At 47.9% G+C, this 288,358-nt stretch overlaps 2 protein-coding genes across 3 annotated transcripts; one reads left to right on the forward strand and one right to left on the reverse strand.

Moving 5' to 3' along the window:
• Nucleotides 1-3,130: 3,130 nt before the first annotated feature.
• On the reverse strand, nucleotides 3,131-143,266 carry MRPL47 (mitochondrial ribosomal protein L47). 2 transcript variants are annotated; one of them, XM_063916316.1, is made up of 7 exons: nucleotides 143,060-143,266; nucleotides 117,397-117,542; nucleotides 77,326-77,386; nucleotides 55,893-55,989; nucleotides 54,128-54,258; nucleotides 52,645-52,740; nucleotides 3,131-3,298 (listed from the first exon to the last, which is right to left on the reverse strand). In XM_063916316.1, exons 1-7 carry the CDS (start codon nucleotides 143,158-143,160, stop codon nucleotides 3,190-3,192), a joined length of 741 nt encoding a protein of 246 aa, XP_063772386.1. In that variant the 5' UTR covers nucleotides 143,161-143,266; the 3' UTR covers nucleotides 3,131-3,189. The 2 variants fall into 2 exon arrangements, with proteins under 2 accessions (XP_063772386.1, XP_063772387.1); XM_063916317.1 differs by lacking the exon at nucleotides 143,060-143,266 and adding an exon at nucleotides 142,932-142,963.
• Nucleotides 143,267-143,394: 128 nt separating this feature from the next.
• Nucleotides 143,395-230,464, forward strand: NDUFB5 (NADH:ubiquinone oxidoreductase subunit B5). Its single transcript, XM_063916318.1, has 6 exons — nucleotides 143,395-143,611; nucleotides 167,730-167,815; nucleotides 194,864-194,930; nucleotides 202,430-202,491; nucleotides 228,551-228,657; nucleotides 230,272-230,464. Exons 1-6 carry the CDS (start codon nucleotides 143,494-143,496, stop codon nucleotides 230,390-230,392), a joined length of 561 nt encoding a protein of 186 aa, XP_063772388.1. The 5' UTR covers nucleotides 143,395-143,493; the 3' UTR covers nucleotides 230,393-230,464.
• The last annotated feature ends 57,894 nt before the right edge of the window (nucleotides 230,465-288,358 follow it).

Here is a 288,358-nt window from a genome sequence, read left to right on the forward strand (position 1 = left end):
CTCTGGGCAGAAAGGACGCGCCTTTAACCCGCTTGCCTTTTTGGGGCCGAAAGGACTGTACCTGATAATACGGTGCTTTCTTTGGATGTGAGGGAACATGGGGTAGAAAAGCTGACTTCCCAGCTGTCGCTGTGGAAACGAGGTCCGAGAGACCATCCCCAAACAACTCCTCACCTTTATAAGGCAAAACTTCCATATGCCTTTTAGAATCTGCATCCCCTGTCCACTGCCGAGTCCATAACCCTCTCCTGGCAGAAATGGACATTGCACTTATTTTAGATGGCAGCCGGCAAATATCCCTCTGTGCATCTCTCATGTATAAGACTGCGTCTTTTATATGCTCTATGGTTAGCAATACAGTGTCCCTGTCAAGGGTATCAATATTTTCCGACAGGGAATCTGACCACGCAGCTGCAGCACTGCACATCCATGCTGAAGCAATAGCCGGTCTTAAAATAATACCTGAGTGTGTATATACAGACTAAAGGATAGCCTCCTGCTTCCTATCAGCAGGCTCCTTCAGGGCGGCCGTATCCGGAGACGGTAGTGCCACCTTCTTTGACAGGCGTGTGAGCGCTTTATCCACCCTAGGGGATGTTTCCCAACGTGACCTATCCTCTGGTGGGAAAGGGTACGCCATTAGTAACTTCTTAGAAATTACTAGTTTCTTATCGGGGGAAGCCCACGCTTCACACACCTCATTTAATTCATCAGATGGGGGAAAAACCACTGGTAGTTTTTTCTCCCCAAACATAATACCCTTTTTTGTGGTACCTGGGGTAACATCAGAAATGTGCAACACATTTTTCATTGCCTCAATCATGTAACGTGTGGCCCTATTGGAAGTTACATTAGTCTCATCGTCGTCGACACTGGATTCAGTATCCGTGTCGACATCTGTGTCTGCCATCTGAGGTAGCGGGCGTTTTAGAGCCCCTGATTGCTTTTGAGACAGTTGGGCAGGCACGTGCTGAGAAGCCGGCTGTCCCACATCTGCTATGTTGTCAAACCTTTTATGTAAGGAGTTGACACTTTCACGTAATTCCTTCCACAAGTCCATCCACTCAGGTGTCGGCCCCGCAGGGGGTGACATCACATTTATCGGCATCTGCTCCGCCTCCACATAAGCCTCCTCATCAAACATGTCGACACAGCCGTACCGACACACCGCACACACACAGGGAATGCTCTGACTGAGGACAGGACCCCACAAAGCCCTTTAGGGAGACAGAGAGAGAGAGAGAGAGAGAGTATGCCAGCACACACCAGAGCGCTATATAACACAGGGATTAACACTATAACTGAGTGATTTTCCCTTATAGCTGCTTATATGTATACTACTGCGCCTAAATTTAGTGCCCCCCCCCCCTCTTTTTACCCTTTGTAGTCTTGAAACTGCAGGGGAGAGCCTGGGAGCGATCCTTCCAGCGGAGCTGTGAGGGAAAAATGGCGCCAGTGTGCTGAGGGAGATAGCTCCGCCCCTTTTTCGGTGGACTTCTCTCGCTTTTTTATGGATATCTGGCAGGGGTATTTTTCACATATATAGCCTCCAAGACTATATTATGTGAGTTTTATGCCAGCAAGGTGTTTAATATTGCTGCTCAGGGCGCCCATCAGTGACCGGAGTGTGAGGTGTGCATGAGGAGCAATGGCGCACAGCTGCAGTGATGTGCGCTACCTTGTTGAAGACCGAAGTCTTCTGCCGACGATTTCCAGGACCATCTTCTTGCTTCTGGCTCTGTAAGGGGGACGGCGGCGCGGCTCCGGGACCGGACGACCGAGGCTGGGCCTGTGTTCGATCCCTCTGGAGCTAATGGTGTCTAGTAGCCTAAGAAGCCCAAGCTAGCTGCAAGCAGGTAGGTTCGCTTCTTCTCCCCTTAGTCCCTCGTAGCAGTGAGTCTGTTGCCAGCAGATCTCACTGAAAATAAAAAACCTAAAAGTATACTTTCTTTTCTAGGAGCTCAGGAGAGCCCCTAGTGTGCATCCAGCTCAGCCGGGCACAAGATTCTTACGGAGGTCTAGAGGAGGGTCATAGTGGGAGGAGCCAGTGCACACCAGGTAGTCCTAAAGCTTTCTTTAGTTGTGCCCAGTCTCCTGCGGTGCCGCTATTCCCCATGGTCCTTACGGAGTCCCAGCATCCACTTAGGACGTCAGAGAAATATAAATTACAAAAAAATATGTATTTTTTTGTTTGTGCTGTGCCCCAGTGTACTATACAAATTTTATTTTAATTTCATAAGTACTGTGACACTGCTGGTCGGACCGCAGTATATTATTATTTCGTGCGATACGGTTGGTGAACGTCAACCGCAGTGTTTGATCACTATTTCTGACGCACACACATATTGTGTGACGCTGTGGGCGTAGGTGGTACCACAGTAATATATTTGATTTCCTACTCATACACGTATTGTGCGGCACTGAAGGTGAAGGTCAACCGCACTGTTTGATCACTATTTCTAATTCATACACGTGTTGTGCAACACTGTTGGTGAAATTAAACCGCAGTGTTTAATTACTATTCCTAGTGGGTGGGAGGGCCCACGAACAATTCCATGTTGCACCTCTTTTCTTTGCAATATGTGCTGTTTGGAGCATTGCTGACTAGTTGTGTTGATGACAAACAGTTGTATAGTTTATTAAACTGAATTCCTGTCTGCTACTGCAGTGCCATTCTGTTCCCTAGATGTGCAATGTTGAAAGTTTAAGTGCCACATGTTTGCGCCGCCCACTGCTGTCACTTAGCTCAGTCATCCAGCTACCTCGGTGCAACCTTTGGCCTAAACTGGATGAAAACAATATAGTGAGCTGTGAGGTGGTCAAACTTGACTGGAAATAAGTGGAAATTAATGCTATTGAGGTTAATAATACTGTAGGAACAAAAACATCCCCAAATTTTGTTAATTTATCTGTTTTTATGATTTAAAAAAATAAAATAAAAATACAGACTCAAAACAAGGGCATTAAGGGCAAAACAAATACAGGTCCCAAACACGAAGGAGATACAGATCCAAAACCTGAGATTTGGGCTGGCGCACATCCCTAGTACTCATGCAGTATGTATGAAAGGCAAGTGTCATATTTTATAGGCTTATACAGCATACATAATGAATCAAAAGAAAAACGTTGCTTAGGGACAAATACGTAACTTTTTATTTTTTTATTTCACAATTACACAAACAATTTACTTCAGGATTTGTTAGCTATGTGTGGGAACTTTCTTTCTAGGTCAAGTCGCTGTTTCTTTGCAGCATTTCTTTCTCGTCTCTCGACTCTCAGTTCCTTCTCCTTCTTCAACCTGAAAAAAAACCACGCCCAGGTTGATCAGCAAAGTCATTGTTAAAGTTTTTCTCACATTGTAGTACTTTGTGTATAGCGAAGCATAACCCTGCAAGGTGAGGTGTGATGCAGGTTTACAGAAACAGAAATAGAAGTTGGATCCTTAGAAAATGGTATTACACAACAGAAACTAGGAGCAGATCTCTGCTAGAAGACAACACTATTTGCCCCATGAATAGACATTAATGATGATATATATATATATATATATATATATATGTGAAAGAACAGAAAAAAGGAAGGCGCAATTGTGAGTAAAAATAGAAATTCTTTACTGATAAAAAAGTACAAGCTCACGTACATCAAGGTAAAATAATACCGGCTCCCATCTCCAAGCCCCCGCAGAAATGCCTCCGGATTGCACTTAGCACTGCTAGGTGCAATCCGGAGGCATTTCTGCGGGGGCTTGGAGATGGGAGCCGGTATTATTTTACCTTGATGTACGTGAGCTTGTACTTTTTTTATCAGTAAAGAATTTCTATTTTTACTCACAATTGCGCCTTCCTTTTTTTCTGTTCTTTCACATGTATCCAGCCGGTGGATCGGCTTTTTAGGAATTGGCAGCAATCACATCAATTAAAAAGGACTGACTATGCTACATGTGGAATTGGACTGAGAGAAATATCCCATGCGCAGTTAAAAATTGTGGTGAGATTATATATATATATATATATATATATATATATATATATATATATATATATATATATATATATATTTATTTATTTTTAACAAAAAGAGTATGATGCACTTGTGAATCTCTAAGGATCCTGAATCCAGATTCATCATCATCATCAGATAAACAAGGAGATGCACGGGTTATCTGTTAAATCCATTCCATCGATTCCACAGGGAACACAGACTTTACGCTGGGTATATGCTCGTAAGTAGGAGTCTGGGCAACAAATGGTTAACTTTTCTCAGCATCCCAGGCTGCCTCTCCCATTTACGTCACCCCTAGCCACAGGTTAATTTAGCAAACCCAAGGTAGGAGCGAGAAGACAGAGAAGGATGAATGGCACACACTCAGGTCCAAACACACAGAAGATGTGGACAAGGGAACCGGAAGCAGAGCAAAGCCCCGCAAGCCAGGTGTGCGTCAGGGTGAGCGACCTGCGTCCCCTATGGAATAAAAAAAAAAACAGGATTTTAATACCTACCGGTAAATCCTTTTCTATAAGTCCGTAGAGGATGTTGGGGACACCAAAAGAACCATGGGATATAGACGGATCCGCAGGAGACATGGGCACTTTAAGACTTTCAAAGGGGCGTGACCTTGCTCCTCCCTCTATATCCCTCCCCAGACTCAGTTTGGAACTGTGCCCGGAGAGATGGACATTTTGAGGAAAGGACTTCACAAACAAGGTGAGCATCATACCAGCTCACGCCATAAACATGCCGAATAACATGGCATTCAACTGAACACATGCCAACGGACATGAACAAAATTCAGCAACAAGCTGAAGAAACCATAACACAATATGTGTGTAACCAGAACTAAATTGCAGATACAGGGGGTAATTCTGAGTTGATCACAGCAGGATTTTGGTTAGCAGTTGGGCAAAACCATGTGCACTGCAGGGGAGGCAGATATAACATGTGCAGAGAGAGTTAAGGGCCCTACACACTGGCCGACCCGCCGCAGAGGTGCCCGACGGCGGATACGGCCAACGAGCGACCCGGCGGCGGGGGGGGCAGTGACGGGGGGAGTGAAGTTTCTTCACTCCCTCCGTCACCCGGCTGCATTGAAGTGCAGGCAAATATGGACGAGATCGTCCATATTGGCCTGCATGTACAGCCGACGGGGGACCAGCGATGAACGAGCGCGGGGACGCGCATCGTTCATCGCTGGAGCCTCCACAATGAAAGATATGAACGAGTTCTCGTTCATTTATGAACGAGATCGTTCATATCTTTCTAAAAATCAGCCAGTGTGTAGGGCCTATTAGATTTGGGTGTGGTGTGTTCAATCTGCAATCTAAATTGCAGTGTAAAAATAAAGCAGCCAGTATTTACCCTGCACAGAAACAAAATAACCCACCCAAATCTAACTCTCTCTGCAAATGTTATATCTGCCCCCCCTGCAGTGCACATGGTTTTGCCCAACTGCTAAAAAATTTCCTGCTGCAATCAACTTGGAATTACCCCCACAGTACGCACTGGAACGGGCACCCAACATCCTCTACGGACTTATAGAAAAAGGATTTTCTATTACGTCCTTGAGGATGTTGGAGACACCAAAAGAACCATGGGATCATACCAAAGCTCTATAACGGGCGGGAGAGTGCGGATGACTCTGCAGCACCGATTGACCAAACTTTAGGTCTTCATCGGCCAAGGTATCAAACTTGTAAAACTTAGCAAACATGTTTGACCCCGACCAAGTAGCTGCTCGGCAAAGTTGTAATGCCGAGACACCCTGGGCAGCCGCCCAGGACGAGCCCACCTTTCTAGAGGAATGGGCTTTTACCGATTTAGGTAACGGCAAACTTGCCATGGAATGAGCCTGCTAAATCGTGTGACATATCCAGCGGGCAATGGTCTGCTTGGAAGCAGGATACCAAAGTTTATGGGGAGCATATAGCACAAACAGACACTCTGCTTTTCTAACTGAAGCCGTACTGGCAACGTAAATTTTCAAAGCTCTGACGATATCCAGAGACTTTTCCTCAGCCAAAGTGCCAGTAGCCACTGGCACCACAATAGGTTGGTTAATATGAAAAGAGGAAACTACCTTTGGCAGAAATTGTTGCCGAGTTCTCAATTCTGCCCTATCTTCATGGAAGATCAAATAAGGGCTCTTGTGAGACAAGGCCGCCAATTCAGACACCCGCCTTGCTAATGCCAATGCTAACAAAATGACAACCTTCCAAGTGAGGAATTTCAACTCCACTTTACTTAAAGGTTCAAACCAATGTGATTTTAGGAATGTCAAAACCACATTAAGGTCCCAAGGTGCCACAGGTGGCACAAAAGGAGGTTGGATGTGCAGGACCCCTTTTACAAAGGTCTGCACCTCAGGAAGTGAGGCCAATTGTTTCTGAAAGAAAATTGACAAAGCAGAAATCTGCACTTTTATGGAGCCTAATTTAAGGCACGCAGCCACTCCATTTTGTAGAAAATGGAGAAAACGTCCAAGGTCAAACTTCTCCACTGGAGCTTTCTTGGACTCGCACCAGGAAATATATTTCCTCCAAATACGGTGATAGTGTTTCCACGTCACACCCTTCCTAGCAAGGATAAGAGTGGGGATGACTTCATCGGGAATACCCTTACGGGATAAAATCTGGCGTTCAACCGCCATGCCGTCAAACGTAGCCGCTGTAAGTCTTGATAGACGAACGGCCCCTGCCGCAGCAGATCCTCGCGAAGAGGAAGAGGCGATGGATCTTCGACGAAGATCTGGGTACCAAATTCTCCTTGGCCAGTCTGGAACAACAAGGAGCGCTGGAATCTGTGATTTTCTTAGGATTCTCAGAACCTTTGGAATGAGAGGAAGCGGAGGGAAAACGTACACCGACGGATACACCCAAGGTGACATCAGTGCATCCACTGCCGCCGCCTGAGGGTCCCTGGACCGGGAACAATACTTTAGTTGTTTTTTGTTGTGGCGGGACGCCATCATGTCTATGTGGGGAACCCCCCATAGATTCGTTAGTAGGGAGAAGACCTCCTGATGGAGGCTCCACTCTCCTGGATGTAGATCGTGTCTGCTGAGGAAGTCTGCTTCCCAGTTGTCCACTCCCGGAAGGAAAATTGCCGACAGAGCGCTTACCCGAGTCTCTGCCCAGCGAAGAATCTTTGTGGCTTCTGCCATTGCTGTTCTGCTCTTTGTGCCGCCTTGGCGGTTTATGTACGCTGCTGCTGTCACATTGTCCGATTGGATCAGGACAGGCCTGTTTCGAAGAAGATGCTCCGCTTGTAGAAGGCCGTTGTAAATGGCCCTCAACTCCAGCACGTTTATCTGAAGAAGATTTTCCTGACTTGACCATCTTCCTTGGAAGGTCACCCCTTGTGCGACTGCTCCCCAACTCCGGAGACTTGCATCCGTGGTCACTAGGATCCAGTCTTGGATCCCGAATCTGCGTCCGTCTAAGAGGTGAGAGCTGTGTTGAACTTGCCACCACAGGAGTGAGATTCTGGTGTTGGGGGATAGAACTATCCTCCGGTGCATATGAAGGTGGGATCCGGACCATATGTCCAACAGGTCCCACTGAAACACTCGGCATGGAACCTCCCGAATTGGAGGGCCTCATATGCCGCCACCATCTTCCCCAGCAATCGAATGCATTGATGAATGGAGACAGTTGGTGGTTTCAGAACGAGTTTTACCAAACTCTGAATTTCCAGTTCTTTCTCCGGAGGGAGGAACACTCTCAGCTGGACCGTGTCCAGAATCATACCCAAAAATGCCAACCGGGTTGTTGGAATTAAGTGTGATTTCGGCAGGTTCAAGAGCCAGCCGTGTTGTTGTAGAAGCGGCAGAGACAGTGCAATGTCCTGTACCAGTTTTTCCTTGGACCTCGCCTTTATCAGGAGATCGTCCAAGTACGGGATAATTGTAACTCCTCTTTTTCTGAGGAGAACCATCATTTCTACCATGACTTTTGTGAAAATCCTCGGAGCCATGGCCAGGCCAAACGCCAACGTCTGAAATTGGTAATGAGTATCCTGGATTGCAAACCGGAGATAACTCTGATGAGGGGGATAAATGGGAACATGAAGGTAGGCATCCTTTATGTCCAAAGACACCATGAATTCCCCCTCCTCCAGGCTGGAGATCACCGCTCGGAGAGACTCCATCTTGAATTTGAATTTTTTCAGGAATTGAGGATTGGTCGTACTGAGCCATCCGGCTTCGGCACTACAAATAGGCTTGAATAAAACCCTTCCCCTTGTTGCGCCCGGGGGACCGGGATCACAACCTGATTTTGACATAATTTTTGTATTGCTCCACAGACTAGAACTCTGTCTGGAAGCGAAACTGGTAAGGGTGATTTGAAAAAACGGCGAGGTGGAACGTCTTGGAATTCCAGTTTGTACCCTTGGGTCACAATTTGTAACACCCAAGGGTGCAGGCCCGAGCGAACCAAACCTGACTGAAAAGCCTTAGACGTGCCCCCACCGGTGCGGTCTCCTGTAAGGGAGACCCGGCGTCATGCAGTGGATTTGGCGGAAGACCGGGGAGGACTTCTGCTCGTGAACTCGAGGAGGCGGGAGTTCTCTTGCCCCTTCCTCTACCTCTGGTAGCGAGGAAGAAGTTACCTCGGCCTTTTCTATATTTATTGGGCCGAAAGGACTGCATTTGCTAGTGCGGTTTCTTCTGTTGCGCAGAAGCATTAGGTAAATAAGTAGATTTACCCGCTGTGGCCGCTGATACTAAATCAGTAAGGCATCACCAAACAGTTCCCCACCCTTAAAGGGAAGGGACTCCATATTTTTCTTGGAATCAAAGTCAGCATTCCATTGATGAGTCCATAGCGCACGCCTAGCCGCAATTGACATAGACATAGCCTTAGCCCCCCAGGAGGCCAGCATCTCTTGCAGCCTCTTTCAAGTACGCAGCCGCGTCCCTGATATAACAAGCGTCACTGGGATGCTATCCCTATCCAGAGAATCTAAATCCGCAGATAAACTTTCAGCCAACTTTTCAATGGCGCTACTAACCCATGCTGACGCAATAAGCGGTTTAAGCTGCGTCTCCGTGGTAGTAAAAATAGCTTTTAAAGTAGCCTCCTGCTTACGATCAGCCGGCTCCTTAAGAGTCGTCGACTGAGCCACAAGGAGCGCTACCTGTTTAGACAAGCGTGCTAGGGCTTTGTCTACTGTGGCTGGTATTTCCCACTTATCCCTATCTGCTGCGGGAAAGGGGTATGCCACCTTGATCCTATTAGGAATGAGAAATTTCTTATCAGGTGTATTCCAAATGCCATCAAAAAGGTCATTTAGTTCAAAACAAGGAGGAAAAGAAACCGAGCGTCTCTTTTCTTTGTAAATAAGGACCCTCGTTTCTGGTGTAAAGGGGTCCTCGTCAATACGTAATATGTCTGACAGCCACAATCATATATTGTATACTCTTAGCCAATTTAGGATCTAACCTAGAATCAGCATAATCGGCACTGGTATCAGAGTCCGTGTCAGTATCTGTGTCATCTAATTGGTCAACATTTAAAGCAGTTAACCAATCAGTCGTCGGCGGTGCCGACAGGACCCCCAAAACATTTGGTGTCCCCAATAAATTATCCCCCTGAGAGGAAAATTCTGCCTCAGACATGTTGTCTCCCTAACAGCACCCAAAGAAAAGCCTGTGAGGGAACAAAAGAAAAGGAGCCAGCTCACACCCCAGCGCCAAAGTGCAGGTATGAAAACACCCTCAAGTGTCCCAGAGCTGCAGCGCTATATATCTGTATAGAAATAATCTGCCCCCCCCTCGTTTTTATAGCCCCTGGTACTCTCGTTTTTAAAGCCCCTGGTACTAGTATGCTGTGAGGAAGGACCAGCGCTGCTGCTTGGAGGTGGAAATGGCGCCGAGTGAGCCTGGAGAAAGAAGCCCCGCCCCCAACATGGCGCGCTTCTTCACGCTTATTTTTACATGTTTTTCCTGGCGGGGGTTTGCGGGCAGTGCCAGGGCACTGTAAAGATATGCCAGCCTTATTTATGATGCACAAAAAGATGCTCAACATTAGTGAACGCGCTTGGGACAAGCCGTGACTACAAGAGCTGTTTAACGTGACTGCAGCAACAATGAGGGAGGACACATCTGTAATAGGAATAAAAAAACAGTAAAAAATTGGATTTATTGAAAGATGTAAAATAAATCATATCAAATAATAATAACTTTGAATTGTTAATGTTAGAAAAGCATTAAAACATGGTTGATCAATGTTTCTAAAACTTTGCAATGTTTCACAGTATTCATATAATAAGTAGGATTCCATTTTTCCCCCCATTAAAATATTAATGCAAAAAAAAAAAAAAAAAAAAAAGGGGGTGGGGGGAGGGGATTTCGGTACTTACCGATAAATCCCTTTTTCGGAAGCCATAGGGGACACTGGCACAACTTCAAGACTGTGGGGTTATGATGGTGGCTTACAAGGAGCTGGCACTTTAAATAATCTAAGAAGTGAAACAGGATCCTCCCCTTCTATCCCCTATTATCCCTCAGTTATGAATTAGCCGAGAGGAGATGGGAACAAGTGAACAGAACTATACGAGGGAAGAGAGTACATAACAAACATAACAACAATGAAGGCAATTGAACAGCAGCGGGCAGGCGGGCAGCCAGTGTCCCCAATGGCTTCCGAAAAAGGGATTTATCAGTAAGTACCAAAATCCTCCTTTTTCTGTCAGCCACTAGGGGACACTGACACAACTTCAAGACTGTGGGGAAGTCCCAAAGTATCCCTCCTGGGTGGGAGATCGCTGAGGAACTTGCAAAACAAGATGGCCAAACTGTGAAGATGAAGCCACAAAAGTATAAACCTTGTAGAACTTGGCAAACATATGAATACTGGTCCAAGTGGCTGCTCTACAGAGTTGAGACGTGGTAGCCCCCCTACTAGCGGCCCAGGAAGACCCAACTGAGCGTATAGAGTGGGCCGCAATGGATAATGGAGATCGCCTAGATTGGAGTAGATAGGCTTGACGAATAGTCAAACAAATCTAGCGGGCCAAGGTCTGCTTAGTAGCAGGCCACCCTGCCGCGGAAGATCATAAAGCACGAATAAAGCATCAGTCTTTCATAACAGTGCTGTCCATTCCACATAGATCTTCAATGTCCTCACTACATCCTCCTGTAAGGACGGTACAACAATCGTCCGACACAACCCTGGGAAGAAGGGAAGCATGTGTTCTCAACTCAGCCCTATCAGGATGAAAAATCAAGTAGGGAGGCATACAAGACAAGGCACTTAATTCAGATACCCTCCGGGCTGAAGCTATGGTTAATAGAAAATCAGTCTTCCAAGTAAGATAGTTAATATCTGCGTCTTCCAAGGGTTCAAAACGGTGACTGCAGATAATCCAGCACCAGCTGTAGGGGGAACAAACGGGGGTTGTACCCGAAGGACCCCTTGTGCACACCCAGTAGGAGCGCCAGGCGTCTCTGAAAGAAAACCGACAAGGCAGATACTTGAACTTTCAGGGATCCTAGACGATGTCCGGAACCTAAACCTGCCTGAAGAAAGAGCAAGAACCGTGTGAGACAAAAAGAATCTGATTGAAACCCTTTTCAGTCACACCAAGAGATATAAGAACACCAGATGCGATGGTAATGGGCTGCCGTAACAGGTTTTCGTGCGAGCAACATCGTGGGAATCACACATTCCGGAATCACTTTGCGTTTTAGGATGTCTGCCTCAAGAGCCATCCCGTTAAACGTAGTCGCTGTAAATCTGGATACACGAAGGGCCCTTGTTGGAGTAGATCCATTCGCAGAGGTAGAGGCCAAGATCGTCAGCTAGCAAAAAACCAAGGTCTCCGAGGCCAATCTGGTGCCACCAAGATCACCGTGATTGACTCTCGTTTGATTCTCTTGAGAATTAGAGGCAATAGAGGAAACACGTATACTAGGTTGTACGGCAAAGGCACGGCCTAAGCGTCTACAGCTTTCGCCTGAGGATCCCGTGTTCTGGAGATGTATTGAGGAAGCTGATGATTGAGACGAGACCCCATGAGATCCATCGCCGGACACTCCCAGCGCTGTCAGAGCGTCGACTACCTCTGGGTGAAGTGCCCATTCTCCCGGATGAAGATCCCGACGGCTGAGGTAGTCTGCTTCCCAATTGTCTACTCCTGGAATAAATACTGCTGAGTGAACTACAGCGTTGTGTTCGGCCCACTGGAGAATGCGTATCCCCTCTCGCATCCCTGGTTGTTTACGTACGCTACAGCAGTTGCGTTGTCTGAACCTTTACCACCTTGGATCGAAGAACTTGGGCAGCTTTTACCAGCGCATTGTAGATCGCTCTCAGTTCCAATACATTTACTGGCAACAGGGATTCCTGTGGAGACCAATGGCTCTGAAGATGGAAGTCCAACATAACCGCGCCCCATCCCCTGAGGCTGGCATCCGTTGTTAGGAGCGTCCAGTCCTATACACCGAACCGCCTTCCCGCAGTGAGACTGTGTAGTTGGAGCCACCAAAGAAGCGAAAGGAGTTAGTCAAACTAACTGTTGAAGGTGTAGATGTGACCCCGACCATTGATATAACAGATCCAGCTGGAAAGGATGTGAATGAAAATGGCTGAACTCCAGAGTTTCGAAAGCTGCTACCATTTTTCCAAGCAAACGAATACATAAATGGACTGATACCAGCCTTGGCTTGAGGACAGCTTGGACCAGATTCTGTATATTCTGTATACACAGAGCTTTGTCTTGAGGCAGAAAAGCTTTCTGGACATTGGTGTCCAGGATCACACCGAGAAACTGGATACACTGTGACAGGTGAAGGTTAGATTTCTGAAAATTGATTATCCATCCGTGTTCCACTAACACATTGTATGTTAATAGAGCATGCTCCTGGAGAATGAGATCTGATTGAGCTTTGAGGAGGTGGTCGTCTAGGTATGGTGTTATTGTGACTCCCAATGATCTGAGGTGAGCAATCATCACCGACATGACCTTGGTAAACACCATGGGGGCTGTGGACAGACCGATTGGTAAGGCTCTGAACTGAAAATGATTCTGTTGAATCGAGAACCTGAGAAACGCTTGGTGTGGTTCCCATATCGGAATGTGGAAATATACATCCTTGATGTTAAGAAATATCGTAAATCCCTTGGATTCCAGGATCAAGATCACTGAGTTGAGTGACTCCATCATGAACCGGTAATAAGACAGAAACTGATTTAACGATTTCAGATTCAGAATTGGTCATACAGTACAGTCTGGTTTTGGTACAAAGATTGTAATAGTAACCCTTCTTTCATTGAAGCATTGGTACCGGCATAAACACAGCCAATTCTACCAAGGACTGTATTGCACCTTGAAGGGCCAAACGTTTGCCCAGAAGAAGTGGAATACTCGCTGCAAAATATTTCTTTGGCGGCAAAACTTCAAAATCTAACTTGTACCCTTGGGAGATGATACTGCGAATCCACGCATTGTCTGATATCTTGAACCAGGCATCCTGAAAGTTTTGAAGCCGCACTCCCACCGTACTTGGGCCCCGGTGGGATGGGAGACCGTGATGGCACGTTCTTTTGGTTGCTTGCCGCGACCTCTACCTCGCAAGGGCGTCCTCTAAAAGGCTGAGTGGAACAAAAATAAGAATTTACTCACCAGTAATTCTATTTCTCGTAGTCCGTAGTGGATGCTGGGAACTCCGTAAGGACCATGGGGAATAGACGGGCTCCGCAGGAGACTGGGCACTCTAAAAGAAAGATTAGGTACTATCTGGTGTGCACTGGCTCCTCCCTCTATGCCCCTCCTCCAGACCTCAGTTAGGGAAACTGTGCCCGGAAGAGCTGACACTACAAGGAAAGGATTTGGAATACAGGGTAAGACTCATACCAGCCACACCAATCACACCGTACAACTTGTGATAACCATACCCAATTAACAGTATGAACAACAACTGAGCCTCATTCAACGGATGGCTCATAACAATAACCCTTTAGTAAGCAATAACTATATACACGTATTGCAGAAGAAGTCCGCACTTGGGACGGGCGCCCAGCATCCACTACGGACTACGAGAAATAGAATTACCGGTGAGTAAATTCTTATTTTCTCTGACGTCCTAGTGGATGCTGGGGACTCCGTAAGGACCATGGGGATTATACCAAAGCTCCCAAACGGGCGGGAGAGTGCGGATGACTCTGCAGCACCGAATGAGCAAACTCAAGGTCCTCCTCAGGCAGGGTATCAAACTTGTAGAACTTAGCAAATGTGTTTGAACCCGACCAAGTAGCTGCTCGGCAAAGCTGTAAAGCAGAGACCCCTCGGGCAGCCACCCAAGACGAGCCCACCTTCCTTGTGGAATGGGCTTTCACTAATTTTGGATGCGGCAATCCTGCCGCAGAATGAGCCTGCTGAATCGTGTTACAGATCCAGCGAGCAATAGTTTGCTTTGAAGCAGGGGCACCCAGCTTGTTGGGTGCATACAGGATAAACAGCGAGTCAGTCTTCCTGACTCTAGCCGTTCTGGTTACATAAATCTTCAAAGCCCGGACTACGTCCAGCAACTTGGATTCCTCCAAGTCACGAGTAGCCGCAGGCACCACAATAGGTTGGTTCAAATGAAACGATACCACCTTAGGGAGAAATTGGGGACGAGTCCGCAATTCTGCCCTGTCCATATGGAAGATCAGATAGGGGCTTTTACATGACAAAGCCGCCAATTCTGACACCCGTCTAGCCGATGCTAAGGCCAACAGCATGACCACTTTCCACGTGAGGTATTTTAGCTCCATGGTCTTAAGTGGCTCGAATCAGTGGGATTTCAGGAAATCCAACACAACGTTAAGATCCCAAGGTGCCACTGGTGGCACAAAAGGAGGCTGAATATGCAGTACTCCCTTTACAAATGTCTGAACCTCAGGCAGTGAAGCCAGTTCTATTTGAAAGAAAATGGATAGGGCCGAGATCTGGACCTTTATGGACCCTAATTTGAGGCCCATAGTCACACCTGACTGTAGGAAGTGCAGAAATCGACCCAGCTGGAATTCCTCTGTAGGGGCCTTCCTGGCCTCACACCAAGCAACATATTTTCGCCATATGCGGTGATAATGCTTTGCTGTCACATCCTTCCTAGCTCTTATCAGCGTAGGAATTACTTCCTCCGGGATAACCTTTTCCGCTAGGATCCGGCGTTCAATCGCCATGCCGTCAAACACAGTCGCGGTAAGTCTTGGAACAGACAGGGCCCCTGTTGCAACAGGTCCTGTCTGAGAGGCAGAGGCCATGGCTCCTCTGTGATCATCTCTTGTAGCTCTGGGTATCAAGTTCGTCTTGGCCAATCCGGAACGATGAGAATTGTTCTCACTCCTCTTTTTCTTACTATTCTCAGCACCTTGGGTATGAGAGGAAGAGGAGGAAACACATAGACCGACTGGAACACCCACGGTGTTACCAGTGCGTCCACAGCTATCGCCTGAGGGTCCCTTGACCTGGCGCAATATCTTTTTAGCTTTTTGTTTAAGCGGGACGCCATCATGTCCACCTGTGGCCGTTCCCACCGATTTGCAATCTGCTCGAAGACTTCTTGATGAAGTCCCCACTCACCCGGGTGGAGGTCGTGCCTGCTGAGGAAGTCTGCTTCCCAGTTGTCCACTCCCGGAATGAACACTGCTGACAGTGTTTGCACGTGATTCTCCGCCCAACGAAGAATCCTTGTGGCTTCCGCCATTGCCACCCTGCTTCTTGTGCCGCCCTGGCGGTTTACATGGGCGTCTGCCGTGATGTTGTCTGACTGAATCAGCACCGGTTGGTCTCGAAGCAGGGGCTTCGCTTGACTCAGGGCGTTGTATATGGCCCTTAATTCCAGTATGTTTATGTGCAGACAAGTCTCCTGACTTGACCACAGGCCTTGGAAGTTTCTTCACTGAGTGACTGCCCCCCATCCGCGGAGGCTTGCATCCGTGGTCACCAGGACCCAGTCCTGTATGCCGAACCTGCGGCCCTGGAGAAGATGAGCACTCTGCAGCCACCACAGAAGAGACACCCTGGTCCGTGGGGACAGGGTGATCAGCTGATGCAACTGAAGATGCGATCCGGACCACTTGTCCAACAGATCCCACTGAAAGATCCTGGCATGGAACCTGCCGAAAGGAATGGCTTCGTAAGACGCTACCATCTTTCCCAGGATTCGCGTGCAGTGATGCACCAACACCTGTTTTGGTTTCAGGAGGTCCCTGACCAGAATCACCAACTCCTGAGCCTTCTCCTCCGGGAGAAACACCTTCTTCTGTTCTGTGTCCAGAATCATACCCAGGAAGGGTAGACGCGTCGTAGGAATCAGCTGCGACTTTGGAATATTCAGAATCCAGCCGTGCCGTAGCAACACTTCCTGAGAGTGTGCTACGCTGATCAACAACTGCTCCCTGGACCTCGCCTTTATGAGGAGTTCGTCCAAGTACGGGATAACTGTAACTCCTTGCTTCCGAAGGAGTACCATCATTTCGGCCATTACCTTGGTAAATACTCTCGGTGCCGTGGACAGACCAAACGGCAACGTCTGGAATTGATAATGACAGTCCTGTACCACAAACCTGAGGTACTCCTGGTGAGGTGGATAAATGGGGACATGCAAGTACGCATCCTTGATGTCCAGAGATACCATAAAATCCCCCTCTTCCAGGCTTGCAATGACCGCTCTGAGCGATTCCATTTTGAACTTGAACTTTTTCATGTAGATGTTCAAGGATTTTAAATTTAGAATGGGTCTTACCGAACCGTCCGGTTTCGGTACCACAAACAGTGTGGAATAGTAACCCTTTCCCTGCTGAAGGGGGGGGGGGGGTACCATTATTATCACTTGCTGGAGGTACAGCTAGTGAATTGCCGCCAGGACTACCTCCCTCTCCGTGGGAGAAGCTGGCAAGGCAGATTTTAGGTAACAGTGAGGGGGGGTCACTTCGAACTCCAGCTTGTATCCCTGCGATACAATCTGTATAGCCCAAGGATCCACCTGTGAGCGAACCCACTGATTGCTGAAGTTTCGGAGACGCACCCCCACCGCTCCTGGCTCCGCCTGTGGAGCCCCAGCGTCATGCGGTGGACTTAGTGGAAGCCGGGGAGGACTTTTGTTCCTGGGAACTAGCTGCATGGTGCAGCTTCTTTCCTCTACCCCTGCCTCTGGCAAGAAAGGATGCACCTATGACTTTCTTGCTTTTTTGAGAACGAAAGGACAGCATTTGGTAATACGGTGCTTTCTTAGGCTGTGAGGAAACCTGTGGCAAGAAAGTCGACTTTCCAGCTGTCGCTGTGGACACGAGGTCCGGTAGACCGTCCCCAAACAACTCCTCACCCTTATAAGGCAAAACCTCCATGTGGTTTTTAGAGTCGGCATCCCCTGTCCATTGCAGAGTCCATAAGACCCTCCTGGCAGAAATGGACATTGCATTTATTCTAGAGCCCAGCAGGCAAATGTCCTTCTGGGCATCCTGCATATACAAGACGACGTCTTTAATATGGCCAAGGGTCAGCAATACGGTATCCCTGTCCAGGGTATCTAACTCCTCTGACAGAGTATCTGTCCATGCTGCTACAGCACTGCACATCCAGGCTGAAGCAATAGCCAGTCTCAGTAGAGTACCAGAGTGTGTATACACTGACTTCAAGATACCTTCCTGCTTTCTATCCGCAGGCTCCTTTAGAGCGGCCGTATCCTGAGACGGCAGGGCCACCCTCTTAGATATGCGCGTCAGCGCCTTGTCAACCCTAGGGGAGGATTCCCAGCGTAACCTATCCGTTGGCGGGAAAGGGTACGCCATTAGTATTCTCTTGGGAATCACCACTTTCTTATCAGGGGATGACCACGCTTCTTCACATAACTCATTTAATTCATGTGATGGGGGAAAAGTCACTGGCTGCTTTTTCTCCCCAAACATATTTACCCTCTTGTCAGGGACAGGGTCAACCTCTGAAATGTGTAATACATTTTTCATTGCAATAATCATGTATCGGATGGCCTTGGTCATTTTAGGCTGTAATTGTGCCTCATCATCGTCGACACTGGAGTCGGACTCCGTGTCGGCATCCGTGTCAACCAACTGAGATAGTGGGCGTTTTTGAGACCCTGACGGCCTCTGAGGCGCCTGGGCAGGCCCGGGTTGAGGGCCCGGCTGTCCCCCGGCTGCAACATCATCAAACCTTTTGTGTAATGAGTTTACATTGTCAGTTAAGACCTTCCACATATCCATCCAATCCGGTGTCGGCACCGACGGCGGCGACACCCCATTTATATGCACTTGCTCCGCCTCCACGTAACCCTAATCAAACATGTCGACACAGCCGTACCGACACACCGCACACACACAGGGAATGCTCTGACTGAGGACAGGACCCCACAAGGTCTTTGGGGAGACAGAAAAAGAGTATGCCAGCACACACCACAGCGCTATATAACTCAGGGATACACACTACACAAGTGATTTCCCAATAGCTGCTTAATATACACCTTTTGTGCCTAAATTTATGTGCCCCCCCTCTCTTTTTACCCTTCTAGTGCCAGGAGACTGCAGGGGAGAGCCTGGGGAGCGTCCTTCCAGCGGAGCTGTGAAGAAAAATGGCGCTGGTGTGCTGAGGAAGAAGGCCCCGCCCCCTCAGCGGCGGGCTTCTGTCCCGCTGTCTGTGACTGAAAAATGGCGGGGGAGTTTACACATATACAGTACCTGACTGTATTATGTGTATATTATGCCAAAGGTACTCTAATTGCTGCCCAGGGCGCCCCCCCCCCCAGCGCCCTGCACCCTACAGTGACCGGAGTGTGTGGTGTGCAGTGGGAGCAATGGTGCACAGCTGCGGTGCTGTGCGCTACCTTCAATGAAGACAGGAGTCTTCAGCCGCCGATTTCACCTTCTTCCAGCTTCTGATCTTCTGGCTCTGCGAGGGGGACGGCGGCGCGGCTCCGGGAACGGACGATCGAGGACAGCTGCCTGTGTTCGAACCCTCTGGAGCTAATGGTGTCCAGTAGCCTAAGAAGCGCAATCTAGCTGTGAACAGGTACGTTTGCTTCTCTCCCCTCGGTCCCACGTAGCAGTACGTCTGTTGCCAGCAGAAGCTCACTGAAAATAAAAAACCTAACAAATACTTTCTTTAACTAGCAGGCTCAGGAGAGCCCACTAGGAGCACCCAGCTCTGGCCGGGCACAGATTCTGAGGTCTGGAGGAGGGGCATAGAGGGAGGAGCCAGTGCACACCAGATAGTACCTAATCTTTCTTTTAGAGTGCCCAGTCTCCTGCGGAGCCCGTCTATTCCCAAAGGTCCTTACGGAGTCCCCAGCATCCACTAGGACATCAGAGAAAGGACATTCCAACATTCCAGTATAAGAGCGCTTAGGTGGTGGCAGATGGGTTGGTAAAAATGTAGATTTATCACCCATAGCCTGAGAAATTAACGAGTCTAGTTCTTTTCCAAAAAGAATGTCAAGCGCTTCTGTCTCTCTGTTCAACTTGCCATGGCTGAAGCCAAAGAACTCTTCTGGCTGCAATAGTTGCTGCTGTGATTCTCGAGTTAACTTGTCCGATATCTCTACCTGCTTCTCCTAGGTATATAGCCAATTCCGTAATATGTTCCACTAAGATAAATAGTTCTTCGGAACTCCCTCTTGTAAGTCCTTTATCAGTTTAGTGGCCCAATGCTCCAGTGCCTTGTTCACCCAGGAACTTACCAAGGTTGATTTAAGTGAGACACCTGCGGCCGAATAGATGGACTTCAACATGGTGTCCAGCTTCCGGTCAGAAGGATCTTTCAACGAAGTTGCTCCCAGAACAGGTAATGCAGACTTTTTGGACAACCTGGACAGAGAGGAGTCCACTCGAGGCAACACCTCCCATTTATCCGTCATAGCTTATGGAAATGAATAAATACTTAGAAAACTTTTAGGCATCTGAAACCGCTTGTCCGGGTGTTTCTAAGCCTCCGTCAACTCATCATCCAGTTTCTTGGAAAAAGGATAAGTGACCGATGAGCACTGCTATCTACCAAATAAAGCAGTATATGGCGAATCCGGTGTCGTAGTCTCGTAAGTGTTCAAAAATGGGATTTTGGTACTTAGCGATAAATCCTTTTCTCTGAATCCATTGGGGACACTGGAGGCTGATTACGCTGGGGATAGAAGGGCTGGCTATCAGGAGCTGCCACTTTAACTAATTGAAGAGAATGCAGACTCCTCCCCCCTCTATCCCCCACAAGCTCCAGTTTTAACAACTGAGCCATAAGGAGACGAACAGAGGAGAACAACAATAACAACTAACAATTACAACCTTGAACCGGAACCACAACGCAGGCAGGAAACAGTGCTGAGCGGGCGTCCAGTGTCCCCTATAGATTCCGAGAAAAGGATTTATCGGTAAGTACCAAAATCCCATTTCCTCTAGCATCCACTAGGGAACACTGGAGGCTGATTTCGCTGGGGACGTCACAAAGCTGTCCACGTGGGCGGGAGTGCACGGAGGAATCTGCAAAACAAGCCGTCCAACCCGCGAAGCGGAGGCGGCAAACGTATCAAACTTATAAAACCGAACAAAAAAGTATGAGCCGTGGACCAGGTAGCCGTATGGCAAAGTAGTGACAGAGAGGCACCCTGGCTCGCCGCCCAAGATGGGCCCACGGACCGCATAGAGTATGACAAAATAACCGCCAGAGGTTGGCGGGCGGAATGCAAATAGATTAAAGTTGGCCATTCGACAAGCCTATCTGGCCAAAGTCTGCTTTGAGGCAGGCCAACCACGCTTGACCGCATCATACAGCACAAACAAGGCATCCGTTTTCCGCAAGGGTGCCATCCTAGTGACATATATAGTAAGCACCCGGACCACATCTAGAGAAGATGGAGCCCCGGAGTCATCCTTCAAAGTAGGAACCACGATTGGCTGGTTTATGTGGAAAGCCAAAACCACTTTTGGCAGAAAACCAGAGTGTGTGCAGAGTTCCGCTCTATCTTTGTGAAAGATCAGGTAAGGCGGTTTACATGATAAGGCACTTAAATCAGAAACCCTGCGAGCTGATGCTAAGGCCAAAAGGAGAACAATTTTTCAAGTAAGAAATTTGAAATCCGCCCCCTCCAATGGTTCAAACACAGAGGATTGTAAGAAGTGAAGGACCAAACTGAGGTCCCACGGAGCAGTAGGTGGAACAAAGGGCAGTTGCACCTGCAACACTCCCAGCAGAAAGGTCTGCACTTCCGGCATTATTGCTAATTTGCGCTGGAAAAAGACACTGTGTGTGTTCAATCTTTTTTATTAAATATTTCTGTCACACATTCACTTTTTTTTTTTACACATTTTTTCTATGGATACTTCGTAAGCTAATAAATATTGGTATTTTATACAAATAATAATAAAGGTTATGTTTTATGGGTAGGTATTCTGCACCTCGATTGAGGACTATTAGTCTAATCAGTTACAAATGAGTGCCCCGTTGTGGAATACTTTTTCTTCTTTGGTTTTTGCATGACTAATATATTCCAGGGAGCACCCCCAACGAACAACAATAATACAATTATTAACAAGTTAATGATTTTCCTATACGAGTTATGGGAGGTAACTGAATGACATAACAGCATTACTCATGCGATCTGTGCAGACTCTTTCTTTTAGAATTCAGGAATACCCTCTGTAGCAGGGTATCCAAAATCAGTCCCATAAACAGTATGCGCTGGGCTGGCAAGAGATTGGATTTTCTGAAATTGAGGATCCACCCATGTCGCAAGAGGACTTCGTGAGTGATCAGGGCATGCTCTCGAAGTTTCTCCGCTGTTGATGATTTGAGCAAAAGATTGTCTAGGTACGGCACAATCGTTACCCCCAGAGAGCGAAGGTGTGCTACCATGACTGCCATGATCTTGGTGAACACTCTGGGAGCCGAAGACAGGCCGAAAAGGAAGTGCTCCGAACTGGCAATGATCCTGTAGAATAGCGAATCTCAAGAATTCCTGATGTGGCTCCCAAAATGGAACATGTAGGTATGAATCCTTTATGTCCAGTGATAACATCTACTCTTCTGGCTCCAGACCCGCTATCACGGAGCCAAACGACTCCATCTTGAATCTGTGATATGTGAGATATTGATTCAAAGACTTAAAATTCAGGGTTTTACCGAGCCATCCGGCTTTGGGACCACAAACAGGTTTGAGTAGTAACTCTTCAACCGTTGAGGGCCTGGGACCGGCATTAAGGTCAATAGAGACTGAATCGCTCCCTGAAGAGCAATCTGTTTGTCTTCTGAAGCTAGAAAAACGGTGGTAAAGAACCGTGGTGGAGGTGAAACTTCGAAATCGATCATGTAACTCCTGGACACCAGGGCACGCACCCACGCATCTGTGGAAGTGTGCATCCACGCCTCCTGAAACTTTCTAAGACGTGCACTCACAATGGGAGAGCCCAGGTGGTAAGGGAATCAGTCATGCTACTGTTTTGTTAGTGGACTTAGGCTCCTGATGACGAGAGGTAGATTGTTGGCGACTGCGGGCTCTTCCACCCTTGGGTTAACCTGCAAAGTTCCAGATCTGGATCGAAAGGAAGCAGATGTCCTAAAGGAACGAAAAGACGGACCAGAATAGGTCCGTTTAGGTGGAGGAGTTACGGACGGCAATAATGTGGATTTTCCACCCGTAGCTTGAGAAATGAGCTTGTCTAGATCGTCACCAAAAAACATCTTCCCTGTAAACGGTAAGGCCGTTCGTTTAGATTCTACATCAGCCTTCCAAGAGCGCAGCCACAGTGCCCGATGAGCAGCTACGGCTGAGACTGAAATTCGTGCCCCTATTTGGCCGATATCCTTTGAAGCTTCTCCCAGGTACGCTGCTGATTCTTTAATATGTTCTGCCAGAACAATTAATTTGTCAAGTGGAACTCCTGCTTCCAAGTCAGAAATCAATTAGGTCGCCCAATGTTCAATAGCCTTATTCACCCAAGACCCTACCAATGTGGGTCTAAGTAAGGTACCGGCGGCTGTGTAGATGGATTTCAGTGTAGTTACCCTCTTACGTTCTGAAGGGTCCTTCAAGGCTGTTGCCCCTTGAACAGGTAAAGCAGTCTTTTTTGACAATCGTGAAATTGATGAATCCACTGGGGGAGGTTGTTCCCATTTTTCCGTCATAGTAGCTGGAAAGGGATACGAAGCCAGGAACCGTTTCGGTACCTGGAATCTCTTATCCGGGTGTTTCCAGGCTTCGGACAAAAGTTCCTCCAAACGTTATGGAAGATTTGCGTTTAGTAACAAATAGAGAAGAATCCGGGGATTCTGGAGGAGCTGTGTCAGTGATATTCAACACCTGGCAAACTGCTGTTATAAGGGCTTCTACTCCTTGGTCTCGTGACGTGTTATCCTCCGCATCGGATACATCGTCGATTTCACCCTCTTCCTCCTCCGTCCCTTCTGCCCTTTGACTGAAGGATTGCTGGAAGAGTCCTTTTCTTTTTGGGGCGTCCCGGTATAGGTTGATTGGCGGAGGAATGCATCCGTTTAACCATGCCTTCTACGGATCTGACTAGACCGTTACCCATGCTGGTTCTGCAAGGAGAGATGGGGGTACAGAGGGATCAATAGCTCTAGTTGAGTTTCGATCTCTGCGAGAAGCTGTCAGTTCGGATTGGAGATCCGACATAGTCTGTGCTAAATTACAGGCCCAAGGCGGTTCTGAACCTTACAAAGAGGTCTGGAGCAATTTCTTATTGCACCTAGTACATGTAAAGAACTTCTGTGAAGTCTTTGGCACTGTATTCCTAACAACATTGTGGCTCCGGCACAAGGACACTAGACCACTGTGAAACACACAATAAGAGATAGGGAGCTAGATAGAGGAGGAGAAAGCACTCTCTAAGCTTAAAAGCTATATCACTTGCTGAACGCTGTTTGTTCCCTAAAGGGTAACACTTCTCTAATCCGTCCCCAGCACCTTCAGCCTCCAGGAGATGAAGGAATGCTGTTTTCAGGAGTCAGCAGGCTGGAGTCACTGTAAGATAAGAGGAATGTCACAGCATTTAGTATATGTGAGCTTAGCAAGAAGCTCCGCCCCCTCTCTTCCCTTCCCACCGCTGTGTGCCTGCTCAGCGCCATTGCAAACGTGGCTGGGTACATGGTTATAGGAGTAATGTAGCTACAGAGCCGTCAGCGCTATGCGCTGTAACCTTCCCCCTCCCCTGCCAGTCTAAGGGGAAGCACTCCGGGGATCCGCTGTCTCACCGCGGCTTTCTCATAGTCACGGTGCTTGTATGCCGCTTCCCGCGGCTCAGCGCAGTGGCCCCCGGCCGTTCTGCGCCCAGCGCTGGAGGGGGGCAGCGTGGAAGCCGCGCTCTTACCTGTGAGCTGGAGACTCCAGGTGTGCGGCATGGTGATCGGAGGCTGGCAAGCACTTTTCAGTAAGTGCTGACAGTCTTGTCCTGACAGGCTACCCGAGGACCCGGACCCCACCTTTGCAGATGTGGCGAAGGGCCTCCCCAGAGTCTCTCTTAGTTTGGTATCGTAGTGCAGGAGCACTAAAAAAGATGACTGGCTCCTTCGGCACACTAAAAAAAACTGGGGCTTATGTGGAATAGAGGGGGGAGGAGTCTGCATTCTCTTCAATTAGTTAAACTGCCAGCTCCTGATAGTCAGACCGTCTATCCCCAGCATAATCAGCCTCCATTGTCCCCTAGTGGATGCTAGAGAAACTTATCTTATAGCTAAAATAAGAGGTTCAACCCCCTGAGAAAGTTCATGTGGAACTTTTTCGTCTGGGTCAGTAATATCACCCAACTCACGATAGTCCTCTTCATCTTCGTCCTGAGAGAGTAAACCTGGGTGGTTCTGTAGCAATAGAAAATACATTATTGTGAGGAATCTCCTTAACAGTCTTTCGTAAAGCAGACACCTCATTACGTAATTGTGAGATGGTGTTCCTGTTAGCGCTACTGCCCAGGGGGGAAAATTAGCGTCTTGGGACGGATTAACGAACGTAACCTCTGAAGCACATGCCTCACACAGGGAGGAATAGTCTGTGTGAGCTTTTTTATTTTTTATTTGTTACACTTACAGCACAGATAATAGGATTTTATTTACCTACCGGTAAATCCTTTTCTCGTAGTCCGTAGAGGATGCTAGGGTCCATTTTAGTACCATGGGGTATAGACGGTTCCGCAGGAGCCTTCGGCAATTTAAGACTTTTCAACAATGTGAACTGGCTCCACCCTCTATGCCCCTCCTCCAGACCTCAGTATAGGAACTGTGCCCGAGGAGACGGACAACTTCGGGAGAAGAACTTACATTAAACTAGTGGCGAGATTCACACCAGCTCACACCATACAAAACATGCCGCCTAACATGGCTTTCAATCTAACCCATGGTAACGTGCATGCATAACGCAACAGCAACAGCTGTGAACATCTTAACACACGAGAACCTGTGTAAAGAGATAAAACGTAATTCTGCAGGAAAACACAACCTTAGGTAGGAACTGTGGACGGGTCCTCAGTTCCGCCCTGTCTTCATGGAAGATCAGATAGGGGCTTTTACAAGATAAAGCCCACAATTCCGGCACGCGTCGTGCAGAAGCCAAGGCCAACAAGGTGACTTGTGCATGTGTAGGCGAGAGCCCGACCACTGGTCCAAGAGGTCCAGATGAAAAGGTCGAGCATGAAACCTGCCGTACTGCAGAGCCTCGTAGGCGGCAACAATCTTCCCCAGAAGAAGGTGTATGCATTGATGAACCGATACCCGGGTAGGCCGTAGGACATCCCGGACCATTGTTTGAATCACCAACGCTTTCTCTGCACTTCCGTGTCGAGGATCATTCCCAGGAAAGACAGCCGCCTTGTCGGCTCCAGATGAGACTTCGGAAGGTTCAGGATCCACCCGTGCTTCCTGAGCAGCTGTGTCGTGAGCGCGATGGACCGCAACCACCTCTCCCTGGACGACGCCTTGATCAGGAGATCGTCCAGATATGGAATTATGTTCACCCCGTTTGCGGAGGAGAACCATCATCTCCGCCATCACCTTGGTGAAGATCCTTGGTGCTGTTGAGAGGCCAAACGGCAGCGCCTGGAACCGATAGTGATCATCCATCAGCGCAAACCTGAGATAAGCTTGATGCGGCGCCCAAATGGGAATGTGGATGTAAGCATCCTTGATGACTAGGGACACCAGGAACTCCCCATCCGACAGCCCTGAAATGACAGCTCTCAGAGATCCATCTTGAATTTTAACTCCTTGAGATAAGGGTTCAAAGACTTTAAATTTGGAATAGGCCGTACCGAACCATCCAAGGTTTGAATAATAACTAGTTCCGTTGCTGAAGAGGGACCTGAACAATGACCTCTGACACCACCAATTTCCTGATGGCTTCCAGAAGAATTGTCCTGTCCGCCAGCAGCGCTGGTAAGCCTGACTTGAAGAAACGGTGAGGCGGGGGCTCTTGATACTCCAGTCTGTACCCCCTGGACACTATATCCAGAACCCAGGGGTGCAGACCCGACGACACCCAGACGTGGCTGAACTGCCGGAGTCTCGCCCCCACCTGACCTTCCCCCAGGCCTAGCTGTCCACTGTCATGCGGAAGACTTAGGGGTATCAGAAGCGGGCTTCTGGGTCTGGGAACCTGCGGGAGCGGGTTTCTTTCATTTGGCACGACCACCTCTGAAGGTGTTCGAAGGCTTATTTTTTCTAGGCCTTGCGGGCCGAAAAAGGACTGTGACGTGGTAGAGGAAAAAAGCTTCTTCGTAGCCGGTGCAGCTGAGGGGAGAAAAGGAGACTTACCCGCGGTAGCCGTGGCAATCCACGCATCCAGTGCCTCCCCAAATAGAGCCTGACCTTTGTACGGAAGGCCCTCCACACGCTTCCTGGATTCCGCGTCCGCAGACAAGTTGCGCAGCCAGAGACCTCTTCGAGCCGAGATGGACATGGAGGAGATCCCCGCAGCCATGGAACCCAGATCCTTCATCGAATTCACTAGAAACCCTGCAGAATCCTGAATATTACGCAAAAACAAATCAACGTCACCTTTGCGTAGACGATTCCTCCTGCAGAGTGATCGACCACCTGGCAATAGCTTTAGCAATCCAAGCACAGGCTATAGTAGGCCGCAATATAGCCCCCGAAGCCGTGTAAATGGATTTCAGCGTAGCATCCACCTTGCGATCTGCCGGGTCCTTTAACGTGGTAGATCCCGGGACCGGTAAAACTACCTGTTTGGACAGCCTAGATACAGAGGCGTCGACTATCGGCGGGGACTCCCACCTCTTCCTTTCTTCCTCTGGGAAGGGAAAAGCCACCAAGACTCTCTTCGGAATCTGGAATTTCTTTTCCGGCGTTTCCCATGCCTTTTCAAAGATAGCATTCAATTCCTTGGATGCCGGGAATGGGAGGGGGGGCTTCTTATTATCTGTGAAGAAGGCCTCCTCCACCTGTTCCAGGGCTGTGTCTGAAATGTGTAAAACATCCCTAACAGCCTCAATCATCAACTGCACCCCCCTGGCAAGCGATGACGTCCCCCGCAACACATCCCCATCACCGTCTGCAGTGTCAGAGTCGGTGTCCGTGTCATCCTGCTTAATTGCAAGCACACTCTTATTAGAAAGTACTGCAGGGGACCCCGAGGAGGCAGGATCCCACCATAGAAGACTGGAGGACCTGAGTGGCATGCTCAGTCCTAGCCACCCTATCAGAAATCTGAGAAATAGTCCCCCTCAGAGAGACTAACCATTCTGGCTCTCTAGCTGGGATCTGGGCTAAAACAGTGCAATCCTGATTACATGGAATGGAGTCTTCCTGGGAAGACAAATCCTCCGCAGCATATGAAACAGTGTCCCTAGACATGTTGCACACACACACACAAACACCCGACAAACACACAGGGTATTTTTAGGACAGAGTTTCCACCCCAAGAACGGCTGAGAGACACAGAGATTGGAGCCAACCCCCACACAGTGCTTATCAGGCAAAGGGAGGCCCTTCCCAGCGCTGACTGTGTCCCTTAATAGGTGACAGCCTTTAAGCAGCCTCCCCCCCCCCGCCCCTTCTACAGCCCCCTGGTACCGTACAGACTGCTGGAGAAAGCTCTGGAGGGACAGGGATCCAGTGAACCTTGGCTGCAGGAAAAATGGCGCTGAACGCTGCTGGGTCCGCTCTGAGGAGAAGCTCCGCCTCCTTCACTGGCGCCGTCTTCCCGCTCACAAGATGATTATACTGGCCGGAGGAATATGCTGACCTGGGTCCGCAGACCCCGACACACTGAAGAAAACCAGTGCAGGGTCCGGAGCTGGCTCAGGGCGCTCCCTCCCACCCTCCCAAGCGCCGCACCAAGGTACCGCTGAGCCTTCCCGGAGTGTGGGAACAACCACGCTCCTGACCCGTAGCCGCCCTCTTCACACTGTCCCCCTGCTTGCAAGGGGGGACAGTGACTGACTCGCCACACTTCAGCTTCTGAGGGGGTGGCGGCCTGCTGCCGGGGCGAGCGTTCCCCTGCGGCGGGGCGCGATCAGACCCCTCGGGAGCCACCGTCCAGTCAGCGGGAGCAGTGGCTCAAGACCCCGCGGGGCGGACACTGCTCACCCAGTCCAATGCTGCAGGGAGGCTGTCGCCAACAGCCTCCCTGTAAAATAAAAAAAAACCTGAAAGAGAAAATTACTCTTTACCAGAAGAACTCTGTAGAGCTGCCCTAGCTGTGACCGGCTCCTCCGGGCACATTTTCTAAACTGAGTCTGGTAGGAGGGGCATAGAGGGAGAAGCCAGCCCACACTATTAAACTCTTAAAGTGCCAATGGCTCCTGGTGGACCCGTCTATACCCCATGGTACTAATATGGACCCCAGCATCCTCTAGGACGTAAGAGAAAAGGATTTACCGGTAGGTAATTAAAATCCTATTTCTCTTACGTCCTATAGGATGCTGGGGTCCATTTTAGTACCATGGGGATGTACCAAAGCTCCCAGTACAGGCGGGAAAGTGCTAATGTTCCTGTAGAACTGACTGACCAAACTGAAGGTCGTCAGCAGCCAAGGTGTCAAACCTGTAAAACTTAGCAAACGTGTTTGCCCCTGACCAAGTAGCTGCTCTGCAAATTTGCAACGCCGAGACCCCCCGGACAGCCGCCCAGGAAGAACCCACTTTCCTTGTAGAGCGGGCCTTTACCGAACTCTGTATCGGCAATCCTGCCGTGGAATAAGCGTGCTGAATGGTACCTCTGATCCAGCACGCAATAGTCTGCTTAGAAGCAGGACCCCCAATCTTGTTGGTGTCATAGAGGACAAACAAAGATTCTGTTTTCCTTATCCGAGCCATTCTTGCAACATAAGTCCTCAACGCTCTGACGACATCCAAGGACTTTTGAAACGGCTGAGGTGTCAGAAGCTACTGGCACCACCACAGGTTGGTTGATATGGAAATAAGACACAACCTTTGGAAGAAAATGCTGACGCGTCCACAGTTCAGCTCTATCTTCATGAAAAATCAAATAAGGACTCTTGTGTGACAGAGCCCGTAATTCAGACACTCGTCTGCCTGAGCCCAAGGCCAACAGCATGACCACTTTCCAAGTGAGAAACTTCAACTTTACCTCTTGTAGAGGCTCAAACCAGTCCGATTTAAGGAACTGCAACACCACATTAAGATCCCATGGTGCCGCAGGAGGCACAAAGGGAGGTTGGTTGCGCAGAACCCCCTTCACGAACGTCTGGACCTCAGGAAGGGAAGCCAACTGTTTCTGAAAGAAAATGGACAAGGCCGAAATTTGGACCTTGATAGACCCTAATTTCAAGCCAGCATCCCTACCCGCCTGTAGAAATAGGAGAAGACGTCCTAATTGAAACTCCACCGCAGGAGACTTCTTGGATTCACACCAAGATACATATTTTCTCCAAATACGATGGTAATGTTTGGACGTTACCCCTTTCCTGGCCAGAATAAGTGTGGGAATGACTTCATTGGGAATACCCTTACGGGCTAGGATCTGGCGCTCAACAGCCATGCCGTCAAACGCTGCCGCGGTAAGTCTTGATAAACAAACGGCCCCTGCTGAAGCAGGTCCCCGCGAAGAGGAAGAGGCTGAGGATCTTCCAGTAATAACTCCTGAAGATGTGGATACCAAGCCCTCCTTGGCCAGTCTGGAGCAATGAGAATTGCTCGAACCCTTGTTCTTCTGATGATCTTGAGAACTTTTGGTATTAGTGGAAGTGGAGGGAACAGATACACCGACTGAAACACCCACTGGGTCACCAGTACATCCACTGCTATTGCTTGCGGGTCTCTCGACCTGGAACAATATTTCTGAAGCTTCTTGTTGAGTCGTGATGCCATCATATCTACTTGAGGAACGCCCCAAAAATCTGCTACCTCTGCAAAAGACTTCTGGGTAGAGGCCCCATTCTCCTGGATGGAGATCGTGTCTGCTGAGGAAGTCTGCTTCCCAGTTGTCCACTCCCGGAATTAAAATTGCAGACAGAGCTTATGCATGTCTTTTAGCCCAGAGGAGTATCTTTGTCACCTCTGCCATTGCCGCTCTGCTTTTTGTTCCGCCCTGGCGGTTTATGTAAGCTACTGCCGTTACATTCTGACTGGATCCGTATGGGACGATCTTGAAGAAGGTGTGCCGCTTGATGAAGGCTGTTGTACACAGCTCTCAATTCCAGAATGTTTATGTGAAGGAGTACTTCTGGACTTACCCATCGTCCTTGGAAGCTTTCCCCTTGCGTGACTGCTCCCCAACCTCGGAGGCTTGCATCTGTGGTCACCAGGATCCAAGTCTGAATCCCGAACCTGCGTCCCGTTCCATGAGGTGAGAACTTTGAAGCCACCACAAGAAATTCTGGCTTTTGTTGACAGGATTATCCTCCGGTGCATGTGTAGGTGCGATGCGGACCACTTGTCAAGTAGGTCCCATTGGAACACCCTAGCGTGGAATCGGCCAAATTGTAGAGCCTCGTAGGCCGCTACCATCTTCCCCAGCAGGCGGATGCACTGATGAATCGATACCTGTGCTGGTTTTAAAACTTGTTTGACCATCCTCTGGATCTCCAGAGCCTTTTCCCACCGGTAGGAATACTTTCTGTGCTTCCGTGTCCAATATCATTCCCAGAAATGATAACCTCATTGTGGGTTCCAATTGTGATTTTGGAAGGTTTATGATCCAACCGTGCTGTTGAAGCACCGTCAGGGAAACTGCAATGTTCTGCACTAGTTTCTCCCTGGATCTCGCTTTTATGAGGCGATCGACCAAGTATGGGATGACTGACTCCTTTCTTGCGAAGAAGAACCATCATCTCCGCCATCACCTTGGTGAATATTCTCGAAGCCATGGAGTGCCCGAAAGGCAATGTTTGGAACTGGTAGTGGCAGTCCTGCACTGCAAACCTCAGGTATGCCTGATGCGACGGGTAGATGGGAACATGTAAATAAGCATCTTTGATGTCCATCGATACCAGAAATTCCTTTTCCTCCAAGCTGGAGATCACCGCTCTCAGGGATTCCATCTTGAATTTTAACCTTTTCAAATAAAGGTTCAGAGTCTTTAGGTTTAAAATCGGTCTGAGCCATCCTTTCGGAACTACAAACAGGCTTGAATAAAACCCTTTTTCCTGTTGTGACACAGGAACTAAGGAAATTACGTTGTCTTGACATCATTTCTGTATTGCGTTCAGCACTTTTGCTCTGTTCTGAACAGAAGCTGGTAAGGCTGATTTGAAAAATCGGCATGGGGGAAGGTCCTGAAATTCCAATTTGTACCCTTGGGATACTATCTGCAATACCCAAGGATCCAGATCTGAGTGAACCCAGACCTGGCTGAAAGACAGTAGACGTGCCCCCACCCGATCGTACTCCTGCAGGGGAGCCCCAGCGTCATGCTGAGGTTTTAACAGAAGTAGCTGTTGACTTCTGCTCCCGCGAGCCTGATGGTGTTGAAGATTTTTTACCTCTTCCTCACCCTCTTCCTGCGAAGAAGGGGGTACCCTTTGCCTTTTTGGACTTGTTGGGACGAAAAGATTGCATTGTATGAGAATGAAATCCTTTCCTAGGTGGAGCAGCTGCGGAAGGCAGAAATGCTGACTTGCCTGATGTAGTTGTTGAAATCATGGCATCCAGCTTGTCTCCAAAGAGGGCTTCTCCATTGTAAGGAAGAGCCTCAATATTCTTTTTTGATTCCGCATCAGCATTCCATTGGCGGATCCACAGCGCCCTGCGGGCTGAAATCGCCATAGCTGAGGATCTTGAACTCAGCAACCCAATATCCTTCATAGCTTCAACTAAGTAACCTGCAGCATCTTTGATATGGCCGAGAGTTAGGACTATTTCATCCCTGTCAACTGTGTTAACAAGCAAGTTGTCAGACCATTTTTCCACAGCGTTACCTACCCACGCACAAGCAATGGTGGGCCTGAGCACCGTTCCGTTAGGCGTATATATGGATTTTAGGGCTGTTTCTAATTTACGGTCAGCTGGATCTTTTAAGGTGGCTGAACCAGGGGCAGGCAAAACTATTTTCTTAGACAGCCGAGAAACTGAGGTGTCTATCATTGGGGGTGTCTCCCATTTGTGCCTGTCTTTCTCAGGAAAGGGTACGCTACACGTATCCTTCTGGGAAGGGTAAATTTCTTCTCAGGGTTAGCCCAGGATTTTTCAAAGAACGCATTCAAATCCTTTGAAGGAGGAAAAGTCACAACCTGCTTTTTATTTAATTAAAAATAATCTTTCTCTGACGTCCTAGTGGATGCTGGGTACTCCGTAAGGACCATGGGGAATAGCGGGCTCCGCAGGAGACTGGGCACTTTAAAAGAAAGATTAGGTACTATCTGGTGTGCACTGGCTCCTCCCTCTATGCCCCTCCTCCAGACCTCAGTTAGAATCTGTGCCCGGCCCGAGCTGGTTGCACACTAGGGGCTCTCCTGAGCTTCTAGAAAAGAAAGTATTTGTTAGGTTTTTTATTTTCAGTGAGATCTGCTGGCAACAGACTCACTGCTACGAGGGACTAAGGGGAGAGAAGCGAACCTACCTGCTTGCAGCTAGCTTAGGCTTCTAAGGCTACTGGACACCATTAGCTCCAGAGGGATCGACCGCATGGAACTGGCCTTGGTGTTCGTTCCCGGAGCCGCGCCGCCGTCCCCCTTACAGAGCCAGAAGCAAGAAGAGGGCACAGCACTGCAGCTGTGCGCCATTGCTCCTCATGCACACTTCACACTCCGCTGGCAAATATATCACAATATATAGCCCCAGAGGGATCGAACACAGGCCCAGCCTCGGTCGTCCGGTCCCGGAGCCGCGCCGCCGTCCCCCTTGCAGAGCCAGAAGCAAGAAGAGAATCCTGTAAATCGGCGGCAGAAGACTTCGGTCTTCATTAAGGTAGCGCACAGCACTGCAGCTGTGCGCCATTGCTCCCTATGCACACCACACACTCCGGTCACTGATGGGTGCAGGGCGCTGGGGGGGGCGCCCTGGGCTGCAATTTGAGTACCTTACAATGGCGAACAGCACATAATATAGTCAAATAAACTATATATGTGCAAATTCCCCTGCCATAAACTACATATAAAAGCGGGAGAAGTCCGTCGAGAAGGGGGCGGGGCTATCTCCCTCAGCACACTGGCGCCATTTTCTCTTCACAGCTCAGCTGGAAGACAGCTCCCCAGGCTCTCCCCTGTAGTTTTCAGGCTCAAAGGGTTAAAAAGAGAGGGGGGGGGGCACTAAATTTAGGCGCAAAACTGTAATGTAAAGCAGCTATAGGGAAAATCACTTGTCTTAGTGTAAATCCCTGATTAAAGAGCGCTGTGGTGTGTGCTGGCATACTCTCTCTCTGTCTCCCCAAAGGACTTCTGTGGGGTCCTGTCCTCAGTCAGAGCATTCCCTGTGTGTGTGCGGTGTGTCGGTACGGCTGTGTCGACATGTTTGATGAGGAGGCTTATGTGGAGGCGGAGCAGGTGCCGATAAATGTGATGTCACCCCCTGCGGGGCCGACACCAGAGTGGATGGATATGTGGAAGGTATTAACCGACAGTGTCAACTCATTACATAAAAGGCTGGATGACGTAACAGCCGTGGGACAGCCGGCTTCTCAGCCCGCGCCTGCCCAGGCATCTCAAAGGCCATCAGGGGCTCAAAAACGCCCGCTACCTCAGATGGCAGACACAGATGTCGACACGGAGTCTGACTCCAGTGTCGACGAGGATGAGACATATACACAATCCACTAGGGGCATCCGTTGCATGATTACGGCAATGAAAAATGTGTTACACATTTCTGACATTAACCCAAGTACCACTAAAAATGGTATGTTTGGGGAGAAAAAGCAGCCAGTGTTTTTTCCCCCATCAGATGAGTTGAATGAAGTGTGTGAATAAGCGTGGGCTTCCCCCGATAAGAAACTGGTAATTTCTAAAAAGTTACTGATGGCGTACCCTTTCCCGCCAGAGGATAGGTCACGTTGGGAGATATCCCCTAGGGTGGATAAGGCGCTCACACGTTTGTCAAAAAAGGTGGCACTGCCGTCTCAGGATACGGCCGCCTTGAAGGAGCCTGCTGATAGAAAGCAGGAGGCAATCCTGAAGTCTGTATATACACACTCAGGTACTATACTGAGACCTGCAATTGCCTCAGCATGGATGTGTAGTGCTGCTGCAGCGTGGTCTGATACCCTGTCAGATAATATTGATACCCTCGACAGGGATACTATTTTGCTAACCATAGAGCATATTAAAGACGTCGTCTTATATATGAGGGATGCACAGAGGGATATTTGCCGGCTGGCATCCAGAATTAATGCAATGTCTATTTCTGCCAGGAGGGTATTATGGACCCGGCAGTGGACAGGTGATGCCGATTCTAAAAGGCACATGGAGGTTCTGCCTTATAAGGGTGAGGAATTGTTTGGGGATGGTCTCTCGGACCTCGTATCCACAGCAACAGCTGGGAAGTCGACATTTTTACCTCAGGTTCCCTCACAGCCTAAGAAAGCACCATATTATCAGGTACAGTCCTTTCGGCCTCAGAAAAGCAAGCGGGTCAAAGGCGCTTCCTTTCTGCCCAGAGGCAAGGGAAAAAGCTGCACCAGACAGCCAGTTCCCAGGATCAAAAATCTTCCCCCGCTTCCTCTAAGTCCACCGCATGACGCTGGGGCTCCACAGGCGGAGCAAGGTGCGGTGGGGGCGCGTCTCCGGAACTTCAGCGACCAGTGGGCTCGCTCACAGGTGGATCCCTGGGTTCTGCAAGTAGTATCACAGGGATACAAGCTGGAGTTCGAGGCGACTCCCCCTCGCCGTTACCTCAAATCAGCCTTGCCTGCTGCCCTCGAGAAGGGGAGGTAGTACTGGCGGCAATTCACGAGCTGTATCTTCAGCAGGTGATAATCAAGGTACCCCTCCTTCAACAGGGACGGGGTTACTATTCCACAATGTTTGTGGTACCGAAACCGGACGGTTCGGTGAGACCCATTCTAAATTTGAAATCCTTGAACATTTATATAAAAAAGTTCAAGTTCAAGATGGAATCGCTCAGGGCGGTTATTGCAAGCCTGGAAGAGGGGGATTTTATGGTGTCATTGGACATCAAGGATGCTTACCTGCATGTCCCCATTTATCCACCCCACCAGGAGTACCTCAGGTTTGTGGTACAGGACTGTCATTACCAATTCCAGACGTTGCCGTTTGGTCTGTCCACGGCACCGTGGGTATTTACCAAGGTAATGGCCGAAATGATGATGCTCCTCCGAAAGAAGGGAGTCATGATTATTCCGTACTTGGACGATCTCCTTATAAAAGGCGAGGTCCAAAGAGCAGTTGCTAGTCAGCGTAGCACTATCTCAGGAAGTGCTGCATCAGCACGGCTGGATTCTAAATATCCCAAAGTCGCAGCTGATTCCTGCGACGCGTCTGCTGTTCTTGGGCATGATTCTGGACACAGAACAGAAGAAAATCTTCTCCCGGAGGAGAAGGCCCAGGAATTATCATCTCTGGTCAGGGACCTCCTGAAACCAAGGCAGGTGTCGGTGCATCACTGCACGCGAGTCCTGGGAAAGATGGTAGCTTCTTACGAAGCAATTCCCTTCGGCAGGTTCCATGCAAGGATCTTCCAGTGGGATCTGTTGGACAAGTGATCCGGATCGCATCTCCAGATGCATCGGTTAATCACCCTGTCCCCGAGGGCCAGGGTGTCTCTGCTGTGGTGGCTGCAGAGTGCTCATCTGCTCGAAGGCCGCAGATTCGGCATACAGGACTGGGTCCTGGTGACCACGGATGCAAGCCTCCGAGGTTGGGGGGCAGTCACCCAGGGAAGAAACTTCCAAGGACAATGGTCGAGTCAGGAAACTTCCCTACACATAAATATTCTGGAACTAAGGGCCATTTACAACGCCCTGAGTCAAGCAGAACCCCTGCTTCAAAACCAACCGGTTCTGATTCAGTCAGACATCACAGCGGTCGCCCATGTAAACCGCCAGGGCGGCACAAGAAGCAGGGTGGCAATGGCAGAAGCCACAGGGATTCTTCGATGGGCGGAGAATCACGTGATAGCACTGTCAGCAGTGTTCATTCCGGGAGTGGACAACTGGGAAGCAGACTTCCTCAGCAGGCACGACCTCCACCCGGGAGAGTGGGAACTTCATCCAGAAGTCTTCACACTGATTGTAAGTCGTTGGGAACGGCCACAGGTGGACATGATGGCGTCCCGCCTCAACAAAAAGCTAAAAAGATATTGCGCCAGGTCAAGGGACCCTCAGGCGATAGCTGTGGACGCTCTAGTGACACCGTGGGTGTACCAGTCGGTTTATGTGTTCCCTCCTCTTCCTCTCATACCCAAGGTACTGAGGATAATAAGAAGGAGAGGAGTAAGAACTATACTCATTGTTCCGGATTGGCCAAGAAGAGCTTGGTACCCAGAACTTCAAGAAATGATCTCAACGGACCCATGGCCTCTGCCGCTCAGACAGGACCTGCTTCAGCAGGGGCCCTGTCTGTTCCAAGACTTACCGTGGCTGCGTTTGACGGCATGGCGGTTGAACACCGGATCCTAACGGAAAAGGGCATTCCTACGCTGATTAAAGCTAGGAAGGATGTGACCGCAAAACATTATCACCGCATATGGCGGAAATATGTTGCTTGGTGTGAGGCCAGGAAGGCCCCAACGAACATTAAGGTCCAGATTTCGGCTCTGTCGATTTTCTTCCAAAAAGAACTGGCTTCACTGCCTGAAGTTCAGACATTTGTTAAAGGAGTGCTGCATATTCAGCCCCCTTTTGTGCCTCCAGTGGCACCTTGGGATCTCAACGTGGTGTTGGATTTCCTAAAGTCGCATTGGTTTGAGCCACTTAAAACCGTGGAGCTAAAATATCTCACGTGGAAAGTGGACATGCTGTTGGCCTTGGCTTCGGCCAGGCGTGTGTCAGAATTGGCGGCTTTGTCATGTAAAAGCCCTTATCTGATTTTCCATATGGATAGGGCGGAATTGAGGACTCGTCCCCAATTTCTTCCTAAGGTGGTATCAGCGTTTCATTTGCATCCAACCTATTGTGGTGCCTGCGGCTACTCGGGACTTGGAGGATTCCAAGTTGCTGGACGTAGTCAGGGCCCTGAAAATCTATGTTTCCAGGACGGCTAGAGTCAGGAAAACTGACTCGCTATTTATCCTGTATGCACCCAACAAGCTGGGTGCTCCTGCTTCAAAGCAGACTATTGCTCGCTGGATCTGTAGCACGATTCAACATGCACATTCTGCGGCTGGACTGCCGCATCCTAAATCTGTAAAAGCCCATTCCACAAGGAAGGTGGGCTCTTCCTGGGCGGCTGCCCGAGGGGTCTCGGCTTTACAACTTTGCCGAGCTGCTACTTGGTCGGGTTCAAACACATTTGCAAAATTCTACAAGTTTGATATCCTGGCTGAGGAGGACCTTGAGTTTGCTCATTTGGTGCTGTAGAGTCATCCGCACTCTCCCGCCCGTTTGGGAGCTTTGGTATAATCCCCATGGTCCTTACGGAGTTCCCAGCATCCACTAGGACGTCAGAGAAAATAAGAATTTACTCACCGGTAATTCTATTTCTCGTAGTCCGTAGTGGATGCTGGGCGCCCATCCCAAGTGCGGACTCTCTGCAATACATGTATATAGTTATTGCTTAACTAAAGGGTTTTGTTATGAGCCATCTGTTAATGAGGCTCATTATTGTTTTCATACTGTTAACTGGGTATAGTTATCACAAGTTGTACGGTGTGATTGGTGTGGCTGGTATGAGTCTTACCCTGGATTCCTGCATGCACCCAGCTTGTTGGGTGCATGCAGGATAAATAGCGAGTCAGTTTTCCTGACTCCAGCCGTCCTGGCTACATAGATCTTCAAAGCCCTGACTACATCAAGTAACTTTGAGTCCTCCAAGTCCCGAGTAGCCGCAGGCACCACAATAGGTTGGTTCAAATGAAACGCTGATACCACCTTTGGGAGAAATTGGGGACGAGTCCTCAATTCTGCCCTGTCCATATGGAAGATCAGATATGGACTTTTACATGACAAAGCCGCCAATTCTGACACACGCCTTGCTGAAGCTAAGGCCAATAGCATGACCACCTTCCACGTGAGATACTTTAGCTCCACGGTCTTAAGTGGCTCAAACCAGTGGGATTTCAGGAAATCCAACACAACGTTAAGATCCCAAGGTGCCGCTGAACATGCAGCACTCCCTTAACAAACGTCTGAACCTCAGGCAGTGAAGCCAGTTCTTTTTGAAAGAAAATAGATAGGGCCGAAATCTGAACCTTTATGGACCCCAATTTTAGGCCCATAGTCACCCCCTGACTGTAGGAAGTGCAGAAATCGACCCAGCTGGAATTCCTCTGTTGGGGCCTTCCTGGCCTCACACCAACACAGAAGTTGGGTATCTGCACACTCATAATATGTTATTTATTATATTTTTTGTGAGTGTATGTGGTTCATCACCATACATTCACTTGGCAAACCCCTTATATTATATCACAAATATTGTTCAAATATTATTCAGGGGGTGCTGTCAACTACAGTGTATTGAAACAAGAATGTGAGAAGAAAAAACAGAAGGAAGTCTGTATTGTTGACGCACTGAGAGAATATGAATTTATTCTAAAATATAACCTTTATTCGATATACATTAAAATAAGGTTGGATATTGTCCTGAGCTACCGTGAAACATAAGAGTTAAAATCACAATACTAACAAATAAGTGAAAAGAATGAAAAAATGTGTGAATAAAGAGTTAAAAAAACGTGTCCACATGTGTTTCTCGTCTAATTCTTGGGAGTTATTGTAATGACTTGTATATTGACTGTCTTTATCCAATATCAAGAGGGCTTATCACAAATTTATAATACTAGAACACACTATGCTGTATTAATAATTCAAACAACCAATCTTTAGGTGTGTGTATCCTTCACTCCATAGAAGTTACCAGCTGGAGGGTACTCCCCAAATGCGGAGACTATAGATTCAAATACATATACATATATCATCCGATTAAAAATAGAAGGTTACTTTCAGTTATATATAATTGCTGTAATCTCAATTTCCCTATACCCAGAGTCACAGATCTCTACCGAAATAGAAATTTCTATATATCAGGAGTCCTTCACACTTACTATCTATACCCATGAAAAGTATATTATGTATGTGGGCTAGATTACTTTAAAGGTTATGGTAATCCCCACTTTGTGGGAGGCAACCAATGTATATTAGGGGTATAGCAGCCCCAATTTTCTAGGAAATTGCTTGTATTCAGGGGTATAGTAGCACCAATTATATTTAGGGGTATAGCAGCCCCACTTTTCTAGGAAATTGCTTATATTAGGGGTATAGCAGCCCCAATTTTCTAGAAAGCAATCTACCTATAGGCGCACCTCGTTTCCTGTGCGTCTATAATTATACTGAGAGTTATTGTATATATCTTCAATTGAATAGCAATCCAAGATCTTAATATAAAGTAACCCACATATACATTAATAATGGTAACTTTAAGGAATAATTCCTATTTTTTGGCTACCAATGAAATGATGATTGACAGGTATAGTATTTTTAATCCTCATATAGTGTGATGCGTATACATGGTTGTACTTAAATTGTCTCGGATATAGGGAAATTAATTTATCGTTTCTAGTAAATTTATTACATCTATCCAAAGAATCTTAATATATGAGACAACCGCTGTATAGGGAGACCTTTGCGAGTATCTCAAGGAATATTTATCATAATGTCATATATTCTAGCTGTCACTTGTACCACAGTCACATAATTATGACTGTATTAGTAATCATGTGTATTATAAGGTTTATAGTTTTAACATAACCTTTATTGCTAGTAGCTACTTCACTGATCTCTTGAAATATGTAGCTGTCCTCTGGCTCCTGTGTGTTACCAGTTAAATTGCTACAGTGTGTTGTATTCAGTGTATTCAGTTAGAGTAGGGGTGGGCAAAATACGGCCCGCGGGCCGGATGCGGCCCGCAAACCGATCCTGCCCGGCCCACTGCCTCCCACCAGCGAGCAATGACAAGCGGCCCGACTGCTTGTCATTGCTCTGCAGTACCTTCAAGCTGCCGATGCAGTCTCCCCTGCTGCTGCTGCACGGCGCCTCCAGAGTCCCCAGTGACCACGGCTGTGTTCAGCCGAAAAAGGGGCGGAGCTACGGGACGATGAAGGGGCGTGGCTACACGGGACCTCGGGGGGCGGGGCTACAGGGACGAGCAGACTACTACAGATCAATCCTTCCTGCACTGCCAGCCAGATCAGTGAGTTACTGGAAAAAGTGAAAGAAATGAAGTGTGTGTGTGTGTTAGTGTGTGTGTATTTGTGTGTGCGGGCAGTGGCGTCAGACTGTTTTTAGGTTGGGGGTAGAGATCTATAGCTCTCGCTGTACCAACCCCTCCCGTGTTCTGTCACCATGTCACCCACCTCCCCGTGTTCTGTCACCGTGACACCCCCCGTGTTCTGTCACCATGTCACCCCCCCCCCGTGTTCTGTCACCATGTCAGCCCCCCCCCGTGTTCTGTCACCGTGACACCCCCCCGTGTTCTGTCACCGTGACACCCCCCGTGTTCTGTCACCGTGACACCCCCCGTGTTCTGTCACCGTGACACCCCCCGTGTTCTGTCACTGTGTCACCCCCACCGTGTTCTGTCACCGTGTCACCCCAGTGTTCTGTCACCCCCCTGTGTTCTGTCACTGTGTCACACCCCCACCGTGTTCTGTCACTGTGTCACCCCCACCGTTCTGTCACCGTGTCACCCCAGTGTTCTGTCACCATGTCACCCACCCCCCCGTGTTCTGTCACCGTGACACCCCCCGTGTTCTGTCACCATGTCACCCCCCCCGTGTTCTGTCACCGTGACACCCCCCGTGTTCTGTCACTGTGTCACCCCCACCGTGTTCTGTCACCGTGTCACACCCCCGTGTTCTGTCACTGTGTCACCCCCACCGTGTTCTGTCACTGTCACCCGTGTTCTGTCACCGTGTCACCCCCCGTGTTCTGTCACTGTCACCCCCACCGTGTTCTGTCACCATGTCACCCCAGTGTTCTGTCACCCCCCTGTGTTCTGTTACTGTGTCACACCCCCGTGTTCTGTCACTGTGTCACCCCCACCGTGTTCTGTCACCATGTCACCCCAGTGTTCTGTCACCCCCCTGTGTTCTGTCTCTGTGTCACACCCCCGTGTTCTGTCACTGTGTCACCCCCACCGTGTTCTGTCACCGTGTCACCCCAGTGTTCTGTCACCGTGTCACCCCAGTGTTCTGTCACCGTGTCACCCCCCACGTCCTGTCACTGTGTCACCCACCGTGTTCTGTCACTGTCACCCCCCCCCCCCCCCCCGTGTTCTGTCAGTGTCACCCCCCCGTGTTCTGTCACTGTGTCACCCCCCGAGTTCTATCACTGTGTCACACCTTTCCCCAGGGGCCACAAGACACTGGATAATTTGCTTGCTGCGCAGTGATTATCCCAAATAAAATGTTAATGTGTAAAAGGGGGTTCTACCTGCTGTAATGTGTAAAAGGGGGCTGTACCTGCTGTAATGTGTTAAAGGGGGCTCTACCATCCATACTGTGTATAAGGGAGCTCTACCTGCCATAATGTGTGTAAAAGGGGCTCTACCTGGTGCAATGTGTGTAAGTGGCGCTACTGTGTGGCGCAATTTGAATAATGGAGCAGCCTAATATGAATCTGTATTATTTGTTGGCCATGCCCCTTCCACACAAAGCCACGTCCCTATATTTTTGGCATGTGGGGGTGGGGGGGGGGGGGGGGAGCTGCTATTTTATGTGTGGCCCACGGATAGTGACAAGAAAGTGTCAAGTGGCCCCTCAGCTGAAATAATTGCCCACCCCTGAGTTAGAGCATGCCACTGCTTCTGGCTTCTCAAAGTTGCCAATTTATTTCTATGTAACAATGTTATGTTGATCCTGTCTCTTACAATCATATACAATTGCAACTACTGCTGAGATTTGTAGCTACTAGCTCAGTGTCTGAGGTTTACAATACACCACCAGCTGTCATTGGGTATATCAATCTAAACGGCTAGTGTAGATTTAGCTGCAGCTTAATACAGTCTCCCTATTTCTGAAGACTATTACTTGTCACCATATTTTACATAAATATCTGTATATTAGGCAGTAGATATCCTATCATATGATCTATATATTCAGCCCTCTACAGTCTGGTGTCCCTATCAATGGGGACTGACAGCTAGCCTCCTGTGATTGTTCCTATATTAGCGTCATGACACTACACATGGTTAATCCTCATATTCAGCCCTCTACAATAACGTCCCTATTGCTATAAACTTCCAACTAATGTTCTATAATCATATATCTGTATTATATCATTTGCACATTGAACACGTGGACACGCTGTGCCCTACACGCGTGTTTCACTGCTTGTAGCAGCTTGATGATTACTAATACAGTCATAATTATGTGACTGTGGTACAAGTGACAGCTAGAATATATGACATTATGATACATATTCCTTGAGATACTCGCAAAGGTCTCCCTATACAGCGGTTGTCTCATATATTAAGATTCTTTGGATAGATGTAATAAATTTACTAGAAACGATAAATTAATTTCCCTATATCCGAGACAATTTAAGTACAACCATGTATACGCATCACACTATATGAGGATTAAAAATACTATACCTGTCAATCATCATTTCATTGGTAGCCAAAAAATAGGAATTATTCCTTAAAGTTACCATTATTAATGTATATGTGGGTTACTTTATATTAAGATCTTGGATTGCTATTCAATTGAAGATATATACAATAACTCTCAGTATAATTATAGACGCACAGGAAACGAGGTGCGCCTATAGGTAGATTGCTTTCTAGAAAATTGGGGCTGCTATACCCCTAATATAAGCAATTTCCTAGAAAAGTGGGGCTGCTATACCCCTAAATATAATTGGGGCTACTATACCCCTGAATATAAGCAATTTCCTAGAAAATTGGGGCTGTTATACCCCTAATATACATTGGTTGCCTCCCACAAAGTGGGGATTACCATAACCTTTAAAGTAATCTAGCCCACATACATAATATACTTTTCATGGGTATAGATAGTAAGTGTGAAGGACTCCTGATATATAGAGATTTCTATTTCGGTAGAGATCTGTGACTCTGGGTATAGGGAAATTGAGATTACAGCAATTATATATAACTGAAGATAACCTTCTATTTGTAATCGGATGATATATGTATATGTATTTGAATCTATAGTCTCCGCATTTGGGGAGTACCCTCCAGCTGGTAACTTCTATGGAGTGAGGATACACACACCTAAAGATTGGTTGTTTGAATTATTAATACAGCATAGTGGGTTCTAGTATTATAAATTTGTGATAAGCCCTCTTGATATTGGATAAAGACAGTCAATATACAAGTCATTACAATAACGCCCAAGAATTAGACGAGAAACACGTGGACACGTTTTTTAACTCTTTATTCACACATTTTTTAATTCTTTTCACTTATTTGTTAGTATTGTGATTTTAACTCTTATGTTTCACGGTAGCTCAGGACAATATCCAACCTTATTTTAATGTATATCGAATAAAGGTTATATTTTAGAATAAATTCATATTCTCTCAGTGCGTCAACAATACAGACTTCCTTCTGTTTTTTCCTCTCACATTCTGGCCTCACACCAAGCAACATATTTCCGCCATATGCGGTGATAATTCTTTGCTGTCACATCCTTCCTAGCCTTTATCAGCGTAGGAATCACTTCATCTGGAATGCCCTTTTCCGTTAGGATCCGGCGTTCAACCGCCATGCCGTCAAACGCAGCCGCGGTAAGTCTTGGAACAGACAGGGCCCCTGCTGCAACAGGTCCTGTCTGAGAGGCAGAGGCCACGGGCCCTCTGAGATAATTTCTTGCAGTTCTGGGTACCAAGTTCTTCTTGGCCAATCCGGAACGATGAGTATAGTTCTTACTCCTCTTTTTCTTACTATCCTCAGTACCTTGGGTATGAGAGGAAGAGGAGGAAACACATAAACCGACTGGTACACCCACGGTGTCACTAGTGCGTCCACAGCTATCGCCTGAGGGTCCCTTGACCTGGCGCAATATCTTTTTAGCTTTTTGCTGAGGCGGGACGCCATCATGTCCACCTGTGGCATTTCCCAACGATTTGTAATCTGTGTGAAGACTTCTTGATGAGTCCCCACTCTCCCGGGTGGAGGTCGTGTCTGCTGAGGAAGTCTGCTTCCCAGTTGTCCACTCCCGGAATGAACACTGCTGACAGTGCTAGCACGTGATTCTCCGCCCATCGAAGAATCCTTGTGGCTTCTGCCATTGCCATCCTGCTTCTTGTGCCGCCCTGGCGGTTTACATGGGCGACCGCCGTGATGTTGTCTGACTGAATCAGCACTGGTTGGTTTTGAAGCAGGGGCTCTGCTTGACTCAGGGCGTTGTAAATGGCCCTTAGTTCCAGTATATTTATGTGTAGTGAAGTCTCCAGACTTGACCACTGCCCTTGGAAGTTTCTTCCCTGAGTGACTGCCCCCATCCTCGGAGGCTTGCATCCGTGGTCACCAGGACCCTCGAGAAGATGAGCACTCTGCAGCCACCACAGCAGAGACACCCTGGCCCTCGGGGACAGGGTGATCAACCGATGCATCTGAAGATGCGATCCGGACCACTTGTCCAACAGATTCCACTGAAAGATCCTTGCATGGAACCTGCCGAAGGGAATTGCTTCGTATGAAGCCACCATCTTTCCCAGGACTCGCGTGCAGTGATGCACCGACACCTGTTTTGGTTTCAGGAGGTCCCTGAGCAGAGATGAAAATTCCTGGGCCTTCTCCACCGGGAGGAACACCTTCTTCTGTTCTGTGTCCAGAATCATGCTCAGGAAAAGCAGACGCGTCGTAGGAATCAGCTGCGACTTTGGGATATTCAGAATCCAGCCGTGCTGTTGCAACACTTCCTGAGAGAGTGCTACGCTGACCAACAACTGCTCCCTGGACATCGCCTTTATGAGGAGATCGTCCAAGTACGGGATAATTATAACTCCCTTCTTCCGAAGGAGTATCATCATTTCGGCCATTACCTTGGTAAATATTCTCGGTGCCGTGGAGAGACCAAACGGCAACGTCTGGAATTGGTAATGACAGTCCTGTACCACAAACCTGAGGTATTCCTGGTGAGGTGGGTAAATGGGGACATGCAAGTAAGCATCCTTGATGTCCAGCGACACCATAAAATCCCCCTCTTCCAGGCTTGCAATAACCGGTCTGAGCGATTCCATTTTGAATTTCTTTATATAAGTGTTCAAGGATTTTAAATTCAGAATGGGTCTCACCGAACCGTCCGGTTTCGGTACCACAAACATTGTGGAATAGTAACCCCTTCCCTGTTGAAGGAGGGGGACCTTGATTATCACCTGCTGGAGGTACAGCTTGTGAATTGCCGCCAGTACTACCTCCCTTTCCCTGGGGGAAGCTGGCAAGGCTGATTTGAGGTAACGGCGAGGGGGAGTCGCCTCGAACTCCAGCTTGTATCCCTGAGATACAATTTGTACAGCCCAGAGATCCACCTGTGAGCGAACCCACTGGTTGCTGAAGTTTCGGAGACGCGCCCCCACCGCAATTGGCTCCGCCTGTGGAGCCCCAACATCATGCGGTGGACTTAGTGGAAGCAGGGGAGGATTTTTGTTCCTGGGAACTGGCTGCCTGGTGCAGCTTCTTTCCTCTACCCCTGCCTCTGGGCAGAAAGGATGCGCCTCTGACTCGCTTGCCTTTCTGAGGCCGAAAGGACTGCATTTGATAATACGGTGCTTTCTTAGGCTGTGAGGAAACCTGAGGTAAAAAAGTCGATTTTCCAGCTGTTGCTGTGGATACTAGGTCCGAGAGACCGTCCCCAAACAATTCCTCACCCTTATAAGGCAAAACCTCCATGTGTTTTTTAGAATCAGCATCACCTGTCCACTGCTGAGTCCATAATACTCTCCTGGCAGAAATGGACATTGCATTAATTCTAGATGCCAGCAGGCAAATGTCCCTCTGGGCATCCCGCATATATAAGACGACGTCTTTTATATGTTCTAGGGTTAGCAAAATATTATCCCTATCGAGGGAATCAATGTTGTCTGACAGAGTATCAGTCCATGCTGCTGCAGCACTACACATCCATGCTGAAGCAATTGCAGGTCTCAGTATAGTACCTGAGTGTGTATACACAGACTTCAGGATAGCTTCCTGCTTTCTATCCGCAGGCTCCTTTAGGGCGGCCGTATCCTGAGACGGCAGAGCCACCCTTTTAGATAAGCGTGTGAGCGCCTTGTCCACCCTAGGGGATGTTTCCCAACGTAACCTGTCCGTTGGCGGGAAAGGGTACGCCATCAGTAACCTCTTAGAAATCACTAGTTTCTTATCAGGGGAACTCCACGCTTCTTCACACAATTCATTTAATTCATCAGATGGGGGAAAAGTCACTGGCTGCTTTTTCTCCCCAAACATATAAACCCTCTTGGTAGTAACCGGGTTAACATCAGAGATGTGTAGTACATCTTTTCATTGCAGTAATCATGCATCGGATGGCCTTTTTAGACTGTACGTTTGTATCATCATCGTCTACACTGGAGTCAGACTCCGTGTCGACATCTGTGTCCAACATCTGAGCCAGAGGGCGTTTATGAGCCCCTGATGGCCTCTGAGACGCCTGGGCAGGCGCGGGCTGAGATCCCGGCTGTCCCAAGGCTGCTGCGTCATCGAACCTTTTATGTAAGGAGTTGACACTGTCGGTTAAGACCTTCCACATATCCATCCAATCAGGTGTCGGCCCCGACGGGGGCGACACCACACTTATCTGCCCTTGCTCCACCTCCACGTAACCCTCCTCATCAAACATGTCGACACAGCCGTACCGACACACCGCGCACACACAGGGAATGCTCAGACTGAGGACAGGACCCCACATAGTCCTTTGGGGAATAAACTAGAGAGAAAGAAAGTATTCCGTATGAGGGCACACTCTAAACAAATATACTGGTATATCCTAAAAGCCCACGCCCCTTAGGGGAGAGGACCACAAATTTATTAAAATATAACTTTTATTAGTATATGTTAAAGCTTACGAAATATGTGCAAGTGAAAAAATAATGAAAAAATGAAAAAAAAAAATATAATGAAAATAATGAAAAATGAAAAAATAATAAAAATTATTAATTGTGCAGATTTAATGTGATATTAAAAAGCTAAACCACCGTATTGATGTGTGTGTTGTTAATTCTTCCAATAAGAAGGGTGTGTGTCACTTTATTCTGTGGTTACATTGAATGTTGCTACAGCTATTGCAATATTGTAGCTGCTTATGACAGAAATGGTTTTTGTATCAATTAAAATGTGAAGGTCTTATTTTTTATTTTTTGATTTTTTCATACCTTCCACATAAGTATTAATCTATCTGACAATATACCACATTACAATATTATGTTGATGAATACATGGAGACATCAACATAATATTGTAATGTGGTATATTGTCAGATAGATTAATACTTATGTGGAAGGTATGAAAAAATAAAAAAATAAAAAATAAGACCTTCACATTGAAATTGATACAAAAACCATTTCTGTCATAAGCAGCTACAATATTGCAATAGCTGTAGCAACATTCAATGTAACCACAGAATAAAGTGACACACACCCTTCTTATTGGAAGAATTAACAACACACACATCAATACAGTGGTTTAGCTTTTTAATATCACATTAAATCTGCACAATTAATAATTTTTATTATTTTTTCATTTTTCATTATTTTCATTATAATTTTTTTTCATTTTTTCACTTGCACATATTTCGTAAGCTTTAACATATACTAATAAAAGTTATATTTTAATAAATTTGTGGTCCTCTCCCCTAAGGGGCGTGGGCTTTTAGGATATACCAGTATATTTGTTTAGAGTGTGCCCTCATACGGAATACTTTCTTTCTCTCTAGTTTATTTATGTCAAACCTTATTTCAGGAGCACCTCCCCCGATCTATAACATTGCAATATTTAAAGCTGATTGATAAGCGGGGTACTATCAAATACACACAATTGATGTATAAATAAATCTATTTAGTCTGTGCGACCCTTTTCCTTTCGTTCTTAGTGATAGTCCTTTGGGGAGACAGAGAGAGAGTATGCCAGCACACACCACAGCGCTATATAACACAGGGATTTACACTTATAATAAGTGATTTACCCAATAGCTGCTTTTTATCTTATTTGCGCCTACATTTATGTGCCCCCCCTCTCTCTTTTTTACCCTTCTTGTACCTGGATACTGCAGGGGAGAGCCTGGGGAGCTGCTTCCAGCGGAGCTGTGAAGGGGAAATGGCGCTGGTGTGCTGAGGAAGAAGGCCCCGCCCCCTCAGCGGCGGGCTTCTGTCCCGCGTTTTGTGTAACTTAATGGCGGGGGTTTTTACACATATACAGTGCCAGACTGTATATGTGTATTTTTAGTGCCAAAAGGTATTATAATTGCTGCCCAGGGCGCCCCCCCCCACCCAGCGCCCTGCACCCTACAGTGACCGGAGTGTGTAAGTGTGCTGGGAGCAATGGCGCACAGCTGCGGTGCTGTGCGCTACCTTAATGAAGACCGGAGTCTTCTGCCGCCGATTTCGTCTTCATCTTCTGTCTCTGCAAGGGGGACGGCGGCGCGGCTCCGGGAACGGACGATTGAGGTCAGGCCCTGTGTTCGAACCCTCTGGAGCTAATGGTGTCCAGTAGCCTAAGAAGCACAAGCTAGCTGCAAGCAGGTAGGTTTGCTTCTCTCCCCTCAGTCCCACGTAGCAGGGAGTCTGTTGCCAGCAGATCTCACTGAAAATAAAAAACCTAACAAATACTTTTTCTAGCAAGCTCAGGAGAGCCCACTAGGAGCACCCAGCTCTGGCCGGGCACAGATTCTAACTGAGGTCTGGAGGAGGGGCATAGAGGGAGGAGCTAGTGCACACCAGATAGTACCTAATCTTTCTTTTAGAGTGCCCAGTCTCCTGCGGAGCCCGTCTATTCCCCATGGTCCTTACGGAGTTCCCAGCATCCACTAGGACGTCAGAGAAATTTATACTGGCTGGGGATGGCACATCAGCGGCTGTACATGTATGAACCCTTTTTGCCAGTGAGAGTAAGGTTTTAAAACATGCCCTCAGAGCGCCCCCCCCCCACCGCGCTCTGCCCCCTTGTGCAGAGAGACATGGCGCACCGCTGTGCGTGTACCTGTATGCCGGCAACGATGACCGGAGGATCCCCTCTCTGCAGGACTCCGGTAATATACTCACCAGCCTTCTGACTTCTGGCTCTGTTAGGGGGTGGCGGCAGTGCTGTGGGAGTGAACGCTGGCCAGGCTTGGGCTGTGTTCAGTACCCTTCAGGAGCTAAAGGTGTCCTGTCAGCGGAAGCAGAACCATTAACTAATTGAGAAGTTGGTTCCTATTCCCCCCCTAAGTCCCACGAAGCAGGGAAGCTGTTGCCAGCAGCTTCCCTGTAAAATAAAAAACCCAAGAAAGTCTTTTTCCAGCAAAGCTCTGTAGAGCTCCACTAGTGTGCATCCAGTCTCCTGGGCACATTTTCTAAACGGAGGTCTGGATGAGGGGCATAGAGGGAGGAGTCAGTTCACACTGTTAAAGTCTTAAAGTGCCGAAGGTAAGATACTGGGGTCCATGGTACTAAAATGGACCCCAGCATCCTCTAGGACATGAGAAAAATTGTTTTTATGATTCCTTATTAGCTGGTCCCTTGTCTGCCATTGTGACGTACAGAGTGGAGACACATACAATTCACACCAGCACTCTCAATAATACAGAGCGAGACAGAGAGAGAGGAATATCAGAAGGATAGAGGGAGGTATAATATTTATACTACTGCCCTATTCTAAAGCTGGGTACACACTGGCAGATATATCTGCTGTTCAATCGATCTGATCTGCAGATGGTGGTTGTTCATACACACAGAAAGATGCACCAATATATCGTAAAGATATATCTGCTGTTCAATCGATCTGTAGCTATATATGCAGATGGAGATTGTTCATACACACTGAAAGATGCACTAATATATATTGGTCATCTGCTGTGTCGCACAGCAGATGCAATACATCTGTGAAAGACGTCTTTCACAGACATATTGCTTGTACACACCTGCAGATCAGTAAAAGATATATTGGACAACCAACTGATTGGCCAATATATCTGCCAGTGTGTACCCAGCATTAACTCCCTCTGCCACCAGCCTGCATTTTATGTGCAGGCTTTCAGGTTTCTGGCAGTCTGAAGGAATGTGCACCTGTCTCTGCTAAAGGCCCGTACACACTGGTCGATGTATCGGCCGTTCTCTTGAACGGCCGATACATCGCGGGACCGTCGGCCAGTGTGTACGGGCGATACGTCTGTGAACTCCGTCGTTCACAGACGTATCGCGTCGGCCGTGCAGCACAGCCGACGGCCAATATATCTACCGATATATTGGCGCGTCGCTGTGTGTGTACGGGGCGGTCGTCCGACCGCCCGTACACATGCTGCGGCGGCCGGCGGTGATTGACAGGTGAACTGGGCGGGCGCCGCCCAGTTCATGACGTCAGTCCCCCGACGGATCGGGCAGTGTGTATGCTGAACACACTGCCCGATCCGTACATAGATATATCTGCAGATCAATTGATCTGCAGATATATCTAATAGTGTGTACCCACCTTAACAGTGCTGATTCCTGAGGAGAGAAGAAACATTGTTGCTATTCATGAGCTGCCTAGCTAGGAAGGCACCATTTTCTGTGACTGACAGTTTGAAAACCTGCCAACTCTGTCCCCTAAGCACAGGCACCCATCTCAACCAGGTCCCTAAGCTCCATTTTGAGTGGGTGCCTTACACAATTAAAATCAACCTTTGGCTGCACTCAACTCACAAAGGTGCTTCAGATGTTTGCTTTCTAGTTAAATGCCCTGCACCTTAGCCCCCAGATCCGCTGCTTACCGCTAAACCTCCGCAGTAAACTCCCTCTGTCCTGCACTGTGTACCGTCAGCGCTGCAGTGCAGTGGAGACAACACCGCGGCCACTCTCGCACAGTGCCCCACACAAGGAGGCTCACCCACCCACACTGCCGCTCTGTGTACTGTCAGAACGGCAGTGTAGTGGAGACCGCGGCGCTGCCAGTCATAGCCAGCAGGGAGAGGAGAGGAGGGGAGGGAATGTGAGGGACGCTGCTGTGCTGGACGTGGCCACCGCACAGTGCCTCACACAAGGAGGCTCACTCACCCAACCGGAGCCTCACGATGCGGTTGTCTCGGGAGGAACAGTACTTCTCAGGTTAAGTGCTGTTCTCCTTGCTGTCTCGGGCGGAACAGTGCCTCTCAGGTTAAGCGCTGTTCTCCTTGTGCAGTTTGACGCTGCTAGTGTGTAACCCGGACCCCACTTCTCTCATATAAGTGGCTAAGGGTTCCTGAGGCTGAGGGAACAAAGTCCCATGAATAAAAAAAGCTAAATAAATTAAATAAATTGAAGTAAATATAGACTGAGCTGGAGCTCAGTCAGCAGTGACTGGCTCCCTCGGCACAAACTCAAAACTGAGGGACGATAGGGAATAGAGGGGAGGAGCCTGTTTCACTTCTTAGATTATCTAAAGTGCCAGCTCCCTGTAAGCCACCATCGTCACCCCACGGTCTTGAAGTTGTGCCAGTGTCCCCTAGTGGCTGACAGAAAAAAAGTGGTTTAAACTTTTTATTATATTTTTATTTCTTTTTTTCCCCAACCCTGGTAGCCGGCCAGCCCCGTTTGTGAAAGTCAAACAGGACATAGAACCAGTCTTAAGGAAATCCCTTGTCCTTTCCACATAAATCCATAGGCCCATAAAACATCCAAGAAGGTCTCCTCTAGCAAAGAATCCAGTACTTAAAAAGAAAAGAAGAAGCTGATTAAAAGCAACCTAATCAGCAACCCAATAAAACAATTGCCTAATCCTGCAGGCACCAAATGAAGAGTGACTGCCTGTGGCTGGGGTGTAGGGAGCCTGGGCTGCTGGGACAGAAAAGTTAACCATTTGGTACCCAGACTCCTACTTATCAGCCTATACCCAGCGTAAAGCCTGTGTCACCTATGGAGCAAGAAGAAGTTTTAGGTTTCCGTTAAGACCCATGATCAGTGTACAGCTGCACATATCGTGTAATAACAACACTCTGAACACAGTTGGTGTTTTACTAATCTTACCTTAGGTAATGATCAACATATGGCAAAGCAAAATATGAATTCTTTAACTGACGTCTGTTCATATACCAAGGAATTGGCCACTCTTTGAATCTATGCCTGCAAAATGAAAAAAAGAAAAAGTCAAATTGTTATAGATCACTCACTACCCAAACTAAATGCAGGTTGTTTTACATGAACTGGTAGAAAACAGGTCATCGAATTCAATCTTTCTTATAGATGGAAAATCATTGGTATTTCCCTTCCAGGTATGAACAGTTCTGTTATCCAAGAAGCTAACATGCACACTGTCTACTGAAGACAGTTAGGTGAAAGTAAATAAATCAAATCAAGTGTGCAAAGTAGATAGGCTGTAAGGAAGGGTAAACTACAGGGTTACTATTTTATTGTACATTAAAATAAATTATTAATCAGAACTTTCCCACAGACACATGGCTATGCCCACTGGTGATTGGTCATTGAGCACATGTTGTGTAGCCATTCCTATCTCTGCCACCAGTGTATCAGAAGACACAGGAGAAAGAGTCAGTGAGCGAATGCTTCTGGTTTCCTTCTGTGCATCTTACTGAAGAATCAACACTGCTGTGGTGAATGGGCATCGCCACCTGCAGCTGACGACATCGACAGCTGCAGGTGTCGGAACGGACAGTGATGCTGACCGTTCATACATTGCCCGCGCTTATCGGCCTGCTATCTTTCAGATAGCGGCGCCGATAAGGATAGGGGCGCGTGTCACCTTGCAGACACCCCTGCCATCATACATGGGGGAGAAGCGGTATAGTGCACATAACGTGCGCCGATACCGCTTCTACCCCATATCGCCACATCATACATTTACCCCATGGTGCCTAGTGCCGATAGTTCTTATGAAAAAGCCACTGCAGCAGAAGGAATTAATCCCCAAGTGCCATGGTTGCCATCTTCAAAATGTGCTCTAGGTCTCTGTACACACCCTGCATTGTACTTTTGTCAGATTAGTGATGCAAATACAGACATTTTCAGAAAATGTCTCTCTGGCAGGTCGCTAAATCCACGGCATGCTGAACTTATGCCTCTATACTGGGGATGTTTAGCTGCTGCAGCAACTGCCTGAAATTGGACATTCTAGCTACTAGCACACACCAGTTCTTTCCACCTCAGATCTCCATAGTTGTTTCTCATTAAATATATATACTGTATAACACAATGAGCAGCCTTATATTTTTCTACATTGAACTTGTATGCCATTTCACTTCCCAGCTCATCATTTGGTGTAAGACCTTCTGTCTTTTGTTAATAACATTACAACAGTAGTGCTCTCTAGGGACACCTTACTTCCTTCTCCTTCCACAAATCATTTATAGAAACAAGGAAATGATTGGCACACTGCTGATCCCTGAGGAAGCACGCTATTAGCTTTACACTAACAAGACAACTGCTGTTTTAAGTTGACCACATAAACTGTTCTTATTAGTGGTCTTGAATGTAAAACAATAAAATCTTCTACCATGTTGTTTCCCCAAAGCAGTCTGTTCTCCAGTCTCCAGGTCTTGCTTTTTCCTGACCAGTCTGCAGGAGCCGTAAAGCAGTTTCTCTTTCAGTAACTACTGTGTGTAGATTCTCCATAGATTTGGTCACCTGAGACAGACATTAAAAGGAAAATAAAACATTCAGTAAAGCTGGCAGAAATTGGTGTGGATTATGGGGGTAATTCAGATCTGTTTGTAGCAGCAAATTTGTTAGCTAATGGGCAAGGGTGTAGCTACCATAGGTGCAGGCAATGCAGCTGCTATGGGGCCCAGAGCCGAGAGGGGCCCACCTTCCCTGTCAAAGTTACATGTGTTATATACATTTTTCACCATTGGGTGGTACGTAGGGGTCCTTTCAAACTTGTTCCTTGGGGCCTGCAATATATCTAGGTATGCCCCTGGACCTGCTCATTGTAGTGTGGTATAAAATGAACTGGAGGGAATTTTAATGTTATATAATATGAACCGGGGCACTGTAATGAGGCACAATATGAATGGGGAGCACTATATATCATAATTTGAATTGGGGGTACTGTGCGGCATAATGTGTACTGGCAGCTCTGAAATGTGACATAGGGTGAACTTAAGCACTACTGCGATTCATAATAGAAACTAGGGCACTACTATGCGGCATAACATTAAATAAGGCTCTACTAAGGTTCAGAAAATTAACTAAGGCACTATTATAGGGCATACAATTAACAACTGCTGCAGAGAAGGGTCTCCATAGAAGCATTGGGATGGGGGCCCCTTCAAAATGTTGCTATGGGGCCCACAAAGTTCTGGGCAAAACCATGTGCACTGCAGGGGGGCAGATATAACATTTGCAGAGAGTTAGATTTGGGCAGTACGGATGGTGTAATGGTTAGCATTACTGCCTCACAGCACTGAGGTCATGAGTTCGATTTCCACCATTGCACTAACTGTGTGGAGTTTGTATATTCTCCCCATACTTGCGTGGGTTTCCTCCGGGTACTCCGGATACCTCCCACAATGCAAAAATATACTGGTAGGTTAACTGGATCCCAACAAAATTAACCCTACAGTGAATGTGTGTGCGGGAATATAGATTGTAAGCTCCACTGGAGCAGGGACTGATGTGATTGGCCAAATATTCTCTGTAAAGCGCTGAGGCAAGTATGTGCGCTATATAAATAACTGGTAATAAATAAATAATAAATTTGGGTGGGTTATATTATTTCTGTGCAGGGTAAATCCTGTCTGCTTTATTTTTACACTGTAATTTAGATTTCAGTTTGAACACACCCCACCCAAATCTAACTCTCTCTGTACATGTTATATCTGCCCCCCCCCTGCAGTGCACATGGTTTTGCCCATTAGCTAACACATTTGCTCCTGCAATCAGATTTGAATTAGGCCCCATGTTCTATTACCGCATGTTTAGATTTAACGTGACCATGTACTGCATCCATAAACATAGTTCAGCACCAGCTAGTATTATGAAAAGTTGAATACTTGCATCAGTAAGCTACGCAACCTATTTCTCACCACCTGAAGGACAGGCTTAAGTGAAAAAGGCTGCCTGAGTACCATCAATTTCACATATCAAATTTGCATAAGAAGGAGGAAGGGTATTGGTAGTAGAAAACTGGAGTTTCACCAATGGCTTTATTTGCTCTATCACATTAATAAAAGTTAACTTTAAAATATGAAACAATTCCTATCAATGCTTAACAGGAGGATGGAGACAAGTGCAGCATGTGATTACCGCCATGTGAATACCTTATCTAGCCGCTCAGGGCTTGGCATAGCTACTCTTTGTCGCTTTGATTCCTGTTCTAAACTCAGCAGCATGTTTTTCTCTTTCAGTAACACATACCTGAAGACAACAGAACATGACTGTACTTAAAATAAATTCCACTTCATATTTACTATATTCTGGCAAGAAACAAGAAAGAAAAGAAAATCACTTCTATAATGTAAGTTACTGAGGGGGACATTTACTAAGCAGTGATGAGAGAAGTGAGCCAGTGGAGAAATTGTCCCATCAACCAATCAGCAGCTCTGTATCAGTTTATAGTATGCAAATGAAAGATGTTACTTCAGTGCGGATTGGTTGCCATGGGCAACTTCTCCACTGGCTCACTTCTCCGCTCTTATCACTGCTTAGTAAATGTCCCCCTGAGTATTAGAGGACAAATACTAATTAATTAGTTATAACCAATGTATAAACAAAATGTTCTAAAGAAAAGGCACCAGTAGTTTAGGCAGCCACATGTGCATTAGTTATAGAACTCTGAGTGCCACATCAAAGGAATACAACTTCAACAATATACATAGTCTAGTCACATTATTATGACCACCAGCTAATAGCCAGAGTAACCGCCGTGTGCAGCATGGACAGCAGCTAGATGGACTGAGCTGTCATTTTAGATCTCTGGTAGCCCCAGGGCTAATTTTGACGGTGAGCTGCTCCACTGTAGTGTGTCGGTCGGCCCTCACGCACCTTCATAGCACCCCTCACATCAATGACGTGGTGCTCAGAAGTTTCCACGTTGGCTATTGGCAATGGTGCCATTTGTCCAGTCACGATACACCTTCACAGTTCACAGCAGCACGTGAACAGTTCACAAACGGCGCTGTTTCAGAAATACTGCCGCCCTTGGCCCAAAAGCCGATAATCATCCCTTTCTGCAACTCAGATAAATCGCCCCTTTTACCCATGACAGCAACGAGTGATATGTGCGCAGACAGCCTATTGCACACCTTATATACCCACCAAGCCAGCGCACAACATGTGATGTACTTTATAGGCTATGTGCTGCCAACGTCAAATGTAGGAGGTGGTCATAATAATGTGACTCGACATGTGTGAAAGCAATGTGTAAGCAATTTTATTACAGAATAAAAACTAATAAATCTAATAAACTAATAAAAACTAATAACATCACAGATTAATCCACTTACATCAGGCATTTTCAACCAGTGTGCCGTGGTACACTAGTGTGCCGCGACCAGTTGCAAGGTGTGCTGCGGAGCCAGAGCAGCTTCCTGCAACTTCAGAGTGAACTGCTGGCCCGGGCTCTTAGAGGATCAGTCGTGCTCCGACCGTGACCTATGCCTTGATGACGCGCGGTGTGAAATCATAGGTCACAGACGCTGCCTGCACCTGCCTGCATACACAGCCTGCACCTGCCTGCATGCCCACCTGCCTGCATACACAGCTTTCCTTGCCCAACCACATCCATACCTGCCCGACCACCCGCTGTTCAGTATTCGCAGCACTCCACTATGAACAACTCCCACCACTGAGGGACAGGGAGGAGGACAGCTGACCGGTAGGAGCCAATATTTGTTATGTTGTTTCTCCTGTGGGGAACAATAGGATTTATGGGGGGAATAATGTGAATAATTCATGTGGGGAGCATCGTGATTCATGTGGGGAGCAACGTGATTCATGTGGGGAGCAACATGATTGTTTTTTCAGTGTAGGCCAAAGTATGTGTGTTGTTCTTTTAACTGTGAGGGCCAATGTGTGTGTTTTTTTTATTTTTATGGGGAACGGATGGTGCGCCTTGGCAATTTTAAAGTATTGTTCGGTGTGTCGCAAGTAAAAAAAAGGTTGAAAATCACAGACTTACATGAAGGAGAAAACGAAGAAATGGCATTGAAGTTACAGTGCATCCGGAACGTATTCACAGCGCTTCACTTTTTCCACATTTTGTTATGTTACAGCTTGAGAGGTGCAGCAAACAGGAATGGACGAAACTGCCCAAAAATAGGTGTGCCAAGGTTGTGGCATCATATTCAAAAAGACTTGAGGCAGTAATTGCTGCCAAAGGTGCATCAACAAAGTATTGAGCAAAGGCTGTGAATACTTATGTACATGTGGTTTCTTAGTTTTTTTATTTTTAATAAATTTGCAAAAACTACAAAAAAAATGGTTTGCCCGTTGTCATTGTGGGGTATTGTGTGTAGAATTTTGAGGGGAAAAATTAATTTATTCCATTTTGGAATAAGGCTGTAACATAACAAAATGTGGAAAAAGGGAAGCGCCGTGAATACTTTCCGAATGCACTTTCTATATGCAGCAATTAACAAAACAGCGGCACTTGGAGAACTATTCGAAGAGGTTATATTAAACCTTAAATACCAACGTTTCGGGGAACACACGCCTCTGTCAAGGTGCAAACAACCAATTTGATTTTAAGTTAATATGAAAAAAAATAATACTTTTCATTATTCCCTTACAGCCATCCATTTCCTTCTATGTAAAGCCCTGTCTCTATATGTTCCCTGATGAACACTAGATTATGTAGCCCTCCATCAGTACTCACCCTGTTCAGCTTCTGTTCACTCACTTTATGCTGCTGCTGGTACAGTTCACAGGTGACATGATTCATGAACAGACATGGGGGGTAATTCAGAGTTGATTGCAGCAGCAAATTTGTTAGCAGTTGGGTAAAACCTTGTGCACTGCAGGTGGGGCATATATAACATGTGCATAAAGAGTTAGATTTGGGTGGGTTATATATTGTTTCTGTGCAGAGTAAATACTGCATGCTTTATTTTTACACTGCAATTTAGATTACAGTTTGAACACACCCCACCCAAATGTAACTCTCTCTGCACATGTTATATCTGCCCCTGCAGTGCACATGGTTTTGGCCAACTGCTACTAAATTTGCTGCTGCGATCAACTCTGAATTAGGCCCTTTGTGCTAACAGGGTATAACGCTAAAGGTACTTCTACTGTTTTAAAACTCCAGCAACCAGAGGTTGCACATAGGGAAGAGCCTGGATCTAAGCGCCACAAAACAAACTGTGCCAGTAGCAGCAATAGGGGTGGAATAGGAGATTGGCAAGTTCAGCACAGATGTAGTAAATGCAAATAGATTCTGACCTGGTCAGAGTTTTGATACAGAAGAAGACCTTATGGCTATACAGTTTCATATTGTTCAGCTTACAGAGAACAACCGATACCCCTTTCACATCGCACTAAAAACCGGTATCGACACGGCATATTGCCGTGTCGAAACGGGTCAGTGTGCAATGTGAAAGGTCCTTTTCAGAATTAGCGGGTCGCCTGACCCGGTAATTCAACCCGGTAAAAAAGAAGGGTTATTACCGGGTTGATTACCGAGTCAGGCGCAGTGTGAATGGGAGCCGTTCCGATGCGACACGGCTCCCATTCACAGCATAGGCGGCGCAGGAGATGAGCTCATCTCCCGGCGCCGCTTCCACCCCCGCCCCTGCTGCGCCCTCCGCTGCTATGGCAACCGACCCGGTATATTGCCGGGTCGGAAAGCTAGCAACGGAGCGCAAATGCCGGATCCCACCCAGTAAGTACACGTTTCTCTTACCGGGTAGGATCCGGCATTTGCGATCTGAATGCAGCATAAGAGACTTTCAATTGTTAACCTTTGCAAAACAGCACAGACTGCCCTACACATCATGGAACACAACAGAACACCTTTGGAGTGGGTGTAGTATGGTATGCCAGCGGTAGGGCTCCCAGCGCCCAGCATACCAGCGCCGGAATCCCGACCGCCGGCATTCCGACAGCGTGGAGAGAGCAAATGAGCCCCTTGCGTGCTCGCTGCGCTTACCACGCTGCGGGCACGGTGGCATGCTATTTATTCTCCCTCCAGGGGGGTCGTGGACCCCCAAGAGGGAGATAATATCGGTATGCCGGCTGTCGGGGGTCCGGCGCCGGTATACTGTGCGCTGGGATCCAGACAGCTGGCAAACTGAAGACCACCCCTATGGAGTATTGCCATTTATCTGTGTTTTGACTAGTGATGAGCGGGTTCGGTTTCTCGGAAACCGAACCCCCCCGAACTTCACCCATTTTACACGGGTCCGAGGCAGGTTCGAACCTTCCCGCCTTGTTCGGCTAACCCGAGCGCGCCCGAACGTCATCATCCCGCTGTCGGATTCTCGCGAGATTCGGATTCTATATAAGCAGCTGCGCGTCGCCGCCATTTTCACTCGTGCATTGGAGATGATAGGGAGAGGACGTGGCTGGCGTCCTCTCCGTTTATTGTTGAACTTGATTGCTTTATTGCTTAATTGTGGGGAGGACTGGGGAGCAGCTGTTAGGAGGAGTACAGTGCAGAGTTTTGCTGATCAGTGACCACCAGTTTTATCCGTTCTCTGCCTGAAAAAAACGCTCCATATCTGTGCTCAGTGTGCTGTATAATATATCTGTGCTCACACTGCTTAATTGTGGGGACTGGGGAGCAGCTGTATTATATAGCAGGAGTACAGTGCAGAGTTTTGCTGACAGTGACCACCAGTATACGTTGTCTGCCTGAAAAACACTCCATATCTGTGCTCAGTGTGCTGCTTTATTGTGGGGACTGGGGACCACCAGTATAATTAATATTATATAGGAGGAGTACAGTGCAGAGTTTCGCTGACCAGTGACCACCAGTATACTATATATAGCAGTACGATACGGAAGGCCACTGCTGTGCCTACCTCTGTGTCGTCATTAAGTATACTATCCATCTACATTCTATACCTGTGGTGCATTTTAGTTTTGCAGTTTGCGGACACAGTGACCACCAGTATACTATATACAGCAGTACGATACGGAAGGCCACTGCTGTGCCTACCTCTGTGTCGTCATTAAGTATACTATCCATCTACATTCTATGCCTGTGGTGCATTTTAGTTTTGCAGTTTGCTGACACAGTGACCACCAGTATACTATATATAGCAGTACGGTACGGAAGGCCACTGCTGTGCCTACCTCTGTGTCGTCATTAAGTATACTATTTATCTACATTCTATACCTGTGGTGCATTTTAGTTGTGCGCAGTATATATAGTAGTAGGCCATTGCTATTGTTACTGGCATATAATTCCACACATTAAAAAATGGAGAACAAAAATGTGGAGGGTAAAATAGGGAAAGATCAAGATCCACTTCCACCTCGTGCTGAAGCTGCTGCCACTAGTCATGGCTGAGACGATGAAATGCCATCAACGTCGTCTGCCAAGGCCGATGCCCAATGTCATAGTAGAGAGCATGTAAAATCCAAAAAACAAAAGTTCAGTAAAAATAAGAATTTACTTACCGATAATTCTATTTCTCGTAGTCCGTAGTGGATGCTGGGGACTCCGTCAGGACCATGGGGAATAGCGGCTCCGCAGGAGACAGGGCACAAAAGTAAAAGCTTTAGGATCAGGTGGTGTGCACTGGCTCCTCCCCTATGACCCTCCTCCAAGCCTCAGTTAGGATACTGTGCCCGGACGAGCGTACACAATAAGGAAGGATTTTGAATCCCGGGTAAGACTCATACCAGCCACACCAATCACCCTGTACAACTTGTGATCTGAACCCAGTTAACAGCATGATAACAGAGAAGCCTCTGAAACGATGGCTTCCAACAATAATAACCCGATTTTTGTAACAATAACTATGTACAAGTATTGCAGACAATCCGCACTTGGGATGGGCACCCAGCATCCACTACGGACTACGAGAAATAGAATTATCGGTAAGTAAATTCTTATTTTCTCTGACGTCCTAAGTGGATGCTGGGGACTCCGTCAGGACCATGGGGATTATACCAAAGCTCCCAAACGGGCGGGAGAGTGCGGATGACTCTGCAGCACCGAATGAGAGAACTCCAGGTCCTCCTCAGCCAGGGTATCAAATTTGTAGAATTTTGCAAACGTGTTTGCCCCTGACCAAGTAGCGGCTCGGCAAAGTTGTAAAGCCGAGACCCCTCGGGCAGCCGCCCAAGATGAGCCCACCTTTCTTGTGGAATGGGCATTTACATATTTTGGCTGTGGCAGGCCTGCCACAGAATGTGCAAGCTGAATTGTACTACACATCCAACTAGCAATCGTCTGCTTAGAAGCAAGAGCACCCAGTTTGTTGGGTGCATACAGGATAACAGCAAGTCAGTTTTCCTGACTCCAGCCGTCCTGGAAACCTATATTTTCAGGGCCCTGACAACATCTAGCAACTTGGAGTCCTCCAAGTCCCTAGTAGCCGCAGGTACCACAATAAGCTGGTTCAGTTGAAACGCTGACACCACCTTAGGGAGAAACTGGGGACGAGTCCGCAGCTCTGCCCTGTCCGAATGGACAATCAGATATGGGCTTTTGTGAGACAAAGCCGCCAATTCTGACACTCGCCTGGCCGAGGCCAGGGCCAACAGCATGGTCACTTTCCATGTGAGATATTTCAAATCCACAGATTTGAGCGGTTTAAACCAATGTGATTTGAGGAATCCCAGAACTACGTTGAGATCCCACAGTGCCACTGGAGGCACAAAAGGGGGGTTGTATATGCAGTACTCCCTTGACAAACTTCTGGACTTCAGGAACTGAAGCCAATTCTTTCTGGAAGAAAATCGACAGGGCCGAAATTTGAACCTTAATGGACCCCAATTTGAGGCCCATAGACACTCCTGTTTGTAGGAAATGCAGGAATCGACCAAGTTGAAATTCCTCCGTGGGGGCCTTCTTGGCCTCACACCATGCAACATATTTTCGCCAAATGCGGTGATAATGTTGTGCGGTCACCTCCTTCCTGGCTCTGACCAGGGTAGGGATGACCTCTTCCGGAATGCCTTTTTCCCTTAGGATCCGGCGTTCAACCGCCATGCCGTCAAACGCAGCCGCGGTAAGTCTTGGAACAGACATGATCCTTGCTGAAGCAAGTCCCTTCTTAGTATCTCTTGAAGTTCCGGGTACCAAGTCCTTCTTGGCCAATCCGGAGCCACGAGTATAGTTCTTACTCCTCTCCGTCTTATAATTCTCAGTACCTTGGGTATGAGAGGCAGAGGAGGGAACACATACACCGACTGGTACACCCACGGTGTTACCAGAGCGTCCCAGCTATTGCCTGAGGGTCTCTTGACCTGGCGCAATACCTGTCCAGTTTTTTGTTCAGACGGGACGCCATCATGTCCACCTTTGGTCTTTCCCAACGGTTCACAATCATGTGGAAGACTTCCAGATGAAGTCCCCACTCTCCCGGGTGGAGGTCGTGCCTGCTGAGGAAGTCTGCTTCCCAGTTGTCCACTCCCGGAATGAACACCGCTGACAGTGTTATCACATGATTTTTCGCCCCGCGAAGAATCCTTGCTGCCATTTCCCTCCTGCTTCTTGTGCCGCCCTGTCTGTTTACGTGGGCGACTGCCGTGATGTTGTCCGACTGGATCAGCACCGGTTGACTTTGAAGCAGAGGTCTTCCTAGGCTCAGAGCATTGTAAATTGCCCTTAGCTCCAGTATATTTATGTGGAGAGAAGTCTCCAGACTTGACCACACTCCTTGGAAATTTCTTCCCTGTGTGACTGCTCCCCAGCCTCTCAGGCTGGCATCCGTGGTCACCAGGACCCAGTCCTGAATGCCGAATCTGCTGCCCTCTAGTAGATGAGCACTCTGCAGCCACCACAGAAGAGACACCCTTGTCCTTGGAGACAGGATTATCCGCTGATGCATCTGAAGATGCGATCCGGACCATTCGTCCAGCAGATCCCACTGAAAAATTCTTGCGTGAAATCTGCCGAATGGAATCGCTTCGTAAGAAGCCACCATTTTTCCCAGGACTCTTGTGCATTGATGCACTGACACTTGGCCTGGTTTTAGGAGGTTTCTGACTAGCTTGGATAACTCCCTGGCTTTCTCCTCCGGGAGAAACACCTTTTTCTGGACTGTGTCCAGAATCATCCCTAGGAACAGCAGACGTGTCGTCGGAATCAGCTGCGATTTTGGAATATTTAGAATCCACCCGTGCTGTCGTAGAACTACTTGAGATAGTGCTACTCCGACCTCCAACTGTTCTCTGGACCTTGCCCTTATCAGGAGATCGTCCAAGTAAGGGATAATTAAGACGCCTTTTCTTTGAAGAAGAATCATCATTTCGGCCATTACCTTGGTAAAGACCCGGGGTGCCGTGGACAATCCAAACGGCAGCGTCTGAAACTGATAGTGACAGTTCTGTACCACGAACCTGAGGTACCCTTGGTGAGAAGGGCAAATTTGGACATGGAGGTAAGCATCCTTGATGTCCAGGGACAACATATAGTCCCCTTCTTCCTGGTTCGCTATCACTGCTCTGAGTGACTCCATCTTGATTTGAACCTTTGTATGTAAGTGTTCAAAGATTTCAGATTTAGAATAGGTCTCACCGAGCCGTCTGGCTTCAGTACCACAAATAGTGTGGAATAATACCCCTTTCCTTGTTGTAGGAGGGGTACTTTGATTATCACCTGCTGGGAATACAGCTTGTGAATTGTTTCCAATACTGCCTCCCTGTCGGAGGGAGACGTTGGTAAAGCAGACTTCAGGAACCTGCGAGGGGATGACGTCTCGAATTTCCAATCTGTACCCCTGGGATACTACTTGTAGGATCCAGGGGTCCACTTGCGAGTGAGCCCACTGCGTGCTGAAACTCTTGAGACGACCCCCCACCGCACCTGAGTCCGCTTGTACGGCCCCATCGTCATGCTGAGGACTTGGCAGAAGCGGTGGAGGGCTTCTGTTCCTGGGAAGGGGCTGCCTGCTGCAGTCTTCTTCCCTTTCCTCTACCCCTGGGCAGATATGACTGGCCTTTTGCCCGCTTGCCCTTATGGGGACGAAAGGACTGAGGCTGAAAAGACGGTGTCTTTTTCTGCTGAGATGTGACTTGGGGTAAAAAAGGTGGATTTTCCAGCTGTTGCCGTGGCCACCAGGTCCGATGGACCGACCCCAAATAACTTCTCCCCTTTATACGGCAATACTTCCATGTGCCGTTTGGAATCTGCATCACCTGACCACTGTCGTGTCCATAAACATCTTCTGGCAGACATGGACATCGCACTTACTCTTGATGCCAGAGTGCAAATATCCCTCTGTGCATCTCGCATATATAGAAATGCATCCTTTAAATGCTCTATAGTCAATAAAATACTGTCCCTATCAAGGGTATCAATATTTTCAGTCAGGGAATCCGACCAAGCCACCCCAGCGCTGCACATCCAGGCTGAGGCGATCGCTGGTCGCAGTATAACACCAGTATGTGTGTATATACTTTTTTGGATATTTTCCAGCCTCCTATCAGCTGGCTCCTTGAGGGCGGCCGTATCTGGAGACGGTAACGCCACTTGTTTTGATAAGCGTGTGAGCGCCTTATCCACCCTAGGGGGTGTTTCCCAACGCGCCCTAACTTCTGGCGGGAAAGGGTATAACGCCAATAATTTTCTATCGGGGGAAACCCACGCATCATCACACACTTCATTTAATTTATCTGATTCAGGAAAAACTACAGGTAGTTTTTTCACACCCCACATAATACCCTTTTTTGTGGTACTTGTAGTATCAGAAATATGTAACACCTCCTTCATTGCCCTTAACATGTAACGTGTGGCCCTAATGGAAAATACGTTTGTTTCTTCACCGTCGACACTGGAGTCAGTGTCCGTGTGACGGTGTTTGAGACGCCTGGACAGGTACTAATTGGTTTGCCGGCCGTCTCATGTCGTCAACCGACCTTGCAGCGTGTTGACATTATCACGTAATTCCCTAAATAAGCCATCCATTCCGGTGTCGACTCCCTAGAGAGTGACATCACCATTACAGGCAATTGCTCCGCCTCCTCACCAACATCGTCCTCATACATGTCGACACACACGTACCGACACACAGCACACACACAGGGAATGCTCTGATAGAGGACAGGACCCCACTAGCCCTTTGGGGAGACAGAGGGAGAGTTTGCCAGCACACACCAAAACGCTATAATTTTACAGGGACAACCTTATATAAGTGTTTTCCCTTATAGCATCTTAATATATAATAATATCGCCACATAAAATGCCCCCCCTCTCTGTTTTAACCCTGTTTCTGTAGTGCAGTGCAGGGGAGAGCCTGGGAGCCTTCCTAGCAGCGGAGCTGTGTAGGAAAATGGCGCTGTGTGCTGAGGAGAATAGGCCCCGCCCCCTTTTCGGCGGGCTTCTTCTCCCGTTTTTCTGACAACCTGGCAGGGGTTAAATACATCCATATAGCCCCAGAGGCTATATGTGACGTATTTTTAGCCAGAATAGGTACTTTCATTGCTGCCCAGGGCGCCCCCCCCAGCGCCCTGCACCCTCAGTGACCGTTGGTGTGAAGTGTGCTGAGAGCAATGGCGCACAGCTGCAGTGCTGTGCGCTACCTCATGAAGACTGAGAAGTCTTCAGCCGCCGGTTTCTGGACCTCTTCTCTCTTCGGCATCTGCAAGGGGGTCGGCGGCGCGGCTCCGGTGACCCATCCAGGCTGTACCTGTGATCGTCCCTCTGGAGCTAGTGTCCAGTAGCCTAAGAAGCCAATCCATCCTGCACGCAGGTGAGTTCACTTCTTCTCCCCTAAGTCCCTCGTTGCAGTGAGCCTGTTGCCAGCAGGACTCACTGAAAATAAAAAACCTAACAAAACTTTTACTCTAAGCAGCTCTTTAGGAGAGCCACCTAGATTGCACCCTTCTCGGCCGGGCACAAAAACCTAACTGAGGCTTGGAGGAGGGTCATAGGGGGAGGAGCCAGTGCACACCACCTGATCCTAAAGCTTTTACTTTTGTGCCCTGTCTCCTGCGGAGCCGCTATTCCCCATGGTCCTGACGGAGTCCCCAGCATCCACTTAGGACGTCAGAGAAATGACCCAAAAATCTAAATTGAAAGCGTCGGATGAGAAGCGTAAACTTGCCAATATGCCATTTACGACACGGAGTGGCAAGGGACGGCTGAGGCCCTGGCCTATGTTCATGGCTAGTGGTTCAGATTCACGAGGATGGAAGCACTCATCCTCTCGCTAGAAAAATGAAAAGACTTAAGCTGGCAAAAGCACAGCAAAGAACTGTGCGTTCTTCTAAATCACAAATCCCCAAGGAGAGTCCAATTGTGTCGGTTGCGATGCCTGACCTTCCCAACACTGGACGGGAAGAGCTTGCGCCTTCCACCATTTGCACGCCCCCTGCAAGTGCTGGAAGGAGCACCCGCAGTCCAGTTCCTGATAGTCAAATTGAAGATGTCAGTGTTGAAGTACACCAGGATGAGGATATGGGTGTTGCTGGCGCTGGGGAGGAAATTGACAAGGAGGATTCTGATGGTGAGGTGGTTTGTTTAAGTCAGGCACCCGGGGAGACACCTGTTGTCCATGGGACGAATATGGCCATTGACATGCCTGGTCAAAATACAAAAAAAATCAGCTCTTCGGTGTGGAATTATTTCAACACAAATGCGGACAACAGGTGTCAAGCCGTGTGTTGCCTTTGTCAAGCTGTAATAAGTAGGGGTAAGGACGTTAACCACCTCGGAACATCCTCCCTTATACGTCACCTGCAGCGCATTCATCATAAGTCAGTGACAAGTTCAAAAACTTTGGATGACAGCGGAAGCAGTCCACTGACCACTAAATCCCTTCCTCTTGTAACCAAGCTCCTGCAAACCACACCACCAACTCCCTCAGTGTCAATTTCCTCCTTACCCAGGAAAGCCAATAGTCCTGCAGGCCATGTCACTGTCAAGTCTGACGAGTCCACTCCTGCCTGGGATTCCTCCGATGCATCCTTGAGTGTAACGCCTACTGCTGCTGGCGCTGCTGTTGTTGCTGCTGGGAGTCGATCGTCATCCCAGAGGGGAAGTCAGAAGACCACTTGTACTACTTTCAGTAAGCAATTGACTGTCCAACAGTCCTTTGCGAGAAAGATGAAATATCACAGCAGTCATCCTGCTGCAAAGCAGATAACTCAGGCCTTGGCAGCCTGGGCGGTGAGAAACGTGGTTCCGGTATCCATCGTTAATTCAGAGGCAACTATAGACTTGATTGAGGTACTGTGTCCCCGGTACCAAATACCATCTAGGTTCCATTTCTCTAGGCAGGCGATACCGAAAATGTACACAGACCTCAGAAAAAGAGTCACCAGTGTCCTAAAAAATGCAGTTGTACCCAATGTCCACTTAACCACGGACATGTGGACAAGTGGAGCAGGGCAGACTCAGGACTATATGACTGTGACAGCCCACTGGGTAGATGTATTGCCTCCCGCAGCAAGAACAGCAGCGGCGGCACCAGTAGCAGCATCTCGCAAACGCCAACTCGTTCCTAGGCAGGCTACGCTTTGTATCACCGCTTTCCATAAGAGGCACACAGCTGACAACCTCTTACGGGAACTGAGGAAGATCATCGCAGAATGGCTTACCCCAATTGGACTCTCCTGGGGATTTGTGACATCGAACAATGCCAGCAATATTGTGCGTGCATTACATCTGGGCAAATTCCAGCACGTCCCATGTTTTGCACATACATTGAATTTGGTGGTGCAGAATTATTTAAAAAACGACAGGGGCGTGCAAGAGATGCTGACGGTGGCCCAAAGAATTGCGGGCCACTTTCGGCATTCAGGCACCGAGTACAGAAGACTGGAGCACCACCAAACATTCCTGAACCTGCCCTGCCATCATCTGAAGCAAGAGGTGGTAACGAGGTGGAATTCAACCCTCTATATGCTTCAGAGGATGGAGGAGCAGCAAAATGCCATTCAAGCCTATACATCTGCCCATGATATAGGCAAAGGAGGTGGAATGCACCTGACTCAAGCGCAGTGGAGAATGATTTCAACGTTGTGCAAGGTTCTGCAACCCTTTGAACTTGCCACACGTGAAGTCAGTTCAGACACTGCCAGCCTGAGTCAGGTCATTCCCCTCATCAGGCTTTTGCAGAAGAAGCTGGAGACATTGAAGGAGGAGCTAAAACAGAGCGATTCCGCTAGGCATGTGGGACTTGTGGATGGAGCCCTTAATTCGCTTAACCAGGATTCACGTGTGGTCAATCTGTTGAAATCAGAGCACTACATTATGGCCACCGTGCTCGTTCCTAGATTTAAAACCTACGTTGTATCTCTCTTTCCGGCAGACACAAGTCTGCAGAGGTTCAAAGACCTGCTGGTGAGAAAATTGTCAAGTCAAGCGGAACGTGACCCGTCAACATCTCCTCCTTCACATTCTCCCGCAACTGGGGGTGCGAGGAAAAGGCGAAGAATTCCGAGCCCACCCGCTGGCGGTGATGCAGGGCAGTCTGGAGCGAGTGCTGACATCTGGTCCGGACTGAAGGACCTGCCAACGATTACTGACATGTCGTCTACTGTCACTGCATATGATTCTGTCACCATTGAAAGAATGGTGGAGGATTACATGAGTGACCGCATCCAAGCAGGCACGTCAGACAGTCCGTACGTATACTGGCAGGAAAAAGAGGCAATTTGGAGGCCCTTGCACAAACTGGCTTTATTCTACCTAAATTGCCCTCCCTCCAGTGTGTACTCCGATAGAGTGTTTTTTTTTTTTATCCAATATTTTTTTATTATTTTTCCATGATCTCAGACAAACAAAAAAACCACAGAGAGAAACAAAAAAAAAACCAAAAAAAAAAAAAAAAAACAGACAAACAGAAACAACAGAAAATAACACAACAAATAAACATTTCCAGATTAAGGGAATACGCAGATTCCCACATTATAACTAATATCAAAAATATCATTAGAACTATGCAGGCTTAAGGTTAAAAATCTGCATCTACAAATTCAAAGAAGTGTCACAGGTTGTCATAGATTATTCAAATATCGTGCATAAAATTACTTGTATCGAAGAAACACAGTTATGTAACACACAACATATCAGAACGTGCGGGCAAGGGAGCGGCTGGTCGCAGGTGCCAGGGAACTTCACGGGGAGAGAAGACTCTCCCGGTGCAGAGCTATGTCCGATATATTAACACAGGTCACTTGATAAGTGTCTTATTCGTCTACACATCCAGGTGTCGGATACACAGTGGCCGGTACTCAAACATTCCAATTCAGTGAGTGCGAGGACTCAAGCCATCTACCCCACAGATCTTAATATTTTTTCCCTGCTTTCCTGGCTAAATATACATATTTCTCGTGAGCAGCTGTATCAGTAACAAGTGAAACCCAGGACTGTAATGTGGGAGCATCTTTAGCCAGCCACCGTCTGGCAATACACACCTTAGCCAAGCCACAAAGGTTAATTACGTATCGTCTGGCAGGAGGATCCAGGGCATCCTCCTCCATAGCTGAGAACACACAAGTCACCGGGGAGCATACAAAAGATGGAATTCCGGTCGACACCAGGGCGTTAATAACACCAGACCAAAATATAGCCATCTTGGGACAAAGCCAGAGAGTGTGCCAGAAGTCTGCATCCAAATTACCACATTTAGGACAACTAGTGGAGTGAGTACCCCCCATGCGGCACAATCGCACTGGTGTCATATATACTCTATGTATGATAAACAATTGGATTTGTTGAAATCTAGTGGCGGTGGTGGATAGTCGTGGGGAGCCCAAAGCACCCTCCCATATCTCATCAGAAACAGGGCCCAGATCAGATTCCCACTTAGTCCTGAGAAGGAATAGTGGGTCAGAGTAATGAGGCCGAAGCACAGTAGTATAGATATTGGATACCAAACGTCTATTCCCCAGGCTTTGTAAAAGGGACTTGACTGGAGAATCAACAAGGACTGGAGGGGTATCAGGAAACTGGGCATTAATCGCGTGTCTCAATTGCAAGTAGCGGTAGAAATGAGAATAGGGTATGTTGTAGTCCTGCTGGAGCTGCAGGAAGGATTTCAGTACGTTGCCATTATATAAGTGTCCCAGGGACGTCACACCCCATCTCCCCCACACCGCCCAAGGTTGCAGCGAGGCCAATTCTGGGAAATCAAAGACATTGTCCAAAGGAGTATCTGGGTCTATACCTTGGCCTAATAAAAGAACATGTACCTGTTTCCATACAAGAATGGCCTGCTTGATTATAGGGATCTTGGACAATTTAGGGTTCTTACAGAGAAGCATCTGTAAGGGAGTGCCGTCCGGATATTCCTGTAAAAGCATTTGCGAGTGTATAGTAAGGGTATCAGTATCAGTCACCCATTCCCACACATGTGCCAACTGTGCAGCGTAGTAATAGAATTTAAAGTTAGGGAGAGCCAAACCGCCCAGCAATCTTGGTCTGGACAAGATGTCAAGCCTCAACCGTGCTCTCCTACTGGCCCAGATCAAGGAAGATAGCAGGCTGTCAATCTGTTTGAACACCTTCAGGCAAATATAGACAGGGGACTGCTGGAGGACGTACAGAAGCTTAGGCAAATACACCATTTTCACCAAGTTGACCCTACCAGTAACCGTCAGAGGCAAAGACCCCCAAACCTTAACCTTTGAACGAAGATACACAATCTGCGGCTTAATGTTGAGAGAAACGTAAGTACACGGATCATTTGACACCCATATGCCGAGGTATTTGAAAGAATCTACCCATTTAAGCGATGTATGGATTAGTGGGGCTATCGGGATTGGGCCACTAAGTGGGGTCATTGTAGATTTATCCCAGTTAATTTTAAGCCCAGAAAAGTATCCATAAGTAGTTATCAAATCAAGGAGTTTAGGCATAGATGAAACATAATTATCAACAAACAATAGGAGATCATCAGCATATAGTGCTATTCTGTCCTCTCTGGCGCCCACCCTAATGCCCACTATATCCTGAGAAGCCCTAATTAAACATGCTAAAGGCTCGATAGCAATGGCGAACAGAGCTGGGGACAAAGGGCATCCCCGTCTCGTTCCCCTGGACAGGGGGAAGGAGCGGGACACATACCCGTTCACGGAAACTCTGGCCATGGGTAGGGAATACAGCAATCTAACATAGTTGATAAAGTTGGGGCCCAGACCAAATCTATCCATAGCCTCCCACAGAAAGGCCCACTCCACCGAGTCAAAGGCCTTCGCGGCATCCAAAGAGGCCACTACGAGAAACCTGGAAATGAGTAAACAGACGACGCAGGTTAACAGCCGTGGACTTACCAGGAATAAAGCCAGTTTGGTCAGGGTGAATAATTTGAGTTATAACCTGATTAAGCCTGGAGGCCAAAACTTTGGCCAGGACTTTAATATCCGTGGGCAGTAGGGAGATAGGGCGGTAGGATTCAACCCTCCCGGGGTCCTTATCCGGTTTAGGAATCACTATAATTAGTGCCTCCGCCATAGATGGGGGAAGCACGTTTTGGGCAAAGATTGTATTAAATAAGTTAAGTAATTGAGGGGCAAAAAATTTAGAGTGTTTCTTATACAGTTCTGATGGAATGCCATCAAGGCCTGAGGCCTTACCATCAGGGGAAGCAGAGATCGCCGTTTCGATCTCCTCCAGTGATAAAGGGGCATCAAGAAGCGCTCTGGCTTCACTAGAAATACGGGGCAGTTGGATGTTATTTAAATAATCACACAGTTCCGTCGGGGAACAGGTCAACTTGGAGCTATATAGTGCCTGATAGTATGAAACAAATTCCTCAACAATCTGGGGAGTACGGTCCAGCACCGTCCCGGCCGAGTTCAATACTTCCACTACTGTACGAGAGGATCGATCCCCCCTTGCAAGATTAGCCAAATAGGAGCTCGGTCTGTCCCCAGTAGCATAATGGACATGCGAGGAGAAGAGAAGTCTGTGCTGGGTTTTCCCCCACAGATAATACTTCCATTCCCCCCGAGCATGGAGCCATTCCAGCCTAGAAGTATCCAAACCATCCCGTAAATATGCCAACTCTGAAGCATCGACCCGAGCCTCCAACTCAGCCTCATGTTTTCTAAAGGAGGATTTAAGACTTCCCACCCTCTTGATCAAAGTACCTCTCAGAAATGCCTTAAAGGTGTCCCAGAGCAGAGACACATTAGTAGTGTCGTCATGCAAAGCAAAAAATTCTAGCCAGCTAGCCTCCAATTCTGACCCCTCACCCATATGCGTCAGCCAGAAAGATTTAAACCGCCACACTGCTTGTCCCCGCTGACAAGCTAAGTCGATATGTAGCGATATAGGAGAGTGATCCGAAATACCCCTAGTCTCGTATTTAACATTATGAACCTTAGGCAAAAGCTCCCGGGAAAGGAGCGCCAAGTCTATCCTAGAGAAGGAAGAGTGAGAGTGTGAAAAACACGAATATTGCCTCAAATCGGGGTACCGCAATCTCCAAGGAACGACCAAACCCAGCTCAGAGACAGTGTCTGCAAACTGAGACCTCTTCGGCTGTGGGTTGGAGGATGCTGCAGAAAGCCTATCCATCTCGTGGTTCAACACATTGTTAAAGTCTCCCATACAGATAACAGCCACCCCAGGAGATGTAGCCATAAAAGCAGATGCCTTTTTAAGCACATCATGTGAGTATGGGGGGGGGGCACATATATAGCCAGCAACAACAGGGGAACAGAATTAATTTTACCTTTTAGAAACACATATCTTCCCCATTGATCTGTTTGCACACTATCAAGCGAGAAGGGAACAGATTTTTTAATTAGGATTGACACTCCCCTAGAAGCTGCAGTATGCGTGGAATGGAAAGCCCAGCCCACCCACGGCCTTTTAAGGGATAAAATTTTAGTGCCCACTAAGTGAGTTTCCATCAAGCAGGTTATATCTGCTGCATAATGCTTGATCTGTCGAAGTACCAGGGAACGCTTGATTTTATCATTGATCTCCCGCACGTTCCACGACAGAAATCTAACCAAAGCCATAGCAAAGCATCACTTTAATAAAGCAAACTACCCGCGACCAGCCGACTCCAACACACATAAGGGAAACGAAGCCCGTTAGTAGCTGTGACACATGCATATCAGAAACAAACACAATACATGTTAGGAAATGGAAATAAAACAATATCATTTTCCTAAAATAACCCCCACCCCGTACACCACTTAAAACTTGCAGCATACCTGGTTCCCTAACAAACAAAACTCTCTAAACACTAACAATAGCAACTTAGGCGGAAAACATCTATGCATATCCCACCGGTAAAAAACAAAACAAAACCCCAACACAAAAACAAAACCCCAGAATCCACTATCCCGAAAACCAAGAGAGGGCCAAGAATTTAATGACCTTAAGGCAAGAGAAGCCCCCAGCTAAATTCAACCCCCCCCCCCCCCCCAGGCCCCCACAACAACCCCAGCTATATAGAATATCTGAGACTATACAGCAAAACAAACACCCATAACATAGAACATAACAAAAGTACAGAGAGAGCAATAAGCACTCTCCCCGTCTACACATGGCCGTATGACCCCGGCGATGTCACGCGCCAAGCAGAGAGCCTGTATAGACCCAGCACAGCAACCCAGCTCAGAACATCAACAGGAAAATCCCCCCCCTCCCCCGAGACCATCTTCATGTATGGCACAACATGCAAGCAAGGGGCAATATACTTGCTAATTAAGGAACTGAGTGCAGGAGATCAGTCAGCGGCCAGCGCCCGCCGAGCCGGAGTGCGTCTGTCCAACCACACCGATGCTTCGCGGGGGGTCATGAAGAATTTAGTTTCTCCGTCTGAAACCACCCGCAGTTTAGACGGAAAGAGCATGGCATAGGGGATGTTCAGTTCACGCAGCCTGCGTTTCACAGGGACAAATTGAGCTCTATCTTTTTGAACATCAATGGCAAAATCAGGGAAGACTGAGACCGGAGATCCGTTCCACTTGAGAGGACCCTTAGTACGGGCCAATTTCAGAATCACATCCCTATCACGGTAATGAAGGAGCTTGGCTATTAGTGTACGAGGAGGCGCCCCCGGAGGCAATGGACGCATTGGGACTCTGTGAGCGCGCTCCACTGCAAAGTGTGATGTAAACTCCTCTGCTCCAAACGCATCCCGCAACCAGCGTTCAAGAAATTTTTCGGGGGAGGCGCCCTCCTCCTTCTCAGGCAAGCCGACGAAGCGGACATTGTTCCGCCGCAGTCTCCCCTCCATATCGGTCATCTTCTTGTGTACCTCCGACATTTGGGACTCCAGGGCAGCGGTACGTCTATCAAGTGGTGGTACCGTGTCTTCCAGCGTGGAGATGCGTGTTTCAACCTCACCGACCCTCTCCCGCACCCGTTGTAGGTCTTGGTGGATGATGGATAGGTCCGCCTGGACCTGGCCGATCTTGTCTGCCAGACGGGTTTCGCTGGCAGCAACCGCCTCCAGTACTTTCTGTAGGGCCGAATCCGTGGCCTCCACAGAGGAGGAGCTATTGGAAGGCGACGGTGGTGACGGAGACGAGGCCGACTGCGCTCCCTCCCCACGTTGAGGCCGCGCTGGAGGGTTTCTGGCGTATTTCTCCAGTTTTGCTGCAGCCGCAGCATTCTGGTGTTGCTTAACCATGGTAGCCTGCCGACGGTGGGAATCAGGGGAATGCAGTATATCAATATTGTCCAGTCTCCGCCTGCAATGCAATATAGTATATCAAAACTGTCCAGTCGCTGCTCGCGGATAAATGTAGTATATCAAAACTGACCAGTAGGCGCTCACGTGGACCTTTAGTATATCAGAAACATCCAGCCGCCGTCTGCCCTGAAGCGTGCAGGAGAATCCTCAGCACAGGGGACGCACACAGCATGCAACCCGGCCAAACGTGCCCCTCAGCAACTTGTCCAGCTGAGCCCCAGGGGATCCTAGAGTGCGGGGCACTGGGCAGAACCACAAGCAGGCCCTCCAGGGGTTAATATAGCGCAGAGCACAGCAGGGCAACACCTTTGACTGGAGAAAATGGAGAGGGGGCACAGAGAAGTACACAGCCCCTCCAAGCCCCGCTCCTCAGCCGCACTGTCCAGAGGCTCAACGAGGGAGATCAGAGGCTAGAGCCGCAGGAGAGAGAGAGGAGAGCGGCAGCGGGTCACGTGTCAGGGTCGCAGCGGGAGATCCCGCTGACACGCACCCGGACACAAGTAGGGGGAGAGGAGCGCTCACCGGAGCTCTCCCCGGCCGCAGTCACTCACAGGAGAGGCAGCAGCGGCGGGTGCAGGTAATGTACAGGGCGGCAGCCGGGCGCAATAACTCAGTGCGGGGAGACAGGATGGCGGCGTCCCAAGTGAGTGATCCGTCCCGGGAGCCCAGCACACAAATGTCGTCCGTCTGCAGCAGGAGTGTGCACAAGGGTTCCACTCACCCTCGCACAGGTTTTGGGGCAGTTTTCAGGCCCAGGGGGGGAGACAGGATGAGGCAACAGGATTATTTAGCTGGAGAGTCACACAGCCTGTGTGCTACTCCATGTCCGCCGAAGCCACGCCCTCACTCCGAAAGAGTGTTTAGTGCAGCCGCTCACCTTGTCAGCAATCGGCGTACGAGATTACTTCCAGAAAATGTGGAGATGATGTTCATCAAAATGAATTATAATCAATTCCTGCGTGAAGACATTCACCAGCAGCAATTGCCTCCAGAAAGTACACAGGGACCTGAGATGGTGGATTCCAGTGGGGACAAATTAATAATCTGTGAGGAGGGGGATGTACACAGTGAAAGGGGTGAGGAATCGGAGGATGATGATGAGGTGGACATCTTGCCTCTGTAGAGCCAGTTTGTGCAAGGAGAGATTGATTGCTTCTTTTTTGGTGGGGGCCCAAACCAACCAGTCATTTCAGTCACAGTCGTGTGGCAGACCCTGTCACTGAAATGATGGGTTCGTTAAAGTGTGCATGTCCTGTTTATACAACATAAGGGTGGGTGGGAGGGCCCAAGGACAATTCCATCTTGCACCTCTTTTTTCTTTCATTTTTCTTTGCATCATGTGCTGTTTGAGGACAATTTTTTTGCAGTGCCATCCTGCCTGACACTGCAGTACCACTCCTAGATGGGCCAGGTGTTTGTGTCGGCCACTTGTGTCGCTTAGCTTAGCCATCCAGCGACCTCGGTGCAAATTGTAGAACTAAAAATAATATTGTGAGGTGTTCAGAATAGACTGGAAATGAGTGGAAATTATGGTAATTGAGGTTAATAATACTATGGGATCAAAATGACCCCCAAATTCTATGATTTAAGCTGTTTTTTAGGGTTTTTTGAAAAAAACACCCGAATCCAAAACACACCCGAATCCGACAAAAAATTTTCGGTGAGGTTTTGCAAAAATGCGTCCGAATCCAAAACACGGCCGCGGAACCGAATCCAAAACCAAAACACAAAACCCGAAAAATGTCCGGTGCACATCACTAGTTTTGACTAAACTACCATTAGACTTGGTAAAAAAGTAGAATACAAAGTCAGTAATAATAATATAGTATTTTGTTTTTCAAACAATGTTCGCTTAAAATGGAATTTAATTGCTGAAGAGCCTTAACGGATGCCAATTGTTTCCCATTAGTGGCCAAACTCTCATTGGTTGAATATCCTGTATTTAACTGGAACTGGCACAGTAAGCACTACTAACCAAAGCTTATGTAAATCTTCACTACTTTTTCCTCTCAGCAGTCCAAGGCTCCATGAGTCACCTGTTAACACACAAAGAGCTAGTTAGTGATAATACATTACTTAAAAAAAAATAAAAAAAAATATTAATTAAGAGTTTACAGTAAATATGCTTTTCTATAGAGTTGATGCATAACTTGTGCATGAAATGACATAGTACACAAATATACGAGGATTGGCACCAAACGATCAAAAGCTTTCTGGCCTCCCAGGATGCAACGGGCCCATCCATATATCCCACCCACTGGCTCAGGCAAATCAGTTGTATTCCAAAGCACAAGGCAGGAGCTTCATGTAGAGCTCTAATCAGGCGAGAAGAACACACATTCACACCCTTCCATACAAGAAGCAAGCGGTTAGTGAGTAGAAAAATCCTCAAATCAGGTGCGTCAGGGTGGGATCCCTTTGGAAACCTGTGGACTTAGGAGAAATACCGTTATCAAGGGTAAGTTCTTACCATAATGTATATTTCTCCGGCAGGGTCCACAGGTTATCCACAGGATAACAATGGGATTTCCCAAAGCAGTTTAGTGGTGGGGACGCTCCTGACTGGACAGGAGAAATTATGCCTGAATTCAGTGTCATGAGGTGCAAAAGTATCCAAGGAATAATGGCTAATGAATGTGTTAATGGAAGACCATGTGGCTGCCTTACATATCTGTTCTGCTGAAGCACCATGTTGTGCTGCCCATAAAGGACCTACCTTACGAGTAGAGTGAGCAGAGACATTAGCCGGAAAAGGGAGATCAGCTTGAGAATATGCTTCTGAAATAGTCATTCGAAGTCATCTTGCCAGCGTCTGTTTAGTAGCAGGCCATCTCCTCTCTTGTGAAATCCGTAGAGAATGAAGAGAGAATCTGTCTTTCTGATGGCACTGGTACAATCCACGTAGATTCTTAATGCCCGGACTACGTCCAGCGACGCATCTCCCGCAGAAAGTCCGGATACCTGAAAAGCCGGGACTACAATTTCTTCATTAAGGTGGAATTTAGACACCACCTTCGGAAGATACTCAGACCTAGTTCTGAGAACTGCTTTATCTGGATAAAAAAAATCAGAAATGGGGAACGACATGACAGCGCTCCTAAATCTGACACTCTTCTAGCTGATGCCATAGTCAGTAGAAAGAGTATTTTTGCTATTAACCATTTAAGATCTACTTTGTTAAGTGGTTCAAATGGGGCAACTTGAAGGGCTTTCAGGACTAAACATAAGTCCCACGGTACTGTAGGCGGAACAAAAGGAAATTGAATGTGCAGCATTCCCTGGGAAAAAGTACGCACATCCTGTAAATTGGCAATTTTCTCTTGGAACCATACAGTAAATGCCGATACCTGCACTCTCAAGGAAGCCACCTTCAAACCTTTATCCATTCCTGCCTGAAGGAATGCTAGGACCCTTGAAACTCTAAAAGATTTTGGGTCCATACCTCCTTCACTGCACCAATGAATATAGGTCTGCCATATTCGGTGATCAATACGAGCTGAGGAGGGTTTCTTGCATTAATTGAATTACCTGTTTAGAGCATCCTCTTGACTTTAGGATAGAGGTTCTAAGAGCCATGCCGTCAAAGACAGTCGATCCAGATGTCTGTGATAACAGGGGCCCTGCATCAGTAGATCTGGACGATGAGGGAGCAGAAGTGGAGCATCCATCGACATTCTCTGCAGATCTGTGTAACAATGCCTTCTGGGCCAAGCCGGAGCTATTAGAATCACGGCACCCTTTGTTTGCTTTATTTTCCTTACCACCCTGGGTAACAGGGTGAGGAAACAGATAAGCCAGATGAAAGTCCCATCTCACCGACAAGGCTTCCACAAAGATCGCACCGGGATCCTTTGTTCTTGACCCGTATGCGGGCACTTTGTTGTTCAGACGGGATGCCATGAGATCTATCTCTGGCAACCCCTACTTATCTACTAGAGTCTGAAAGACTTCCGGGTGTAGAGCCCATTCGCTTGCTTGAATGGTGTGTCGACTGAGAAAGTCCGCTTCCCAGTTTAGGACTCCCGACACGAACACTGCGGACAAGGCTAGAAGGTGGAGTTCTGCCCACTTTAGTATGTGACTTACCGCCTTCATTGCTTTTTGGCTGCGAGTTCCTCCCTGATGGTTGAGGTACGCTACTGCCATCGCATTGTCCGTGCGGATCTGGACTGGTTTTCCCCGAAGAACGTCCTTTGCCTGAATCAGTGCCATGTAGATGGCCCAAAGTTCTAACAGATTTATTGGCAGGCAACTTTCTTCTGTGGTCCATTGTCCCTGGAACCATAATTTTCCGGACACTGCTCCCCAGCCCTGAAGACTGGCATCTGTTGTCAGGATCTCCCAATCTGATATACAAAAGGGTTTCCCTTTGTCTAGATGGGATGTCTGTAGCCAACAGGCTAGTGACTTTCTTACCTTTACTGGAAGTACCATAGTCTGTTTCTTTATTGTCTGATGTACTCCATTCCATATGGCCAGAATCAGACGCTGCAGAGGCCTCGAGTGGAATTGTGCATACTCCACCATGTCGAATGTTGACACCATCAACCCCATCACTCGCATTGCTGCGTGAATGGATACTGTTTGACTGTGTAACAAGTCCTGAATCTTTGACTGTACCTTGGATATCTTGTTCCGAGGTAAAAATACTACTTTCTGTAGACCTGAATCCAGTACAGCCCCCAAGTGAGTCTTCCATTGTGATGGCACCAGATATTATTTTGCCCAATTTATGAGCCACCCGTGCCTCTGCAGACATGTTATTGTCTGTTGGAGATGGCACAGGAGCAATTCCTGTGATTGTGCCAGGATTAAAAGGTCATCGAGGTATGGAAAAATTCTTATCCCCTGCTTGCGGAGATAAGCTGCCATAACCACCATAATTTTCTAAATACTCTGGGGGCTGTGGCTAACCAAAAGGGTAGGGCCTGGAACTGAAAATGCTGCTGGAGGATGGCGAACCTGAGATAACACTGATGGGACCGTGCTATAGGAACATGTAGGTAAGTATCCTGAATATCCAGGGATACCATATAATCCCCTGGCTCCATGACCAAAACTATGGAGCGTAACGTCTCCATGTGGAACCTCGGTACCAAAATATATTTGTTTAGCATTTAGAGATTGAGAATGGGCTGAAATTACCCATTTGGCTTCTGAACCAAAACAGGTTGGAGTAAAAACCCTGTCCCTGTTGTGTAGGGGGTACTGGAATGACTACTCCTGACTGAAGCAATTTCTGAACTGCTTCTTGAAAAGCCCTAGCCTTCGTCTCTACCAGAGACGGGCTGGTGCAGAAGAACCTTTGAGGAGGTTGCTTCTTGAAGGGAAAAACATAACCTACAGATACCGCTTCTTGCACCCAAGCATCTGTTATAGAATGCCGCCAGATCTGTGCAAACTGAAGAAGTCGGCCCCCTACCCTGGGGTCCCCCAGGAGGAGGCCCGCACCATCAGGCTGATGGCTTATCTTCTGGTTTGGAAGCTGGTCCTCTGGTAGCCCAATGCTTTTTTGACTTACCAAACTTATTGTATTGGGACTGCTTACGATAACTTTTTCCCTTTGCTTTTCCTTGAGACCGAAAGGGACGGAAAACCGGACCCCCTAGGTTTGGGGTTATATGTGGAAGTAAACTTGACCTTCTTGGAGTCTTCTTCTGACTCCAGAATATCTGTCAATTCTTTACCAAACAGAATATTTCCAGAAAAAGGCAAAGATTCCAAAACCTTCTTCGATTCTGAATTAGCTTTCCACGTACGTAACCAAACTGCTCTGTGAGCAGCTATTGTTGAGGCTGATGCCCTAGAAGCGATAGTACCCATATCTAATGCAGCTTCTTCTAAGAATAAATTTAATTTGAGCTATATAGGATTTTTGTTCTCTAGAAGCTGATGAAAAAAATCACTTTCCAAAGCATCAGCCCAGGCAGCCACTGCCTTTGCCATCCAAGCTGAAGCCATGGCTGGCCTTATGACTGCTCCAGACAGGGAAAATATGTTTTTTAGAAAACCATCCACTCTCCTATCGGTGACATCATTTAATGATGTTGACGGCAAAGGCAATATAGATTTTTGCACTAATCGAATCACATGCGTATATACTTTAGGAGCCACCTCCCTTTTTAAACAGTCCCCGGTTGGAAAAGGATAATTGGAATCCCATTTTTTGGGAATTCTATACTTTTTATTAGGTGTTGCCCAAGCCCTTCCATGATTTCCATCAGCTGGTCTGACCCTGGAAACTTAACTGTTTTTGGATGTTTAAACACAGGTGCCTTGGTTTTTAACACAGGCTCTGCCGAATCTTCTAAGGATAGAATGGCCTTCATTGCTCTAATTAATTCAGCTATATCCACTCAGCTGAGACCTTCCTCTTCGTATGTCGATGTAGAGTAAACTGAGCTTTCATCTTCCGATGAATCGTCATGTGTAGCCTGTGAAGGTGAAGATTTACTTACCATCGGTTTATCAGCTTATTTCATTTTAGAAGCTGCTGGGGGAAACGATATACCGTAGGTAGGGAGCTGCATGTATGGGTACCCCATTCCTGGTACAGAAGCTGTATGTCACATCTGAGGATTCTTGTGGAGCCGGATTTAGGGAAGATGATTCTGGTGCACTTGGATCTCTGAATAACAAACGACCGGGACGGATGAAGGTCTTGCGCATTTATTACTTGGCGTAGTTTAACAGGGTTCGCCAAAGACAGTTGAATAGAGATACGACTGTAGGTTAGAGGGTGGTTGAGGACACCGGAACCGTGACCCAGTACTTTAAAAGAGGAATTCCGAAGGCTGGTTACTGCGGCATCCGGAACAGGTAGCTAGGTAGGACACGGGAACAGAGTCGGCAGTCTGCGTAAGGCTACATCAGGAGGCTTGGGTACTTTGCGGTAACAAGAACCTGACACTGGAGACGCTGCAGGAGCACAGAGAACTAGCTTCATAGATACTGTGAAAGACGTTGCACTGGCAAATTCCCTCCTCCAGGCCTTCCTGTCCTATAGCAGATGCTCGGAGCTAATTGGCCACAGGAAAGTGATAAATTGGTGAAGAGTGGGCAAGACAGGCTTTTTGCCCCACATCCAAGATGGCTGCCGGGAACACAGTCCAGCCTGTTCACAGAAGCCCTGGCTCCACAGCAGCACCGCTAACTTCTGCCGGAGGGACATGCTGCCAGTCTGCAGAGCCGCCAACCAGTGCCCCTGCCTGTCCTCTCAGCGCACCCTGCCCGGCGCCAGCAGCCCGCACCACCACCAGCTGGACCTCTCCAAAGGGACCGGACAGGTAAGAGCCGGCTCCCCTGCACAGTCTCCCGCTGGACCGTGACACTGTAGGAATTATCTGTTCAGCTATACTGGACAAAGTCTGTGCAAACATAGCCCAAGGTGGATCCCTCTGTACCTGACGTTGTACAGGGATCTGCCTTGTATTCTGCTGAAAAGCAAAACAATTTGCACATAAACCATCCTGAACCAGATCCTGAGAGGACAATACAGTTTTGCAAGACAAACAAGATATGAATGTTGGTATTACTGTAAGTGTAGCTTTGTCACCTTTGCCGCTCGTAGACATGATAAATAATGAGCACTTTCACAGTGTACTACACAATTTGTGACTGTAATCACTTTAACCTTCTAAAGTGATACCAATCTGTCCCTACCCATGCACCAGCATTGAGGATCAGAAGAAACAACTGACAGACATATATTAAAGTCAGCAATCACACTAGCAGTCAGTTACATGTTATATACAGTATTAGTCATATGAGCATATCATCAACCACAAACACTTTTTTAAGTATGTAGGGGAACATTTACTGAATCATGTATAAAGTACATTAAATGTACACAGACTAATATGCCATAGGCACTTATCTTAACTATTCATACTGAAAAAATAGATAGAAATTTAGTGCTGTATAACCCGATAGAGAGAGACTCACCTCGCTTCCAAGATCGATCAATACGTTAGCGAACGCTGAGTGGATCCAGACGCTACTAGTGTACACTGCCGCTCCAGGAACCTATAGTGAACACAGATGCTCAGTGAACACAGAAGCACCGGTCACACAGCCTCCTATGCTGCGACCGGGTCTCCTCACGATAACGTTCGGTGAACACAGACGCATCGGTCACACAGCCGCCTATGCTGCGACCGGATCTTCTTGTGGTAGCACTCAGTGAACACCGACGCAGTGTCCTATGCTGCGACCGAGTCGGAAGCGAGGAATCAGTTCATGTCAAGAGACTTGGCGGAAACGGGTCATGAACCGGGGGAAGGGGCGACCAGGAGAGCGTCTGACTCTTCCTGCTGACATCAACCCTAGAGATTGCGGCCTACATGCTATTCCTGGTGCCTAAGATCCCTAAGGCCTAGCACTGGTGGATCCACGGTGGCAGCCGCGTCAGCTACTGTTTGGTAGTCTCCTCCCAATACAGTGCGGCTGTGTCCGTATTCCATCTACTAAGCGGAACCGATGCCTTACCTTCTCTTCGTGCTCCGGCCCCAGCCTGGTAACGTACACTGGACCTGCTAGTATATCCGACACAGACACCTGCCGAAACAGCACTGTACTCGTGGGTAAGCGTTGTCGCGACCCGGCGAAGAGTTGTTGGAGCGACTCTTTCTTAAGCGTATAAGACGCTCTGGGACCTGCTTATCTTCTCCCTGCTGCAGACGGACGACTTTGTGTGCGGGGCTCCCAGGCCGGACTACTCACGTGGGACACCGCCATCCTGCCTCCCTGCCGAGAGATTGCGCCCGGCCGCCGCCCTGCACGCTGCCTGCACCCGCTTCTACGGCCTCTCCTGGAGGATACATCAGCCGGGGGCTCCGGTGGCGCTCCTCTCGTCCCTGCTTGTGTCCGGGTGCGCGTCAGCGGGATCTCCCGGTCGGCCCTGGCACGTGACCCGCCGCCGTTCTCCTCTCTCCTCCTGCGGCTCTGGCCTCTGTTCACAAGCTCCCTCGTTAACTCCCTGGACGGTGCTGCTGGGGAGCAGGGCGCAGCATAGGAGGGCTGTATAATTCTCTGTGCCCCCTCTCCTGTCTATAACATAGATAAGACCCTGCTTTTCACTGCAGTATACTGGTACGGGACTGTGCTATAATAACCCCTGGACGACCTGCTTGTTGTTCTGTTCCTCTGTTCTGCCTCAGTACCCCCCACCCTAAGATCCCCTGGGGCTCAGCTGGTCAAGTTGCTGTAGGGCATGTTTGGCCAAGTTATATGCTGTGTGCGTCCCATGTCCTGAGGATCCTCCTGCTGGGGCTTACATTTCAGGGCAGACGGCGGCTGGATGTTTGTGATATACTGAATGTCCACGCAAGCGCTCGCTGGTCAGTTTTGATATACTACATTTCTCCAAAAGCAGCGACTGGACAGTTCTGATATACTATATTGCGTTGGGGGCGGAGGCCGGAGGAAAATTTTTTTATATACTGATCCCCGTCATCGGCAGGCTACAATGGTTAAACATCACCAGAATGCTGCGGCCGCTGCAAAATTAGAAAAATACGCCAGAAACTCTCCGGCGCGGCCTCAGCGTGGGGAGGAGGCTCAGTCGGCCTCGTCTCCATCACCACAGTCGCCTTCCAATAGCTCCTCCTCTGTGGAGGCCACGGATTTGGCCCTACAGAAAGTACTGGAGGCGGTTACTGCCAGCAAAACCCGCCTGGCAGAAAGAATCGGTCAGGTCCAGGCGGACCTATCCATCATACACCAAGACCTTCAACGGGTGCGGGAAAGGGTTGGTGAGGTTGAAACACGCATCTCCACGCTGGAGGACACGGTGTCGCCACTCGGTAGACGTAGCACTGCCCTGGAGTCCCAAATGTCGGAGGTACACAAGAAGATGACGGATATGGAGGGGAGACTGTGGTGGAACAATATCCGCCTTGTTGGCCTGCCTGAGAAAGAGGAGGGTGCCTCCCCCGAAAAATTTCTTGAGCGCTGGCTGCTGGATGCATTTGGTGCAGAGGAGTTTACATCACACTTTACAGTGGAGCGCTCATAGAGTCCCGATGCGTCCATTGCCTCCGGTGGCACCTCCTCGTACATTCATAGCCAAGCTCCTTCATTATCGTGATAGGGATGTGATTTTGAAACTGGCCCGCACTAAGGGTCCTCTCAAGTGGAACGGATCTCCGGTCTCAGTCTTCCCTGACTTTGCCATTGACGTTCAAAAAGATAGAGCTCAATTTGTCCCTGTGAAACGCAGGCTGCGTGAATTGAACATCCCTTATGCCATGCTCTTCCCTTCAAAACTGCGGGTGGTTTCAGACGGAGAGACTAAATTCTTCAAGACCCCCCGCGAAGCATCGGTGTGGCTGGACGGACGCTTTCCGGCTCGGCGGGCGTTAGCCACTGACTGAACTCCTGCACTCAGTTTCTCTACTAGCAAGTATATTGCCTCTTGCTCACATGTTGGGCCATATCTGAAGATGGTCTCATGAGGGGGGGGGGCTTTCCAATTGATGCTTTGTGCTGGGGTGTTATGCTGGGTCTCTACAGGATCCCTGTGGCCTGGCGCGTGACATTGCCGGGGTCATATGGCCATGTGCAGACGGGGAGAGTACTGATTGATTTCTCTGTACTGTTGTTATGTTCTATGTTACGGGTGCTTGTGTTGCTGCATACTCTCAGACATCCTGCAGAGTTGGGGATTGTTCTGGGGGCCTGGGGGGGATTTTGGATTTGGCTGGGGGCTACCTTTGCCTTAAGGTCATTCAATTCTTGGCCCCCTCTTGGATTTCTGGATAGTGGATTTTGTTTTTTTTGTATCTGTGTGTTTTTTATTTTACTGCTGGCATATGCATAGGTGTTTTCCGCTTTAGTTGATATTGTGAGTGTTAGGGAGTTTTTGTTTGTTAGGGAACCAGGTATGCTGCAAGTTTTAAGTGGTACACGGGAAGGAGGTTATTTTAGGAGAATGTTATCGTTTTATTTTCAGTTCCTAATATGTATTGTGTTGGTTTCTGATATGACTGTGTCACAACTACTAATGGGCTTGTTTTCTTTTCTGTGTGTCGGAGTCGGCTGGTCCTAATTAAAAAATCTGTTCCCTTCTCGCTTGATAATGTGCAAACAGATCAATGGGGTAGATATGCGTTTCTAAAAGGCAAAATTGATTCTGTTCCCCTATTGTTGCTGGCTATATATGTGTCCCCCCCATACTCACACGATGTGCTTAAAAAGGCGTCTGTCAGTCTCCTATGTTATTACCTAGCAGAGAAATGTGCTGCTGACTGCCTATGGGCGCGACCATGGGGGTCTTGTTCTTGTGAACTCTCAATTTCTGTCTCGTGATGGATCACTAGCTATTTATGCTATTACTCTGATATGCCCTATGACCTCTCTTAATTCCGGGACTGTCACACACCATGCCTAAGTCCAAAGCCAAGAAAAATACCTCTTCTGCGGAAATTTCCTCCTTTATTTCTAAGATGAAGCCTAATTCCACTAAAATACCGGCCGTCCCACCGCCCGCCCCGGTTTCAGAATCTGAGGAAGATTCATCTGCCCCAGACCCCTCCATGAAAGATTGCATTTCCTCTATCCTGGCGGAGATGAAGTCGCTGAAACAAGCTTTTCACTCTGAGATCCATAAAGCCATCTCGGGGCTCAAGGCGGAAATATCTGATCTTGGGGCCCGCACTAATGACGCTGAACAAAAAATCGACGAAGTCATTGCTTTCCAGCAGGAACTGGAACACTCAGTCTACGTTATGCAGGAGGATATTTACTTGCTCCAAGACCAACAAGAAGACGCAGATAATCGCGCACGACGTAATAACCTGCGCATTAAACACATTCCGGAGTCGGTGGAACCAACACAACTGGAAGATTTCCTCCTTAGATTTTTCCAACACCTCCTTCCGGACGTCCCGCGGGAACAGTTCCTCCTGGACAGGGCTCACCGGGCCTTGCGCCAAAAACCCTCGACTTCGTCCCCTCCAAGAGACGTAGTTCTACGATGTCATTACTTCAAAACCAAGGAAAAAATTCTAACAGCGGCCCGGAATAGAGACTTGTGTATATTTGACACCCACAAGCTAATGGTGTTTCAGGACTTATCCCCGACCACTCTAAAGAGGCGCTTCGACCTACGGGAGTACACCCAAATCCTCAGGGAAAACCAAATTCGCTACAGATGGGGTTACCCTTTTGCCCTTATTGTGCAACTCGATGGGAAGAGACTGTTGGCACGTTCGAGGGAGGAGGCTCACAGGCTTCTTTCGAGACTTAACCTTTCCCCCCCGGAATCTGATAATCCTGACTCCACACGGGAAGCTCCAGTTCTTCAACGTACTCCAGTCTCACCCCTCCCGCAACGGGCGCCTCGACGCCTTTGGTTGACAGTCCCGGCAAAAACCTCTGTGAGACATGACCCCTCGTGAACATTTCTCCACAGCTGCAGTGCCGGGTTACTATATGTTATTTTCTACTGTTTTGTATACTAGCTTAAAGGTTTACGGGTTAATTTTTGCTAGTGTTCATATTTCTGAACATATGTTCTCTTTGTTCATAAGAGTCAAAAATGGTTTATCACGGTTAATTGTTGTTATGTCCCCCCAGGTCGCCTTCCCCCATATATCTGGTCGGTGGGCCCCTTGATACTCCAGGCCATACCCCCACCGAGCTAGTATAGTCAGTTTTGAGCATAGGGGAGAACTACTCTCCCTTAATACCCCATACGGGAGCTCAAACATCCAGACCCATACGATACGTACAATGGGTCATTGGCTCGGTATGTTATACATGTTCATTTCTTTTCGTTTTGCTCTGTTCTTTATGTTTCTATCCCCCTTTTTCTTTCCTCTTCTCTCTCTACCCCCCACTCCTCTCCTCTTCTCTCCCCCGTCCCCCAGGGAGATCATTTATGGGCCCTTTGGGCCATTAGAGTTGTGTCTCCACCTGTGCAACCATGTCTGTTAACATAATATCCTATAATGTGAAGGGTCTCAATAGTCCCCAAAAGAGGACCAAACTATTTCTCTTTTTGAAACAGGTGGGGGGAGATCTGGTATTCCTCCAGGAGACACATTTTAAAGGTACTTCCCACCCTGAATTACGTTCTAAACGCCATCCTGTTGCTATACACGCCTGTGATCACTCCCAGAAGAAAAGAGGGGTCGCCATATTAATCCCCGCTCATCTACACTTAGAATCAGAAAAAATTGTTAGGGACAAGCGCGGAAGGTTCCTCATTATAGTAGGCAAGCTTAACAATGTCCCCATCACCTTGGTCAATATCTATGCCCCCAATGTCAATCAAGCCTCGTTTTTCGCCTCCTTAGATTCTAAAATTGCTCAGTGTAGGAAAGGCGACATTTTAATGGCAGGAGATTTCAACACCATACTCCATCATAGTCTTGATCGCTCCAGTTCCTTGCCAACATCCCAGACTCATACACATACCCGCAACTCCCGAGCCCTGCAGTCCCTACTTAAAAATCACTTACTCTTCGATTCCTGGAGGGTTGTCGACCCCTTAGTTAAAGATTACACATTCTTTTCCCCAGTGCATAATCTATACACTAGAATTGATATGATTATGGTAGGAAGAGACCTCACTTCCCGAATCCAGAAATGCTGTATTCACCCAATTACGTGGTCTGACCATGCCCCGATATCCTTATCTTTGTCTGGGCTGGCTCGCACTCTTTCCCCCCCCTCTTGGTCCCTTAACGATGCTCTCCTCCAACAGACCGATGTGCCGCAACAAGTTACTCAGGCATTGAATGATTATTTTAATGACAACCAAACCCCTGGTATATCGGACATGACCCTGTGGGAGGCGCATAAAGCGGTCCTTAGAGGCCATTTTATTCAGATCGCGGCCAGGCTCACCAAACAGCGCTCCCAAAAGATCTTAGAGCTCTCTGACCAACTCCACCTTCTGGAGGAGGTTCATAAGTCTTCCCTAAACCCTGCCGATTTAGACAAACTACTTAAAGTTAGGGGTGAACTTAATATGCTGTTGTCTCATAAGACTGAACAATGCCTTAGACGCCTCAACCAGATTTATTACGAAAAAGGGGATAAGGCAGACAAGATTTTGGCCAGGAAGTTGAGGGCTCAGATCTCCTCAAAAAATATCTTATCTATCCGCACCAAACAGGGAACACTAACACACGACCCCGACCGCATTCTGGGTGAATTCGAGGAATTTTATAAGCTATTGTATAATACGGAGGCAGTCCCTTCGTCGTCCTCATCGAGATACGAGGAGGGGATCAAATCCCTCTTAGATAAGTGTAACCTACCGTCACTGAGCAGGTCGACAGTCTCTCAATTAGGCTCAGAAATAACTGTGGAAGAGTTAGATAATGCACTTAAAACTCAGAAATCAGGTAAAGCTCCTGGCCCTGACGGGATGTCAATTATGTATTACAAGAAATTTAAAGGGATTCTACTGCCCCACCTCTGTAGGCTCTTCAATGGCTTCCTCAGAGGTAACCCTCTATCACCCCGGGCTCTAGAGGCACGCATAGTCTTAATTCACAAGCCTGGGAAGGATCCCAACTCTTGTGCTAGCTACCGCCCCATCTCTCTACTAAATAACGACATTAAAATCTTTGCCAAAATTCTTGCCCTGAGACTAAATTCAGTTCTCCCACGTCTGATCCACGCAGACCAGGTGGGCTTCATCCCAGGCCGACAAGCTAGGGACAATACCCGCAGAACCATTGACCTGGTCCATCTGGTCAATAAAGCTAAATTGCCCTCTGTCCTTCTCTCGCTTGATGCGGAGAAGGCTTTTGATAAAATACTGTGGCCTTTCATGTTCGCTACCTTGCGTAGGTTCGGCCTGGGAGGAAGCCTACTTCAGGGTATACAGGCACTCTACTCCAACCCTTCTGCCAGGGTCCGGGTTAATGGTAAAGATTCTCCCCTCTTCCAAATCAATAACGGTACGCGCCAGGGGTGCCCCCTGTCTCCGTTAATTTTTGCCATGACCATCGAACCCTTGGCGTGCATGGTTAGGGCCAATCCTGATATTAAGGGCATCACTGTAGGCGATGAGGAGTTCAAACTGTCACTATTTGCAGACGATGTTCTGTTAACCCTGTCTTCACCTAATATTTCTATCCCCAACCTATTTAAAACCCTATCATTATATTCACATTATTCGGGATATCGTATTAACTATTCTAAATCGGAGGCCCTCCCTTTGCATCTCAATGAGGATACCAGATCTCTCCTAGCTGCTAACTTTAATTTCGCTTGGCGCTCCAAAAAAATTAAATACCTTGGCGTGTTCATCACAAACTCCTACGATTCCCTATACTCAGAGAACTTCCCAGCCTTATTTAAGTGTATAGAGTCGGACCTTCGGGCATGGGACAAGCAGATTATAGCCTGGTTCGGACGGATAGTCTCAGTAAAGATGAACATCCTACCCAGGCTCTTATACCTGATTCAAACAATCCCCGTACGCATCCCCGCTGAGGCCTTGGGCCGAATGCAGAGACTCTTCCTAAAATTTATATGGTCAGGCAAGCCTCCTAGAATTAAGACCTCTACCTTGGTACGTGATCCACTAGCTGGAGGCAGAGGTTTGCCGGACATTCGTAAATATTATCATGCAACTCACCTGAGCCAGGCTGTCGCCTGGTTTTCCCCAGCGCCCCATCTACCCTGGATTCGAATTGAGCGGCTGGCTGCCGGGGTCTCCACTTTGGTATCCCTACTAACGCCGACCAAGTCAGTCCAGATATTGCAAACATGTCCCCCCCCCACTAAATTTACCTGCTCCCTGTGGTGTTTCTGCATTCGGCATTATGGTTTATCTACTTTCCCCTCGCCCATCACTTCCATTTGGGACAATCAAGAATTCCTCCCTGGCTCCACCTTACGGTCCCACCCATGGTTCCACCTGAACCCGCGCCCGGGACTGGTGTTGGACTTCATAGAGGGTTCCTCATGGCGTTCCCTGCAGTCCCTACGGGACAAATATGATATCCCCCCAACCTGCATTTTATGAGTATTTACAAATTCGTTCTTTCCTAAGCTCCCTCTCAAAATCCCAAGTCATACGTCAACTCACCCCCTTGGAACGTTTGTGTATTTATTCTCCTATGCGACAGGGTATTATCTCCATACTTTATGGCTTACTACGTTCTCTGAAAGCAGCGAACATACTTCCCCATGAGCGTAAATGGGAACAGGACCTTGGCCCACCCCCTGCAGAGGACTCATGGGAAATCATCAGGCAAAATGTAGCCCAGTCCTCAATTTCCTCCTTAGTGAAAGAAAATTCCTATAAAGTCTATACTAGATGGTACCGGGTCCCAGCAACACTGCATAAGATTTTTCCCGGGTCATCCCCATTATGTTGGCGCGGATGTGGCCAGACTGGAGACTTTAAGCACATCTGGTGGTCTTGCCCCAAAATATGCGCGTTTTGGGCACAGGTGGAAACCCTCATCGGTTCCATTTTCCACTCGCAAGTAGTATTGAGCCCTTGGTCGGCCCTCCTGGGTCTACCCCTGCCCAACTTTGATACCCAGGCGAGTAGCCTGGTACTCCAAATTCTACACGCCGTTAGATGTGTGATAGCTAAAAATTGGAAAAAAACCATTCCCCCCCCTAGGAGCATGTTGATAGCCAAAATATGGCATATTTCCATGATGGAGAAAATCACGGCCTCCTTAAGGGACAGGTCAGAGAAATATAGGAGGATATGGGATCCTTGGTTCACCTACACTACGCCCTCTAATGCCGGAGTGTGATACCCTCCATCATATGATTCTCAATAAGCAAACGAAGTAATATACTGTCCACAGTTGTAAAATTGGTAAAGAGTGCAGTTAGGAGGTGCTACCTCCCTTGACATGGTTCTACCTTGTATGTATGTTACTATGAAGATCCCCCACTTTCTCCCACCCCCCCCGTCCCCTTTCCCCCTCTCTCTCTTATTCTCTTCTTTTCTCCTTCTATCCTTCTCTTTATTTTTAAGTTTAAACACAAAAAAAAATTGTTGTCGATATATATATATATATTTGGTAGTGATGATGTACTTCCCTGTTGATACTACATTTGGTTATTCCCCACGGGATAGCGTGTATGTAATTTTGAATATCTCATTTGGAGTCATCATCTCCTGTTTGTCTTGTACCAGCATATTCGACTTCTCTTCAATAAAAATATATTTAAAAAAAAAAAAAAAAAAGGCGTCTGTTTTTATGGCTGCATCTCCTGGGGTGGCTGTTATCTGTATGGGTGACTTTAACAATGTGTTGAACCATGAGATGGATAGGCTTTCTGCAGCATCCTCCAACCCACAGCCGAAGAGGTCTCCGTTTGCAGACAGTCTCTGAGCTGGGTTTGGTTGATCCCTGGAGATTACGGTAGCCCGGTTTGAGGCAATATTCATGTTTTTCACACACTCACTCCTCCTTCTCTAGGATAGACTTAGCGATAGACTTAGCGCTCCTTTCCTGGGAGCTTTTGCCCAAGGTTCATAATGTTAAATATGAGACATGGGGTGTTTCGGATCACACCCCTATATCGCTACATATCGATTTAGACTGTCAGCGGGGACAAGCAAGTCTGGCGGTTTAACTCTTTCTGGCTGACGCATATGAGTGAGGGGTCAGAGTTGGAGGCTAGCTGGCTAGAATTCTTTGCTTTGCATGGCGACACTACTGATGTCTCTCTGCTCTGGGACACCTTTAAGGCATTTCTGAGATGTACTTTGATCAAGAGGGTGGGAAGTCTTAAATCCTCCTTTAGAAAACATGAGGCTGAATTGGAGGCTCGGGTTGATGCTTCAGAGCTGGCATATTTACAGGATGGATTGGATACTTCCAAGCTGGACTGGCTCCATGCTCGGGGGGGAATGGAAGGATTATCTGTGAGGGAAGACCCAGCACAGACTTCTCTTCTCCTCGCATGTCCACTATGCTACTGGGGACAGGCAGAGCTCTTATTTGGCTGATCTTGCAAGAGGGGATCGGTCCTCTCGTACAGTAGTGGAGGTTTTGAACTTGGCCGGGACGGTGCTGGACCGTACCCCCCAGATTGTTAAGGAATTTGTTTCATACTATCAGGCACTATATAGTTCCAAGTTGACCTGTTCCCCCGTCGGAACTGTGTGATTTGAATAAAATTAAACTGCCCCGTATTTCTACTGAGGCCAGAGCGCTTCTCGATGCCCCTTTATCACTGGAGGAGATCGAACTGGCGATCTCTGCTTCCCCTAATGGTAAGGCCTCAGGCCTTGACGGCATTCAATCAGAACTGTATAAGAAACACGTTAAATGTTTTGCCCCTCAATTACTTAACTTATTTAATACAATTTTTGCCCAAAACGTGCTTCCCCCGTCTATGGCGGAGGCATTGATTATAGTGATTCCTAAACCCGATAAGGACCCCAAGAGGGTTGAATCCCCAGCTGCCCACGGATATTAAGGTCCTGGCCAAGGTTTTGGCCTCCAGGCTTAATCAGGTTATAACTCAAATTATTCACCCTGACAAAAAACGGCCTTTATGCCTGGTAAGTCCACGGCTGTCAATCTGCGACGTTTGTTTACTCATTTCCAGGTTTCTTGGGGGGGGGGGAGCCTGCTCCTCCGTAGTGGCCTCTTTGGATGCCGCGAAGGCCTTTGACTCGGTGGAGTGGGCCTTCCTGTGGGAGGCTATGGATAGATTTGGTCTGGGCCCCAACTTTATCAGCTATGTTAGGCTGCTGTATTCCCTGCCCATGGCCAGAGTTTCTGTGAACGGGTATGTGTCCCACTCCTTCCCCCTGTCTAGGGGAACGAGACAGGGATGCCCTCTGTCCCCAACTCTGTTCGCCATTGCTATTGAGCCTTTAGCATGTTTAATTAGGGCTGCCCAGGATGTGGTGGGTATTGGGGTGGGCGCCAGAGAGGACAGAATAGCACTGTACGCTGATGATCTCCTATTATTTGTTGATTATGTTTCCTCTATGCCTAAACTCCTTGATTTGATAACTACCTATGGATACTTTTCTGGGCTTAAAATTAACTGGGATAAATCTACAATTACCCCACTTAGGGGCCCGATCCCGATAGCCCTATTGATCCATACCCCGCTTTAATGGGTAGATTCTTTCAAATACCTGGGCATATGGGTGTCGAATGATCCGTGTACCTAGGTTTCTCTCAATATTGAGCCGCAGATTGTGTATCTTCGTTCAAAGGTCAGGGTTTGGGGGTCTTTGCCCCTGACGGTCACTGGTAGGGGCAATTTCTCTGAATCCTCTAGGGACACTGGGGTCCTATACAGTAGGGGTGTGAAGCCTTGAACCGGAGGTGTGGCACAATCTAAAATTAGCATTGTCTGCACAGCCGGCTCCTCCCCCTTCACATGCCTCCTCCCTCAGATTGAAAAATTTGACTGAGAGAATAGGACATGACACTATAGCACATGGCGAGGAACCGAACTGTACAACATATCAAACAGCGGCCAAGAACTCTTAACCTAAGAAGTAACGCTGTTTGTACGAACTGTTTAAAACAAGAACTTTGAACACAGCAGGTTGACAGCATCAAGGTGGGCGTCCAGTGTCCCCTAGAGGATTCAGAGAAATGGATTTATCGGTAAGTACCAAAATCCTCTTTTCTCTTTCATCCACTAGGGCAGTGGTTCTCAAACTCGGTCCTCAGGACCCCACACAGTGCATGTTTTGCAGGTAACCCAGCAAATGCACAGGTGTATTAATTACTCACTGACACATTTTAAAAGGTCCACAGGTGGAGCTAATTATTTCACTTGTGATTTTGTGAGGAGACCTGCAAAACATGCACTGTGGACCGAGTTTGAGAACCTGTGCACTAGGGGACACTGGAGTCCTATACAGTAGGGGACGTCCCAAAGTTATTCCCCAGGGAGGGAGTGCTGTCGGTGGCCTGCAAAACTAAACGTCCGAACTTAGATTCTCCGGACGCAAAAGTATCAAACTTGTAAAATTTCGCGAACGTGTGGGCTGAAGACCACGTCGCCGCTCTGCAAAGTTGAGTAGTGGAATCACCCCTGGCAGCCGCCCACGAGGCACCCACTGATCGGGTAGTATGAGCACCTGTCTGAACCGGAACCTGTTTGCCACAGGAAATATAAGCTTGCCGAATGGCAAGTCTAATCCATCTAGACAAAGTCTGCTTAGATGCCGGCCAACCCTTCTTTGGCCCATCAGAAAGAACAAACAAATGGTCCGACTTTCTGAAAGACGACGTAACCTGTACGTATATACCCGTAAAGCTCGGACAACATCCAATGACACGTCCTCATCTGTGAGACCCTGGAAAGATGGAACCACTATTGGCTGGTTTACGTGAAACCCCGAAACCACCTTCGGAAGGAAGTCTGCTCTTGATGGAGTTCCGCCCTATCCTCATGAAAAACTAAGAAAGGACTCTTACAGGATAAGGCTCCCAACTCAGAAACCCGCCTAGCCGAAGCCAAGGCAAGTAATAACGTGACCTTCCAAGAAAGATATTTCAGGTCTGTTCTTGTCAACGGCTCAAAAGTCGGTGACTTCAAATATTCTAACACCAAATTTAAGTCCCATGGTGCCGTGGGAGGACGAAAAGGGGGTTGAATCCTCAGAACCCCCTGTAAAAAGGTTTGAATCTCTTGCAAGGATGCTAGCCGCTGTTGAAAAAGGATGGAGAGAGCCGAAATCTGAACCTTCAGAGGGCCCAGTCTGAGCCCTCCCTCTAGACCGGCCTGAAGGAAAAGTAAAAGTCGAGATAAATGGAAGTTCGTTGAATTCCATCCCCGTACCTGACACCAAGCCATGTACCGTCTCCAAATCCTGTAGTAGTGCCTGGCTGTGACCGGCTTCCTAGCGGCAATCATTGTAGGAAGGGCCGTTCGTGGAATCCCTCTGTTTCTTAAGATCCGGGTTTCAATAGCGACGCCGTCAAACGCAGTCTGTTCAGGTCGGGGTGTAGGAACGGTCCCTGAGATAGCAGGTCCTCTCTCTGAGGTAATCTCCAAGGATCTTCCGCAAGTAACCCCCGCAGGTCGGAGTACCAACTCCTGCGGGGCCAATCTGGTGCGACAAGAATGGCCCACACTCGTTCCCGCTTTACACTTTTCAGAACCCTGGGTATGAGTGGGAATGGTGGAAATATGTAAACCCTCCTGTAACACCAAGGAAGTGTTAATGCGTCCACTCCTTCTGCTGCTGGATCTCGAGTCCTTGACACATATCTGGGCAGCTGATGGTTTTGTCGAGACGCCATTAGGTCCACCTGAGGCAGACCCCATCTTCTCACAATCATGTTGAAAATCCGTGGATGAAGGCACCACTCTCCCGGATGCATGTCCTGGCGACTGAAATACAAGTTGAGTATCCCTTATCCAAAATGCTTGGGACCAGAGGTATTTTGGATACCGGATTTTTCCGTATTTTGGAATAAATACATACAATAATGAGATATCATGGTGATGTTACCTAAATCTAAGCACAGAAGGTATTCATGTTACATATACGCCTTGTACACACAGCCTGAAGGTAGTTTTAGACAATATTTTTTATAACTTTGTGCATTAAACAAAGTGTGTGTACATTCACACAATTCATTTATGTTTCACATACACCTTATATACACAGCCTGAAGGTCATTTAATACAATATTTTTAATAACTGTGTATTAAACAAAGTTTGTGTACATTGAGCCATCAAAAAACAAAGGTTTCACTATCTCACTCTCGCTCAAAAAAGTCCGTATTTCGGAATATTCCGTATTTCGGAATATTTGGATATGGGATACTCAACCTGTAATCTGCTTCCCAGTTCTCCACACCTGGAATGAACACTGCCGAGAGAATGAAGTCTCGTCTTTCTGCCCACAACAAGATCTTTGTGGCTTCCTTTAACGCCATCCTGCTCTTTGTTCCTCCTTGACGGTATATGCAAGCCGTCGTCGTGACATTGTCTGACTGAATCCTGATGTGTTGATTCATGACTAGGTCTTCTGCTAAGAGAAGTGCATTGTAAACTGCTCTTAGTTCGAGGATATTTATGGGTAGTTTGCTCTCCTGTAGCATCCACCGTCCTTGCAACGGATGGTCCTTTAGGACGGCTCCGCCAACCTCTGAGACTGGCGTCCAACGTCAGGATCCTCCAATCCCAAATGCCGCATTTCTTGCCGGCTGCAAGGTTCTTGTGTAACGACCACCATATCAAGGAGACCCGTACTTGTGGTTGAAGTCGGATTCTCCGATGGAGAAGCCAGTGCGAGCCTGCTTCCTGAGCAATGAGATTTATTTGGAATGGTCGGGAATGAAGTCTGCCGTACTGGAGAGCTTCAAACGATGCCACCATCTTCCCGAGAAGTTGCACACAGAGGTGCAGAGAAACGGTTTGCGTCCTCAGTACCTGAGCCACTAATCTCTGTAGGTCCTGGACCTTGTTCTCTGGTAGGAACACACGTAATAGGACCGTGTCCAAGATGAAACCGAGGAATTGAATCCGTTGAGTCGTTATGAGGTTGGACTTTTGGAAATTGACAATACATCCATGTTGAATTAGAAATTGATGGGATGTCTGAACATCCTTGAGCAGCTGATTCTGAGATGGAGCCTTGATCGGTAAATCGTCCAGATAAGGTATAATCGTGACCCCCAACAGTCTCAGTCCTGCAACCATGATCGCCATGATCTTTGTGAAAATTCTTGGGGCTGATGCTAGACCGAACGGCAAGGCCCGGAATTGGTAGTGATCCGCCACCAGTGCGAACCTTAAGTAAGCCTGGTGAGGAGTCCAGATTGGAATATGCAGATATGCATCCTTTATGTCCATGGATACCATGAACTCGCACTGTTCTAAGCCTGCAATGACTGATTGGAATGATTCCATCTTGAATTTGTAGACTCTTAAAAACTGGTTGAAAACTTTTAAATTGAGTATTGGTCTGACCGTCCCATCTGGCTTTGGCACGACAAAAAGATTGGAATAGAACCCCGTTCCTCTCTGAGAAGCGGGAACCGGAATAATGACCTCTGCTTGTAGCAATTTGAGAATTTCTGCCCGTAGTGCCCTTGCTTTTTGAGGGCACTGAGGCAATCCTGTTGTAAAAAACTGACTGTGAGGCCTCTGTTGAAATTCCAGTTTGTATCCCTGAGAGATTAAGTTGTTCACCCAAAGTTCTGGTGAGGTTTTGCCCCAGATGTCCTGAAAACCTTCCAGTCAGCCGCCCACCAAGGGGGACCCCAGGTGAGCTGGGAGGCAGTCATGCCACGGTCTTGTCAGCAGGTTTATCCTGCTTTCTGGTTGCTGCCTGCGAGCGGCCTCTACCTTTACCCCTGCGTGCTGGTGTACCGAAACCCCTACCTTGGGCTCGAAAGGACTGTGATCTAAATGAAGTAAACGCTGGTCCCGAATAACCTCTCCTAGTTTGTGGAGCGGTTCTCGTATAAGGAGTAGGCAGAAAAGTGGACTTCCCCGCTGTAGTCTGCGAAATCCACTTGTCCAACTCTGGTCCGAACAGCATTTCACCCCCAAAGGGGATGGATTCCACCGCCTTCTTGGTGTCAGAGTCTCCTTGCCATTCTCTGAGCCATAAAATCCTTCTACCCGATATGGCGGATGCAGATATGCGCGATGCTATTCTGCTAATATCCTTAGAAGCTTGACACAAGTATGAGGCAGATTCTCGAATGTGTTCCGCCAGTTGGGTAATCTCTTCTAAGCTATTTTCCTCCTCAATAGCTTGTACAATACGGTCGGACCATGCACCCATGCCCTTGTTGACCCAAGCACAGACGATCGCAGGTCTCTGCGCTGCACCTGCTGCTACAAAGATTGATTTTAACGCAGTGTCAACTTTACGGTCTGACGCATCCTTTAAAGTAGTTACGTTAGGAATTGGCAAGATTGTCTTCTTTGACAACCTTCCTAGGGAAGCATCCACTACCGGCGGAGACTCCCACTTATCCATTACACCTTTAGGTAGTGGGTAAGTTACCTGAAACTGTTTCGGAAATTGAAAGCGTTTGTCAGGTTGTTTCCAAGCCTCCTCCATCTGAGATTGGAGGGATTTAGGAATGGGGAACATTGCTGAATGCGGCTTTTGGGATTCGAACAAATCGAAATCTTCCGGCTCCCGGATTTCTTCTTCCTTAAAGCTCAGGATGTCCTTTACCGCGTCAATTAAGGAGTCCAGACCCGAGATTGCAGAGTCCTCTTCTGGAAAATCGGCGTCTAGGTTAGTTTCAATTAACTCACCTTCTTCCGTATCCAGAAGAAAACCCTCTTCCTCCTCAAATTCTGGTATAATAGGAAGAGTTCTTTTAACAGCTTTGCGCACACTCGTTTCTGCGTGTGCGGGGCGGCGTTAACCTGATGAGAAATTCCTCCATCGTCTTTGAGAATCCCGCAGCCCATTCCGATTGCTGCCTGCGCGATTCTGCCATCTCCTTGGAGATTCTATTAGCAAGGTTGTCTTCCTATGCCTTAGCCAGAGCACTGTTCCCTGGTGGAGCGTCCTGGTCTAAGCAGGTGTCGCACACCCCGGAGCTGCCAACCCGTGTGCTCTTCTTGTTACATTTTGTACAAACATAACAGGTCTTTGAGGTCTTGGTTGCCTTAGACATGTTGTTTTTTTGTTTAAACCCATTACCAGGGTAGCACGTAGCGCTTTCACCCTTTAAACTAGGAAGAGAAAGACTGGGAGATGACGGAAGCGAAAATATTGGATCCGGCTGGAATTACCTGTCTTTTTTTAATTTTTTATAAAAGAAACAGGCCCAAAATTTTTTTTTAAAAATAAAAATAAAACATCAGCCGACTCGCAACCCTCACACCCCAACTGTAAATCAGCAACGATGTTAGAGTTGGCTTGCTTCCAGGCATTTTCTCCGGGATCTTTGAAACAGAAGTCCCTTGAAAACATAATTTTTAAAGTTTGATTACTTTTCAGGAGATCCTCATATATTGTATATATACACATTACACCAGCAGAGGGAGCCGTTACTTAACGATCCCTCTCCTATATTAATGCATGCACTATCCAGGCAGTGCAGCAGGGGGAGCTAATTCTTTTATAAAAAAAAAACTTTCCCCTATGTACACTACTGGGGAGGGGGGGGGGGGGGGGGGACCCATCCCTTACCTCAGCCTGGCGCCAAAACGGAGAAACATGGACCACACTAAATGTAAGTTTTAGAAAAAAAGAGCCTGCAGCACTGTTATGAACGTTTTGGGCTTTGCGCATACCTTCCTTGTCTATGCGCTGCTTTAGTGCGTCCCGTCCTGTGCTTTTCTGACCCCCTCACGCTGGCCGCTGGTGCGCGCCGAGTCCTTTATTCGGCACGCTCCAGGCCCGGTGGCCGGCACGCGCCGAGACCGTCTCCCGTAGCGGCGCCTGTGCTCCGCTCCGCCTGTGGGTCTCCTCGTCCGCTGTGCAGCGCGCCGCTCTGCCGTCCCCCCCTGCTCACAGGGAAGACAGGCTGAGCCCCGCGCCGCACTAAGGCACCCACACACCGGCCACCGTCGCTCTGCCGTCCCTCCCTGATTAGTTCTATCAAAGGAAGTTTTAAACTGCATTCAGGTTAAGTTATAAGAGAGAGAGAAGAAGAAAAAAATAAGAATTTACTTACCGATAATTCTATTTCTCGTAGTCCGTAGTGGATGCTGGGGACTCAGTCAGGACCATGGGGATTAGCGGCTCCGCAGGAGACAGGGCACAAAAGTAAAAGCTTTAGGATCAGGTGGTGTGCACTGGCTCCTCCCCCTATGACCCTCCTCCAAGCCTCAGTTAGGATACTGTGCCCGGACGAGCGTACACAATAAGGAAGGATTTTGAATCCCGGGTAAGACTCATACCAGCCACACCAATCACACTGTACAACCTGTGATCTGAACCCAGTTAACAGCATGATAACAGCGGAGCCTCTGAAAAGATGGCTCACAACAACAATAACCCGATTTTTGAACAATAACTATGTACAAGTATTGCAGACAATCCGCACTTGGGATGGGCGCCCAGCATCCACTACGGACTACGAGAAATAGAATTATCGGTAAGTAAATTCTTATTTTCTCTGACGTCCTAAGTGGATGCTGGGGACTCCGTCAGGACCATGGGGATTATACCAAAGCTCCCAAACGGGCGGGAGAGTGCGGATGACTCTGCAGCACCGAGTGAGAGAACTCCAGGTCCTCCTCAGCCAGGGTGTGCCCCTGACCAAGTAGCAGCTCGGCAAAGTTGTAAAGCCGAGACCCCTCGGGCAGCCGCCCAAGATGAGCCCATCTTCCTTGTGGAATGGGCATTTACATATTTTGGCTGTGGCAGGCCTGCCACAGAATGTGCAAGCTGAATTGTACTACACATCCAACTAGCAATCGTCTGCTTAGAAGCAAGAGCACCCAGTTTGTTGGGTGCATACAGGATAACAGCAAATCAGTTCTCCTGACTCCAGCCGTCCTGGAAACCTATATTTTCAGGGCCCTGACAACATCTAGCAACTTGGAGTCCTCCAAGTCCCTAGTAGCCGCAGGTACCACAATAAGCTGGTTCAGGTGAAACGCTGACACCACCTTAGGGAGAAACTGGGGACGAGTCCGCAGCTCTGCCCTGTCCGAATGGACAATCAGATATGGGCTTTTGTGAGACAAAGCCGCCAATTCTGACACTCGCCTGGCCGAGGCCAGGGCCAACATCATGGTCACTTTCCATGTGAGATATTTCAAATCCACAGATTTGAGCGGTTTAAAGCAATGTGGTTTGAGGAATCCCAGAATTACGTTGAGATCCCACAGTGCCACTGGAGGCACAAAAGGGGGTTGTATATGCAGTACTCCCTTGACAAACTTCTGGACTTCAGGAACTGAAGCCAATTCTTTCTGGAAGAAAATCGACAGGGCCGAAATTTGAACCTTAATGGACCCCAATTTGAGGCCCATAGACACTCCTGTTTGCAGGAAATGCAGGAATCGACCGAGTTGAAATTTCTTCGTGGGGCCTTCCTGGCCTCCCACCACGCAACAAATTTTCGCCACATGTGGTGATAATGTTGTGCGGTCACCTCCTTCCTGGCTTTGACCAGGGTAGGAATGACCTCTTCCGGAATGCCTTTTTCCCTTAGGATCCGGCGTTCAACCGCCATGCCGTCAAACGCAGCCGCGGTAAGTCTTGGAACAGACATGGTACTTGCTGAAGCAAGTCCCTTCTTAGCGGCAGAGGCCATGAGTCCTCTGTGAACATCTCTTGAAGTTCCGGGTACCAAGTCCTTCTTGGCCAATCCGGAGCCACGAGTATAGTTCTTATTCCTCTACGTCTTATAATTCTCAGTACCTTAGGTATGAGAAGCAGAGGAGGGAACACATACACCGACTGGTACACCCACGGTGTTACCAGAACGTCCACAGCTATTGCCTGAGGGTCTCTTGACCTGGCGCAATACCTGTCCAGTTTTTTGTTCAGGCGGGACGCCATCATGTCCACCTTTGGTCTTTCCCAACGGTTCACAATCATGTGGAAGACTTCCCGATGAAGTCCCCACTCTCCCGGGTGGAGGTCGTGCTGAGGAAGTTTGCTTCCCAGTTTTCCACTCCCGGAATGAACACTGCTGACAGTGCTAACACATGATTTTCCCCCCAGCGAAGAATCCTTGCAGTTTCTGCCATTGCCCTCCTGCTTCTTGTGCCGCCCAGTCTGTTTACGTGGGCGACTGCCGTGATGTTGTCCCACTGGATCGATACCGGCTGACCTTGAAGCAGAGGTCTTGCTAAGCTTAGAGCATTGTAATTGCTCTTAGCTCCAGTATATTTATGTGGAGAGAAGTCTCCAGACTTGATCACACTCCCTGGAAATTTTTTCCTTGTGTGACTGCTCCCCAGCCTTTCAGGCTGGCATCCGTGGTCACCAGGACCCAGTCCTGAATGCCGAATCTGTGGCCCTTTAGTAGATGAGCACTCTGCAGCCACCACAGAAGAGACACCCTTGTCCTTGGAGACAGGGTTATCCGCTGATGCATCTGAAGATGCGATCCGGACCATTTTTCCAGCAGATCCCACTGAAAAGTTCTTGCGTGAAATCTGCCGAATGGAATCGCTTCGTAAGAAGCCACCATTTTTCCCAGGACCCTTGTGCAATGATGCACTGACACTTTTCCTGGTTTTAGGAGGTTCCTGACTAGCTCGGATAACTCCCTGGCTTTCTCCTCCGGGAGAAACACCCTTTTCTGGACTGTGTCCAGAATCATCCCTAGGAACAGCAGACGTGTCGTCGGAAACAGCTGCGATTTTGGAATATTTAGAATCCACCCGTGCTGTCGTAGAACTACTTGAGATAGTGCTACTCCGACCTCCAACTGTTCTCTGGACCTTGCCCTTATCAGGAGATCGTCCAAGTAAGGGATAATTAAGACGCCTTTTCTTTGAAGAAGAATCATCATTTCGGCCATTACCTTGGTAAAGACCCGGGGTGCCGTGGACAATCCAAACGGCAGCGTCTGAAACTGATAGTGACAGTTCTGTACCACGAACCTGAGGTACCCTTGGTGAGAAAGGCAAATTGGGACATGGAGGTAAGTATCCCTGATGTCCCGGGACACCCTATAGTCCCCTTCTTCCTGGTTCGCTATCACTGCTCTGAGTGACTCCATCTTGAGTTGAACCTTTGTAAGTGTTCAAATATTTCAGATTTAGAATAGGTCTCACCGAGCCTTCTGGCTTCAGTACCACAACATAGTGTGGAATAATACCCCTTTCCTTGTTGTAGGAGGGGTACTTTGATTATCACCTGCTGGGAATACAGCTTGTGAATTGTTTCCAATACTGCCTCCCTGTCGGAGGGAGACGTTGGTAAAGCAGACTTTAGGAACCTGCGAGGGGGAAACGTCTCGACTTTCCAATCTGTACCCCTGGGATCCTACTTGTAGGATCCAGGGGTCCTGTACGGCCCCAGCGTCATGCTGAGAAACTTGGTAGAAGCGGTGGAGGCTTCTGTTCCTGGGAATGGGCTGCCTGCTGCAGTCTTCTTCCCTTTCCTCTATCCCTGGGCAGATATGACTCTTATGGGGACGAAAGGACTGAGGCTGAAAAGACGGTGTCTTTTTCTGCAGAGATGTGACTTAGGGTAAAAACGGTGGATTTTCCAGCAGTTGCCGTGGCCACCAGGTCCGATGGACCGACCCCAAATAACTCCTCCTTTTATACGGCAATACATCTTTGTGCCGTTTGGAATCTGCATCACCTGACCACTGTCGTGTCCATAAACATCTTCTGGCAGATATGGACATCGCACTTACTCTTGATGCCAGAGTGCAAATATCCCTCTGTGCATCTCGTATATATAGAAATGCATCCTTTAAATGCTCTATAGTCAATAAAATACTGTCCCTGTCAAGGGTATCAATATTTTTAGTCAGGGAATCCGACCAAGCCACCCCAGCTCTGCACATCCAGGCTGAGGCGATCGCTTGTCGCAGTATAACACCAGTATGTGTGTATATACTTCTTAGGATATTTTCCAGCCTCCTATCAGTTGGCTCCTTGAGGACGGCCCTATCTGGAGACGGTACCGCCACTTGTTTTGATAAGCGTGTGAGCGCCTTATCCACCCTAAGGGGTGTTTCCCAACGCGCCCTAACTTCTGGCGGGAAAGGGTATACCGCCAATAATTTTCTATCGGGGGAAACCCACGCATCATCACACACTTCATTTAATTTATCTGATTCAGGAAAAACTACAGGTAGTTTTTTCACACCCCACATAATACCCTTTTTTGTGGTACTTGTAGTATCAGAAATATGTAACACCTCCTTCATTGCCCTTAACAAGTAACGTGTGGCCCTAAAGGAAAATACGTTTGTTTCTTCACCGTCGACACTGAAATCAGTGTCCGTGTCTGTGTCGACCGACTGAGGTAAATGGGCGTTTTAAAGCCCCTGACGGTGTTTGAGACGCCTGGACAGGTACTATTTTGTTTGCCGGCCGTCTCTGTTGACATTATCACGTAATTCCTTGAATAAGCCATCCATTCCGGTGTCGACTCCCTAGAGAGTGACATCACCATTACAGGCAATTGCTCCGCCTCCTCACCAACATCGTCCTCATACATGTCGACACACACGTACCGACACACAGCACACACACAGGGAATGCTCTGATAGAGGACAGGACCCCACTAGCCCTTTGGGGAGACAGAGGGAGAGTTTGCCAGCACACACCAAAAACGCTATAATTATACAGGGACAACCTTTATATAAGTGTTTTTCCCTTATAGCATTTTAATATATATAGTCATATCGCCAAATAAGTGCCCCCCCTCTCTGTTTTAACCCTGTTTCTGTAGTGCAGTGCAGGGGAGAGCCTGGGAGCCTTCCCACCAGCATTTCTGTGAGGGAAAATGGCGCTGTGTGCTGAGGAGAATAGGCCACGCCCCCTTTTCGGCGGGCTTCTTCTCCCGTTTTTCTGAGACCTGGCAGGGGTTAATACATCCATATAGCCCCCAGGGGCTATATGTGATGTATTTTTAGCCAGAATAAGGTACTATCATTGCTGCCCAGGGCGCCCCCCCCAGCGCCCTGCACCCTCAGTGACCGCTGCTATGAAGTGTGCTGACAACAATGGCGCACAGCTGCAGTGCTGTGCGCTACCTTATGAAGACTGAAAAGTCTTCTGCCGCCGGTTTCTGGACCTCTTCACTTTTTGGCATCTGCAAGGGGGTCGGCGGCGCGGCTCCGGGACGAACCCCAGGGTGAGACCTGTGTTCCGACTCCCTCTGGAGCTAATGGTGTCCAGTAGCCTAAGAAGCCAATCCATCCTGCACGCAGGTGAGTTCACTTCTCTCCCCTAAGTCCCTCGATGCAGTGAGCCTGTTGCCAGCAGGACTCACTGAAAATAAAAAACCTAACAAAACTTTTACTCTAAGCAGCTCTTTAGGAGAGCCACCTAGATTGCACCCTTCTCGGCCGGGCACAAAAATCTAACTGAGGCTTGGAGGAGGGTCATAGGGGGAGGAGCCAGTGCACACCACCTGATCCTAAAGCTTTTACTTTTGTGCCCTGTCTCCTGCGGAGCCGCTAATCCCCATGGTCCTGACGGAGTCCCCAGCATCCACTTAGGACGTCAGAGAAATATTATTTTTTTTATCTGGAAGACCCTAGCCTTTTGACCAGTACTCACTATTAGTTGTTTTTTTGGAGGATCTCCTATGGAGAGATGCAGTTCCCTTCAATAGGGATCTTTGTCTCTCCGATAGTAGGTAGCCTTGTACCCCTTTTGTTAGATGGACGCAGCCCTTTACAGATTTTCAGTCAGGAGCTCAGTGCTCCACGTGCTGTACCTCCAGCACAATTTTTCAAACAGAGGGAGGAGGGATGTGAAGGGGGAGGAGCCGGCTTTGCAGACAATGCTAATTTTAGATTGTGCCACACCTCCGGTTCAAGGCTTCACACCCCTACTGTATAGGACTCCAGTGTCCCCTAGTGGATGAAAGAGAAAATGGTGCATTTGCCTAAGCTTCTTTACGTCCTCCAGCAGTCCCCTGTATATATTTGTCTAAAAATATTCAAACAGATTGATAGCCTGCTATCTTCCTTGATCTGGGCTAGCAGGAGAGCACGGTTGAGGCTTGACATCTTGTCCAGACCAAGATTGCTGGGCGGTTTGGCTCTCCCTATCTTTAGATTCTATTACTACGCTGCACAGTTGGCACACATGTGGGAATGAGTGACTGATACGGATGTCCTCACTATACACGCGCAAATGCTTCTACAGGAGTATCCTGATGGCACTCCCTTACAGATGCTCCTCTGTAGGAATCCTAAATTGTCCAAGATCCCTATAATCAAACAGGCCATTCTTGTATGGAAACAGGTACATGTTCTTTTATTAGGCCAAGGTATAGTCCCAGATACTCCCTTGGACAATGTCCTTGAGCTCCCAGAATTGGCCTCGCTGCAACCTTGGGCGGCATGGGGGAGATGGGTTGTAACATCCCTGGGACACTTATATAATGGCAACATACTGAAATCCTTCCTGCAGCTCCAGCAGGACTACAACATACCATATTCTCATTTCTACCGCTACTTGCAATTGAGACATGCGATTAATGCCGAGTTTCCTGATACCCCTCCAGTCCTTTTCGACTCTCCAGTCAAGTCCCTTTTGCAAAGCCTGGGGAGACAACGTTTGGTATCCAATATCTATACTGCTGTGCTTCGGCCTCACTACTCTGACCCACTATCCCTTCTCAGGACTAAGTGGGAATCTGATTTGGGCCACGTTTCTGATGAGATATGGGAGGGTGCTCTGGGCTCCCCAAGATTATCCACCACCACCACTAGATATCAACAAATCCAATTGTTTATCATACATAGAGTATATATGACACCAGTGCGATTGTGCCATCTGGGGGGTACTCACTCCACCAGTTGTCCTAAATGTGGCAATATAGATGCAGATTTCTGGCACACTCTCTGGCTTTGCCCCAAGATGGCTATATTTTGGTCTGGTGTTATTAACTCCCTGGTGTCGACCGGAATTCCATCTTCTGTATGCTCCCCGGTTACATGCGTGTTGTCAGCTATGGAGGAGGATGTCTTAGATCCCCCTGCCAGACAATACGTAATTAACCTTTGTGGCCAGGCTAAGGTGTGTATAGCCAGGCTCTGGTTGGCTAAAGATGCTCCCACACTACAGTCCTGGGTTTCACTTGTTAATGATACAGCTGCTCACGAGAAATATGTATACTTAGCCAGGAAAGCAGGGATAAAATATCAAGATTTGTGGGGTAGATGGCTTGAGTCCCCGCACTCACTGGACCGGAATGTTTGACTACAGACCACTGTGTGTCCAACATCTGGATGTGTAGAGGAATAAGATACTTATCCAGTGACCTGTGTTAGAATTTCGAACATGGCTCTGCACCTTTGGCGCCTGCGACCAGTCGCTCCCATGCCCGCACATCTGATATGTTATGTGTTACGTGGTAATGTTTCTTCGATACAAGTAACTCTCGGCACAAATTTGAACAACCAATGACAACTTGTGACACTTTTCTCTCTAAATTTGTAGATGCAGATTTCTATCTTTAAGCCGGCATATTTCTAATGCTGTATTTGGTATTGGTTGTAACTGGGAATCTGCGCATTCCGTTACACTGGAAATGTTTATGTGTTTATGTGTTGTGTCTGTCTTCTGACTCTTATGTTTGCCTGAAATCTTGAAAATTAATTTAAAAAAAAGTATTGGATTTAAAAAAAAATAGTGGGCATCAATACTTAAAATATTGTATATTGTAATATCGGGTCTGCGACTCAGGGTCGACACCACTCAGGTCGACACACATTAGGTCGACATGGATAAGGTCGACACAAGGTTTTTATGGTTTTTTGGTGTCGTTTTCTCCGTAATGTGACCGGGAACCCCAATTAGTGCACAGTGTCCCCTCGCATGCTGGCAAGGTGCCTCGCTCCGCTACCACTGCGCTCGGCACAGGTTACCGTTCCCAATTTTAGTCCACGTGGACTGTAAAGTATGAAAAAGGTCAAAAAAAGGATTTTTTAAAAAAAAAAACCTCATGTAGACCTTTTTCCATGTCGACCTAAGTGGTGTCGACCTGGAGTCCGGATACCGTAATATCATTCAGAAAAACGCTATTCATGCAGTTCAGTGATAATGTTATATGCACAACCATGGTTTACCTATATACTAGTGACACCCCTATGCAATTTAATGAGGAGAGAAATGTGAGGAATTTTGCGGGGAAGACAGAATTGAGAAGTTCCTTCAGAAGTTACTCATGGACAAATTTATATGAAAGTCTGACAACATCCCTAGTTATAGGCTTGAATCTATAAACTATCCTGTATTGTAACCTTCAAGTCTTACTGCAACAGCAATCTGAAGAACTTACTCTCAGCACATATACGGTTAGGAATTATATACACTATGCGATACGCTCCATGAGCGATATTGCATAGTGTTTTTCGGACCCTTCAGCAACGTCCCGCTGTGGCCGGCCAGAGTATGCAGTTTTGGACGATCGTCCAAATTGAGCACAGCCTGACAACGGGGTACCATAATGATGTGCAGGGCCGCGCATCGTTCATTATCCATAGCATGCACACCAGGCGATATTACAAACAATATGGCTCAGAAGCAGAAAAATTTGCGATATTGTCTGTTTTATCGGCCAGTGTGTACGCATCTTCACACTGTTTTATTTTGATCATATTTTAAAAAAACAAAATCCAAACCATAAAAATGTTTTTTAGTACAATGTGTACTTTCTTATAGAAACAAATATTATAACACAGAAACTGATTAATGTTAGGAACTGTACATATTATTAATAAATAAGCAATGTGTGTATATATTTCTATAACTTAAATATATTTTTACTTTAAGGAGTCAATTCAATTACGAGCGCGTTGCGTACTGTGAGACTGTTTCACAGCAAATTTGCACAGTAAATTTAATTTGCAATTCAATTTCAAACTCACGCACCTCACTGAGCAGATAAAGAGATAAAAATGTTCATTATGTTCATGAAAAAATGTCGAGACATAGTGCCGAACCTCTGGTACACAACAAATCTAAAAAATGGGTTAAATGATGTGGGACAGGTACTTGGAGGTGTTGAATCGATGGGAGAGGGGTTTAGAACTTGCAGATAGGAGTTACAAGTGAAAAAAAAAATCACATTAAAACACATTTTTCTGTACACTAAATTCAGTGATCGCACTGAGCCGAAATAAAAGTGGGTCCTAGGGACCCCTCAATTTTAAAAGTTGGGGTCCTACCAATCTTTTTCTGGATCATAGGAATGAAGGTTCTTATTCATCTAACAGGGGGAAAATGGGGGAGGGGAGGAATTGGGGACCTTACAGCTGAAAGCAGCTATAACAAAACATTATACCTATGACAACTGTGTAGACTGACAGACAAGACAATGGCACCTCAACAGGGAGACCCCTATCCAGCTCTGTGAAGGTTGGGGGATGAGTGGCTGGAATGGAGGTAGCGGGAATGCAGGGTGCGATCGTGCAGGAGGGGTAGGCTGGTTGCACCCAGAGTGCAGGCTGCCCTCACAACCTGCTGCAGCTGATGACATGGAACCGCTGCTGGTGTGATGACCAGGACTGATGCTGGCAGCTCTGGGGTGGGTGGGGGTAGACGGAGTGCATACTGTCAGCCATACTGGGGGGGCGCGAGGGGTACTGCAGCATATCACGGCACTGAGCCTATCCACGCAGCACATACAGTCACCGGCACTCACTGCCCCCCTTCCCCGCAGCACATACACTGACGCCAGCTCTCACCCCTGATGGAACAGCAGATACAGTCATCGGCTCACCACAGCAGCACATACACACACCTGACAGCCATTGGATTCCCCTTAAATGCAGAGTCTTCTGCAGCCTCCCTGGAAGTCTTGCACACTGTTCTGCACCATCATGCCGGGACCCTGTGAGGCCGCTGCACGTGACCAGGAGAGGAGCGGTAAGGCTCCACCTCCTCTATTTAAAGCCAGGATACAAATCAAACACTCTAATTTGCTGCTGCGGAATGTGTCCCGGGGGATCCACCCATTTTAGAAAAGTGAGTCCCCGGACCTAAACAGTGGGTAAAATACGCGCTATAGCACGTTTTTGCGATCACTGTAAAATAATGTAAAGTCTTTACTGAAACGCACTTGCTGCCCATCTTTTTTCCATCAATAATAATAACCTTTTAAAAACCTTGAGTTTCTGATATTAGGGCCCAAACATTCCCATAATTATCAGCAGGATATAATACTATATTTACTAATTTTCTAAGAATTATTTATTTTTTAATATGTTATCATAGCCAGCTCACTGCCAGACAGCATTACTAGGTAACTGGGAAGAGTCTGAAAACTCAGGGGTGGTCAGAACCCTATCACATTGCACGCCCCACCTCACTTACTGTTTGCCAGGCTCTGGGTAGGAGGGGTGCTGTGGGTCTGCAGTGCTTGCCTCTAGTGCAGGGTGGGTAGGGTAGAAGTAGAGGGGTCTAGTGGAGGGTGAGCCCCGGTCAGGATCCTTCTTACTGCAGTGGCAGCTCCGTGCCGTGAGCATTTCTGTTGCTCACGGCGCCTTCTGCTGGCTGACGCCAACGTACTCTTCTGAAAGCTGGACAGATCAGCCACCAAATACACCCACTGTTTGAATGTGGTGTAAAATACTGAACAGATACAGCAATGAGTTGGGTTAATTAAAATATTTAAAGTTGCACAAATTGCTCAATACAATAGCTGAGCGTGAGCATGCAAAACCCAAGCAGAACAGCAGTGCAAAGGTTTTGCTTTCGATATTCCTATCCTTTTATTGCCAAACTTTCGCACACGATGAGCTCACTGTGTCTTGCTTTTGTGTTTTGGAAAATAAAGAAACGTACATTTATTTGTACAGGAAAGAACATCTCATGCTATAAAAATCGTATAAAATTTTCTCTATCGTCCTAAGTGGATGCTGGGGTTCCTGAAAGGACCATGGGGAATAGCGGCTCCGCAGGAGACAGGGCACAAAAAAGTAAAGCTTTTACCAGATCAGGTGGTGTGCACTGGCTCCTCCCCCTATGACCCTCCTCCAGACTCCAGTTAGATTTTGTGCCCGAACGAGAAGGGTGCAATCTAGGTGGCTCTCCTAAAGAGCTGCTTAGAGAAAGTTTAGCTTAGGTTTTTTACTTTACAGTGAGTCCTGCTGGCAACAGGATCACTGCAACGAGGGACTTAGGGGAGAAGTAGTGAACTCACCTGCGTGCAGAGTGGATTTGCTGCTTGGCTACTGGACACTAGCTCCAGAGGGACGATCACAGGTACAGCCTGGATGGTCACCGGAGCCGCGCCGCCGGCCCCCTTGCAGACGCTGAAGAGAGAAGAGGTCCAAAATCGGCGGCTGAAGACTCCTGAGTCTTCATAAAGGTAGCGCACAGCACTGCAGCTGTGCGCCATTTTCCTCTCAGCACACTTCACACAACAGTCACTGAGGGTGCAGAGCGCTGGGGGGGGCGCTCTGAGAGGCAAATAAAAACCTTATTAGAGGCAAAAAATACCTCACATATAGCCCACAGAGGCTATATGGAGATATTTAACCCCTGCCTAACTTCAAAAATAGCGGGAGACGAGCCCGCCGGAAAAGGGGCGGGGCCTATCTCCTCAGCACACAGCGCCATTTTCTCTCACAGAAAAGCTGGAGAGAAGGCTCCCAGGCTCTCCCCTGCACTGCACTACAGAAACAGGGTTAAAACAGAGAGGGGGGGCACGGATTTTGGCGATATTGTATATATATATAAAAGATGCTATAAGGGAGAAACACTTATATAAGGTTGTCCCTATATAATTATAGCGTTTTTGGTGTGTGCTGGCAGACTCTCCCTCTGTCTCCCCAAAGGGCTAGTGGGTCCTGTCCTCTGTCAGAGCATTCCCGGTGTGTGTGCTGTGTGTCGGTACGTGTGTGTCGACAGGTATGAGGACGATGTTGGTGAGGAGGCGGAGAAATTGCCTGTAATGGTGATGTCACTCTCTAGGGAGTCGACACCGGAATGGATGGCTTATTTAGAGAATTACGTGAGAATGTCAACACGCTGCAAGGTCGGTTGACGACATGAGACGGCCGACAATCTATTAGGACCGGTCCAGGCGTCTCAGAAACACCGTCAGGGGTTTTTAAAAAACGCCCATTTACCTCAGTCGGTCGACACAGACACAGACACGGACACTGAATACAGTGTCGACGGTGAATAAACAAACGTATTTCTCATTAGGGCCACACGTTAAGGGCAATGAAGGAGGTGTTACGTGTTTCTGATACTACAAGTACCACAAGAAAGGGTATTATGTGGGAGTGAAAAAACTACCTGTAGTTTTTCCTGAATCAGATAAAATAAAATGAAGTGTGTGATGATGCGTAGGGTTATCCCGATAGCAAATATTGGCGTTATACCCTTTCCCGCCAGAAATTAGGGTACGTTGGGAAACACCCCTTAGGGTGATAAGGCGCTCACACGCTTATCAAGTGGCGTTACCGTCTCCAGATACGGCCGCCCTCAAGGAGCCAGCTGATAGGAAGCTGGAAAAATATCCTACAAAGTATATACACACATACGGTGGTTATACTGCGACCAGCGATCGCCATCAGCCTGGAGATGCAGTGCTGGGTTGGCTTGGTCGGATTCCCTGACTGAAAATATTTTATTCATGTAGAGCATTTAATAGGATGCATTCTATATATATGTATGTGAGATGCACAGAGGGATATTTGCTCTCTGGCATCAAGATAAGTGCGTTGTCCATATCTCCCAGAAGATGTCAGGGACACGACAGTGGTCAGGTGATACAGATCCCATACGGCAGATGGAAGTATTGCTGTATAAAGGGAAGGAGTTATTTGGGGGTCGGTCCATCGGACCTGGGGACCACAGCAACAGCTGGGAAATCCAACCTTTTTTACCCCAAGTTACATCTCAGCTAAAAAAGACACCGTCTTTTCAGCCTCAATCTTTCCTTTCCCATGAGGGCATGCAGGCAAAAGGCCAGTCATATCTGCCCAGACATAGAGGTAAGGGAAGTAGACTGCAGCAGGCAGCCCTTTCCCAGGAAAAGAAGCCCTCCACCGCGTCTGCCAAGTCCTCAGCATGACGCTGGGGCCGTGCAAGCGGACTCAAGGTGGGGGGGTAGTCTCAAGAGTCTCAGGGCGCAGTGGGATCACTCGCAAGTTGACCCCTAGATCGTACGAGTATTATCCCAGGGGTAAAGATTGGAGAGTCGAGACATCTTCTCCTCGCAGGTTCCTGAAGTCTGCTTTACCAACGGCTCCCTCCGACAGGGAGGCAGCATTGGAAACAATTCACAAGCTGTATATCCAGCAGGTGATAATCAAAGTACCCCTCCTACGACAAGGAAAAGGGTATTATTTTTCCACACTATATTGTGGTACTGAAGCCAGACGGCTTGGTGACACATAGTCTAAATCTAAAATGTTTTGAACACTTACATAAAAGGTTCAAATCGAGATAAAGTCACTCAGAGCAGTGATAGCGAACCGGAAAAAAGGGGACTATATGGTGTCCCTGGACATCAAGGATTACCTCCATGTCCAAATTTTGTCCTTCTCATCAAGGGTACCTCTGGTTCGTGGTACAGAACTGTCAATATCAGTTTCAGACGATGCCGTTTGAATTATCCACGGCACCCCGGGCCTTTTTACCAAGGTAATGGCCGAAAAGATGTTTCTTCAAAGAAAAAAGGCATCTAAATTATCCCTTACTTGCACGACCTAAAAAGGGCAAGTTCCAGAGAACAGTTGGAGGTCGGAAGAGCACTATCTAAAGTAGTTCTTCGACGGCACGACTGGATTCTAAATATTCCAAGAATCGCAGCTGTTTTCCGACGATACGTCTGCTGTTCCTAGGGATGATTCTGGACACGGTTCAGAAAAAGGTTTTTCTTCCCGAGGAAAAAGCCAAGGAGTTATCCGACCTGTCAGGAACCTCCTAAAACCAGGAAAGGTGTCTGTACATCAATGCACAAGAGTCCTGGGAAAAATGGTGGCTTTTTACGAAGCAATTCCATTCGGCAGATTCCATGCAAGAATTTTCCAAAGGGATCTGTTGGACAAATGGTCAGGGTCGCATCCTCAGATGCACCTGCGAATAACCCTGTCGCCAAGGACAAGGGTATATCTTCTGTGGTGGTTGCAAAAGGCTCATCTATTGGAGGGCCGCAGATTCGGCATACAGGATTTGATCCTGGTGACCACGGACGCCAGCCTGAGAGGTTGGGGAGCAGTCACACAAGGAAGAAACTTCCAGGGGGTATGGACGAACCTGGAAAAGTCTCTTCACATAAACATTCTGGTACTAAGAGCAATCTAAAATGCTCTAAGCCAGGCGGAACCACTCCTGCAAGGAAAACCGGTGTTGATTCAGTCGGACAACATCACGGCGGTCGCCCATGTAAACAGACAGGGTGGCACAAGAAGCAGGAGTGCAATGGCAGAAGCTGCCAAGATTCTTCGCTGGGCGGAGAATCACGTAATAGCACTGTCAGCAGTGTTCTTCCCGGGCGTGGACAACTGGGAAGCAGACTTCCTCAGCAGACACGATATTCACCCGGGAGAGGGGGGTCTTCATCCAGAAGTCTTCCACATGCTAATAAACTGTTGGGAAAGACCAATGGTAGACATGATGGCGTCTCGCCTCAACAAGAAACTGGACAAGTATTGCGCCAGGTCAAGAGATCCACAGGCAATAGCTGTGGACGCACTGGTAACACCTTGGGTGTACAAATCAGTATATGTGTTTCCTCCTCTGCCTCTCATACCAAAGGTATTGAAGATTATACGGTGAGGAGGAGTAAGAACAATACTAGTGGCTCCGGATTGGCCAAGAAGGACTTGGTACCCGGAACTTCAAGAGTTGGTCACGGACGAACCGTGCCCTCTACTTCTGAGAAGGGACCTGCTACAACAGGGTCCCTGTCTCTTTCAAGACTTACCGCGGCTGCGTTTGACGGCATGGCGGTTGAACGCCAGATCCTAAAAGGGAAAGGCATTCCAGAAGAAGTCATTCCTACCTTGATTAAGGCAAGGAAGGAAGTCACCGCGAAACATTATCACCGCATTTGGCGAAAATATGTCGCGTGGTGCGAGGATCGGAGTGTTCCGACGGAGGAATTTCAACTGGGTCGTTTCCTACATTTCCTACAATCAGGATTGTCTATGGGTCTCAAATTGAGATCTATTAAGGTTCAAATTTCGGCCCTGTCAATATTCTTCCAAAAAGAATTGGCCTCAGTTCCTGAGGTACAGACTTTTGTTAAAGGAGTACTGCATATACAGCCTCCTGTGGTGCCTCCGGTGGCACCGTGGGATCTAAATGTAGTTTTAGATTTCCTCAAATCCCATTGGTTTGAACCATTGAAAAAGGTGGATTTTAAATATCTCACATGGAAAGTGACTATGTTACTGGCCCTGGCTTCCGCCAGGAGAGTATCTGAATTGGCGGCTTTATCTTATAAAAGCCCTTATCTAATCTTCCATTCGGATAGGGCAGAACTGAGGACTCGTCCGCATTTTCTCCCTAAGGTGGTATCAGCGTTTCACCTGAACCAACCTATTGTGGTGCCTGCGGCCACTGGCGACTTGGAGGACTCCAAGTTGTTGGACGTTGTCAGAGCCTTAAAAATATACATTTCAAGGACGGCTGAAGTCAGAAAATCTGACTCGCTGTTGATACTATATGCACCCAACAAGTTGGGTGCCCCTGCTTCTAAACAGACGATTGCTCGTTGGATTTGTACCACAATTCAACTTGCTCATTCTGTGGCAGGCCTGCCACAGCCTAAATCTGTTAAGGCCCATTCCACAAGGAAGGTGGGCTCATCTTGGGCGGCTGCCCGAGGGGTCTCGGCATTACAATTCTGCCGAGCAGCTACGTGGTCGGGGGAAAACACGTTTGTAAAATTCTACAAATTTGATACCCTGGCAAAAGAGGACTTGGAATTCTCTCATTCGGTGCTGCAGAGTCATCCGCACTCTCCCGCCCGTTTGGGAGCTTTGGTATAATCCCCATGGTCCTTTCAGGAACCCCAGCATCCACTTAGGACGATAGAGAAAATAAGAATTTACTTACCGATAATTCTATTTCTCGGAGTCCGTAGTGGATGCTGGGCGCCCATCCCAAGTGCGGATTATCTGCAATACTGTACATAGTTATTGTTAACAAATTCGGGTTATATTGTTAAGGAGCCATCTTTAAGAGGCTCTTTCTGTTATCATACTGTTAACTGGGTTTAGATCACAAGTTGTACGGTGTGATTGGTGTGGCTGGTATGAGTCTTACCCGGGATTCAAATTGCCTCCCTTATTGTGTACGCTCGTCCGGGCACAGTACCTAACTGGAGTCTGGAGGAGGGTCATAGGGGGAGGAGCCAGTGCACACCACCTGATCTGGTAAAAGCTTTACTTTTTTGTGCCCTGTCTCCTGCGGAGCCGCTATTCCCCATGGTCCTTTCAGGAACCCCAGCATCCACTACGGACTCCGAGAAATAGAATTATCGGTAAGTAAATTCTTATTATTACACTGACTGACCAGACTTCACCAAGTTTTCTCCCCAATTCTTAGGGTCATCAAAGAACTCCTCCAATCCTCTTCGAGGTGCCGATGAGTGGAAAGACGAGCGCTGCTGCTGAGAAGCACTCTCAGGTGTTCTTTTACCCAAACCACCGAGAATGACACTGAAAAAAACACACAGTATCAGGGATATTATTTAATCAAGGTGATCATTAAAACATAATCAACATTGTTATGCTATAAGCATTATAAAGCTGGCACACCCAACTGCTACTTACAAATACACATTCCTCTCCCCTATTAGTTCAATCCCATTTCTCTGACGTCCTAGTGGATGCTGGGAACTCCGTAAGGACCATGGGGAATAGACGGGCTCCGCAGGAGACTGGGCACACTAAAAGAAAGATTAGGTCCTATCTGGTGTGCACTGGCTCCTCCCTCTATGCCCCTCCTCCAGACCTCAGTTAGAATCTGTGCCCGGCCAGAGCTGGATGCACCTAGTGGGCTCTCCTGAGCTTGCTAGAAAAGAAAGTATTTGTTAGGTTTTTTATTTTCAGTGAGATCTGCTGGCAACATACTCACTGCTACGAGGGACTGAGGGGAGAGAAGCAAACCTACCTGCTTGCTAGCTTGTGCTTCTAAGGCTACTGGACACCATTAGCTCCAGAGGGATCGAACACAGGGCCCGACCTCGATTGTCCGTTCCCGGAGCCGCGCCGCCGTCCCCCTTGCAGAGCCAGAAGACAGAAGACACAACGAAAACGGCAGCTGTAGACTCCTGTCTTCATTAAGGTAGCGCACAGCACTGCAGCTGTGCGCCATTGCTCCCACAGCACACCACACCACACACTCCGGTCACTGGTGGGTGCAGGGCACTGGGGGGGGGGCGCCCTGGGCAGCAATTAGATTACCTTTTGGCAATAAAAACACACATAATACAGTCTAGCACTGTATATGTGTAAAAACCCCCGCCATTAAAGTACATAAAAGGACAGAAGCCCGCCGCTGAGGGGGCCGGGCCTTCTTCCTCAGCACACCGGCGCCATTTTCTCTTCACAGCTCAGCTGGAAGGAAGCTCCCCAGGCTCTCCCCTGCAGTATCCTGGTACACAAAGGGTGAAAAGAGAGGGGGGGGGGGGCACATAAATTTAGGCGCAAAAATTGTATATACAGCAGCTACTGGGTAAACACTAAGTTGTAGTGTAATCCCTGGGTTATATAGCGCTGGGGTGTGTGCTGGCATACTCTCTCTCTCTGTCTCTCCAAAGGGCCTTGTGGGGGAACTGTCTTCAAATAGAGCATCCCCTGTGTGTGTGGTGTGTCGGTACGCGTGTGTCGACATGTCTGAGGAGGTGATAGAGCGGATATGTGCGTGGGAGGGTGTCTCCGTCGACAACGCCGACACCTGTTTGGATATGTGTAAGTGCTGAGGTAAAATTATTGCACAAAAGGTTAGGGAACAGAAAGGAAATCTACCCTGGTCTGTCCCTATGTCACAGAGACCTTCAGAGTCTCTCTATGCTCATTATCCAAAATAACAAACACTGGTATCGACACGGAGTTTCACTCCACTGGCGACTACGATAATGCAAAGTTACAGCTAAGAGGGCTAAAAGGTATTCAATATATGATTATTGGAATAAAAGATGATTTGCATATCACTGATGACTCATCTGTCCCTGACACGAGAGTACACATGTTAAGGGGAAGAATGCTGAGGTAAAATTCCCTCCTCTCATGAGGAAAAAGAGCGGGAATCTCCAGACAAGAGACGACAGCTTCCCACAAGAGAATTCTCAGGCTGTATCCTTTCCCCACTAGGGCCAGGATGTGTTGAGAATCTTCCCCTTGGGTGTCCTGTTTGCACTAGCTATTCTCAGGGATCCTGCAGATAGTGTGCACATTCTAGTATACTACCCAGACCGGCGATTGTGTCGGCATGGGTTTATAGCGCTGTGGCAGCGTGGACAGGTACCTTATCAGCAGAGATTGAAACCCTAGTATGCATATAAATATATTAAGATGCTGTCTTAAGTGATAGATATATAATTATAAAGCATGCCCAAAGGGACATGAGTATACTGGGTCCTAGAGTCAAAGCTATGTCGATTTCTGCTTGACGTGTCCTGTAGAACACAGGTTCTCAAACTCGGTCCTCAGGACCCCACACGGTGCATGTTTTGCAGGTCTCCTCACAGAATCACAAGTGAAATAATTAGCTCCACCTGTGGAACTTTTAAAATGTGTCAGTGAGTAATTAATACACCTGTGCACCTGCTGGGTTACCTGCAAAACATGCACTGTGTGGGGTCCCGAGGACCGAGTTTGAGAACCACTGCTGTAGAATATACATTGGACAGATGATGCCGTCTTAAGAGGCATATGGAAGGCTGAGGATTGTGTGGAGAAAGGTTCTCGGACCTGGTCTCCACAGCTATAGCTGGTAATTCTGCTAGTTTGCCCTATATTCCTGCACAGCTTTTCGAATAAAGAAACAAGAAAGTCTGAGGTGCGTCCTTTCTTGTCAGAGCCGGGGGCAGAGGAAAGAAGCTGTACAACACAGCTAGTCCCCAGGAACAGAAGTCCTCCCCGGCCTCTACAAAAATCCACCGCATGTCGCTGGGGCTCCACAGGTGGAGCTAGGCCCGGTGGGGACACGCCTTCGTAAGTTCAGCCACAAGTGGGTTCACTCCCTGTTAGATCCCTGGGCAATAGAAATTGTGTCGCAGGGATACAGGCTGGACTGTGAGAAGATGCCCCCTCACCGATGGCCCGGCGGGCTTCCCCCCAGGAGAGGGAGCCAGTGTTAACTGCAATTCGCAAATTGTATCTTCAACAGGTGGTGGTCAAGGGTCCCCTCCTTCAACAAGAGGGTGTTATTATTCGACCATGTTGTAATCCCGAAACCAGACGGTTCGGTTAGACCCATATTGAATTAAAATCCCTGAACATATACCTGAAAAGGTTCAAGTTCAAGATGGAATCGCTAAGAGCGGTCATTGCAAGCCTGAAAAGGGGGAGACTTTATCGTGAATCGGGACATAAGGGATGCATACCTTCATGTCCCCATTTATCCACCTCATCAGGCGTACCTCAGAATTGCGGTACAGGATTGTCATTACCAATTTCAGACGTTGCCGTTTGGTCTCTCCACGGCCCCGAGAATATTCACCAAGGTAATGGCGGATATGATGGTGCTCCTGCGGAAGCAAGGTGTCACTATTATCACATACTTGGATGATCTCCTCATAAAAGCGAGATCAAGAGAGCAGTTGCTGGACAGCGTATCACTTTCTCTGGAAGTGTAACGGCAACACGACTGGATTCTATATATTCCGAAGTCGCAGTTGGTTCCTACAGCTCATCTGCCTCGCCTAGGCATGATCCTAGACACAGACCAGAAAAGGGTTTATCTCCCGATAGAGAGAGCTCAGGAGCTCATGACACTGGTCAGGAATCTATTGAAAACCAAAACAGGTGTCAGTGCATCACTGCACTCGAGTCCTGGGAAGGATGGTGGCATCATACGAGGCCACCCCCTTCGGCTGGTTCCATGCAAGGACAATGGAACTTACTGGACAAGTGGTCTGGATCACATCTTCAGATGCATCGGTTAATCACCCTATCCCCCAGGGCCAGGGTCTCTCTCCTGTGGTGGCTGCGGAGTGCTCACCTTCTCGAGGGCCGCAGATTCGGCATTCAGGACTGGGTCCTGGTGACCACGGATGCAAGCCTCCGAGGGTGGGGGGCAGTTACACAGGGAAGAAATTTCCAAGGTTTGTGGTCAAGTCAACAGACTTGCCTTCACATCAATATCCTGGAACTAAGGGCCATATACAACCCCCTAAGTCAAGCGGAGTTCCTGCTTCGCGACCAACCGGTTCTGATCCAGTCAGACCGCAGGGGCTCATGTAAACCGCCAAGGCGGCACATGGAGCAGGGTGGCAAGGGTAGAAGCCACCAGAATTGTTCGCTGGGCGGAGAATCAAGTAAGCGCACTGTCATCAGTGTTCATTCCGGGAGTGGACAACTGGGAAGCAGATCTCAGGCGATAGCTGTGGTCGCACTAGTAACACCGTGGGTGTTCCAGTCGGTCTATGTATTCCCTCCTCTTCCTCTCAGACCCAAGGGCTGAGAATTGTAATAAAAGGAGGAGTGTGAACAATATTCTTTGCTCCGGATTGGCAAAGAAGGACTCGGTACCCGGAACTGCAAGAAATGCTCTCAGAAGACCCATGGCCTCTGCCTCTCAGTCAGGACATGTTGCAACAGGGGCCCTGTCTGTTCCAAGACTTACCGCGGCTGCGTTTGACGGCATGGCGGTTGAACGCCGGATCCTAGCGGAAAAGGGCATTCCGGATGCAGTTATTCCTACGCTGATAAAGGCTAGGAAAGACGTGACAGCAAGACTTTTTCACTGTATATGGCGAAAATAGGTTGCTTGGTGTGTGGCCGGGAAGGCCCTACAGAGGAATTCCAGCGGGGTCGATTCCTGCACTTCCTACAGTCAGGAGTGACTATGGGCCTAAAATTAGGATCCATAAAGGTCAAGATTTCGGCCCTATCCCTTTTTCTCTCAAAAAGAATTGGCTTCACGGCCTGAAGTTCAGACGTTGTTACAGGGGTGCTGCATATTCAGCCTCCTTTTGTGCCACCAGTGGCACCTTGAGATCTTAACGTTGTGTTGGATTCCTAAAATCCCACTGGTTTGAGCCACTTAAGACCGTGGAGCTAAAATATCTCACGTGGAAAGTGGTCATGCTTTTGGCCTTAGCTTGGGCTAGGCGTGTGTCAGAATTGGCGGCTTTGTCATGTAAAAGCCCCTATCTGATCTTCCATATGGAAAGGGCAGAATTGAGGACTCGTCTCCAATTTCTCCCTAAGGTGGTATCATCGTTTCATTTGAACCAACCTATTGTGGTGCCTGTGGCTACTAGGGACTTGGAGGATTCCAAGTTGCTGGACGTAGTCCGGACTTTGAAAATTTATGTTTCCAGAACGGCGGGAGTCAGAAAGTCTGACTCGCTGTTTATTCTGTATGCAGCCAACAAGGTTGGCGCTCCTGCTTCGTAGCAGACTATTGCTCGCTGGATCTGTAGCAAGATTCAGCAGGCTCATTCTGCGGCTGGATTGCCGCATCCGAAATCAGTAAAAGCCCATTCCACAAGGAAGGTGGGCTCTTCTTGGGCGGCTGCCCGAGGGGTCTCGGCATTACAGCTTTGCCGAGCTGCTACTTGGTCGGGTTCAAACACGTTTGCAAAATTGTGCAAGTTTGATACCCTGGCTGAGGAGGACCTTGAGTTTGCTCATTCGGTGCTGCAGAGTCATCCGCACTCTCCCGCCGGTTTGGGAGATTTGGTATAATCCCCATGGTCCTTACGGAGTTCCCAGCATCCACTAGGACGTCAGAGAAAATAAGATTTAACTCACCGGTAATTCTATTTCTCGTAGTCCGTAGTGGATGCTGGGCGCCCGTCCCAAGTGCGGACTATCTGCAATACATGTATATAGTTATTGCTTAACTAAAGGGTTATTGTTATGAGCCATCTGTTGGATGAGGCTCAGTTGTTGTTCATACTGTTAACTGGGTATGGTTATCACGAGTTGTACGGTGTGATTGGTGTGGCTGGTATGAGTCTTACCCGGGATTCCAAATCCTTTCCTTGTAATGTCTGCTCTTCCGGGCACAGTTTCCTTAACTGAGGTCTGGAGGAGGGGCATAGAGGGAGGAGCCAGTGCACACCAGATAGGACCTAATCTTTCTTTTAGTGAGCCCAGTCTCCTGCGGAGCCCGTCTATTCCCCATGGTCCTTACGGAGTTCCCAGCATCCACTACGGACTACGAGAAATAGAATTACCGGTGAGTAAATTCTTATTTTCCACTGACATTAGTACAGTTCAAATATGCATGGCCCTGAGCACAGAATCCATGTTGATTTTTATCATTTAAAAAAAAACAAAAAAAAAACTTTTGCCAGAGACAAAAAATAGAATTTAATACCTACCGGTAATTCCTTTTCTCCTAATCCGTAGTGGATACTAGGGTCTTGTACTTTAGTACCATGGGGTATAGATCGGGTCCACTGGAGCCTGGCACGTTAAAACTTTTAGTGTGTGTATGCGTGTGCTGGCTCATCCCCTCTATGCCCCTCCTACCAGACTCAGTCTAGGAAAACTGTGCCCAAAGAGACGAATATAACACGAGATAAGAACAAATACAACAGCGGTGAGGCAACAAGCCAACACACAACCATAATGAAAGGAGGGTGCAAACCAGAACAGAGGATAGCCACATCAACCTAACCCGGATAGCACAGCTATCCAAACAGAACGGGACCGTAACGTCGGTCCAACCAAATACTTACCCAGGTAAGCAGGAACAAAGCACCGAGGCAGGCGCCCAGTATCCACTACGGACTAGGAAAAAAGGAATTACCGGTAGGTATTAAATTCCTATTTTCTCTTACGTCCAAGTGGATACTGGGGTCTTGTACTTTAGTACCATGGGTAAGTCCCAAAGCTCCCAAACGGGTGGGAGAATGCTGAGACGCCTGCAAAACCGCCTGACCAAACTGAAGGTCATCCTTGGCCAAAGTATCGAACTTCTAGAATTTCACAAAAGTGTTCTAACCAGAACAAGTAGCAACTCGGCACAATTGTACGGCCGACACACCCCGGGCAGCCGCTCAGGCGGACCCCACCGACCTTGTTGAGTTGGCCTGAATAGATGTCAGCAAGGGCAGAGCCGCCGACGTATAGGTCTGTTGAATGGTCAACCTGAGCCAATGAGCAATAAATTGCTTAGAAGCAGGCCGACCAATCTTGGAGGCATCATAAAGGACAAACAGTGAGTCAGATTTCCGATGATGGGCCGTCCTTTTAACATAAATCTTCAGAGCCCTGACCACATTCAATGTCTCAGGGCCAACGGAAGCGCCAGACAACACCGGAACCACAATAGGCTGATTCACATGAAAAGGTGACACCACTTTAGGCAAAAATTGAGGACAGGTCCTCCGTTCCGCCCTGTCTTCATGACAAATCAAATAAGGGCTCTTACAGGATAAGGCCCCTAATTCCGAGACACGCCTGGCAGATGCCAAAGTCAATAACGTCACAGTCTTCCAGGTGAGAAATTTCAACTCCAACCTATGTAAGGATTCAAACCAGTCCGATTGGAGAAAGGACAGAACCATATTCCTGTCCCACGGAGCCAGGGAAGGTACAAAGGGCGGTTGTATATGAAGAACTCCTTTTAGGAAAATCTGTACTTCTGGCAACAGGGCAAGTTGTTTTTAGAAGAAAATGGAGAGCGCCGAAATAGGGACTTTGATCGAGCCTAAACGTAGCCCATATTCACCCCCGCTTGCAGGAAAAGTAGAAAACTACGAATTCTAAATTCCACGGGAGAAACCTTTCTACCTTCACACCAGAAAATATACTTTTTCCAGATACGATAATGCTTTGACGTCACCATCTTCCTGGCCTGGACCATGGTGGAAATAACCCTAGAGGGAAGACCCTTTCTTGCTAGAATCTCCCTCTCAACTTCCAAGCCGTCAAACGTAGCCGCTGTAAGTCTGGATAAACGAAAGGGCCTTGCTGAAGAAGATTGTCTTGGTGTGGCAGAGGCCAGGTATCCTCCAGAGACATGGTCAGGAGGTCCGAGTACCATGCCCGTCGAGGCCAATCCGGGGCTATTAGAATTGCCTGAACGCTTTCCCTTCGTAGCCTTTTTAGCACCCTTGGGATTAACGGCAGAGAAGGGAACAGGTACACAAACTGGTACATCCACGGTGTCGTCTGCTTGTCCACTGCTACAGCCTGCGGATCCCTCGTTCTGGAGCAGTAACGGCATAGCTTCTTGTTGAGCCGAGAAGCCATCAGATCTATCTGTGGACAGCCCCACCAGTGAATTATCTGTTGAAACAACTGGGGATGTAGGCCCCATTCCCCTGGATGGAAGTCGTGTCTGCTGAGGAAGTCCGCTTCCCAGTTGTCCCGCCTGGAATGAATATGGTAGAAATGGCCCTTGTGTTGGCCTCCGCCCAGAGGAGGATTCTTGACACCTCTTGCATTGCCGCTCTGCTTCTTGTTCCCCTTGTCTGTTTATGTACGCCACTGCCATGGCGTTGTCCAACTGAATCTGGATCGCCCGATCCTTGAGATGAGAAGCCTGCAGAAGTGCATTGTAAACTGCCCTGAGTTCCAGGATGTTTATCGGCAAAGAAGATTCCTGTCTTGACCATTTCCCCTGGAACTGGACCCCTCGGGTCACAGCACCCCACCCCCGGTGGCTGGAATCCGTTGTCAGTAGAATCCACAAGTGTATATGGAAGCTCCTGCCCTCTAACAGGTGAGGCACTTGTAGCCACCATAATAGAGAAATCTGGGCTTTCGGAGATAAGGTCACTTCCCGATGCATGTGAAGGTGAGAACCAGACCATTTGTCTAGTAGATCCAGTTGAAATGGCTGGGCATGGAATCTGCCGTATTGGATTGCCTCGTAAGCAGCCACCATTTTGCCTAGTAAGCAGATGCAAAGATGTATGGACATCTTGCGAAGACTGAGGACCGAGCAGACCATAGCCTGGATAGCCAAGGCCTTGTCCATCGGAAGAAACACCTTTTGAGACACTGTATCCAGTATCATTCCCAGGAACTGAAGACATTGGGTCGGTCCAGGTGAGATTTCTGAAAATTTAGGATCCACCCATGACCCGTAAGTAGGCGAGTTCTCAGTTCGATGCAGTGCAGCAGACGCTTCCTGGACACAGCCTTTATGAGATCATCCAAGTAGGGGACTATGTCGACTCCCATCATGCACAGTTGCAGCATCATCTCCGCCATGACCTTGGTGAAGACCCTCGGAGCTGTGGATAATCCAAAGGGTAAGGCCTGAAACTGGAAATGGCATTCCAATATGCCAAACCTGAGGTAAGCCTGATGAGTAGGCCACATGGGAATGTGTAGGTAAGCATCATTGATATCCAGAGACACCAGGAACTCCCCCTTCTCCAGATCGCACACCACATCCCGCAGAGATTCCATCTTGAACAACCTCAGATACTTGTTTAGAGACTTCAGGTTCAAGATGGGGCGCACCGAACCATCTGGTTTGGGAATGACAAAAAGACTGGAGTAAAAACCCCTGTTGCCTAACGGGGGAGGTACAGGAACCACCCCCCCTGTCTACAAAAGTTTTTGAATAGCCTCTTGCAAGGAAACTTTTGCTGCGGGTAAAGCTGGTAAGCCAGACTTGAAAAATCTGTGAGGAGGGAGTGAAATTCCAGCCGGTATCCTTGGGAAATGAGGTCCATCACCCAAGGATCCCGGCAGGATGCCGCCCACACATGTGCGAAGTGTTGACGGCGAGCACCTACCTGAAATTCGCCTTGCTGCTGGGGCCAACCGTCACGCGGAAGGCAGAGGATCCGGTGGTCTGGTCCAGGGAGGCAGCAGCTGCAGGTTTACGGGACTTACCACGAGATCCTCTGGGAGTGGTGGAGACCCCTCAGCCCCTGCCCCTGAACCTTGCCACACAAAAGGACTGCAAGGAGGGTCCAGTGTAAGAACGTAAAGCAGATGGCGCAGCCGACGGCAGATATGTAGACTTACCCGCCGTTGCTTGGGAGATCCATTTATTTATTTTGTCTCCAAACAAGGCATCACCTGTAAATGGAAGATTTTCTACAGCCTTTTTAAAATCAGCATCAGCCGACCACTGACGTAACCACAGAGCTCTGCGCGCCGATACAGCCATAGCAGTAGTGCGGTCATTTATCTTACACAACTCTTTAATAGCCTCACTCATAAAATTTGCAAATCCTGTATATGTTGCCACAGAGTAATGACTTCATCCCGGGGCAGAGAGTCCAAACCGTCAATAACATTATCTGACCACTTGACTACCGCCCTGGAAATCAACCCACAAACAATTGTGGGGCGTTGTGCTGCGCCTGCTGCAGTATATATTGCCTTGAGCGTGGTCTCAAGCTTACGGTCAGCTGGCTCTTTTAGGGATATAGCCCCTGGTACTGGCAGTACCAATTTTACAGACAGTCTGGATACAGATGTATCGACTGACGGGGGTTTTCCCCATACCTTCCTGTCCTCAGCCGGGAGGGGAAAAATAGATCAAATATTTAAAATTCCTCAGGAGGTTTTTATCAGGGTTTAACCATGCCTGCCTGGCCAGGAAGTTTAATTCTTTAGACATTGGAAAAGTTGCTGAGCTCTTGGGTCTAACATTAAAGTGTAACTACTCATCTAGCTCCGCCTCCTGGTGCGGTATGTGGAGAACCTCTCTTGCAGCAAAAATGAGAGCCTCCACCCAAGGGGACAGAGAACTGTCCTCATCCATATCATCAACATCCACATCAGGCTGATCAGAATCAGACTGCAGCACCTGTGGCAGTGAGCGTTTATGGGACACCACTAGAGGGGGCTGAGTAGCCTTCTTGGCATCTGCTGCTTTGGCCACACAATCAACAGCGAGTTTTAATACCTGTGTCTCTCTTTTAGAAGCAGCTGATTCCGAATTTACATTTTGAATCATGCTTTTAAAGCTATCTAACCAGTCAGGTGCCTGTGAGCTGGGTCCCTGTGGAGATAAGAAACATAGCTCACACATGAGAGGGGGTAGAATTGCAAGCAGCACACAGAACCATGTCAACAGATATCATACACAGAAGTAATACACCAATAGCCCACTGACCAACACCCCACACAGACCCTAGAGAGGTCCTGGAGTGACACTGAGGAGCGAACACCAGCACATAGCAGCACAATGTGTTGAATTATGTGTATGACCTGATACTAGTGCAGCACAGCTACCGCTGGCGCGCTCCCCCCTTGCTATGAGCCCCTGGTACCAGTTTACAATCCTGGAGGAGCAGCGTGCATGCAGCAATTAAGATCTGCAGCAGCAGGAAATGGCGCCTTCCCTCCGCTGGTCCCACTCCGGGAAGCCCCGCCCCCCTACAATGGCGCGCGGTCCTTAATACAGATTATACTGGCCACATACAAAACAGTAAAGCATGCGTTGTTACAGTACACACAAAGCCTTTTAAGACAGTGAGCACTGCGGGGCAACAGCCCTGAGCCAGTGTGTCTGCGGTGGGCACCGCAGCTCCTGGCCCGGGACCCCGATGTAACACTCACCACACATTGTAACTTCGGCATCTGTTAGAGGGTGGCGGCTAGCTGCTGGCGTGGGCACACATACTAACGATGTGTGATCAGCGCCTCAGGAGCTCAGTGTCCAGTCAGTTGGGATTACGAATCATTAACCCTCAGGAGGTTGGTTCGGTCCCCCCTCTAAGTCCCACTCGTCAGGTAGTCTGGTTGCCAACCAGAGCTACCTGAAAATAATAAACTAACATAACAAGAAAGAAAAAATCTCTGGAGCTCCAGAGAAGTGCACCCGGCTCCTTGGGCACATTTTTCTAAACTGAGTCTGGTAGGAGGGGCATAGATGGGAAGAGCACGTACACACATACACACACTAAAAGTTTTAAAGTGCCAGGCACCAGTGGACCCGATCTATACCCCATGGTACTAAAGTACAAGACCCCAGTATCCACTAGGACGTAAGAGAAATATGGCATTACACCCTTTTACCCCAAGAAATGTTCATTGCAGCTCAGTGCAAGTAATTTTCTATTCTTGCAGAATTTGTGAATTTCAGTGCTATCAATGAGCTCAATTCAATTCAGTGACAGATGAATAGCTAATTCCCGCCGCTATTCAATACAGCGCAGTGGTAAGTCGGAGAATGTCCATTCTTCCGAGGTAAACAGGGTGTTTTGTCGGGAAAACGTGCATTCTCCGACTTAAGTGCCCGGCGCAACATGGGTTCCTCCACACTAAGTGCAGAAATCAGCATCGTGCCAGCACTTTTGTCGGATTTCTGCTTGCAAACCCCCAGGGTTGCAAGAAGAAATCCTGTCGTTGGGTGTCACATGGCGCCGTATTGAATAGCACCAGGAGCCCTTTCAACTGTCAATGATTTGAATCATGTCCAATGCCTGTCACTGGTGTACACTTCACTGACCCCCACCATCACACTCACACGTAGAATAGAGCAGTCTGCATCCATAAATCCATAACACAAACACCTGCCGACGAAGGGCACAAATGGATAACGGGTCATTGTAACCAACAGGTTCATGGTGGTTGTTCAGATACCAGAGTAGTTTTCATAAATAACCCCTCAGATCTATTATTTTTGTCAAGCATCATAAATTAATTGCCCTATGTAGTAAAGCAAGGGATTACACATAATTTTAAATTGGCTAAAAAAGGGTTCTTAGTTCAAAGAAAGATCACAATTCCTATTCGAGTTTGCATTTACTAATATTAGTTAAAACAATAGTTACTGTCTTTCTTAACTACTGCTAAACCATTAACGGGAGAGAAAAAAGTCAGATCAGGAAAATAGCAGGAATAGGGAGACACCCGCATCCCTGATTGCATTTGTCAGAAGTGTCTAAAACTGGGTACACAATTGGATGACCTTGTGATGCACTGATACAATATAACAATAAATCTGCGTGTCCATGTACACACGATTCACCGCACAATGACAATGGATCATTTTCAAATTGGACTGAAGTGCTAAGTGGTGTGCCACAAGAGTCTGTACTAGGACCACTATTGTTCAACATTTTCATTAATGACCTAACAGTAGGTCTAGAGAGCATGGTGTCAATTTTTGCAGACCATACCAAATTGTAAGATTATAGATACGGAGGGGGATGCCGAGTCTCTTCAGAATGACTTCGTTAAACTAGAAGCATTGGCAGCCAAATGTAGAATGTGCTTCAATACAGACAAGTGTAAGGTAATGCACTGTGGTAGCAAGAACAAAAATAACACCTACATACTAAATGGGGTAATATTAGAGGATTCTGTACTGGAAAAAAACTTGGGTGTTCACATAGATAGCAAACTAAGCTGCAGTACCCAAAGTAGGATTGCAGCAAAGAAGGCTAATAAGATATTAGCATGCATAAAACGGGGAATTGATGCAAGGGACGAGAGTGTTATACTCCCATTATATAAATCGCTAGTGAGGTCACATCTTGAATACTGTGTACAATTTTGGGCACCATACTACAAAAAGGATATCCTGGAGCTAGAAAAGGTTCAGAGGCGGGCGACCAAACTAATTAAGGGCATGGAGACGCTGGAATAAGAGGAAAGGCTTGCAAGACTAGGCATGTTTACACTGGAAAAGAGGAGACTGAGAGGGGACATGATCAACATCTACAAATATATAAGGGGACAATACACAGAGCTTGCGCTGGACCTGTTTTTGGTAAGATCAGCACAGAGTATACGTGGACACTCGCTTAGGGTGTGTACACACGGCGAGATCCTTGCTATGCCCGATTTTCACTTGCGATTTTCCTTGACCTCCCCGGAGCCAAGATAGCACAGATTTTGACTAACTTTTCTTGAGATATGGACTATGGGGTCGATTCAATTTGGCAACAGATGAACAGCGCCGGGAATTAGCTCCCGACCCTATTCAATTCAGCTACTAGTTACCCGCAATTGTCGGGAATTCTTCTCTCACCCCCAGGGGGTGAGAGAAAAAAACCAACAAAAGTGCTGCCGCGCGGCTGGCGCGAGGCTGATTCTGTCGGGAATCAGCATCGCCGCGAGTAGTTAAGTCGGAGAATGCCCGTTCTCCCGACAAAACTACCTGTTAAGTCGGCGAGAACGGGCATTCACCGACTTAACTTTAGCTGAATTGAATAGCGTCGGGAGCTAATTCCCGGCGCTATTCATCTGTTGCCGTATTGAATCGACCCCTATGTGTGCTTACGATATTGGCTTATGTGAGATTTTGGCTTATGTGAGATGTCATTGACATGTGAGGTGACTTTCACCCTTGCGATCTGCACTAACTTTTCTTGCGATTTTGACTATAGTCAAAATCGAAAGAAAATATCTCACCGTGTGTACACACCCTTAGGTTGGAGGAGATTCCGCACAATGCGGCGTAAAGGATTTTTCACAGTAAGGACAATACGTGTTTGGAATTCCATGCCTGAGGGAGTTGTAATGGCGGACTCAGTCAACACCTTTAAGAATGGGTTAGATAAATTCCTAATGGATAAGGATATCCAGGGTTATGGTGCGTAGTAACGCACTATAGTTACTATAAAAAGAGGACTAAAACACAACGGCTGACATCAGCATCAGACAAAATTTAGACCAAAATAATCCTGCATTGGAGATCACAAATAGGTTGAACTCGATGGACAAATTGTCTTTTTTTCAACCTTAGTTACTATGATTACTGTAACCACACCGTATCATACGTCGCAATGTCCCATCTGATGTGCAGCAGATTAGATGAGAAGATGCGACAATACAGTTCATCAAACGGTGAATAATGTTTACACGATACACCCTGGTCGTGCAGAGGGTATACGTTCAGGATCCCGGCAGCCGAAATACCGACACCAGAATCCTGACAGGTGTAAAAACACTGACGCTGGAATTCCGACCAGATCAATATCTAGATGCCGGGATCCCAAAGGTAAGTTTACACCAGAGGCTTAGGACTTGGCCTCGCGAGGTGGGGCGTGGGTGTGTGTGTGTGGGGGGTTTAGGGTTAAGATGCGGTAATGGGGGGGGGGGGGTGTTAGGTTTAGGCAATAAGGGGGGAGGTTAGGGTTACATCAGGATGCCGGCGTCGGTATTGTGAACGCCGCATCCCGTCCGCTGGGATCACATACCGATCCCATGCAGAGTGGTATTGTATGACAAATTGTATACTGTGTAACCAGCTTTAATTACAATTAACACTTCTCCTCTATCTTCTACAGTCTAGTAAAATATACAGTAAATGTATTGTCCATGTGTGTACAATTGCTCTTCGAGCTTAGCATAAACGGTTTAGAAGAAAAGAAAGCATAGTGAGGTTTTCTACTCTACGGGGGTCAGGTAGGAAGCTGATCAGAACATCCATTGCAGAAATAAAACAAAAAACTTTGAAAGATAAATCAAGCAATTTCACAGAAAGGCCAGAATACCAGCGAGCTTAAAATGTCCATTGCCATAGTTACTACAGTAGCGATAACACACAAAAAGGTGTGACACGTGGATGCTCATGAGGAAGCTGGCTGTCTATGGACCAGTAAACATGCTGAGCCTGAGATGACTTTGTCAAAGCCATTTGGACTCCTGGAATCCAAGCTCTGGAAAATAAGAATTTACTTACCGATAATTCTATTTCTCATAGTCCGTAGTGGATGCTGGGGACTCCGTAAGGACCATGGGGAATAGCGGCTCCGCAGGAGACTGGGCACAAAGTAAAAGCTTTAGGATCACCTGGTGTGCACTGGCTCCTCCCCCTATGACCCTCCTCCAAGCCTCAGTTAGGATACTGTGCCCGGACGAGCGTACACAATAAGGAAGGATTTTGAATCCCGGGTAAGACTCATACCAGCCACACCAATCACACCGTATAACCTGTGATCTGAACCCAGTTAACAGCATGATAACAGAGGAGCCTCTGAAAGATGGCTCACAAAAATAATAACCCGATTTTTGTAACAATAACTATGTACAAGTATTGCAGACAATCCGCACTTGGGATGGGCGCCCAGCATCCACTACGGACTACGAGAAATAGAATTACCGGTGAGTAAATTCTTATTTTCTCTAACGTCCTAAGTGGATGCTGGGGACTCCGTAAGGACCATGGGGATTATACCAAAGCTCCCAAACGGGCGGGAGAGTGCGGATGACTCTGCAGCACCAATGAGAGAACTCCAGGTCCTCCTCAGCCAGGATATCAATTTTGTAGAATTTTACAAACGTATTTGCTCCTGACCAAGTAGCTGCTCGGCAAAGTTGTAAAGCCGAGACCCCTCGGGCAGCCGCCCAAGATGAGCCCACCTTCCTTGTGGAGTGGGCATTTACAGATTTTTGGCTGTGGCAGGCCTGCCACAGAATGTGCAAGCTGAATTGTACTACAAATCCAACGAGCAATAGTCTGCATAGAAGCAGGAGCACCCAGCTTGTTGGGTGCATACAGGATAAACAGCGAGTCAGATTTCCTGACTCCAGCCCTCCTGGAAACATATATTTTCAGGGCCCTGACAACGTCTAGCAACTTGGAGTCCTCCAAGTCCCTAGTAGCCGCAGGCACCACAAATAGGTTGGTTCAGGTGAAACGCTGAAACCACCTTAGGGAGAAACTGAGGACGAGTCCTCAATTCCGCCCTGTCCGAATGGAACATCAGATAAGGGCTTTTTCAGGATAAAGCCGCCAATTCTGACACGCGCCTGGCCCAGGCCAGGGCCAACAGCATGACCACTTTCCATGTGAGATATTTTAACTCCACAGATTTAAGTGGTTCAAACCAATGTGACTTTTGGAACCCAAAACTACATTGAGATCCCAAAGTGCCACTGGAGGCACAAAAGGAGGCTGTATATGCAGTACCCCTTTTACAAACGTCTGAACTTCAGGGACTGAAGCTAGTTCTTTTTGGAAGAAAATTGACAGGGCCGAAATTTGAACCTTAATGGACCCCAATTTCAGGCCCATAGACACTCCTGTTTGCAGGAAATGTAGGAATCGACCCAGTTGAATTTCCACCGTCGGGCATTACTGGCCTCGCACCACGCAACATATTTTCGCCAATTGCGGTGATAATGTTTTTGCGGTAACATCCTTCCTGGCTTTGATCAGGATAGGGATGACTTCATCCGGAATGCCTTTTTTTCCCTTCAGGATCCGGCGTTCAACCGCCATGCCGTCAAACGCAGCCGCGGTAAGTCTTGGAACAGACAGGGTCCTTGCTGGAGCAGGTCCCTTCTTAGAGGTAGAGGCCACGGATCCTCCGTGAGCATCTCTTGAAGTTCCGGTTACCAAATCCTTCTTGGCCAATCCGGAGCCACGAATATAGTGCTTACTCCTCTCCATCTTATCAATCTCAGTACCTTGGGTATGAGAGGCAGAGGAGGGAACACATACCCTGACTGGTACACCCACGGTGTTACCAGAGCGTCTACAGCTATTGCCTGAGGGTCCCTGGACCTGGCGCAATACCTGTCGAGTTTTTCCCAACGGTTTATAATCATGTGGAAGACTTCTGGGTGAAGTCCCCACACTCCCGGGTGGAGGTCGTGCTGAGGAAGTCTGCTTCCCAGTTGTCCACTCCCGGAATGAATACTGCTGACAGTGCTATCACATGATTTTCCGCCCAGCGAAGAATCCTTGCAGCTTCTGCCATTGCCCTCCTGCTTCTTGTGCCACCCTGTCTGTTTATGTGGGTGACTGCCGTGATGTTGTCCGACTGGATCAACACCGGCTGACCTTGAAGCAGAGGTCTTGCTAAGCTTAGAGCATTGTAAATGTCCCTTAGCTTCAGGATATTTATGAAGTGATGTCTCCAGGCTTGACCATAAGTCCTGGATATTCCTTCCCTGTGTGACTGCTCCCCAGCCTCGCAGGCTGGCATCCGTGGTTACCAGGACCCAGTCCTGAATGCCGAATCTGCGGCCCTCTAGAAGATGAGCACTCTGCAACCACCACAGGAGGGACACCCTTGTCCTTGGTGACAGGGTTATCCGCTGATGCATCTGAAGATGCGACCCGGACCATTTGTCCAGCAGGTTCCACTGGAAAGTTCTTGCGTGGAATCTGTCGAATGGGATTGCTTCGTAGGAAGCCACCATTTTACCCAGAACCCTTGTGCATTGATGCACTGAGACTTGGCTCGGTTTTAGGAGGTTCCTGACTAGCTCGGATAACTCCCTGGCTTTCTCCTCCGGGAGAAACACCTTTTTCTGGACTGTGTCCAGGATCATCCCTAGGAACAGAAGACAAGTCGTCGGAACCAGCTGGGATTTTGGAATATTGAGAATCCAACCGTGCTGCAGCAACACTACCTGAGATAGTGCTACACCGACCTCCAACTGTTCCCTGGATCTTACCCTTATCAGGGAATTGTCCAAGTAAGGGATAACTAAAATTCCCTTCCTTTGAAGGAATATCATCATTTCGGCCATTACCTTGGTAAAGACCCGGGGTGCCGTGGACCATCCATACGGCAGCGTCTGAACTGATAGTGACAGTTCTGTACCATAAACCTGAGGTACCCTTGGTGAGAAGGGTAAATTTTAACATGAAGGTAAGCATCCTTGATGTCCCGAGACATCATGTAGTCCCCTTCTTCCAGGTTCGCAATCACTGCTCTGAGTGACTCAATCTTGAATTTGAACCTCTGTATGTAAGTGTTCAAAGATTTTAGATTTAGAATCGGTCTCACCGAGCCGTCCGGCTTCGGTACCACAACAGTGTGGAATAATACCCCGTTCCCTGTTGCAGGAGGGGTATCTTGATTATCACCTGCTGGGAATACAGCTTGTGAATGGCTTCCAAAACTGTCTCCCTGTCAGAAGGAGACATCGGTAAAGCCGACTTTAGGAAACGGCGAGGGGGAGACGTCTCAAATTCTAATTTGTACCCCTGAGATATCACCTGAAGGATCCAGGGGTCTACTTGCGAGTGAGCCCACTGCGCGCTGAAATTCCTTGAGACGGGCCCCCCACCGTGCCTGATTCTGCTTGTAAAGCCCCAGCGTATACTGAGGGCTTGGCAGAGGCGGGAGAGGGTTTCTGTTCCTGGGAACTGGCTGATTTCTGCAGCCTTTTTCCTCTCCCTCTGTCACGGGGCAGAAATGAGGAACCTATTGGCCGCTTATCCACGAAAAGACTGCGCCTGATAATACGGCGTCTTCTCATGTTGAGAGGCGACCTGGGGTGCAAACGTGGATTTCCCAGCTGTTGCCGTGGCCACCAGGTCTGAAAGACCGACCCCAAATAACTCCTCCCCTTAATAAGGCAATACTTCCAAATGCCGTTTGGAATACGCATCACCTGACCACTGACGTGTCCATAACCCTCTACTGGTAGAAATGGACAACGCACTTAGACTTGATGCCAGTCGGCAAATATTCCGCTGTGCATCACGCATATATAGAAATGCATCTTTCAAATGCTCTATAGGCAAAAATATACTGTCCCTATCTAGGGTATCAATATTTTCAGTCAGGGAATCCGACCACGCCAACCCAGCACTGCACATCCAGGCTGAGGCGATTGCTGGTCGCAGTATAACACCAGTATGTGTGTAAATACATTTTAGGATACCCTCCTGCTTTCTATCAGCAGGATCCTTAAGGGCGGCCATCTCAGGAGAGGATAGAGCCCTTACAAGCGTGTGAGCGCTTTATCCACCCTAGGGGGTGTTTCCCAACGCACCCTAACCTCTGGCGGGAAAGGATATAATGCCAATAACATTTTAGAAATTATCAGTTGTTATCGGGGGAAACCCACGCATCATCACACACCTCATTTAATTTCTCAGATTCAGGAAAACTACAGGTAGTTTTTCCTCACCGAACATAATACCCCTTTTTGGTGGTACTCGTATTATCAGAAATGTGTAAAACATTTTTCATTGCCTCAATCATGTAACGTGTGGCCCTACTGGAAGTCACATTTGTCTCTTCACCGTTGACACTGGAGTCAGTATCCGTGTCGGGGTCTATATCTGCCATCTGAGGTAACGGGCGCTTTATAGCCCCTGACGGCCTATGAGACGTCTGGACAGGCACAAGCTGAGTAGCCGGCTGTCTCATGTCAACCACTGTCTTTTATACAGAGCTGACACTGTCACGTAATTTCTTCCAACAGTTCATTCACTCAGGTGTCGACCCCCTAGGGGGTGACATCACTATTACAAGCAATCTGCTCCGTCTCCACATCATTTTTCTCCTCATACATGTCGACACAAAAGTACCGACATACAGCACACACACAGGGAATGCTCTGATAGAGGACAAGACCCCACTAGCCCTTTGGGGAGACAGAGGGAGAGTTTGCCAGCACACACCAGAGCGCTATATATATATACAGGGATAACCTTATATAAGTGTTTTTCCCCTTATAGCTGCTGTATAGTTAATACTGCGCCTAATTTGTGCCCCCCTCTCTTTTTTAACCCTTTCTGTAGTGTAGTGACTGCAGGGGAGAGCCAGGGAGCTTCCCTCCAACGGAGCTGTGAGGGAAAATGGCGCCAGTGTGCTGAGGAGATAAGGCAGCCGATAAAGGGGCGGAGCCTATCTCCCGTTTTTTTTATGTATTTTGGCAGGGGTTAAATGCATCCATATAGCCCAGGAGCTATATGTGATGCATTTTTTGCCATCCAAGGTGTTTATTATTGCGTCTCAGGGCGCCCCCCCCAGCGCCCTGCACCCTCAGTGACCGGAGTGTGAAGTGTGCTGAGAGCAATGGCGCACAGCTGCAGTGCTGTGCGCTACCTTGTTGAAGACAGGACGTCTTCTGCCGCCGATTTTCCGGACCTCTTCTGCCTTCTGGCTCTGTAAGGGGGCCGGCGGCGCGGCTCTGGGACCCATCCAAGCTGGGCCTGTGATCGTCCCCCTGGAGCTAATGTCCAGTAGCCTAAGAAGCCCAATCCACTCTACACGCAGGTGAGTTCGCTTCTTCTCCCCTTAGTCCCTCGATGCAGTGAGCCTGTTGCCAGCAGGTCTCACTGAAAATAAAAAACCTAAACTAAAACTTTTACTAAGAAGCTCAGGAGAGCCCCTAGTGTGCATCCTTCTCGTTCGGGCACAGAGATCTAACTGAGGCTTGGAGGAGGGTCATAGGGGGAGGAGCCAGTGCACACCAGATAGTCCTAAAGCTTTCTTTAGATGTGCCCAGTCTCCTGCGGAGCCGCTATTCCCCATGGTCCTTACGGAGTCCCCAGCATCCACTTAGGACGTTAGAGAAATATTTGGACTTTTTCTTCTCCACTGGACATACAAGTGCAGCGTCTTCTGCACCCGAATCACCCCTTCTACAATACCTACTCCGTCTATTACGGAGAGACTAATGGAGACTGCTACTACAAAGATCTGGTAACCTTACTGCTAATCAGTGACCTGCTATGGACACTTATTGGAGAGGGTCCTAGGCTGTTGACGCATGATACAGGGGGTGTGGGTAAATAGATGGACACCATATGTTAGACAGACATTAGGTCAACAGGGTCAAAAAGTCTACACAAAAAAAGGTAGACACCATGTGTTTTGCATTTTTGTGGTTTGTGTGGATAGTTTTGTCATCTGGGACCCCCAATTGTAGAACGGCTCGCCACGTTTCGGACTCGGTGGCTCGCCACAAGGTTTATCACCAACTATATGCAGACATGGATAGAGAAGGTATGAAATAGTCCAAAAACCATGTTACATTTAAAAAAAACATTTGTCTATTTTTTTTGTCGACCATTTTCATGTTGACCTTTTGACCGTCGACCTTTTGTACTGTCTACCTTTTTCATGTTGACCTTTTGACCCTGTCGACCTAATGTCTGTCTAACATATGGTGTCTATCTATTGACTATCTATCAACCTGATACAGGAGTTAACAATGGCACTTTCTATATACGTAATCTATTTCTATTAATACACTGTGGCACCTTAACATCTGTTATTTTTATTAATTTTAAACTAAGAATTTGTATTGGATTATACTTTTACACAAATCGTCCTAGTATTAATTATTTACAACCAGCCCTGGGATACACTTATCTTTGTTTTGACACATGGCGGCACCTACCATTAATGTGCGGTAACATACACCAGACAAACACTAAACTTTATCACTGGATCCAGTTTTTTCAATCTATTAAGCGCAAATCTGTTTGTTTTTGTGGATCTCTCTTTTTCAATGGCTTTAGCACAGATCTGGCTGTGACACTCGGGTGTTGTTCATCAAATCGACAGTGTCTAGGTCGACAATGTTTAGGTCGACAGTCACTATGTCAACATGGATGAAAGGTCGACAGGGTTTCTAGGTCGACAGGTCTAAAGGTCGACATGAGGATTTTTTATTTTTTTTTGGTGTCGTTTTCTTCGTAGAATGACCGGGATCCCAAATTAGTGCACCGCTTCGCTCTCGCCATGCTTCGGGCATGGTGCCTTCGCTCCGCTACCGCTTCGCTCGGCACACTTTACCGTTCCAAATGTAGTCCACGTGGATCGTTAAGTATGAAAAAATTTAAAAAAAGAAAAAAAATGTGAAAAACTCATGTCGACCTTTAGACCTGTCGACCTAGCACATGTCGACCTTCCATCCATGTCGACCTATAGTGGTCGACCTAGACACTGTCGATCTTCAGACCGGATCCCGTGACACTCACCTCCAGCTTACAAAGTGCCTTGTACTGAAACAGAAACACTCCCCAATCACAACCATCGCAAAAATGTGCATTACTGATAAAATACAGAAAGGCTTACAGTACATATATGATCACTTGTATATTTAGGAGGGTTTTTGGGACCTCTTGTTATATGCCAATTTCTAATTTACATTTAGTGGTAATTTAAAGAGTCTCCAAAGTACCAACAAATTGGAGAAGAGAGCCTGTACAAAAACACTATGTGGACTACTGAAAAACTAGTAGCAAAGGAAAGCAAAGCGAATCCCAAAAAATTCTTTAAATACAGTAATAGCAAGAGATTAAAGAAGGAGAGTATAGGCCCTTTAAAAGACAAGTTGGGAGTCTTAAGCAAAAATGATAATGACATAGCAGACACACTAAATGAGAGGACCCAATTCAGGGACTGACACACAATCTCAATAATGAGAATATCACACTGATAGGTACTTATTTAAGCGAGGAAGTAGTCTGTGACCGATTAAAACATTTAAAGATTAATAAATCACCAGGGCCCGATGGTATTCATCCAAGGGTTCTAATGGAGCTTCACTCTAAACTGGCAAAACCGCTATCTTTGAGGATTCAGTTATATCAGGTATGGTTCCCAAAGACTGGCGTATAGCGGAAGTAGTGCCTATATTCAAAAAGGGAAGTAAAGCTGAACCAGGTAATTATAGACCAGTTAGTCTTACATCTATAGTGGGGAAAGTATTGGAAGGTATTCTAAGAGATAGTATTCAGAAGTTCCTTGAAACCAATAAGGTCATTAAAAGGAATCAACATGGGTTTATGAAGGACAGATCCTGTCAAACCAACTTACTTGGCTTTTATGAAACAGTAAGCGCAAACCTAGATCAGGGTAAAGACGTGGATGTAATCTTTTTAGACTTTGCCAAAGCGTTCGATACTGTATCACACATGAGACTTATCTACAAGCTACAAGAATCAGGGCTAGGAAGCACAATATGCACTTGGGTCAAAAACTGGTTAGATAATAGGAAGCAGCGCGTTGTGGTTAATGGATCTTTTTCAACTTGGACTGAAGTGCTAAGTGGTGTGCCGCAAGGCTCAGTATTAGGACCGCTATTGTTCAATATTTTCATTAACGACCTAACAGAAGGTCTAGAGAGCATGGTGTCAATTTTTGCAGATGATACCAAATTGTGTAAGGCTATAAATACAGAGGAGGATGCCGAGTCTCTTCAGAACGACTTAGTTAAATTAGAAGCATGGGCAGCCAAATGGAGAATGCGCTTCAACACAGACAAGTGTAAGGTAATGCACTGTGGTAACAAGAACAAAAATTACACCTACCTACTAAATGGGGTAAAATTAGGGGATTCTGTACTGGAAAAGGACTTAGGTGTCCTCATAGATAGCAAGCTAAGCAGTAGTACCCAAAGTAGGACTGCAGCAAAGAAGGCTAATAAGATATTAGCATGCATAAAACGGGGTATTGATGCTAGGGACGAGAGTATTATACTCCCGTTATGTGAGGCCACACCTTGAATACTGTGTACAATTCTGGGCACCGTACTACAAAAAGGATATCCTGGAGCTTGAAAAGGTACAGAGGAGGGCGACCAAACTAATTAAGGGCATGGAGACGATGGAATACAAGGAAAGGCTTGAAAGACTAGGCATGTTTACATTGGAAAAGCGGAGACTAAGAGGGGATATGATCAACATCTACAAATATATAAGGGGACAATACACAGAGCTTGCGCGGGACCTGTTTTTGGTTAGATCAACACAGAGGACTCGTGGACACTCGCTCAGGTTAGAGGAGAGGAGATTCCGCACAATACGGCGTAAAGGTTTTTTTCACGGTAAGGACAATACGTGTTTGGAATTCCCTGCCCGAGGGAGTTGTAATGGCGGAATCTGTCAACACCTTTAAGAATGGGTTAGATAAATTCCTATTGGATAAGGATATCCAGGGGGTGCATAGTCATGCATTATAGTTACTATAAATAGGGATAAAATGCAACGGCTGACAGCAGCATCAGTCAGAAATTTTAGTCAAATCATCATGCATAGGACACCACAAATGGGTTGAACTCGATGGACAGTTGTCTTTTTTCAACCTCAGATACTATGTTACTATCTGATGGGGAAGTAAATATGAGTTTATGGGCAGATTTATGTTTTTCCCCCCAATATTATTTAAACTAGCTTTAAACTAATTAAAAATCACATTATAAATATTTTTTCAGAACTCCAAAATTATCGACAGGCTTTAATTTAGACAATGGCTTACTAGTGTTTTTTCACTGTTAATATAAAGGTTAAAAAAAGTCAGCTATTTGACATCTTTTATGACCCAAAAATACTTATTGGCACAAATACACTTCTGTACCGTTTTCCATTGTTATTTGCCACTTTTTTGGGTAGTTGAAGGCATACTTGCCGACCTACTGGCTGCGCCCAGGTTGGCTCAGCGGAGATGGGGAACGGCAATAAAGTGGGTGTGATGACACAATTGCAACATCACACCCTGCCCCACAATGCTGCAATTAACAACACTGTGGAGCAGAGGACAGGGCGACAATGACAATTCAGCGCACATTGCGTCATCAGCCACCCGGTCTAACCACTTCACTCGGTAAGTGGGTGCCTCTGGCATACCTCCCAAACTTGACCCTCTCCAGGAGGGACAGAAGAGACTTCTCTCTTAATTTACGATTGCCATCACCTGTAGTGAAACACCTTTCTTATCCGTTAACCCAGTGGTTCTCAAACTGTGTGCCATGGCACTGCAGCCTGGGGTGCCGTGAGACACTTGCTGGGGTGCCCTGTGTTGGTGGTCCAGGTCCAATTAAAATTATTTATGGTCAATGTAATAGGCAAAACCAGTGCTAGTGGTTGCCAATCATTGAATATGTGGACAAACAGAAGCAAATCTTGTCCCTCACCACACAATTGTCCCCAAGAATGACATATAAAGTCAATGTACTTATTTTAATACTACTTTCTAAATTTCTCAATAAGAAACTTTTGGCCTAGTGGTGCCGTGCAAAAAATTCCGATACTCTAGGGCGCCAGGATTCAAAAAAGTTTGAAAACCACTGCATTAACCTGTTCAAAACAGGTGATGGCAATCCTGAATTAAGAGAAAATTCCAGCAGAACATTCTGTCCCTCCTGGAGAGGGTCAGGTTGGGAGGTGTGCTCTGGGAGACTCGCCCACTCCTCTGGGTAGCCACCCGATTTTCATGCGCCTCCCGACCCCTCCACAGGATTAATAACTGAATATTACGGCAAAGTGAATATGCCCCAATGTGTGGTGCTACTTGCCCCCAGTGACTGCACATAGCCCCGTCTCCCGGAATCAGAGGACAGACAGGGGGATACCCCCTCCTGGGCCATCTGACAAACCGATGGAGCGGCACCTGGGCGGAAGCTGTGACACATCCTCTTCCTACCTGGGAAGGCTCCCTAACCTCCTCACATAGAGCGGCAGCGCTGACACGGAGCACAGGCGCCTGCATCCAGACAGCAGCCCTCTCACTGCGGGCGCCGCCATCTTGGCCAGACAGATCGCCCACACTACTCTGCGGCTGCGCCGGCAGGAAGTGACTGTCACATGTCGCACACTGCGGGACCATTAGTAGTGAGGGCACGGGCAGGTTATGTCATGTGTCAGTGGGAGATAATACGCAGGGTATGTGTAGTGGACACTGATAGTGTCTGCATCATACAGGACGGGACACAGATGCTGAGAGTTACGCCCCCCGGTGAACTGCACAGGAGTAACGCTACAAAGAAGTAGCGTTAATCAGTTGGCCAATAAGCGAGCGTCGCTGGCTGTTTGACGTCGTGATGATAACGCTGCCCACAGTTCTTACCCTCAGTTAAGATGGCGGGGATGAGCCTTCTCCGTTCAGCGGCGGCGTTTCTCAGCCGCTTGCAGCCGTTACAGCGCGGGCAGGTCGGGAAGGGTGCCCTGCAGAAAAGAGTGCCGCCGGCCATTACGGGTAAGGTGCCGGGCAGGCCCGGGGGAGGTTGGGTGCGGGGTGACCTTGGTGGCTGGAGGAGCAAAGCCTGACATTGAGGTGTCCCGGGTAGCCGGTGACATTGCCGCACATCGGTGTACACACTGTGCAGCGGAGTTTGCGGCTGGCCTCTCATTGTCCAATAGCATACCTCCCAGCATGACCCTCTCCAGTAGGGCCAGAATGCTCTGCTCCTGGACTTCCCTCTTAATATATGATTGCCATCACCTGTGCTAAAACACCTTTCTTATCCATTAACTTGTTTAAAACAGGTGCCGGCAATCATAAATTAAGAGAAAAGTCCAGAAGCAGGGCATCCTGTCCCTCCTGGAGAGGGTCATGTTGGGAGGTATGCAATAGGTTGCTGATAATTTGCTTATTGCTGCGAGTGTGCACAGGTGGCGGTGCCATGCTCAGCGTGCTGCCAGGCTGGCTGTGGGCATGAAAACTGGCACTAAAGACGCCAAAATGGACCACTTGTCTATATGAATAAGTCACTCTGTGACACTAGGCCTGAATCAGTGACAGATGCAGTTCACATTGCTCCTACATCTTTAGACGCAGCGATGTGTAAATATGCTAATGCCGCAGGGTGCGCCTGAGGGAGAAAGCCACCACCTGCCAGCATTGTATATCCGAGTGCTGTGTCGTAAGATCCAGGATCTGATAATCGGACAGAACATCGGCTGTCTGAGTAACCCTGAGGCATGTCCGACTGATATTTTCACATCAGTCGTGCGCATGCACTGTACAATTATCTTTTCGTTGTCCATAATTGTAAGTACTGCATAAGCCGAAAGTGACCTAAATTTAAAGCCTGCTTTTCTTCTCATGCAAAGCTCCTGTCCAGAAAAAATATGTATTGTAGTTTAAAGTCTGCTCTTTTTGTTTGAGGGAGCCCACTCAGAAAGACGCAATATTAGATTTAATACTTACAAATGGAGACAGAATATCGGACGTAAAAGTGGGTGAAAACTTGTGTTCCAGTGATCATCAAGCAGTATGGTTCAGCATAAAGACAGAGACTGACTCGTCCCATACAAAAAGAAAGGTGTAAGATTTTAGGAAGACAGGTTTTGTAGGGATGGGAAAATGTGTAAGCGATTCTTTGGCAGAGTGGAGGAACTTGGAAGCAGTGCAGGAGAGGTGTGAAACATTAAAAAGTGCAATATTAAAGGCAACAGACCTTTGTTTCGAAAGAAAAACACAAGGAAAAGGAAGCCAGTGCGGTTTGTGAAAGTAGTAGTAAGTATTGTGAAAGCAAAAAAGATGGCTTTTAGGAAATATAAGTAGACCCAAAATAATAGAGACAGAGATATGTTGTTAGACAGAAGGAGACTAAGAAGGTAATCTGATGTGCAAAGGTACAAGCTGAGGAGAAAATGGCCCAGTCAGTGGATAACGGAGGCAAAACTGTTTTTGGGGTATCTAAGCCAAAGATATTGGCAGGAGAATATACTAAGTGGGAGGTTCCCCCTTTGGTAAATGCTTATGTGGTGCAAACAGCAAATCCTTCCTGTCTTGGCCAAGACAGCATAAGAAGCGTGGAGCTGTTTGGCTGGTATGTCACTCAGCAGAGCAAATACAGCCATTCTGTCAGCCACAAGACTACAAACCAAATGTTGTCATCGTCTCACCTTGTTAGAAGCTCTACATTATCCTACCTCAAGGATGCCACTGACTGGAAAATAGAAACTTTCCTCGAGTCTACTTGCATGTGGGCACCATACATGCCCAGCTATGGCTTCGGCCTAGGTAGCTAAAATTATTGAAGGCTGAGTGCATGCGCTTGAAGACAGCCTCCCGTCAAATATTACTAGAGAACAACTGCCCCACATCTCCCATAATGGGGAAGCAGCTTGGGATGCAGGAGTGCTTGCCTCTAAAGGGTCTGCAACCTCTGTGGCAGCTTGCCCAAGCAAACCACGTTTCAAGCAATCCTGGGCTACCAGATGTCCAGCTTCTAAGTCAGAGGACAAACCATCTGCTACTCAACCTCAAGGCACTCAACAAGCTTATGCGGGTGCTCAGGTTTCGCAGGGAAATACTCTGTTCGATTATTCTGACAATGGAGCCTGGGGACTTATGGCCTACCTGAATATTCAGGATGCGTACCTACATATGCCTATCACTTAACAACAGCAGCATTCTCCTTCAGCAGCATTATTATATAGGGCACTTTAAGAAAGCTTTGGATTCTGGGTGTGCACTGGCTCCTCCCTCTATGCCCCTCCTCCAGACCTCAGTTTTACACTGTGCCCAGAGCAAGATGGGTGCACTGCAGAGAGCTCTCCAGAGTTCTCTGCCTGAAAGCATTTTTGTTTGGATTTTTCTTTCTACTTTTTACTACTTTTTCACAGGGAGCAATGCTGGCAACAGGCTGCCTGCATCGAGGGAGAGAGGAGCAGACTTTCTTGTCAAAGATAGTCTCTGCTTCCTCGGCTACTGGACACCATTAGCTCCAGAGGGGGTGAACGCAGGTTCTTACTGGGCGTCCACCCCCGGAGCCGCGCCGCCGTTCTCCTCACAGAGCCAGACGTACAGAAGACGTCTCAGGCGGCAGAAGCCTTCTGCTTCACTGAGGTAACGCACAGCACTGCAGCTGTGCGTCATTGCTCCCATACACCTCACACACTCCGGTCACTGTAAGGGTGCAGGGGGGGGGGGCACCCTGGGCAGCAATATAAACCTCTGCATGGCAAAAAGACTATATACATGTACAGGTGGGCTCTGTACATGTATATAAAAGAGCCCCCGCCATATTTTACTAAGTTTGAGCGGGACAGAAGCCCGCCGCCGAGGGGGCGAGGCTTCTCCCTCAGCACTCATCAGCGCCATCTTCTCTCCACAGCACTGCTGAGAGGAAGCTCCCCGGACTCTCCCCTGCTCACACACGGTGAAAGGGTGCTTAAAAGAGAGGGGGGGCACATAATTGGCATTACATATTACACAGCGCGGCTGGGGAAAAACATTTTGTGTTGGTCTCCAGGGTTATTGCGCTGGGGTGTGTGCTGGCATTCTCTCTCTCTCTGTCTCTCTCTCTGTCTCTCTCTCTGTCTCTCTCTCTCTGTCTCTCCAAAGGGCCTTGACAGGGATACTGTCTTCAGAAAGGGGTTCCCTGTGTGTGAGAAGTGTCGGTACGCGTGTGTCGACATGTTTGACGAGAAAGGCTCGCTTACTGTGGAGGGGGGAGTGTTTGAATGTCAGGTCGCCGTCGGCAACGCCGACACCGGAATGGGTGGATATGCTGAATGTCTTGAATGCAAATGTCAATCTATTGAATAAAAGGTTAGACAAGGCAGAAGCTAGGGATCAGTCAGGTACCCAGTCCATGCCTGTCCCTGTGGCGCCAGGCCCGTCGGGGTCTCAGAAGCGCTCCATATCCCAGATCGATGACATAGATACCGACACAGATTCTGACTCTAGTGTCGACTATGAAGATGCAAAATTACAGCCGAAGGTGGCAAAAGGTATTCGGTACATGATTATGGCCATTAAAGAGGTTTTGCATATTACTGAGGAACCCCCTGTCCCTGATACGAGGGTACACATGTATAAAGAGAAAAAGCCTGAAGTCACTTTTCCATCATCATTTGAATTAAGTGAATTGTGCGAAAAGGTTTGGGACTCTCCAGATAGACCACAGCACATTTACACTCACTCCGGTACTATTGCTAGACCGACTATGGCGTCGGCCTGGGTTTGTAGTGCGGTTGTGGCATGGGCAGATTCCTTATCTGCGGAGATTGACACCTTAGATAGGGATGCCATTCAAATGACCATAGAGCATATCAGAGATGCTGCCTTGTATATGAGAGATGCTCAGAGAGACATTTGTTTATTAAGCTCCAGAATAAATGCTATGTCTATTTCTGCTAGGCGACTCCTGTGGACCCGGCAGTGGACGGGAGATGCCGATTCTAAGCGGCACATGGAGTCCTTGCCGTACAAGGGGGAGGAGTTGTTTGGAGACGGCCTCTCGGACCTTGTCTCTACGGCTGGTAAGTCGAATTTCTTACCTTGTGTCCCCCTGCAGCATACTAAGAAGGCACCTCATTATCAAATGCAGTCCTTTCGTTCCAATAAAAACAAGAAGGTGCGGGGATCGTCCTTTGTTACCAGAGGAAAAGGCAGGGGAAAGAAGCTGCACACAGCTAGTTCCCAAGAGCAGAAGTCCTCCCCTGCGTCTGCAAAGTCCACCGCATGACGCTGGGGCTTCGTCTTCGGTTTTTCAGCCACGTCTGGGTTCAATCGCAGGTGGTTCCCTGGGCAGTAGAGATTGGGATACAGGCTAGAATTCGAAGACTTGCCTCCTCGCAGGTGATTGTCACAGTTCCTCATCTCTAGCAGGGAGAGGGATATTATTCAACCCTGTTTGTGGTCCCGAAACCGGACGGTTCGGTCAGGCCCATTTTAAACCTGAAATCTCTGAACTTGTACTTGAAAAGGTTCAAGTTCAAAATGGAATCACTCCGGGCGGTCGTCGCCAGCCTGGAGGGGGGGGGGGGGATTGGATGGTGTCCCTGGACATAAAGGATGCATACCTTCATGTACCAATATTTCCCCCCCCCCCCCCCCCCCCAATCAGGTGTTCCTGAGATTTGCAGTGCAGGGCTGTCACTACCAATTTCAGACGTCGCCGTTTGGGCTTTCCACGGCCCCGAGGGTTTATACCAAGGTAATGGCGGAAATGATGGTGCTCCTGCGCAGGCAGGGGGTCACAATTTATCCCATACTTGGACGACCTCCTAATAAAGGCGAGATCTCGGGAGAAGTTGCTGGACAGCGTGTCTCTGTCCATGAGGACGTTGCAGCTACACGGCTGGATTCTCAATATACCGAAGTTCCAGCTAGTTCCTACAACGCGTCTGACCTTTCTGGGCCTGATCCTAGACACAGACCAGAAAAAGGTTTTTCTTCCAATCGAAAAGGTTCAGGAACTCATGACCATGGTCAGGAACCTATTGAAACCAAAGAAGGTTTCAGTGCATCAGTGCACGCGGGTCCTGGGGAAGATGGTGGCTTCATACAAGGCCATCCCTTTCGGCAGATTCCATGCGAGGACTTTTCAATGGGACCTCTTGGACAAGTGGTCCGGGTCCCATTTACAAATGCATCAAAGGATCACCCTGTCTCCCAGGACCAGGGTATCTCTCCTGTGGTGGCTGAACAGTGCTCGCCTTCTAGAGGGTCGCAGGTTCGGCATTCAGGACTGGGTCCTGGTGACCACGAACGCAAGCCTCCGAGGCTGGGGAGCAGTGGCACTGGGAAGAAATTTCCAAGGTCTCTGGTCAAGCCTGGAGACTTGTCTCCACATCAACGTCCTGGAGTTGAGGGCCATATACAACGCCCTGCGTCAAGCGGAGAACTTACTTCGGAGAAGACCGGTTCTGATTCAGCCAGACAATGTCACGGCAGTGGCTCATATAAACCGCCAAGGCGGAACAAGGAGCAGAGTGGCCATGGCAGAAGAGACCAGGATTCTACGCTGGGCGGAAGGCCATGTAAGCGCGCTGTCAGCGGTGTGTCACGATCCGGGTATCTGGACGCCATTTCTTACCCATCAGATGCCTCCTAAGGCTGGCTCAGCGCTCCAGGACCGGATCCCATCTGTTATCCTAATGTTCACATTCCTGCATCCTCTCCTGTCTCTCTGAGACGCTGTCACAGTAACGCCTTATTACATCTGGCATGGCGTCTCCCGCGGCCTCCGCCGCCGTCCCTGAGCTTCTGCATGCAGAGTGTCAGAGTGGCGATTACGTCAGCCGCGGCCTCCGCTGTGTCCGCGTGGTTGGATGTGCACTTGTCAGCCTGGCGTCTCCTGTCTCCAGTGGCCGGCGCCGCCATTACTGTTTTCATTACCACATGGATTACAAACCAAACTTCCCTCCAAGTGTCTGCATGGGCGCAGCCATCTTGGATTCTGTCAGCTGATCATTTCCTCCAATCTGTTGTCAGTATTGTTAATCTGCATAATTGCCTAGCCAATCCCTTCCTTGCTGCAGGTATAAGTACACTGTGCCTGAGCAAGGAAGGCGTCAGTGCTTTGGTTGTCAAACCTAGTTCCTGTTTGTCTCTCTCCTGTGATTGTCTTCCAGGTTCCAGCTCCTGTCTCAAGACTTCCACCATAGAGACCCGCACCAGCATTCCACCTGCGGTGTAGCCTGACTCTCCAATCCATTGTGGATTCATCTGTTTCCAGCTACAACATTACCTGCTTCCAGCTCAGCTTCCAGCAGAGTACAGCTTCCCTTAAAGGGCCGGTGTCCTTTCTACACTTTACCACTCTCCACCGGTATTATTATTTCTCCGCTCTCAAGTTCTACATTTCAGTTCATATTTCATCGCTCCCAAGTTCATTTATTATTTAACTGGTTCCAGCCAGTATCCACTCCGTGCTAACAGTCTGGTTCCAGCCAGTATCCACAGCAGCTGTTTTATCTTCAGCAACCCAGCTTTTCCTGGAACACCAGCTGGCACAATCCTGGGTTATCTCCATTGCTACAGTCGGGCCTGGTAAGGACTTTCCATCTAGAAGATCATAAGAACTATCTCACACTACCAGTGCCCTGTGGCTCCTGCCATCCTGTAGTACCCAGGAACTGTATTTATTCTTTGCTGACTTTTTACGTTTTCTTTTACTGCTGCTGTGTTGCGGAGTTGTCATAATAAACATCATTGACTTTTATCCAAGTTGTCGTGGTCACGCCTTCGGGCAGTTATTATTCATGTTACTTACATGTCCAGGGGTCTGATACAATCTCCCAGGTTCCGGTACATCTCAGCCCCTACAACTGAGGCTGCCTCCCGTCAGCTCAGGCCCTCAGTTGTGACAGTAAGCACTGACCTAATGAATCCAGCCGGAGACCAGGATCAAGCGGCCAGGCCGATGCAAGAACTGGCAGCCCGACTAGAACATCAGGAGGCTGCACAGGGCCACATCATCCGCTGTCTCCAGGATTTCTCTACTCGGCTGGATGGGATTCAGACAACTCTCCGTGGATCAGGCGCGTCTGGTGCGTCAACCACAGTGACTCCAGCTATAACCCCACCCACCTTACCCATTTCTGCTCCACGTCTTCATCTTCCAACGCCAGCAAAATTTGACGGATCTCCAAGATTCTGCAGGGGATTTCTCAACCAGTGTGAGATTCAGTTTGAGCTACAACCTGGCAATTTTCCCAGTGACCGTACAAAAATTGCCTACATTATTTCTCTTCTCAGTGGCTCAGCCCTTGATTGGGCATCACCGTTATGGGAGAGGTCCGACACCCTGCTATCTTCCTACACTGCCTTCGTGTCAACATTCAGGCGCATCTTCGACGAGCCAGGCCGGGTAACCTCAGCTTCATCCGAGATTCTCCGTTTACGCCAGGGGTCACGTACTGTAGGACAATATCTGATACAGTTCCAGATCCTGGCATCCGAACTGGCATGGAACGACGAGGCCCTGTATGCTGCATTCTGGCATGGCTTATCTGAGCGTATTAAAGATGAGTTAGCTACCAGAGACTTACCTTCTAAGTTAGATGAGCTAATCTCACTCTGCACGAAAGTTGATTTACGTTTCAGAGAGAGAGCAACTGAGCGTGGAAGATCATCTGCTCCAAAATCTTCTGCTCCTCCTCCTCGTCAACTGTCACCATCTAAAGATGAGCCCATGCAACTTGGCCGTTCCCGTTTAACTCCTGCTGAGCGCCGAAGACGTCTCTCCGAGTCTCTCTGTCTCTATTGTGCAGCTCCGTCTCACACCATTAATGCCTGTCCCAAACGTCCGGGAAACTCCAAATCCTAGCTCGCCAAGGAGAGGGCCGGCTAGGAGTAATGATCTCCTCTCCATCTCCTCAAGATTGTAATCTCCCAGTCTCGCTTCAAGTTGCTCAACGTTATCGGAACGTCATTGCCCTCCTTGATTCCGGAGCAGCTGGGAACTTTATTACCGAAGCCTATGTTAAACGGTGGTCCCTACCCACCGAGAGACTTCCTTCGTCCATTTCTTTAACTGCCGTGGATGGCAGCAAAATTTTTGATGCAGTTATTTCTTTAAGGACTCTACCAGTTCGTCTGAGAGTGGGAGTTCTTCATTCCGAACTTATTTCTTTTTTAGTGATTCCAAGAGCCACACATCCTGTGGTCCTGGGCCTTCCATGGCTCCGTCTTCACAATCCTACAATTGATTGGACGACTACGCAAATCCTGGCATGGGGTTCCTCCTGTGCTGAGACATGTTTGTTTAAAGTATTGCCTGTCTGTTCTTCCTCCCCCAGGTCGTCTGATGTTCCACCTCCTCCATATCAAGATTTCACGGATGTGTTCAGTAAAGCTTCTGCTGATATCCTTCCTCCTCATAGAGAATGGGACTGTCCGATTGATCTCGTTCCAGGGAAGGTTCCACCTCGAGGCCGAACTTATCCGTTGTCTCTGCCTGAGACGCATTCTATGGAGGAATATATTAAAGAGAACCTAGCAAAGGGGTTCATTCGACCTTCTTCTTCTCCAGCCGGCGCAGGCTTCTTTTTTGTAAAAAAGAAAGATGGTGGTCTGCGGCCGTGCATCGACTACAGAGGTTTGAACGACATTACCATCAAGAACCGTTATCCTTTACCCCTGATTACTGAGCTCTTTGACAGAGTTAGCGGAGCTACTATCTTTACAAAGCTGGACTTGCGAGGTGCATACAATCTCATCCGGATCCGTGAGGGTGACGAGTGGAAGACCGCCTTTAACACCCGTGACGGACATTATGAGTACCTCGTCATGCCCTTCGGATTGAGCAATGCTCCAGCTGTCTTCCAGCATTTTGTCAATGAGATCTTCAGAGACATTCTATACCGTCATGTCGTGGTCTATCTAGACGATATCCTCATTTTTGCCAACGATTTAGAGGAACATCGTTTTTGGGTTAAAGAGGTTCTGTCCCGTCTCCGTGTCAATCATCTCTATTGCAAATTAGAAAAATGCGTCTTTGAAGTCAAGTCCATTCCGTTTCTAGGGTACATTGTGTCCGGTTCCGGACTAGAGATGGATCCTGAGAAACTACAAGCAATCCAAAATTGGCCGGTACCCTTAACCCTCAAAGGGGTCCAGAGGTTCTTAGGGTTCGCCAACTATTACCGAAAGTTTATACGAGACTTTTCCACCATTGTGGCGCCTATTACTGCTTTCACTAAGAAGGGTGCTAACCCGTCCAAGTGGTCTGAAGAAGCCATGCAAGCATTTCATCTTTTAAAACAAAGGTTCATCTCTGCGCCTGTTCTGAAACAGCCTGACATCGACTCTCCTTTCATCTTAGAGGTGGATGCCTCCTCCGTTGGAGTAGGAGCGGTGTTATCTCAGAGGGCTAAAGATGGCCATTTACACCCTTGCAGTTAGTTCTCCCCAGCTGAGCGCAACTATGCCATTGGCGACCAGGAGTTGCTAGCCATCAAGCTCGCTCTAGAAGAGTGGAGGTATCTGTTGGAGGGAGCTTCTCATTCAATCACCATACTTACAGACCACAAGAACCTTTTATACCTGAAGGGCGCACAATGTCTCAACCCTCGTCAGGCCAGATGGGCACTTTTCTTTTCCAGGTTCGACTTTAAACTCCAGTTCTGTCCGGGCTCTCAGAATCGCAAGGCCGATGCCCTTTCCCGCTCATGGGAGCAAGAAAATGAGTCGGAGTCTTCAGACAAGCATCCTATTATAAATCCGTTGGCATTCTCCACGGTAGGGATGGACTCTACGCCCCCATCAGGGAAAAGTTTTGTAAAGCCGATGCTAAGAAGCTCATGCATTGGGCCCATGCTTCCCGTTTTGCCGGACATACAGGTATCCAAAAAACCCTGGAGTTTATCTCTAGGTCCTATTGGTGGCCAACTCTGAAAAAGGACGTCTTGGAGTTTATTGCATCTTGCCCAAAGTGTGCCCAACATAAAGTATCCCGCCAGTCGCCTGCGGGGCAACTGGTTCCACTATCCGTTCCCCGTCGACCCTGGACCCACTTGTCGATGGATTTCATTACAGACTTACCCATGTGCAACAAGTTCAATACCATCTGGGTGGTAGTTGACCGGTTCACCAAGATGGCACACTTCATTCCTCTCACCGGTCTTCCGTCAGCTTCCAAGTTGGCTCAAGTATTCATACAAGAGATCTTCCGACTCCACGGTCTTCCTGAAGAAATTATCTCAGATCGAGGAGTTCAATTCACAGCCAAATTCTGGCGAAGTTTATGTCAAGTCCTCCAAGTCAAGCTAAAGTTTTCCACGGCTTACCATCCTCAGACCAATGGTCAAACCGAGAGGGTGAATCAGGACTTGGAGGCCTTCCTCCGCATCTATGTGTCCTCCTCTCAAGATGACTGGGTTCAATTACTTCCCTGGGCCGAGTTCTGTCATAACAACCAGTATCATTCTTCATCTGCTTCAACACCATTCTTCACTAACTTTGGATTCCACCCTAAAGTCCCTGAGTTCCAACCGCTTCCAGCAACTTCTGTTCCCGCAGTGGATATCACCTTGCATCAGTTTGCCAATATCTGGAAGAGCGTACGATCAGCTCTGCTCAAGGCATCGTTCAGGTACAAGAAGTTTGCGGATAAGAAGCGTCGAGCAGTTTCTGCTCTCAAGGTGTGTGATCGGGTATGGTTATCCACGAAGAATTTGAGGTTAAGAGTTCCCAGTATGAAGTTTGCACCTCGCTATATCGGTCCTTTCAAGATTGAACAAGTCATCAATCCTGTTGCTTACAGACTCCAGTTGCCTCCCTTCTTAAAAATACCCAGGACATTCCATGTTTCCCTGTTGAAACCGCTGATCTTGAATCGGTTTCATTCCTCACTTCCTCCAACTCCGAAAGTCCAAACTCAACGAGGCGTTGAGTATGAAGTGGCCAAGATCCTGGACTCGCGTCACCGTTACGGTCAACTACAATATCTTATTGACTGGAAAGGTTATGGTCCTGAGGAACGTTCATGGACCAATGCTTCTGATGTCCATGCTCCTGCCTTGGTCCGGAGATTCCATTCCAAGTTTCCTCAAAAGCCAAAGAAGTGTCCTGGGGCCACTCCTAAAGGGGGGGGTGCTGTCACGATCCGGGTATCTGGACGCCATTTCTTACCCATCAGATGCCTCCTAAGGCTGGCTCAGCGCTCCAGGACCGGATCCCATCTGTTATCCTAATGTTCACATTCCTGCATCCTCTCCTGTCTCTCTGAGACGCTGTCACAGTAACGCCTTATTACATCTGGCATGGCGTCTCCCGCGGCCTCCGCCGCCGTCCCTGAGCTTCTGCATGCAGAGTGTCAGAGTGGCGATTACGTCAGCCGCGGCCTCCGCTGTGTCCGCGTGGTTGGATGTGCACTTGTCAGCCTGGCGTCTCCTGTCTCCAGTGGCCGGCGCCGCCATTACTGTTTTCATTACCACATGGATTACAAACCAAACTTCCCTCCAAGTGTCTGCATGGGCGCAGCCATCTTGGATTCTGTCAGCTGATCATTTCCTCCAATCTGTTGTCAGTATTGTTAATCTGCATAATTGCCTAGCCAATCCCTTCCTTGCTGCAGGTATAAGTACACTGTGCCTGAGCAAGGAAGGCGTCAGTGCTTTGGTTGTCAAACCTAGTTCCTGTTTGTCTCTCTCCTGTGATTGTCTTCCAGGTTCCAGCTCCTGTCTCAAGACTTCCACCATAGAGACCCGCACCAGCATTCCACCTGCGGTGTAGCCTGACTCTCCAATCCATTGTGGATTCATCTGTTTCCAGCTACAACATTACCTGCTTCCAGCTCAGCTTCCAGCAGAGTACAGCTTCCCTTAAAGGGCCGGTGTCCTTTCTACACTTTACCACTCTCCACCGGTATTATTATTTCTCCGCTCTCAAGTTCTACATTTCAGTTCATATTTCATCGCTCCCAAGTTCATTTATTATTTAACTGGTTCCAGCCAGTATCCACTCCGTGCTAACAACAGTCTGGTTCCAGCCAGTATCCACAGCAGCTGTTTTATCTTCAGCAACCCAGCTTTTCCTGGAACACCAGCTGGCACAATCCTGGGTTATCTCCATTGCTACAGTCGGGCCTGGTAAGGACTTTCCATCTAGAAGATCATAAGAACTATCTCACACTACCAGTGCCCTGTGGCTCCTGCCATCCTGTAGTACCCAGGAACTGTATTTATTCTTTGCTGACTTTTTACGTTTTCTTTTACTGCTGCTGTGTTGCGGAGTTGTCATAATAAACATCATTGACTTTTATCCAAGTTGTCGTGGTCACGCCTTCGGGCAGTTATTATTCATGTTACTTACATGTCCAGGGGTCTGATACAACCTCCCAGGTTCCGGTACATCTCAGCCCCTACAACTGAGGCTGCCTCCCGTCAGCTCAGGCCCTCAGTTGTGACACGGTGTTCATCCCGGGGGTGGACAACTGGGAGGCAGACTTCCTCAGCAGGCACGACCTGCATCCGGAGGAGTGGGGACTTCATCAAGAAGTCTTTGCACAGATCGCGGATCGGTGGGGCCTGCCTCAAATAGACATGATGGCGTCCCGTCTCAACAAAAAGCTAAAGCGGTATTGCGCCACGTCAAGGGACCCTCAGGCGGTAGCGGTAGTTGCTCTGGTGACACCTTGGGTGTTCAGATCGGTCTATGTGTTTCCTCCTCTTCCTCTCATACCCAAGGTGTTGAGAATTGTAAGAATAAGCAGGGTCAGAACAATCCTCATTGTTCCAGATTGGCCACGGAGGACTTGGTATCCGGAACTGCAAGAGTTGCTCACAGAAGATCCGTGGCCTCTTCCTCTAAGGCAGGACCTGCTGCAGCAGGGGCCCTGTCTGTTCCAAGACTTACCGCGGCTGCGTTTGACGGCATGGCGGTTGAACGCCGGATCCTAGCAGAAAAAGGAATTCCGGAGGAAGTCATTCCCCTCCTGATCAAGGCTAGGAAAGACGTGACGTTAAAACATTATCACCGTATATGGCGGAAATATGTTCTTGGTGTGAGGCCAGAGCTGTTCCTACGGAGGAGTTCCATTTGGGCCGTCTACTTCGCTTCCTTCAAACAGGAGTGACTTTGGGCCTAAAATTAGGGTCCATAAAGGTCCAGATTTCGGCCTTATCCATTTTCTTTCAAAGAGAATTAGCCTCTCTTCCTGAGGTACAGACTTTTGTGAAGGGGGTGCTGCATATTCAGCCTCCCTTTGTGCCTCCGGTGGCGCCTTGGGATCTTAACGTGGTGTTACGTTTCCTTAAGTCACCTTGGTTTGAACCACTTAAAACTGTGGAGTTGAAATACCTCACGTGGAAAGTGGTCATGTTGTTGGCGTTAGCTTCGGCGAGACGTGTTTCAGAATTGGCGGCTTTATCGCATAAAAGCCCATACTTGGTTTTTCACGTGGATAGGGCAGAGTTGAGGACTCGTCCTAACTTTCTGCCAAAAGTGGTCTCATCTTTTCATGTGAACCAACCTATTGTCGTGCCTGTGGCTACAAGGGACTTGGAGGATTCAGAGTCCCTGGATGTAGTCAGGGCTTTGAAGATTTATGTGACAAGAACGGCTCGGATCAGGAAGACTGAAGCTTTGTTTGTTCTGTATGCGGCTAACAAGGTTGGCGCCCCTGATTCAAAGCAGACTATTGCTCGCTGGATCTGTAACACGATTCAGCAGGCGCATTCTACGGCAGGATTGCCGTTACCGAAATCGGTTAAGGCCCACTCCACTAGGAACGTGGGCTCTTCTTGGGCGGCTGCCCGAGGGATCTCGGCATTACAGTTGTGCCGAGCAGCTACTTGGTCAGGGACAAACACCTTTGCAAAGTTCTATAAGTTTGATACCCTGGCTGAGGGTATCCGGACTGAAAGTCGACAGTAACTAGGTCGACCACTATTGGTCGACAGTAACTAGGTCGACAGGGTCTTTATGTCGACGTGTTCTAGGTCGACGGGTCAAAAGGTCGACATGAATTTTTCACAATTTTTTTTTTTCTTTTTTTTAACCTTTTCATACTTAACGATCCACGTGGACTACGATTGGAACGGTAATCTGTGCCGAGCGAAGCGGTAGCGGAGTGAAGGCACCATGCCCGAAGCATGGCGAGCGAAGCGGTGCACTAATTGGGGTTCCCGGTCACTCTACGAAGAAAACGACACCAAAATAACATTAAAAACTCATGTCGACCTTTTGACCTGTCGACCTAGAACATGTCGACCTAGTTTCTGTCGACCAATAGTGGTCGACCTAGACATTGTCGACCTAGTTACTGTCGACTTTCAATACCACACCCGCTGAGGAGGACCTACTGTTTGCTCAATCGGTGCTGCAGAGTCATCCGCACTCTCCCGCCCGTTTGGGAGCTTTGGTATAATCCCCATGGTCTTTACGGAGTGCTAGCATCCTCAAGGACGTTAGAGAAAATAAGATTTTACTTACAGGTAAATCTATTTCTCGTAGTCCGTAGAGGATGCTGGGCGCCCGTCCCAAGTGCGGACTTCTTCTGCAAGACTTGTATATAGTTATTGCTTACATAAGGGTTATGTTATAGTTTTCGGTGATACCGTGGCTATGTTGTTGTTCATACTGTTAACTGGGTAAGTTTATCTTAAGTTATACGGTGTGATTGGTGTGGCTGGTATGAATCTCGCCCTTAGATGTACAAAAATCCTTCCATCTCCTCTGGGCACAGTTTCCCTAACTGAGGTCTGGAGGAGGGGCATAGAGGGAGGAGCCAGTGCACACCCAGAATCCAAAGCTTTCTTAAAGTGCCCTATCTCCTGCGGAGCCTTTCTATTCCCCATGGTCCTTACGGAGTCCCAGCATCCTCTACGGACTACGAGAAATAGATTTACCGGTAAGTAAAATCTTATTTTCCGATTGCTGCAAAGAGGAATGGGCGAAACTGCCCAAAGATAGGTATGCCAAGCTTGTGGCATCAAAGTCTTGAGGCTGTAATTGCTGCCAAAGGTGCATCAACAAAGTATTGAGCAAAGACTGTGAATACTTATGTACATGTGATTTTCTTAGTTTTTTATTTTCAATAAACTTTCAAAAATCACAAACTCTTTACGTTGTCATTAATGGGTATTGTGTGTAGAATTTTGAGATAAAAAAATGAATTTATTCCATTTTGGAATAAGGTGGTAACATAATAAAATGTGGAAAAAGTAAAGCGCTGTGAATACTTTCCGGATTCACTGTAGGTCCTGTAGAAATTAAGATAACCTAATCTGGGTGTTAGAACCTAAAATTACCTAATTTAACTATTAGAACGTGAAAAGACCTAATTCTGGGGCAGATATATTAACCTGGAGAAGGCTTAAGGAAGTGATAAAGCAGTGTTAAATGCAAGGTGATAATGCACCAGCCAATCGGCTCCTAACTGTTAATTTACATATGGGATCTGGTTGGCTGGTGTGTTTCACCTTGCATTTATCACTGGTTTATCACTTCCTTATGCCTTCTCCAGGTTAATACATCTGCCCCATTGTTACTTAAGTTGAAACTATATAAATTCACTGTGGAATAAGTAGTTTTCATATGTAATTCATATATACAGATCTGTCCTGCTACAGCCTTGCTTTGTAGCGTACACCGCGTGACTGCTGGCTCCTGGGAATCATGGGTGTGAGCGTATGCATGCACTCGTGATCCATTTGCTTCTATGGGAAAGCCGCGGCTGCAAATGGATCGCAGCCTCCTGTGGCATAGAGAATCGCGGAAGCATACACTGCAAGGTGAAAGCACATTTTTAAAACCATAATATTCTAAAACATGAATTTGAAAAAAACTAATTTTAGTTTTGTAGATGCTCGAAATCTGCGGCCTAGTTATTACTTACAGGCAGAACAGTTTTGCTTAGCATTGTATTGTAAAATCCATTTGAACTCAGAACTTTGTGTCAGTGCAAACTGTCAAATCTACCAATCGCCCAGCTTCCATTGTTTATCCCAGTAAAGAATATAATCTCATGCATAACTATTTTTCTTTTTAAAGTCGTGCAAACCTGATTCATTGGTAACCTATTCTTGATCCTGGCTAGATCATAATGTTTAATTAATTTCATTAATAAATACCAAGATCAACCTTTTAAATCTGCAATACACAAGGCCCATACTCACTGGATGATTTTGAGCTGAAAGCAGGTCACTTTTGGTGTGTTGAGCTGCTTTCAGCTCAAAGCTGCCCAGTGTGTATGCCCCGGCGATGAGGGCTGATGTGGATGATAAGACTAAAGTAATCACCATTATAAATACACAAACCCAATAAAATACATAAGTGCAGGTTAATTTTAACGTAGTCTCTACTGGGCAAAACAATCGGATAAAGCCGTAATGAGCAAAAATCCAGTTGTTTTGTCAAGGTCTGTGTACTTGCAGTAAGAATTGATGTTGCTTCTCTCAAACGTATCGTGAACAAGGGTTGGGTATGCGTTACCGCCACTGGGGTTCCCGGCAGTCAGCATACTGACTGCGAGATCCCGGTGGTCAGCATACAGACCGCGGAATGCTGGCGGGGGGAGTGGGCGAGCGCAACAATATTAAGTGAAATATATTGCTGTGAAATATATTTCTCTAACGTCCTAGAGGATGCTGGGGACTCCGTAAGGACCATGGGGATAGACGGGCTCCGCAGGAGACATAGGCACTTTAAGAAAGAATTTAGTTCTTGGTGTGCACTGGCTCCTCCCTCTATGCCCCTCCTCCAGACCTCAGTTTGATACTGTGCCCAGAGGAGCGGGTGCTTTTCAGTGAGCTCTCCTGAGTTTACTGATAGAAAGTATTTTGTTAGGTTTTTTATTTTCAGGGAGCTCTGCTGGCAACAGACTCCCTGCATCGAGGGACTGAGGGGAGAGAAGCAGCCCTACTCTCTGGAGCTAGGTCCTGCTTCTTAGGCTACTGGACACCATCAGCTCCAGAGGGATTGGTACGCAGGATCTCACCCTCGCCGTCCGTCCCAGAGCCGCGCCGCCGTCCCCCTCGCAGAGCCGGAAGATAGAAGCCGGGTGAGTATGAGAAGAAAAGAAGACTTCACAGGCGGCAGAAGACTTCATGATCTTCACTAGAGGTAACGCACAGCACTGCAGCTGTGCGCCATTGCTCCACACACCTCACATACTCCGGTCACTGTAAGGGTGCAGGGCGCAGGGGGGGGGCGCCCTGGGCAGCATTTGGGACCTCATGTTGGCAAAAGTACACATATATACAGCTGGGCACTGTATATATGTATGAGCCCCCGCCAAAATTACTGTATAAGCGGGACAGAAGCCCGCCGTCGATGGGGAGGGGCTTCTCCCTCAGCACTCACTAGCGCCATTTTTTCTCCACAGCTCCGCTGAGAGGAAGCTCCCCGGACTCTCCCCTGCTGATACATAACTTTTCCCCCCTCACACGAACTGAATGAGTTCTGTGAAAAAGCTTGGGAATCTCCAGATAAGAAAATGCAGATTTCCAAACGGATTCTTATGGCGTATCCTTTCCCGCCAACGGATAGGCTACGATGGGAATCCTCCCCTAGGGTGGACAAAGCTTTAACACGCTTATTCAAAAAGGTAGCCCCGCCGCCCCAGGATACGGCTACCCTCAAAGATGCTGCTGACCGCAAACAGGAGGTTACCCTGAAGTCCATTTATACACATTCAGGTACCTTACTAAGACTGGCAATTGCGTCGGCCTGGGTGTGTAGTGCTGTAGCGGCATGGACGGATACCTTATCTGAGGAATTGGATACCCTAGATAAGGATACTGTATTATTGACCCTGGGACATATAAAAGACGCTGTCCTATATATGAAAGATGCTCAAAGAGAAATTAGTCTACTGGGTTCTAGAATAAACGCTATGTCGATTTCTGCCAGAAGGGTCCTGTGGACTCGGCAATGGACAGGTGATGCCGACTCAAAAAGGCATATGGAGGTTTTACCTTACAGGGGTGATGAATTGTTCGGGGAAGGTCTCTCGGACCTGGTCTCCACAGCTACAGCTGGAAAGTCAAATTTTTTGCCTTATGTTCCCTCACAGCCTAAGAGAGCACCGCATTATCAAATGCAGTCCTTTCATTCACAAAGAAACAAGAAAGTCCGAGGTGCGTCCTTTCTTGCCAGAGGTAGGGGCAGAGGAAAGAAGCTGCACAACACAGCTTGTTCCCAGGAACACAAGTCCTCACCGGCCTCTGCAAAATCCACCGCATGACGCTGGGGCTCCACTGGCGGTGTCGGGCCCGGTGGGGGCACGTCTTCGGAATTTCAGCCACATGTGGGTTCACTCCCAGGTGGATCCTTGGGCAATAGAAATTGTTTCTCAGGGTTACAAGCTGGAATTCGAAGAGATGCCTCCTCGCCGGTATTTCAAATCGGCCCTACCATCTTCCCCCCCAAGAGAGGGAAATAGTGTTAAACGCAATACAAAAATTGTATCTTCAGCAGGTGGTGGTCAAGGTTCCCCTCCTTCAACAGGGAAGAGGTTATTATTCGACCATGTTTGTAGTCCCGAAACCGGACGGTTCGGTCAGACCCATATTGAATTTAAAATCTCTGAACCTATACTTGAAAAGTTTCAAGTTCAAGATGGAATCGCTAAGAGCGGTCATCGCAAGCCTGGAAGGGGGGGATTTTATGGTGTCACTGGACATAAAGGATGCGTACCTTCATGTCCCCATTTATCCACTTCATCAGGTGTACCTAAGATTTGCTGTACAGGATTGTCATTACCAATTTCAGATGTTGCCGTTTGGTCTCTCAACGGCCCCAAAGATTTTCACCAAGGTAATGGCGGAAATGATGGTGCTCCTGCGGAAGCAAGGTGTCACAATTATCCCGTACTTGGACGATCTCCTCATAAAAGCGAGATCAAGAGAGCAGTTGCTGAACAGCGTATCTCTTTCACTGAAAGTGTTACAGCAACACGGCTGGATTCTCAATAATACAAAGTCGCAGTTGGTTCCTACGACTCGTCTACCCTTCTTGGGCATGATTCTGGACACGAACCAGAAGAGGGTTTGTCTCCCGATAGAGAAGGCCCAGGAACTCATGACTCTGGTCAAGAACCTATTGAAACCAAAACAGGTGTCAGTGCATCATTGCACTCGAGTCCTGGGAAAGATGGTGGCGTCATAAGAGGCCATTCCCTTCGGCAGGTTCCATGCGAGGACTTTCCAATGGGACCTACTGGACAAGTGGTCCGGGTCACATCTTCAGATGCATCGGTTGATCACCCTGTCCCCCAGGGCCAGGGTGTCACTACTGTGGTGGCTGCAGACTGCTCACCTTCTCGAGGGCCGCAGATTCGGCATTCAGGACTGGATCCTGGTGACCACGGACGCAAGCCTCCGAGGTTGGGGAGCAGTCACATAGGGAAGAAATTTCCAGGGTCTTAGGTCAAGTCAAGAGACTTGTCTTCACATCAACATCCTGGAGCTAAGGGCCATATACAACGCCCTACGTCAAGCGGAGACCTTACTTCGCGACCAACCAGTTCTGATCCAGTCAGACAACATCACCGCCGTGGCTCATGTAAACCGCCAAGGCGGCACAAGGAGCAGAGTGGCAATGGCGGAAGCCACCAGAATTCTTCGCTGGGCGGAGAATCATGTAAGCGCACTGTCAGCAGTCGAATATGGAAAATGCTCCTTCGGGACCCCTAAATTGCGCAAAAATCACAAGGCAGCCTACTAGGTATATACAATCTCCAAGGTACCCCTCCAAAGTACCTGAAGTCTAATATAGAAAAAATTGGGTGGTAGAGAAAGTATTCCCTCAGGCGCTCAACATCAATATACAGATTAAAATTAAAAGGAGTAATACATCCCTTATTCAGTAGAGGAGATCCAGAGCACACTTAGGATTCTTCTTCACTTTTCAATATCTCACAAATACAGGAGAATATGTAAAAAAGAAATCATAACATGTGTAGTACAATCACAATTTAATGATAAAACACTAACACACATTAGACATAAACACAATTCACAGTAGAAAACTATCCAAAGGTTCCGCTGCAAGCGGGAAGCCAGAATAATTACCAGCAAATAGTGAGAACTGGTTTTTGTCAGCTCTCAAAATAGCAGTTTGTAATACAGTCACCAAGCGTCTCTCCGGAAAAGGCCACTGGAACTGGTGTTTTGGCAATCAATTCAGCTTTCCTGGTCCTTTAGCAACAGCAGCTTTGGAATCCGGTCTGTCCCTTAGATACCAACGCGTTTCCACCCGTGATGCTGCGGGTCTTTTTCAAGGTGAAGTAAGGAACAGTGTTCTAATCCATGTATTTATTCAAACATCCACCAATAGAAATCCTAATCCTTCATTGCATTCATCTGTATTTTCACAGGTGAAAAATTACCATGGAGATGCAATCCTCCTATCCTGAACATTACTCTCCGATATGTCACTTCCGGGGGTGTGGTTTTCCAACCACTATTCACATAGTTGCCAACCACTGACCTAATATCCTCTACCCCCGCTTGTTACTTCCGGAAATATAACCCAAATCCCGACAGTGCTTTAAATAGCTTATTACTGTCCTTCCTAATGTGTATATCAGTGGTTGCGGAGACCTCCGTCAACCACTCCTGTTCGGATAGCGGAGCCTTCCGCCAACCAAACGCGTCACGCGGCGGAACTTCCGCCAACCATCCACACAGGGCAAATGTCGGAGGCTTCCGCCAACCACTCGACATCCGCTTTGACAGCCAGCTCCGTCATATCCTGTGACGCAGGCTCTCTCCCAACCCCGTCACTTCCGGTAAAAACGGACTTCGGGCAGCTGGTTTTTTTCATAGAATTGCACTAATTCCTTAGGACATCCGGGAATGGGAACTTCCGCCAATCCTTAGATTACTACATTGCCATCCATAAGGGCCGGAAGTGATCACACTGATCCGATTGCATCCCCATAGTAAATGCAATAAAATATCACTATTAACAAACAAATTAAAAGATTAAAGAAACGGTCCTTCAGAAGATTTCATACCTAGAGATAGTGAAGAAACGGTCCTTGAGAAGATTTCATACCTAGAGATAGAAATAATTTAATTAGGGCACTTATAAAATCCTTGATTCATGCAAATACATAAAAATTATAAAAACCATTTGAGTTCAAAATCGTTATTTAACCCAAATGGGTGCAGTGTATTAAAATCATAGACTGCATTTCGCTTTTTGCTAAAACCGTCATAGTATCTTTTTGTCTATTTGTAGGTTTAATTAATTTAAAACCAGCAAATCTAACTATATCTTTTACAGAGCTATTATGATGAGTCTTAAAATGATTGGACAACGCATGGGTAGTTAAACCCTTTTTAATATTTCTGCAATGTTCACTTATGCGTATTTTTAACGATCTTGTAGTACGCCCAATGTAAAATAAATGACATGAACACTCTATAAAATATGTAACGTTTTTGACATTGCAGGTAATAAAATCCTGTATCTTAAAAGTCTTCCCATTAATACATACTAGATCCAATTTCTTTGTCCCATCACTTTTTATTTCCTTACATCCGATGCAATCCCCACAACAATGAAAACCCTTTGTTAAAACTCTACCCTCTCTTTTTTTTGGGGGGGGGGAGATAACTTTTTACTAACGAATTTTTAAGATTGGGTGCTCTTCTATATATAAAGACCGGTTGCTATGGAATTTTCTTTCCAACAACTGGATCTCTTTTCAGAATATTCCAATTCTTTTTTAAAAGATCTTTCAAGGGTTCTATGTTGTGCATTAAAACTCGTAATAAAAGCCCATTCAAAATTTTTTCTTTTACTGTTCTTTTTAAACTGTTCCTGCGGCTTCTCACATAGAACAGATTTGCTATCTATTGAACTCGCTTCCTGTATGGCTTTGTCTATCCTTTCCATATTATATCCACTTTTTTCAAACCTATCCTTTAGTTGGTTGGCCTGCTGTTTGAAAACCTCATTATTGGTGCAATTTCTTTTAAACCTTTTCAATCAGCAGTGTTCATTCCGGGAGTGGACAACTGGGAAGCAGACTTCCTCAGCAGACACGACCTACACCCGGGAGAGTGGGGACTTCATCCAGAAGTCTTCGCACAGATTGGGAGTCGGTGGGAACTGCCACAGATAGACATGATGGCGTCCCGCCTCAACAAAAAGCTACAGAGGTATTGCGCCAGGTCAAGAGACCCTCAGGCAGTAGCGGTAGACGCCCTAGTAACACCGTGGGTGTTCCGGTCAGTCTATGTATTTCCTCCTCTTCCTCTCATACCAAAGGTGTTGAGGATAATAAGAAGAAAAGGAGTGAGAACAATCCTCATTGTTCCAGATTGGCGAAGACGGACCTGGTATCCAGATCTGCAGGAACTGCTCACAGAAGATCCGTGGCCTCTTCCTCTAAGACAGGACCTGTTGCAACAGGGACCCTGTCTGTTCCAAGACTAACCGCGGTTGCGTTTGACGGCATGGTGGTTGAACGCCGGATCCTAGCAGAAAAAGGCATTCCGGTTGAGGTTATCCCTACGCTGATAAAGGCTAGGAAGGAAGTAACAGCAAAACATTATCACCGTATATGGCGAAAATATGTTTCTTGGTGTGAGACCAAGAATGCTCCTACGGAAGAATTCCATCTGGGCCGTTTCCTTCACTTCCTACAAACTGGAGTGAATTTGGGCCTTAAATTAGGTTCCATTAAGGTCCAGATTTCGGCCCTATCCATTTTCTTTCAAAAAGAATTGGCTTCTCCCAGAAGTTCAGACTTTTGTAAAGGGAGTGCTGCATATTCAGCCTCCTTTTGTGCCTCCGGTGGCACCTTGGGATCTTAACGTGGTGTTAAGTTTCCTAACGTCACACTGGTTTGACCCACTTAAAACGGTGGAATTGAAATATCTCACGTGGAAGGTGGTCATGTTATTAGCCTTGGCTTCGGCTAGGCGAGTGTCTGAATTAGCGGCTTTGTCACATAAAAGCCCCTATTTGGTTTTCCATTTGGATAGAGCAGAATTGCGGACCCGTTCGCAATTTCTGCCAAAAGTGGTTTCATCTTTTCATATGAACCAACCTATTGTGGTGCCTGTGGCTACACGTGACTTGGAGGATTCTGAGTTACTTGATGTGGTCAGGGCTTTGAAAATTTACGTAGCCAGAACGGCTAGAGTCAGGAAAACTGAAACGCTGTTTGTCCTGTATGCATCCAACAAGATTGGTGCCCCTGCTTCAAAGCAAACTATTGCTCGCTGGATTTGTAACACGATTCAGCAAGCACATTCTATGGCTGGTTTGCCGTTACCAAAATCGGTCAAGGCCCATGCCACTAGGAAGGTGGGATCTTCTTGGGCGGCTGCCCGGGGGGTCTCGGCACTACAGCTGTGTCGAGCTGCTACTTGGTCGGGTTCAAACACTTTTGCAAAATTCTACAAGTTTGATACCCTGGCTGAGGAGGACCTCATGTTTGCTCAATCGGTGCTGCAGAGTCATCCGCACTCTCCCGCCCGTTTGGGAGCTTTGGTATAATCCCCATGGTTCTTACGGAGTCCCCAGCATTTTCTAGGACGTTAGAGAAAATAAGATTTTACTTACCGGTAAATCTATTTCTCGTAGTCCGTAGAGAATGCTGGGCGCCCGTCCCAAGTGCGGACTTCTTCTGCAATACTTGTATATAGTTATTGCTTCAATAAGGGTTATGTTATAGTTGCATCGGTCTTGAACTGATGATATGTTGTTTTCATACTGTTGACTGGGTAGTTATCACAAGTTATACGGTGTGATTGGTGTGGCGGGTATGAATCTTGCCCTTGGATTAACAAAATCCTTTTCTCGTACTGTCCATCTCCTCTGGGCACAGTTTCTCTAACTGAGGTCTGGAGGAGGTGCATAGAGGGAGGAGCCAGTGCACACCAGGAACTAAATTCTTTCTTAAAGTGCCCTATCTCCTGTGGAGCCCGTCTATTCCCCATGGTCCTTACGGAGTCCCCAGCATCCTCTACGGACTACGAGAAATAGATTTACCGGTAAGTAAAATCTTATTTTTTCCTTTAACAAGATATAAGTAAATCGGTCTGATTTTGGCAACAAGGGGAACATGTGAAATGCTCTTGTTGCACATTGTAATAAGTTTGATAACTGCAATGTTATTGTGTCTCAAAGAAAATATGTTGATCCTTTTTTAATTATATTTCCCTAGTGCCTGTGCGATTTGACAGCCATGGACCTAGACTGTTCGTAGTCAGACCTTCAACCTACTATGATAAAAGATTTCTCCAACTATTTGTAAGTCTGCATGCGATCACCTGTCTGTCAGATTTATGCTAATTTATAGCTCCTGTTAGTGATGGGGAAAGGTGTTTTCTGGTCCACATACCGGTCTAAGTGCAGCTTTCTTGTGTGTAGTTAACAGTAAATGCATATCCTTTAATAAATCTGTTTCAGCCTCTGATTCTTTTTAGCAAAACGTAATATTCTGTAACATGAGAAATTAAGGTGCTGCCCATTTGAACTTACAATCTTAAGGTAACATGGAAAATAATGTGACACTTATTTAAATCTGTAACTTTTCTATGTCCATTCTTTTATTCGCATACAAATCCCCCAGTTCCCTGGCATAGTGGTGTGGATGGATCCCCTGGCACATATTGCTAGATCATTCACTATCAGGCTAGTTTCTCTATATATAAAATATATGCACAACTTTATTACGTCATATTTTTCGCTGTTAAGCAAAACATTTTTCTCTAACGTCCTAAGTGAATGCTGGGGACTCCGTAACGACCATGGGGAATAGCGGCTCCGCAGGAGACTGGGCACAAAAGTAAAGCTTTAGAACTACCTGGTGTGCACTGGCTCCTCCCCCTATGACCCTCCTCCAAGCCTCAGTTAGATTTTTGTGCCCGAACGAGAAGGGTGCACACTAGGTGGCTCTCCTGAGCTGCTTAGTGAAAAGTTTAGTTTTAGGTTTTTTATTTTCAGTGAGACCTGCTGGCAACAGGCTCACTGCATCGAGGGACTAAGGGGAGAAGAAGCGAACTCACCTGCGTGCAGAGTGGATTGGGCTTCTTAGGCTACTGGACATTAGCTCCAGAGGGACGATCACAGGCCCAGCCATGGATGGGTCCCAGAGCCGCGCCGCCGGCCCCCTTACAGAGCCAGAGGACAGAAGAGGTCCGGAAAATCGGCGGCAGAAGACGTCCTGTCTTCAACAAGGTAGCGCACAGCACTGCAGCTGTGCGCCATTGCTCTCAGCACACTTCACACTCCGGTCACTGAGGGTGCAGGGCGCTGGGGGGGGGGCGCCCTGAGACGCAATAAAAACACCTTGGATGGCAAAAAATGCATCACATATAGCTCCTGGGCTATATGGATGCATTTAACCCCTGCCAGAAAACATAGAAAAACGTGAGAGAAGGCCGCCGATAAGGGGGCGGAGCCTATCTCCTCAGCACACTGGCGCCATTTTCCCTCACAGCTCCGTTGGAGGGAAGCTCCCTGGCTCTCCCCTGCAGTCACTACACTACAGAAAGGGTTAAAAAAGAGAGGGGGGCAGTAATTACGCGCAGTATTAAATAAAACAGCAGCTATAAGGGGAAAAACACTTATATAAGGTTATCTATATATATATATATATATATATATATATATATATATATATATATATATATATATATATATATATATATATATATATATAGCGCTCTGGTGTGTGCTGGCAAACTCTCCCTCTGTCTCCCCAAAGGGCTAGTGGGGTCCTGTCCTCTATCAGAGCATTCCCTGTGTGTGTGCTGTATGTTGGTACGTTTGTGTCGACATGTATGAGGAGAAAAATGATGTGGAGACGGAGCAGATTGCCTGTAATAGTGATGTCACCCCCTAGGGGGTCGACACCTGAGTGGATGAACTGTTGGAAGGAATTACGTGACCGTGTCAGCTCTGTATAAAAGACAGTGGTTGACATGAGACAGCCGGCTACTCAGCTTGTGCCTGTCCAGACGTCTCATAGGCCGTCAGGGGCTCTAAAGCGCCCGTTACCTCAGATGGCAGATATAGACGCCGACACGGATACTGACTCCAGTGTCGACTGTGAAGAGACAAATGTGACTTCCAGTAGGGCCACACGTTACATGATTGAGGCAATGAAAAATGTTTTACACATTTCTGATAATACGAGTACCACCAAAAAAGGGGTATTATGTTCGGTGAGGAAAAACTACCTGTAGTTTTCCTGAATCAGAGAAATTAAATGAGGTGTGTGATGATGCGTGGGTTTCCCCCGATAACAACTGATAATTTCTAAAATGTTATTGGCATTATATCCTTTCCCGCCAGAGGTTAGGGTGCGTTGGGAAACACCCCCTAGGGTGGATAAAGCGCTCACACGCTTGTAAGGGCTCTACCCTCTCCTGAGATGGCCGCCCTTAAGGATCCTGCTGATAGAAAGCAGGAGGGTATCCTGAAATGTATTTACACACATACTGGTGTTATACTGCGACCAGCAATCGCCTCAGCCTGGATGTGCAGTGCTGGGTTGGCGTGGTAGGATTCCCTGACTGAAAATATTGATACCCTAGATAGGGACAGTATATTTTTGCCTATAGAGCATTTAAAAGATGCATTTCTATATATGCGTGATGCACAGCGGAATATTTGCCGACTGGCATCAAGTCTAAGTGCGTTGTCCATTTCTACCAGTAGAGGGTTATGGACACGACAGTGGTCAGGTGATGCGGATTTCAAACGGCATTTGGAAGTATTGCCTTATTAAGGGGAGGAGTTATTTGGGGTCGGTCTTTCAGACCTGGTGGCCACGGCAACAGCTGGGAAATCCACGTTTGTACCCCAGGTCGCCTCTCAACATGAGAAGACGCCGTATTATCAGGCGCAGTCTTTTCGTGGACAAGCGGGCAAAAGGTTCCTCATTTCTGCCCCGTGACAGAGGGAGAGGAAAAAGGCTGCAGAAATCAGCCAGTTCCCAGGAACAGAAACCCTCTTCCGCCTCTGCCAAGCCCTCAGTATGACGCTGGGGCTTTACAAGCCGAATCAGGCACGGTGGGGGGCCCGTCTCAATGAATTTCAGCGCGCAGTGGGCTCACTCGCAAGTAGACCCCTGGATCCTTCAGGTGATATCTCAGGGGTACAAATTAGAATTCGAGACGTCTCCCCCTCGCCGTTTCCTAAAGTCGGCTTTACCGATGTCTCCTTCTGACAGGGAGGCAGTTTTGGAAGCCATTCACAAGCTGTATTCCCAGCAGGTGATAATCAAGGTACCCCTCCTGCAACAGGGAACGGGGTATTATTCCACACTGTTGTGGTACCGAAGCCGGACGGCTCGGTGAGACCGATTCTAAATCTAAAATCTTTGAACACTTACATACAGAGGTTCAAATTCAAGATGGAGTCACTCAGAGCAGTGATTGCGAACCTGGAAGAAGGGGACTACATGATGTCTCGGGACATCAAGGATGCTTACCTTCATGTCCAAATTTACCCTTCTCACCAAGGGTACCTCAGGTTTATGGTACAGAACTGTCACTATCAGTTCAGACACTGCCGTATGGATGGTCCACGGCACCCCGGGTCTTTACCAAGGTAATGGCCGAAATGATGATATTCCTTCGAAGGAAGGGAATTTTAGTTATCCCTTACTTGGACGATTCCCTGATAAGGGTAAGATCCAGGGAACAGTTGGAGGTCGGTGTAGCACTATCTCAGGTAGTGTTGCGGCAGCACGATTGGATTCTCAATATTCCAAAATCGCAGCTGGTTCCGACGACTCGTCTTCTGTTCCTAGGGATGATCCTGGACACAGTCCAGAAAAAGGTGTTTCTCCCGGAGGAGAAAGCCAGGGAGTTATCCGAGCTAGTCAGGAACCTCCTAAAACCGAGCCAAGTCTCAGTGCATCAATGCACAAGGGTTCTGGGTAAAATGGTGGCTTCCTACGAAGCAATCCCATTCGGCAGATTCCACGCAAGAACTTTCCAGTGGGACCTGCTGGACAAAGGGTCCGGGTCGCATCTTCAGATGCATCAGCGGATAACCCTGTCACCAAGAACAAGGGTGTCCCTCCTGTGGTGGTTGCAGAGTGCTCATCTTCTAGAGGGCCGCAGATTCGGCATTCAGGACTGGGTCCTGGTGACCACGGATGCCAGCCCGCGAGGCTGGGGAGCAGTCACACAGGGAAGGAATTTCCAGGGCTTATGGTCAAGCCTGGAGACATCACTTCACATAAATATCCTGAAGCTAAGGGCCATTTACAAGGCTCTAAGCTTAGCAAGACCTCTGCTTCAAGGTCAGCCGGTGTTGATCCAGTCGGACAACATCACGGCAGTCACCCACGTAAACAGACAGGGTGGCACAAGAAGCAGGAGGGCATTGGCAGAAGCTGCAAGGATTCTTCGCTGGGCGGAAAATCATGTGATAGCACTGTCAGCAATTCCGGGAGTGGACAACTGGGAAGCAGACTTCCTCAGCAGACACGACCTCCACCCGGGAGAGTGGGGACTTCACCCAAAAGTCTTCCACATGATTATAAACCGTTGGGAAAAACTCGACCGGTATTGCGCCAGGTCAAGGGACCCTCAGGCAATAGCTGTAGACGCTCTGGTAACACCGTGGGTGTACCAGTCAGTGTATGTGTTCCCTCATCTGCCTCTCATACCCAAGGTACTGAGATTGATAAGATGGAGAGGAGTAAGCACTATATTCGTGGCTCCGGATTGGCCAAGAAGGACTTGGTAACCGGAACTTCAAGAGATGCTCACGGAGGATCCGTGGCCTCTACCTCTAAGAAGGGACCTGCTCCAGCAAGGACCCTGTCTGTTCCAAGACTTACCGCGGCTGCGTTTGACGGCATGGCGGTTGAACGCGGGATCCTGAAGGAAAAAAGGCATTCCGGATGAAGTCATCCCTATCCTGATCAAAGCCAGGAAGGATGTAACCGCAAAACATTATCACCGCATTTGGCGAAAATATGTTGCGTGGTGCGAGGCCAGTAAGGCCCGACGGAGGAAATTCAACTGGGTCGATTCCTACATTTCCTGCAAACAGGAGTGTCTATGGGCCTGAAATTGGGGTCCATTAAGGTTCAAATTTCGGCCCTGTCAATATTCTTCCAAAAAGAACTAGCTTCAGTCCCTGAAGTTCAGACGTTGTAAAAGGGGTACTGCATATACAGCCTCCTTTTGTGCCTCCAGTGGCACCTTGGGATCTCAATGTAGTTTTTGGGTTCCAAAAAGTCACATTGGTTTGAACCACTTAAATCTGTGGAGTTAAAATATCTCACATGGAAAGTGGTCATGCTGTTGGCCCTGGCCTGGGCCAGGCGCGTGTCAGAATTGGCGGCTTTATCCTGTAAAAGCCTTATCTGATTTTCCATTCGGACAGGGCGGAATTGAGGACTCGTCCTCCGTTTCTCCCTAAGGTGGTTTCAGCGTTTCACCTGAACCAACCTATTGTGGTGCCTGCGGCTACTAGGGACTTGGAGGACTCCAAGTTGCTAGACGTTGTCAGGGCCCTGAAAATATATGTTTCCAGGACGGCTGGAGTCAGGAAAACTGACTTGCTGTTATCCTGTATGCACCCAACAAACTGGGTGCTCCTGCTTCTAAGCAGACTATTGCTCGTTGGATTTGTAGTACAATTCGGCTTGCACATTCTGTGGCAGGCCTGCCACAGCCAAAAATCTGTAAATGCCCACTCCACAAGGAAGATGGGTTTATCTTGGGAGGCTGCCCGAGGGGTCTCGGCTTTACAACTTTGCCGAGCAGCTACTTGGTCAGGAGCAAATACGTTGTAAAATTCTACAAAATTGATACCCTGGCTGAGGAGGACCTGGAGTTCTCTCATTTGGTGCTGCAGAGTCATCCGCACTCTCCCGCCCGTTTGGGAGCTTTGGTATAATCCCCATGGTCCTTACGGAGTCCCCAGCATCCACTTAGGACGTTAGAGAAAATAAGAATTTACTTACCGATAATTCTATTTCTCGTAGTCCGTAGTGGATGCTGGGCGCCCATCCCAAGTGCGGATTGTCTGCAATACTGGTACATAGTTATTGTTACCAAAAAATCGGGTTATTGCTGTAGTGAGCCATCTTTTCTAGAGGCTCCTCTGTTATCATGCTGTTAACTGGGTTTAGATCACGAGTTGTACGGTGTGATTGGTGTGGCTGGTATGAGTCTTACCCGGGATTCAAAATCCTTCCTTATTGTGTACGCTCGTCCGGGCACAGTATCCTAACTGAGGCTTGGAGGAGGGTCATAGGGGGAGGAGCCAGTGCACACCAGGTAGTTCTAAAGCTTTACTTTTGTGCCCAGTCTCCTGCGGAGCCGCTATTCCCCATGGTCCTTACGGAGTCCCCAGCATCCACTACGGACTACGAGAAATAGAATTATCGGTAAGTAAATTCTTATTTTAGAAATAAGTGTGTATGGTTAGCCAAGAAAGATTGATTTGAACTCCTTGACCTTCTGCACCTCCATATTTTCTCTAACGTCCTAGAGGATGCTGGGGACTCCGTAAGGACCATGGGGAATAGACTGGCTCCGCAGGAGATAGGGCACTTTAAGAAAGCTTTGGATTCTGGGTGTGCACTGGCTCCTCCCTCTATGTCCCTCCTCCAGACCTCCGTTTTATACTGCCCAGAGGATGAAGGGCGCACTGCAGGGAGCTCTCTTGAGTTCTTTGCTACAGAAAGCATTTTTGTTTGGATTTTTACTTTTTCCCAGGGAGCACTGCTGGCAGCAGGCTCCCTGCATCGAGGGACTGAGGAGAGAGGGGCAGACCTACTTAACTGATAGGATCTGCTTCCTCGGCTTCTGGACACCATTAGCTTCAGAGGGGGTGAACACAGGTTCGTCCTGGGCGTCCACCCCAGGAGCCACGCCGCCGTTCTCCTCGCAGAGCCAGAAGAACAGAAGCAAGAAGACGTCTCAGGCGGCAGAAGCCTTCAGCTTCACAGAGGTAACGCACAGCACTGCAGCTGTGCGTCATTGCTACACATCACCTCACACACTCCGGTCACTGTATGGGTGCAGGGCGCAGGGGGGGCGCCCTGGGACGCAATAATAACACCTCTTAGATGGCAAATAGGTATATACATGTACAGCTGGGCACTGTACATGTATATAATTGAGCCCCCGCCATTTTACACGATTTTGAGCAGGACAGAGCCCGCCGCCGCCGAGGGGGCGGGGCTTCTCCCTCAGCACTCACCGGCACCATTTCTCTCTCCACAGAACGCTGAGAGGAAGCTCCCCGGACTCTCCCCTGCTTACACACGGTGAAGGGAGTTTAAAAAGAGAGAGGGGGGGGCACATAATTGGCGGATAAAGTATAATACAGCGCTGCTGGGGAAAAGCATTCTGTGTTGGTCTCCAGGTTGTTGCGCTGGGGTGTGTGCTGGCATACTCTCTCTCTGTCTCCAAAGGGCTTTTCAGGGGATACTGTCTTCAGAAAAAGTTTCACTGGGTGTGTGCAGTGTGTCGGTAGGTGTGTGTCGACATGTTTGATGAGGAAGGCTTGCTTAATGTGGAGGGGGAGTGCTTGAATGTCAGGTCGCCGTCGGCAACGCCGACACCGGACTGGGTGGATATGCTGAATGTCTTGAATGCAAATGTAAATCTCCTGCATAAAAGATTAGACAAAGCTGAAGCTAAGGATCAGTCAGGTAGCCAGTCCGTGCCTGTCCCTGTGGTGCCAGGACCTTCCGGGTCTCAAAAGCGCCCCATATCCCAGGTCGCTGACACAGATACCGACACAGATACTGACTCTAGTGTCAACTGAGGATGCAAAATTACAGCCGAAGATGGCAAAAGGTATTAGGTACATGATTATTGCCATAAAAGAGGTTTTGCATATCACGGAGGAACCCCCTGTCCCTGACACGAGGGTTCACATGTATAAAGGGAAAAAGCCTGAGGTCACGTTTCCGTCCTCATTTGAGCTAAGCGAATTATGCGAAAAGGCTTGGGAATCTCCGGATAGGAGACTCCATGTTCCCAAAAGGATTCTCATGGCGTATCCTTTTCCACAGAAGGATCGGATAAGATGGGAATCTGCGCCTAAAGTAGACAAGGCGCTGACACGCTTATCCAAGAGGGTGGCACTGCCTTCTCCGGATACTGCTTCCCTCAAGGATCCTGCTGAACGCAAGTAGGAAATTACCATGAAGCACATTTACACACATTCAGGAACTATAGTTAGGCCGGCCATGGCGTTGGCCTGGGTTTGTAGTGCTGTCGTGGCATGGGCAGACTCCTTATCTACGGAGATGGACACCTTAGATAGGGATACCATTCTAATGACCATGGAGCATATCAGAGATGCTGCCTTGTATATGAGGGATGCTCAGAGAGACATTTGTTTACGAAGCTCTAGAATAAACGCTATGTCTATTTCTGCTAGGCGGCTCTTGTGGACCCGACAGTGGACGGTAGACGCCGACTCAAAGCGGCATATGGAGTCATTGCCTTACAAGGGGGAGGAGTTGTTTGGAGAAGGCTTCTCGGACCTAGTCTCTACTGCTACGGCCGGTAAATCGAATTTTTTACCTTATGTTCCCCCGCAGCATTCTAAGAAGGTACCACATTATCAAATGCAGTCCTTTCGTTCCAATAAAAACAAGAAGGTACGAGGATCGTCCTTCGTTGCCAGAGGTAAAGGCAAGGGAAAAAAGCTGCACTCGGCTAGTTCCCAGGAGCAGAAGTCCTCCCCTACTTCCGCAAAGTCCACAGCATGACGCTGGGGCTTTCCGGGGGGGGGGGGGGGGGGGTGTCAGATCAAGTGGGGGCACGTCTTCGTAGCCACGTCTGGGTTCAATCACAGGTGGATCCCTGGGCAATAGATTGTTTCCCAGGGATACAGACTAGAATTCGAAGACATGCCCCCTTGCCGGTTTTTCAAATCGGCTCTGCCGGCTTCCCCGTCAGAGAGGGAGCTAGTGTTAGCGGCAATTCACAAATTGTACATTAAACAGGTGATAATCAAGGTTCCTCATCTCCAGCAAGGAGAGGGTTATTATTCATCCCTGTTTGTGGTACCGAAACCGGACGGTTCGGTCAGACCCATTCTAAATCTAAAATCCCTGAACCTGTACTTGAAGAGGTTCAAGTTCAAAATGGAATCGCTCAGAATGGTCATCGCCAGCCTGGAGGGAGGGGATTGGATGGTGTCCCTGGACATAAAGGATGCGTACCTTCATGTTCCGATTTTCCCACCTCACCAGGCGTTTCTGAGATTTGCAGTACAGGATTGTCACTACCAATTTCAGACGTTGCCGTTTGGTCTTTCCACGGCCCCGAGAATTTTCACCAGGGTAATGGCGGAAATGATGGTGCTCCTGCGCAAGCAGGGAGTCACAATTATCCCGTACTTGGACGATCTCCTTATAAAGGCGAGATCTCGGGAGAAATTGCTGGACAGCGTGTCTCTGTCCGTGAAGACGTTGCAGATGCACGGCTGGATTCTCAATTTACCGAAATCACAGCTAGTACCTGCAACGCGTCTGACCTTTTTGGGCCTGATTCTAGACACAGACCAAAAAAGAGTTTTTCTTCCGGTGGAGAAGGCTCAGGAGCTCATAGCCCTGGTCAGGAACCTTTTAAAGCCAAAAAAGGTTTCGGTGCATCATTGCACAAAGGTTCTGGGGAAGATGGTGGCTTCATACGAGGCCATCCCCTTCGGCAGGTTCCATGCGAGGACTTTCCAATGGGACCTATTGGACAAATGGTCCGGGTCCCATCTACATATGCAGAAACGTATCACCCTGTCTCCCAGGGCCAGGGTATCTCTCCTGTGGTGGCTGCACAGTGCTCACGTCCTAGAGGGTCGCAGGTTCGGCATTCAGGACTGGATCCTGGTGACCACGGACGCGAGCCTCCGAGGTTGGGGGGCTGTCGCACTGGGAAGAAATTTCCATGGTCTCTGGTCAAGCCTAGAGACTTGTCTCCACACCAATGTCCTGGAGTTAAGGGCCATTTACAACGCCCTACGCCAGGCGGAGGAGTGGCTTCAGAACAAACCGGTTCTGATTCAGTCGGACAATATCACGGCAGTGGCTCATGTAAACCGCCAAGGCGGCACAAGGAGCAGAGTGGCCATGGCAGAGGCGACCAGGATTCTGCGCTGGGCGGAAGGCCATGTAAGCGCACTATCGGCACTGTTCATCCCGGGGGTGGACAACTAGGAGGCGGACTTCCTCAGCAGGCACGACCTGCATCCGGGAGAGTGGGGACTTCATCAAGAAGTCTTCGCACAGATCATGGATCGGTGGGTACTGCCTCAAATAGACATGATGGCGTACCGTCTCAACAAAAAGCGAAAGAGGTATTGTGCCAGGTCAAGAGACCCTCAGGCGGTAGCTGTAGACGCTCTGGTGACACCGTGGGTGTTCAGATCGGTCTATGTGTTTCCTCCTCTGCCTCTCATACCCAAGGTGTTGAGATTAATAACACTAAGAAGGGTCAGAACAATTCTCATTGTTCCAGATTGGCCAAGGAGGAGTTGATATCCGTATCTGCAAGAGTTGCTCACAGAAGATCCGTGGCCTCTTCCTCTAAGGCAGGACCTGCTGCAGCAGGGGCCCTGTCTGTTCCAAGACTTACCGCGGCTGCGTTTGACGGCATGGCGGTTGAACGCCGGATCCTAGCTGAAAAAGGGATTCCGGAGAAGGTCATTCCTACCCTGATCAAGGCTAGGAAGGATGTGACATCGAAACATTATCTCCGTATATGGCGGAAATATGTTTCTTGGTGTGAGGCCAGAGCTGCTCCTACGGAGGAGTTCCATTTGGGCCGTCTGCTTCACTTCCTTCAAACGGGAGTGAATTTGGGCCTAAAATTAGGGTCCATAAAGGTCCAAATTTCGGCCTTATCCATTTTCTTTTAAAAAGAATTGGCTTCTCTTCCTGAAGTACAGACTTTTGTGAAGGGAGTGCTGCATATTCAGCCTCCCTTTGTATCTCCGGTGGCGCCTTGGGATCTTAACGTGGTATTAAGTTTCCTCAAGTGACCTTGGTTTGAACCACTGAAAACGGTGGAGTTGAAATACCTCACTTGGAAAGTGGTCATGTTGTTGGCCTTAGCTTCTGCAAGGCGTGTTTCGGAATTAGCGGCTTTATCATATAAAAGCCCATACCTGATTTTTCACGTGGATAGGGCAGAGTTGAGGACTCGTCCTCAATTTCTGCCCAAGGTGGTCTCATCTTTTCATATAAACCAACCTATTGTCGTGCCTGTGGCTACACGGGACTTGGAGGACTCAGAGTCCCTGGATGTGGTCAGGGCTTTAAAGATTTACGTGACCAGAACAGCTAGGATCAGGAAGACTGAAATTCTGTTTGTTCTGTATGCGGCCAACAAGGTTGGCGCTTCTGCTTCAAAGCAGACAATTGCTCGCTGGATCTGTAACAATTCAGCAGGCGCATTCTACGGCAAGATTGCCATTGCCTAAATCGGTTAAGGCCCATTCCACTAGGAAGGTGGGCTCTTCTTGGGCGGCTGCCCGAGGGGTCTCGGCACTACAACTGTGCCGAGCTGCTACTTTGTCGGGGTCAAACACCTTTGCAAAGTTCTATAAGTTTGATACCCTGGCTGAGGAGGACCTCCTGTTTGCTCAATCGGTGCTGCAGAGTCATCCGCACTCTCCCGCCCGTTTGGGAGCTTTGGTATAATCCCCATGGTTCTTACGGAGTCCCCAGCATCCACTAGGACGTTAGAGAAAATAGGATTTTACTTACCGGTTAATCTATTTCTCGTAGTCCGTAGAGGATGCTGGGCGCCCGTCCCAAGTGCGGACTTCTTCTGCAAGACTTGTATATAGTTATTGCTTACAAAAGGGTTATGTTATAGTTGGTCGGTCTTGAACCGAGGCTATGTTACTTATTCATACTGTTAACTGGGTGATTTATCACAAGTTATACGGTGTGATTGGTGTGGCTGATATGAATCTCGCCCTTAGGTTACATAAATCCTTTCCTCGTACTGTTCATATTCTCTGGGCACAGTTTCTCTAACTGAGGTCTGGAGGAGGGACATAGAGGGAGGAGCCAGTGCACACCCAGAATCCAAAGCTTTCTTAAAGTGCCCTATCTCCTGTGGAGCCCGTCTATTCCCCATGGTCCTTACGGAGTCCCCAGCATCCTCTACGGACTACGAGAAATAGATTTACCGGTAAGTAAAATCCTATTTTTTTGTCTTGTGTGCGTATATTGCATACATAATTTATATAGGTTCTCCCAAGTCAATCTACATAATGTTAGTCCATGGAGAGGAGAGTGGAGCAAGTGCCACAATACAGGACATAGCCCTGGTATAGGGATTTCTCTAGCATCTATAAGGGATATTGGGGGAAACTAGTACGATGGGGTATAGACAGGGTCCAAAGGAGCCAGTGCACTTTAAATTTCTTCAACTGGGTGTGCTGGCTCCTCCCCTCTATACTTCCTCCCACAGGCAGTTTAGAAAAAAGTGCCCTCAGGAGAGGATGCACATCTCTGCAGCTCCAGAGAGTTTTCTTCAATTTCATTTAAAACATTTATTTATCGTACGTCCTAGAGGATGCTGGGGACTCCGCAAGGACCATGGGGTATAGACGGGCTCCGCAGGAGACATGGGCACTCTAAAGACTTTAGAATGGGTGTGCACTGGCTCCTCCCTCTATGCCCCTCCTCCAGACCTCAGTTAGATCCTGTGCCCAGAGGAGACTGGGTGCACTGCAGGGGAGCTCTCCTGAGTTTCTCTGAAAGACTTTTTGTTAGTTTTTTTTTTTTTTTCTTTTCAGGGAGCACTGCTGGCAACAGGCTCCCTGCATCGTGGGACTGAGGGGAGAGAAGTAGACCTACTTGAATGATAGGCTCTGCTTCTTAGGCTACTGGACACCATTAGCTCCAGAGGGTCGGAACGCAGGTCTCACCCTCGCCGATCGTCCCGGAGCCGCGCCGCCGTCCTCCTCACAGAGCCGGAAGATAGAAGCCGGGTGAGTATTAAGAAGAAAAGAAGACTTCACAGGCGGCAGAAGACTTCAGTTCTTCACTGAGGTAAAGCGCAGCGGTAACGCTGTGCGCCATTGCTCCCACACAGACCCACACAGCTGGCACTGTAAGGGTGCAGGGCGCAGGGGGGGCGCCCTGGGCAGCAATAAAAACCTCTAGGGACACTGGCATATAAAGTAGATACTGCAGAGGCAGTATATTAATAAACCCCCGCCAGTATAAATAATTTGAGTGGGACCGAAGCCCGCCGGTGAGGGGGCGGGGCTTGGTCCTACAGCACTAACCAGCGCCATTTTCTCCACAGCACACTGCAGAGAAGCTGGCTCCCCGGACTCTCCCCTGCTGAACAAGGTTACAGAGGGCAAAAAAGAGGGGGGGGGGGGGCACATTTAATTGACGCAGTGAGTGTATTTAGATATTTATATAAAAGCGCTGTACTAACTGGGATTTTATTCCAGTGTCCGGTGGCGCTGGGTGTGTGCTGGCATACTCTCTCTCTGTCTCTCCAAAGGGCCTTATTGGGGGACTGGCTCCATATAGATACATCCCTGAGTGTGTGGGAGTGTCGGTACGTGTGTGTCGGCATGTCTGAAGCGGAAGGCTCATCTAAGGAGGAGGTGGAGCAGATGATTGTGGTGTCTCCGTCGGCAACGCCGACACCTGATTGGTTAGATATGTGGAATGTTTTAAATGCAAATGTGGCTTTATTACATAAGAGATTGGACAAAGCAGAGTCCAGGGATAAAACAGGGAGTCAATCCATGGCTTTGACTGTCACAGGGTCCTTCAGGGTCTCAAAAACGTCCCCTGTCCCAAATAGCAGACACTGATACAGACACGGATTCTGACTCCAGTGTCGACTACGATGATGCGAGGTTACACCCAAGGGTGGCCAAAAGTATTCATTATATGATTATTGCAATGAAAGATGTTTTGCATATCACAGATGACCCCTCTGTCCCTGACACGAGGGTATGCATGTTTAAGGAAAAGAAACCTGAGGTAACCTTTCCCCCATCTCATGAGCTGAACGCGTTATTTGAAAAAGCTTGGGAAACTCCAGACAAAAAACTGCAGATTCCCAAGAGGATTCTTATGGCGTATCCTTTCCCTGCAAAGGACAGGGTACGGTGGGAATCCTCGCCCAGGGTGGACAAGGGTTTAACGCGCTTGTCCAAGAAGGTGGCGCTATCGTCTCCAGACACGGCGGCCCTCAAGGATCCTGCTGATCGCAGACAGGAAACTACCTTAAAATCGATTTATTCACATACGGGTGCTTTGCTCAGACCGGCAATAGCATCGGCTTGGGTTTGTAGTGCGGTAGCAGCTTGGACAGATACCTTGTCAGCTGACATGGATACCCTAGATAGGGATACCATTTTATTGACCTTAGGTCACATTAAAGACGCAGTCTTATATATGAGAGACGCTCAGAGAGACGTTGGCTTACTAGGTTCAAGAGCCAACGCCATGGCCATTTCTGCTAGGCGAGCCCTGTGGACCCGCCAATGGACGGGTGATGCCGACTCAAAGAGGCATATGGAAGTTTTGCCTTATAAGGGTGAGGTGTTATTTGGGGAAGGTCTCGCGGACCTGTTTTCCACAGCTACCGCGGGTAAATCTACTTTTTTGCCTTATGTTCCCCCACAGCAAAAGAAAACACCACAATATCAGATGCAGTCCTTTCGGTCGCATAAATCCAGAAGAGGTCGGGGCTCTTCCTTCCTCGCCAGAGGTAAGGGTAAAGGGAAAAGAATGCCTGCCACGGCTAGTTCCCAGGAGCAAAAGTCCTCCCCGGCTTCTACTAAATCCACCGCATGATGCTGGGGCTCCACTGAGGGAGTCCGCGCCGGTGGGGGCACGTCTTCGACTCTTCAGCCACGTCTGGGTTCAGTCAGACGTGGATCCTTGGGCGATGGAAATTGTATCCCAGGGCTACAAGCTGGAATTCGAAGAGGTGCCTCCTCGCTGATTTTTCAAATCGGCTTTACCAGCTTCTCCCCCAGAAAGGGAGATCGTTTTAGCTGCAATTCAAAAGCTGTGTCGACAGCAAGTGATTGTCAAGGTTCCCCTCGTTCAACAGGGGAAGGGGTTACTATTCAACCCTGTTTGTGGTTCCCTAAACCGGATGGCTCGGTCAGACCCATTCTAAATCTAAAATCCCTAAACCTGTACTTGGAAAAGTTAAAATTCAAGATGGAATTGCTGCGGGCAGTTATCTCCAGCCTGGAAGGGGGGGATTTTATGGTGTCACTGGACATAAAGGATGCATACCTTCATGTCCCCATATATCCTCCTCATCAGGCGTACCTGAGATTCGCTGTACAGGGCTGTCATTACCAGTTTCAGACGTTGCCGTTTGGGATTTCCACGACCCCGAGGATTTTCACCAAGGTAATGGCGGAAATGATGGTGCGCCTGCGCAGGCAGGGAGTCACAATTATCCCATACTTGGACGATCTCCTGATAAAAGCGAGATCACGAGAGATCAGTTGCTGAAAAGCGTGGCGCTCTCCCTGAGCGTGCTGCAGCAACATGGCTGGATTCTAAATCTACCAAAGTCACAGTTGGTTCCAACGACTCGGCTATCGTTCTTAGGCATGATTCTGGACACAGAACAAAAGAGGGTTTTTCTCCCGATGGAAAAAGCCCAGGAACTCCAGAACATGGTCAGAGACCTGTTAAAACCGAACAGTGTGTCCGTTCATCAATGCACTCGAGTAATGGGAAAAATGGTGGCGACCTACGAGGCGATCCCCTTCGGCAGGTTTCATGCGAGGACGTTTCAGTGGGACCTTCTGGACAAGTGGTCCGGGTCACATCTTCAAATTCATCAGAAAATATGCCTGTCCCCCAGGGCCAGGGTGTCTCTCCTGTGGTTGCTGCAGAGTGCTCACCTTCTAGAGCAGGGGTGGGCAATTATTTCAGCTGAGGGGCCACTTCACATTTCCTGTCAGTATCCGAGGGCCACAAACAAAATAGCAGCTCCCCCCACTTGCCAAAAATATAGGGACGTGGCTTCATGTGGAAGGGGTGTGGGCAACAAATAATACAGATTCATATAAGGCTGCACAATAGTCTCCATTATTCAAATTGCGCCACACAGCGCCACTTACACACATTACACCAGGTAGAGCTCCTTTTACACACATTACAGCATTATTTAGGATAATTATTGCGCAGCAAGCAAATTATCCAGTGTCTTATAGCCCCTGGGGAAAGGTGTGACACAGTGATAGAACACGGGGCGGTGATAGTGACAGAACACGGGGGGTGTGACACAGTGACAGAACACGGGGGGGGGGGGGGACTCTGACAGAACACGGGGATGACACGGTGACAGAACATGGGGGGGTGACACGTGACCGAACACAGGGGTGACACGGTGACAGAACACAGGAGGGGATGGTACAGCGAGAGCTAAAGTTCTCTCCCCGCAACCTAAAAGAAGTCCGACGCCACTGCCCGCACACACAAATATACAAACACTATCACACACACACTCTCTCTCTCTCTCTCTCACACACACACACACTTTCTTTCACTTTTCCCATTTACTTACTGATCTGGCTGGCAGTGGCAGGAAGGATGGATCTGTAGCAGTTTGCCTCTTGTCCCGTGTAGCCCCGCCCCTCATCGGCACATAGCTCCGCACCCTTTTCGGCTGAACACAGCCGTTGTCACTTTGGACGGGAGGAGGCTGCTACAACGCAGCAGGAGAGAGAGGCGCCGCCGGCAGCTAGGAGGTACTGCAGTGCAGAGCAATGACCAGCAGCTCAGCCGGTCGGGCCGCTTGTCATTACTCGCTGGTGGGAGGCAGTGGGCCGGGCAGGATCGGTTTGCGAGCCGCATCCGGCCCGCGGGCCGTATTTTGCCCACCTCTATTCTAGAGGGTCGCAGGTTCGGCATTCAAGACTGGGTTCTGGTGACCACGGATGCGAGCCTCCGAGGATGGGGAGCAGTCACACAAGGAAGAAATTTTCAGGGACTATGGTCGAGCCAGGAGGCTTGTCTACACATCAACATTCTAGAATTAAGGGCCATATACAACGGCCTACGACAAGCGGAGAATCTTCTTCGCGACCTACCGGTTCTGATTCAATCAGACAACGTCACAGCCGTGGCTCATGTAAACCGCCAAGGCAGGACAAGGAGCAGAGTGGCAATGGCGGAAGCCACCAGGATTCTTCGCTGGGCGGAAAATCACGTAAGCGCTCTGTCAGCAGTCTTCATTCCGCGAGTGGACAACTGGGAAGCAGACTTCCTCAGCAGACACGATCTCCATCCAGGAGAGTGGGGACTTCATCAAGAAGTTTTTGCAGAGATAACAAGTCTTTGGGGACTTCCTCAAATAGACATGATGGCGTCACGCCTCAACAAGAAGATTCGGAGGTATTGTGCCAGGTCAAGGGACCCACAGGCAGTAGCGGTAGACGCCCTGGTGACACCGTGGGTGTTTCAGTTGGTCTATGTGTTCCCTCCTCTTCCTCTCATCTCAAAAATATTGAGAATCATAAGACAAAAAAGAGTTCGGTCAATACTCATAGTTCCAGATTGGCCTCGAAGGGCCTGGTATTCAGATCTTCAGGAGATGCTCACAGAAGATCCATGGCCTCTTCCTCTCAGGGAGGACCTGTTGCAGCAGGGGCCCTGCGTATTCCAAGACTTACCGCGGTTACGTTTGACGGCATGGCGGTTGAACACCGAATCCTAGCTGGGAAAGGTATTCCGGAGGAAGTCCTCCCTACTCTGATAAAGGCTAGGAAGGAGGTGACAGCGAAACATTATCACCGTATCTGGCGGAAGTATGTCTCTTGGTGTGAAGCCAAGAATGCTCCTACGGAAGATTTCCACTTGGGTCGTTTTCTCCACTTTCTACAGACAGGAGTGGATATGGGCCTGAAGTTAGGGCCGAAATCTGTACCTTAATGGAGCCTATCTATATTCTTTCAGAAGGAATTGGCTTCTCTCCCAGAAGTCCAGACTTTTGTAAAGGGAGTGCTGCACATCCAGCCTCCTTTTGTGCCCCCAGTGGCACCTTGGGACCTTTAACGTGGTGTTACAGTTCTTAAAATCTCACTGGTTTGAGCCTCTTCAAACAGTTGAATTAAAATTTCTCACTTGGAAGGTGGTCATGTTGTTGGCCTTGGCATCTGCAAGGCGGGTGTCCGAATTGGCGGCTTTGTCTCACAAAAGCCCCTATCTGATTTTCCATGTGGATAGAGCAGAGTTGAGGACGCGTCCTCAATTTTTGCCTAAGGTGGTTTCATCGTTTCATATGAACCAACCTATTGTGGTGCCGGTGGCTACGGCAGACTTGGAGGATTCCAAGTCCCTGGATGTAGTCAGGGCCTTAAAAATTTACTTAGCCAGGAAGGCTCGGGTTAGAAAAACAGAGGCACTGTTTGTCCTGTATGCTTCCAAGCAGACTATTGCTCGCTGGATCTGTAACACGATTCAGCAGGCTCATTCTACGGCTGGATTGCCGTTACCAAATTCGGTAAAAGCCCATTCCACTAGGAAAGTGGGCTCTTCTTGGGCGGCTGCCCGGGGCGTCTCGGCGTTACAGCTTTGCCGAGCAGCTACTTGGTCGGGTTCAAACACCTTTGCAAAATTCTACAAGTTTGATACCCTGGCTGATGAGGACCTCATGTTTGCTCAATCGGTGCTGCAGAGTCATCCGCACTCTCCCGCCCGGTTTGGAGCTTTGGTATAATCCCTATGGTCCTTACGGAGTCCCCAGCATCCTCTACGGTCTAGGAGAAAAAGATTTACCGGTAGGTTTTTCGGTATGCTGTTTGGGCAACAGCATACCTGCACCGTGGGAGTTAGGGGAGGGGACGAGGTGCAGAGCCGCTTCCCTGCTGCAGGACCACCGTCCTGAGGGGCTGTTTGTTCAGCGGGGCACTGCGCCTTGGCTGTCACAACCGCAGCATGCCGCACACCCCTAACATTAGCCTGAAGGTGACATCGGTGGGGAGTACACAGCAGGGACCCCACTAGGTGGGCCCCCAGTTTAAAGTGCGGCAGACCATGGTCGCGACGTACGGGATCCCCTGTGAGTACACTGGCACAAAAAATGCGTAACTAAGCACTTGTGTGAGGTTTTAAGCTTACTTGGAGACTTTGCCAGTATAAATAATATGTATAGCTCTGGCGCCATTGGAGGGGGCAGAGCTTCCTCGGAGCAGGACCAGCTGCGTTTTGGCGCCTTCCTCTGCTTACTGCAGCCATCGGCAGCACACACTCAGTGCTTCCTGCCTCACAGACACGCTGGAAACCGGTACAGGGTGTAGCTAAGGGGAGAGCCGCTATTGTACACTATTTAAAATTTTTAATCCTATTTTGGACTGCTTTTATTAGTGTTGTTGTGATTACAGAGCCGACAGTCTCACTGGGGCTGTGCAGCTCAGGGTGTGCTGGTATTCCTCCCTCTCTTTGTGTCTCCTCTCACATACAGTAGGGCAAGCTTGCTTTATAATAGAGATGAGCGGATTCGGTTTTACTCGGTTTTACTCGGTTCTCAAAACCGAATCTTATTGGCTCACGGATGTCACGTGTTTTGGATAGCCAATAAGATTCGGTTTTGAGAACCGAGTAAAACCGAATCCGCTCATCTCTACTTTATAACTGTCTGTGTGTGTGTTTGTACTTACTGTGAAATATGGGTGAGCACAAGCTTTTCAGTATTTGTCACACCAGATTCTCTCCACTATCTAATGACTGTTTCATGTGAGCAATGTAGTCAATCATCACAAATTAGGGGAGAGGTTACAGAGCCCCACTGGTTAGGGTCTCTTAAAACTATGATGTCAGACATGTCATCCCAGCTCACTGCTGATGTGCAGAAAACTCCGCTAGTGCAACAAGCTGTTGCAGATTTAGCTGCTAGGGCTGATGTACAGCCACCCCCTGTCTCATGCAGGTCCCCAGAAGCGTGGTTTACCTGCGCTGCTATCTGATACAGATGATATCCAGGATGATGGGGATGACCTGGATCCCGATTTCTTCTCAGGGTATTGAACCCCTCATTTTGGCTATAAGGGATGTGTTACAGCAGTTGTTTTTCTTTGTTCAAAACAAGCCCAATATCGCTATCCCTGAATCTCCAGAGTTAGATGACTTGTTTAAACAGACCTGGAAAAATCCAGACAACAAATTCCAAGTATCCAAAAAGTTTTTGCGCACTGAAAATTTGGGAGGAACCCCCTGGGGTGGATGTCTCAGTCCCTTGCCTGTCTAAGAAGGCGGTGCTGCCTGCCCCGGGCTCCTTTTACTATGAAGGATCCTGGGGATAGAAAGATTGAGACTACCCTAAAATCTATATACACTGCAGCCGGCCTTTCACAAAGACCAGGCATTGCGGGTTGCTGGATGACCCATGCCATTCATTTTTGGGTCACGCAGATTCAGGGAGCCTTTCGGGGGATATGCCCTTAGTTACCATGGTTACCCTTCTAAAGCACATTCATGACGCTACCCGTGTCCTCTGTGATTCCCTCAAGGAGATGGGGAACATAAATGCTCGGACGTCAGCCATGGCAGTGTCGGAGCGCAAGGCCTTGTGGTTGCGTCAGTGGATTGCGGACACAGAATCCAAACGTAATGTGAAGTCCCTCCCCTTTTCTGGGGAATGGCTTTTTGGGGTTGAGTTCGATGCCTGGATTTCCACAGTTACTATGGGGAAATCCACGTTTCTCCCCTCTGGGGCTCCGCCAGCGAGACATTCCTATCCGTGACCGTCTGTCCAGTCCTTTCAGTCTCGCACATTTCGATCAAAGGTGCCTCCAATGCGGCTAGAGGTACCAGAGTCCAGAAAACCTGCAAGTATCTGTCCTCAGGAACAGTCCACCAGTTCTGCTTCCACTAAAGCCTCAGCGTGACAGTGCCCACCCACCCCGAGGGGATCTCTAGGTGGGAGCTCAACTGTGTCACTTTAGGCTGTGTCTGGGAGACCTCCTGCCAGGATGCCTGGGTCAGGGAGCTCGTTTCTAAAGGATACAAGCTGGAGTTCGACAGTACTCTCCCTCCTCCCCCTCAACGATTTTTCAAATCAAGCTTACCAGATTTGGAGGATATGAAAGTTACGTTACAACAGGCTATCCGAAAATTGGTCCAGTCCCACATCATTGTTCCAGTACCACTACCGCAATGCAGCAAGGGGTTTTACTTAAACCTGTTTGTGGTGCCGAAGCCGGACGGTTCGGCCGACCCATTCTGAATCTGAAATCCCTGAATCCTTATTTAAGTGTGTTCAAGTTCAAAATGGATTCCCTGCAAGCAGTGATTGCGGGCCTGGAGGATCGGGAATTTCTGGTCTCCTTGGATATCAAGGACTCCTATCTTCATATTCCGATTTGGCCTCCTCATCAGGCGTACCTGCGGTTTGCCCTGCTGGACAATCGCTTCCAATTCCAAACACTGCCCTTCGGCCTGTCAACAGCCCCAAGGGTATTCACGAAGGTGATGGCGGAGATCATGCTTCAACTCTGAATCCAATGGATCAATGTGGTTCCTTATCTAGATGATTTTCTGATAAAGGCAAGATCCAGGGAGCTTTTGTTGCTCCATATCGACCGCACCATCCGTCTTCTGTCCGACCATGGGTAGATCCTCAACTTCCAGAAGTCACACCTGGAGCCAACTCAGAGGCTCCTGTTCCTGGGGATGTTGCTGGATACTGTGGCCCAGAAGGTATTTCTACCAGAGGACAAGGTGAAAACACTTCAGGAGATGGTCCGCATGGTGCTCCGACCTACTCGAGTGTTCGTACATTTCTGCATAAGATTGTTGGGAAAGATGGCTGCCTCATACGAGGCAATCCAGTATGAGAGATTACATGCCAGAACGCTTCAGTTGGATCTCCTGAGCAAGTGGCCCGGATCGCATCTCCAGATGCACCGGATGATTCAGCTGTCACCTCAGGCCAGGATTTCTCTCCTGTGGTGGCTGCAGTCCTCCAATCTCCTGGAAACCAGGAGTTTTGGGTTTCAGGATAGTCCCTCCTCTTGATGGATGCGAGTCTGCGAGGATGGGGAGCTGTCACCCAAGGGGCACAGTTCCAGGGCAGGTGGTCATCCTTTGAAAGCCTCCTTCCAATCAACATTCTGGAACTTCGGGCGATCTACAATGCTCTACTCAAAGATCACACAATCCAGGTACTGTCGGACAACGCCACGGCAGTGGCATATATCCACCAACACGGAGGGACAAAGAGCAGAGCCTGCATGCGAGAGGTGTCAAAGATACTCCTCTAGGCGGAAAGAAATGCATGAGCCATGTCAGCAATCTTCATTCCAGGTGTGGACAACTGGGAGGCGGACTTCCTAAGTCGTCACTATCTCCACCCGGGGGAGTGGGGGCTCCACCATCTGGTGTTCCAGCAGATCGTCGACTGTTGGGGTTGCCCACAAATAGACATGATGGCTTCTCGTCTCAACAAGAAACGTCCCTGGTACTGCTCGCGGACCAGGGACCCTCAGGCGAGGGCAGTGGATGCACTGGCGTCGCCTTGGCCAGACTGGCTGATCTCCCTGTTTTCTCCGATCCCATTGCTTTCACGAGTGCTAAAGACCACCAGGAATCAAAGTGTCCAGGCAATTCTGATTGCCCCGGATTGGCCTCGGAGGACGTGGTATGCGGATCTTCTGGACATGTCCGTCGAAGACCCTTGGCCTCTACCACTCAGAGATCTTCAACATGGACCGCTCATCTACCTGGACTTACGGCGACTACGTTTGATGGCATGGAGGTTGAGCGGAACATCCTAGCTCACAAGGGCCTTTCCAAGAAGGTTATTGAAAACATGGTTCAGGCCAGGAAACCTGTGACGTCAAAACCCTATCCTCGTATCTGGAGAGAGATGTCTCTTGGTGCGCGGAACGCACGTATCTGCCTGCAGAGTTTTGCTTGGGACGTTTCCTGCAGGCTGGGTTCTGGGCTTGCGTCTGGGTTCCATTAAGGTCCAGGTTTCAGCTCTCTCCATTTTCTTTTAGAAGAAATAGGCAGTGTTGCCAGAAGTTCAGACCTTCTTGCAAGGGGTACTCCACATAGAACCTCCCTTTTGTGCCGCCTACGGCGCCCTGGGATTTGGATGTAATGGTGAAATTTCTACAGTCCTCCTGGTTTGAACCTCTGACGGTAGAAGACAAGTAGCTCACGTGGAAGATGGTGATGTTACTGGCCCTGACTTCTGCTCAACGTGTTTCAGCATTGGGGGATTATTGTGTAAAAGTCCCTACTTAGTCTTTTATAAGGACAGAGCGGAGCTCCGGACTAGACATCAGTTCCTGCCGAAGGTTGTCTCTGCGTTTCATCTGAATCAACCTATAGTGGTTCCGTCCAGTTCTGACGCGTCTGCTCCTCAGGAGGCATTGGATGCTGTGCGGGCCTTGAAGATCTATGTCAAGGTTACAGCTCGGGTAAGAAAGATGAATTCCTTGTTCATGCTCTATGATGCGCAGAAGAAGGGTTGCCCTGCTTCAAAGCAGTCTATTGCTCGTTGGATTAGGCTTACTATCCAACAGGCCTATGTGTCTGCAGCCTTAACTGTTCTTAAGTCTCTGGAGGCCCACTCTACTAGATCAGTGGGCTCTTCCTAGGCGGCTGCCCGTGGAGTCTCGGCCTTGCAACTATGCCGAGCTGCTACCTGGTCGGGTAAGAACACTTTTGTGAAGTTCTACAAATTTGTTACCCTGGCCAAAGAGGATACCCAGTTTGGGCAGGCGGTGCTGCAGCAGTCTCCGCACATTCCTGCCCGTTCCTGAAACTTTTGGACGTCCCCATCGTACTAGTTTCCCTCAATATCCCTTATGGATGCTAGAGAAAATAGGATTTTAATACCTACCGATAAATCCTTTTCTCGTAGTCCACAAGGGTGTCGAAGTAAAAAAAAAATGACATAAGAGAACATACAAACTACACACATAAGTCGCTATACTTGCAAATACGCGCAGCGAGCACAGCCATATATGGTAACACACTCATTTACACGGACATGCCACAGAGATGGATTCGACACTTATTTCATGCAGTACATAATTGTGGTGGTATTAAGCGCCAGACATCATGATGATTTAGAATTGTATATGATGGAGTGGTGTCATGTATGTGTATTATTTGAACGAAACAAGATAGACCGGTCATGTTTACTATTAAAACAACCAGATTAATGTGTAGATTCATTTGATACTTGTTATTAAGTTGTAGGACATTGCAACACGGAATTATGATTAAATGTATAAAAGCTAAAATCACTTTTATTAGAACAATAGATATTCCAAACAGGTAATGAACAGGAAACTCAGGCCAGCCCTTTGGACGTCCCCAAGGCTGAACCTGTTTAGCATATACAAAGGAACTGGTGACTCATCGTGAATCCTTCCCCCAGAAACTAGATAACACATAGCTGATCACACAGGAAGGTAGTTCCTGTTTTGGTCTCAGAGTTGCTGTAAGGTCTGAGACGATGATGGAGTTATTGCCAGCTCAGTTCCTGTTTTGGACTCAGAGGAAGATGGAGTCCCAGTATTACTTTACAGAGAGAGAGAGAGAGTGATATGGAAAGACAAATTTATATAACTTAAGGATAATGGTATTGTATGCTGGCATGTAACTGTATGTAACTTTAGGTATTAACTGCTTACTGTGTGAGTAGTACTCATGTAACTATAGGTATACTGTACTTTGTAATATATATTGAATCCATATCCTTTTAACAACAAATATATACATCAATGAGCTTTGGAACTCAGATAATGGTGGTCATTCCGAGTTGATCGCTCGTTGTTGTTGTTGTTTTCGCAACGGAGCGATTAGTCGCTAATGCGCATGCGCAATGTCCGCAGTGCGACTGCGCCAAGTAAATTTGCTATTAAGTTAGGTATTTTACTCGCGGCATTACGCGTTTTTTTTTCTTCGTTCTGGTGATCGTAGTGTGATTGACAGGAAGTGGGTGTTTCTGGGCGGAAACTGGCCGTTTTATGGGTGTGTGCGAAAAAACGCTGCCGTTTCTGGGAAAAACGCGGGAGTGTCTGAAGAAACGGGGGAGTGTCTGGGTGAACGCTGGGTGTGTTTGTGACGTCAAACCAGGAACGAAATTGACTGAACTGATCGCAGTGGCAGAGTAAGTCTCGAGCTACTCAGAAACTGCTTAGAACTGTCTATTCGCAAATCTGCTAATCTTTCGTACGCAAATCTACTATGCTAAGATTCACTCCCAGTAGGCGGCGGCTTAGCGTGTGCAAAGCTGCTAAAAGCAGCTTGCGAGCGAACAACTCGGAATGAGGGCCAATGTGTGGGTGTATTGTTTTCTCTTATGGGATGCAGTGTTTTGCGATGTATAGCGCACATTCATGGGATATGGTAATAAGAGGTGCAGGCGTTTACAATATATATTAGAGCGGGCATTTTAAATATTTGTGAGAAAGCAATTTGGCATTCTTAAGGGATATTGGGCGGCCGCCTCAGTGCGTGGACTTTTCTGCAGGTTCTTTTTACCTGTTCAGCTATCATCAGCCGTTGCTGGTTGTTTTATGTTAGTGGTGTGCTGGTATGTAAATCTCACCACCTTTTGTTATCATGTTCCTTCTCTCATATATGTCCTTTCTCCTTCATGCACGTTTTTACCTATAACTGCCTGTGGGAGGGGGCATAGAGGGGAGGAGCCAGCACACCCAGTTGAAGAAATTTAAAGTGCACTGGCTCCTTTGGACCCCGTCTATACCCCATCATACTACTTTCCCCCAATATCCCTTATGGACTACGAGAAAAGGATTTACCCGTAGGTATTAAAATCCAGTTTTCTCGCAAACTAGCACTGTAACAGAAATTATGATCCAGAGTACCAATAGAAAATGCAAGTACAGCAGTCATTTGAAGTTATGGTATCCATAAACAGCCAAAGTTGGAACATAAAATGAAACTTAATGCAGAGAAGATTCAGAACAGCAGTTTTACAACATCCAAAAATGGCTCCAAGCATTTCACACTTGGTCAAATCTTTCAGATTGGGCAATACCACCAGATTAAGAGGTCTTTCTTGGAAAACTCTGTCTGACTATTCAGTGGTGATTTGGCCAGTTTTACAATGGCTGATACAGGTTGAGTATCCCTTATCCAAAATGCTTGGGACCAGAGGTAGTTTGGATATCGGATTTTTCCGTATTTTGGAATAATTAGATACCATAATGAGATATCATGGTGATGGGAGATAAATCTAAGCACAGAATGCATTTGTTACATATACACCTTATACACACAGCCTGAAGGTCATTTTAGCCAATATTTTTTATAACTTTGTGCATTAAACAAAGTGTCTACATTCACACAATTCATTTATGTTTCATATACACCTTATATACACAGCCTGAAGGTCATTTAATACAGTATTATTAATAACTTTGTGTATTAAACAAAGTTTGTGTACATTGAGCCATCAAAAAACAAAGGTTTCACTTTCTCACTCTCCCTCAAAAAAGTCCGTATTTCGGAATATTCCGTATTTCGGAATATTTGGATATGGGATACTCCACCTGTATTTAATCCTACAGTACATTATTGAGGAAGTTACATACAGGTGTGTCCTCCTACATCTTTGCTGCAGTCACGCCAAACAGCCCCTCTTGGCACGCTAGGCCACGTGAGATCTAGCGTTGAGCTGCTGATTAAAATTATATGATGCATGACTATATTGTGTGCGCCTGCAGCTAGATCTGCTTCCAAAATGCTATGTTACAGTATTTTCCTGGAAAACACTGTAAAAAACACTAACGTAGCATTTTATATGCAGATACATTGTGAATCTTATTTGTAGTGATGCAAGTGAGATGCATTTTTGGCAACAAAAGACACCTGATCCTAACACGACTTGCACAGGACCTGTCGGCTCATTTACTACAGGCATCTCCTGCTGCATGTCATATTGAGGCAAGATGAATGAGGACAGCTCTGTAGCAACTCTCTCTCTCACTTGTAAAAATGCCTAATGTTGTTCCTATGCGGAACATTTTTTACAAAACTTTCTGTCATCAAACTCTGTTGTGGTCTCTGAAATACTCAAGGGGGAGAATAGTCTGTGAAGGGAAACCATGATCTTCACTCATTTCTCCAGTGATATATTAGAAGTGTTTCAGTGGCATATTAATGTTTGCACTACATGTAGATACCCTACTAAAGTGAATGGAAAAAGGTTTACATGAGTAGTAAGGGCAGGGTAATTGTTACCGGTATACAGAATTAAAGAGAGATTTGACATAGGGGTACTTTTATTACAGGTTTGTGTGTGTCCCATCTATTTATCATGTGTTTGAAAGAGATTTATTTGAATTTTTTTTTTTTTTCAGAAACATTATGTGTTACTCGCTGCAGTACCCGCAGGTGTGGTTATCGCCCTTATCAATATTTTTATTGGTAAGTATGGGTGTATATTTAAGTTATTTTTTTTTTTCTTCTATTTTTAAGGTATGACCAAGGGCCTTATTCAGGCTTGTTAGCGAACCAAAAAAGTAGGCAATTGGGCAAAACCATGTGCACTGCAGGGGGGGGCAGATATAACATGTACAGAGAGAGTTAGATTTGGGTATGGTGTGTTCAAACTGAAATCTAAATTGCAGTGTAACAATAAAGCAGCCAGTATTTACCCTGCACAGAAACAAAATAATTCACCCAAATCTAGCTCTCTATGCACTCTATATCTGCCACACCTGCAGTGCACAATGTTTTGCCCAACTGCTAACAAATTTGCTGCTGCGATCAACTCTGAATTACCCCCTAAGAACACTAATGTTGGCAGCTCCGGGGTGTACGACACATGTTTGGGATTGGACGCTCAACCTGGGAGCAGTTGTCCGTCCGGGTCATGGGAAAATGCTCTGGCAGATATTTCTAAGGAAATGGCGGGATCCCGCAAGCAATATTTAGAATGGGCTGCAGGTTTTTCCAAAACTATGGAGGAATTACTAATTAGAAGTACTCCGCCCACACAAGTAGAAAAGAATGTGCGTAAAGCAGTAAATAGACCCCTCCCTCTCCTGCAGGAAGAGTTGAAGGATTGGAGGAGGGTCTCATTGAAGATGAGGACGAGGGGGAGTCAGTAGAGGCGATAGTTCATGTCAGTCCTCGGGAGGAGGATGCTGAGGTCAAGGGGTTAGAATCCCTTCTTGAAGCAGTAAAACAGGTCCTTAACTTCAAGGAAGAAGGGGTTAAGGAACCTGAAGTACTTTATCTATTTGAGTCTCAGAAACCACAAACATCAGTTTTTCCGATTCCTCAGACTCTCCAGGATCAACTGGGAGAAGCATGGAAGCAGCCAGATAGACGCTTCCAGATTCCCAAGAAGTTCACGGCTAATTACCTACTGGCCAAGGGAGTCATGACTAAGTGGGAGGTTCCTCCGATTGTGGATGCCCCCTGGCTAGACTGTCAAAGAAAACAATCTTACCGATGCCAAACGTGACTACACTAAAGGATGTGTCAGATCGAAAGTTGGATACGGCACTAAAATCTATCTTTGTGGCTGCAGTTGCATCAGAGACCTACGATTATCAGTGCTTGGGTAAATAAGGCTATTGTAGCATGGGCTGGTCAGATTATTCAGGCAGTCTCTGAAGATAACAGCCAGGAAGAAATAGCTCAACTAGCGGAGCATATCCGGGAGTCGGCCACATACATTTGCAAGTCTACAAAAGATGCTAGCAGAATAGCTTCACACATCTCGGCATCCGCTAGAAGGATTCTGTGGCTCAGAATGGCAAGTGGAGGCGATCCCCTTTGTAGGCGAGGCTTTATTTGTTCTAGTATTAGACAAGTAGATTTCACAAGCAACAGCGGGAAAATCTACTTTTCTGACTACCACGTATCCTAGATCTACGCCATTGGTCAGAAGAAATGACTCTGGTCCGGTGTTCAACTCATTTTAGGTCTCAATCCTTTCGAGCTAGAGGAAGAGGTTTTGGCGGTCAAGCTCGTGGAAACCGAGGCAGTGACCGTTCCCAGTCCACAGCCCGAAAACAGGACTCAAAACCTGCTGACAAGATCGTGGCATGACTGTCTCCCAGCTCACCTTGGGTCTCCTATGGTGGGCGCATGGTTGGAAAGGTTTCGGGGCACCTGGGCCGAAACCTCACCAGAAGTCTGGTTCAACAATATTATTTCTCAGGGATACAAAATATATTTTCTGAACCGACCTCACCGTTAGTTCTTTACGGCAGGTTTTCCTTGGTGTCCTCAAAGAGCGAAGGCATTAGACACGGCTATTCAAAAGTTACTTCAGACGGAAGTAATTGTCTGTCCCGACTTCTCAAAGAGTAACGGGATTTTATTCAAATCTTTTTGTAGTATTAAAACCTGGTGGATCTGTTAGGCTAATCCTCAATTTAAAAGTGTTAAATCAAATCCTGACTGTTTACAGATTTAAGATGGAATTTAGTACTGTCAGTAATTGCGGGACTGGAGGAAGGGGAGTTCGTGGTGTCGATGGACATAAAGGATGCGTACCTCTAATTTGGACTCCGCACCAAGCCTATTTACGGTTTGCAGTGGGCAAGACTCATTACCAATTAAGAGCTCTACCGTTCGGCCTATCACCAGTCCCGAGAGTCTTCACAAGGATCATGGCAGTCATGGTAGCGAAATTGAGATCGTTAGGGGTAACCATAATACCGTATCTGGACGACCTTCTTATTAAGGCTCCATCTCAGGACTTGTTGATCCGGGATGCTCAGATCACTGCTGGATCGTGAATTTAAAAAAATCCATTCTGCAACCGACGCAGAGGATTCAATTCCTGGGTCTCATCTTGGACATAATACAACTGAAGGTGTTTCTCCCAGAAGACAAGATTCGAGACATCAAGGAAATGGTACGTCTGGTTCTACAGAACCAGACGGTCTCTCTACATCTTTGTGTAAGGCTTCTAGGGAAAATGGTAGCATCCTTCGAAGCGATCCAATACGGCAGACTACATTCCAGACGACACGTTCAGCTGAATCTGATTGCTCAGGGGGCAGGCATGCATTTACTACTTCACCGAAGGATTCGCTTGTCGCCGCAAGCCAGGACTTCCTTAATTTGGTGGTCGGTTCTCGGGACTCTAGCGGCGGGAAAGAGGTTTGGAATCTGGGATTGGAAGATTTTGACAACAGATGCCAGTCTCAAAGGATGGGGAGCAGTACTGGACAACCATCAATTTCAGGGAAGATGGTCACCGCAGGAGAGCAGTCTTCCAATAATTGTTCTGGAACTAAGAGTCATTTTACAATGCGCTTCTTCTGGCGGAAGACCTAGTATGGGCTAAGCCCGTGAGAGTGCAGTCAGACAATGTGATGGCAACAGCATACATAAACCATCAGGGAGGAACAAGAAGCCAAAATACTGCTAAAAGCGCCTCCAAAAATAAAAACTATAAGTGAATTAATAAAGAATCTCCTGAGAAACTGCGCCGCCGTACACAATATGTGGACGTGGTAAGGAGAAGAATTTAAAGCAAAAAACTGCTGCGCTGGTATACCAGCCCACAAAGAGAGGTAAACATCAATCTATTTACTGAGCGTGGTGAGACTGATCATTTGAAATTCCGGGACGGCTGCAATCATTTACCATTACCAGCCATTATCCTTATTATCAGCATTCAGTGACTGTGGACATTCACCAAAGGAACTTATTCCAGCTACTGTCCCTCTATGTTGAAAGAGAGACCTCTTTTTAGAGACCAATAAGGTGTGTTTATATAATATATGGATGTTTATTCACAATTAGTTATCTTTTAATCTTCTATATGGTTAATAAATTTACATTGTTTATGCCGGCTCCCATCTTTTTATCTTCTCCTGATATACAGCGCAGCCGTTTTTTTGCTTTAAGGAACAAGAAGCCGCATGGCTTTAAAAGAGGCCACAAGGATTCTGTATTGGACAGAAAAGTGCTACATAATCCTGTCGGCAGTCTTCATTCCAGGAGTGGACCATTCGGAAGCAGACTTCCTCAGTCGTCAAGTTATGCATCCAGGGTAATGGTGTCTACACCCACAAGTATTCGATGCAGTAGTAAGAAGGTGGGGTCTACTGCAGAAAGACCTAATGGCCTCTCGGAATAACCATCAACTTCCGAGATATGTGGCCAGGACGCGAGATCCAGCAGCAGAGGCAGTGGATGCGCTGGCGATTCACTGGCCATACAAACTGGTGTACTTCTTTTCTGTTGAAAAAGGTGAAACAGGAAAGAGCATGGGTGATTTTAACAGCACCAGACTGGCCTCGCAGAAGTTGGTACTCGGACTTGAGGGGACTCCTGGCGGAAGATCCTTGGAAACTGATGCAGAGTGCGGACCTGTTGTCACAAGGCCCATTCCTTCACCCAGACCTGAACCATCTACGTTTGACGGTGTGGTTCTTGAGACCAGGATACTAAGAGACAGGGTTATCACGAAATCGGCTATTCCTACCATGTTAACGGCAAGGAAACCAGTCATGGCAGCACATTACTATAGAATCTGGAAGAAGTACATGGACTGGTGACAGCCTAGGGGTTGGAACCCCCAGAGCATTCCGCCTTACTAGACTGTTGAGGTTTCTCCACAATTGTTTGGATGGTGGTTTGAGATTGGGATCTTCGAAGGTACAGGTCTTGGCCCCCTCTGTCCTTTTCCAACAACGTCTGGCATCCTTGCAGGAGGTCCAGACATTTGTACAGGGTGTGTTGAGAATACAACCACCTTTCTGTTCTCCCATGGCCCCATGGGATCTAGATTTGGTGCTAGAATTTTTGAGATCGGCCATTTTTGAGCTTTTGGAAAGGGCGGAATTAAAATGAGCTGGAAAGCAGTCCTGCTCCTTGCTTTAGCATCAGCAAGAAGGGTCTCAGAGTTAGGTGCTGTCATGTAAAAGTCTGTCTTCTAGTTTTTCATGAAGACCGAGCAGAGCTCCGTACAAAAGCTGAGTTTTTACCTAAGGTGGTTTCGGGTTTCCATATAAACCAGACGATTGTGGTCCCCCTCCTTCCAAGGATTGTCAGGGGGGAACCTGTCTTTGGATGTAGTCAGAGCCTTACGGGTCTACGTACAGGCTACGGCTTCTATTAGGAAGTCTGATGCTCTGTACTGTATGATGGACCCAGGAAGGGTCGGCCGGCTTCGAAACAAACTTTGCAAATGGATATGACTAACCATCAAACAGGCATATATATTTTTTTTGTGGTAAGAGTTCCATTCGGGTAGGTGCTCATACCACCAGATTAGTAGGGGCTTCGTGGGCTGCGGCTAGAGGAGCTTACACTACCCAACTTTACAGAGCTGCAACATGGTTGTCGGCACACACGTTCACTCGTTTCTACTAGTTTGATACGTTTGCATCTAGAGATGCAAATTTTTGACATTTTGGTTCTTCAGGCTTTGGACAGCACTCCTGCCCATGGGAGTATCTTTGGGATGTCCCCAGCTGTCTAGATCTCCAGTGTCCCCTAATGGAAGATAGAGAAGAGGATTTTGGTACTTACTGACAAATTAATTTCTCTGAATCCACTCTGGGACACTGGAGATCTAGACAGCTGGGGTGTGAAGATTGCAGACCGGAGGTAGCACAAAGTAATTAAAATAAATAAAATATGCACAGCTGGCTCCTCCCCCTTCATGCCCCCCCCCCCCCCTATTCCTCCAGTTTGAAAAATTAAGAGAAGCAGGAACATGAAAGATCAAGGCCATACTGGAAGTAACCAACTGTACCACAATGTCAAGCAGCTACCAAGAACTATCAACACATTAACCAAACTGTTTGAGCTAATTTTACAAGAACACGCAGGCTGACAGCATCGAGGTGGGCGTCCAGTCTCCTTGAGTGGATTCAGAGAAATGGATTGATCGATAAGTACCAAAATCCTCTCTTCTGTGATGTACCACCTGTGCTGTACACTCAAATGAAGTAAGATATACCGGAGACTGCTCTGAGAACAGCATGTCCTCACCATTTTTTCCCATTCTGATTCATGTACATATTTGCTGTATTGTGGACAACAGAAGTGTTGTTACACACCATTTCTGCTGGTTCTCAATTGTTGCATTTCATTTGAAATGCAGATGTAGAAATATAGACAAGCCCCGCAGTATCTGCAGATAGATACACCTTCATACGTTGACCTCATGAAATGAGTTGTAATGTGGTTATGGCAAGACCTGGCTCACTGCTGGTCCTATGATGCAGCACGCTGTGGATAAACAAACCTTTAAAGTATCTTAATCATGCAGTTCTTTTACATCAGTATGTGTGCTCTTAAAGTACATCATGTACACCATGTACAAAAAGCACATTAAAAAAAAAAAAGGTCATAACAATAGAAATAGAATAACATTTCAAGACACATCAAAAAAGAAGGTGGCAGATGAGGAGGATGTAAAAAACCAAACCGGGCCTCCTTTTCATCAGACCTCTAATGGTCAATAACCTCCCTGAAGTGAAGGCTCCCCTCTGCAGACATATGCACTCTGGGATGGTATGTTAGGTGCTATGATTTCCTGCCTGTTGCCTTCATTATTATCTTTTAAGCAAGAACACTTAAGAAATGCAATGCTTGTCATTCAGACAGCACAACCATGATACTTATTGTCCATGTTTGTATTCACTGTTCACCTTGATCACTAACAGATCACTATTGTCTTATACCTGGAGTAAGTTTGCTAAAGCTTCTCTTGCTAGCCTCCAGTTTCAGATCTATTCTCTACAGGGGTAATGCCAATAGGCATGTGACCAATTTCTCCCATGATTTTCTCCTTCACTAAAAATCATATTGGAGCTTAGTGTGGGCCAACCCTTTCTCCAGGGAAGCCATTGTTTTTTTGGGCTAGTCAATGCTAGTGAAATGTCACCACCAGTGTACATCAGCTGTAAATGCAGTATTCAGTGTGCCCTGGCAGTGGTGGCTCTAATAGACATGCTGCTATTTTTGTAACTGTATCTCGGCCTAAAGGCCTATACAACTGGCCGGCGTAGCGGGCGTTCTATTGAACGGCCTATATATCGCGGGTCCGTCGGCCACTGTGTTCGGGCGATATGTCTGTGAACTCCATCGTTCAGACATATCGCGTCGGCCCTGCAGCACAGCCAACGGCCAGTATATCCACCGATATATTGGCGCATCGCTGTGTGTGTATGGGCGACCAGCTGACCGCCCGTACACATGCTGCGGCAGCCAGCGGTGATTTGATAGCTGAACTGGGCGGGCGTGTGTACACGCCCGCCTAGTTCATGACGTCAGTCCCCTAAGGATCAGGCAGTGTGTATGCACAGAACACTGCCCGATCCGTCCATCGATGGATATATCTGCAGATCAATTGATCTGCAGATATCTATCAGTGTGTACCCACCATTACTTGCAGAAACGCGTGGTCCCTCTCTTTGGTCATGACAAGGCTTTTGTGTACGGGATTGGTATGTGATCCCGACAGGCGGGATACCGTGGTCGGAAACCTAACCCCACCCTCTTTCCGCAGCCTAACCCTGAGCCTCTTCCTTTAGTGCCTAAACCAAACCCTCCCAGTGGTGCCAAACCCTAACCTCCCCTTCCCACAGGCTATCCCTAACCCCCTCCCTGCAGCCAAATCCTAACCCTCCCATCTGTACTTACCTTCGGCATCCATGCTTCAAGATGCTGACCTGGTGGGGATTCTGGCGGCTGTCAGGGTCCTGAACATATACCCTGTGAACACTAAGCATGTACTCCTGCTGATCTGATTATCACAGGGTTGTTTTGTGGTACCTGATCTTATATGTATTACGTTATCTGCCTAAACAGTCCTGCTTAGTGATGTCGAAGGAAAGAGAAAAATGTAATCAGACCATTTGTTTTTATGGTTAAACGTATGACACTTCCATTTGTACTTTGACTTGGTCTCCTTGATATGGGTAACAATATATTTTTACCAGGTCCGGCAGAGCTTGCAGAGATTCCAGAAGACTATGTTCCTGAACACTGGGAGTATTACCAGGTATTTTCTGCATGGCATACAGCCAAACCAGGACATATATAGGTCTAGATAGGGGATGCGATCACATGACCGGCGGTCAGCATGCCGATGCCGGGATCCCGATTGCTGGCAATGCTGACGGTCAGCATGCCGATACACAGGGACTATTCCACGACACCCATAGAGTGGGAATAGAACCTGTGGCGAGCCCATTGTGGCGTCTCTTCCGGTAAATAAACGGCACAATGGTTAGGTGGCTCACTTTGCAACCAGACCATTGTGACATTTATCCATACATGGGATTTTCTTTTTTGAGCAGGTGAGAAGTAGTGCAAAATCCCAATTTTTTTCGATTTGGTTCAGGACCTCGGGACACCCACCTGAATGACTAATTAGGCAATTAGATGGTTTTGAATGATTTTTAATGGCCAATAATGACATGTCATTTTGGTGACAAAGTTATGGAAATTGGTGTACAAGGTATGGGACAGGTATATTTGGGTGCTTTGAGTGGTACAAGTGTCTTTAGACTTGCAGGTGGGAGTAATCGGTTTGTTTCCATTTTTATTTTTTTCTCTGACGTCCTAGTGGATGCTGGGAACTCCGTAAGGACCATGGGGAATAGCGGCTCCGCAGGAGACTGGGCACAAAAGTAAAGCTTTAGGACTACCTGGTGTGCACTGGCTCCTCCCCCCATGACCCTCCTCCAAGCCTCAGTTAGATTTTTGTGCCCGGCCGAGAAGGGTGCACACTAGGGGCTCTCCTGAGCTTCTTAGTGAAAGTTTAGTTTTAGGTTTTTTATTTTCAGTGAGACCTGCTGGCAACAGGCTCACTGCATCGAGGGACTAAGGGGAGAAGAAGCGAACTCACCTGCGTGCAGAGTGGATTGGGCTTCTTAGGCTACTGGACACCATTAGCTCCAGAGGGACCGAACACAGGCCCAGCCTCGGAGCTCGGTCCCAGAGCCGCGCCGCCGGCCCCCTTACAGAGCCAGAAGCAAGAAGAGGTCCGGAAAAATCGGCGGCAGAAGACATCCTGTCTTCACCAAGGTAGCGCACAGCACTGCAGCTGTGCGCCATTGCTCCTCAGCACACTTCACACTTCGGTCACTGAGGGTGCAGGGCGCTAGGGGCGGGCGCCCTGAGCAGCAATAAAAACACCTTGGCTGGCGAAAATACATCACATATAGCCCCCAGGGCTATATGGATGAATTTTAACCCCTGCCAGATTCCACAGAAAAACGGGAGAAAAGGCCGCCGAGAAAGGGGCGGAGCCTATCTCCTCAGCACACTGTCGCCATTTTCTCTCACAGCTCCGTTGGAGGGAAGCTCCCTGGCTCTCCCCTGCAGTTACTACACTACAGAAAGGGGTTAAAAAAGAGAGGGGGGCACTAATTAGGCGCAGTATAACAATACAGCAGCTATAAGGGGAAAAACACTTATATAAGGTTATCCCTGTATGTATGTATGTATATATGTATATATATAGATATAGATATAGATAGATATAGCGCTCTGGTGTGTGCTGGCATACTCTCCCTCCGTCTCCCCAAAGGGCTAGTGGGGTCCTGTCCTCTATCAGAGCATTCCCTGTGTGTGTGCTGGGTGTCGGTACGTTGTGTCGACATGTATGAGGAGGTAAATGAGGTGGAGGCGGAGCAATTGCCTGTAACAGAGATGTCACCCCCTAGGGAGTCGACACCTGAGTGGATGAGTTTATGGAAGGAATTATGTGACAGTGTCAGCTCTTTACAAAAGATTGATGACATGAGACAGCCGGCGACTCAGCCTGTGCCTGTCCAGGTGTCTCAAAAGCCATCTGGGGCTCTAAAACGCCCATTACCGCAGATGGCAGATACAGACGCCGACACGGATACTGACTCCAGTGTCGACGATTAAGAGACTAATGTGACTTCCAGTAGGGCCACACGTTACATGATTGAGGCTATGGAAAATGTTTTTACACATTTCTGATAATACCAGTACCACTAAAAAGGGTATTATGTTGGGTGAGAAAAAACTGCCTGTAGTTTTTCCTGCATCTGAGGAATTAAATGAAGTGTGTGATGATGCGTGGGTTTCCCCCGATAAAAACTGTTAATTCCTAAAAAGTTATTAGCATCATACCCCTTCCCGCCAGAGGATAGGGCACGTTGGGAAACACCCCTTATGGTGAATAAAGCGCTCACACGCTTGTCTAAACAGGTGGCACTACCGTCCCCGGATACGGCCGCCCTTAAGGAACCTGCTGACAGAAAGCAGTAAAATATCCTAAAATGTATATACACTCACACAGGTGTGATACTGCGACCAGCAATCGCCTCAGCCTGGATGTGCAGTGCTGGGGTGGCTTGGTCGGATTCCCTGACTGACAATATTGATACCCTAGATAGGGACAGTATATTACTAACTATAGAGCATTTTAAAGGATGCATTTCTATATATGCGTGATGCACAGAGGGATATTTGCCGACTGGCATCAAGAGTAAGTGCGCTGTGCATTTCTGCCAGAAGAGGGTTATGGACAAGACAGTGGTCAGGTGATGCTGATTCCAAAAGGCATATGGAAGTATCGCCTTATAAAAGGGAGGAGTTATTTGGGGTAGGTCTAACAGACCTGGTGGCCACGGCAACGGCTGGAAAATCCACATTTTTACCCCAGGTAGCTTCTCAACCTAAGAAGACGCCATATTATCAGGCGCAGTCCTTTCGGCCCCATAAGGGCAAGCGGGCAAAAGGCGCCTCATTTCTGCCCCGTGGCAGAGGGAGAGGAAAAAGGCTGCAGCAAACAGCCAATTCCCAGGAACAAAAGCCCTCTCCCACCTCCGCAAAGTCCTCAGCATGACGCTGGGGCTTTACAAGCGGTCTCAGGCACGGTGGGGGCCCGTCTCAAGAAATTCGAGACGTCTCCCCCTCGCCGTTTCATAGAGTCTGCTTTACCGACGTCTCCCTCAGACAGGGAGACAGTATTGCAAGCCATTCACAGGCTGTATTCCCAGCAGGTGATAATCAAGGTACCCCTCCTGCAACAGGGAAAGGGGTACTATTCCACACTATTTGTGGTACCGAAGCCGGACGGCTCGGTGAGACCAATTTTAAATCTAAAATCCTTGAACACTTACATACAAAGGTTCAAATTCAAGATGGAGTCACTCAGAGCAGTGATTGCAAACCTGGAAGAAGGGGACTATATGGTCTCTCTGGACATCAAAGATGCTTACCTACATGTCCCAATTTACCCTTCTCACCAAGGGTACCTCAGGTTTGTGGTACAGAACTGTCACTATCAGTTTCAGACGCTGCCGTTTGGATTGTCCACGGCACCCCGGGTCTTTACCAAGGTAATGGCCGAAATGATGATACTCCTTCGAAAGAAGGGAGTTTTGGTTATCCCTTACTTGGACGATCTCCTGATAAGGGCAAGATCCAGGGAACAGTTGTAAGTCGGGGTAGCACTATCTCAGATAGTGCTGCGGCAGCACGGTTGGATTCTCAATATTCCAAAATCGTAGCTGATCCCGACGACACGTCTTCTATTCCTAGGGATGATCCTGGACACAGTCCAGAAAAAGGTGTTTTCTCCCGGAGGAGAAAGCCAGGGAGTTATCCGAACTAGTCAGAAACCTCCTAAAACCAGGCCAAGTGTCAGTGCATCAGTGCACAAGGGTCCTGGGAAAAATGGTGGCTTCCTACGAAGCAATTCCATTCGGCAGATTCCACGCAAGAACTTTCCAGTGGGACCTGCTGGACAAATGGTCCGGATCGCATCTTCAGATGCATCAGCGGATAACCCTGTCACCAAAGACAAGGGTGTCTCTCCTGTGGTGGTTACAGAGTGCTCATCTTCTAGAGGGCCGCAGATTCGGCATTCAGGACTGGGTCCTGTGACCACGGATGCCAGCCTGCGAGGCTGGGGAGCAGTCACACAGGGAAGAAATTTCCAGGGCTTGTGGTCAAGCCTGGAGACATCACTTCACATAAATATTTTGGAGCTAAGGGCCATTTACAATGCCCTAAGCCAAGCAAGTCCTCTGCTTCAAGGTCAGCCGGTGCTGATCCAGTCGGACAACATCACGGCAGTCGCCCACGTAAACAGACAGGGCGGCACAAGAAGCAGGAGGGCAATGGCAGAAGCTGCAAGGATTTTTCGCTGGGCGGAAAATCATGTGACAGCACTGTCAGCAGTGTTCATTCCGGGAGTGGACAACTGGGAAGCAGACTTCCTCAGCAGGCACGACCTCCACCCGGGAGAGTGGGAACTTCACCCAGAAGTCTTCCACATGATTGTAAACCATTGGGAAAAACCAAAGGTGGACATGATGGCGTCCCGCCTAAACAAAAAATTGGACAGGTATTGCGCCAGGTCAAGGGACCCTCAGGCAATAGCTGTGGACGCTCTGGTAACACCGTGGGTGTACCAGTCAGTGTATGTGTTCCCTCCTCTTCCTCTCATACCAAAGGTACTGAGAATTATAAGACGGAGGGGAGTAAGAACTATACTCGTGGCTCCGGATTGGCCAAGAAGGACTTGGTACCCGGAACTTCAAGAGATGCTCACGGAGGACCCGTGGCCTCTACCTCTAAGAAGGGACCTGCTCCAGCAAGGACCCTGTCTATTCCAAGACTTACCGCGGCTGCGTTTGACGGCAGGGCGGTTGAACGCCGGATCCTGAAGGAAAAAGGCATTCCGGATGAAGTCATCCCTACCCTGGTCAAGCCAGGAAGGATGTAACCGCAAAGCATTATCACCGCATTTGGCGAAAATATGTTGCGTGGTGCAAAGCCAGTAAGGCCCCGATGGAGGAATTTCAACTAGGTCGATTCCTGCATTTCCTGTAAACAGGAGTGTCTATGGGCCTAAAATTGGGGTCCATTAAGGTTCAAATTTCGGCCCTGTCAATTTTCTTCCAGAAAGAACTAGCTTCACTACCTGAAGTTCAGACGTCTGTAAAAGGGGTACTGCATATACAGCCTCCTTTTGTGCCTCCAGTGGCACCTTGGGATCTCAATGTAGTTTTGGGGTTCCTAAAGTCACATTGGTTTGAACCACTTGAATCTGTGGAGTTAAAATATCTCACATGGAAAGTGGTCATGTTGTTGGCCCTGGCCTCGGCCAGGCACGTGTCAGAATTGGCGGGCTTTATCCTGTAAAAGCCCTTATCTGATCTTCCATTCAGACAGGGCGGAATTGAGGACTCGTCCTCATGTTCTCCCTAAGGTGGTTTCAGTGTTTCATCTGAACCAACCTATTGTGGTACCTGCGGCTACTAGTGACTTGGAGGACTCCAAGTTGTGGGACGTAGTCAGGGCCTTGAAAATATGTTTCCAGGACGGCTGGAGTCAGGAAATCTGACTCGCTGTTTATCCTGTATGCACCCAACAAGCTGGGTGCTCCTGCTTCTAAGCAGACTATTGCTCGTTGGATTTGTAGTACAATTCAGCTTGCACATTCTGTGGCAGGCCTGCCACAGCCAAAATCTGTAAAAGCCCATTCCACAAGGAAGGTGGGCTCATCTTGGGCGGCTGCCCGAGGGGTCTCGGCGTTACAACTTTGCCGAGCAGCTACTTGGTCAGGGGCAAACACGTTTGCTAAATTCTACAAATTTGATACCCTGGCTGAGGAGGACCTGGAGTTCTCTCATTCGGTGCTGCAGAGTCATCCGCACTCTCCCGCCCGTTTGGGAGCTTTGGTATAATCCCCATGGTCCTTACAGAGTTCCCAGCATCCACTAGGACGTCAGAGAAAATAAGAATTTACTTACCGATAATTCTATTTCTCGTAGTCCGTAGTGGATGCTGGGCGCCCATCCCAAGTGCGGATTGTCTGCAATACTTGTACATAGTTATTGTTACAAAAATCGGGTTATTATTGTTGTGAGCCATCTTTTCAGAGGCTCCTCTGTTATCATGCTGTTAACTGGGTTCAGATCACAGGTTGTACGGTGTGATTGGTGTGGCTGGTATGAGTCTTACCCGGGATTCAAAATCCTTCCTTATTGTGTACGCTCATCCGGGCACAGTATCCTAACTGAGGCTTGGAGGAGGGTCATGGGGGGAGGAGCCAGTGCACACCAGGTAGTCCTAAAGCTTTACTTTTGTGCCCAGTCTCCTGCGGAGCCGCTATTCCCCATGGTCCTTACGGAGTTCCCAGCATCCACTACGGACTACGAGAAATAGAATTATCGGTAAGTAAATTCTTATTAATAGTCTCCTAAAATGATCCAGGTATATACTTATACCCATTTTATGTACCCCAAATTTAATGAGAGCACCTATTTTGTTTAAAAAAAAGCAAGAAAAAAAAAGCTTTCTAGCATTTTTCACATTTAAAAAAAAAACAAATGCATATAACTCCATTTTGACCCTTTTTAAGTACACCAAACCGTTTTATTATGGCCACTAATAGACTTCTATAATGTTTTCTTATATTAGTTGGGCTTTTTTGGGAGTATGGGCTGATTTCCCCACTTTCTCTTTCACCCACTAGGGGACATTGGAAGATTATGCTGGGGATAGAGGCTTGGTTGCTGAGAGCTGTCACATACTAATTTCGAAAAGTGTGTAGCTCTTCCCGCTCTAGTACCCATCATCCCCCCCCAGTTAGAAAAATGTGACACGAGAGCTAGTCACACTGGAGCTTGCTCCAGTATTTTGGTAGGGTTTTCCTTTATTTTCTTTTAATTTCTTTATATATACTTTGATTTCAAACTTTCCTTGCTTGAATTTTTTTTTTTTTACAGCAGGGATCCAGAAAGGTTACCAGGGCTCAGAAAAGCCTCTGCTACACCTCTATCAGAAGCCTGCAGCACCTCGCTAAAGGTGCTAACTGCTCTCCTACATGCGTAGCCTAGAGAGTGAGTACCGCTTCCTCCCCCGCCAGATCGGGCGCTCACGCCATTCAGGAGCAGGGCGCCTAGGTAGGAGCGGAGGCATCTCTAACAGGACGGCTCTGCTCCTCTGCGATTACAGTGGTATAGGCGCGACTGATCTCAATGCAGTGGCGCCAAGCTGGCTTTGTCATCAGCGGCGGATCCCGGCAGTCAGTATAGCAGCGCAGCGTCTGTCAGGGAGATGCTCAGATTCAGTCTCCTGACACAGGCATCATTCTGTCATCTATAGTGAGGCCATTAATATATATATTTTCTCTAACGTCCTAGTGGATGCTGGGGACTCCGTCAGGACCATGGGGAATAGCGGCTCCGCAGGAGACAGGGCACAAAAGCAAGCTTTTAGGATCACATGGTGTGTACTGGCTCCTCCCCCTATGACCCTCCTCCAAGCCTCAGTTAGGTTTTTGTGCCCGGCCGAGAAGGGTGCAATCTAGGTGGCTCTCTTAAAGAGTTACTTAGAAAAAGTTTTTAGGTTCTTTATTTTCAGTGAGTCCTGCTGGCAACAGGCTCACTGCATCGAGGGACTTAGGGGAGAGATTTTCAACTCACCTGCGTGCAGGATGGATTGGATTCTTAGGCTACTGGACATAGCTCCAGAGGGAGTCGGAACACAGGGCTCGCCCTGGGGTTCGTCCCGGAGCCGCGCCGCCGACCCCCCTTGCAGACGCTGAAGATGAAGAGGTCCGGAACCAGGCGGCAGAAGACTCTCAGTCTTCATCAGGTAGCGCACAGCACTGCAGCTGTGCGCCATTGTTGTCAGCACACTTCACACAGCGGTCACGGAGGGTGCAGGGCGCTGGAGGGGGGCGCCCTGGGCAGCAATGTATAATACCTGTATGGCGAAAAATACATCACATATAGCCCTTGAGGCTATATGGATGTATTTAACCCCTGCCAGATATCTAAAACTCCGGAGAAGAAGCCCGCCGAAAAGGGGGCGGGGCCTATTCTCAGCACACAGCGCCATTTTCCCTCACAGAAAGGCTGGTGGGAAGGCTCCCATGCTCTCCCCTGCACTGCACTACAGAAACAGGGTTAAAACAGAGAGGGGGGGCACTGATTTGGCGATATGTATATATATATATTAAAATGCTATAAGGGAGGAACACTTATATAAAGGTTGTCCCTGGATAATTATAGCGTTTTGGTGTGTGCTGGCAAACTCTCCCTCTGTCTCCCCAAAGGGCTAGTGGGTCCTGTCCTCTATCGGAGCATTCCCTATGTGTGTGCTGTATGTCGGTACGTGTGTGTCGACATGTATGAGGAAAATATTGGTGAGGAGGCGGAGCAAATTGCCTGTAAAGGTGATGTCACTCTCTAGGGAGTCGACACCGGAATGGATGGCTTATTTATGGAAATTACGTGACAATGTCAACACGCTGCAAGCCGGTTGACGACATGAGAGGGCCGGCGAACAAATTAGTATCTGTCCAGGCGTCTCAAACACCGTCAGGGGCTGTAAAATGCCCATTTACCTCAATCGGTCGACACAGACCCAGACACGGACACTGATTTCAGTGTCGACGGTGAAGAAACAAACGTATTTTCTTTTAGGGCCACACGTTAAGGGCAATGAAGGAGGTGTTACATATTTCTGATACTCCAAGTACCACAAAAAAGGGTATTATGTGTGAGGTGAAAAAACTACCTGTAGTTTTTCCTGAATCAGATAAATTAAATGAAGTGTGTGATGATGCGTGGGTTTCCCCCGATAGAAAATTATTGGCGGTATACCCTTTCCCGCCAGAAGTTAAGGCGCGGTGGGAAACACCCCTCAGGGTGGGTAAGGCGCTCACATGCTTATCAGAACAAGTGGCGGTACCATCTACGGATAGGGCCGTACTTAAGGAGCCAGCTGATAGGAGGCTGAAAAATATCCTAAAAAGTATACACACACATGCTGGTGTTATACTGCGACCAGCGATCGCCTCAGCCTGGATGTGCAGAGCTGAGGTGGCTTGGTCGGATTCCCTGACTAAAAATATTGATACCTTTGACAGGGACAGTATTTTATTGACTATAGAGCATTTAAAGGATGCATTTCTATATATGCGAGATGCGCAGAGGGATATTTGCACTCTGGCATCAAGAGTAAATGCGATGTCCATATCTGCAAGAAGATGTTTATGGACACGACAGTGGTCAGGTGATGCAGATTCCAAACGGCACAAAGATGTATTGCCGTATAAAGGGGAGGAGTTATTTGGGGTCGGTCCATGGGACCTGGTGGCCAGGGCAACTGCTGGAAAATCCACCGTTTTTTACCCTAAGTCACATCTCTGCAGAAAAAGACACCGTCTTTTCAGCCTCAGTCCTTTCGTCCCTATAAGAGTCATATCTGCCCAGGGATAGAGGAAAGGGAAGAAGACTGCAGCAGGCAGCCCATTCCCAGGAACAGAAGCCCTCCACCGCTTCTACCAAGTTCTCAGCATGACGCTGGGACCGTACAGGACCCCTGGATCCTACAAGTAGTATCCAAGGGGTACAGATTGGAATGTCGAGAGGTTTCCCCCCTCGCAGGTTCCTGTAGTCTGCTGTACCAATGTCTCCCTCCGACAGGGAGGCAGTATTGAAAACAATTCACAAGCTGTATTCCCAGCAGGTGATAATAAAATTACCCCTCCGACAACAAGGAAAGGGGTATTACTCCACACTATATGGTGGTACTGAAGGCTAGGTGAGACCTATTCTAAATCTGAAAAATTTGAACACTTACAAGGGTTCAAATCCAGATGGAGTCACTCAGAGCAGTGATAGCAAAGAACAAGGGGACTATATGGTGTCCCGGGACATCAGGGATGTTTACCTCCATGTCCCAAAATTTGCTTTTTCTCACCAAGGGTACCTCAGGTTCGTGGTACAGAACTGTCACTATCAGTTTCAAGACGATGCCGTTGGATTGTCCAAGGCACCCCGGGTCCTTACCAAGGTAATGACCGAAAGGAGGATTCGTCTTCAAAGAAAATGGACGACCTCCTGATAAGAACAAGGTCCAGAGAACAGTTGGAGGTCGGAGTAGCACTATCTCAAGTAGTTCTACGACAGCACGGGTGGATTCTAAATATTCCAAAACCGCAGTTGTTCCGACGACACGTCTGCTGGTCCTAGGGATGATTCTGGACACAGTCAAGGAAAAGGTGTTTCTCCCAGAGGAGAAAGCCAGGGAGTTATCCGAGCTAATCGGGATCCTCCTAAAACCAGGAAAAGTGTCAGTGCATCATTGCACAAGAGTCCTGGTAAAAATGGTGGCTTATTACGAAGCGCTTCCATTCGGCAGATTTCACGCAAGAACTCTTCAGTGGGATCTGCTGGACAAATGGTCCGGATCGCATCTTCAGATGCATCAGCGGATAACCCTATATCCAAGGACAAGGGTGTCTCTCCTGTGGTGATTACAGAGGGCTCATCTTCTAGAGGGCCGCAGATTCGGCATTCAGGATTGGATGCTCGTGACCACGGAGGCCAGCCTGAGAGGCTGGGGAGCAGTCACACAAGGAGTGTGATCAAGTCTGGAGAATTCTCTCCACATAAATATACTGGAGCTAAGAGCAAATTTATAATGCTCTAAGCTTAGCAAGACCTCTGCTTCAAGGTCAGCCGGTATTGATCCAGTGGGATAACATCACGGCAGTCGCCCACGTAAACAGAAAGGGCGGCAGGAGGGCAGTGGCAAAACTGCAAGGATTTTTCGCTAGGCGGAAAATCATGTGATAGCACTGTCAGCAGTGTTCATTCCGGGAGTGGACGACTGGGAAGCAGACTTCCTCAGCAGGCACGACCTCCACCCGGGAGAGTGGGAACTTCATCGGGAAGTTTTCCGCATGATTGTGAACCGTTGGGAAAGACCAAAGGTGGACATGATGGCGTCCCGCCCGAACAAAAAATGGGACAGGTATTGCGCCAGGTCACGAGACCTTCAGGCGATAGCTGTGGACGTCCTGGTAACACCGTGGGTGTAACAGTCGGTGTATGTGTTCCCTCCTCTGCTTCTCATAACCAAGGTATTGAGAATTATAAGACATAGAGGAGTAAGAACTATACTCGTGGCTCCGGATTGGCCAAGAGGGACTTGGTAACCGGAACTTCAAGAGATGCTCACAGAGGACTAATGGCCTCGGGAGCTAAGAAGGGATTTGCTTTCAGCAAGTACCATGTCTGTTCCAAGAGGAACCGTGGCATCGGCCTTTAAGAAAGGACCTGCTCCAGCAGGGACCTTGTCTGTTCCAAGACTTACCGCGACTGCGTTTGACGGCATGGCGGTTTGAACGCCGGATCCTAAGGGAAAAGGCATTCCGGAAGAGGTCATACCTACCCTGGTCAAAGCCAGGAAGGAGGTGACCGCACAACGTTATCACCACATGTGGTAAAAATATGTTGCGTGGGTGAGGCCAGGAAGGCCCCACGAAAAAATTTCAACTAGGTCGATTTCTGCACTTCCTGCAAACAGGAGTGTCTATGAGCCTCAAATTGGGGTCCATTAAGGTTCAAGTTTCGGCCCTATAGATTTTCTTCCAGAAAGAATTGGCTTCAGTTCCTGAAGTCCAGACGTTTGTCAAGGGAGTATTGCATATACAGCCCTTGTGTGCCTCCAGTGGCACCGTGGGATCTCGACGTAGTGTTGGGATTCCTCAAATCATATTGTTTTGAACCACTCAAATCTGTGGATTTGAAATATCTCACATGGAAAGTGACCATGCTGTTGGCCCTGGCCTCGGCCAGGCGATTGTCAAAATTGGCGGCTTTGTCTTACAAAAGCCCATATTTGATTTTCCATTCGGACAGGGCAGAACTGCGGACTCGTCCCCAGTTTCTTCCTAAGGTGGTGTCAGCGTTTCACCTGAAACAACCTATTGTGGTGCCTGCGGCTACTAGGGACTTGGAGGACTCCAAGTTGCTAGACGTTGTCAGGGCCCTGAAAATATATATATACACAAGGAAGGTGGGCTCATCTTGGGCGGCTGCCCGAGGGGTCTCGGCTTTACAACTTTGCCGAGCAGCTACTTGGTCAGGGGCAAACACGTTTGCTAAATTCTACAAATTTGATACCCTGGCTGAGGAGGACCTGGAGTTCTCTCATTCGGGGCTGCAGAGTCATCCGCACTCTCCCGCCCGTTTGGGAGCTTTGGTATAATCCCCATGGTCCTGACGGAGTCCCCAGCATCCACTAGGACGTTAGAGAAAATAAGATTTTACTTACCGATAAATCTATTTCTCATAGTCCGTAGTGGATGCTGGGCGCCCATCCCAAGTGCGGATTGTCTGCATTACTTGTACATAGTTATTGTTACAAAAAAATCGGGTTATTATTGTTGTGAGCCATCTTTTTTAGAGGCTTTTTTAGAGGCTACTTCATTGTTATCATACTGTTAACTGGGTTCAAATCACAAGTTGTACGGTGTGATTGGTGTGGCTGGTATGAGTCTTACCCGGGATTCAAGATCCTTCCTTATTGTGTACGCTCGTCCGGGCACAGTACCTAACTGAGGCTTGGAGGAGGGTCATAGGGGGAGGAGCCAGTACACACCATGTGATCCTAAAAGCTTGCTTTTGTGCCCTGTCTCCTGCGGAGCCGCTATTCCCCATGGTCCTGACGGAGTCCCCAGCATCCACTACGGACTATGAGAAATAGATTTATCGGTAAGTAAAATCTTATTTTCTTTTACGTCCTAGATGATACCTGGGTCCATTTAGTACCATGGGGTATAGATGGGTCCACTAGCAGCTTTGGGCACTTTAAGAAATCAATAGTGTGCGCTGGCTCCTCCCTCTCTGACCCTCCTACCAGGGGCGAGCTGAGCCACTAAAAACAATACCCACACTGGCAGTACAGCTTACAGGGGTTCTAACCTGCTGTTAAGCGTCACAAATACCTCAGCCAGTATTAAAAAATAAATAAAAAAAACTGGTAGACAGCGTGCCATTACGGGGGCAGGGCTTCACTATGAGCGGATCCAGCAGCTCACCAGCGCCATTTTCCCTCTGCAGCTCACACTGACAAAACGGGCAGGGAAGCGCAGCTCCTCCACAAGGACTCCACATTTCCTCAGCGGTACCAGGGGTTCTTAGTAAGGGGGGGAGCGGCGTTAGAATACTAAGTCCCTATCAAGGGTACTTAGTATGCAACCCAGCTAAGCTTGGCATTAGCAAGAAGGGCACTGTGTGGCTGGCTCCATCATACTCTGTGTCTCCCTAGAAGGGCTCTGTGTGGGTTACTTGTGCTTAACCCTTTCCGCTGTGTGTGGGTGTGATTTCATATTTACGATGTCAAAGGAGTGTGTTTCATGCACAGCGGAGTGTTTTTCTTCCTCAGGGGGATCACTACAATGTACTCAAGATAGTACATATTCTCAGGCTAGTGGATCCGAACCAGCATAGTTGGATTAACTAAAAGGGATGATCTTGAATATTTCTAATAAATTATCCCAGAATGAGAAAGAGACACACAATACTTAAGACAGTCTGTGGATGACCTGATGAATAGAGATTCAGGCACCACACCAGCACCTCAGACCCCTACCATTTGTCCACAAAAGCGTATACTGGCCCAAATCCTGCAAACTGACGCTGATGACGACATGTCAGATGCAGAGGAGGGTGAGGTGGACTCAGTGGGGGGGATGCAGCACTGTCACAGGGGGTACAGGCTCTGATAGAAGCTATTAGAGACGTCCTGCAAATTCCTGATAAGGTGACAGAGGAGGATGAGGGGTCTTATTTTAATGTAAAAAATAAATCCCCTGCTACTTTTCCTGCATCAAAAGAGTTGAATTCTCGGTTTAAAGAAACTTGGGTTAATCCTGATAAGAAGTTTCAGATCCCTAAGAGATTACTCATATCCTTCCCTTTTCCTCAGGATGATAGGAAAAAATGGGAAAACCCACTGATTGCTGACGCATCGGTGTCTACGTTGTCACGCAAGATAGTCTTACCTGTCCCTGGAGCAGCCTCCTTAAAGGACACGGCTGACCGCAAAATTGAGACCACTCTCAAATTCCTGTACACAGCTGCTGGGGTGGCCCAGAGACCCACCATTGCTTGTGCGTGGATCACTAGGGCCATTGCTAAATGGTCAGGAAATCTAATTGACGGGTTAGATTCCTTATCCAGGGGGGAGATAGTTTTACTCCTACAGCTTATACAGGACTCTGCCAATTTTATGGTGGAGGCCATAAAAGTAATTGGCTTGCTCAACGCACGCACCACTGCCATTGCAGTGTCAGCACGCAAGGGCTTGTGGCTACGCCAGTGGACTGCGGATGCGGATTCCAGGAAAGGTGTGGAAAGCCTACCATTCACAGGTGAGGCCCTCTTTGGAGATGAACTGGATACGTGGATATCCAAGGCTACGGCGGCTATGTCTACATACATACCTTCCTTATGCAGCCCCCCAGCTAGGAAGACCTACTCTGGTCCAACTCTGCAGTCCTTTCGGTCAGACAAATTTAAAAGTAAAACCAGAGGTTCTTCTATAGGCTTCAAAACCAATAGAGGTAAACCCAGAAAACAAGCAACTGCAGGTTCACAGGAACAGAACTCCGGTTCTGCTTCCTCAAAGCTTACAGCATTACAGTGGACCACACTGCCTGGGAGACAGGCAGGTGGGAACCCGAATAAAATATTTCAGTCACATATGGGCAACATCATGCCAGGCAGGATCCCTGGGTCAAAGATTTTATCACCCAGGGCTTCAGACTGGAGTTTCAGGAACTCCCACCTCACAGATTCTTCAAATCAGGCTTACCAGCTCAAGAGGTAAGTATGACTTTACAGGACAATTCAAAAACTGGTACAGACTCGAGTCATTGTTCCAGTTCCACTTCAGCTGCAAAACAAGGGTTATTATTCCAACCTGTTTGTGGTACCAAAACATGACTGTTCGTTAAGGCCCACTTTAAACCTCAAGTCACTGAACCCATACTTGCAGGTGTTCAAGTTCAAGATGAAGTCTCTGGGAGCAGTGATCTCGGGTCTGGAGGAGGGGGAATTCCTGGTGTCTCTGGATATCAAGGATGCGTACCTTCATATTCTGATTTGTCCACCTCATCAGGCTTATCTAAGGTTTGCACTACAGAACTGTCCCTACCAGTTCCAGGCCCTGCCATTTGGCCTCTCCACGGCACCGAGGGTGTGCACCAAGGTAATGGCAGAGATGATATTTCTCCGCAAACAAGGAGTGAACATAATACTGTACCTGGACAATCTGCTGATAAAAGCACCATCCAGGGAGAGGTTGTTGGGACAACATTGCCCTCTCAACCCGACTACTCCAGGATCATGGATGGATTCTGAACCTACCAAAATCCCACCTGGAACCAACACTGAGGCTTCCATTCCTGGGGATGATATTAGATGCAGAGGCTCAGAAGGTATACCTTCCATTAGAAAAGGCATTGGTAATCCAGTCGATGTTGCGGGATGTTTGAAAACCAACCCTGATATCGGTGCATCTATGCATTTGCCTTCTGGGGAAGATGGTAGCCTCTTACGAGGCACTGCAGTGCGGAAGGTTTCACGAAAGGCCCTTTCAGCTGGATCTGTTGGACAAATGGTCCGGATCGCATCTTCACATGTACCAGAGGATACGTCTGTTGCCAAAAGCCAGAATTTCTCTTCTGTGGTAGCTTCAGACTTTTTTCACCTGACCGAGGGCCGAAGGTTCGGGATTCAAAATTGGATTCTGCTAACCACAGACTCAAACCTCAGAGGTTGGGGAGCAGTCACCCAAGGGGAATAGTTCCAAGGAACATGGTAGTCAGGAAATCATTCTTTCAATCAACATTCTGGAACTAAGGGTCATATACAATGCCCTTCTACAGGCGTCACATCTTCTTCAATATCACGCCATTCAGGTTCAGTCGGACAATGTGACGGTGGTAACGTGCATAAACAGACAGGGCGGAACGAAGAGCAAAGCAGCAATGTCAGAGGTAACAAGGATTCTCCTCTGGGAAGAAAGACACGCTTCTGGCGTTGTTGGCAATCTTCATTTCGAGAGTAGACAACTGGGAAGCAGACTTCCTCAGCAAACACGACCTCCACCCAGGAGAGTGGGGCCTTCACCCGGAAGTGTTCGGGTGCTTGACTCGTCGGTGGGGAATTCCACAAATCGACATGATAGCCTCGTCTCAACAAGAAGCTCAAGCATTATTGTTCCAGGTCGAGAGACCCACAGGTAGTGGTGGTGGACGCTGTGGTGACTCCATTGGTCTACCAGATGGTATACATGTTTCCCCCTCTTCCATTGATCCCAAGAATTCTCAAAAGAATAAAAAGGGAGAAGATTCAAGCAATTCTCATTGCTCCGGACTGGCCAAGAAGGGCCTGGTACATGGATCTACTGCAGATGCTCTTAGAGGATCCGTGGCCTCTACCTCTTCGTGAGGATCTTCTACAACAGGGGCCGTTCGTCTATCAAGACTTACCACGGCTACGTTTGACTTCATGGAAGTTGAGCGTCAAATTCTAGCCCGGAAAGGGATTTTGGATAGGGTTATTCCAACCTTGATTCAAGCCAGAAAGGGGGTAATGTCTAAACATTACCACCGTATTTGGGAAAAATACGTCTCTTGGTGTGAGAACAGGAAATTTCCTACGGTGGAATTTCAACTGAGATGTTTTCTGCAGTCAGGTGTGGATGTGGGCCTACGTTTGGGCTCCATAAAAGTTCAGGTTTCGCCCTTATCCATTTCTTCCAGAAACAATTGGCTTCTCTCCCTGAGGTTCAGACATTTTTGAAGGGGGTTCTGCACATTCAACCGCCCTTTGTGCCTCCTACGGCACCTTGGGATCTCAACGTGGTGTTGCAGTTCCTACAATTGGAATGGTTTGAGCTTTTACAGGACGTTGATGTCAAGTTTCTTACGTGGAAGACAGTCACACTGTTGGCCTTGGCTTCAGCAAGACGTGTGTCGGAGCTGGGGGTTATCTCACAAAAGCCCATATTTGATTTTTCATGAACATAGAGCTGAACTCAGAACTCGTCAGCAATTTCTTCCTAAGGTGGTGTCTGAGTTTCATATCAACCAACCTATTGTGGTTACTGACACTTCTGCTACTTCAAAGTCCTTGGATGTTGTGCGAGCTTTGAAGATCTATGTGAAGCCGACAGCTCGTCACAGAAAATCGGACTCGCTGTTTGTTCTCTATGATCCCAATAAAATTGGCTGTCCTGCTTCAAAGCAGTCTATTGCTCACTGGTTCAGGCTTACTATCCAGCATGCTTATTCTACGGCAGGTTTGTAAGATCTGTACAGGCCCACTCTACTAGGTCAGTGGGTTCTTCCTGGGCGGTTGCCCGGGGTGCCTCGGCTTTACAGCTCTGCCGAGCAGCTACTTGGTCAGGTTCGAACACGTTTGCTAAGTTCTACAAGTTTGATACTTTGGCCTCTGAGGACCTTCAGTTTGGTCAATCAGTTCTGCAAGACCCTCAGCACTCTCCCACCCAATTTGGGAGCTTTGGTATTAAATGGACCCCAGTATCCTCTAGGGCGTAAGAGAAAATAGGATTTTAATTACCTACCGGTAAATCCTTTTCTCATAGTCCGTAGAGGATACTGGGCGCCCGCCCAGTGCTTTGTGTATTCCTGCACGGTTACTTGGTTAAGTATTGTTGTTGGTTCAGCTGTTGCGGTTTCTGTTCAAGTTGGGTTAGCATGGCTTTTCTCTTGTTTGTGTGTGCTGGTTCGAATCTCACCACTGTCCTTTTAAATCCTTCTGTCAAAGTATGTCCGACTCCTCGGGCACAGTTTCTAGACAGAGTCTGCTAGGAAGGGCATAGAGGGAGGAGCCAGTGCACACTATTGATTTCTTAAAGTGCCCAAGGCTCCTGGTGGACCCGTCTATACCCCATGTACTAAATGGACCCCAGTATCCTCTACGGACTACGAGAAAAGGATTTACCGGTAGGTAATTAAAATCCAATTTATTTTTTTTAAATATTTTTTTTTAACATGGGAGGGGGCGGTGCTTAACTGAAGGCGCCAAACAGTGCAGTGCTACACAGGACTTTTTACTCGGACTGGTGAGAGCATGCTTAGACTCTCTGCCTCCTTATAACCTGTACCTCTCCTCCATGCAGGGTGAGCACAGGTGCAGAACTGCACAGCTACTACAGTTGTAGCATTCTTTTGCAAAGAGAACATAGACAAAGACCAATATAGCTCATACCTCAAAGCTGCAGTGTCAAGTCTCCTACCAACTGTGAACATCCCTCAGTCTGTAGGGGTGTTATACTGGTTGGGGGAGACAGGGAATTCGGGTGGATTATGTGGTCTCTGCTGTGTAGTTTACCACGTTCACGTCTGTCTGTGGGTGTATACTAAAGCATGATGGGCAGGTCAAACACAAAGGCTTTTCAGAAGCTACAGTATTTTCCTGTAATCAGTATAACTAAATTTACTCTGTCAAATCCACAAGGTAATTTTAACTTGTGCGAGTCTTGTTCTCTGTCGGACTCTCACAAGTCTGATGTCTCTAACACCTCACCTTGGGTGTCTGTTCTGGCTGGATCCGTGGCGATTTTATCGGCAGAGTCCCGCAGGTCAGAACCAGCCTTTGCTAAGGACTTGGTTAAGTCCATGGAGAGTCTCGTTACAATTATCGTGTCTTCTAGCATACCTTTTCCTACTTCTTCCCTTAGAAACGTCCACTTCTGGCGAATTTTCAGTCTGACGAATCAGACAAGCGACAACTTCACGAGGAGGAGGAAGGCGAATGGGAGGAAGTTCTGGAGGACTCAGCACAGGACACGTACTCCGGTGCCCAGGGAGTAGAACCATTGATTCTGGCGGTAAAGAAGGTCCTCATTTTCCAGAAGACCCTGTACCTGAACCCAAAGAATTCCAGTTGATTTCTGGGGTTGATTCTCGACACGAAACCTACAAAGAGTCATCCTACCAGTGGACAAAGCACAGGACATCCATCTTAAAGTTCAGATGGTTTTAAAAACTAAATTGGCATCGTTACACCTTTCGTATTCGACCATTAGGGAAGATGATGGCGGCCTTCGAAGCACTGCAATTCGGCCGTTTCCATTCCAGACCATACCACCTGGACCTTCTGTCTCAACGGTCAGGCTCTCACCTCCAACTACATTGACGGGTCCACTTATCTCCTCGGACCAGACTGTCACTTCCCTGGTGGCATACACTCAACAACCTGATGGCAAGAAGTTGTTTCGGAATTTGGAATTGGACTATTCTGACAACAGATGCAAGTCTCCGTGGTTGGGCTGCAGTGGTCCTGGATTATCACTTTCAAGGAAGGTGGTCAAACCAGGAAAGCCAGTTACCTATAAACGCTCTAGAACTCGGGGCAATCTACAATGCACTAACGGCAGCTTCCCACTTTCTTTGGACTCGTCCTGTTCGTGTGCAATCCTCTACTCTGGATGTGGTACGAGCCTTGCGCATTTGTCGCTAGGATGGCTACCTTATGGAAATAGGACATGCTGTTCGTGTCGTATGACGCTGGCCGCAGGGGCTGGCTGGCTTCCAAGCAGACTTTAGCCAGATGGATTCGCTTCACCATCCGTCAGGCATATGTCGGCAGGGACCTACGACCTCCAACTTCTATTGTAGCAAATTCCACCAGATCGATGGGCACGTCTTGGGCGGCATGTTGAGCTGCTTCTACCCTACAACTTTGTCGTGCGGCCACTTGGTCTTCATCTAATACCTTTATTACGTTTTATCGGTTTGACACGTTTGCTGCTTCGGCTTCTCATTTTCGCCAATTAGTTCTGCAGGTTTCTCAGAGCTCTCCCATCTATGGGGAAAACTTTGGGACGTCCCCAGCGTAAGCTTCCAGTGTCCCCTAGAGGATGAAAGAAAATGGGAATTCTCTAACGTCCTAAGTGGATGCTGGGGACTCCGTAAGGACCATGGGGATTAGCGGCTCCGCAGGAGACTGGGCACAACTATAAAGAAAGCTTTTAGACTACTGGTGTGCACTGGCTCCTCCCACTAAGACCCTCCTCCAGACCTCAGTTAGATTCTTGTGCCCGGCTGAGCTGGATGCACACTAGGGGCTCTCCTGAGCACCTAGAAAGAAAGTATATTTAGGTTTTTTTATTTTCAGTGAGATCTGGTGGCAACAGACTCACTGCAGCGAGGGACTAAGGGGAGAAGAAGCGAACCTACCTAACAGGTGGTAGTTTGGGTTCTTAGGCTACTGGACACCATTAGCTCCAGAGGGATCGACCGCAGGACCCGACCTTGGTGTTCGTTCCCGGAGCCGCGCCGCCGTCCCCCTTACAGAGCCAGAAGCATGAAAAAGGTCCGGAAAATCGTCGGCAGAAGACTTCGGTCTTCACCAAGGTAGCGCACAGCACTGCAGCTGTGCGCCATTGCTCCTCATGTACACCTCACACTTCGGTCACTGATGGGTGCAGGGCGCTGGGGGGGGGCGCCCTGAGGGCAATAAATAACACCTTGGCTGGCAAATATACATCATATATAGTCCTAGAGGCTATATAGATGTAAAATTACCCCTGCCAGTATTACAGAAAAAGCGGGAGAAAGTCCGCCGAAAAGGGGGCGGGGCTTCTCCCTCAGCACACTGGCGCCATTTTTCCCTCACAGTTCCGCTGGAAGGAAGCTCCCTGGCTCTCCCCTGCAGTCTGAATACGACAGAAGGGTAAAAAAGAGAGGGGGGGGGGGCACTAAATTTAGGCGCAGTATAGATAATATATATATATAAAAAGCAGCTATAGGGAAAACACTCATTGATAGTGGGATCCCAGTGTTATATAGCGCTCTGGTGTGTGCTGGCATACTCTCTCTGTCTCTCCAAAGGGCTTTGTGGGGTCCTGTCCTCTGTCAGAGCATTCCCTGTGTGTTTGCGGTGTGTCGGTACGGCTGTGTCAACATGTTTGATGAGGAGGCTTATGTGGAGGCGGAGCAGATGCCTGTAAATGTGATGTCACCCCCTGCGGGGTCGACACCTGAGTGGATGGTGCTGTGGAAGGAATTATGTGATAGTGTCGACTCCTTACATAAAAGGTTTGACGACATACCAAATGTGGGACAGCCGGCTTCTCAGCCTGTGTCTGCCCAGGCGTCTCAAAAACCATCAGGGGCTCTAAAACGCCCGCTACCTCAGATGGTTGACACAGATGTCGACACGGATACTGACTCCAGTGTCGACGACGAAGAGACTAATGTAACTTCCAGTAGGGCCACACGTTACATGATTGAGGCAATGAAAAATGTGTTGCACATTTCTGATGTTACCCCCGGTACCACAAAAAAAGGGTATAATGTTTGGAGAGAAAAAACTACCAGTAGCTTTTCCTCCATCTGAAGAGTTAAATGAAGTGTGTGAAGAAGCGTGGGCTTCCCCTGATAAAAAGCTGGTAATTTCTAAGAGGTTACTAATGGCGTACCCTTTCCCGCAGAGGATAGGTCACGCTGGGAAACATCCCCTAGGGTGGATAAAGCGCTCACACGCTTGTCAAAAAAGGTGGCACTACCGTCTCCGGATACGGCCGCCCTGAAGGAATCTGCTGATAGAAAGCAGGAGGCTATCCTGAAATCTATATATACACACACAGGTGTGATACTGAGACCGGCTATAGCTTCAGCCTGGATGTGCAGCGCTGCTGTTGCGTGGTCAGATTCCCTGTCAGAAAATATAGATACCCTAGATAGGGACACTATATTGCTAAACGTAGAGCATATAAAAGACGCACTTTTATACATGAGGGATGCACAGAGGGATATTTGCCGGCTGCCGTCCAAAATTAGTGCAATGTCCATTTCTGCCAGGAGAGGGTTATGGACTCGGCAGTGGACAGGTGATGCAGATTCCAAACGACATATGGAAGTTCTGCCTTTATAAGGGTGAGGAATTGTTCGGGGATGGTCTCTCGGACCTCGTTTCCACAGCAACAGCTGGGAAATCTACATTTTTACCCCATGTTCCCTCACAACCAAAGAAAGCACCGTATTATCAGGTACAGTCCTTTCGGCCCAATAGGGGCAAGCGGGTTAAAGGCGCGTCCTTTCTGCCCAGAGGCAGAGGTAGGGGAAAAAAGCTGCAGCATACAGCCAGTTCCCAGGAGCAAAAGTCCTCCCCCACTTCCTCTAAGTCCACAGCATGACGCTGGGGCTCCACAGGCGGAGCCAGGTACGGTGGGGGCCCGTCTCAAAAATTTCAGCAATCAGTGGGCTCGCTCACGGGTGGATCCCTGGATCCTTCAAGTAGTATCTCAGGGGTACAAATTGGAATTCGAGACGTCTCCCCCCCGCCGTTTCCTCAAATCTGCCTTGCCAACCACTCCCTCAGGCAGGGAGGCAGTGTTACAGGCAATTCAAAAGCTGTATTCACAACAAGTGATAGTAAAGGTGCCCCTACTTCAACAAGGAAGGGGTTACTATTCCACAATGTTTGTGGTACCGAAACCGGACGGTTCGGTGAGACCCATTTTAAATTTGAAATCCTTAAACACATATATAAAAAAATTCAAGTTCAAGATGGAATCGCTCAGGGCGGTTATTGCAAGCCTGGACGAGGGAGATTACATGGTATCGCTGGACATCAAGGATGCTTACCTACATGTCCCCATTTACCATCCTCACCAGGAGTACCTCAGGTTTGTGGTACAAGATTGTCATTACCAATTCCAGACGTTGCCGTTCGGTCTCTCCACGGCTCCGAGGGTCTTTACCAAGGTAATGGCGGAAATGATGATACTCCTTCGAAGGAAAGGAGTTTTAATTATCCCGTACTTGGACGATCTCCTGATAAAGGCGAGGTCCAGAGAGCAGTTGTTGGTAGGGGTAGCACTATCTCGGGAAGTACTACAACAGCACGGCTGGATTCTAAACATTCCAAAGTCACAGCTGGTCCCTACGACACGTCTGCTGTTCCTAGGGATGGTTCTGGACACAGAACAGAGAAAAGTGTTTCTCCCGGAGGAGAAGGCCAAGGAGCTGTCATCTCTAGTCAGAGGCCTCCTAAAACCAAAACAGGTGTCGGTGCATCACTGCGCGCGGATCCTGGGAAAAATGGTAGCTTCCTACGAAGCGATTCCATTCGGCAGGTTTCATGCAAGAACCTTTCAGTGGGACCTGTTGGACAAGTGGTCCGGATCGCATCTTCAGATGCATCGTCTGATAACCCTGTCTCCAAGGACAAGGGTGTCTCTGCTGTGGTGGCTGCAGAGTGCCCATCTTCAAGAGGGCTGCAGATTCGGCATACAGGACTGGGTCCTGGTGACCACGGATGCCAGCCTTCGAGGCTGGGGAGCAGTCACACAGGGAAGAAACTTCCAAGGACTATGGTCAAGTCAGGAGACTTCCCTGCACATAAATATTCTGGAACTAAGGGCCATTTACAATGCCCTAAGTCAGGCAAAACCCCTGCTTCAAAACCAGCCGGTACTGATCCAGTCAGACAACATCACGGCGGTCGCCCATGTAAATCGACAGGGCGGCACGAGAAGCAGGACGGCGATGGCAGAAGCCACAAGGATTCTCCGATGGGCGGAAAATCACGTGTTAGCACTGTCAGCAATGTTCATTCCGGGAGTGGACAACTGGGAAGCAAACTTCCCCAGCAGGCACGACCTCCACCCGGGAGAGTGGGGACTTCATCCAGAAGTCTTTCAAATGATTGTAAACCAGTGGGAAAAACCACAGGTGGACATGATGGCGTCCCGCCTAAACAAAAAGCTAGAAAAATATTGCGCCAGGTCGAGAGACCCGCAGGCGATAGCTGTGGACGCTCTGGTAACACCGTGGGTGTACCGATCGGTTTATGTGTTCCCTCCTCTTCCTCTCATACCAAAGGTACTGAGGATAATAAGGAGAAGAGGAGTAAGAACTATACTCATTGTTCCGGATTGGCCAAGAAGAGCGTGGTATCCGGAACTTCAAGAAATGAGGTCAGAGGACCCATGGCCTCTACCGCTCAGACAAGACCTGCTGCAGCAGGGGCCCTGTCTGTTCCAAGACTTACCGCGGCTGCGTTTGACGGCATGGCGGTTGAACACCGGATCCTGAAGGAAAAGGGCATTCCGGAGGAAGTCATTCCTACGCTGATTAAAGCTAGGAAAGAAGTAACCGCAAACCATTATCACCGCATATGGCGAAAATATGTTGCGTGGTGTGAGGCCAGGAAGGCCCCAAAGGAAGAATTTCAGCTGGGCCGGTTCCTGCACTTCCTACAGTCAGGGGTGACTATGGGCCTAAAATTGGGTTCCATTAAGGTCCAGATTTCGGCTCTATCGATTTTCTTCCAGAGAGAATTGGCTTCACTACCTGAAGTTCAGACTTTTGTTAAGGGAGTGCTGCATATTCAGCCCCCTTTTGTGCCTCCAGTGGCACCTTGGGATCTCAACGTGGTGTTGGATTTCCTAAAGTCACATTGGTTTGAGCCACTGAAAACCGTGGATTTAAAATATCTCACGTGGAAAGTGGTCATGTTATTGGCTTTGGCTTCGGCCAGGCGTGTTTCAGAATTGGCGGCTTTGTCATGTAAAAGCCCTTATCTGATTTTCCATATGGATAGGGCAGAATTGAGGACTCGTCCCCAGTTTCTCCCCAAAGTGGTATCAGCTTTTCATCTGAACCAACCTATCGTGGTGCCTGCGGCTACAAATGACTTGGAGGCTTCCAAGTTGTTGGATGTAGTCAGGGCCCTGAAAATTTATGTTTCCAGGACAGTTGGAGTCAGACAGACTGACTCGCTCTTTATCCTGTATGCGCCCAACAAGTTGGGTGCACCTGCTTCAAAGCAGACTATTGCTCGCTGGATCTGTAGTACGATTCAGCTTGCACATTCTGCGGCGGGACTGCCGCATCCTAAATCAGTAAAAGCCCATTCCACGAGGAAAGTGGGCTCTTCTTGGGCGGCTGCCCGAGGGGTCTCGGCTCTTCAACTTTGCCGAGCTGCAACTTGGTCAGGGGCAAACACGTTTGCAAAATTCTACAAATTTGATACCCTGGCTGAGGAGGACCTTGAGTTCTCTCATTCGGTGCTGCAGAGTCATCCGCACTCTCCCGCCCGTTTGGGAGCTTTGATATAATCCCCATGGGTCCTTACGGAGTCCCCAGCATCAACTTAGGACGTTAGAGAAAATAAGAATTTACTCACCGGTAATTCTATTTCTCATAGTCCGTAGTGGATGCTGGGCGCCCATCCCAAGTGCGGATTGTCTGCAATACTTGTATATAGTTATTGCTTAACTAAAGGGTTATTGTTGAGCCATCTATTGAGAGGCTCAGTTGTTATCATACTGTTAACTGGGTATTGTATTACGAGTTATACGGTATGATTGGTGTGGCTGGTATGAGTCTTACCCGGGATTCCAAAATCCTTCCTTCTTGTGTCAGCTCTTCCGGGCACAGTATCTTAACTGAGGTCTGGAGGAGGGTCTTAGTGGGAGGAGCCAGTGCACACCAGTAGTCTAAAAGCTTTCTTTATAGTTGTGCCCGGTCTCCTGCGGAGCCGCTAATCCCCATGGTCCTTACGGAGTCCCCAGCATCCACTACGGACTATGAGAAATAGAATTACCGGTGAGTAAATTCTTATTTTTTCCACAGGGGACACTGGACGCCCTCCACAGCTCTATTACGGGCTTCTTGTAGATAGTGTTTTTTGGTGTTTCACCGGTTTGTCTGTTCTGTGTATATGTTCTTCTTTCTCTGTTCCATCTCCTCTCAGTCTATATTTTTCTAACTGGGGGATGATGGGTACTAGAGTGGGAGGAGCTACACATGTTTCTAAATGAGTATGTGACAGCTCCCTGCAACCAAGCCTCTATCCCCAGCGTAAGCTTCCAGTGTCCCTTGTGGAATTAGAGAAAAGGATTTACCGGTAGGTACCAAAATCCCATTTTCTCCTATACTTGGCTCTGGTTTTGCCAGCTAGAATTATCGCACAAATTCAGTTATCGCTATTTTGGAATAGGATAGGTGTGAAAAACGGGTGTGCGCAGTCTGTTATAAGTTGTTTTTTTGTGAGATAGGTGCGATAACGGATTTCATTATCACGGCTAATAGAATACCGCCCTCTCTCTCTCTCTCTCTCTCTCTCTCTCTCTCTCTCTCTCTCTCTCTCAAAAACAGATCACTCATCAGTTGTCGTTTATAAAGTCTTATTTAGAGATTACATATGTTCTATGCTTTTAGTAATCTGTGCTATATTGTACTTCTTGCAAGGTTATGACTCTTCTTGTATATTTTTCAGCACCCAGTAACTCGTTTTATTGCCAAATATACGTTTGACTCGTATCAAAAATCATATGAGAAGGAAATGGCTCTAATTCACATTGAAAATGAAAAAATTTTGCTCAGGTAAATAACTAGCCAGGAATAAAAAATGCCAATGAAATGTGTATTAAATACTGGGCTTACTGTTAAATAAATAAGAAATTAATACATGATTAAATAATTAGAATGGTAACCTCCCCCTTCAGTTGAGGAGGAGCAGTAAAATTGATGCTGCTTAGTGATGTTTTACTCACATATTGGCCCTCATTCCGAGTTGTTAGCTCGCTAGCTGCTTTTAGCAGCTTTGCACACGCTAAGCCGCCGCCCTCTGGGAGTGTATCTTAGCATAGCAGAATTGCGAATAGAAATTTCTTAGCAGTTTCTGAGTAGTTCCAGACTTACTCCTACATTGCGATCAGTTCAGTCAATTTCGTTCCTGGTTTGACGTCACAAACACACCCAGCGTTCGCCCAGACACTCCCCCGTTTCTTCAGACACTCCCGCATTTTTCCCAGAAACGCCAGCGTTTTTTCGCACACTCTCAGAAAACTGCCAGTTTCTGCCCAGAAACACCCACTTCCTGTCAATCACACTACGATCACTTCAACGATGAAAAATCTTCATTATGCCGTGAGTAAAATACCTAACTTTTGTGTAAAATAACTAAGCGCATGCGCTCTGCGAACCTTGCGCATGCGCAGTAAGCGACTAACTGCAGTATAGCGAAAATCGGCAACGAACGAACAACTCTGAATGACCCCCATAATCACCAATGGGGCAGCTGTACTGCGCCTTGTAGAGTTATAAACTACCAACAAATTGGCTCCTGTCCTTTCTCAAACACAGCCTGTAAAATTACAGTTAGGAGCTGATTGCTTGGTAGTTTATCACTCTATGCTTTATCTTTCTCCAAGGTCTAGTACATCTGCTTCCAAGTGTGTGTTTCTGCTGTTACTGAGAGGAGCTCCTCCATACAGTTTCATGAGAAAAGCAATGCAGGGGTAGTGGAAAGACCTGGTAATTTAGTATGATAGGTACATGGGCTGCGTCATAGAAAAACAAGTGACTGCATCCCAATTGAAACTGTTCAGTCCTGAGCCAGTCGGTTATGGACACTAACTCCCCACCTCTATAGCTCTTCAATTGAATCTTTCTCCTACCATTATAATTTACTCTGTGCTGTTGCAGGCAATTGCTGTGCGATTATTACACCCTTGAAGCAGTGAAACATGTAGGAATGCATTTATCAGGATTGTGGTGTTGCCACACTTTCTACACCAGAAATAAACCTGTGAAATGGTTGATGAGGTGGGTTAACATACTCGCCCTATCCCTGTCGGGATTCTTTGGTTCGGGGTGTCGGTATGACAGTCTGCATCCCATCTGCCGGGATATCGTATGTATCCCAAACCATTAATACACATCCTAGAAATTATACAAGTTTGGCAATTTATAACAGTAGCAGTTTGTTTCAGTTACTTGTAAGTAATTTTGCCATTTCCTGTCACTTGAGGAGAGCCAACATTGCTTCTGTGGGTAGATATCTTATTCATGTGCCCATGGCACGTTCTATTGGTATTTATGCTGTCAATGTAACTAATAACGTAACTGTTCTTTAACTTTGTGCATTGATGTTGGAAGAGCCTATACCAAATCTGTTTTTTATTTTAATTTTTATTTTTTTAAACTCTTCAACAGACTCTATGAAAAGGAAGCGCGCCGTCACATGAGGCAGAGAGGAGACGGCCCATGGTACCAGTTTGAGACCCTCGATAAAAACCTTATTGATAATTCACCAAGAGTGAATCCTGATTTTTAGTGCATCTACCTACTCATCACAGTAATTGTCATATGTGACTTTCTCTGTTTTCAAATAAACTTTATATTAGTCTTTTGTTGTAGAAATGAAATTATTCCTGTGAAAAATAAAAAAAACGTATTTACTGCTAAACTCATTGGGAGACATTTTATGGTCCAAAGAATAAAGGATGCTCATAGCAATCAGTCTGCTTAAATATTACTCAACTGCTGTAGACAAGTTACAGTAAGATTTCTATTGATATTTGCTTTCTTCCTAAAATTAAGTGAGCTTGACAATAATAACACCCAAATTCCCAAGGTATTTTCTGTGTGCACTGAAAACATAGTAAAGTAAAGAAATGTTAGACTGGCCAGGACTCCTAGATCTGTGTGTAATAAATATATGCACTGCATCCGGGAAGTATTCACTGCGCTTCACTTTTTACACATTTTGTTGTGTTACAGCCTTATTCCAAACTGGAATAAAATATTTTTTTCCCTCAAACGCACAATACCTCATAATGACAAAAAGTGTTTTTTGAGTTTTGCAAATTTGTTACAAGTAAAAAAAAAAAACCAAAGAAATCACATGTACATAAGTATTCACAGCTGATAGGGTAATAAATCTATTCAGGTCGGATTATGAACTCTCTTCAGTCATCAGTCAGAATGCTGTTCTCCTTTAGCAACCGGTTGGAGGTCAATGAATGATAAGATGACACAAATTTATGCGTAATCGAAGCAAATCATAAGTGACCCCCTTGAGGGCCGTCATGGCTTTATTATTTATAGCTTGAACACAAAGGGTTTATGCTTGCCAATACATTTTAGCCAATCAGAATACACCATGTATGTCTTGAATACATCGATTGTCATACAATGTTAGAAGTGGCAACTAGGACAGCCTTGAAAATGGTTATTATTTCGTTTATCAGTCTTTCGGACATAAACTCAAAAGATTTCTTTCTTTATTCTTCTCAATTAGCCTTGGATATATCTGGTGTTGCTTTGTCCGTCTTGGATACATTTCCAATACATTTAATGTTGCATTTGTCTTGTACAAGTCATGCCTTAAAACAAGATTATTCAGCAAATACAATATTCTGACCAGCTCTGCACATTTTTCTTAAGGACATATCAACTCATTTTGTGATTAACAGTAAATATCTTTGTTAAATGTGAAAAAGCTTGAATCAATATATATTTGCCATTTAAAGGAAGCTCATACACTATCATTTCCCCTCTTTTTGATTCCACTTTTTCTCCCTAATATCTACCTACACTATCTAGGCCTGAACTATTTTCTTTCAGTAAACCAGTCCCCTGGACTTATAGTCCAAACCTTGGGGATTACCCCTAACAATAATCAAAGGATAAGCAACTTCATTCTTCTGGCTGGAGAGTCACTGTCAACTTCTTCAAGTGGGATGCACGTAATCAAATATCACGACCTTTCACCTTAATTTAAGGTAGACATGGTTAGCAGCACTTGATATGGACCATCATATCTTGGTTTAAAGGTCTTTCTCACATGTCTCTTTAAATAGACCCAATCTCCTGGATTTAGCTTATGCGTAGCTGATCCTTCTGGGTCTGGAATGGAAGAAAACACTCGGCAATGGAGGTTAGTCAATGTTTTACAGACCTCCTGTACATAACCTGTAAAAATCATCATGATTATGTTGTAATTGTTGTGGATAATAACCTGTTCTTAGAGCTGACCCAAACACTATTTCATATGGAGTCAGTTTACTAGGTTTCATGGGTGTGGTCCTAATATTAAACAAGACTATAGGTAGGCATTCTGGACAAGTTCTTTTGGTTTCTGTCATTTTCTGTAGTTTTAGCTTAAGGTCAAAGTTCAGATGTCCCCCCTCCCACTCGCCTGGGGCTGGTAAGGCACATGGAAGGCCTGCTGTACCCCCAAATCTTTCATTATATGCTGCATGACTTCTCTTGTGAAATGTTTACCTCTATCTGATTCTATAACCTCAGGTATCCCAAATCTACATACTTCTGCTATCAGTTTCTTTGCAGTGGTTTTTGCTGTGGCTTTGCTTACTGGCCAGGCTTCGGCCCAGTGACTAAACATGTCCGTTGCTACTAGTACATATTCATATGGACCGCTTCGTCGCCACTGTATATAACCCATTTGAAAGACTACAAATTGACAAGAGGCTTTGGGTATAGTTCCTAGAGGTGTCTTGGTTCTTTTTCCTGGATTGCTGATTTCACAGATCCAGCATCCTGCTACAAAGTTTGTTGCCGCTTTATTGAAGCCTGGAGCTATTCAATGCTCTTGTACTCTATTCACCGTGGCTTCCTTTGAATGGTGTACTTGTCCATGAGCTACTTGTAACATAGGTGGAAATAGAGCTGCTGGTAGACAGTACTTCAATTCTCTTGACTTCCAAAGTCCATGTTCATCTTCTTCTGCCCCCAGTCGTGTCCATTTTTCTTTTTCTCCTTGTGATGCTTGTTGTTGAATTTTGATCAGCTTCTGTTCACTAGGCATTTGCTTCACATCTTGAGCTACGAAGACTTGCTCAAGTTCTTTTGATTGTAAGGCAATTCTCTTGGCTTCTGCATCTGCAAATGCATTTTCTTTAGCTTCCATGGTTTGGCTCTTAGTATGTGCTTGTACCTTGATTATTCCAAGAGTTCCATAATCAAACTGGCATGTTTGATGGGTTTTCCGTTTGCACTTTTGAAGTCCCTACTTTTCCATATAACAGCGTAATCTTGGGACTAGATGTTAGCTGTCATGTTTTCAGCATGTATGCAGGCTTTGGTCATTGCTATGAGTTCTGCTTCTTGTGCTGACATGCTTGGTAGCAATGCTCCAGAGTCTATGACTTCAGTTTCAGTTGTTACTGCATATCCTGTCTTTGGGGATCCATTATCATAATATCTTGATCCATCGACGAACAGGTTCATGTCTGGATTGTCCAATGGTGTATCTTGGACATTAGGGAGAGGTAAAGTCTCTAATTCCATGAGGGCTAGGCAATCACTTCATATTTGGTAAGTCTGGCTGCAGAAAGATGCTTTTCTGTTACAGCATGCGGTACTTGTATACACAGTGGATGATCAAACACAATGATGTCTGTCACCTTTTCCTTCATTATTGCTGCTGCTGCCACTGCTCGGACACAGGATGGTGCTCCTCAGATAATCGGATCCAGCTGGGCTGAATAGTATGCCACTGGTCTTTGTTTTGGTCCGTATTTCTGGGTGAGCACCCCTAAAGAATGCCCTCTGTTTTCATGGCAGAATAGGTTAAAAGGCTTTTTTGTAATCAGGCAATCCCAATGCTGGGGCTGTGATTATGGCTTGCTTTAGTTGTCTTACTGCTTCTTCAATGGTGTCCCTGTTTTCTGCTGATGCCTCCTTTTTTATTAATTCATATAGGGGCTGCATCAGTAATGAGGCAGAGGGAATCCATTCTCTGCAATAACCAATAAGGCCCAGAAAAGCTCTGATTTCATTTAATGTTCTTTGGGTTTTTGCTTGAGTTATTGCCTTTGTTCTTTCATCAGTAAGATGCCTTGTTCCTTGAGATATGCAGTGTCCTAAGAAGACAACTTTTTTCTGTACTAGCTGAAGCTTGTCTTTTGACACTCTGCAATCTTCTTCTGCCAAAAAGATGAGTAGTGATACTGTTTCCTTTTTGCACTTCTCTTCTGTCTGTGCAGCAATAAGCATATCATCGACATATTGAACTAACTGGGTGTCTGTAAAGTGTGGTCTCCATTTCTGCAGGATTAATGCCATTGCCTCTGAGAAATCTGATAGACTAGTGGCTCCTGCCTTGGGGTAATTGTCCCTCCTTTTGAATCTTGAGATTCAACACCTTTATTGATTAATGTTGGAAAAGGGTTGCTGCGTTGAGGATAATACATCTTCTGATGGTTACTTGTCGCATTTTGGCAGTGCTACTTCATACATGGTCAGCCTTGCCACTGACAGGTGTTTGGTTCTTGCTTGTTGAAGCTTCTCTGTACCTGCATGTGGACCCTGGATGATAAGTTCATGATTCAGCACTATGCCTGTGCTCTTGTCCTCTTCTAGGACTTCTGATTCATCACTGTGTCTGTGCTCTTATACTCTTCTAGGGCTGTTGCTGCTATCACTGCTCTGATGCCGGTAGGTGCTCTTTGATTACCGCTGTCAAGTTTGCTTAAGTTGTAGGCCACTGGTCTTCACCTCAGTCCATGATTTTGCATAAGGACTTCTATGTATGGCCTCCTTCTTTAATAGTCAGGTAGTTCTAGGGCTTGAGATGAGGCAACTGCTGTTTCCAACTATTCAATAGCTTAATTCATCTGTTGCTGTATGTAGGATGCGGACCCTCCTCCCTTTCAGTGTTGTCATACAATGCTTGCATGTAGACTGGTGCTAGAGGTATCCGTGTTCTGTAGTGTCCTACTAGGCCCAGGAATGATCATCTGACTTGCTTGACACTAGTTGGCATCTTAGCTTGCAGTCTGAATCTTTTCCTTTTCACTTTTGTTAGATGTCTGGTACCTTGAGTGTCCTAGGAAGATTAACTCTTGCTTGACTAGCTGCAATTTCTCCTTCTGAGGCTCTGCAGTCTTGTTCTTCCAGAAACTTCACTAAGGACACTGCCCCTTCTTGGTGCTTCTTTTAGTAGTGGTGGCAATCAGCAGTTCATTCACATCCTGTATTTAGCTGTGTGTTTTGTGGATATATCACTTGGTGATATAGCCCCTCCACAGGGCTATTCTGGTCCAGTAGTATTGCTTCCTTTCTTCTACAACTGGTACTGCGGGAATGAGCCAATACTGAACTTCTGTTTTAACTTGCTTCTAAATGGCTTTTTTGTTCTTTCCTTTGATAAGTTGCTGGAAAGTTAAACTTCTGCTGGTGTGTACTGTATTCTCCTTAGATAAGCTTTAGTACATTGTGCTTCAGCAAAGTCACTGGACATGTACTCCAAGGTCAAGAATTGGTATTGGTGACTGCATTTCTCTCATCTCCTGTCCCTTTAAGAATTTCTGATATCATCAGTTCTTGTGGTATCTCCCTCTGCTGTCTTCTGCGTGTGCTGGCTCCAGTATTCATTAGGCACAAACGTATTTCTCCAGTGGGCAAGGTGACTGTAATCATACCTTCTGCTGTTTCTTCTGGAGACATTCTGTTCACTGGGGAGTACCTGAAGAAGCTTGTACTTCATATTGGCAGAAGAAGCATCATTCATTTGTTTTCTGGAACTTTTTTCTGTCTTGTTCCTTATTATTTGCTTTAAATCCCGGAGCTTCTGTTGCTTTAAATCATGGCATTATCTCTGTAATCTTGCCAGGTAGTACTGACCACTTGTCAGATGTCTTTCTTTGTCCTTCTTAACTTGCATATTCTTTCTCACTGCTGCTGGCATGTCATTTTCTTAGTCCAAGTCCACCCAGGCTGGTGTTTAACGTAATGATGTTTATGCTGGGAGTTGTTGTTCCTCTTTGTCTTACTTTTCCAGTGAGAGATAGTCTTGTATAGCAGCTTGTATTTCAGGTTACATCTTTGCTTTCTTGCAGGGGTAGGGCTTAACCTCCCAATCCAGTCGTTGCAATGGCTTGATCTGTACTTAAACGTAGAGGAATCTGGTTGTGCATAAAAACAGCTCTTGAAACCCTTGGGTCTCCTGTGGGTAAAAGTCACTTTTATCGAACTGCCAGTGGTGACTGAGTACACTGTTGTCGACACAGGAGTTGCACACCTTCATATTCTATCATCTTGTGTGTCGTATAGTGACTTTATCATAGTAAGTTCTGATGGACTCAGTCTTTTCCTGTTTCAAATCTGGGGCTGCTGGTGCCCTGAGTGTCTGTGCATGACACCATCTCTTAAGTCTTGTCATGCACATCTTTCCACTTTCAAACGTTGTTCTATTTTTCTCTGTCGGAACGTCCGTTATGGCTGGGCAATCATCGACTGCATCTGATTTTAACATGGTGCTTACTGTTTGGGCAGTTGCTGGTCCTAGTATAGCCTCACACAACTGGTGGTAGTCGACCCATGCCGGTGTCCATATGGTTTGAATTCTTTCCATATAGGCATAAACTGCTATTGGGTTTTATCTAGGATCTGGGGACTCTGCAACTATATTTGCGAGGTCATTGCCATACCATGGTTTGTGGTGTTGGCTCTGTACGATGTATGGTTCGTTCGTCCTGGCTGCATTATCTGGGTTGCGTATTTTCTGTACTTGTGCTGGATACAGAGAAACAGGCAATGATGACCGTCTTTCCGTATTTCTAGTCGCATAGATATCTTGGCATGGTGGTTCATGGTGTGAAATCCAGTTTCCACAATTTGGGCAATGTTCATATCCTTCTGGAACGCAAAACTGACATACCGGACACAATCTTTCTGGAAAATATGTCAGTTTATTCTGTACATTATGCACCTGGGCATTAAAAGCTGTAGAGGCTGTGTCTTGATCCCTTGTTTCTCCTCTCTGCCTGAATTGCACCCTGCTGCCTATAGTCCCTGATTGTGGACAATTGTTTACTGGACTCAGCTTGATTGCAGGTGTCTACCACTCGTTTAAACATGAGGGAAGCATTAGGTAGAAAATTTCTTTGCTTTAACCTTGTTGGGGTTTCTTGTGATGAAGTATCAGGACACTGGGGCATACTCTGTACACATAGCTCAGGTAAATCATTCGGATTTTCAACCACAGATCCTTCTAAGATAGGGCTGATTATTCGTTACTCTTTTAACCTTGCTCGTATCTTTTTAATTTCACTTTTAGTGAGCTTGTAGGTAATTGCATTCTGTTCATACTAGGGGTACCTTGGTGTGCATGCATGTCTGGGTATAGGGGTGGGGTATAGTGTGGAGGTGCTGTTGCTGGACTAGGTCTCAGTTATGCTTTAGGTTTTTCTTGCTGGTTTTCACACCATTTCTTGTATTTTCTGCAATTCTTCTTGAAATGTCCTTTTTTCTTGCAGAAATAACACTTTCTTTCATCTTGCTTGTGCTTCAGTGATCCAGATGGATGCTTGATCTCTACTATTATGATTCCTTTCAGAAATTTATTACCCTCCCTGTTATTAACAATATCCACGGGTTTGTCGGGCCCTGACATCTTTACAGACCGCGCTCCCATGCCTGGGTGAACGTGCGCGGAACCCCTCCTGATGTGGTATTTTAATAACTCCTTTTGAGGGACTTAAAATCTCCTTTTAAAGAATCTCTATCTAGGTCAAGTGTCCCCCCCCTGACGGGAAGCCTGCTCCTTTGAAATTCCTTTCAGAGATTCATTACCCTACCTGTTATTAACAATATCCACGGGTTTGAACCCATCCTGATGTGGTATTTTAATAACTCCTTATTAGGGAATTAAAATCTCCTGTTAAAGAATCTCTAAAAGAGCTTCTTCAATCCGTCTGTGGACAAATGACTGGGGTTGTAGTGTTGCCTGTGTTGGTGGAGACTGCTCCCCAAGTGAGACCTGCATAATAGATTATTTCTTCTGGATCACTGAGATGCGTCTTAAGTTACTCCCAAGGGTCTATCCCCCTGCCTATATGGACTCCTGCTTGTATCAGTATCCCTGTTGTAGTTTAATGCTTGTTTCTCTTCAGAAAGTAACAGCTAACACCGGGAATGCTTGGATGTGAGAAATACCTATCAGTGTGTGTAGGAGAATCTAGTTTCATTATTCAGCAGACAACCCGACTCCCCCCCCACCTTTTCAAAAGCATATTGACAGAGTACATATAACAGTGCAAGGATACAAAAACAAAGATGACAGTAAATCCTATATCTGTTATCTGCGTGCACGGCAGCTGTTTGAGACTGCACGGCACATGGGTCTTAGACCTGGAATTATGTGGTTCCTAGGCCAATAGGTTATGATGTTAAATCAATCATTCTTAATGTAATGTTCCAACAATTCTCTTTTTAAAATGACACCCTTTTGTACAATAAAATTCATCATCATTTTCCACATAACCAAATGAGACTTCAGTGCTTGTAATTGCCAGCAATCTTGGTGCTACAGACCCTTCGTATTTTCTTAACACAACAACACAGGTACAAGATTTGCATATACCTCTTTGGTTATTTATCAATTCAAACTGGTTATCAGCATTAGAACATATCTTGGCCATGCGCCACTTTTATAAAACGGCTCTATTTTCTCAACAAACACACATCAGTACAATTTAAAAGTTTTCTGCATACTTGATTAATTCCCCCTGTGCACTTGTGACAAATTATCTGAAATTATTTACCCACAATTCAACAATATAACATAATTCAACTATATAACATACTTCAACAATATAACATACATGTATGGTACCTTAAAAAAAAATTTCTTCTGACTGACGCTGGGCTCTTTAAGATATTCTCTGACCTTCTCGACTGGACTTCCCCTTGATTTACACAGGAAGCGCTGAGTTCAAGTGAGCAGGTAGAAATCTACACAATAAATCTCACTTACCGGTTTTTTTTGTTATCAGCGGTTCCTGAAAGATCAGAGGATTTATTGCCAGTGGAGGAGATGCTGGAATATCCCGGACGAGATCCCCAAAATGATAGGGTAATAAATCTATTCAGGTCGGATTATGAACTCTCTTCAGTCATCAGTCAGAATGTTGTTCTCCTTTAGCAACCGGTTGGAGGTCAATGAATGATAAGATGACACAAATTTATGCGTAATCGAAGCAAATCATAAGTGACCCCCTTGAGGGCCGTCATGGCTTTATTATTTATAGCTTGAACACAAAGGGTTTATGCTTGCCAATACATTTTAGCCAATCAGAATACACCATGTATGTCTTGAATACATCGATTGTCATACAATGTTAGAAGTGGCAACTAGGACAGCCTTGAAAATGGTTATTATTTCGTTTATCAGTCTTTCGGACATAAACTCAAAAGATTTCTTTCTTTATTCTTCTCAATTAGCCTTGGATATATCTGGTGTTGCTTTGTCCGTCTTGGATACATTTCCAATACATTTAATGTTGCATTTGTCTTGTACAAGTCATGCCTTAAAACAAGATTATTCAGCAAATACAATATTCTGACCAGCTCTGCACATTTTTCTTAAGGACATATCAACTCATTTTGTGATTAACAGTAAATATCTTTGTTAAATGTGAAAAAGCTTGAATCAATATATATTTGCCATTTAAAGGAAGCTCATACACTATCACAGCCTTTGCTCAATACTTTGTTGATGCACCTTTGGCAGCAATTACAGCCTCAAGTCTTTCAAATGGATTCATGCCTAGCCCTGGCTGGGCCACTCAAGGACATTCATATCTTGGATGTGAGCTTAGGGTCGTTGGCCTGCTAAAAGATGAACAGTCACCCCAGTCTGAGGTCAAGAGCGCTCTGGAGCAGGTTTTCATCCAGGATGTCGCTGTACATTGCTGCATTCTCTGCATTTCCCTCTATCCTGACTAGTCTCCCAGTTCCTGTCGCTGAAAAACATCCCAACACCCACCACCATGTTTCACTGTAGGGATGGTATTGGCCTGGTGATGAATGGTGCCTGGTTTCCTCCAAACATGATGACTGGTGGGGGGGTGGCTACGATAGGCATGGAGTAGCATGCAAGGTGCTGAGCTCTCCTGCCTTTTTATCCTGTAAGATATCCCGACAGCCCCCTCCCTGGGGTTAAAATGTGCCAGAGGACTGCATGATAGTGGGGTGCACCTACCGGAGGGATCCTGACCCGATCTGCTTCTGCACCAGGGTGTCTGGACCGGTGGGACAGCTCCGACGTGACTGCAGCCACGCCACGTGGGACGCCATTTTTGAGGCGGCACGCCCTGTGCGCCTTCGGACTCCCCTTCTGGGCTGCCGGGAGAGACTGCTCGCCTGTGTGTGCGGGGCGCTCCGTTGTTTCCTGCCTCCCACTGCTGCCCTGTGCCGCTGCTGTGTACGCGGCTCCGGACTCCCCTGCTCTGGCCGCGCTGCTTCCGGTTGGTGAAGCCGGAGGACGCGACCTGGGCGGTTGTGCTAGGTGCCTGCTGCTGGACGCCGGCTGGGCTGTGTCCCTTCCTGTGTGCTGCCTGCGGTTAGCGCCGGTGGACCCATGCTCCCTGACGCCACGGAACTCCTGCTGCGCTCATTGGGGCACTGAGTGGGGAGGCAACGCCAGCGCACCTCTGGCACCTCCTGCTGCAGCCTCTGAAGAACACCACCACTGCTGGAGTTAGTGTCAGGACTCTCCATTCCCAGTCTGCAGGTACACTTCCTAGACAGGGGTGCTCTAGGGTGACCCTAGTGTACCTTTCCAATTGGGTGGCGGGATATGCTGCATATAGAGGGCCCCCCCTCCTTCTCCTTATCTCTCTCCTGTACTAATTGGAGGGCTCAGGAGGTGGGGGAACACACTTCAGCTCTCTGGTTCTTCCAGCTGTAACATACAGCCTGTGCAAAGGCTCCTTGCTGCATAATATCCACCTGGAATAAATTGCTGTGACTTTTTCTCCTTTTCATTATATATAAAATATATATTATATAATATATACGCAGACACTTTGTACTTGTAGGCACTATGACACTTTAGCTGGCTATTCCCCTGAAGGTTTGATACCGGAAACGGCTGTTTGGGATGCCACCCATGCTATGTCTCTGCTGCACTACGATGAGTATATGCTGAACTCTGTTTAATGTACTTTGTTGGCACTATGGAGTAAAATACGTTCTTGAGCAAAGAGCAGTGTGCTGGTTCTGGAGGCTGTACGCTCACCATTCGTGTGTTCCCTGATTTGTTGACATATTACTGACTCTTATTCATTAGGTGGAACAATTTGGTACTCCTGTAACTCCAAGTACTGCAGACTCCTGCACGGGGGCCCATAGTGTGCTTGGAACATTGCCTGATTGTTATACCATACATTCATAATTAAGTGCTGCAGCTCCCTCTAGGGGTGACTATATAGAATACTAATAATTATGGGGAAAAATCATCAGGCTGTGGCCAAGGTCGAAAAATTTGCTAGGAATCCACCTGCACAAAATAAGAAAGCGGAGGAGTCGCGCGCTGGTTCTTCTCCCACTATGAATGTTAGCTCCAACCCCCTTGAGGCTTCAGAGGATGCAATCCAAAGCGTGATGGACGCAGTTAATGCCAGTGAAAGCAGACTAGCCGCTAAGATAACCCAAGTGCAATCAGATCTCTATATAATCCACCAGGATCTGCAGCGAGTTATAGAGAGAGTGGGGGAGGCGGAAACCCGCATTCCTGCCGTTGAGGATACTGTGGCTCCACTTGGCCGACGCATAACTACCCTTGAATCACAGATGACGGAGGTGCAGAAAAAGTTAACCAACATGGAGGGACATCCGAGGAGAAATAATGTTCGTTTTGTGGGTTTGCCTGTAAAGGAGGAGGGTTGAACACCAATTGTTCTTTGATGACCAGGACCTGGCCAATCTCATACCCCTATATACAAGATATATAGACGACGTGTTCCTCCTATGGAGGGGCACAGAGGAGGAATTCACTAATATGATGTCACTGGCCAACACTAGGGACAGACACATCAAGTTTACGTGGAACATTCAAAAGGAAAACATAAATTTTTTAGATGTAGAGGTAAAAATACGTGGTGTTGACTTCAGTACATCTATTTACCAGAAACCCACTGATTGCAACAATATGCTGCATGCCTCCAGCCACCATCCGAGCTCCCTTAAAAGAGGTCTCCCCTATTCGCAATTCTTACGGGTTCACCGCATTTGCAGTGATCCTGTTGATGAGGTGAATAAAATGGAACTTATGACTAAAAAATTTCTAGAAAGGGGGTACAGCAACAAGGATTTACAATCAGCTAAAATTAAGGCACTCAAAGCACCTAAAGTAAAGAATATCACCTGTCCCAAACCTAATAAAATAGACACTACCATTATTTGGGTCAACAATTACACGGTATCTACTAAGACCATTGTCAGTACCGCTAAAAGGGTTTGGCCAGTAGTCCAAGCAGACGCAGACCTTGCAGAATTGTCAGAAAGTGCGTTACTACCTTGTTATACAAGGGGTAAAAACATCGGGGACCATGTGATACATGTTGACATTGCTAACATGTCACCCACATATCCTAAACACTTCATGACTAAAAAACCAGGAAACTACAGGTGCTTAGGTTGCACTACTTGCACCTATCTGGACACCGGCAATTATATCAGGCATCCACATAGTGGTAAACAGATCAAATTAAAACATGTTTTTACTTGCACCAGCAAATATGTGATCTACTGCATTAGGTGCCCTTGCAGCTTATAATACATAGGCAAAACGGTGTGCCAGTTCAAAGAAAGAATGGCACAACACCGCAGTGCCATTAAGCAGATATTGGAAGGGAAAAACATAGATCAGCCTGTTGCCAAACATTTTAAAACTTGCAAGCACAGTCTCTCCTCATTACGCTACATGATGTTGGACCATGTCAAGGAAGATATCAGGGGGGGTGATAGAGGAAAGATCCTTCTGCAGTTAGAAATTAAATGGATACATCTTTTGAATACTGTTTCCCCGCATGGACTGAATTAAATGATTTCCTTTAATTGTTTCTTATAATGGTTATGTTGCTATTTTTTGTAGTATTGCTGTAAGATCATTTGTAGTAATGTCCGTTTGTACAATGTATCATTGTAACCATGGTAACGGTTTTTACTTTCACTTTCATTTTCACTTTGTCCCAGTCACTGCTCAGGCGCCATCTATTGGTGATGACGTCAGCAGCAGCAGCATGGGGAGTGTTTTTGCACTTACTTTCACTTTCACTTGGTGTTTCTTAACTGCATAAAGGTAAGCTTGATTTCTTGCATTTGTTATATACCTGACGAAGGATAATAAATCCGAAACGTTGTATTCAACCCAGGAGTGTCCGGGTTTCTTATTTGAATTAAGTCCACGAGTGCCGCCTACATACCATACTTTTCATTATATATAAAATATATATTATATAATATATACGCAGACACTTTGTACTTGTAGGCACTATGACACTTTAGCTGGCTATTCCCCTGAAGGTTTGATACCGGAAACGGCTGTTTGGGATGCCACCCATGCTATGTCTCTGCTGCACTACGATGAGTATATGCTGAACTCTGTTTAATGTACTTTGTTGGCACTATGGAGTAAAATACGTTCTTGAGCAAAGAGCAGTGTGCTGGTTCTGGAGGCTGTACGCTCACCATTCGTGTGTTCCCTGATTTGTTGACATATTACTGACTCTTATTCATTAGGTGGAACAATTTGGTACTCCTGTAACTCCAAGTACTGCAGACTCCTGCACGGGGGCCCATAGTGTGCTTGGAACATTGCCTGATTGTTATACCATACATTCATAATTAAGTGCTGCAGCTCCCTCTAGGGGTGACTATATAGAATACTAATAATTATGGGGAAAAATCATCAGGCTGTGGCCAAGTTCGAAAAATTTGCTAGGAATCCACCTGCACAAAATAAGAAAGCGGAGGAGTCGCGCGCTGGTTCTTCTCCCACTATGAATGTTAGCTCCAACCCCCTTGAGGCTTCAGAGGATGCAATCCAAAGCGTGATGGACGCAGTTAATGCCAGTGAAAGCAGACTAGCCGCTAAGATAACCCAAGTGCAATCAGATCTCTATATAATCCACCAGGACCTGCAGCGAGTTATAGAGAGAGTGGGGGAGGCGGAAACCCGCATTCCTGCCGTTGAGGATACTGTGGCTCCACTTGGCCGACGCATAACTACCCTTGAATCACAGATGACGGAGGTGCAGAAAAAGTTAACCAACATGGAGGGACATCCGAGGAGAAATAATGTTCGTTTTGTGGGTTTGCCTGTAAAGGAGGAGGGTACTGCACTTGAACAATTTCTGGAGAAGTGGTTTACAGATTTCTTTGGAACGGATGCCTTTACATCATATTTTGCGGTGGAACGTGCACATAGAGTCCCTATGCAGCCGCTACCTCCCGGGGCTCCACCTCGTACATAGCGAAATTCCTTCACGTCAAAGATAGGGATATGGTTCTTACCCAGGCATGTACCAAAGGCCCACTCAAATAGAATAGTACCCGAATATCCGTTTTCCCTGATTCTGCTGTTGATATTTAGGAGAGAGCCCAATTCCTTCCAATTAAAAGACGTCTCCACGACCTCAATATTCCTTATGCTATGCTTTTTCCTTCAAAATTGAGAGTGGTTACAGATGGAGAGACGAAATTCTTCTTGACCCCACGGGAGGCGGCGGTATGGCTTGACCGGCAGTTCCCGGCGCGCTCTGGCAAATGACTGAATGCTAACGTTATCCGCTAAATGGGCTGATGTATAGGTAGATAAGTATATATGTGCACGATTGTTGCATTGATGTTACTTAACTTTCCTTTTTCTCTGGGGTAAATATTGATTTTACTGCTAGTATGCTATATCCTACACTTGATATTGGGCCCCTGATTTTTCGGGTGTTGGGTGCTTACTTGGCCCTGGGGGGATTAGGTTAAGGCAGGGGGGGAAATGCAGGACTTTGGTCACTGTATTTCTCTTACGTCCTAGAGGATGCTGGGGTCCATTTAAGTGCCATGGGGTATAGATGGGAGTAAGAACCAACTCTTGAAGTTAATGGTTCTCTATCTCGGCTGACAGGACACTGAGCTCCTGAGGGTGCTGATTGCAAGCCCACGAGGCGACCGCTCACTCTCGCTGCATGGCCACCACCCCCTAACAGAGCCAGAAGAAAGAAGAGTGGTGAGTACAGAGTCAGCGGCCCGGTTAGCTGGTCGCTGGTGGGAATGGGGCACAAGGGTGGGAGCGCAGCTCTGACAGGCTGCGCTCCATGAAGGCTCAGCAACATGCATATGTAGATGCTGCGGAGGGGCGTCCTGGGCCAGCGCGATAACCCTAAGACTGGTAACTGGCTAATCCCGCTGTTAGCATCAAAGACCTCAGACCAGTATAATCTAATTGTGCGGCAAGCCGCGCCATTACAGGGGGCGGAGCTTCTCAGAGCGGATCCAGTACTCACCAGCGCCATTTTCTCCCTGCAGGTCACTGAAGCAGGACCCTGACAAGGAGCGCTGACCCCCATATAACTCCAGTTATCCTCTGTGGTACCAGGGTGTTATAGATGGGCGGATGTAGTTAGTACTAATTAACCTATTAAGGTTAGTTAGTCAGTGCCGGGCTTTTATCATAACTGCTCACAGGGGTGCTGTGTGGATGGCTCCTCATACTCTGACTCTCTGAAGGTACTATGGGGGAAACTGTGTCTGACATTTTCCTGTATGTGTGTGTAAGTGTATATATCCACATTACCATGTCTAAGGGCTCTGTGTCATGTGCTGCAGAGTGTGCATCTTCTCCTGAGGAGTCTATTCAAGACTGCAATGTGCTTTCCCAACCTTCTGAATCTGAACCCCCATGGGTGGATTCTTTTAGGGGAACGATATCCCAGATTTCATCAAGGATGACACATAATGAGAAAGAGACACAGTTTTTTGAGAAAATCTGTAGAGGGATTGAAGTATTCAGCTCCCACTACTTCCTCAAATACCCCACCTACATACCCGAAAAAATGTACACTTGCCCAGATAATGCAAGTTGACACTGATACCAACTCTGATACAGGGGACGGTGGTGCATCCCTTGCTAAAGAGGTGCTGCTAATGATTGAAGCCATTAGGGATGTTTTACATATTTCTGAGAAGGTACCTGAACAAGTAGAGGAATCTTATTTTACAGAAAATAGGAAAGCCTTGCTTACCTTTCCTGCTTCTATGGAGTTAAACTCTTTTTCTCTGACGTCCTAGTGGATGCTGGGAACTCCGTAAGGACCATGGGGAATAGACGGGCTCCGCAGGAGACTGGGCACTCTAAAAGAAAGATTAGGTACTATCTGGTGTGCACTGGCTCCTCCCTCTATGCCCCTCCTCCAGACCTCAGTTAGATTTCTGTGCCCGGCCGAGCTGGATGCACACTAGGGGCTCTCCTGAGCTCCTAGAAAGAAAGTATATGTTAGGTTTTTTATTTTACAGTGAGACCTGCTGGCAACAGGCTCACTGCAACGAGGGACTAAGGGGAGAAGAAGCGAACCTACCTGCTTGCAGCTAGCTTGGGCTTCTTAGGCTACTGGACACCATTAGCTCCAGAGGGATCGACCGCAGGACCCGTCCTTGGTGTTCGTTCCCGACGCCGCGCCGCCGTCCCCCTTACAGAGCCAGAAGCATGAAGATGGTCCGGAAAATCGGCGGCAGAAGACTTCAGTCTTCACCAAGGTAGCGCACAGCACTGCAGCTGTGCGCCATTGCTCCTCATACACACTTCACACTCCGGTCACTGAGGGTGCAGGGCGCTGGGGGGGGGGCGCCCTGAGCAGCAATAAAAACACCTTGGCTGGCAAAATAATGACAATATATAGCCCCAGAGGCTATATATGTGGTAATTACCCCTGCCAGAATCCATAAAAAAGCGGGGGGAAATTCAGCCAAAAAAGGGGCGGAGCCATCTCCCTCAGCACACTGGCGCCATTTCTCCCTCGCAGTTCCGCTGGAAGGAAGCTCCCTGGCTCTCCCCTGCAGTCTGCACTACAGAAAGGGTAAAAAAGAGAGGGGGGCACTAAATTTAGGCGCAGTATAACTTATAGCGGCTATAAGGGGACATAATTCAGTTAGTCCCTGCATTATATAGCGCTCTGGTGTGTGCTGGCATACTCTCTCTCTGTCTCCCCAAAGGGCTTTTGTGGGGTCCTGTCTCCTTTAAGAGCATTCCCTGTGTGTGTGCGGTGTGTCGGTACGACTGTGTCGACATGTTTGATGAGGAGGCTTAAGTGGAGGCAGAGCAGATGCCTATAAATGTGATGTCACCCCCTGCGGGGCAGACACCTGAGTGGATGGACTTATGGAAGGAATTACGTGCAAGTGTCGACTCCTTACATAAAAAATTTGATGACATGCCAAATGCGGGACAGCCGGCTTCTCAGCTCGTGCCTGCCCAGACGACTCAAAGGCCATCAGGGGCTCTAAAACGCCCACTACCTCAGATGGCAGACACAGATGTCGACACGGATACTGATACCAGTGTCGACGACGAAGAGTAAAATTTAATGTCCACTAGGGCCATTCGTTGCATGATTGAGGCAATGAAAGAGGTATTACACATTTCTGATATAAACCCAGGTACCTCAAAAAAGGGTATTATGTTTGGGGAGAAAAAACTACCAATAGTTTTTCCCCCATCTGAAGAATTAAATGAAGTGTGCGAAGAAGCGTGGGCTTTCCCCGATAAAAAATTGGTAATTTCACAAAAATTACTAATGGCGTTCCCTTTCTCGCCAGAGGATAGGTCACGTTGGGAAACTCCCCCTAGGGTGGATAAAGCGCTCACACGTTTGTCAAAAAAGGTGGCACTACCGTCTCCGGATACGGCCGCCCTAAAGGAACCTGCTGATAGAAAGCAAGAGGCTATCCTGAAGTCTATATATACACACACTGGTGTTATACTGAGACCAGCTATTGCTTCAGCGTGGATGTGCAGTGCTGCTGCTGCATGGTCAGATTCCCTGTTGGAAAATATTGACACCCTAGACAGGGACACTATATTGCTAACCGTAGAGCATATAAAAGACTCAGTCTTATACATGAGAGATGCACAGAGGGAGATCTGCCGGCTGGCATCTAGAATAAGTGCATTGTCCATTTCTGCTAGGAGAGGCTTATGGACTCGGCCGTGGACAGAGGATGCAGATTCAAAAAGGCACATGGAAGTTTTGCCTTATAAGGGTGAGGAGTTATTCGGGGATGGTCTCTCAGACCTAGTTTCCACAGCAACAGCTGGGAAGTCAGCATTTTTGCCCCATGTCCCCTCACAGCCTAAGAAAGCGCCGTATTATCAGGTACAGTCCTTTCGACCCCAGAAAAACAGGCGGGGAAAAGGCGGGTCCTTTCTGTCTAGAGGCAGAGGTAGGGGAAAAAAGCTGCAACAAACAGCAGGTTCCCAGGAACAAAAGTCCTCCCCCGCTTCTTCCAAATCCGCCGCATGACGGTGGGGCTCCACAGGCGGAGCCAGGTACGGTGGGGGGCCGCCTCAAAAATGTCAGCGATCAGTGGGTTCGCTCACGGGTGGATCCCTGGATCCTTCAAGTAGTATCTCAGGGGTACATGCTGGAATTCGAGGCGTCTCCCCCCCGCCGTTTCCTCAAATCTGCCTTGCCGACAACTCCCTCAGACAGGGAGGCTGTGCTAGAGGCAATTCACAAGCTGTATTCCCAGCAGGTGATAGTCAAGGTGCCCCTACTTCAACAAGGACGGGGTTACTATTCCACACTGTTTGTGGTACCGAAACCGGACGGTTCGGTGAGACCCATTTTAAATTTGAAATCCTTGAACACATACATAAAAAGATTCAAGTTCAAGATGGAATCGCTCAGGGCGGTTATTGCAAGCCTGGACGAGGGGGATTACATGGTATCCCTGGACATCAAGGATGCTTACCTGCATGTCCCCATTTACCTTCCTCACCAGGAGTACCTCAGATTTGTGGTACAGGATTGCCATTACCAATTCCAGACACTGCCGTTTGGACTGTCCACGGCACCGAGGGTGTTTACCAAGGTAATGGCAGAAATGATGATACTCCTTCGAAAAAAGGGAGTTTTAATTATCCCGTACTTGGACGATCTCCTTATAAAGGCGAGGTCCAAGGAGCAGTTGTTGGTCGGAGTAGCACTATCTCGGGAAGTGCTACAACAGCATGGTTGGATTTTAAACATTCCAAAGTCACAGCTGGTTCCTTCCACACGCCTACTGTTCCTGGGGATGGTTCTGGACACAGAACAGAAAAAAGTGTTTCTCCCGCAGGAGAAAGCCAAGGAGCTGTCATCTCTAGTCAGAGACCTCCTGAAACCAAAACAGGTATCGGTGCATCACTGCACACGAGTCCTGGGAAAAATGGTGGCTTCATACGAAGCAATTCCATTCGGCAGGTTCCATGCAAGGACCTTCCAGTGGGACCTCTTGGACAAGTGGTCGGGATCGCATCTTCAGATGCATCGACTGATAACCCTGTCTCCAAGGACCAGGGTGTCTCTACTGTGGTGGCTGCAGAGTGCTCATCTTCTAGAGGGCCGCAGATTCGGCATACAGGACTGGGTCCTGGTGACCACGGATGCCAGCCTGCGAGGCTGGGGGGCAGTCACACAGGGAAGAAATTTCCAGGGACTTTGGTCAAGTCAGGAGTCGTCCCTACACATAAATATTCTGGAACTGAGGGCCATTTACAATGCCCTAAGTCAGGCAAGGCCCCTGCTTCAAAACCAGCCGGTACTGATCCAATCAGACAACATCACGGCAGTCGCCCATGTAAACCGACAGGGCGGCACAAGAAGCAGGATGGCGATGGCAGAAGCCACAAGGATTCTCCGATGGGCGGAAAATCACGTCATAGCACTGTCAGCAGTGTTCATTCCGGGAGTAGACAACTGGGAAGCAGACTTCCTCAGCAGACACGACCTACACCCGGGAGAGTGGGGACTTCATCCTGAAGTCTTCCAACTGTTGGTAAACCGTTGGGAAAGGCCACAGGTGGACATGATGGCGTCCCGCCTCAACAAAAAGCTAAAGAGATATTGCGCCAGGTCAAGGGACCCTCAGGCGATAGCTGTGGACGCTCTAGTGACACCGTGGGTGTACCAGTCGGTTTATGTGTTCCCTCCTCTGCCTCTCATACCAAAGGTACTGAGAATAAGAAGAAGGCGAGGAGTAAGAACGATACTCGTGGTTCCGGATTGGCCAAGAAGAGCTTGGTACCCAGAACTTCAAGAAATGATATCAGAGGACCCTTGGCCTCTACCGCTCAGACAGGATCTGCTACAGCAGGGGCCCTGTCTGTTCCAAGACTTACCGCGGCTGCTTTTGACGGCATGGCGGTTGAATTCCGGATCCTAAAGGAAAAGGGCATTCCGGAGGAAGTCATTCCTACGCTGATAAAAGCCAGGAAAGAAGTAACCGCAAACCATTATCACCGTATTTGGCGAAAATATGTTGCGTGGTGTGAGGCCAGGAAGGCCCCTACAGAGGAATTTCAGCTGGGTCGTTTTCTGCACTTCCTACAGTCGGGAGTGACTATGGGCCTAAAATTGGGTTCCATTAAGGTCCAGATTTCGGCTCTGTCGATTTTCTTCCAGAAAGAACTAGCTTCACTGCCTGAAGTTCAGACTTTTGTAAAGGGAGTGCTACATATTCAGCCCCCTTTTGTGCCTCCTGTGGCACCTTGGGATCTCAATGTGGTGTTGAGTTTCCTGAAATCACATTGGTTTGAGCCACTTAAAACTGTGGATCTGAAATATCTCACGTGGAAAGTGGTCATGTTATTGGCCTTGGCTTCGGCCAGGCGGGTGTCAGAATTGGCGGCTTTGTCATGTAAAAGCCCTTATCTGATTTTCCATATGGATAGGGCAGAATTGAGGACTCGTCCCCAGTTTCTCCCTAAGGTGGTATCAGCTTTTCACTTGAACCAGCCTATTGTAGTGCCTGCGGCTACTAGGGACTTGGAAGATTCCAAATTACTGGACGTAGTCAGGGCCTTGAAAATTTATGTTTCCAGGACGGCTGGAGTCAGGAAAACTGACTCGCTTTTTATCCTGTATGCACCCAACAAAATAGGTGCTCCTGCTTCTAAGCAGACTATTGCTCGCTGGATTTGTAGCACAATTCAGCTGGCGCATTCTGCGGCTGGATTGCCGCATCCTAAATCAGTAAAAGCCCATTCCACAAGGAAGGTGGGCTCATCTTGGGCGGCTGCCCGAGGGGTCTCGGCTTTACAACTTTGCCGAGCTGCAACTTGGTCAGGGGCAAACACGTTTGCTACATTCTACAAATTTGATACCCTGGCTGAGGAGGACCTTGAGTTCTCTCATTCGGTGCTGCAGAGTCATCCGCACTCTCCCGCCCATTTGGGAGCTTTGGTATAATCCCCATGGTCCTTACGGAGTTCCCAGTATCCACTAGGACGTCAGAGAAAATAAGATTTTACTCACCGGTAAATCTATTTCTCGTAGTCCGTAGTGGATGCTGGGCGCCCATCCCAAGTGCGGATTGTCTGCAATACTTGTATATAGTTATTGCCTAACTAAAGGGTATTGTTGAGCTATCTGTTGAGAGGCTCAGTTATATTTCATACTGTTAACTGGGTATAGTATCACGAGTTATACGGTGTGATTGGTGTGGCTCGTATGAGTCTTACCCGGGATTCAAAATCCTTCCTTATTGTGTCAGCTCTTCCGGGCACAGTATCCTAACTGAGGTCTGGAGGAGGGGCATTGAGGGAGGAGCCAGTGCACACCAGATAGTACCTAATCTTTCTTTTAGAGTGCCCAGTCTCCTGCGGAGCCCGTCTATTCCCCATGGTCCTTACGGAGTTCCCAGCATCCACTACGGACTACGAGAAATAGATTTACCGGTGAGTAAAATCTTATTATTTGAAAAATCCTCGGAAAACCCAGAGAAAATATTCCAGATCCCTAAAAGAATTCTCATTGCTTTCCCATTCCCTGAAGAGGATAGAAAGAAGTGGGAAAACCCACCTATAGTAGACGCTTCTGTATCTAGGTTATCTAAAAAGGTGGTTTTACCTGTCCCTGGTTCAACCGTCTTAAAAGAGCCGGCTGACTGCAAGATTGAGACTACGCTCAAATCACTATACACTGCTACAGGCGTGGCTTTAAGGCCCACTATTGCTTGTGCGTGGATTTCTAAAGCCGTAGTAAAGTGATCAGGCACATTACTAGAGGACTTAGATACTATGGATAGGAGTGACATTGACTTGTTTTTACGTCACATACAGGATTCTGCTGGCTTCATGGTAGAGGCCATGAAGGATCTTGGCATGCTGAATGCAAGGGCTACTTCCATGGTTGTCTCGACATGCAGAGGCCTCTGGCTACGCCAATGGACTGCGGATGCAGAATCCAAGAAAAGTGTGGAGAACCTAGCCTTCACAGGTCAGGCTCTGTTTGGGGACGCATTGGATGCGTGGATCTCCACGGCAACTGTGGGTAAGTCAACCTTTCTCACCTCAGCAGCACCAATGACTAGGAAATCTTATACTACGTCTACACTGCAGTCCTTTCGGACTGCAAAATTTCAAATATCCAAATCCCCTTCCACCTTCTTTAGGGGTGGTCGGGGAAAATCCAGAAAACCTGCACCAACAGGTTCCCAGGAACAGAAACCAGTTTCTGCTTCCTCAAAGTCTTCAGCATGACGGTGGACCTCCCAGCCTGGAGATCGGGCAGGTGGGGGCGAGACTACAAGATTTCAGTTACATCTGGGCATCATCATGCCTAGACCCCTGGGTGACAGACATTGTTACCCAGGGCTACAGACTGGAGTTTCAGGAACTCCCACCTCAGATTCTTCAAATCAGGCTTACCAGTTTTGCTGACAGTGCTATCCTGTAGGAAGCCATTCGAAAATTGCTCCAAACAAATGTTATTGTTACAGTTCCACCTCACCTAAAACACAAGGGTTATTACTTAAACCTGTTTGTGGTACCGAAACCAGACGGTTTGGTAAGGCCGGTATTAAACTTAAAGTCATTGAACCCCTACTTGAGGGAATTCAAATTCAAGATGGAGTCTCTGAGACCGGTGATCTCAGGTCTGGAAGAGGGGATCCCTGGATATCAAGGATGCATACCTTCGCATTCCGATCTGGCCGCCTCACCAGGCTTATCTCAGATTTGCGCTGCTGGATTGTCACTATCAGTTCCAGGCACTGCCTTATGACCTCTCCACAACACTGAGTGTGTTCACCAAGGTCGTGGCAGAGATGATGCTACTCCTCTGCAGGCAAGGAGTGAACACAATTCCATATCTGGACGATCTCCTGATAAAAGCATCTTCCAGGGAGAGGTTGTTAGAGTATTGCTCTCTCAACTCGCCTACTCTAGGATCATGGATGGATCCTGGACTTTCCAAAGTCACATTTGGAGCCGATAAGGAGACTGCCCTTCTTGGGGATGATACTCAGCACGGAAGTGCAGAAGGTGTTTCTACCGGTAGAGAAAGCGTTGGTGATCCAATCAATGGTACGGGATGTCCTGAAGCCAGCCCGGGTATCGGTTCATCGGTGCATTCGCCTTCTGGGGAAGATGGTAGCCTCCTACGAGGCTCTTCAGTATGGAAGATTCCATGCAAGGTCCTTCCAACTGGATCTCCTAGACATATGGTCGGGATCACATCTTCACATGCACCAGCGGATACGCCGGTTGCCGAAAGCCAGAATTTCACTCCTCTGGCGGCTGCAAACTTCTCACCTACTTGAGGGCCGCAGGTTCGGGATTCAGAATTGGATCCTTCTAATCACGGATGCAAGTCTCAGAGGTTGGGGAGCAGTCACCCAAGGGAAAAACTTCCAAGGAAAGTGGTCAAGTCTGGAATCCATCCTTCCGATAAATATTTTGGAACTAAGTGTCATATACAATGGGCTTCTACAATCGGCACATCTTCTGCAATATCAGGCCATTCAGGTTCAGTCGGACAATGTAACGGCAGTGCCCTACATAAACCGACAGGGCGGAACGAAGAGCAGAGCAGCAATGTCAGAAGTAACAAGAATCCTCCTCTGGGCAGAAAAGCACGTGGCGGCGCTATCAGCAATCTTCATTCCGGGAGTGGACAACTGGGTAGTGGACTTCCTCGGCAGACACAATCTCAATCCAGCAGAATGGGGCCTCCACCCTGAGGTGTTCGCAGAGGTGACAAGCCGATGGGGCATACCTCAGGTGGACATGATGGCCTCTCGCCTCAACAAGAAGCTTCGCAGGTACTGTTCCAGGTCGAGAGACCCACAGGCAGTGGCGGTGGACGCACTGGTAACTCCGTGGGTGTTCCACTCAGTGTATGTGTTCCCTCCACTTCCACTCATCGCAAGGATTATCAAACTAATAAAAAGAAGAAGAGTTGGGGCGTGGCCTGACTGGTGAGGCAACTGGAAGCAGAAATTCAGAGCTCCTGTCTATTTTCTAAAAAATAACCTCTGCTACCATAAATAATACCCCCATATCACCCTCATAGCCCACCTTGTGGCCCGGGGTGTCTGTGTGCCTGGTCGCGGAGCCGGGAGACCGTTTTTACGATCTCTGCAGGTTGTGGCCTACACCAGACGCCGGAGCCGCGGGCTAAATTTTCATGACTGACCCGCCGGAAGGCTCCAGGAGGCGCGCTGACGCCGAAGCTGCCCACGGCCGCTAAATCACCCTGGTCAGTCCAGCAACCTACTGGGGAGCACCTGGGACCCCCCCTACACCGATACCGGAGCCCCGTGGGACCTGGCGCTCGGGGACGGAGGAAAGCCGCAGACCCGCACTTCCGGTGCTGCGGCGGCACAGCTCTCCCTCGGCCTGCAGCGGAATTCCTCAGAAGCGCTCTCCGGCCTAGCGGGTGAGTCCTCACGTGGCCCGCTGCCTATCGCGGGACCCGTGATACCTCTGCCTGCGAGCAGCGGCTTGTCCGGGGCCGGCGACACAGGACTCCCGGGCCTCCTGCGTCACAGCACCCTGCGCCGCATACCCGGGGGACCCCACGCGCTGGAGGCACGGATCTGCCTACCCCCTTCCCTCTCCCTGCATTAAATCCCTGGTCCTCTGCACCTCTTGGGATCCTGCTGCACGCAGCAACAGTCCCTCCCAACATCCCCACATTTGTGACCAGCGGAGGGAAGACTTCCATTATTGGGCCACAAGCACAGCTGGTCCCCACCGTCGATACCACCCAGCCTAAAGTGGTGGTGCCTCTCTGTTAACTACAGGCACTCCTCGCTCCCTACGACACCCTGTCCGGACCCCTACGGGCCTACAAGACAGGATAGCGGCCTGTCCTCCATTACACACACTTGGCTGCCCCCCTCACCAACTGAGGTGCCCGCTCCCTCGGAGCCAGCGTTCACTCGGCCACTCTGAACCCGGCGGATAACCGCGAGAATAGCTGCGGTCCCACATTGCGGGTGTACCCCACCTGCCCACCGCAGGAGCATTCTGCAAGTGTGACCTGCACTCTACTACCAACCCAAACTCCTCTCCCCGCTCGATGAGCCACATGGAGCTCATGGCTCCTTAAGCATAACGACCACGAAGTGACAGGGGGCTCTGCCGTACATATTGCATTATTCTACCATTTTGATACGAAACGCCTTATTTACAATGTCGCAAAAGAACCGCAAGAACTCTCAGATACCCAAAGCTAGTGTCCTGCGTGCTTGGGAGAAGGCCGGCTCCTCCACCCGGAGCTCGCCATCAACTGATCAATCCTTTGACCCTGCTGACATCGCCACCTCCAGCAGCCCACTGACCACTCAGGATGTGGTGGCTATCGTTACGAAAACGATCCAGTCAGAAATGAGATCAGTTTTAACGGAGTTTAGATCTGAAATAGCCGACTTGGGCTCCCGCACAGATACACTTGAGCGCAAAGTGGACGACGTCTGCCAATTTCAAACGGTGGTGGAGCAGGAACTTCTGGATATTCGGGCAGATATGGAAGCGTACAAAGAACAACTAGAGGATATGGACAACCGCAATCGTCGGAATAATATCCGAGTCCGCAACATCCCTGAAAGTGTGGCCTCCAGCTCTCTCCTCGAGTATCTGGAGAACCTTTTTTTGCAACTAACGCCGGATGTCCCCGAGGCCCTTCTCCAGCTAGACCGTGCCCACAGGGCTCTCCGCCCTAGACCGCCTCCGACCCAACCGCCACGTGACATAATTATACGTTTTCATTACTACGCCACCAAAGAGCGAGTCATGCTGGCGGCTAGAGGACTACCGGCGGTCTCTTATGCCGGCTCCCAGTTACAGCTGTTCCAGGACCTCGCCCCTTCCACCCTCAAAAAGCGCAGAGACCTAGCTCACATCACCAAGGTTCTCCGAGCCCATTCCATAAAATACAAATGGGGCTTCCCCTTCCTACTGCAAGTGACGCAGAACGGGAAGACTTTCACAGTCAAGACCCCAACACAAGGAGCTGACCTACTTAAAACTTTCGGCATTTTTGAAGACCTCCCTGAATCAACCCAAGATCAGATGTCGCCCTTAATCCCAAGCCCAAGGGCACCGGCCCCGGAGTGGTCTTCTTCTTGAATGCTCTCAGGCACTCAATGATACAATCCTTGTTAAATGCGATTTCTATAATTTCTGAATGCTTTAATACCTCGGTTTGCTATGTATTCACATGTGTTTTTTCAGGCTCTCCGCGTGGCCGACTGGCTGTGACGCCATGGGCGGTGCTGTCCACTGGGCTACGTGTGGGAGTCATGTTGTTTTTTTTTTTTCATGAGTTTAATTTCTGAATGCTTTAATACCTCGGTTTGCTATGTATTCTCATGTGTTTTTTCAGGCTCTCCGCGTGGCCGATTGGCCGTAACGCCATGGGCGGTGCTGTCCACTTAGTTACGCGTGAGAGTCAAGTTGTTGGTTTTTTTTCTGTTTTTTTTATTTATTATTTCTATAGTCTGTTTTCATGTTTATTCATGTTGGTCCAAGACTAGCATGGTGCTCATTTGTTATTATTCATAATCTCCTGGTAAGACTGATGTCGGTTTAGCACTTGATATTACTGCATGCTTTATCCTTCTCCCTCATTATGTCTATACCGCTCACACTACTCTTATCTGTCTTAATAATGCAATTCTCCTAGCTCCCTCTATTCCCCCTGTCACTTGGTCGCTTCTGTTACAACCTCCCCCTTCCCCTATGCTCCTCCTTACCCTACTTATCGTTCTGTCACAAATCCACGTCCCCCCCCGAAGGATACGCCAGGACGGCGTCTATCCTTTTTGTGGTAAACCTGGCCCTTCTACAGGAAAAGGTTCTCCCCCTCTGTATTCTCATACAGACTCTTTCTCCTTCTCTCTCTTCCTCTATCCCCCCTTTCCTCCTCTCCATCCCCATGGTCGGACCGGTCCCTTCCCGCCCCTCTATTCGCGTCGCCCATAGTTCTTCCCACCATGACCCTGAAAATTATCTCGGTTAATGCTAACGGCCTTAACTCTCCCACCAAACGAGCCATGGCCATCCAATTCTTTAATAGACAAAAGTCTGATGTGGTACTAATCCAAGAGACCCATTTTAAACCCCCACACCCCTCTCTGTCCTGCAAACAATTTCCACATGTCTATTATTCAAACATGCCTACCAAGCGAAGGGGAACCGCTATTATGATCCGTCAAGGCCTCCCTCTAACTGTTCACGATACTATCTCGGACCCCCAGGGCCGTTACGTTATCCTTTCGTGCTCCTATAACCAAGCTCCTATGATCCTGGCCTCCATATATGCCCCTAATGCGCAGCAGGGTTCTCTATTCACAGCCATCTTTGACAGCCTATCCCGTCTTCCTACGGGCATGACTATAATTGGTGGAGACTGCAATGTCACATTGGATCCACTCCAAGACAGATCTCGCCCCGCCTCTACAGCTTCTACTCCCGCCAAACTGGCCAAACGTCTACAAGCACATTTATCACTTTATAACCTGTACGACGGTTGGAGGACCTTGTATCCCTCAGCGAGGGGATATACCCACTACTCCCCACCTCACGACCTCTATACCCGTATAGATTATATGTTCGTCGACCGGGACACTACCCGTAAACTCCTCAGTGCCCAGACGCTCCCTATTTCCTGGTCGGATCATTCTGCTGTTCTGCTCGAGATCTCATCCTCCTCACCCCTCCCCACCAGATTCTGGCGCCTAAATGAATCTCTCCTGCTAAAAAATTGCACCGTAGCTGATATTGCCACCGCATTAGCTAACTATTATGCGGAAAATGCAACTCCAGACATCCCTCCCTCCCTAATATGGGAAGCACATAAGGCCACCATCCGAGGCTACCTTATAAGCCTTTCGGCTGCCCAAAAGAAAACTGAAACACAACGGATCCGAGTCCTAGAATCAGAACTTGCCGCCTTGACCCTTCTGCATCAACGCCGCCCCAGAAAGAAAACGTACTCCAAACTTCTAGCAGTTAAGGGTCAACTATCCCAAATCCTCACCAAAAAGGCAGTCAAGGCACTCTTATGGGCACGCCAGAGGTTCTACGAGAAATCAGATAAAGCTGACACTCTACTAGCCCAAAAACTAAGAGCGAAACGCACTCAAAATCGCATTGTATCCCTGCGCTGTGCGGAAGGGTCCACCACGTTTGACCCTTCACGAATGACCGCCCAATTCCGGGATTATTATACATCCTTATACAATCTCCCTTCCACTCTAGACACTGATCCTGATCACGTCTCTAAACTCCGAGACTATCTATCCGCTTGCAAACTCCCTAAGCTTTCTGATTCGGACATATTGACGCTCAATGCCCCCATTTCCACAGAGGAAATCTCGGTGGCCATTCAGCAGCTGCGCCGCACCGCAGCCCCTGGCCCCGATGGCTTTACTGCTTTATATTATAAAAAATTTACAACCTCTTTACTCCCCATGCTCCAATCTCTGTTTAACGCAATCCTGGACGGGGGCTCATTCGACGCAGCCACCACTAGGGCCAATCTTATCCTCATACCGAAGCCCGACAGAGACCTGCTGGAGATGAAGAACTATCGACCCATCTCGCTCCTGAATGTTGACCTAAAGCTTTTCGCCAAAATCCTGGCTAACAGACTAGCTCCATTCTTACCCTCCCTCATTCACCCCGACCAGGTCGGCTTCATTCCCTCCAGACAGGCCGCAGATAATACTAGGCGTCTCATCGACCTCATCCAGTTGGCACAAGACAAGTCTCTCTCGACGCTAGTCGTGGCCCTTGACGCAGAAAAGGCCTTCGACAGGGTGGCCTGGCCATTCCTACAACAGACACTTCTAAATATGGGCTTGCATGGCGCCTTCTATAAAGGCGTTACATCGCTGTATCAGAATCCCTCAGCCTCCATCTTAATTAATGGCCTGTCCTCCGACCCTCTACCCATACGTAACGGCACCCGACAGGGCTGCCCCCTTTCCCCTCTACTCTTCGCCCTCATTATGGAACCGTTGGCAGCTAGAATTAGGCTGAACCGTAACATATCTGGTATCACGTCGGGAACCCACAATCACAAAATTGCTCTATATGCCGATGACGTCATTCTTACCCTGACTGACCCATCTGCCTCCCTCCCACATCTGATGGAGGAGATAGCTACGTATAGCCGGCTTTCAAATTACAACATTAACCCAGACAAAACCGAAATCCTGGCCCTACACGTCGCGAACCCAGATCTTCGGCTCCTACAGGCCTCCTTCCCATGTGCTTGGCGAGCTGATAAACTCAAATACCTGAGTCCTACTCTGGTCTCTATGCCGCCAACTTTCCCAGACTCTTAACCTCTATTAAACACGATATGACAAAATGGAATAAATATATCCTGTCCTGGTTTGGACGGATGACAGCCGTTAAGATGACACTATTGCCCCGTCTGTTATATCTGTGGCAAACTCTTCCCATCCACGTTCCCACCTCAATCCTTAAAAATCTCCAAGCAGACCTTACCAGATTTATTTGGGCAGGGCGTAAGCCCAGAGTAAAGATGAGAATCCTCCAAAAGCATCGCCTAGAGGGGGGCCTGGGAGTTCCTGACCTCCTTAAATACTATAGAGCTGCTCACCTAACCACGTGTGTCCTATGGCATGATAAACCCGGACACAGAATTTGGACACACCTAGAGGCTACCACACTCCACAGATATTCCCCCTATAGCCTGCTCTGGTGTCGACCGAATAGCCGTCCCCCCGCTTCCTCGCTGTTGCCCACAGTGAGATTTACCCTTGCCATCAGGGACCTTTGTTCACGACTCTACCGGCTACGTTCCTTCCACCCTCTACTCACCCCTCTGTGGAACAACCCTGCTTTCCCGCCAGGGGAGAACCACTTGGCTTTTGATTCATGGACCAACCATAACACACTCTTCCTTCTGGACATTGCTCCGCTACATACATTCCCCACATTTGCCGACTTGCAATCCCGTTTCTCCCTCCCACGCTCAACCTTTTATCAATTCTTACAGATACGCCACTTTTTTGCCTCCACCCCCGGATCTCCGCCCACGGGAGGTAAATCGAGCTTTGAATCCCTCTGCTGCACATGCCGATCAACTAAAGGCCTGCTCTCAGCTATATACCAAATCTTGTTAGCTCACAACTCGCCCCTGAAAGAACCCCACGAAATGGCGTGGGAACGGGAGGTGGGTGAAACCCTAACGCCAGATGATTGGTCTGAGATTAGGCAGGAAATCTCCACGAGCTCCATATCGGTCCGAATTAAAGAAAATGCCTACAAATTATATTATCGTTGGTACCTAGTGCCATCGCGTCTCCACTCAATTTACTCCTCTTGCTCGGATAGATGTTGGCGTCAGTGTGGCCAGCGCGGAACCCTGCTGCACATTTGGTGGAACTGCCCGCAGATTAAGGGATATTGGACTAGGGTCCATAGACTTATTTTTCTCTGACGTCCTAGTGGATGCTGGGAACTCCGTAAGGACCATGGGGAATAGCGGGCTCCGAAGGAGGCTGGGCACTCTAGAAAGATTTCAGACTACCTGGTGTGCACTGGCTCCTCCCACTATGACCCTCCTCCAAGCCTCAGTTAGAATTCGTGCCCGGCCGAGGTTGGATGCACACTAGGGGCTCTCCTGAGCTCTTAGAAAGAATAGACTTAGGTTTTTTATTTTCAGTGAGACCTGCTGGCAACAGGCTCACTGCAGCGAGGGACTAAGGGGAGAAGAAGCGAACTCGCCTGCTTGCAGCCGGATTGGGCTTCTTAGGCTACTGGACACCATTAGCTCCAGAGGGATCGACCGCAGGCCCAGTCCTTGGTGTTCGGTCCCGGAGCCGCGCCGCCGTCCCCCTTACAGAGCCAGAAGCAAGAAGATGGTCCGGAAAATCGGCGGCATGAAGACTCTGTCTTCACCAAGGTAGCGCACAGCACTGCAGCTGTGCGCCATTGCTCCTCTCACACTTCACACTCCGGTCACTGAGGGTGCAGGGCGCTGGGGGGGGGGCGCCCTGAGGCAGCAATAATAACACCTTGGCTGGCTAAAATACCTCAATATATAGCCCCAGAGGCTATATATGAGGTAAATACCCCTGCCAGAATTCCATAAAAAGCGGGAGAATAGGCCGCGAAAAAGGGGCGGAGCCTATCTCCTCAGCACACTGGCGCCATTTTTCCCTCACAGCTCGGCTGGAAGGAAGCTCCCTGGCTCTTCCCTGCAATATACAGTAACAGTAAGAGGGAAAAGAGAGGGGGGGCATTAAATTTGGCAGTATATATACATATATTATATGAAAAGCAGCTATTAGGGACATAACTCAGTTAGTCCCTGTATATATATATAGCGCTCTGGTGTGTGCTGGCATACTCTCACTCTGTCCCCCCAAAGGGCTTTTTGTGGGTCCTGTCCTCTGTTGAGCATTCCCTGTGTGTGTGGTGTGTGTCGGTACGGCTGTGTCGACATGTTTGATGAGGATAATGAGGTGGAGGCGGAGCAGATGCATTTTGAAGGGACGTCACCCCCTGCGGGGCAGACACCCGAGTGGATGAACTTATAGAAAGAAATGAGTGCACGTATAGATTCTTTACATAAGAAATTTGACGACATGCCAAATGTGGGACAGCCGGGATCTCAGCTCGTGCCTGTCCAGGTGCCTCAGGGGTCGTCAGGGGCTCTAAAACGCCCGCTACCTCAGTTTGCAGACCCGGATGTCGACACGGATACTGATAACAGTGTCGACGACGATGAGTCAAACCTAATGCCTGTCAGGGCCATTCACTGCATGATTGAGGCAATGAAAGAGGTGTAAAACATTTCTGATTTACATCCAGGTACCACAAAAAAGGGTATTATGTTTGGGGAGAAAAAACTACCCGTAGTTTTTCCCCCATCAGATGAACTAAATGAAGTGTGTGAAGAAGCGTGGCTTTTCCCTGATAAAAAATTTGTAATTCCTAAGAAGGTACTAATGGCGTTCCCTTTCCCGCCAGAGGATAGGTCACGTTGGGAAACACCACCTAGGGTGGATAAAGCGCTCACACGTTTGTCAAAAAAGGTGGCACTACCCTCTCAGGATACGGCCGCCCTTAAGGAGCCTGCTGATAGAAAGCAGGAGGCAATCCTGAAGTCTGTATACACACACTCAGGCATTATACTTAGACCAGCTATTGCGTCAGCTTGGATGTGCAGTGCTGCCGCTGCATGGTCAGAAAAACTGTCAGAAAATATTGACACACTAGACAGAGACACTATTCTGCTAACGATTGACCATATAAAAGATTCAGTCTTATATATGAGAGATGCACAGAGGGAAATTTGCCGGCTGGCATCTAAAGTAAGTGCATTGTCTATCTCTGCTAGGAGATGCTTATGGACTCGTCAGTGGACGGGAGATGCAGATTCCAAGAGGCACATGGAAGTTTTGCCTTATAAAGGGGAGGAATTATTTGGGGATGGTCTCTCCGACCTAGTTTCCACAGCAACGTCTGGGAAGTCAGCATTTTTACCCCATGTTCCCTCACAGCCTAAGAAGGCGCCATTTTATCAGGTTCAGTCCTTTCGGACCCAGAAAAGCAAGCGTGGAAAAGGAGGGTCTTTTCTGTCTAGAGGCAGAGGTAGGGGAAAAAGGCTGCAACAGACAGCAGGTTCCAGGAACAAAAGTCCTCCCCCGCTTCCTCTTCCAAGTCCGCCGCATGACGGTGGGGCTCCACAGGTGGAGCCAGGTACGGTGGGGGCCCGCCTCAGAAATTTCAGCGATCAGTGGGCTCGCTCACAGGTGGATCCCTGGATCCTTCAAGTAGTATCTCAGGGATACATGCTGGAATTCGAGGCGGCTCCACCCCACCGGTTCCTAAAATCTGCCTTGCCGATTGCTCCCTCAGACAGGGAGGCGGTGCTAGCGGCAATTCACAAGCTGTATTCCCAGCAGGTGATAATCAAGGTACCCCTACTTCAGCAAGGCCGGGGTTACTATTCCACACTATTTGTGGTACCGAAGCCGGACGGTTCGGTGAGACCCATTTTAAATTTGAAGTCCTTGAACATGTACATAAAAAAATTCAAGTTCAAGATGGAATCGCTCAGGGCGGTTATTGCAAGCCTGGACGAGGGGGATTACATGGTTTCCCTGGACATCAAGGATGCTTACCTGCATGTCCCCATTTACCATCCTCACCAGGAGTACCTCAGATTTGTGGTACAGGATTGCCATTACCAATTCCAGACGCTGCCGTTTGGACTCTCCACGGCACCAAGGGTATTTACCAAGGTTATGGCGGAAATGATGATACTCCTTCGAAGAAAGGGAGTTTTAATTATCCCGTACTTGGACGATCTCCTAATAAAGGCACGGTCCAAAGAACAGTTGTTGGTGGGAGTAGCACTATCTCAGGAAGTGCTGAACCAGCACGGCTGGATTCTGAATATCCCAAAGTCACAGCTGGTCCCGACGACACGTCTACTGTTCCTGGGGATGATTCTGGACACAGTCCAGAAAAAAGTGTTTCTCCCGGAGGAGAAAGCCAGGGAGTTGTCTTCTCTAGTCAGAGACCTCCTGAAGCCAAAACAGGTATCGGTGCATCACTGCACGCGGGTCCTGGGAAAGATGGTAGCTTCTTACGAAGCAATTCCATTCGGCAGGTTCCATGCCAGAATCTTTCAGTGGGACCTGTTGGACAAGTGGTCCGGATCGCATCTTCAGATGCATCACTTGATAACCCTGTCTGCAAGAACCAGGGTGTCTCTTCTGTGGTGGCTGCAGAGTGCTCATCTTCTGGAGGGTCGCAGATTCGGCATTCAGGACTGGGTCCTGGTGACCACGGATGCCAGCCTGCGAGGCTGGGGGGCAGTCACAAAGGGAAGAAACTTCCAAGGACTATGGACAAGTCAGGAGACTTCCCTTCACATAAATATTCTGGAACTAAGGGCCATCTACAATGCCCTAAGTCAAGCAAAATCCCTGCTCCTACACCAGCCGGTGCTGATCCAGTCAGACAACATCACGGCAGTCGCCCATGTGAATCGACAGGGCGGCACAAGAAGCAGGATGGCAATGACAGAAGCCACAAGAATTCTCCGATGGGCGGAAAATCATGTACTAGCACTGTCAGCAGTGTTCATTCCGGGAGTGGACAACTGGGAAGCAGACTTCCTCAGCAGACACGACCTCCACCCGGGAGAGTGGGGACTTCATCCAGAAGTCTTCCAAATGATTGTACATCAGTGGGGTCGTCCACAGGTGGACATGATGGCGTCCCGCCTAAACAAAAAACTAGAGAGGTATTGCGCCAGGTCAAGAGACCCTCAAGCGATAGCTGTGGACGCTCTGGTGACACCGTGGGTGTACCAGTCAGTTTATGTGTTCCCTCCGCTGCCTCTCATACCAAAGGTATTGAGAATAATAAGAAAGCGAGGAGTAAACACAATTCTCGTGGTTCCGGATTGGCCAAGAAGAACATGGTACCCGGAACTTCAAGAGATGATCTCAGAGGACCCGTGGCCTCTGCCGCTAAGACAAGACCTGCTACAGCAGGGGCCCTGTCTGTTCCAAGACTTACCGCGGCTGCGTTTGACGGCATGGCGGTTGAACGCCGGATCCTGAAAGAAAAGGGCATTCCGGAGGAAGTCATTCCTACGCTTATTAAAGCCAGGAAAGAGGTTACAGCAAATCATTATCACCGCATATGGCGGAAATATGTTGCATGGTGTGAGGCCGAAAAGGCCCCAACTGAGGAATTTCAACTAGGTCGATTTCTGCATTTCCTGCAAGCAGGAGTGAATATGGGCCTAAAACTGGGTTCCATTAAGGTACAGATCTCGGCTCTATCGATTTTCTTTCAGAAAGAACTAGCTTCAGTACCTGAAGTTCAGACATTTGTAAAGGGAGTGCTGCATATTCAGCCCCCATATGTGCCTCCGGTGGCACCTTGGGATCTCAACGTGGTGTTGAGTTTCTTAAAATCACATTGGTTTGAACCACTAAAAACCGTGGATCTGAAATATCTCACGTGGAAGGTGGTCATGTTATTGGCCTTGGCTTCTGCCAGGCGAGTATCAGAATTGGCGGCTTTGTCTTATAAAAGCCCTTATCTGATTTTCCATATGGATAGGGCAGAATTGAGGACTCGTCCCCAGTTTCTCCCTAAGGTGGTGTCAGCGTTTCATTTGAACCAGCCTATTGTGGTGCCTGCGGCCACTAGGGACTTGGAGGACTCCAAGTTGTTAGACGGGGTCAGGGCCCTGAAAATATATGTTTCCAGGACGGCTGGAGTCAGAAAATCTGACTCGCTGTTTATCCTATATGCACCCAACAAGCTGGGTGCTCCTGCTTCTAAGCAGACTATTGCTCGTTGGATTTGTAGTACAATTCAACTTGCACATTCTGTGGCAGGCCTGCCACAGCCAAAATCTGTCAATGCCCATTCCACAAGGAAGGTGGGCTCATCTTGGGCGGCTGCCCGAGGGGTCTCGGCTTTACAACTTTGCCGAGCTGCTACTTGGTCAGGGGCAAACACGTTTGCAAAATTCTATAAATTTGATACCCTGGCTGAGGAGGACCTGGAGTTCTCTCATTCGGTGTTGCAGAGTCATCCGCACTCTCCCGCCCGTTTGGGAGCTTTGGTATAATCCCCATGGTCCTTACGGAGTTCCCAGCATCCACTAGGACGTCAGAGAAAATAAGAATTTACTCACCGGTAATTCTATTTCTCGTAGTCCGTAGTGGATGCTGGGCGCCCATCCCAAGTGCGGTTTATCTGCAATACTTGTACATAGTTATTGTTAACTAAATCGGGTTATTGTTGAGCCATCTGTTGAGAGGCTCAGTTGTTTCATACTGTTAACTGGGTTTCATATCACGAGTTGTACGGTGTGATTGGTGTGGCTGGTATGAGTCTTACCCGGGATTCAAAATCCTTCCTTATTGTGTACGCTCGTCCGGGCACAGTATCCTAACTGAGGCTTGGAGGAGGGTCATAGTGGGAGGAGCCAGTGCACACCAGGTAGTCTGAAATCTTTCTAGAGTGCCCAGCCTCCTTCGGAGCCCGCTATTCCCCATGGTCCTTACGGAGTTCCCAGCATCCACTACGGACTACGAGAAATAGAATTACCGGTGAGTAAATTCTTATTTTAAGGTCCTTGGACTGACGATCCCGAGGTCACCTCTCTATTCCCTGCTCTCTCGCCCAATACCTCACACCCTTCGCCACCAACAGAAGCTAATTAAGCATATCCTAAATACGGCCAAATTCCAAATTGCGGCTAACTGGAAATCTCTGTCACCTCCCACAACCCCAGCTACCATTAATGCTATATGGCAAACTTATAGACTGGAACGAATTACAGCGGTTCTCCGGGACACCCCAGATAACTTTACCACTACGTGGTCACCCTGGACGTCACACTTCGGTGCTGAACCTCCGCTAACTACCATATAAGAAAATGGGAACCATCACAATACCTTATCCAACTAAGGACAACCTGACGCAATGCCTAGGCGACTGGGACCGCCCGACCATCCCTCCCTCACCTCCCTCCCCAATTCTCCTCCCCCCCTTCTTTTCTCTACCTGCCTCTTTTCTCTTCTACTTCTATCGTTAAGTTTACTCTCTGCCCCTCTTTTATAAGCTATAATGCTCCACTAAGAGATATTCTTTCGCCCTTAACTACGGTACATACCAGACGCATGACACTTCCTATCGACAGCTGTCTATACAAAGGCATACATGTCTGTTTGATTCTTCACTCACTCGCTGTTGTACATGGATGGATATTCTGTTACTGCTAGTCAACGGTTAACTGCGTTATGTGCCAATGTGTGACACCTGTAATATATACTTTATGAATATCTTGTTAAAAGTATAAAATTCAATAAAAACTTTTTCTCAAAAAAGAAAAAGAAAAAAAGAAGAAGAGTTCAGGCAAGCCTCATTGCTCCGGACTGGCCAAGGAGGGCTTGGCACGCGGATCTTCTGGAATTACTGCTGGAGGATCCGAGGCCTCTTCCTCTTCGCGAGGACCTTTTTCAACAGGGGCCGTTCACCTATCAAGACTTACAGCGGCTACGTTTGACGGCATGGAGGTTGAGCGCCAGATCTTAGCTCGGAAGGGTATTCAGAAAAAGGTAATTCCTATGCTGATACAAGCTAGGATGGGGGTTACGTCTAAACATTACCATCGGATTTGGAAAAAGTATGCGTCTTGGTGTGAATCCAAAAAGTTTCCAACGGTGGAGTTTCTCCTCTTTCTGCAAGCAGGTGTGGATGTAGGCCTACGCTTGAGCTCCTTGGGCACAAAGGTCCAGATTTCAGCCTTGTCCATTTTCATCCAGAAACAACTGACTGCCCTCCCTGAGGTTCAGACATTCTTGAAAGGGGTTCTGCACATCCAACCACCCTTTGTGCCTCCTACGGCACCTTGGGATCTTAATGTGGTGCTGCAGTTCCTGCAATCGGATTGGTTCGAACCTTTGCAGGAGGTGGACGTCAAGTTTCTTACTTGGAAGGCAGTCACACTGTTGGCATTGGCATCTGCTAGACATGTGTCAGAATTAGGGGCATTGTCATGCAAGAGCACCTACTTGATTTTCAATGAAGATAGAGCTGAGCTCAGAACGCGTCAGCAATTTCTTCCAAAGGTTGTGTCGGTTGTCTTATCAACCAACCTATTGTGGTGCCAGTGGCTACTGACTCCTCAAAGACCTTGGATGTGGTGAGGGCTTTGAAAATTTATGTGAAGAGAACTTCTCGTCACAGGAAGTTGGACGCTGTATTTGTCCTTTTTGATCCCAACAAGGTTGGGTGTACTGCTTCTAAGCAGATTTCTTGCTGGATCAGGTTTACTATCCAGCATGCTTATTCGACGACAGGCTTGCCGTGTCCAAAATCTGTTAAGGCCCACTCTACTCGTAAAGTGGGTTCTTCCTGGGCGGCTGCACGCTTTGCCGAGCAGCTACTTGGTCTGTGTCAAACATGTTTGCTAAGTTCTACATGTTCGAAACTTTGGCCTCTGAAGACCTAAAGTTTGGTCAATCTGTTCTGCAGGAACCTCAGCAATCTCCCTCCCATACTGGGAGTTTTGGTACATCCCTATGGTACTAAATGGACCCCAGCATCCTCAAGGACGTAAGAGAAAATAGGATTTTAATTACCTACCGGTAAATCCTTTTCTCGTAGTCCGTAGACGATGCTGGGCGCCCGCCCAGTGCTTCATTTTCCTGCATTGTTACTTGGTTAAGTATTGTTGTTTCAGCCGTTGCTGAATTGTTCCAAGTTGGTTAGCTTGGCTTTCCTTTTTGTTAGTGGTGAGATTCACACCAGCTCACACACATCTGTGTATTTCCTTCTCTCGAAGTATGTCTGTCTCCTCGGGCACAGTTTCTAGACTGAGTCTGGTAGGAGGGGCCAGACCACACTATTAAACTCTTAAAGTGCCAGTGGCTCCCAAAGGACCCGTCTATACCCCATGGTACTAAGTGGACCTCCGTATCCTCTTTGGACTACGAGAAAAGGATTTACCGGTAGGTAATTAAAATCCTATTTCTGTTGCGGGGTACACTGGGCTCCACAAGGATTGGACAATGGGGTGTAGAGTACGATCTTGATCCGAGGCACCAACAGGCTCAAAGCTTTGACTGTTCCCAGAATGCACAGCGCCACCTCCTATATCACCCCGCCTCCCAGCACAGGAGCTCAGTTTTGTAAGTTGGTGCTGCAGTAAGCAGGCACTTAACAGAGGGGCTGCTCCAAGCAGCCCTAAGAAAAGCTTTTTATGAGGTAAAAAGTGAAGACTTCAAGGGCAGCAGTGGTGGTAAATGTCTTGTGACATTCACTGCTGCAGCTCCAGCTCTCCCCAGCGGCGCTGTACACTCCCGAACCCTGGTTGCCGGGTACCTACAGCGGAGGCTCCGGTTTTCTTCACGTTAGACACACACGGCTGGGGCTCTCCAGGATCGCGTGGCCGCGCTTCGGGAGGTGGTAAGTGGGTCCCGCTTGCGGGACCTGGTCTTTATCGCGATCCGGCGCGGTCAGTGGGAGGCGAGCCGCGCGCGCTGGCGGTGGACACTGTGGCAGTACAGGCGATCCCACTAGATCACCAGGGCATGGGCGCAGGTCAGGTTTTCTCTCTAAACCAATTCTTATATCGCCCACAGTACCTGGTAGTTTTGCCAGCAGAGGGGATAAGGCTTAGACCTGAAGCCCCTCCCCCAGGGCGCTATTTCTAGCAAGTGTTCCCGCCCTGGAACTGCATATCTGTCTTTTCCTCACTCCCTGTCAGTGTCTGCGGCGCCATTATCCCTCAGCTCACTGTTCCTGGGACTGCTTGGGCAAATCCTCCTATATAAAGCCGCCTGGTTATCAGCGCTGTGCCTTTACATGACACTTAAGTATTCTACCTGCCTTTTTCAGACAGTGATAGTTAAGAAAGAGTGCACTTAGTCAGGGTTTTATAGTACAATTACCCTGTGATATACATCCAGTTCTTACTGTGTACTGTTATATCTACTGTTATATAGCTGTGTAAGCTAGTCCAGTGCAGTATTATTGTTAGTAATAACCTCTGCATTGTACAAACTGTGACTTTCTGTGTGTGCATTTGATAGCTGAGTGGTGTCCATTTCGTGTCTTTCACTCAACCTGCTATCCCTATATTCCATAACCTGAGGGGGCTTGGTGCGTCAGGTGTTATCTAATATAGGATTTTCACAAAGATATACTGTATTACGTATTTTTCTCTGTGATTTAGTCACCATATCTCTCCTTTATCTCTGCTAGTGCTGACTACACTGCGCATGGGTTTGGGTTTAGAGGTATAGTGCTGCTGATAATTGTACTGTGTTAACCTCATACTGCAAGTTATATCATGTCTGCTTCTGAGGGTAACGGTTCTGGGGCTGAACACACTGCCGGTGTTGCTGACGCCACGGGGCCATATGAGGAGAATATAGCAGCTGTGGGCTCTGGTTCTGGGGGCTCCTTGCCCCCCAGTGGGACTGTGGCAACGGAGGCACATACTGACCCACCGTGGGCCACTTTTACCACGCTTCTGCATACGCTAGTTCATAAACTAACACCCCCTATGGGACCCCCAATGCCGGTACAACGGTATGTGGTCCCTGCAGCTAACCCGCCGTGGGCGGACGATTTATCTGCTCAATTAAAGAAGTTGAACCAGTCCTTGACTACTAAAAAATCTGACCAACACTCGCCTAAGTCCAAGAGGTCCTCTAAGCGAGCGCTTATCTCCTCACAATCCACTGCTGTCACTGACACCTCGTCTGATGAAGACGGCACATATACTGACCCCTCAGGTTCTGACTCAGATACGGCTGATGGGGAGGTGGATGTTCCTGATCTTTTGGAGGCTATTAAATTAATTCTGCAGATTACGGATGATCCCGAGCCATCCGTCCCTCCTAAGAAACCAGATAGGTTCAAGCATCAGAAGGTGGTTAAGCAAGTTTTACCTCACTCTGACCACCTAGTGGATATACGTCAGGAACCCTGGGAAAACCCGGGTACGAAGTTTGTGCCTCAAAAGAAGATGCTGGCTCGCTATCCCCTCGCGCCAGAGCTGTCTAAAAATTGGGAAACGCCTCCTCCAGTGGACTCATATGTGGCTAGGATGGTGGTTTCCTCAGCTCTACTTGTCACTACCGTCACGTCTCTAAAAGAGCCTACGGGTAAACGTGTGGAGGGTTATCTGAAAGCGATTTACACCCTCACGGGTGCTGCACAAAGGCCCACTATTGCAGCTACATGGGCTGCAGAGGCTATTGAAGCATGGGCCTTGGAGTTAGAAGCTGAAATCTCTTCTGACCATGCTAGACAATGCTTGTCATATATTGTCACAGCTTCTCGATATATTAAAGAGGCGGCTTCTGATGCCAGTATCCTAGCAGCCAAGGCCTCTACTACGTCAGTCCTGGCTCGCCGGATATTGTTGCTGAGATCCTGGTCTGTGGATCTGGACTCTAGAAAAACCCTGGAGGTACTCCCTTTCAAGGGAGATATTCTGTTTGGGGAGGACTTAAATAAGATTGTGGCTGACTTGGCTACTGCCAAAACTGCCTGTCTGCCTAATACCGCTCCTTCTGTATCGAAGGCTAAAGGTACGTCCTTTCACCCCTTTCGTCCTTCAGGTAAAGCAAAAGGTCAGGCGTACCATAAGCAGGCCCGCACTTCCAAACCTGGTAAGCCGAAGCCCAAAAGAGCCTGGGCTGCCCGTCAGCCAGCTGCCGAGACCGATAAGCCTGCCGCATGATGGGGCGTGCCTCCCCCTGGGGGATCCCAGGGTGGGGGGCCGGCTTCTATGGTATACCCAGGAATGGTTGAAGACCACTTCAGATGCCTGGGTACGGGAAGTCGTCACTCGAGGTTACGCCATAGCCTTCAAATAACGCCCCCCTCATCGATTTTGCCAGACAAACGTCCCTTTGGACCAGACAAAGGTAAAAACTCTACACTCGGTGGTACAGACCCTCCTGGATACAGGAGTAGTCGTACAGGTGTCTCTTGCTCAGAGGGGCCGGGGGTACTATTCTCTGCTGTTTCTAGTCCCGAAACTGAATGGGTCCTCCCGGCCCATTCTCAACCTCAAGGCATTGAACAGGTTTGTGAAGGTTTCCAAGTTCCGTATGGAAACCCTTCGCTCTATAGTTCTGGCCTTGGAACCTGGGGACTACATGGTCTCCCTGGACATACAGGATGCTTACCTGCATATTCCTATAGCAGTGTCACATCAACAATACCTGAGGTTCGCTATTGGCAACCTACATTACCAGTTTCGGGCGTTACCTTTTGGTTTAACAACGGCTCCGCGAGTCTTCACCAAAGTTATGGCAGTGATGACGGTGGTACTCCGCCGTCAAGGGGTCAGGATACTGCCGTATCTGGACGACTTGTTAATCCTGGCAAATTCCCCAGATCTTCTCCTGCGTCATCTGTATATGACGGTCCGGTTTCTACAAGCCCACGGGTGGCTCATCAACTGGAAGAAATCCTCCCTGGTCCCTGCTCAGAGCATGGTGCACCTGGGAGCGTTGTTGGACACTCACAACCAGAGGTTGTTCTTGTCTCAGGAGAAAGTCCTGAAGATTCAGGACAGGATTCGTTGCTTTCTTTCAGCGTCTGCAAGTGCCGATACATTCGGCAATGCAGGTGCTGGGCCTAATGGTATCAGCATTCAACATGGTGGAGTATGCTCAATTCCATTCTCGCCCCCTCCAGAGGCTGATTCTAGCCAAGTGGGACGGCCTGCCTCAACGGATCAGATCTCAAATTATCTTCTTGACTCCGGAGGTCCGTCTGTCGCTACACTGTTGGCTCCGGGACCAACAATTGTGCAGGGGTCGTCCCTTCTGGATATCCAACTGGGCCCTGTTGATGACAGATGCCAGTCTAAGAGGTTGGGGCGCGGTGCTGGAGCAACACTCCCTTCAGGGTCGGTGGACCAAGGAGGAATCTCTCCTCTCGATCAACATTCTGGAATTGCGGGCGGTCTTCAATGCGTTGAACCTGGCCCAGCATTTAATTCAGAACCGTCCTGTTCAAGTACAGTCAGACAACGCCACCACAGTGGCTTACATAAATCATCAAGGCGGCACTCGAAGCCGTTTGGCAATGAAGGAAGTCTCACGGATTCTACGTTGGGCAGAATTCCATCTACCGGCCATATCGGCAATATTCATTCTGGGAGTCCTGAATTGGGAAGTGGACTTTCTCAGTCATCAGGACATGCATGCTGGCGAGTGGGGCCTCCATCCAGAAGTGTTTCAACTCCTCGTGGAAAAGTGGGGTCTTCCAGACGTGGATCTGATGGCGTCTCGACACAATCACAAGGTTCCAGTCTTCGGAGCAAGGAATCCTCAAGCAGCATTCGTGGATGCGCTGGCGGTGCCGTGGAGGTTTCGGCTGCCGTATGTGTTCCCTCCGGTGTCATTCCTGCCCAGGGTAATTCGGAAGTTCAAGCAAGAAAAAGGAAATCTGCTTTTCATAGCTCCGGCGTGGCCCAGACGGCACTGGTTCTCAGACCTGCAGGGCCTATCGTCAGAGCGTCCAATTCTACTTCCACAACGCCCAGACCTCCTCGTTCAGGGCCCCTGTGTCTACCAGGACCTAGCCCGGCTGTCTTTGACGGCGTGGCTCTTGAAGCTTCCGTCTTGAGGGCTAAGGGTTTTTCTGAAGAGGTCATTAAAACTATGTTGCGGGCCCGGAAACCGGCTTCTGCTCGGATTTACCATAGGGTCTGGCATTCCTACTTTGTTTGGCGTGCATCTAACGATTATGACGCTTCCAAGTTTAGTACAGCCAAGCTTTTGGCTTTTCTGCAGCAAGGCCTAGAGTTGGGCCTGCGTCTGGCCTCCCTAAAGGTTCATATTTCTGCCTTGACGGTGTGGTTTCAGAGAAAAATCGCAGCAGGAATTTTTTTAGCAGTTGGGCAAAACCACTGCAGGGGAGGCAGATATAACATTTGCAGAGAGAGTTAGATTTGGGTGGGTTATTTTGTTTCTGTGCAGGGTAAATACTGGCTGTTTATTTTTACACTGCAATTTAGATTGCAGATTGAACTCACCACACCCAAATCTATCTCTCTCTGCACATGTTATATCTGCCCCCCCTGCAGTGCACATGGTTTTGCCCAACTGCTAAAAAATATCCTGCTGCGATCAACTTGGAATTACCCCCTTTGCCTGATGTTCATACTTTCACTCAGGGTGTGTTGCGTATCCAACCTCCCTATGTCCCGCCTGTGGCTCCTTGGGACTTGTCGGTGGTTTTGGAGGCGTTGCAGGAGCCTCCGTTTGAACCCCTTGGTTCAGCTGACCTTAAGTGGCTTTTCCTTAAAGTGGTGTTCTTGCTGGCTATTGCCTCCGCTAGAAGAGTTTCTGATCTGGGTGCCTTGTCTTGTAGTTCCCCATATCTGATTTTTCACCGTGATCGGGCGGTTCTTAGGACTCGTCCCGGATATTTACCTAAGGTGGTTTCTTCGTTTCACCTTAATCAGGAGATTGTGGTTCCGGCCTTTGTCTCTCCTGATTTGTCTCCCAAAGAGCGGTCTTTGGATGTGGTACGGGCTCTCCGTATCTATGTGAAGAGAACTGTTTCTATCCGAAAATCTGATTCTCGTTTTGTTTTGTTTGGTTTTCACAAATGTGGCTGGCCTGCTCACAAGCAGACCCTGGCCAGATGGATTAGAATGGTGATTGCACATGCTTATGTGACGGCTGGTCTCTCTGCTCCTGTTCACATTAAGGCCCATTCTACTCTGTCTATTGGACCTTCTTGGGCGGCCCAACGTGGTGTGACCCTTGAACAATTGTGCAAGGCGGCTACGTGGTCTTCCGGGAACACGTTCATAAGGTTCTATGCCTTCGATACTGCCACTTCCCAGGATGCTTCCTTTGGACGCCGGGTTCTTGTGCCCGCTACAGTGCGTCCCCTCCCATAAGGAACTGCTTTATGACATCCCCATTGTCCAATCCTTGTGGAGCCCAGTGTGCCCCGCAGCAGAAAACGAGTTTTATGGTAAGAACTTACCTTTGTTAAAACTCTATCTGCGAGGTACACTGGGCTCCACAAGGCGCCCACCCTGACGCACTTAGCTTCTTTGGGTTGGTATGGCATTCGCCGCTGACACTTCTCTTGTCGTGAGAGTGTGGTGTATGTGGCTACTAACTGTTGTCGTCTCTTTTCCTGCTACTGCATTGGGCTGGTTAACTAAAAACTGAGCTCCTGTGATGGGAGGCGGGGTGATATAGAAGGCGGCACTGTGCATTCTGGGAACAGTCAAAGCTTTGAGCCTGTTGGTGCCTCGTATCAAGATTCTACTCTACACCCCATTGTCCAATCCTGCTGGAGCCCAGTGTACCTCGCAGAAAGAGTTTTAACAAAGGTAAGTTCTTACCATAAAACTCGTTTTTTTTGTCCTCTTTGCAAATGTTTTAGTTTGTGGGAGGTTATTAGTGAATAGGTATGCCACAGTTTGGGCAGGTATACAGGATTGGGGGCTGTACGGGGGGAGGGAGGGTTGCGTTTGTTGTTTTTTAAGCATTGTCGTTGTGACATGTTTGGTATAACCTTTTTTGATAGGTTAATTTTTTATTCCTTCAGACTCGCTACAACATTTTGGACAAATTTAGCACCTCATACTATTATATATTATGGCATCGCTCAGTTTTAATGTTTTGTCCTGGAATGTGCGGGGCCTAAATGATAAAATTAAGAGGGCCCTGGTCCTTAGGCAAATTAAGCAATACTATTATTTGTCTTATGGAGACGCACCTGGTGGGAGCCAAAGTTGTCTCTTAGAAAGCCATGGGTCGGGTGGTCGTACCACTCCACCCATACCTCCCATTCCAGAAGCGTCTCAATTTTGGTTCGCAGATCTATCCCGTTTGTTTTTGATCAGATTCAGGTAGATCAGTGGGGTAGATATATTTTTCTAAAATGTCAGAAATTCTATGTATTATTACTAGCTATGTATATTCCCCCACCGTACTCTCCGGAGATGTTGCGCAAGGCTGCTGATTTTATGGCCCTTTATCCTAACACTCCCACAATCTGCACTGGAGACTTTAATAATGTTATGGACCCGACTGCAGATAGATTTAGCATCAATACTACTGTGTCCCGTCCACGTCCGGGTGACTTTGCACTGTTCGTGGAGGGTATGGGTTTGGTGGACGTCTGGAGGGAAGGCATCCAGCTGCACGCCAGTTTTCATGTTTTTCACCCACTTACTCATCCTTTTCTAGGATTGATTTGGCCCTGGTCTCCTACTGTTTGCTTCCTAAAATTGTTGATGTCCAGTATGCAACTAGAGGTATCTCTAACCATTCCCCAATACTGTTGAATTTAGACACCTGGGGGGGGGGGGGGGTACCATGGGGCAATTGTTTTGGAAATGTTACTAATTTTGGCTTTCACAGATGGGCACCGGAACAGAACTTGAACTCGCCTGGCGGGAGTTCCTGGAGTTGAACGGGGGTACTGATAGCCCAACAATCCTATGGGATGCATTTAAAGCATTTATATGTGGTTCTTTGATTAGAAGGGTTGCTACTTTAAAAGCTGGCTATAAACGCCAAGAACTAGAGCTCGAAGCGTCATGCAGGTCCCTAGAAATACAATATTTACACCACAGGCTGGTTTCATCTAAAGATGTGTGGTTGCTTGTATAGTCCAAATGGAGGGATTGTTTGTCTGATAAAGCCAAATAGCGTTTACTGTATGCCCAACATTCCTACTATGCCACAGACGACAGACCTGGTACTTATCTAGCGCATTTAGCTGCGACGGATAAAACCTCTAACACTGTTCTTGCTCTACGCGGGGATGATCATGTAACATACGTGAAAACCCCTGACATAGCGGACCAATTTGTTGCTTATTATAAAAACCTGTGTGGTACAAGATTATCAGCTGATTTAACAGACATAAATGGTTATTTAGATGGTATACCACTGCCCTCCTTCTCTAATGAGGCGGCTGATTTCCTGGACTCCCCTTTGTCATTGAAGGAGATTGACACGGCCATCAAAATGTTTCCTGGAGGCAAGGCGCCAGGGCTGGACGGAATACCTATTGAGCTCTATAAAAAGCATACAGACTTTTATGGCCCCAAATTGCTTACTCTGTTCAATGACTTATTGGAACTCAGTTCACTGCCTGATTCCATGACAGAGGCTTTGATAACAGTGCTTTTAAAACCAGGTAAGGATCCAGAGAAAGTGGATTCGTATAGACCTATCTCGCCACTATCTACCGACATCAAGATCTTAGCAAAGATCCTGTCAATTAGGTTAAACTCTTTATAACTCAAATTATTCATATAGATTAGACTGGTTTCATGCCGGGGCGGTTTACTCTAACTAATCTAAGGTGTCTGTTTACGCATTTACAGGGCCCTCACGAGGATGCGGTCACTTCTGCTATAGTGTCTCTTGACACTGCTAAAGCTTTTGACTCAGTGGAGTGGGCTTTCTTGTTGGGGTCTATGGCCCACTTTGGCATTGGACCACGCTTTATACGATGGGTCAGGCTACTGTATTCCACTCCCTCAGCCAGGGTCTTGATAAACGGATACATTTCCTCTGCATTCCCCCTGGCCAGGGGTACTAGACAGGGCTGCCCGCTATCCCCTATCCTTTTTGCCTTGGCAGTGGAGCCCTTAGTGTGTCTGGTGCGTTCTGACTCCCGGGTGGGGGGATTCAGGGTGGTCCACATCACGGACAAAATCGCTCTGTATGCTGATGATATTCTGCTGTTTATATCAGACTATTGCAATACCATGCCACACGTGCTGCGTATTATTGACACCTTTGGCGGGTACTCAGGTTTGTCCATTAATTGGGATGTCTTGCATCCTGCCCTTTCTTGGTGCTTGTCCTGGTGTCCCTCCTGTGGCCCCCTTCGCTGGGTAGACTCATTTAAGTATTTGGGTATATGGATCACAAATAATCCCTCTCAATACTTTTCTTTAAATATAAAACCTCATATGGATTATTTGCATTCCCGTATTGCGGTGTGGGGGACTTTACCTCTTACTATAACAGGTAGAATTAATCTAGTGAAAATGGTCGCCCTGCCTAAATTGCTGTATACGCTGCAACACTCCCCTGTTTATCTCCCCTTAAAAACCTTTCGGAAAATTGATAGTCTATCATCTATTGTATGGTCTAGTCGTCGGGTCAAAATAAAATTGGACACCCTCACACGCCCGCGTGACTCTGGGGGCCTGGCCCTCCCTAAATTCAGCTTGTATTATCTAGCGGCATAATCGGTACATATCAGTAAAGGTGGGTACACACTGGCCCATATATCGCTAGTCCGTCGGCCAGTGTGTACGGGTGGTATGTCTGTTAATTCTGTCGTTCAGACATAGCGTCGGCCCTGCAGCACAGCCGAAGGCCAATATATCTACCGATAAATTGGCGCATCGCTGTGTGTGTACGGGCGACCAGACGTATCCCCATACACATGCTGCGGCAGCCGGCGGTGATTGACAGCTGAACAGGGTGGGCGTGTTTACATGCCCGCCCAGTTCATGACGTCAGTCCCCGACGGATCGGACAGTGTGTATGCACAGCACGCTGCCCGATCCGTCCATAGATATATCTGCAGATCAATTGATCTGCAGAAATATCTATCAGTGTGTACCCACCTTAAGTGGTTTCATGACCCTGGTAGGGATGAATTGATCTCCCGAACTCTATATAAAACTGATCTCGGAATTGTACCCCAATACAACTACTGTTGAGTGACAAAATATGACTTCTTAACATTCCAGTTATCAAACAAGCGATTTTAGTTTGGAGACAGACACATAGATTGCTACAAGGAGAGGGTTGGGCCCCTGGAAACACCCTTGACATACGCGCGTACCCTTAACGAGCTTGCTTCGTTACAGATAAGGGAGGTCTGGAACCGTCAGGGAGTACAGTCTCTTGGACAATTATATCATATGGGTATATTTAAGTCTTTCCAACAACTCCAGGAGGATTTTAATATTCCTACCTTTTATTTTTATAGATATCTGCAACTTCTCCACGCCTGTCAAACACAATTTGCGGCTGCCTCCCCCCGTTCATTAACTGTTTTTTAATACTCAAAACTGTAATATTTCAATATTTTCATTCAGCTCTGCTCCGTGCCTACCATGATGTGGCCCTTTTTTCTCTTTAATCTAAATGGGAGGGTGATCTGCGGCACATTTCCAATGATATTTGGGAGGAAGCACTGGGTGCTTCTAGACTAGCGTCCACAACAATCCGATTTCAACAGGTGCATCTTTCTGTTTTACACAGTCTATATTACTCCTGAGAGGTTACTGAGATTCGGAGGCAGAACGGATTCTAGGTGTCCCAAGTGTGCTCTAGAAGGGGACACCTTTTGGCACATATTATGGTCCTGTTGGATAGTTAATATATTCTGGCAGGATGTAATTAGGATTATAGTTTCCACTGGAATACCTGCTGATGCACTATCCTCTCTTGTATGTATATTGGCGGTGTTGGATGAGGAGTTGCTGGATGCCCCCTCCAGACGTTATGTTATCAACCTGTGTGCTCTTGCACAGGTTTCTATAGCCCGGTCGTGGATGGCACCTAATGGTCCAGATATTGCTTCCTGGATTGCCCTAGTGCAGTGGTTCTCAAACTCGGTCCTCAGGACCCCACACAGTGCATGTTTTGCAGGTACCCCAGCAAGTGCACAGGTGTATTAATTACTCACTGACACATTTTAAAAAGGTCCACAGGTGGAGCTAATTATTTCACTTGCGATTTTGTGAGGAGACCTGCAAAACATGCACCGTGTGGGGTCCTGAGGACAGAGTTTGAGAACCTGTGCCCTAGTAAATACTATGGTGGCACAAGAAAAATTTGTCTACATATCCAGGAAAGCCATCAATAAATGTTATAAGATATGGGATAGATGGCTATCTTCGCCATATGCTAGGGGTGCTCACATTACTTAGCCTCAAGATGCTGATTCGGTTTCATTGTAGTATTTTTTAATGTTACATGTAGCAGATAAGACAATGTATAGATTGCTTGCACAAAAATGTTATTTAATATGATTTTCACCCAGGCTAATCTTTCATGTATCCGGCTTAAATGAATAACGTAATTGTATGGTGTCATAATCGAATACTGTCATTGGAAGCCACTGTTTTCTATCTTATATAGTTTTATATCAAACAGGTATATTTCTCGGTACTGTCCGAATGTGATTCTGCGGGCTGAATTAATTTGCTAACTATTTATTATTGTTACTAACAGCAATGTTTTATTGTTGTGATGTGGTTTTCTTTCTGTAACCAAACAAAAACACTTAATAAAAAAATTGTTGAATTTTTGAAAAAAGATGACGCCTGCCATTCACGCCAAAGAGTTCAATCTTTGTCTCATCAGACCAGAGAATTTTGTTTGTTTCTCATGGTCTGAGAGTCCTTCAGGTACATTTTGGTAAACTCCAGACAAGCTGCCATGTGCTTTTTAGTAAGGAGTGGCTTCCGTCTGGCCACTGTACCATACAAGCCTGATTGGTGGATTGCTGCAGAGATGGTTGTCCTTTTGGAAGGTTCTCCTCTCTCCACAGAGGAATGCTGTAGCTCTGACAGAGTGACCATCGGGTTCTTGTTCACCTCCCTGTCTAGGGCCCTTCTTCCCCGATCGCTCAGTTTAGACGGCTGGCCAGCACTAGGAAGAGTCCTGGTGGTTCTGAACTGCTTCCATTTACGGACGATGGAAGCCACCTGTGCTCATTGGGACCTTCAAAGCAGCATGTCTTTTTCTATACCCTTCCCCAGATTTGTGCTTTGAGACAATCCTGTCTCTGAGGTCTACAGACAATTCCTTTGATTTCAATGCTTTGTTTGTGCTCAGACATGCACTGTCAAGTGTGGGACCTTTATATAGACAGGTGTGTGCCTTTCCAAATCATTTCCAATCAACTTAATTTACCACAGGTGGATGAGCCGTAGGAACATTTCAAGGATGATCAGTGGAAATAGGATGCACGAGCTAAATTTTGAGCTTCATGGCAAGGGTTGTGAATACTTATATACTTGTGATTGCTAAGGGCCTAATTCAGCAGCAAATTTGTTAGCTAATGGACAAAACCAAGTGCACGGCGGAGGGGAGGGGCAGATATAACATATGCAGAGAGAGCTAGATTTGGGTGGGTTATTTTAATTCTATGCAGGATAAATACTGTCCGGTTTATTTTTACGCTGCAATTTAGATTTCAGTTTGAACACACCACATCCAGATCTAAGGGGCCCTACACACTGGCCGACATGACTGCACGATATGAACGATCTCGTTCATAAATGAACGCGATAACATTCATATCGTGCAGTGTGGAGGCTCCAGCGATGAACGATGCGCGGCCCCACGCTCGTTCATCGCTGGTCCCCCGTCGGCCGTACATGCAGGCCAATATGGACGATCTCGTCCATATTTGCCTGCAGTTCTATGGAACCGCGTGACGGGGGGAGTGAAGAAACTTCACTCCCCCCGCCGCCGGGTCGCCCGTCGGCCGTATCCGCCGTCGGGCAGCTCGGCGGCGGATCGGCCAGTGTGTAGGGCCTATAACTCTGCACATGTTATATCTGCCCCCCCCTCCCCCCCTCCCAGCAGTGCACATGGTTTTGCCCATTTTTCCTTCCTCCACACTTCACTACACCCAGGGCCGGATTAACAATGGGGTGGATGTAGCTGCAGCTCCAAACCCCCCCCCCTTCCATTGAAAATAGGCCCACCGCCCACCACAGTGAAGAGGCCCAAAACTGCCGGCATTACAATGAGTCAGTGACTCATTGTATGCCTGCCGATTGTGTGACGCAAACTGCCAGGCCGGGATGGAGGAGGAGCCGCTCTCCTCTCTCAGCTCCTCCCCCTGACTTTAGTGCTGTTGAGAAGGAGGACGGCCAGGCCAGATGAGGAGGAGAGGCACCGCAACGTAACAGCAACAGCAGCACCACCTCCGAGCTCGTTGCCCACAGCCCTCTGGCCGCCTCCCGCACCCAACTCTGCGCTGGCCGCCTCCCGCACCCCACACCGCGCTGGCCAAATCTTGCACCCCACAACACGCTGGCCGTCTCCCGTCCACCCACATCGTGCGGGCCGCCTCCCGTACCGCACACCCGCGCTGTCCGCCCCCAGCACGGCACCGTACACTGCTTTGGCCAGCGCCGCCACCTGCTTCCCACATCATGCTCCTCCTCCCTCTCTCCACCCCCCCCCCCCACCCCGGCTGTCTTCCTCACCACTGCTACTTCTCACTTCTGCCCTGAATTACGCTGAGCAGAAGTAAAGTCAAAGAAAACTGCTCAACATGGAGCCAGGGGGAAAACTGGAGCCGGTGATGATGCTGGTAAGTGATGCGCTCAAACCCTCTCTCTCCATCTCCCTCACCCCCCTCTCAATCTCTCTCTCTCAATCCCTCCCTCTCTCTCGGCTACCTGTCGCAATGTATTAAAGGAGCAACCTGTCACAATGTATAAAAGAGGCTACCTGTCGCAACTTGTGTAAGGGACTACCTGGTGTAATGTATATAAGGGGCTACCTGGCGCAATGTGTATAAGGGGCTACCTGGTGCAGTGTATAAGGGGCTACCTGGCGCAATGTGTATAAGGGGCTACCTGGCGCAATGTGTATAAGGGGCTACCTGGCGCAATGTGTATAAGGGGCTACCTGGCGCAATGTGTATAAGGGGCTACCTGGCGCAATGTGTATAAGGGGCTACATGGCGCAATGTGTATAAGGGGCTACATGGCGCAATGTGTATAAGGGGCTACCTGGCGCAATGTGTATAAGGGGCTACATGGCGCAATGTGTATAAGGGGCTACCTGGCGCAATGTGTATAAGGGGCTACCTGGCGCAATGTGTATAAGGGGCTACCTGGCGCCCGGGGGTGATACAAACATGAAATGTAATTAAAATAGAGAAATAGTGTTAGAAAATTAATAAGTGAAACTAAGAATTTACTTACCGATAATTCTATTTCTCATAGTCCGTAGTGGATGCTGGGGACTCCGTCAGGACCATGGGGATTAGCGGCTCCGCAGGAGACAGGGCACAAAAAGTAAGCTTTTAGGATCACATGGTGTGTACTGGCTCCTCCCCCTATGACCCTCCTCCAAGCCTCAGTTAGGTTTTTGTGCCCGTCCGAGCAGGGTGCAATCTAGGTGGCTCTCATAAAGAGCTGCTTAGAAAAAGTTTTTTAGGTTTCTTATTTTCAGTGAGTCCTGCTGGCAACAGGCTCACTGCTACGAGGGACTTAGGGGAGAGAAGTGAACTCACCTGCGTGCAGGATGGATTTGCTTCTTAGGCTACTGGACACCATTAGCTCCAGAGGGATCGAACACAGGCCCAGCCATGGAGTCCGGTCCCGGAGCCGTGCCGCTGACCCCCCTTGCAGATGCCGAAGTTGAAGAGGTCCAGAGGTCCGGAAACAGGCGGCAGAAGACTTTTCAGTCTTCATAAGGTAGCGCACAGCACTGCAGCTGTGCGCCATTGTTGTCGGCACACTTCACACCAGCGGTCACTGAGGGTGCAGGGCGCTGGGGGGGGCGCCCTGGGCAGCAATGTATAATACCTTTTTCTATGGCTAAAATACATCACATATAGCCCTTGAGGCTATATGGATGTATTTAACCCCTGCCATATATCGCAAACTCCGGGAGAAGAGCCCGCCGTTTTAGGGGGCGGGGCCTATTCTCCTCAGCACACAGCGCCATTTTCCTGCTCAGCTCCGCTGTGAGGAAGGCTCCCAGGACTCTCCCCTGCACTGCACTACAGAAACAGGGTAAAACAGAGAAGGGGGGCATATTTTGGCGATATTTTTATATATTAAGCGCATATAACAGAAACAACACCTTTTAGGGTTGTTTATATACATTTTTATAGCGCTTTGGTGTGTGCTGGCAAACTCTCCCTCTGTCTCCCCAAAGGGCTAGTGGGGTCCTGTCTTCGATAAGAGCATTCCCTGTGTGTCTGCTGTGTGTCGGTACGTGTGTGTCGACATGTATGAGGACGATGTTGGTGTGGAGGCGGAGCAATTGCCGGTAATGGTGATGTCACCCCCTAGGGAGTCGACACCGGAATGGATGGCTTTAATTATGGAATTACGTGATAATGTTAGCACGCTGCAAAAGTCAGTTGACGACATGAGACGGCCGGAAAACCAGTTAGTACCTGTCCAGGCGTCTCAGGCACCGTCAGGGGCTGTAAAACGTCCCTTACCTCAGTCAGTCGACACAGGTACCGACACAGATGAATCTAGTGTCGACGGTGAAGAAAGAAACGTATTTTCCAATAGGGCCACACGTTATATGATCACGGCAATGAAGGAGGCTTTGCATATCTCTGATACTGCAGGTACCTCAAAGGGGGGTATTATGTGGGGTGTGAAAAAACTACCTGTAGCTTTTCCAGAATCAGAGGAATTGAATGACGTGTGTGATGAAGCGTGGGTTAACCCCGAGGACGGCCAGGCCAGATGAGGAGGAGAGGCACCGCAACGTAACAGCAACAGCAGCACCACCTCCGAGCTCGTTGCCCACAGCCCTCTGGCCGCCTCCCGCACCCAACTCTGCGCTGGCCGCCTCCCGCACCCCACACCGCGCTGGCCAAATCTTGCACCCCACAACACGCTGGCCGTCTCCCGTCCACCCACATCGTGCGGGCCGCCTCCCGTACCGCACACCCGCGCTGTCCGCCCCCAGCACGGCACCGTACACTGCTTTGGCCAGCGCCGCCACCTGCTTCCCACATCATGCTCCTCCTCCCTCTCTCCACCCCCCCCCCCCCCACCCCGGCTGTCTTCCTCACCACTGCTACTTCTCACTTCTGCCCTGAATTACGCTGAGCAGAAGTAAAGTCAAAGAAAACTGCTCAACATGGAGCCAGGGGGAAAACTGGAGCCGGTGATGATGCTGGTAAGTGATGCGCTCAAACCCTCTCTCTCCATCTCCCTCACCCCCCTCTCAATCTCTCTCAATCCCTCCCTCTCTCTCCCTCTCTCGGGGCTACCTGTCGCAATGTATTAAAGGAGCAACCTGTCACAATGTATAAAAGAGGCTACCTGTCGCAACTTGTGTAAGGGACTACCTGGTGTAATGTGTATAAGGGGCTACCTGTCTCAATGTGTATAAGGGGCTACCTGTCTCAATGTGTATAAGGGGCTACCTGGCGCAATGTGTATAAGGGGCTACCTGGCGCAATGTGTATAAGGGGCTACCTGGCGCAATGTGTATAAGGGGCTACCTGGCGCAATGTGTATAAGGGGCTACCTGGCGCAATGTGTATAAGGGGCTACCTGGCGCAATGTGTATAAGGGGCTACCTGGCGCAATGTGTATAAGGGGCTACCTGGCGCAATGTGTATAAGGGGCTACCTGGCGCAATGTGTATAAGGGGCTACCTGGCGCAATGTGTATAAGGGGCTACCTGGCGCAATGTGTATAAGGGGCTACCTGGCGCAATGTGTATAAGGGGCTACCTGGCGCAATGTGTATAAGGGGCTACCTGGCGCAATGTGTGTAAGGGGCTACCTGGCGCAATGTGTGTAAGGGGCTACCTGGCGCAATGTGTGTAAGGGGCTACCTGGCGCAATGTGTGTAAGGGGCTACCTGGCGCAATGTGTATAAGGGGCTAACTGGCGCAATGTGTATAAAAAGGGGCTCTGCCTGGCGCAATATGTATAAAGGGTTCTACCTGGCATGCATAAGGGGTACTACTGTGCGGTGTAATGTGATTTGGTACAATTATGTGGCCACGCCTCTTTCTGTGAAGCCACACCCCTATATTTTAGTTTTCAATGGAGAGAGGGGGTCGCCAAAGGAAACGTTCGCCCTGGTTGCCACAAGGTCTAGAACCAGCCCTGACTACAGCATACATATAGATTGGTAAATGCTCAATTAGCTTAGTGATATCATTCAGGTGCTCGAAAGGAAGGGGTATTTCTGAGCAAGAAAAAAAGCAATTGTTTCCCCAGCACACTGAATGGATAACAGTAACCAGATATAAATCCCACATGATAATAGAATTCAGAGATCTTCGTTACACATATTTGCGCAAATGTGTGGTTAAGCCCCAAAGCCGCATCAAGGCCTCTCTGTATATTTGGGGTCCCTAGCGCTATATCTAGGTGCAGGGTGTGGCACCCCAAAACACCAGAATGAGCCAGAAAGCACAGCGTGACATACCAGTGTAAAAAACTATAGTGTTAATAAATTAGTATTTAGGAAGCCGAAGCTATAGAGGGGGTGATACAAACATGAAATGTAATTAAAATAGAGAAATAGTGTTAGAAAATTAATAAGTGAAAATAAGAATTTACTTACCGATAATTCTATTTCTCATAGTCCGTAGTGGATGCTGGGGACTCCGTCAGGACCATGGGGATTAGCGGCTCCGCAGGAGACAGGGCACAAAAAAGTAAGCTTTTAGGATCACATGGTGTGTACTGGCTCCTCCCCCTATGACCCTCCTCCAAGCCTCAGTTAGGTTTTTGTGCCCGTCCGAGCAGGGTGCAATCTAGGTGGCTCTCATAAAGAGCTGCTTAGAAAAAGTTTTTTAGGTTTCTTATTTTCAGTGAGTCCTGCTGGCAACAGGCTCACTGCTACGAGGGACTTAGGGGAGAGAAGTGAACTCACCTGCGTGCAGGATGGATTTGCTTCTTAGGCTACTGGACACCATTAGCTCCAGAGGGATCGAACACAGGCCCAGCCATGGAGTCCGGTCCCGAAGCCGTGCCGCCGACCCCCCTTGCAGATGCCGAAGTTGAAGAGGTCCAGAGGTCCGGAAACAGGCGGCAGAAGACTTTTCAGTCTTCATAAGGTAGCGCACAGCACTGCAGCTGTGCGCCATTGTTGTCGGCACACTTCACACCAGCGGTCACTGAGGGTGCAGGGCGCTGGGGGGGGCGCCCTGGGCAGCAATGTATAATACCTTTTTCTATGGCTAAAATACATCACATATAGCCCTTGAGGCTATATGGATGTATTTAACCCCTGCCATATATCGCAAACTCCGGGAGAAGAGCCCGCCGTTTTAGGGGGCGGGGCCTATTCTCCTCAGCACACAGCGCCATTTTCCTGCTCAGCTCCGCTGTGAGGAAGGCTCCCAGGACTCTCCCCTGCACTGCACTACAGAAACAGGGTAAAACAGAGAAGGGGGGCATATTTTGGCGATATTTTTATATATTAAGCGCATATAACAGAAACAACACCTTTTAGGGTTGTTTATATACATTTTTATAGCGCTTTGGTGTGTGCTGGCAAACTCTCCCTCTGTCTCCCCAAAGGGCTAGTGGGGTCCTGTCTTCGATAAGAGCATTCCCTGTGTGTCTGCTGTGTGTCGGTACGTGTGTGTCGACATGTATGAGGACGATGTTGGTGTGGAGGCGGAGCAATTGCCGGTAATGGTGATGTCACCCCCTAGGGAGTCGACACCGGAATGGATGGCTTTAATTATGGAATTACGTGATAATGTTAGCACGCTGCAAAAGTCAGTTGACGACATGAGACGGCCGGAAAACCAGTTAGTACCTGTCCAGGCGTCTCAGGCACCGTCAGGGGCTGTAAAACGTCCCTTACCTCAGTCAGTCGACACAGGTACCGACACAGATGAATCTAGTGTCGACGGTGAAGAAAGAAACGTATTTTCCAATAGGGCCACACGTTATATGATCACGGCAATGAAGGAGGCTTTGCATATCTCTGATACTGCAGGTACCTCAAAGGGGGGTATTATGTGGGGTGTGAAAAAACTACCTGTAGCTTTTCCAGAATCAGAGGAATTGAATGACGTGTGTGATGAAGCGTGGGTTAACCCCGATAGAAAACTGCTAATTTCAAAGAAGTTATTGGCATTATACCCTTTCCCACCAGAGGTTAGGGCGCGCTGGGAAACACCCCCTAGGGTGGATAAGGCGCTCACACGCTTATCAAAACAAGTGGCGTTACCGTCTCCTGATACGGCCGCCCTCAAGGATCCAGCTGATAGGAGGCTGGAAACTACCCTGAAGAGTATATACACACATACTGGTGTTATACTGCGACCAGCAATAGCCTCAGCCTGGATGTGCAGTGCTGGGGTGGTGTGGTCGGATTCCCTGACTGAAAATATTGATACCCTGGATAGGGACAGTATTTTATTGACTATAGAGCAATTAAAGGATGCTTTTCTTTATATGCGAGATGCTCAGAGGGATATTTGCACTCTGGCATCGAGAGTAAGTGCGATGTCCATATCTGCCAGAAGAAGTTTATGGACGCGACAGTGGTCAGGTGATGCGGATTCCAAACGGCATATGGAATGTATTGCCGTATAAAGGAGAGGAATTATTTGGGGTCGGTCTATCGGATCTGGTGGCCACGGCAACAGCCGAAAAATCCACTTTTTTACCTCAGGTCACCTCCCAACAAAAAAAAAGACACCGTCTTTTCAGCCGCAGTCCTTTCGTTCCTATAAGAACAAGCGGGCA

The sequence above is a fragment of the Pseudophryne corroboree genome, chromosome 4 (genome assembly GCF_028390025.1).
Source record: "Pseudophryne corroboree isolate aPseCor3 chromosome 4, aPseCor3.hap2, whole genome shotgun sequence".
In the NCBI taxonomy this organism is placed as follows: domain Eukaryota; kingdom Metazoa; phylum Chordata; class Amphibia; order Anura; family Myobatrachidae; genus Pseudophryne; species Pseudophryne corroboree.

Excerpts from the sequence above, each read along its gene's own strand:
- NDUFB5 (XM_063916318.1), top strand. The coding sequence starts at position 143,494 with ATGGCGGGGATGAGCCTTCTCCGTTCAGCGGCGGCGTTTCTCAGCCGC. Across the intron at positions 167,816-194,863 it reads AAAGATTTCTCCAACTATTT|AAACATTATGTGTTACTCGC; the intron begins GTAAGTCTGCAT and ends TTTTTTTTTCAG. Across the intron at positions 194,931-202,429 it reads CCTTATCAATATTTTTATTG|GTCCGGCAGAGCTTGCAGAG; the intron begins GTAAGTATGGGT and ends TATTTTTACCAG.
- MRPL47 (XM_063916316.1), bottom strand. The coding sequence starts at position 143,160 with ATGGCGGCGCCCGCAGTGAGAGGGCTGCTGTCTGGATGCAGGCGCCTG. Across the intron at positions 77,387-117,396 it reads AGAAAACTTGGTGAAGTCTG|GTGACTCATGGAGCCTTGGA; the intron begins GTCAGTCAGTGT and ends GTGTGTTAACAG. Across the intron at positions 54,259-55,892 it reads GCCCTGAGCGGCTAGATAAG|GTGACCAAATCTATGGAGAA; the intron begins GTATTCACATGG and ends TGTCTGTCTCAG.